The 248,819-nt window shown below is 44.0% G+C and overlaps 2 protein-coding genes across 6 annotated transcripts; one reads left to right on the forward strand and one right to left on the reverse strand.

The window, feature by feature from the left end:
• The first annotated feature begins 28,908 nt into the window (after nt 1–28,908).
• SPEG (striated muscle enriched protein kinase) lies at nt 28,909–240,427 on the forward strand. Of its 5 annotated transcripts, XM_077273135.1 has the most exons (44): nt 108,449–108,735; nt 133,247–133,285; nt 137,057–137,099; nt 141,641–141,670; nt 144,008–144,097; nt 146,231–146,543; nt 150,621–152,062; nt 153,263–153,406; nt 155,189–155,371; nt 170,430–170,614; nt 170,788–170,876; nt 172,110–172,285; nt 186,758–187,018; nt 188,616–188,774; nt 188,867–189,056; nt 190,310–190,539; nt 191,142–191,261; nt 192,092–192,196; nt 193,133–193,339; nt 193,447–193,570; nt 195,430–195,602; nt 196,309–196,421; nt 196,512–196,677; nt 197,076–197,169; nt 197,705–197,905; nt 198,726–198,786; nt 208,435–208,512; nt 208,859–209,031; nt 210,188–210,214; nt 210,789–210,941; nt 212,184–212,226; nt 213,462–213,530; nt 213,617–216,731; nt 217,627–217,767; nt 225,431–225,547; nt 226,465–226,632; nt 228,493–228,615; nt 228,698–228,859; nt 231,400–232,492; nt 232,747–232,986; nt 234,368–234,591; nt 234,769–234,844; nt 235,822–235,971; nt 238,522–240,427. In XM_077273135.1, exons 1-44 carry the CDS (start codon nt 108,703–108,705, stop codon nt 238,733–238,735), a joined length of 11,337 nt encoding a protein of 3,778 aa, XP_077129250.1. In that variant the 5' UTR covers nt 108,449–108,702; the 3' UTR covers nt 238,736–240,427. The 5 variants fall into 5 exon arrangements, with proteins under 5 accessions (XP_077129247.1, XP_077129248.1, XP_077129252.1 ...); XM_077273132.1 differs by lacking the exons at nt 108,449–108,735; nt 133,247–133,285; nt 137,057–137,099; nt 141,641–141,670 and adding exons at nt 28,909–29,037; nt 31,072–31,123; nt 31,625–32,166; XM_077273133.1 differs by lacking the exons at nt 108,449–108,735; nt 133,247–133,285; nt 137,057–137,099; nt 141,641–141,670 and adding exons at nt 28,909–29,037; nt 31,072–31,123; nt 31,625–32,166 and having other exon boundaries at nt 146,231–146,366.
• Nucleotides 218,237–223,171, reverse strand: LOC143784645 (tubulin alpha-1A chain-like). The gene is made up of 4 exons (XM_077273138.1): nt 223,034–223,171; nt 221,575–221,797; nt 221,341–221,489; nt 218,237–219,292 (listed from the first exon to the last, which is right to left on the reverse strand). The coding sequence occupies exons 1-4, from the start codon at nt 223,034–223,036 to the stop codon at nt 218,309–218,311; spliced, it is 1,359 nt and encodes a 452-aa protein (XP_077129253.1). The 5' UTR covers nt 223,037–223,171; the 3' UTR covers nt 218,237–218,308.
• Nucleotides 240,428–248,819: the final 8,392 nt, after the last annotated feature.

Raw genomic sequence — 248,819 nt, forward strand, 5'->3', positions numbered from 1 at the left:
CTTGGGCACCGCCGCTATGCTGAGCAGGCACGGTCCCGTTACGTTCTGTCCAGTTGCCAAGCCTCTGTCAGGATCCCACCCCTGACAGGGGCCCTACCGAATCTTCCCCCACAACACCCTCTGCCACAAGGTGTTGCCTGGTTCCAACCCAGTCAGCTTTCTCTCTAACTTCCTGCCTGACCCCCAGTTTTACCAGTATGTGAGGAGTGGCCTAATGAATAGAACCCTTAGCTCCCCCTGGAGGCCCGGCGGTTAAATGTATTGGTGTCTGTGATACCTGGTCAGATGAACTCCTTCAGTGCCATCAGACGTACCATAGCTCCCCATAGTGGCGGAGCCACAGTACTGCAACAACCAGGACTCTGGGGCGCTGCACTCCCCCCCCGGTTAAATCCAGTACTCCGGGACTGGGAAGAAAACAACAATACAGGTTAGCAAAAAGACATACAATTTGTTGAGTGCAAATAACAATAAGCATACTTGAACAGAGCTTCCCTTTATGGGAGGTGAGGACACTTGAACGTTACAAAACATGGTTACATATCATAGCAACATGCTATAAATGACTTTTCTTACCCAACCGGGTATTCTACTAAGTGCAAAATTTCAAACATTAGTTCAACATTGCCTTTAAGGATGCACACTCTAAATCCACTAAAGACCTTCTTATACACATTATAAGGCTTAAGCAACTGTGCTACATTCTCCTTCTTGATGTCTGCAGGACCGCCTGTCCTAACGGCACCAGACCTTCTGCCTCTCCTTTCTGTACAGGACCGCCCCTTTCAGCCCGGGCCTACTGCCTTTTCAACTACTATACACAGTATTGAACATAACATACTTTCAGTTTGAGAGCACTGAGCCATCTCTATATGGCTCTAAAGAGGACTCAGGGTCCAGGGTCCTTCTATCCTCATTTTCTACCAACATTATCAAACATTTTCTTCAAGCATTAACTTCCATCATTACTTCCTTACTAGCAATTATGCAGGACACTATTTCTTCCCCTACGGGTCTACTGCATCTTTCTTCTAGCTTTCACTTTCTTTCGGGGAACACTGTCAGCATTTCTTTACAATTTAACTAGTTCGATACATATAACTTTTACATGTAAACATTATCATCACTTTCTCTCATCAAGACATTATTGCTATCCATCAGTCTTAAAGCAATACGGTTCATCAGCGTAATACGTGGACATCCCCTTTAAGAGGGGACCAAGTCTTTATTAGGTAGCATATCTTCTCAGGCTACCAGTCCGTACTCAACAAGGGCTCCGGTGCGGTATCTTCGCAAAGAGTCTCTCTTTAAGTAAAACCAGTAGGAAGCACCTTTAAGAAGGTGCAAAACTATTTACAAAAAAGTTTGTATCATGCACTGTTCATGATTGCGGCAGTTCTTGATAACAGGAAACAAAAAGTAGAAAAACAAACCAAACAATAGGGATCCCGGGTCAACAAAGGGATCCCTTTTAGAGTTAACCCTAGCCGGGTTTAGCAAAGATCAGGAAACAAACAGTTAACTATTTACATTAATGCAGTATTCTTTCTTACTGGAACCACGCAGGCGGCAGCACCGGTGGAGGCAACCCCTCAGGACATTGCGCACCACCTGGTACTGCATAAGGGGGAGTGTTGTCCCATCTGGGGGTCTGCGTACCCACCGTCTTCCGTCCTGGTGCAGCAGGAACACCAACCACCTGAGGAAGCGCCTCCTTGGCCACAACAGCGGTGGTGGTGGCAATACTGCAGGTCGTGGTCTTTACAATTGTACAAGTGGGAGTGACCACGGTGGTCTGGGTGGTGGTCGTGGGTCGACCACAAGGCGGTACTTTGGCTACAGGGGACGGCTTTTCCGGCACCTTGGCCGGGGGTCCTGTCGGCTTCTTCCTGCGGACGTTCAAAGCGAACCACCCCTTCTCCCCAAAGTGCCTGGTGTAGGTAACGCTGTCCCCCGGGTAGAGGTCCCGATCGGGGTGGCCCTCTCTGAGATGAGACTCCACATCCCGGCGGTTGACAAAGACTTCAGCGTATAACCCCGACTCTTTAATGAAGCCCCAGCCTCCGCGGAGCTTAAAGTCAACTACAATGCCCTGCCTGCGCGGGGCCTGGTGAGTGGTGGGGTCGTTGCGGGCCCGGTCCTTGACCGCCAGATCTTTTTGATGGTGGGCCTCCAGCCCAGCCTGGTACTCCCTTTCTCGCTCCCTCCACTGCCGTTCTAGCTGGACCCGGTATTCTTCCCAGCTTAGGGCCTGCACCATCTCTCCCTCTTGGGTCTTCACCCCAGGGAACCCCATAAGATTGGATCCGGGGTTCACCCAGCGGCATACGGTGCGCTCCACGCGGACCTCACACAGCAAGGGAGTGGGTGCGATCGGGGCTCTCATGCGGTGTTCCATGCCCGTGGCCTCCTCCCATGGTAGTAGGTGTTGGAGTTTATGGGTCCCAGGGAGAGGGGGTGCTGCAACGGGGCCCACTAACAAATCCTCCTCCGGCGGGACAGGGTCGGCGGACTCACCAGCCGGCGTAGGCTTCTCCTCCGACGGGTTCCGCTGGTGGTGTCAGCGAGGACCTTGGCAGCAGTATAGGATCTGATGTGGGAAGGCTGCTGTCCGGCGCCGCCTGGCGCAGAGCCTGGGCCTTCATCTGCAATTGAAGAAGCTGGTCGAGTAAGCTCTCCATCTCGACCTGCAGGAGTTCGGTGTTGTCCACGGAGAACTGGCCGCTGCGCTCATCCGGGTAGTCGGGGGAGACGTCCGCTTCAACCCCACTTTCGGTCTCGGAGCTGCTTGCCATCGCGTCCTCCGCGGGTCACTTCCTGGTCTTTTTCCCGCTCTCTCCTTCGTGGGCGGTTCCGTTTTCTCTGTCTCCGCCCTCCATTGAGGATTAGGAGGCGGATCTCTGCTGCTGACGGACACGTCCTCACAGTGCAGAAATATTTAGACTGGGCGGCCATTGTCCTTCGCGCTCTCCAGCTTCTCTACGCCCACTCCACGCCTCTCTTCTTCTCCTGCGCTTCTTCTCAGCGCTGCAATGGCGGCGGTTTTGGCGGTAAATGGCACAGCACAGTCTTTGCAATAAAGAACAGTCCAAGCACAATAAATCACAGTTCCAAGGCACACATGACCTGATCCTTCAGGCTTAAGTAGATCCTGTTCGTGACGCCACGTTTGCAGCGCCCCCACTGCCGCAGGGCCGAGGGATACCCGGTACCGGGCCTCTGGGTCTCTGCTCTGGGGTTGTCACGGTGGCTAGGCCCGATCCGTGACCCTGCCGAGGGGCGCACAGTTTGTGGTAGGTGTGGATAGTGGTGGTGATGCAGTGCAGAGTGCCGGTCGCGGTAAATAACGAGGACACCAGGTTGCAGTCTCTTTACCTCTTTACTGAAGATCTCTGGGTCCTCAGTCCGGATCCCGGATAACCAGGCTGCGCAAGTCCGGCCGGTCCAATGGCACCTCCAGAGTTCTCTTTGCAGGTGGGAATCAGTGTCTACCTTCTAGCGCTGGGTGTTGTAGTTCTTCCCTGCTGAGCTCCCGGGATAGTCCTCACAACTGTTTCTGTCTGTCTCTGATGTTCGTTCTCTCCGTCCCCCAGATGATATGGTAGGACGCAGCCGTATGACGGGGTAGGCCTGGATTTCTTCCGGGACCCTAGAGTCGCCCCTCTCCCACAAGTTGCCCCCCAAGACTGCATAGGTGATTTAGGTGAGACAGCCCGCTTGAGACTGACTGTCCTGCCGTAGGTTCGAAGTATTGCCTGAAGCTGTATATAGAAATACTTCCTCGGCGTTCCGGCCACCGGTTGTTTGCGCCTCAGTAGGATGTTGCCTCGGTCTTACAGCACGACTCCTACTGGTATTCTCCTTGTTGCTTTGATCTCGTTTCTCACTCAGCACAATCTATCTCGCTTCTAATCCTTCCTTGGGCACCGCCGCTATGCTGAGCAGGCACGGTCCCGTTACGTTCTGTCCAGTTGCCAAGCCTCTGTCAGGATCCCACCCCTGACAGGGGCCCTACCGAATCTTCCCCCACAACACCCTCTGCCACAAGGTGTTGCCTGGTTCCAACCCAGTCAGCTTTCTCTCTAACTTCCTGCCTGACCCCCAGTTTTACCAGTATGTGAGGAGTGGCCTAATGAATAGAACCCTTAGCTCCCCCTGGAGGCCCGGCGGTGAAATGTATTGGTGTCTGTGATACCTGGTCAGAAGAACTCCTTCAGTGCCATCAGACGTACCATGGCTCCCCATAGTGGCGGAGCCACAGTACTGCAACGACCAGGACTCTGGGGCGCTGTATATATATATATATATATATATATATATATATATATATATATATATATATATATATATATATATATATATATATATATATATTTTACAAAGTATCTTTCCTTTTTGGCCTGTACTATTAATTTATGCAAAGCAAGTTGACCGTACAGTTTTTTCAAAATGATATGAATGGCGAAATACTAGTTAAGCACACAAGAGGGCGATCTTCATCTACTGTTGCAAGCTGTAGTCACAGATCTGACATGTGATTTAGAAATCTAGAAGTCGACTTCATGAAGTAAGTTAATATCTATCAGCAGCTCATAACCTTCCAGATTTATCACCATGGAAAAAAGGATGACATGACAGGCCGAGTACTGTGTCAGAGACTACTGAGTGAAAACCAGTTAATCACCATCTACGGACTTATATAAAATAGCTGAACAGAGAGATCCAGAATAATGTCAAAAAATCAATTGCTTTATTAATAAAATGTTTGAGAAACATATACAAAAAACAGGAGCGCAATAACAAAGGGGGGACGCTTGGTTGCAGCACATAATAATCATTATAGAAAGCACATATTAATACCCCACAGGTTTCTTATAACGTGTATAAAAGTGTATGTTATGTGATTTAATAAAGGCTACCTAAGTGTACACATAGAGATATAGAGCATGCATTACCAGAGGTAGAGATGAAATGATTGCTTGCCTTATGCCGACCGCAGCGTCCCTCCTCAACGCACGTTTCACAATGAGCTTCTTCCGGGGGTACAGTCTATGTCCCCGTAGGTCGCTGCCAGGGGCCCATCATCCCCAGGATACAGTCTATGTCCCCGTAGGTCGCTGCCAGGGGCCCATCATCCCCAGGATACAGTCTATGTCCCCGTAGGTCTCTACCAGGGGCCCCGTCCTCCCCAGGATACCGTCTATGTCCCTGTAGGTCTCTGCCAGGGGCCCCGTCCTCCCCAGGATACAGTCTATGTCCCTGTAGGTCGCTGCCAGGGCCCCCATCCTCCCCAGGATACATAGGAGCAGTATTATAGCAATTATATTCTTGTACATAGAGGCAGTATTATAGTAGTTATATTCTTGTACATAGGAGCAGTATTATAGCAGTTATATTCTTGTACATAGGGACAGTATTATAGTAGTTATATTCTTGTACATATGAGCAGTATTATAGTAGTTATATTCTTGTACATATGAGCAGTATTATAGTAGTTATATTCTTGTACATAGGAGCAGTATTATAGTAGTTATATTCTTGTACATAGGAGCAGTATTACAGTAGTTATATTCTTGCACACAAGGGCAGTATTATAATAGTTATATTCTTGTACATAGGAGCAGTATTATAATAGTTATATTCTTGTACATAGGGGCAGTATTATAGTAGTTATATTCTTGTATATAGGAGCAGTATTATAGTAGTTATATTCTTGTACATAGGAGCAGTATTATAGTAGTTATATTCTTGTACATAGGGGCAGTATTATAGTAGTTATATTCTTGCACACAAGGGCAGTATTATAATAGTTATAAGATTGTGCAAAAGAGGCAGTTTTATAGAAGTATTTGCACATAGGGGCAGTATAACCAGAAGTGTTTCATAATGCTGTCGTTTTGCATTATAAGAACATTTTTCCAGTTTGTTGAAGTCTTGATGTGAATTGATAACTTGGATTGTGTTTATTTTGTGACTGGAATTGTGTTATTACTTGAGCCCCGACGTACAAGACACCAGATGGGTTTTTATCTTTGCAGATTTCTTAGTATTACAGAAAAGGATGTTGGGTTTCTATAATCTGGGAATATCAGCTGAAAAAGCAAGTTCTGACCTCATTTCTTACCATCAGCCATGAAATGGCAGCTGAACCATTCAAATATTACTCAGGAGTCACAGAGATGGGAAAGAGAAACTTAAACTGTCAATGTGGTGACATACAGGGGCAGATTGCACAAGACTTTTAGCATGAATCATTTCGGACAAATCTGTCATTTAAATGCACCAAAAGGACTAGATGTTTGCATTGCACAGGACATTTTGATAATGTGATTGGTTCACAGTACACTACATAATGGTCTCATGGTGTAAGTTGTGTGCATTTGTTATTTTGCAGCGGAATCTCAATTCAAAAATACCCTCGACACCAAGATGCAGACAGGTTGCACAAATTATGTAACTGCACAGCGCCTGAGATTTTATGTTGCTCATCCAACGTTGCTGGAGCTTTCCTGCCTAATTCATTAGCATTATTGTATCTCTGCATCGTCAGATACATTTTCTATTCAGTGCTGCCATGTGGGACCTGTAAAGACCTCAGACCTGACCACAGAATAAATTCAGAGGGGGCAATTAAGGCATCTCCCTTGGTATTGGAGATTAAGGCTATGTGCACACGTTCAGGAATGTCTGCAGAATTTTCCTGAACAAAACCGGACTTTTTCTGCAGGAAATCCGCTCGCTTTTATTTTATCGTGTTTTTTGCCCTTTTTTTTCCGGAGCTTCCCAAAGCAATAATATAGCGGCAAAAAGCACAAAAAAATCCGCAAAATTAATGAACATGCTGCGATTTTTACGGCGATGCGTTTGTTTCTCTGAAAAAAATGCAGCATGTGCACAAAAACTGGGGAATGCATTGAAATGGTGGGATGCTTAATGTAAGCGGTTTTTTAGCTTTTTTTTCTGCGGAAAACAGATGAAAAAACGCAAAAAATCCTGTGCACATAGCCTAAAGAAGAAACCAGAGAGATAACTGTGGACCTATCTACAGTCTATTCCGACATCAACATATACAGCCTCTTCTTCCAGTGCCTTGACTGAGGAATCTGTAATTATGCGATGGGCTGCAGTCACCACAGGAAAAGTCAAGGATGAGGAATAACGGTCTGTTGGTAAAACCGCCAACAAAAACATAAAGAAAATTAATCTTAAACCACACTTTAAAGGAAATGTGGCATCAGTCCAAGTTCCGCTTCTGCCTGTTCCAAACCATCCTCGTCCACCAACGGGGCTGAGAAAATGTTTTCTGGGCTACCAGACTTTCAGGCTATGTCAAGACCTTAGTTGAGTGCAGCCATTGATCTATTTGCTATATGTCAAGACCTGTGTCAGGCAACTTTAATAAGACTCCACGGCTGCAGGAACTATGATCAGAGGTTTGATCAGAGCAAGCATCCTCCTGCTCCTTCTCTCCTTAGAATAGGTACAGTCGAGCGTATTTTTAGTCATCCGCGAAAATCGGATCAATTATGCTATTCAAACTCAGATTAGATTAAATAAATAACTCAAGGCAAGGGATATGCAAAACTACACGTGTGCGAAGATGGTCAATGTTTATATGTGCACATATACCCAAAACAATGGACGTAATACCAGACAACTCGGAAATTCATATATAAACATAAAGAACAAAAACCGAACTGATGTCCATATAATAATTGATTTTATTAAAGAAAAAAATATTAATAACAAGAAATAACACTACATAGATTGGTAGGGGGCGAGAAAGAAACCAAAAAAGGTATGGCACAAAAGGGATACAGCAGCATGTAATACACAGTCTAAAATATAGCAGTACTATGTGAATAAATAAATAAATAAATAAATACATATGTATCACATAGTAAAAGACTGGAAAATATTAATGTAAGTTTGTTTACACCCCAGCATACAATACCCCAAAACTAGTAATAAATACGTATATATGTGAGCAAAGTGCAACACTAGTGCAAAAATAAAGTGCACAGGTGCGAAAAATTGATGAGGTAAGCTGCTCGGGTAACAACTGTTGTGATTTTGCTTTTTGCTCCCTCTAGTGGTCATTAGTGATTTGACTCTGGAGCTTCTGTCTTTTCCTATATCCTCACCTGGGCCGTTAGTTCAGGGGCGTTGCTATATAAGCTCCCTGGACCTTCAGTTCAATGCCTGGCATCGTTGAAATCAGAGCTAATCTGTTGTGCTCTTGTCCTATGATCCTGGTTCCTGTATTTCAAGCTAAGTCTGCTTCCTTGCTTTTTGCTTTTGTTTTGTTTGGTATTTTTGTCCAGCTTGTTCCAATCTGTATCCTGACCTTTGCTGGAAGCTCTAGGGGGCTGGTGTTCTCCCCCCGGACCGTTAGACGGTTCGGGGGTTCTTGAATCTCCAGCGTGGATTTTTATAGGGTTTTTGTTGACCAGATAAGTTATCTTGCTATATTCTGCTATTAGTAAGCTGGCCTCTCTTTGCTGAACCTGGTTCATTTCTGTGTTTGTCATTTCCTCTTACCTCACCGTTATTATTTGTGGGGGGCTTGTATCTTGCTTTGGGGTCCCTTTCTCTGGAGGCAAGAGAGGTCTTTGTTTTCTTCTCCTAGGGGTAGTTAGATTCTCTGGCTGGCGCGAGTCATCTAGCGATCACCGTAGGCATGATCCCCGGCTACTTCTAGGGTTGGCGTTAGGAGTAGCTATTTGGTCAACCCAGTTACCACAGCCCTATGAGCTGGATTTTTGAATCTCGCAGACTTACACGTTCCTCTGAGACCCTGTCCACTGGGGTCATAACAAACAACTAACTGCAGGAGACTGCCATCTAGTGTCCAGGCACTGATCCAAGACTAGCTCCAATTGCTCCCCATGAATGATTTATATGTTTACAGGTGTAACAATCATAATATAAGGAAGCAAAGAGTGAAGCAAAGAAAAAGCGCCCAGGGCAAGTCTGTACCTGCAATGCTGCTGTCTCCAGGATGTGCCAGTCCCCGACGCGCGTTTCGGCGCTAGCCTTCGTCAGGGGGTGGCAACATCCAGCAGGGAAGGAGACTATAAAGGAAGGACATCCAATGAGCGGAGGACACGCATGAAGAGCGACGCACAGCGCTGCTGGATAGGATCCAGGCACGCACGCCGCCGCCGGACCATGTGATCCCCAGGGCTGCGTGCAGATGACGCAGCGCCGGGGGACATGAGACCGGAAAGCGGGGATGCCAGGAATCCAGCAGCGATGCGCGTAACATACGGTCCGCCGTCATTGGCTGGCATGGAACATGTGATCTAAGGTCCTGGAAGGGTAAAGTGGGACAAAAAGGAACATATAACCACAGGTCCTGGAAGGGTAAAATAAAAAGAAAGAGTGGATGAAACAATGCAACAATGGAGTCCTGGTGATGATATATACAGAAAAACAGAAAAACAAGGAGGAGTTAAAATGGACTAGTGGATATACAGATTTGGCTGGAAAAATATATATATATATATGTGTACAAATTTAATATATGTATATATATGTGACAGGGAACAGAAAACAATAAAAAATATAATAAAAAATAATAGTGGATAATAAATAATGAAAGAAAAATATATATATATGTAAAAAATAAATAAATAAAAGAAAAATATATGTGCATAAATACAAATGTGAAAATATATATGTATATAAATATATAAGAAAATGTAAGAAAAATAAAATAGCATAACATGCTGCGTGCAAATAGTAGGTGACATGAAATGTATAAAAACGTGAAAGATTAATGCTGTAAAATGAAAAAACCCTAATGGGGGACTGATGATAATAGTGCAAGCATATGTGTACAAATATAAAGTAAAAATTACAAACGTATATATGAACATTGGAAGAAAAGAGCAAAATAAATAAAAAATAAATAAAAAATAAATAAATAAAAAATATATATATATATATATATATAATATATGAAAAATATAAAGAATAAATAAAATAAAAGAATGAAAATAGAATAGTGAATAAGAAGATAATAATCCATGCAATATGGTAAAATAATTTCCAAATGTCCATTATTTTTTATATAACTCTCTCTCCAAATCTCTACATCACAGGAATCTTCAGCCGGACATCCATCAATCTGCCGCAGCACCCGGAATCAAAAAGGTGAATGAGTAGACAGACAACAACGTGCCCCCAATAGCGAAACCCACATCCATGGAACACCAGGTAAGTAACAACTAAAAAGGGAAACTGAAAAAACAAATGAATAAATAAAATGCAATAAAAACATGACAAAAACAATAACAATAGGACAAAAAAGATACAACTTACACATAGCTATATATATCTATAAGAACAATCCAGTATATATACATGTGTAAAATTGTACACACTCGTGCACACCACAAAAAAAGTCCCCACAACTCAATTAAGAACAATATTTTAATGAAAAAATAAGAAATAATAGCTAAAACCATTACTAAAAACATATACCAGAATTCATTATACAAAACTTCACTACTGGATAACAAGGCGGAACAGGATATTTATAAAATGCTAATAAAACTATATATCTATAAAAATGGAACAAAGCTGATGTTTTCGTTTAAACCACGGGGTTGTATTGTATTAAGTGACCAGATCCATCTAGATTCCATTTGTGCCAATTTTTGGCTGATGTTGCCTCCGCGGATTGATGGATTAATTTTATCAATACCTCTGATCTTAAGATATGATGGGTCACAATTATGGAACAGTCTAAAATGCTTCGGAATCGTTTTAAGGGTACTCACATCAATTTCATCATTCTGTGCGGCAACTATGCCATTGACATGTTCACGCACACGTACCTTAAACTGGCGAGTAGTGAGGCCAACATAAATTTTAGGGCAAGGGCATGTGGCGTAATAGATAACCGCCTTGGTCTCACAATTAATAAAATGTTTAATAGTAAATTGTTTTGACCCGTTGGAATCACAAAATGTATTAGTTCGTTCAATATTAGGACATGCCTTGCAATGGCCACACTGGAAGGATCCTTTCTTCTGTTGTGTCTGAGACAAAAAAGTTTTAGGACAATTTTCATAATGACTTTTTACCAGCATATCACGAATATTCCTCGATCTACGAAACGTAATACTAGGTTGTTCATTCAGGTATTTGGAAAGTGTCTCATCTGCAAGCAAAATAGGCCACGCCTTCTCAAGGACCTGTCTCATTTTCTGATTTTGGGAATGATAGTCAGTGATGAACCACACATTCATCGTATTGGATGGTGTAGAAACTGAATACAGTAGATCATTTCTTGAGGAGTGTCTAGCTCTGTTATATGCCCGTTTCAAACAACGATGGCTGTATCCCCGATTTAGAAATCTGGATTTCAATTCCTGTGCGCGTAATTCAAAATCTTTATCGGTGGAACACAGACGCCTAAGTCTTAAAAATTGACCCACTGGAATAGATTTGATTAAAGCTTTGGGATGCGCGGATGAGGCATGCAGCACTGAATTGGTTGCGGTCTTTTTCCGGAATATATCCGTTTGTAAAATGTTGTCACTGTCACGTTTGACAGTGACATCCAAAAATTCAATTTGAGACTTGTGATGGTGGTATGTCAGTCGAATATTCAAATTATTATCATTGAGATGGGAAATGAATGAATCCAACAATTCAACACTGCCTTGCCAAATGAAAAAAATGTCATCAATGTACCGTGTCCAAAATAGGACACAGTACATGTATTGATGACTGTCTGACATAAATAGGTCCCTCTCCCACAGCCCCAGGAAAAGATTAGCATACGCAGGCGCATATGATGCGCCCATTGCGGTGCCCTGGAGCTGTAGGTAGAGGGACTCTTTAAAAATAAAAAAATTATGTGTCAGACTGAATTCTAAAACTTCAATGATGAAGTCAATCATGGACGTCGGGTAATCAGATGTAGAAAGAAACCATCTTGTTGCACACATACCATCCGTGTGTTTTATGCTGGTATATAACGATTCGACGTCACAAGTGACAAGGATTGTATCATCCTCAATGTGTAAGCCATCAACTTTCTTCAGAAAGTCACCTGTGTCCCAAATACCTGAATGAACAACCTAGTATTACGTTTCGTAGATCGAGGAATATTCGTGATATGCTGGTAAAAAGTCATTATGAAAATTGTCCTAAAACTTTTTTGTCTCAGACACAACAGAAGAAAGGATCCTTCCAGTGTGGCCATTGCAAGGCATGTCCTAATATTGAACGAACTAATACATTTTGTGATTCCAACGGGTCAAAACAATTTACTATTAAACATTTTATTAATTGTGAGACCAAGGCGGTTATCTATTACGCCACATGCCCTTGCCCTAAAATTTATGTTGGCCTCACTACTCGCCAGTTTAAGGTACGTGTGCGTGAACATGTCAATGGCATAGTTGCCGCACAGAATGATGAAATTGATGTGAGTACCCTTAAAACGATTCCGAAGCATTTTAGACTGTTCCATAATTGTGACCCATCATATCTTAAGATCAGAGGTATTGATAAAATTAATCCATCAATCCGCGGAGGCAACATCAGCCAAAAATTGGCACAAATGGAATCTAGATGGATCTGGTCACTTAATACAATACAACCCCGTGGTTTAAACGAAAACATCAGCTTTGTTCCATTTTTATAGATATATAGTTTTATTAGCATTTTATAAATATCCTGTTCCGCCTTGTTATCCAGTAGTGAAGTTTTGTATAATGAATTCTGGTATATGTTTTTAGTAATGGTTTTAGCTATTATTTCTTATTTTTTCATTAAAATATTGTTCTTAATTGAGTTGTGGGGACTTTTTTTGTGGTGTGCACGAGTGTGTACAATTTTACACATGTATATATACTGGATTGTTCTTATAGATATATATAGCTATGTGTAAGTTGTATCTTTTTTGTCCTATTGTTATTGTTTTTGTCATGTTTTTATTGCATTTTATTTATTCATTTGTTTTTTCAGTTTCCCTTTTTAGTTGTTACTTACCTGGTGTTCCATGGATGTGGGTTTCGCTATTGGGGGCACGTTGTTGTCTGTCTACTCATTCACCTTTTTGATTCCGGGTGCTGCGGCAGATTGATGGATGTCCGGCTGAAGATTCCTGTGATGTAGAGATTTGGAGAGAGAGTTATATAAAAAATAATGGACATTTGGAAATTATTTTACCATATTGCATGGATTATTATCTTCTTATTCACTATTCTATTTTCATTCTTTTATTTTATTTATTCTTTATATTTTTCATATATTATATATATATATATATATATTTTTTATTATTTTTTATTTATTTATTTTTTATTTATTTTTTATTTATTTTGCTCTTTTCTTCCAATGTTCATATATACGTTTGTAATTTTTGCTTTATATTTGTACACATATGCTTGCACTATTATCATCAGTCCCCCATTAGGGTTTTTTCATTTTACAGCATTAATCTTTCACGTTTTTATACATTTCATGTCACCTACTATTTGCACGCAGCATGTTATGCTATTTTATTTTTCTTACATTTTCTTATATATTTATATACATATATATTTTCACATTTGTATTTATGCACATATATTTTTCTTTTATTTATTTTTTTACATATATATATATTTTTCTTTCATTATTTATTATCCACTATTATTATTTTTTATTATATTTTTTATTGTTTTCTGTTCCCTGTCACATATATATACATATATTAAATTTGTACACATATATATATATTTTTCCAGCCAAATCTGTATATCCACTAGTCCATTTTAACTCCTCCTTGTTTTTCTGTTTTTCTGTATATATCATCACCAGGACTCCATTGTTGCATTGTTTCATCCACTCTTTCTTTTTATTTTACCCTTCCAGGACCTGTGGTTATATGTTCCTTTTTGTCCCACTTTACCCTTCCAGGACCTTAGATCACATGTTCCATGCCAGCCAATGACGGCGGACCGTATGGTACGCGCATCGCTGCTGGATTCCTGGCATCCCCGCTTTCCGGTCTCATGTCCCCCGGCGCTGCGTCACCTGCACGCAGCCCTGGGGATCACATGGTCCAGCGGCGGCGTGCGTGCCTGGATCCTATCCAGCAGCGCTGTGCGTCGCTCTTCATGCGTGTCCTCCGCTCATTGGATGTCCTTCCTTTATAGTCTCCTTCCCTGCTGGATGTTGCCACCCCCTGACGAAGGCTAGCGCCGAAACGCGCGTCGGGGACTGGCACATCCTGGAGACAGCAGCATTGCAGGTACAGACTTGCCCTGGGCGCTTTTTCTTTGCTTCACTCTTTGCTTCCTTATATTATGATTGTTACACCTGTAAACATATAAATCATTCATGGGGAGCAATTGGAGCTAGTCTTGGATCAGTGCCTGGACACTAGATGGCAGTCTCCTGCAGTTAGTTGTTACCCGAGCAGCTTACCTCATCAATTTTTCGCACCTGTGCACTTTATTTTTGCACTAGTGTTGCACTTTGCTCACATATATACGTATTTATTTATTACTAGTTTTGGGGTATTGTATGCTGGGGTGTAAACAAACTTACATTAATATTTTCCAGTCTTTTACTATGTGATACATATGTATATATTTATTTATTTATTTATTCACATAGTACTGCTATATTTTAGACTGTGTATTGCATGCTGCTGTATCCCTTTTGTGCCATACCTTTTTTGGTTTCTTTCTCGCCCCCTACCAATCTATGTAGTGTTATTTCTTGTTATTAATATTTTTTTCTTTAATAAAATCAATTATTATATGGACATCAGTTCGGTTTTTGTTCTTTATGTTTATAAACTCAGATTAGACTCTGATCACACATTGATCAGAGTGTCATCAAATGTGATTTGATTCTCTCTGATGAGGAGAAGATGGAGAAAAAAAATATAAACTCCATTTTGTCAGTCCGTGGAAATGGGACTACAGTCAGATGTCCTTCGAGTGTGGTTAGATGTTTTCCACCGATTCATGTGACGGTCAAAACCTCCTGTACCAGATGCAGCAAAGGAACCCCCACAGCATTATGGATACTCCACCATGCTTAACTGTTGGTAGGGTGTTATTCTCCTTATAAGCATCATTGCTCCATCTGTAAATAAACTGTTGTTTTGCATTGCCCAAAAGATCTATTTTTGTTTCATCTGTCCACAGAACATTTTCCCAGAAGGATTGTAGTTTGTCAAAGTACTCACTGGCAAAAATCAATTGTTCCTTTTTATCCATTTTCTTCAGTAATAGTTTCTTCCTTGGCCTTTGCCCATAAAGCTCTGCTTGATTTAGTGTGCAGCATAAGGACTTGTTGAAACCATGACACCAGACTCTTCTAGGTTGGCCTTCAGGTCTTTGCATGTTTGACGTCCTTGGTCTTTTGGATATTTGACATCTCTGGTCAATTTTTCTCTTTCCCCCACGTCCAGGGAGGTTCTTGATGGTACCATGCTTAGCAAATTTCTTAATAACATTGCGCACTGTTGAAACTGAGATACCAAGGTCTTTGGAGATGGCTTTATACCCTTTCGAAATCTTGTGTTTGCTAATAGCAGTTCTGATGTCGTCAGACAGCTCCTTTGTCTTCACCATTGTGACAAAGGAGCAGGGCCGACCATGTGGCTTTTTATAACGCTAAAGTCCTCATTACTTGGCTAATTCATGTCACATGGGCACCGACAATTAACCACAGGCGACTCACAATGTGTTTTCATACAAATGTATTGTAAATGGGCCAATACCAGGGTCACAGCCGCATTAGGTTTTTCTATTTTTCCCTCACATTGTTTTTTGTTCTAAATTATTGTTTATCATTTCCTCTTTTTTACTTAACACAAATGCTCTTTACAAAAAAACTGTTTCACTTGATTCATTTTTTTTGCAGTATACAGAACAAGTGATCAAACAATTCCAGGTTCAGGTTCTGCATGGAGACTGCAAAACAAAGTATACTGTAAAAAAAATTAAATTAAAAATAAAAAAGAATTAAAAAATAATAATAATTCAAATATTTCCCCTCATTCCCATTTGTAAATATATAGATAATAATATTATTATTATTGGTTATTGACCTTTTTTGGTACGTGCTCACCGTCGGACTGGGGCACCGGGACACCGGAGAATCCTCCGGTGGGCCCCGCTCCCAGCCCCTGCCTCCTTCATTTGTGCCTGCCCTGCATGTGCAGCGCCCCAGAGTCCTGGTCGTTGCAGTACTGTAGCTCCGCCACTAAGGGGAGCTATGGTACGTCTGATGGCACTGAAGGAGTTCATCTGATCAGGTATCACAGACACCAATACATTTCACTGCCGGGCCTCCAGGGGGAGCTAAGGGTTCTATTTACTAGGCCACTCTCCACACACTGGTAAAACTGGGGGTCAGGCAGGAAGTTAGGAAGAAAGCTGACTGGATGGGAACCAGGCAACACCTTGTGGCAGAGGGTGTTGCGGGAGAAGATTCAGTAGGGTCCCTGTCAGGGGTGGGATCCTGACAGGGGCTTGGCAACTTGAGCGAACGTAACGGGACCGTGCCTGCTCGGCATAGCGGCGGTGCCCAAGAAGGGACTGGAAGCGAGAGATTGTGCTGAGTGAGAAACGAGATCAAAGCAAGAAGGAGAATACCAGTAGGGGTCGTGCTGTAAGACCGAGGCAACATCCTACTGAGGCGCAAACAACCGGTGGCCGGAACGCCGAAGGAAGTATTACTACATACAGCTTCAGGCAATACTTCGAACCTACGGCAGGACAGTCAGTCTCAGGCGGGCTGTCTCACCTAAATCACCTATGCAGTCTTGGGGGGCAACTTGTGGAGAGGGGCGACTCTAGGGTCCCGGAAGAGCTCCGAGCCTACCTGTCAAACGGGTGCCGTCCTAACCGCAACATCAGGGAGGGATGGAGGATTAGCAGAACATCATCTAATTGAGTTGTGAGGGAACTTAAGAAACAGACACAACAGTTGTGGGGACTTTCCGTAAGCACAGCAGGGAAGGACCACAACCCCAGAGCAGAGACTCTAGAGGCCCGGTACCGGGTACCCCTCGGCCCTGCGGCGGGGTGGGGCGCTACAATTTGGCGTCACGAACAGGATCTACTTAAGCCTGAAGAATCAGGTCATGTGTGCCTTGGAACTGTGATTTATTGTGCTTGGACTGTACTGTATTGAGAGACTGTGTTGTGCCATTTACCGCCAAAACCGCCGCCATTATAGTGCTATGTGGCGCGCAGGGAGGATGGGGCGTGTCATCGTGGGCGTAGCCTGGAAGAGTGGCGCGAAGATGGAACCCGCCCCTCACCGATATTACTATGTCCGGAAGATATGTCCATCAACGAGGAAGGTCCGCCTCCTAGTATGGGATGGTGGAGGAGGGAGAGACCACCCCCCGGACGGGGAGGAGCCGGAACCATTGGATGCCACGAGGCAGAATCCGATTGGCAGCATGGAGCGCGGAAGTCACCCGGGAGAGGGGGAGAAGACCCGTACCAGGCCCTGCCAATGGGAGCCGAGGGAGCTCATACCAGGCCGCGCAGACCAGGAAGTCCTCGGGGCGGAGGTAGAGGAGCTGTGTCGGCAGTTCCGGAGCTTGTGTCAGCGAGCGACCATCACCGGCGAGGGGCCGCACTCGCACCAGGCATCGATCCCGCAGCCGACGGCAGAGGAGACCGGCATCGGGGATGCTCCAGAGGCAGGTAACGACACTGACCCTGCCGCGGCAACCGAAGAGCCCTTGCTGGTGGATGTAGATTCACCCCCACCACGACCACCCGGGCGGGTGTGTAGCCGCATTGAATGCGAGAGGCCCTGGGAGACTCTGCAGACGGCCGATAGCCCCCTGCGACCCACCAAGCAGCCCGTACAGCTCCAGGGAGAATGGGTGACCTTCAAGTGGACCCGCGCGACCACCACCAACCTGATTGGGTTTCCAGGGGACGCGCAGGAAGAAGGGGAGAGTATCGAGGTCATCCGCCAGAGGGAATACCGACAGCAGCTGCGCCAGCAGGAAGAGGAGTGGGCACGCAAGAAGGAGCTTCGGCCTCAAGCAGAGCGGAAGAAGGACCTCCAAGCTAAGGCCCAGATCAGACAGGTTGCTGAAGAGAACTGGGGCCCACAGCGTTATGGCGTGATCAGCACCTTCCGGCTGCAGGGAGGTTGGGGCTTCATTAAGGAGCCCGGTCTGGCCTTGGAAGTATTTGTAAACCGGCGGGATGTGGAGGCGCACCTCATCGAGGGACACCCAGGCCGGGACCTCTACCCGGGAGACCGAGTTCGGTATACCCGCCACTGGGGAGACAAAGGGTGGTATGCCTTGCACGTACGTAAATACAAGCCGGAAGTGACAGCACCACCCTCCGATGATTCACCAAGACCGACGGTCATTGCTCCAATTTCCCTGTGTGCCAAATGTCTGCGGACCATCACTCCGAGGAGAACCGTGAGTACCCAGACCCCTATCCAGGGTGCAGATGCCCTTTATGTGGTGGCGGGAGGAGGGCAGTACTCACGGAAGCCACCCCCAGATTTGGAAGCATAAACCTCGATACCACGAGTATGTACATAGTTAACTGTTTGTTTCCCTGCTTTTTGCTATTTTAAACCCGACCTGGGTTATTCTTAAAGGGATCCCTTTGTTGACCCGGGATCCCTATTGTTTGGTTTGTTTTTCTACTTTTTGTTTCCTGTTATCAAGAACTGCCGCAATCTTGAACAGTGCATGATACAAACTTATTGTAAATAGTTGCACCTTCTTAAAGGCGCTCCCTACTGGTTTTACTTAAAGAGAGACTCTTTGCGAAGATACCGCACCGGAGCCTTTGTTGAGTACGGACTGGTAGCCTGAGAAGATATGCTACCTCATAAAGACTTGGTCCCCTCTTAAAGGGGATGTCCACGTATTACGCTGATGAACCGTGTGCTCTAAGACTGACAGATAACAGTAATGTCTTGATGAAGAAAGAGATGCTAACGTTTACATGTAAAAGTTATATGTACCAAACTGGTTAATTGTGAAGAAATGCTGATAATGTTCATAGGAAGAAAGTGTGAAAGCTAGAAGAAAGGTGCAGTAGGCCCGTAGGGGTAGACATAGTGTCCTGCATGATTGCTAGTAAGAAAGTAATGATGGAAGTTAATGTTTTAAGAAAATGTTTGATAATGTTGATAGAAAATGAGGATAGAAGGTGAACCCTGAGTCCTCCTAGGAGCCATATGAAGATGGCTCAGTGTTCCTAAACTGAAAGTATGTTATGTTCTATACTATGTATAGTAGTTGAAAAGACAGAAGGCTCGGGCTGAAAGGAGCGGTCCTGTAAGAAAGGAGAGGCAGTAGGTCTGGTGCCGTTAGGACAGGCGGTCCTGCCGATTTAAAGAAGGAGAATGTAGCACAGTTGCTTAAGCCTTATAATGTGTATAAGAAGGTCTTTAGTGGATTTAGAGTGTGCATCCTTAAAGGCAGAGTTAAATTATTGTTCAGGAATTTGTATTAAGTAGAATACCCGGTTGGGTAAGAAAAGTTATTTATAGCATGTTGCTATGTTATTTAACCATGTTTTGTAACGTTCAAGTGTCCTCACCTCCCATAAAGGGAAGCTCTGTTCAAGTATACTTATTGTTATTGCACTCACAAATATTGTATGTCTTTTTGCTAACCTGTATTGTTGTTTTCTTCCCAGTCCCGGAGTACTGCATTTAACCGGGGGGGAGTGCAGCGCCCCAGAGTCCTGGTCGTTGCAGTACTGTGGCTCCGCCACTAAGGGGAGCTATGGTACGTCTGATGGCACTGAAGGAGTTCATCTGATCAGGTATCACAGACACCAATACATTTCACCGCCGGGCCTCCAGGGGGAGCTAAGGGTTCTATTTACTAGGCCACTTTCCACACACTGGTAAAACTGGGGGTCAGGCAGGAAGTTAGGAAGAAAGCTGACTGGATGGGAACCAGGCAACACCTTGTGGCAGAGGGTGTTGCGGGAGAAGATTCAGTAGGGTCCCTGTCAGGGGTGGGATCCTGACAGAGGCTTGGCAACTGGACAGAACGTAACGGGACCGTGCCTGCACAGTATAGCGGCGGTGCCCAAGAAGGGACTGGAAGCGAGATAGATTGTGCTGAGTGAGAAACGAGATCAAAGCAAGAAGGAGAATACCAGTAGGGGTCGTGCTGTAAGACCGAGGCAACATCCTACTGAGGCGCAAACAACCGGTGGCCGGAACGCCGAAGGAAGTATTACTACATACAGCTTCAGGCAATACTTCGAACCTACGGCAGGACAGTCAGTCTCAGGCGGGCTGTCTCACCTAAATCACCTATGCAGTCTTGGGGGGCAACTTGTGGAGAGGGGCGACTCTAGGGTCCCGGAAGAGCTCCGAGCCTACCCGTCAAACGGGTGCCGTCCTAACCGCAACATCAGGGAGGGACGGAGGATTAGCAGAACATCATCTAATCGAGTTGTGAGGGAACATCAGAAACAGACACAACAGTTGTGGGGACTTTCCGTAAGCACAGCAGGGGAGGACCACAACACATAGCGCTAGAAGGAAGGCACAGATTTCCACCTGCAAAGAGAACTCTGGAGGTGCCATTGGACCGGCCGGACTTGCGCAGCCTGGTTATCCGGACTCCGGACTGAGGGCCCAGAGATCTTCAGTAAAGAGGTAAAGAGACTGCAACCTGGTGTCCTCGTTATTTACTGCACCGCACCACTACAGCCTCACCACCACTATCTACATCATCAACCACCACCATTCATCTACTGTACGTCGCCTTCCCACCAGCAGGGTCACGGACCGGGCCTAGCCACCGTGACAACCCCAGAGCAGAGACTCAAGAGGCCCGGTACCGAGTACCCCTCGGCCCTGCGGCGGGGTGGGGCGCTACACATGCTCATATCTGTGGGGAGCAGGGCGCACTTTATGGTATAGCCGGCAGCGGCTGGCAGACTGCACAGGTGATGGGAAGTGCAGGCGCAGCTCCTTCACATCACCTGCTGCCGCTTCTATTACTCTGCCAGGAGTTGTGTGTGTGTGCGCAGAGTGCCGACCCTCACTTCAGCCAGCACAGTCAGAGGAACAGCTGACTGTGAGGCTGATTCTGAGAGGAGACACACACTGGCACACAACAGTTGTCCCGCAGTCACCTGTCTCCTGTGCTGCTTATCTCTGCTCCTCTTCCACAAAGCCCTGGGCAGCAGTGTAAACGCTGATTGGCTGCAATTCAGCCAATCAGCGTTAGTTTTCTTTGTGTGAGCTCACAGCACTACCCAAGCAGCACACGGCACGGCCATATAGTGTGCAGAGGAGCAGAGGGAGTCTGATGGCTGCAGTCAGTGTGACTGTAAGTAGAGAACTATATGATGCCTGCACCCTGAGTAGATCTCTGGCCATAGAGGCAGTTAGGGGAGGGGGCCCCATGCATCCTAACACAGGGAAGGGGGTCCACAGTGATATTCTAATTTTCTTGTGGGTCCCCTCCCCCATTGTGTCAACCATCTCTATTTTACTGTGGCTCCCCTTTCCCTCTCTCAGTAAGGCTACTTTCACACTAGCGTTTTTTGCAATCCGTCACAATGCGTCGTTTTGCAGAAAAAACGCATCCTGCAAAAGTGCTTGCAGGATGCGTTTTTTCTCCATAGACTAACATTAACGACGCATTGCGACGGATTGACACACGTCGCAACCGTCGTGTGACGGTTGCGCCGTGTTGTGGCGGACCGTCGGCACAAAACGCTACATGTAACGGTTTTTGCCGCCGACGGTCCGCTTTTTCCGACTGCGCATGCGCGGCCGGAACTCCGCCCCCACCTCCCCGCACCTCACAATGGGGCAGCGGATGCGCTGGAAAAATGCATCCGCTGCCCCCGTTGTGCGGCGTATACAACGCTAGCGTCGACGCTAGTGTGAAAGTAGCCTAAGCCCACAGGAAAATGGAAGTGACACAGTGGGGGAGGGGGCCCACAAGAAAATAGAGGTGACACAGTGGGGGAGGGGGCCCACAAGAAAATAGAGGTGACATAGTGGGGGAGGGGCCCACAGGAAAATAGAGGTGACACAGTGGGGGAGGGGGCCCACAAGAAAATAGAGGTGACATAGTGGGGGAGGGGGCCCACAAGAAAATAGAGGTGACACAGTGGGGGAGGGGGCCCACAGGATATTGGGTGACACAGTGGGGGAGGGGGCCCAGAAGAAAATAGGTGACACAGTGGGGGAGGGGGCCCAGAAGAAAATAGAGGTGACACAGTGGGGGAGGGGGCCCACAGGAAAATAGAGGTGACATAGTGGGGGAGGGGGCCCACAAGAAAATAGAGGTTACACAGTGGGGGAAGGGGCCCACAGGAAAATAGAGGTGACACAGTGGGGGAGGGGGCCCAGAAGAAAATAGAGGTGACACAGTTGGGGAGGGGGCCCACAGGAAAATAGAGGTGACACAGTGGGGGAGGGGGCCCAAAAGAAAATAGAGGTGACAGTGGGGGAGGGGGCCCACAGGAAAATAGAGGTGACACAGTGGGGGAGGGGGCCCAAAAGAAAATAGAGGTGACACAGTGGGGGAGGGGGCCCACAGGAAAATAGAGGTGACATAGTGGGGGAGGGGGCCCACAAGAAAATAGAGGTGACACAGTGGGGGAGGGGGCCCACAGGATATTGGGTGACACAGTGGGGGAGGGGGTCCTCAGGTAATTAACACCTTTACCACATCTGCCTTACATGTATGGCTCGTGTTAAATGCCAGTGTCAATCTCTGACAGCAGCATGTAATACATGCCAACATGCGTGCGCATCATTCTCTCACCCATTGGCGCCCATGATGTGATCGTGGGTCGCCAATGGGTTGTTATGACAGCCAGGGGTCTTCTTCCTGTGGCCAGGCTTTAAAGGAGACCATGATTTCTGCTACATACAGTGATGCTGTGGCATCACTGTATATAATAGCACATGCGATCGGATGATCGCATCTTCATGTTCTCTAAGGGGGCTAACTGTACCAGTGAAAGGTAAAAAAAAAATTAAAAAATATCCTAAAAGTTCAAATCACCCCTTTTTATCCAATTGAAAATAAATATATTTAAAAAATAAAAAACAACACATATTTGGTATTTATATAGAACAAATGTAGGTTATAAGTATCAATAACAATTTAAATGGCGACTCAAATAACAATCATATAATTCAGGAGAACTGTGAGTCCAAAAATGGCCAAAGAGTAAACATTCATATATTGATTTTTATTGAAAATTCATCATTAAAATTACAAACAAATATTACCATATATTAAAAACGTGTGAAAAAATCCATAAGTACACCCACCAGACCCAGGATCATGGACTAGGACACTACTGGATATAATAAATGTAAGTACGTATTATAAAGTATATAACCAGTATGCTGCCATTAAGTACATTAAGCTATTAAAGATGAATAGCGATTAAATTAAGTAATTACATTACTTTATAAGTGCCAATGATCTCGCAATACACCTATCTACAAAAGGGGGTGCCAAAAAGACACACACACAAAGGTAGAAGTTGTTTACCCATGAATATGGCAGGTCCCGTCCAGATCCCGGTCAGCTACCCCAACGCGCGTTTCGCGTATAGTAAATCCCGCTTCCTCAGGGGGCATATTTGGTATTGCTGGGTTCAGAAAAGTCTGATCAAAATATAAAAACAACTCAATCAGTAAACACCGTAAACAGAAACAACTCAAGAACGCCAAATGTCCTTGTTTCTGTTTGCCATAATTCCACAAAAAAAGCTATAACAAATGATGAAAACATCACATCTATCACAAAATCGTACTAATGAAAACAATGTCTCACCCCAACAGAAAGCTTCCCTGTGTGTACAAAATACGCAGCAGTCGCCGTCTTCTGCCGCTGTGTCGTTGCTTGTGTCTTCTTCATTGCAGTGGAATATGGCCACCGGTAAGTATTTTACTACACATAGTGGACCTACATTACTGCCCTCCAGTGTAGTGTAGTATATAGAGATGTCTGTATATATGTATGTGAAGGATTTGTCAACTCTCTTGTGTGGTGTAGTATATAGAGGATCTGTCAACTCTCTTGTGTGGTGTAGTATATAGAGGATCTGTCAACTCTCTTGTGTGGTGTAGTATATAGAGGATCTGTCAACTCTCTTGTGTGGTGTAGTATATAGAGGATCTGTCAGCTCTCCTGTGTGGTGTAGTATATAGAGGATCTGTCAGCTCTCCTGTGTGGTGTAGTATATAGAGGATCTTTCAGCTCTCCTGTGTGGTGTAGTATATAGAGGATCTGTCAGCTCTCCTGTGTGGTGTATTATATAGAGGATCTGTCAGCTCTCCTGTGTGGTGTGGTATATAGAGGATCTGTCGGCTCTCCTGTGTGGTGTGGTATATAGAGGATCTGTCGGCTCTCCTGTGTGGTGTGGTATATAGAGGATCTGTCGGCTCTCCTGTGTGGTGTGGTATATAGAGAATCTGTCAGCCCTCCTGTGTGGTGTAGTATATAGAGGATCTGTCAGCTCTTCTGTGTGGTGTAGTATATAGAGGATCTGTCAGCTCTCCTGTGTGGTGTAGTATATAGAGGATCTGTCAGCTCTCCCGTGTGGTGTAGTATATAGAGGATCTGTCAGCTCTCCCGTGTGGTGTAATATATAGAGGATGTGTCCTGTGTGGTATAGTATATAGAGGATCTGTCAGCTCTCCCGTGTGATGTAGTATATAGAGGATCTGTCAGCTCTCCCATGTGGTGTAGTATATAGAGGATCTGTCAGCTCTCCCATGTGGTGTAGTATATAGAGGATCTGTCAGCTCTCCCGTGTGGTGTAATATATAGAGGACCTGTCAGCTCTCCTGTGTGGTGTAGTATATAGAGGATCTGTCAGCTCTCCCGTGTGGTGTAGTATATAGAGGATCCGTGAGCTCTCCTGTGTGGTGTAGTATATAGAGGATCCGTGAGCTCTCCTATGTGGTGTAGTATATAGAGGATCTGTCAGCTCTCCCATGTGGTGTAGTATATAGAGGATCTGTCAGCTCTCCCGTGTGATGTAGTATATAGAGGATCTGTCAGCTCTCCTGTGTGGTGTAGTATATAGAGGATCTGTCAGCTCTCCTGTGTGGTGTAGTATATAGAGGATCTGTCAGCTCTCCTGTGTGGTGTAGTATATAGAGGATCTGTCAGCTCTCCTGTGTGGTGTAGTATATAGAGGACCTGTCAGCTCTCCTGTGTGGTATAGTATATAGAGGATCTGTCAGCTCTCCCGTGTGGTGTAATATATAGAGGATGTGTCCTGTGTGGTGTAGTATATAGAGGATCTGTCAGCTCTCCCGTGTGGTGTAGTATATAGAGGATCTGTCAGCTCTCCCGTGTGATGTAGTATATAGAGGATCTGTCAGCTCTCCCATGTGGTGTAGTATATAGAGGATCTGTCAGCTCTCCCGTGTGGTGTAGTATATAGAGGATCTGTCAGCTCTCCCGTGTGGTGTAATATATAGAGGATGTGTCCTGTGTGGTGTAGTATATAGAGGATCTGTCAGCTCTCCCGTGTGATGTAGTATATAGAGGATCTGTCAGCTCTCCCATGTGGTGTAGTATATAGAGGATCTGTCAGCTCTCCCATGTGGTGTAGTATATAGAGGATCTGTCAGCTCTCCCGTGTGGTGTAGTATATAGAGGATCTGTCAGCTCTCCCGTGTGGTGTAGTATATAGAGGATCTGTCAGCTCTCCCGTGTGGTGTAATATATAGAGGATCTGTCAGCTCTCCCGTGTGGTGTAGTATATAGAGGATCTGTCAGCTCTCCCGTGTGATGTAGTATATAGAGGATCTGTCAGCTCTCCCATGTGGTGTAGTATATAGAGGATCTGTCAGCTGTCCCGTGTGGTGTAGTATATAGAGGATCTGTCAGCTCTCCCGTGTGGTGTAATATATAGAGGATGTGTCCTGTGTGGTGTAGTATATAGAGGATCTGTCAGCTCTCCCGTGTGATGTAGTATATAGAGGATCTGTCAGCTCTCCCATGTGGTGTAGTATATAGAGGATCTGTCAGCTCTCCCGTGTGGTGTAGTATATAGAGGATCTGTCAGCTCTCCCGTCTGGTGTAATATATAGAGGACCTGTCAGCTCTCCTGTATGGTGTAGTATATAGAGGATCTGTCAGCTCTCCCATGTGGTGTAGTATATAGAGGATCTGTCAGCTCTCCTGTGTGGTGTAGTATATAGAGGATCTATCAGCTCTCCTGTGTGGTGTAGTATATAGAGGATCTGTCAGCTCTCCCGTGTGGTGTAGTATATAGAGGATCTGTCAGCTCTCCCGTGTGGTGTAGTATATAGAGGATCTGTCAGCTCTCCTGTGTGGTGTGGTATATAGGATCTATCAGCTGTCCTGTGTGGTGTAATATATAGAGGATCTGTCAGCTCTCCTGTGTGGTGTAGTATATAGAGGATCTGTCAGCTCTCCCGTGTGGTGTAGTATATAGAGGATCTGTCAGCTCTCCTGTGTGGTGTAGTATATAGAGGATCTGTCAGCTCTCCTGTGTGGTGTAGTATATAGAGGATCTGTCAGCTCTCCTGTGTGGTGTAGTATATAGAGGATCTGTCAGCTCTCCCGTGTGGTGTAGTATATAGAGGACCTGTCAGCTCTCCTGTGTGGTGTAGTATATAGAGGATCTGTCAGCTCTCCCGTGTGGTGTAGTATATAGAGGATCTGTCAGCTCTCCTTTGTGGTGTAGTATATAGAGGATCTGTCAGCTCTCCTGTGTGGTGTAGTATATAGAGGATCTGTCAGCTCTCCCGTGTGGTGTAGTATATAGAGGATCTGTCAGCTCTCCCGTGTGATGTAGTATATACTATAGAGGATCTGTCAGCTCTCCCGTGTGGTGTAGTATATAGAGGACCTGTCAGCTCTCCTGTGTGGTGTAGTATATAGAGGATCTGTCAGCCCTCCTGTGTGGTGTAGTATTTAGAGGATCTGTCAGCTCTCCCGTGTGGTGTAGTATATAGAGGATCTGTCAGCTCTCCCGTGTGGTGTAGTATATAGAGGATCTGTCAGCTCTCCCGTGTGGTGTAGTATATAGAGGATCCGTCAGCTCTCCCGTGTGATGTATATAGAGGATCTGTCTGCTCTCCTGTGTGGTGTAATATATAGAGGATCTGTCAGCTCTCCTGTGTGGTGTAGTATATGGAGGATCTGTCAGCTCTCCTGTGTGGTGTAGTATATGGAGGATCTGTCAGCTCTCCTGTGTGGTGTAGTATATAGAGGATCTGTCAGCTCTCCTGTGTGGTGTAGTATATAGAGGATCCGTCAGCTCTCCTGTGTGGTGTATTATATAGAGGATCCGTCAGCTCTCCTGTGTGGTGTAGTATATAGAGGATCCGTCAGCTCTCCTGTGTGGTGTATTATATAGAGGATCCGTCAGCTCTCCCGTGTGGTGTAGTATATAGAGGATCTGTCAGCTCTCCCGTGTGGTGTAGTATATAGAGGATCTGTCAGCTCTCCTGTGTGGTGTAGTATATAGAGGATCCGTCAGCTCTCCTGTGTGGTGTAGTATATAGAGGATCTGTCAGCTCTCCCATGTGGTGTAGTATATAGAGGATCTGTCAGCTCTCCCGTGTGGTGTAGTATATAGAGGATCTGTCAGCTCTCCCGTGTGGTGTAGTATATAGAGGATCTGTCAGCTCTCCCGTGTGGTGTAGTATATAGAGGATCTGTCAGCTCTCCCGTGTGGTGTAGTATATAGAGGATCTGTCAGCTCTCCCGTGTGGTGTAGTATATAGAGGATCTGTCAGCTCTCCCGTGTGGTGTAGTATATAGAGGATCTGTCAGCTCCCCTGTGTGGTGCAGTATATAGAGGATCTGTCAGCTCTCCCGTGTGGTGTAGTATATAGAGGATCTGTCAGCTCTCCTGTGTGGTGTAGTATATAGAGGACCTGTCAGCTCTCCTGTGTGGTGTAGTATATAGAGGATCTGTCAGCTCTCCTGTGTGGTGTAGTACATAGAGAATCTGTCAGCTCTCCCGTGTGGTGTAGTATATAGAGGATCTGTCAGCTCTCCTGTGTGGTGTAGTATATAGAGGACCTGTCAGCTCTCCTGTGTGGTGTAGTATATAGAGGATCTGTCAGCTCTCCTGTGTGGTGTAGTACATAGAGAATCTGTCAGCTCTCCCGTGTGGTGTGGTATATAGGATCTATCCTGTGTGGTATTTTTAAACGGCATGGTGGGCCCCAAGAAAGATTTTTCTCTGGTGGGCCCAAGGTACTCCAGTCCGACGCTGTACGTGCACCACCTCAAAAAATGTAATAGAAAGCGGACAACATTTTGTCTGTACCGCAAAATGGTATAAATAAAAACAACAGACAAAAGCCCTCACACAGTTCCATCGACGGAAAAGTAAAAGAGTTACTGGTCTCAGAAAATGTGAATATATTCATTTGAAATGGTGTCTGATATATGTTGAATTTGTTTAAAAATATCGAACTTGTAGTTTTAAAAACAGAAATACACAAGCTGTGAACGATACTGTGAGAATTGTGGCCATCTGTATTGGGAGGTTTACAGCACGCTCATCTGCTCCGCATGTCATCGGTTCTATATGCTGTAAAATCTCATTCATACACAGGGATTTATGAAAAGTGCTAGGGAAAGATGGAGTCGTTGCCCATAGCAACCAATCAGATCTAAGCTCTCATCCTACGGAGGTCCTTTGGAAAATGAAAGCAGTCATCTGATTGGTTGCCATGGGTGATGGCCCTACATGAATTAGTACAACCCCCATCATCCTGTGTGTGTTCAGTCTTGTATGCAAATTTACTTAGATTATGGTTTATTGATATGGCGATATATAATCTGGGGTTTTCCACACTGAGGAAAAAGACGTGTATAAAGCCTCATGGTCGCATGTAGTGGTCCCCAATAGGCCGAGACTTAACTGTTATGCTTTGATAGTGGGGGGTTACCTCAGATCGGGAGCATTTTCAGACTGTTTGTTACAATACACGACTGACAAGGAAAATGTACTGTGTTCCAGGCAAATAAGGACAAGGTTTACAAAACCCCACAAGAAAATGGCCACTCTGGTCATTATTGGGGTTCATTAAGTTTGACACCCACAATTTATTATTTTATGCGGAGGGTGAAATCTATGGAAAGTTCACAGCATTTCTGAATCAAGTTCTTTCCCATTCACTGCAGATTTTTCACTGTAGAAATTTCACAGAGATGTCCTGTAATAATCTTAGCCTTAAAGGGAACCTGTCACCCCGTTTTTTCGGTATGAGATAAAAATACTGTTAAATAGGGCCTGAGCTGTGCATTACAATAGTGTAGTTTGTGGACCCCGATTCCCCACCTATGCTGCCGAAATACGTTACCAAAGTAGTCGTTTTCGCCTGTCAATCAGGCTGGTCTGGTCAAAAGGGCGTGTTGTCTTCCCCCAGATTTTGCGTAGTTTTCCGTTGGTGGCGTAGTGGTGTGCGCATGCCCAAGGTCCCGAATCCTCTGCCAGGAGATTTAAAAGAGCGCGGTGTTCGTTATTTCATTGGTGATCGGTGGGCGCGGCCATCTTCCTTTGGCCATGCGTGCGCAGAAGCGGCGCTCTGCTGGCCGCGGCTTCAGGAAAATGGCCGCGGGATGCCGCGCGTGCGCAGATGGATATCGCGGCGGCCATTTTCCTGAAGCCGCGGCCAGCAGAGCGCCGCGGCCAGCAGAGTGCCGCTTCTGCGCACGCGCGGCCAAAGGAAGATGGCCGCGCCCACCGATCACCAATGAAATAACGAACAGCGCGCTCTTTTAAATCCCCTGGCAGAGGATTCGGGACCTTGGGCATGCGCACACCACTACGCCACCAACGGAAAACTACGCAAAATCTGGGGGAAGACAACACGCCCTTTTGACCAGACCAGCCTGATTGACAGGCGAAAACGACTACTTTGGTAACGTATTTCGGCAGCATAGGTGGGGAATCGGGGTCCACAAACTACACTATTGTAATGCACAGCTCTGCCCCTATTTAACAGTATTTTTATCTCATACCGAAAAAACGGGGTGACAGGTTCCCTTTAAAAGCGACCAAATTACTGGATCTGCCGCATTTCCATGAGGGTATGTGCCCACGCTGCAGATTCCGCTGCAGAATTTTCCGCAGTGGATTTGATAAATCCGCAGTGCAAAACCGCTGCGGTTTTTACTGCGGATTTATTGCGGTTTCTAGTGCGGTTTCCTCTGCGGGTATTCACCTGCAGATTTCTATTGGAGCAGGTGGAAACCCGCAGCGGAATCCGCACAAACAATTGACATGCTGCGGAATATAAACCACTGCGTTTCGCGTGTTTTTTTCCGCAGCATGTGCACTGCGGATTTCGTTTCCCATAGGTTTACATTGTACTGTAAACTCATGGGAAACCACTGCGGTCCCGCAGCTGCGGAAACGCTGCGGTTCCGCAGCGAAATCCGCAGTGTGTGCACATACCCTGAATCTGAACCTAGATCGCAATGATGCCAGGGTTTATTAGAAAGTTCCCAGTCCCACAATATAAAAGTACATTTTTGTGGCCCTCGAAATGCTGCAGAAATCCGACATTACATCATGAACTAGCGGCTATGGGCCCAAATCATAATTTGCATTTTTAAAACAGCTTAAAAGCAAAAATAAAGAGCCCAATTCAACATTTGCGAATTTTTTTTAACTCACTTTTTTTTGTCTTGTGATATTCGTTGATGTTTTTTAGCTACAAATGCTTCAAAGTGGCACATGTGGTTCACGAATTTTATGCAAAATCAAAAATGTTATTTGTGCTCGATTCACTATTCCATTGCACCTTTTTTTAATGTTTTGCAACAGTTTTTTTAAGCTGTACCATATTGATCTTTCCATTTGCTCCTTTTTTGTAATCTATTTTATATGTATTTGCCTGTTATTTTTTTAATGTTCGCCATTGTGGGCAGAGTTTATGACTTCTGGATTTTTTTATCGCCTGATTCATCATTTTCGACTTGTCGAAAAGTTGCTAATTTTGTCTCAAATGTCCTCCAGTTGTCCCCTGAAGTGATTTTATGTTTATTTTTTACATCATCATTGCCGATATTCCAACGTGAATTTTTCGTTTTTGCAGCCACCTGCTCCTGTCCCATGTAGGCCACCCCGGATCCTGACATCTGAATATGGTAAGTTCCTGCCTAGTTTCTATTCTTTGCACTAGGAGATGAGAGAGAGGTGGTGGAGGGGGTCAGCGGACAGAGGAGGGTGGTGGAAGAAGAAGAGTAGGGGGGTGAGAAGTTTCAGCCAAGTTATGTCACATATCAGTAGGGGAGGCAGCTGTCAGTGCCACTTTTGGAATAGTGAAGGAGGGGATTGTGGAGAAGGGGGGGCATTTCTGAGTTTGGCAGGTCTGCAGGGTCTCTTTTGCAGATCGCTGCCTGAAGAGAAGAGAGAGAAGAAGAGGGGGCTCAGACCTAGGGGCATGTACAAGGTCTTCTACCACCACAGGCCCCAGCCTAGGAGAGGAAGTGCACCGATACAGGGGGATCATCAGGACTCCCCAACCCATGAGTTGTACTGACCATCAGCAAGAGAATTATTGCATGATAAAGGCATATTGCATCATCAATCACCCTATTACCCTGGGGCTGGTGCCCCCTCCTCATATTCTCTCTCCCTCTTTGCAGAAGTTGGTGCCAACGCTTGACCACACCTTGGAACCTTCTGGAATTTCTTACAATCTTAATTCCCATTTTCCGTCACCTGGAATAGGACCCTGCCCCTATATTTACCATGCATCGTGCCCAGGTGAAGATGAACCCAAGCAAAACTGAGGAAGGGACTCAAGTCACCCATGCCCCTACAGCTCGATCCTTCACCAAGACGTTGGCTGCACCACCAAGCCCTATTGTCACCCCAAAGGGATCAAAACTGATGTCTGACCAACAGCAAGACAAGCCTTGCCCTCCACAATTTATCCGCAAGCTCAAAAACGCTGCCATAGGGACGGGCTGTGACATCAGCCTGAAGGTGGCGGTAGCAGGGAACCCCGTGCCAAGTTTAAGCTGGTACAAAAATAAGGAGCCCCTGGATCCTGGAGCAGAGGAATACGGGACATTGTGTATTAGGGACAGCAGGATGGAGGACGCTGGAGTGTACACCTGCGTCGCCGAAAATCCCATGGGAGAGGCCATCACCAGCGCGGTTCTTGCCATCATTGATTTAGAAGGTAATGATCACTATCAATTATATAATAGGCCACCACAGTAAAATAAAAATATTCCTAGTAAATAAAAGCCTATTGTTGTCATATGGTTCCGGAGAAGTTGGGTGACAACCTGTATGAGAAATCACACAACGGTTGTCATTGAAGGAAGGAAACATGCTGGATGTCCCCCAGTTTTCCCATATTTGTCTGTGGGTTGAGGGTGCTCATTAAGGTTTCTGTTTAGTTTTTTGGAAATTAATGTTGATTCTCTTCTTATGGAAAATATTGGTAGTCCATGTGGAAAAGTTTGGGAAGGGACGAGCGCACGTCCTGGTGGGGACACTTGATTCACGTCTTGTATACAGCACCGTCCACCAGAACTGAAGGTCAATATTACCGGAATTGCAGCCGGTCGGTGACTACGGCACGCTTCTCACAGATTCCTTCTCTTTTAATGAATGCATCGTGTCAGCGTTAGTGAACATCCCCCTCCATGTCTCTCTGTGCGGTTTGATATTTAAAGGGGTAAAGGGCAAGTTTTCCAGGACAGAAGCTGGATCCTAAATATAGCTCAGATGGCATCAATCACTCCCCGTCCCCGAGTTTATGTGCTTCAGTAATCACGATAAGGCATGATCCCGTGTTTTATATATTATTAAAACATTTATGAAATGCAATTGATAGAACTGAAGTCTTTGAACCGAAATGTTGCCACATGGGCCAATAAAGGACCTTTTAGCTGGTTTTAGGACAATTTCCTAGGGTCTCTGCATAGATACCTGATATTACAGATCATGATGCAGCAGATTTTGGTTTTACAAAATGGCAGCCTCCACTGCTGGTAAAAGATGAGGGCACTTTTAGTCATAAGTCATTGTGCTCAGTTGATTTTTCACCTTGTTCCACTGAGTTTACAAAATGCTCCATGAGGTCAAAGCTGAGGAGGTTCTGAGGAGACCAGAGCTAGAGATCCACCACTAAGTACTTAAGAGATACCATGAACACTTATGTAAACAGGTCTGTAATATTTCGCATTTATCAAGCACTGCCGTGCATGGTATCAGTGCTGTGAGACTTGTGTCTTAAAGCGTACCTGTTGCTTCAGGTTGCTTTTCAGAATAAGCTGTCCTGTGTGTACATGAAGAATATACACTGTTTCTGGCCATTATTTGACTGTTATTCTGCATTTTCACCAGTTTTCTCCTTTACAGACTCCAAATCTAATTTTCAGTTGTCTCTGAGCTAGTGGATGCAGTGATATCTGCCATACACAGCACACAGACATGCGGAATTCCTGCAATCCTGTCTCTATAGAGCACACATTCAGAAGCAGCAGCAGCATGGAGGACATTATATAGTTGTGCTGAACAATGTGGATGTGAATCCAGCTCTGGGGTGAGATAAAACACTTACTAGAAAGAAGCTGCAAGGTCTGTATATCACTCCCCCGTCTCCGCCCATTCTGATGGATCTTAATAGACATCTCAAATCTGATCCCTCCTTTCTTGAGTAGGATGAGCGTTAGCAGGTTTTTTGTTGTTTTTTTTAGAGTGGATGATGACTTCAGGAAGAGAAGAAGTGGCTCATAAGTGGAGACCGCAGCAAATTTATTTAATAAGATATATTACAACTTTTTCTGTATTCACTTTTACTATTGATTTATGCAAATTTTGTTGGTTGAAATGACAGTGACCATTTAAGTGAGTCTTGGACATCTCAGAGGAATTTGGGTGCTCCTTATGGCACAGGAGTTTCTTTAACCTCAGTTCTTTTATGTAACTGTGACACATCAGAAGCTGATGTAAAAAGGTATTTCCTCAATATAAGATAGTAAAAGGGTTGTAGACACTGGCAGACACAGACAAAAAAGGGCCCCTGTGCAAGAACAATATATGGGACCTTTGCAGCCCAAGAGCTCCTAAAAATGCAAAATTGCACCTGCTTTGGAGGTAGAAATTAGCCCCCTTAGCTCTGGGGCCCCTGTGTGGCCACACAGGTTACACCAATGATATGTCCGCCCCTGGTGGTAGATATTTATTAGATGTAGTTAAGCCTGTGTTTTGATAAATATTCAGGCTCTGCTCCATTCAGATGTTTCTGCCTTGCTGCTCACACTCCTATTTCAAAGCATGCAGTCTCACAGACACAAACAGAGAAAAACTGCAGCTGTGTCCCCCTCCTCCCTCTCCTTTAATTTATTACCCTAGTTGTAACTTTTTGGTCCAGATATTGAAGCACATAACTGAATACTCATGAAGACACAAGCTGGGCCGATTTTAGACAAAGTGGGGCCCGAGGCAAAAGTTTAAAGTGGGGCCCCAAATGCTCACATTTTGCACCATCACACAAACATTTTGGTTGCATTTACATGCGCTGATTTCAGGCCGCAAAACGAGCGTGATTGATAATATTGAAGTTGTTCATCACTTGTCCCCAAGCCTTTTTACACCAACTGAGGAACAATGATGGGGACAGAACAATCACTAGTAGATCAATCTGTCCCTATACAGTATCATGTTATCAGCAGCATGTCTGCAGCTTACACGGCGATGTGCTGCTGAGAACAATGATTTTTATTCCGGCATAAACAATCCAATCACTCAATGAATAGGCAGCATTTTGTTTCTTTAGTATAATACACTCCATAGTCCTCCATATAGTATAATGTGCCTCATAGTCCTCCATATAGTATAATACACTCCACATAGTCCTCCATATACTATAATGCACTCACCATAGTCCTCCATATAGTATAATGCACTCACAATAGTCCTCCAAATAAAAAAATTTAATACATTCACCTTAGTCCTCCATATAGTATAATACACTCACCATAGTCCTCTATATAGTATAATACACTACCCATACTCCTCCATATAGTATAATATACTACCCATAGTCCTCCATATAGTATAATACACTCCCCACTGTCCTCCATATAGTATAATACACTCCCCTATCCTCCTTATAGTATAATATACTACCCATAGTCCTCCATATAGTATAATACACTCCACATAGTCCTCCATATACTATAATGCACTCACCATAGTCCTCCATATAGTATAATGCACTCACAATAGTCCTCCATATAGTTTAATACATTCACCATAGTCCTCCATATAGTATAATACACTCGCCATAGTCCTCTATATAGTATAATACACTACCCATACTCCTCCATATAGTATAATATACTACCCATAGTCCTCCATATAGTATAATACACTCCCCACTGTCCTCAGTATAGTATAATACACTCCCCTATCCTCCTTATAGTATAATATACTACCCATAGTCCTCCATATAGTATAATACGTGATTAATAATTAAGAAGATACCGTGCTACAGTCCTGAATGTCAGTGGTGTACTCTGTATGCCAATAGTAGATGGGCATACAAAGTGGTAACATATAAGAATATAATGCCACGCTCCCTTGTTATGTAATGATAGTTCCATGTGTAGGAAGTCACAAATACATAGATGAATGAGGAGTAATCATAAACTACTTACTAAGATAGCGGTGAGCGTGATGCACATGTTGAGAGTCCGGTAATGGTACAGGCTCCGTGCGGAGGGTAAGAGGCCTGGGGAGAATTCTCTGGTGGCAGCAGGTTCTCTCCGGGTGCCAGAGTTAGAGGGCCGGAGATGCGCTCCGGCCAGAAACGCCGCCGTGTAGTAGCGAGGTTGGTGGGGGCCGTGGTCTGGGTTACATCACCAGAACTCAGCGGCGGGTGCGCAAGAGGGCCAAAAAACAACGCGATTCAAAGGACTCTGTCCTTCTTCATCAGGGTGAATATAAGGGAGTATAATACACTCCTCATAGTCCTCTATATAGTATAATACACTCCTCAGTCCTCCATATAGTATAATGCACCCCATCTGACGCTCTCAAGTTTTATTATTGCTTTCAACTGTATCGGCATATATGATGCTGATACAGTTGGATGTGGCACGCCACTGGCTGGGGGCCTATTGGGGAGTGAGGGCCCTAGGTAGATGCCTTGTCTGCCTGCCCCCAACGCCAGCCCTGGACACAAGATATAGCCACTGTAATCCATGCATTACAAGGACACATTGATGCCAACGGGAATTCTATAAAACTTTGTATTGTAGAAATCTAGTGATTTCTCATCAAAAGAATATCAGGACCCCAGCAGCACAAGTGGAGGACTTGCTAAATGGCTTTCATAGCCAATTGTCAGCTTCATTACTATGTAGATGAAATCAAGTAATCCTGGCAGGGCTCCCAGATAGTAATGTCATTCTTGGAGATATCTTGTGGCGTACAATGAGCCTGGGACCTGTGAATTTACTCTACTGTCATGAAATGCATCACGAGCCCCACTGCAGCAATTACAATGTGTGTTTACGCTTGCAATGTCACATTGGTGTCACCAGGTAGATTCCCTAAACTATACGGCGTTCGCTTTATTTAATTAAAATGAAATGTGACTCCGGTGTTTGGACCATGCATCTTTATGTGGTTTGTAAGCTACTTTATTTTCTGAGGGACAGATTGGAAATAATGGATCCAGTGGAAATGGACCCATGGCTATGACACCCAGCACCCTGGTTATTGCAGAATAATGGGCATTCTTGTCAACTGTTGCTGTTTTTCATCTGGAAATTTGTGGCTGTAGCCATGTATGCTTTTAAAGGCCATTTTCCTTCCATGCAACATCCCCTCTCCCTTTGTGACCCATTCCTTGCCTCCCTGAATGTAGAATTGGATACTGGAAAACAAGATACTTTTTAGAAATTTAAAATTCTTGGAGGCATTGTGTGGTTTTGGCAGGGCCTGGGAGATTCGCCTATTCTTCGGGAAGACTGGGAGGTCTCCTTTTAAGCTTTCCAGACATCCCAGGAGAGTTGGCAGGTTAGACCGCATGGCACTATTGTATGGGCTGTGTAGGCTACGCTGCAGGGGCATAGCTTGAAGGTCTGATTTCCCAATTCTAAATCTCCAACAGGTCCCCAGCTATCATGTGTCTTGGACAGTATTGGTCTTCTTATATCAGCTCTTCTTGGCTCTGGGCCCCACCAGACTCCAGTGCCAAGGTTCTACTATAGCAACTGCAGCCATTATAAGTACGCCACTTATATGCTAGAACAGTTTTGGCACTGTGGTTGCTATATGGCATTATTCCGTAGGCATTAATATGATATGGACTCTATGGTATTGCTATGATTTAGGGTACTATTATTTATGCAGTATCCTTTTGCTGAGGTTTCACCACTGAACCGTCTCTGGTTGTGCATTTGATCACTGTATAGCAGTATGTTTACTGTTCCATATACAGTAGCTATATTAAATGGGTACAGTATGGTGAAAACTTGTGAGCCTGTTGGGTGCTTGGACCTTAACATGACTCCTGGACGCTCTACTCCAGGTCTACACTTTCAGAAGATATAAACCTCCGTGGTTGGCCTCAGTGCAATTTCTTAACAGGGGCCCCCCAATATGTTTGTAATCATATCATTGGTAACATATAATATTATATTTTTCTAGAAAGGGGGTACATACTATTCATCATGTCTAGTTTTAGATCATCTCAAACATTTTGCAGGTACAAGATGGAAATTGTCATTTATTAACCAGACGCAGCAACGAGGCCAGGACAGAATGTAACGTTCCAAAAACGTTACTGCCCTTGTCTAATAGTCCGAGTAATCACCAGTCATGTATGAGACTGGCCTGGTGTAGATAGAGGGGACAGAGGCCAGGCAGATGGCCAAGGCATGACTTCTCTGGCAGGTTTCGTGTCTGTCGCACCGGACAATCTTAATTTAGATCTTGTGTTTATTCTCCTGGGAGGTCGACTAAGATGTCTACTCTTGACCCAAACATGCTGGATTCAGCCTCCATACAGAAGTAAACCTGCTCATTCACAGCCTCCTACCACCTTGTGGATTCCTGGCCGCCACCTGTCCCTAATTTCATAATTTGTCCTTGACAATAGCTGATATTTCCCATTTGTCTCTGCGCCATGAAAACATAAATTGTATAACAGATTTCACTTTTATGGGACTTTTATTGGACTCGCCATTCTGTAAACTTCCATTATTCCTTTCCAACTCTGAATAATAGCTCTACTGTCTGGTATCAATTGATCATTACATTTTGGGTAATTATATTTTTTAACCTCTTGCCACTGCGTGCAATTTTGGATTTGACACTTTTTTTCCCCTTTCTTCCATGAGTTATATCTTTTTTATTTTTCCATTCAGGTAGCCGTTCGAAGGCTTGTTTTTGTGGGACAAGTTTTAGCTTTATATACTGTATTAACCACCTATTTTACCATACAATGTAGTGGAAAATAGGAATTAAATCCAGACAGGGTGAAATGGGAAATAAATGCATTTCCATAATTGTTTTTGTATCTTTTTTTTCATGGCATTCAGTGCGCAGTAAAAATGACCTTGTAACATGGTTCTGCAGATCAATATGGTTACAGCAATACCAAACTTGTATCACTTTAACGGTTTAAAGAAATGTAGTAATTTGTAAAAAAAAAAAATCGTTTGTCACCATTTACCGAGACTCGTAACTTTTTGATTTTTCCATTGATAGAAATGCATGAGGGCTTGTTGTTAGCATGGCAAGCTGATGTTTTTATTGATATCATTTTGGTGTACCTACTAAATTTTGATCGCTCTTCATTGCATTTTTTGGGGGGAGCTGTAGAGACCCCCAAAAAACAGTTTTTCAATTAATGTTTTTTCTGCTTTATGGCATTTAATGTTTCGGTTAAATAATTGTATATTTTGATAGATCATACCTTTACGGATATGGTCGATATCAAAAATTATTTTTTTGTGAAATTGTACTAATGTTTTTATTTTTAATGGGGAAGAAAAATTAGTGATTCAAATGTTCATGTTTTATATTTTTTTAATACTTTAAAAAATGTATTTGACTTTTTTTGTGTCCTTCTAGGGCACTTGATCCTACAATTGTCTTATTGATCACTTGTTCTTTTGTTTTGCAATATATAAGTAAAATCACTTTGACATTTTGTGTTGGGTTTGGCCCATCCCACAGGAAAGTTTTCCTCTAATGCCTCTGTTGGAGATTGATAGCAGCATTTAGAGGTTAACATAAAGTAATTGGAGCTCAGCTCTGATTGTGTCTGTTACAGGCTGGTTGTGTTCTGCCAAGTATCATGCAGGGTCAGTACAGTGCATTCTTCTCGTCAGGTGTGCAGGGTTGTAATGTCATCAGCACTGCTCGCTCCTAATGCAGAACTGAGTGGTGCTGGATAAACCCTTTAGGGGATTCACATATTTGGAGCATCTTACTGCGGTGTGCTTTCTTTAAAGACTTATGAAAGAAAAGTAGTTTTAGTAGTTCGTCCATTCTGGATGGGCAATCCTCTGTAATGTAAACTCCAGCAGCACAAATCTCTCCTTTCCAGATTGAGTTGCTACAATGTTTCAGTGCAGGTACTATCAGTCTACAGACCTTGCCAAAAGTTTTCAAACTGACACAAATTTTGCAACTTTCACTCTTTAGTTGGATATTTCTATGTTTACTGATGTACAATTATAAACATTCCCTAAGTTTTTACATTTTTATTGACAAATACATGAAGTTTCTGTAAAGCCTCAATATTTCCAGTGTTGCCCCTTATTTCTGTAGACTTCTGCCCTTTGCTCCGGCAGGTGGATATCGGCTTCTGGGTCAGATCCTGACCGATGGTTGAATGTTCTTTTTTCATCAGTGCTCGGAATTTATCACAATTTCTGTCATTTATTTGTTGCTTTTTAGTTAGTGACCACAGGTTCCAAATGGGATTGAGATCTGGGGAATTTTCTGGCCATGGATCCAAAATTTAAATGTTTTATTTCCCAAGCTACTTAGTCATGAGTTTTGTCTTGCGACTCCATTATGATGAAAAAAAACAAAACATTGCTTATCACCACATTGCTCCTGCATTGTTGGGAGATGTAGCTCGTGGTGGAAGTTTAGATCCAATTTTTTATTCATGGCTGTGCTCTTAGGGAAAATTGTGAGTGAGCCCCCTCCTCCATGGATGAACCCCACACACATGCAATGGTCTCAGGATGCTTTACTGCTGGCATACATAGGAATCATGACAGCGCTCATCCTCTCTTTTCTGGACAATTATCCTTCTAGTTGTCCCAAACAGTCTGAAGGGGCTTTATCAGAGACCATGTCACAAGACAAAGTCATGACTAAGTGGCCCTGTGAACAAAACATTTATAAATCCAGAAGCATCAAAGTTTGTGAAAAACAAAATTTGTGTCAGTCGCAAAACTTTTGGCCATGACTGTGTACACTGATCACCTCAAACAATTGTCTGGAATGGACACAATTGTAACAAACTCTTCTCTGCAATGTATTAGAGCTGTATAGATTTCAGCCTCTGGATGCAAAGATTGACATCAAGGAAAAATATTGAAAATACTGAACCACAAATATTACTAGAAGCTCGCAGAACTTTCAATTTCTTTTTAAATGCCTTGGTGTTTTTCTATAAATCACAGTCAGAATACGTTCGGCAAGTCAGACGTCACGCTCATTAGGATGAATGGAATCCTATACAAAACCAGCACTGTTGTGAAATTGGATTTTGGGCTCCCCCGGTGGCCACTGGTGGAATTGAACTGGTGTGCATCATCCTCTCTGTTCACCTGTTTCCATCAGGATGTGGGAGTCGCTATTTAGCCTTGCTCCTCTGTCACTTCCATGCCGGTCAACATTGTAATCAGAAGCCTTTCTGTGCATGTTCCTGCTGCTAGACAACTCCCAGCTAAGTTGGACTTAGTCCTTGTTTGTTTTTGCATTTTGTTCCAGTTCACAGCTGTAGTTTCGTTTCTGTGTCTGGAAAGCTCTTGTGATCTGAAATTGCCACTCTGATGTTATGAGTTAATACTAGAGTCTTAAAGTAATTTCAGGATGGTATTTTGATAGGGTTTTCAGCTGACCATGAAAGTGCCCTTTCTGTCTTCCTGCTTTCTAGTAAGCGGACCTCAATTTTGCTAAACCTATTTTCATACTACGTTTGTCATTTCATCTAAAATCACCGCCAATATTTGTGGGGGCCTCTGTCTGCCTTTCGGGGAAATTTCTCTAGAGGTGAGCCAGGACTATATTTTCCTCTGCCAGGATTAGTTAGTCCTCCGGCCGGCGCTGGGCGTCTAGGGATAAAACGCAGGCTACGCTACCCGGCTACTGTTAGTTGTGCGGCAGGTTTAGTTCATGGTCAGTTTAGTTTCCATCCTTCCAAGAGCTAGTTCGTATGTTTGCTGGGCTATGTTCTCTTGCCATTGAGAACCATAACACAGCACACAAGGCGCTAAAACATATAAACTCCCAACTGATAAATGACTTATAAATGTTTATCATATCGGTACAGAATGGCGATGGACACGTCCTGTCACTACAATAGGGGATGGTGATCACTCCGCTCTGTGCACTGTTCAGTACAGTGAGTGCAATGTTGACACCGATGATCATTTTTATTGAAATTTTCCTGCCCTCTGATTCACCCCATCTTCCTCCTTCCATAATATTACGAGGATATGGCAGGTTTATTTTACAAGTATGTCTTTCTGTCAACTAGAGGAAGGACAAATAAAATGTCCATAGCACATTAATATCATAAATTTTCATGACGAGTGATAGATATTAGATACATGGAAAGCATCTGTTCATATCCTGTATGCTCCAATAGCAATGGAAGGTCATAGCCGTCCAGTTTATTTATTTTACTTAAGACTATATATCAATAGCATATACAGTATATATATATTATATAGCGTATACATTATATACATGATTTTAGCTCCACTATCCATTGCAATGATTTCTCCAGTATAACCTTAATCTTTGAACTGGGCCTAAAAAATCGTATTCCAAGCATCGCCGTCCTGAGTGCATCGGAGGTCGAGACAGATACACATTTTCCTCATCACCGAGGTCGCGCCTCAGCCGAGAATTGATTTATTTTCCAAGAACAAAGGAGGCGAGTAAAATGGGATCGATATTATTGTATAAACAGAATAAATCTTCGCAAAGTGAGAATTTCTCAGCTGCTGGAGAGTCCTATAAACTGTAATCGTTACACTGGAATAAAAGTGAAATTTTACAAATTAGTCAAAATAGGGCCAGCTGCAGTAAAAAGCATAGATGTATGGACTTATGGATCACAGTACATGAGTAGATTATGAATGAGCAGCGGCACTCACTCACCATCATGGTCTCTTTAGCATGATGATAGTCAGGGTTCCAAAGTTTGAATTCAAATGATCAAACATAGACGGCATAAGCTAGGGAATTCTTTACTGCTTTATTTCTTGAAAACCCCAGGACTAAGATATTGATTACCTATTCTTAGGGTACTGTCACACTAAACGATTTACCAACGATCACGACCAGCGATACGACCTGGCCGTGATCGTTGGTAAGTGGTTGTGTGGTCGCTGGGGAGCTGTCACACAGACCGCTCTCTCCAGCGACCAACGATGCCGAAGTCCCCGGGTAACCAGGGTAAACATCGGGTTACTAAGAGCAGGGCCGCGCTTAGTAACCCGATGTTTACCGTGGTTACCAGTGTAAACGTTAAAAAAAAAAAAAAAAAGTACATACTCACATTCCGGTGTCTGTCCCCCGGCGTTCTGCTTCTCTCCACTGTCTGCCAGCCGGAAAGCACAGCGGTGACGTCACCGCTGTGCTCGCTTTCCGGCTGGCCGGCGCTCACAGTGCAGAGAAGCAGAACGCCGGGGGACAGACACCGGAATGTAAGTATGTACTGTTTGTTTTTTTTTACGTTTACGCTGGTAACCAGGGTAAACATCGGGTTACTAAGCGCGGCCCTGTGCTTAGTAACCCGATGTTTACCCTGGTTACAAGCGAACACATCGCTGGATCGCTGTCACACACGGGAGATCCAGCGACGAAAGAAAGTTCCAAACGATCTGCTACGACATACGATTCTCAGCAGGATCCCTGATCGCTGCTGCGTGTCAGACACAGCGATATTGTATGGATATCGCTGGAACGTCACGGATCGTACCGTCGTAGCGATCAAAGTGCCAATGTGTGACAGTACCCTTAGTGTCGATCATAGCAGATCAGTGGGGCCCACCACCCCGCACCCCCCACACACTGATAAGTTGCTATCATATTGTGTGAATTATGCAACACAGTGATGTCTTAGAACAGGGAAAGTAAGGTGACTTTTCAGAATAAGCTGCATTATGCGTGTACATAAGGAATAACACTACTCCAGGCCATTATATGACTTGTATCCTGCATTTATCACCAGTTTTTCTCTATCCAGGCTCTAATTTTCAGTTGTCTCTGAGCTGGTGGGTGGAGACTATCGGTATGATGTCAATCATACACAGCAGACAGACATGAGAGATTCCTGCTATCCCTTCTCTATGTAGCACATATTCAGAAGCAGCAGCAACATGAATCGAGTGAACAATTACTAGAAATCACCATCTTTGTGTGTCTGCGCCTCTATCTTTCACTCTGTTCCTTCTTCTTCCTCCTCCTCCCTGCTAAATACACTTCCTCTGTTCCTTCTTCTTCCTCCTCCTCTTTTCTCCATACACTTTAGCAGGCAGCTGCAATCTGACATCTCAGTGACTAATGCAATCCATCTTATGTTGTTAAGATGTATCTTAGCAGTTCCCAGAGTGAACGATAAGTTTTGGAGGCAAGGGGGTAAGAAGTGGCTCATAAGTGGAGATAGATGAAGATTTTCCTGATGTGATATTACAGGCTTTCTTATAGTCATCTGCACTATTAATGTAAGCAAATATTGTAGAAAAAAAACAGCAACCATTTAAGGTTTTTGTAAAAGGGCTCACACTGTCATCTAGGCAGATTTATTGATCCAGGTGATTCCTCTTACTTTCCTATCCCCCCGACAGCCTCCATCAGGATCCTCCTAACTATCTTGCCTGTTGGTTGCTCCACCACTTAAGATAATGTAAACTTAATGCTGGCGAATTGTGGTTGACGCTTGGAAAGTCTAAGATTTAGAAAGTGTAAAAATTGCAAAATGTAGCTCAGGTTAAGAGAATAAAGTACGGTAATACCCTATGATAGTGGCAGATTAAACCCTGGGAAATGACTGTGGGATGATGTGGCCGGGACCTCGCGTTTCATACTGTACCGTGTGTCAGTTCTTAGATTGTGCGCAGGCTGACGGCTTGTTTCTGCTTGTTTAGGGGGTTCTTCAGGCTTAGGCTCCAAGCCCAGATATCCATACTTGTCTTAGGAAACATGCTTCAGCCCTCTTTGGCAGTCATGAAGGAAGCCTTTGGATCCTCGGTACTCTAGCTTGTTCCACTTCTACTTTATTAACTATTTCAATCTCAGCTTCTTCTATGCTAGGTTGATGCTCTTCTTTCATGTATTTATTTAGGGCACGCAGATTTTCTACTCATGGATTGAGTAACAACCAGTCAAATATGGATGGTATTCATATATAGGCACTATAGGTCAGTACACCGACTGGATACAGCTCGTGATCCTGTCCCATATGGACTCCATGTGCATAAACAGGCAGCAGTATACTTTAAAGGGTCAGTGCCCCAGCGCAGGCCGCCTGCACCTATCATTTATCATGTATAATTAATGCCTTATAATGTACTGTAATATTGCATGATAACTGAGAGAACATTCTGTGTTGTTGGCTTAATGTCATGTAATGCGCAAAGATAGCACATGTATACTCTAAATGCACATAGTGTAATGTAAAAGTATAATCTCCAGTTGACCTGGAACAGACAATCTTCAAATTACATTCTGTCTATGTAGGAAACACATGTAACCCAAATTAGATCAATGTACAGCTGTCTCCTTAATCAGTAAGGAGGGTAACAACCTCACCAATGAGCTACCTGATATAGTTTACTAGGTATATCAAGATATGTATAAGAGTATGGCAGGAAGAATGTAAAGGAAATGCGAATGAGCAACCCATTAATACAAAAGTACTAATACTTCTATGTAGAAGAATAGAAGTTTCTAGCTACTATAATACTGCCCCTATATACAAGAATATAACTACTATAATACTGTCGCTATATACAAGTATATAATGAGTACAATACTGTCGCTATGTACAAGCATATAAGTACTATAATAATGCCCCTATGTGCAAGAATATAACTACTATAATACTGCCCCCTATGTAAAAGAATATAACTACTATAATACTGTCTAAGTACAAGACTATAACTACTATAATACTGCCCCTATATACAAGAATATAACTACTATAATACTGCTCCTATGTAAAAGAATATAACTACTATAATACTGCCCCTATTTACAAGAATATAACTACTATAATACTGTTCCTATGTACAAGAATATAACTACTATAATACTGCCCCTATGTACAAGAATATAACTACTATAATACTGCTCCTATTTACAAGAATATAACTACTATAATACTGTTCCTATATACAAGACTATAACTACTATAATACTGCCCCCTATGTAAAAGAATATAACTACTATAATACTGCCCCCTATGTAAAAGAATATAACTACTATAATACTGCTCCTATGTACAAGAATATAACTACTATAGTACTGCTCCTATGTAAAAGAATATAACTACTATAATACTGCCCCTATTTACAAGAATATAACTACTATAATACTGCCCCTATGTACAAGAATATAACTACTATAATACTGTTCCTATATACAAGACTATAACTACTATAATAGTGCCCCCTATGTAAAGGAATATAACTACTATAATACTGCCCCTATGTACAAGAATATAACTACTATAATACTGCCCCTATTTACAAGAATATAACTACTATAATACTGCCCTTATGTACAAGAATATAATTACAATAATACTGCCCCTATTTACAAGAATATAACTACTATAACACTGCCCTTATGTACAAGAATATAACTACTATAATACTGCCTCTATGTACAAGAATATAACTACTATAACACTGCCCTTATGTACAAGAATATAACTACTATAATACTGCCTCTATGTACAAGAATATAACTACTATAATACTGTTCCCTATGTACGAGAATATAACTCCTATAATACTGCCCCTATTTACAAGAATATAACTACTATAATACTGCCCTTATGTACAAGAATATAACTACTATAATACTGCTCCTATGTACAAGAATATAACTACTATAATACTGCCCCTATGTACAAGAATATAACTACTATAATACTGCCCCTATGTACAAGAATATAACTACTATAATTCTGCTCTAATGGACATGAATATAACTACTATAATACTGCTCCTATGTACAAGAATATAACTACTATAATACTGCTCCTATGTACAAGAATATAACTACTATAATACTGCTCCTGTGTACAAGAATATAACTACTATAATACTGCCCCTATGTACAAGAATATAACTACTATAATACTGCCCCTTATGTACAAGAATATAACTACTATAATACTGCTCCTATGTGCAAGAATATAAATACTATAATAGTGCCTATATGTGTAACAATATAAATCCTATAATACTGCCCCATGTACAAGAATATAACTACTATAATACTGTTCCCTATGTACAAGAATATAACTACTATAGGGGCTCATTTCCACATGCGAGAAACACGTCCGTGTCTTGCATGTAGAAACCAAGCTCTGGCGCCGGCACTCCAGAGCGGAGCCTGCGGCCGCATAGGAACACATGGAGCTGCACACTCCGCTCCAAAGTGCCAGAGCTTGGTTTCCACATGCGAGACACGGACGTGTTTCTCGCATGTGGAAATGAGCCCTAATACTGCTCCTATGTACAAGAATATAACTACTATAATACTGCTGCTATGTACAAGAATATAACTACTATAATACTGCTCCCTATGTACAAGAATATGACTACTATAATACTGCTCCTATGTACAAGAGTATATCTACTATAATACTGCCCCATGTACACGACTATAACTACTATAATACTTCCCCTATGTACAAGAATATAACTACTATAATACTGCCTATATGTGCAAGAATATAACTACTATAATACTGCCTATATGTGCAAGAATATAACTACTATAATACTGCCCTTATGTACAAGAATATAATTACTATAATACTGCTCCTATGTACAAGAATATAACTACTATTATACTGCTCCTATGTACAAGACTATAACTACTATAATACTGCCCCTATGTAAAAGAATATAACTACTATAATACTGCACCCTATGTACAAGACTATAACTACTATAATACCGCCCCTATGTACAAGAATATAACTACTATAATACTGCTCCTATGTACAAGAATATAACTACTATAATACCGCCCCTATGTACAAGAATATAACTACTATAATACTGCCCCCATGTACAAGAATATAACTACTATAATACTGCCCCTATGTACAAGAATATAACTACTATAATACTGCCCCTATGTACAAGAATATAACTACTATAATACTGCTCCTATGTACAAGAATATAACTACTATAATACTGCTCCTATGTGCAAGAATATAACTACTATAATACTGCCCCTATGTACAAGAATATAACCACTGTAATACTGCCCCTATGTACAAGAATATAACAACTATAATACTGCTCCTATGTACAGGAATATAACTACTATAATACTGCCTACTACTGTATATAAGATAATAAACCCAACTACGTAGGATCAATGCACTCTCTTTATTTTCCAATGATAATCACCTGCTGTTTAATTAATTACACACCCGCTATGCTCTTTTATGACTGCAGTGCACATCTCAGAGAAATCCTCAGCGCAAATGTAAAATGTAACAGATGGAAAAATCAGAAGACCCGTCAAGTAATTCTTATTTACTTATACAATTATTTACAATGTATCACTATGTATCAGCTCATGTAGCAGACACAGGATCAATACACTTAGGCTGCGTGTCCACGGTCAGGATGGCCGGCGGTATCGCCGGAGCCGCTCGGCGCTAAGCCCCGCCCCCTTCTGGGACGCGATGATGCCGGATGTGTTAACTGCACACATCCGGGATTATCGCCCCCCTCCCATAGCGCCCTGTGTTATGCCTTGTGGGGACGCTGCGTCCCCGCAAGGTGAACGGACATGCTGCGATCTGAAAAGACGCACAGCATGTCCGGAGTCACAGGCCCGCTGCGTGCGGGTTTCCACGCATAGTGGACACGGGATTTCAAAAAATCCCCTCCACTATGCTGGAACATCTGGACGCTGCGTGTTTGACGCTGCAGCTCTGCGCAGCGTCAAACAAGCAGCGTTTACTGACCGTGGACACACACCCTAAGGGCTCAAATCATTATTTGCGTTTTTGTTCAGTCATTTTACTTTCTTTTATCTTATGGTTTTCAATGACCAATGTGTTTCTTGAATTTTGTACAAAATAAAAAAAACATATTCTTTATATTTTGCTTTAACTTTTTTTTTTAGATAAAAACATTTGCATATTCTGCTAAAATATAACAAAATTTGTGATAAAAATGTTAGGTATCTATAAAATTACTCCAGGCAGAGACTAGTCATTTATGCAAAATATTGAAACATTTTAAATAGTTGTAGTTGATGAGCCAGCCAAAAACTTCTGGAAACCCCAAATCTCACCCACAATTTTCCCATGACTACAGTAGATGACATAGTAGAGGGGGAAATAAAATTACACCCACCGGAAGTCACCGGTAAATATAATGTTAACATTTTACTAACTTATCTGGGCATGTGGTGTGTGTGACATGGTCAGACACATCCTGTTTAATTTTTGAAAGAGGGACTCTGAAAGTCACAAAGCCTATGTGGACAATGCAAGAACTGCCAAAAATTAGAAGGAAGAGGGACTCCGATACACCCTGTATTAGACACATAAAGGAGGACCTCATACACATACTGTTACAATTGATAGGTAGTGGGACTCCTAGACTCATACAGCCTATCATGCCTATGCACTAAGTGCAAGGGTTGAAAAACGTTTACCCCTGGGATATATACAATTATAGAGGTAGGCCTCAAACATTCTGTAAAAATTAAGAGTGAAGGTCGCATGATGACCCTGTAAAAATTATGAGCTCAAATATTTGGGCATCACTACACAGGATCTCCTCATGTCTCTCTTGAAACATGCAGGGTGAGAGGTCATAATCAATAAATGGAAATATAAAAAGCTCCTGGGAGTGTGGGATCACGGGGCCCCTGGGACTCGCCATGGTGTGAGAAAGGAGGATCAGGGTGAGGATTATGTGGTCCAGACTCTTGTCTAGTGAGACTGGATCGTGTGGAAGACAGGGTGGTGCTGGGAAAGGTACTGGAGCATTATCGGCCATTAAATCGACCACCTGTTCGCACTGTTCTGGCTTTAAGGCCGGGGTCACACTTGCGAGTTCAATGCGGGAAACTTGCACGAGTCTCAGGCATCAAGTCCCGGCACAGCCGCCGGCATTCGGGACCGGAGCGTGCGGCTGCATAGAAATATATGCAGCTGCACGCGGGCCTTGATGCAAGTTTCTCGCATTAGACTTGCAAGTGTGACCCCGGCCTAAGAGTGGTGTCCCGCGTCCCCCTGCAAAGTGGGACAGGAAGCTAGGTCTCATGGATGTGCGTGTTTGTTGTGCTACTGCAGCCGGCAAAGCTTCACCTGTGCCACGGCCTCAGCCTTTCCATGCACCATCAGCAGCACGTCCACTTCCCTGTCCCTTACCGCACACCTTATGCATTTTAAATTAGGCATATAATATATGCCTGCAAACTTTCCGGTATTAATAGGGAAAAGAAAATATGTAGCCCTGAAGAGTACTTTTGTTTTCAGGTTGCAGCAGCAGTATACCTATAGAAGGACGGTAAGGCAATAAATCCTGCCTACATACAACCCCTGGCAAAAATTATGGAATCACCGGCCTTGGAGGATGTTCATTCAGTAGTTTAATTTTCTAGGAAAAAAGCAGATCACAGACATGGCACATAACTAGGGTCATTTCAAATGGTAACTTTCTGGCTTTAGTTTCTAATCCAAAACTATCCGTCCTCCACACCTATCCCTACACTGAGTGCAGATAACAGTGGTTTTACTGGAGAAAAGACGATATGTAGCCCTGAAAAGGACTTTTGTTTTAATGGTACAGCAGCGGCATACAACTACTGCAATAGCAATTAAACACTGCCTATATGCCTGCTCTAATCCAAGCACTAGTAATCAAGTTTGAGAGTATTGCAAAGAATTGCGATAAACGGTATTTTGGTGACAGTTTCAGGGTCATTCGCTTCTAGAATTATACCGTGATCCTTCATTTTCCTGAGTGGTCCATGTCCAATACACAGTACTCCTTAAAGAAAACTTGCTCCAGTTTCAAAAAACGTCCTCCACAATATCAGTGATTCTGGCTCATTTCATTTTAAACTAGCGCCACTTTTCAGGACAGTAATGTTCACAATTTAGATATGATCCCCGTTTTCTCCTCTTTACAGAACACATCCACAATGAGCGGCTCCTACGTTATAGGGTGATGTATGCTTTAATTTTTCATGGTATTGAGCCCTTGCTGGTTACGTGGGCGAAATGTAAGGAACACACATACTGCAACATTGTGATCTATGTCCTGTGGATCCCCGGCTGTTGTAAAATAACTCTGCCCTGACAAGACATGCTGGGAGTTTTAGTTTTGCATAATAAACTATTAGTAACTTTTCAGAGACTATTTTCTGGCAGTTTCTGGGAAGTTTAAGGCCGGCGTCACACTAGCATATAGCATTCGATGCGATATGCTAATGACATTCGGCTCAAGCTCTGCTGTGAGTGTGATCCGAGTGTCATGCGTCTGTGCTCCAATCCTCCGGCATGAGAGAATCGGAGCACAGCTGGGGAGTAAATGGAGAAATCAATTTCTCCATCTCCTCCATTGCCGACCTCCGCAGGAATCGCACTGCACTCGGGTGACATCCGAGTGCAGTGCGATGTTTCACACGCACCCATAGACTTGTATGGGAGCGTGCAATACAATTCTCGCAGCATGCTGTTGTTTTCACATGCCAATTTGGCAGAGTGCTATCCGATTTTGTAACGGATTGCACTCGCCCGATTTATTTGCTCTTGTGAGTGAGCCCTTAGAGGTTTTATCATCAAACTGTTCTATTTCCCAGACTGCAAGCTGAGGAAGCTCTACCTCTGCCGCATAGGTAGGGTGCATGTGACACTGAAGCTCTGCGGATCCAGCAATCACCCTTCAGAGCAGCGCTTAAAAACTCTTTAGCAAAGGGCTTGTAAGTGCTGAACTCCTTACCTAGGAGATGATGGATGGCCCCTGATAGATGGCAGAGGTGGCCGATAACCTAGGCAATGAGCAGTAAAACAAAGAACAAAAAAATCCTTCCGTTCTTGAGAAGAGAGAGGATTTTTAATAAACAGTAAGTTGCATGTTTTAGCAAGAACTTTGCAATTTAACCCATTTTACTTGTTGAGTATAGCCCTTAATTTTAAGGGTGGTCATTAGTGATGAGCGAGTATACTCGTTACTCAGGTTTCCCCGAGCATGCTCAGGTGGTCTCCGAGTATTTGGATGTACTCGGAGATTTCGTTTTCTTCTCCACAGCTGCATGATTTGCGACTGCTATACATGCCATTATCATTATCCCGAAGTTGAACAGATGTGCCGGTGCTCTGTTCTCTTTCTTTTTTGTGTGTATTTACATACTATAACACTCTGTTGGCCCCTGTTGGGTATATGGATATGTTTGTTGTATAAACTAGGAGGCATGTGTCTATAGATATATGCTATAACGCTCTGTTGGCCCCTGTTGGGTATATGGATATGTTTGTTGTATAAACTAGGAGGCATGTGTCTATAGATATGTGCTATAACGCTCTGTTGGCCCCTGTTGGGTATATGGATATGTTTGATGTATAAACTAGGAGGCATGTGTCTATATATACATATTATAATGCTCTTTTGGCCCCTGTTGGGTATATGGATATGTTTGATGTATACACTGGGAGGCATGTGTCTATATATACATACTATCAGGGCCGTATTTGCCACTAGGCACTTGAGGGCACGTGCCTAGGGCGGGACAATGCTGGGGGCAGCACCTGAGCATGAGCAAGTTTTTTTTTTTTTTTTTTTAAAGTCCTGGGTCACCACCCAACCGACCGCCCCCCAGCCCCCCCCAGCCCCCCCCCGCCCGCCCGCCCGCTTGCCTGCCTCCAACCCTCTCTCCTTGAAGACGTCATGCTCACCCTGCTCCAGCGATGCCTGGTCTCAGCGCCTGCAGCTCATCCTGAGTGAGCGGTCACGTGGTACCGCTCATTAAGGTCATGAATATGGGCATATTCATGACCTTAATGAGCGGTACCACATGACCGCTCATGCAGGAAGAAGGTGCTGCGCCGGGTGTCGGGACAGAGATAGAGGGATGTTCGGTGCGGCAGCACGGTGTGGGAAAGAAAGGAGAGTATGAGGGACGGGGGACGGGGGGATGAAGGAGGATGGGGAGCCGAGCCATGCAAGATGGGAGCGGGAGCAGCAGCGGGAGTGGGGGGGGGGTTTGAGAGATGAGCCATGCATACAGGAGGTGGGAATTTGAGCCATGCATACAAGAGGGGGGGAAATGAGCCATGCATGCAGGGGGGGGATATGAGCCATGCATACAGGAGGGGGGATATGAGCCATGCATACAGGAGGGGGGATATGAGCCATGCATACAGGAGGGGGGGAGATGAGCCATGCATACAAGATGGAAGGGGGGCATTATACAGTATTGAGCATCATGTGGGGTCATTAAACACTATGGAGCATCATGTGTGGCCATTATACAGTATGGAGCATCATGTGTGGCCATTATACAGTATGGAGCATCATGTGTGGCCATTATACAGTATAGAGCATCATGTGTGGCCATTATACAGTATGGAGCATCATGTGTGGCCATTATACAGTATTGTGCATCATGTGGGGTCATTATACAGTGTGTAGAACTGTGTTCGGCCATTATACAGTATGGAGCATCCATGTGTGGCCTATATACATTATGGAGCATCATGTGTGGCCATTATACAGTATTGAGCATCATGTGGGGTCATTATACAGTATGGAGAACTGTGTGCTGCCATTATACAGTATGGAGCATCATGTGTGGCCATTATACAGTATGGAGCATCATGTGTGGCCATTATACAGTTTGGAGCATCATGTAGGGCCATTATACAGTATGGAGCATCATGTGGGATCATTATACAGTATGGAGCATCATGTGGGGCCATTATACAGTATGTGGAGCACTGCGCAGCCATTATACAGTATAGAGCATCATGTGTGGCCATTATACAGTATGGAGCACTGTGTGGCCATATTTTTTTTTGTTTATAATTATTGTTCATGAAACAGTGTGATCAGCAGTGCTAAATGGGTGTGGTTGGGACGTGGATATGGGTGTGACTAGTGTGGTCAGGGGCGTGGCCTAAAATTTGCCGCGGCGCACTACGCGCACCGCAAACTTTATAGCTCTTTCCCTTCTTCAAAAGTTGGGAGGTATGGTACCGCATTTGCCAGATCACGGCAAGTGCCGCAAATCCCATAGGGAATGAATGAGGCCAAACGCAGTGTTGCTGTAAGTGATCCGTTACACGGCAAATGCAGGAAAACTGCCGGATCTGCTGTAAAAGGCGACTTTCACATCAGCGATTCTTGCCAAAGTCACTGCCGATAGTGTCATACTCACCAAAGGGGGAGGCAGCACTAAAAGTGCCTAGGGCAGCAGAAACTCTAAATACGGCCCTGCATACTATAACGCTCTGTTGGCCCCTTTTGGGTATATGGATATGTTTGACGTATACACTGGGAGGCATGTGTCTATATATACATACTATAACAATCTGTTGGCCCCTGTTGGGTATATGGATATGTTTTACGTATAAACTAGGAGGCATTAAGGTGTCCCGCAGCATAGACCTCCAGTGTCCAGCTCTGATCTATAATGGAATCCACTGTTAAACTTTTCTGCAGCGCCCCCACAGGAAAACTGAAGCATTACACAAATCTCATTGCAATCAATGACAAGGCCAGAAAGTGGGGGGTCTTCCAGAGCAAGAGACGCTCTTTGTAGCTACTTTAATTGACGAGGGTGCTGAATGGGGGCTCGTGCATTAGATAGCGCTTTGGTGTATAACTCAGCTCCAGTTTTCCGGCCCCCCTGGTTTCTCACACTGTGATATTTCCCCCTGTGGAATGTGTCATCCCTACACATTTTACAGGGCAACAAGATATTGTATTACCAATGACCACCGTCCCTGCTCTAAATATAGCGGGTGCCCACAGCCCTGGGGAAGGGTGTCCAGCCGTCTTATCACAGGTCTCCCATCCCCCCATCCTCTGCCCCTGTACTGTAATCCCACCAATATCTCCGCAGACCTGGTAATTATGAGACAGCGAGGTTATCAGAACGAATTACTGACAGCATCCAAGACGAGCCTGCACTCCGTGACCTTGTACAGTGAGGCTGAAGGGGACGAAGAGGGGGTCACTAAGATGGTGCAAGGAAGAAAATCTACCGTTCATAGCAACCAATCAGATCAGCGCGTCTGTCCTCGCCATCAGCGAGCAAAACCGGGGATTTTTTTTTAATGGCTGACCAGACAACTAGGAGCAGCCAGATCTTTAGAAGCGTTCCGCAGCTTTCTAATATATTTTGTGTTTCAATTGTTCATTTTGAAAATCTCAGCTTGATGTCAGTGACTAGACACATATTGTTTACAATCCAGCAGCCGAAAACCTGTACATACTTAAGACATCTTTTTTTTTACGTGGATTTTTCAGGCAGAAGCCAAATACATTTTTTCAATTACTGCTTTTACACTCTTTTTTCCCCGTTTTCTGCACCTTTTTTTTTTGTCTTTTGTGGCTTGAATTTTTTTTCTCCGTTTTCAAGTCCTATGCACCATTGTGTGACATGACTTAGTCACATTTCTGTGTAAACTTTTAAAAAAGGTTGCAAATTTTGACATTTTATACAAGAGAAAGGGTGGCGTAAAAAGCATAACTTTCCTTTTCTCAATTGCAAGTAGAAATGCAAATCTGATAACAGTTGCAACACATCGACCGCTCATTGGGTGCCTTTTGATAAATTGATGACGATGCAAAAAAGTGCACTGCAAAAAATGTACTATAAAACTAAATCCGATGTCTAATTCCCCCATTGGCATTAAAGCCTGCGAGCAGGAAGGAAATCTTGTTAAAGGGAACCTGTCAGCAGAATTGTGCTGAGTAACCTACAGACAGTGTCAGGTTGGCGCCTTTATACTGATTAAAATGATACCTGGTGATGAAATCCGTCTTGTGGTTCTTGTGTAATCTGTATTTTCAGTTTTTGAGTTAACGATATGCTCGAGCTCTGGGGCGGCCTGTGGGGGGTCTTCATGTGGTGCTCTGATTAGGTATTCATAATGCAGGCTGCTGATAGGTCACTGATGCCTCACTGACCTGCCCCCTAGTTTACATAATGAATATATATATAAATAAACAAACAACAACCACAAGACAGATTTCATCAACAGGTACCATTGTAATCAGTATAATGGCGCTGACCTGACACTCTGTAGGTTATTGTGCACAATCCTGCTGACAGGTTCCTTTGAAGTTTTTAGGACCTTTATGCTGTTTTTTTTTCTATTTTTTTTTTTTATGCTTTTGCAGTGTGTTAAAGGACAGGATACCCCCTAATAATACTGAAACTTATAGTATCAAAAGAGGAAACCTCCTTACACCTCTAATGAAGTCTGATATCAACTATTAACACCAAAATTGACTACTAATAATTAATATCCACTTAATACCACAACGTTATCTTTACCTTATACTATACACTAGCTGTTATCTATTCCTTATACTATATACTAACTGAGACAACACCGTGTATCAATAAAGGGTATTTATTACACACACACAAGTCTGCAGTCTATAACGTACATATATATTTATACCCAAACTGGCGACTATAAAATATATATATATATATACACACACAATATACGGATATTACAACTCTATTACAGTAATATCACTACAGTATACAGTGATATCCCAACAATATCACACAGTAATAACCCACAATAACCAGTAATATCACAACAATCAATTAACTGCCCGATTACCCAAATCACACATGCAATATCAGCCCTCCCACCTTTGGCTAGCTAACCCTAATGAATAGTACTGGGCATATTAAGAAAAGGGGATACAGAGTATACTTAAGCCATGTGGGTCCATCATCATTCCAGCATGCAGGCACAGCAAAAGAGGAAGAGCACATGTGTCTTGTACCTTTTATGTCCAGCTAGAAGAAGTGTGTCCAGCCCCAGGTGTGTGGGGATGAGGTCACAAGTCTATTGTCCACTGGCCTAAGTCCTAAATGAAACCTGATATACCAGCTTGAGGAGGGGGCTACTGAGCACATGTGGGGGAATTATATATCACTAAACACATCTCTACGTAAAGATATACATTTTGGAGCACTTCCCTTCTACACAGTGCAAGGAAAAACATCTGGAAACCATCACCAAGTTGCTGTTGTTGAATCTTTTGCTATTGTTCTGAGCACCGAATGGTATTTATCTTTTTATAACTGTGTCAAGTTAATTAGTATCATGTAACTATATCATAATTATCAGGCCAAGTTCCCACAGAATATAAATGCTGCATTTTTTCCATTGCTTTTTTTTGTGCTGAAAAGTTGCCGTGTTTAACAGTTGAAGCAAAGGTACCGTGACCTCATAGCGCACTTACCGAATCACTGTGCATTTAAACACAGCGCAGAACTGCTCTTTTTTGGTGTGTGTTTTTTTCCTTATAGACTTCTGTAGTGAACCTGAAAAAAAATCTATATAAAAAAAAATTGAAGGTTATAGGAGGAAAATTCTTAGGCCACATTCACACTATCAGTATTTGGTCAGTATTTTACATCAGTATTTGTAGCCAAAACCAGGAGTGGGTGATAAATACAGAAGTGGCGCAGATGTTTCTATTATAATTTTCCTCTGATTGTTCCACTCCTGGTTTTGGCTACAAATGCTGATGTAAAATACTGACCAAATACTGATGGTGTGACCGTAGCCTGATAGGGATTCCTGGACTTGAACCCCTCCCTTTCAAGCTATGTGCACATGGAGTTTTTTTTATTATTATTATTTTTATTATTATTTTTTAGAGTGGATCCAAAACCTTCCTCAAAAACTCTTAGAATACTTCCATTTAATTGGAAAATGGCAAATTCACCTTTCTGGTCATATGAAGAGTTTTTTGAGGATTTTTTTTTTCTTATAGAGGTGTTGAAAAACACATGGTGGAAAATAATAAGGCTGTGTGCACACGATGCGGATTTGCTGCGGATCCGCAGCGGATTTTTCCGTGCAGAAACGCTGCAGATCCGCACTGTGATTTACAGTACAATGTAAATCAATGGGTAAAAAAAAAAGTTGTGCAGATGGTGCGGAAAATCAGTGTGGAATTGCTGCAAATTTAAAAGAAGTGCATGTCACTTCTTTTGTGCGGATCTGCAGCGTTTCTGCACCACTCCATGATAGAAATCCGCAGTGGCAAAAACTGCAGAAAATCCGCACAAAATCCGCATCAATTCCGCACAAAATCCGCATAAAAACCGCAGCAAATCCGCAGCTACGGATACTGCCAGGAGATGCGGATTTTGTGCAGAAAATTCTGCACCACATTTCCTACGTGTGCACATAGTCTAAAGCACATATTAGTTCTTTGAAGAAAATCCTGAAGGAAAATGCTCCAATCTGCACTGTCCTATCAATTTTTTTCAATTTGTTTTCTCCAAAATGCTAAAAAACTCGTCAGGACGAGTTTTGTTGGGTTTTGGAATAATATTTGATAGGACAGTGCAGTTTGGAACGTTTTCCTTCAGGATTTTCTTCAAAGAACTGATGTGTGCTTTCTTTTTTTTCCATCAGGTGTTCTTCTTCTTCAGAAGAAAAACTGCTCCAGAACCTCCACATAAAAAGGAGAGTTATCTGAAGTGGTTTCTGACGGAAAAAGTAGTGGTTTTTGATGGTCACAAAAAACTGTGCAGCAACAGGGAGACCAATAATCCTTAGCAGAATCCACCATGGACTTGGGGTATGTGCACACGTAGATGGAACCTGTGTGGATTTTTCCGCATCTGTTTTGAGAAATCCGCAGGTAAAAAGCACTGTGTTTTACCTGCGGATTTACCGCGGTTTTTGTGCGGATTCCACCTGCAGTTTTACACCTGCGAATTCCTATTATGGAGCAGGTGTAAACCGCTGCGGAATCCGCACAAAGAATTGACATGCTGCAGAATAAACTACGCTACGTTTCCGCACGTTTTTTTCCGCAGCATGTGCACTGCGGATTTTGTTTTCCATAGGTTTACATGGTACTGTAAACTCAGGGAAAACAGCTGCGAATCCGCAGCGTCAAAACCGCTGCAGATCTGCAGCAAAATCCGCAACGTGTGCACATAGCCTTTATCAACGTCTTCTTTTTATTAGTAATTGCACCATCTATAATAAGACGTGCACCAATCATGGAGCCCCTTTGACAATGCTTTCCAAGTATTAGGCCGGCGTCACACTTGGCATAAGACAATACGCCACGTATTATACGGCCGTACTACGGCCGTAATACGGAGAAATGTTCCCAAAATAGTGATCCGTAGTCAGGGTGTGTCAGCGTATTTTGCGCATGGCATCCTCCGTATGTAATCCGTATGGCATCCGTACTGCGAGATTTTCGCGCAGGCTTGCAAAACCGACATCTAATGGATTTATGTGCTCAAATATTCGGGAAAACATATATACAGTATATATAGATATATATGTCATTGAGACACATATATATATATTCTGTATTTATATTTCATTCAGCGCGATATCTGTGAAAAGCCGGTAATTCAATTGCCGGCTTTTCATTTCTCCTGCACAAACCCGACAGGATATGAGACATGATTACATACAGTAAACCATCTCATATCCCCCTTTTTTTTGCATATTCCACACTACTAATGTTAGTAGTGTGTATGTGCAAAATTTCAGCGCTGTAGCTGCTAAAATAAAGGGTTAAATGGCGGAAAAAATTGGCGTGGGCTCCCGCGCAATTTTCTCCGCCAGAATTGTAAAGCCAGTGACTGAGGGCAGATATTAATAGCCAGGAGAGGGTCCATGGTTATTGGCCCCCCCGTGGCTAAAAACATCTGCCCCCAGCCACCCCAGAAAAGGCACATCTGGAAGATGCGCCTGTTCTGGCACTTGGCCACTCTCTTCCCACTCCCTGTAGCGGTGGGATATGGGGTAATGAAGGGTTAATGTCACCTTGCTATTGTAAGGTGACATTAAGCCAGATTAATAATGGAGAGGCGTCAATTATGACACCTATCCATTATTAATCCAATTGTTTGAAAGGGTTAAAAAACACACACACACATGATTTAAAAGTATTTTAATGAAATAAACACAGCGGTTGTTGTAATAATTTATTGCTCTCTCATTCCATCAGGAACACCCTCGCTTGGCAAAATAATAAACGCACAAGATATATACCTTCTGATGTCCTATCACGTCCAACGAGGTAATCCATCTGAAGGGGTTAACTAATATTACAGGCACGAGCTGCGATAAACCACTCGCTCGTGCCTGTAATCCCCGGGTGCTGAAAGGAAAGCAGAGTGATCTATACTTACATTGAGTCGTGGTGATGCGCCCCTGCTGGATGTTCTCATGAACTGCAGCCTGGGAACTTTTTCCCACGCTCCAGGTCATATGAGGACATCCACCAGGGGGCGCATCACCGCGACTGAAGGAAATGTAGGTCAATGACCTACATTTCATTCATTCGCCGGGGATTACAGTCACGAGCACAGCTGCATTAGCAGGGCTCCTGCCTGTAAAATATTTTAACCCCTTCAGATGGATTACCTCGTGGGAAGTGATCGGACATCAGAAGGTATGTATCTTGTGCGTTTATTATTTTGCCAAGCGAGGGCCTGCAAATGGATTGAGAGAGCAATAAATTATTAAAACAATCGCTGTGTTTATTTCATTAAAATACTTTTAAATCATGTGTGTGTGTGTTTTAAACCTTTCAAACAATTGGATTAATAATGGATAGGTGTCATAATTGACGCCTCTCATTATTAATCTGGCTTAATGTCACCTTACAATAGCAAGGTGACATTAACCCTTCATTACCCCATATCCCACCGCTACAGGGAGTGGGAAGAGAGTGGCCAAGTGCCGGAATAGGCGCATCTTCCAGATGTGCCTTTTCTGGGGTGGCTGGGGGCAGATGTTTGTAGCCAGGGGGGGGGGCAATAACCATGGACCCTCTCTAGGCTATTAATATCTGCCCTCAGTCACTGGCTTTACCATTCTGGCGGAGAAAATTGCGCGGAAGCCCACGCCAATTTTTTTCCGCCATTTAACCCTTTATTTTAGCAGCTACAGCGCTGAAATTTTGCACATACACACTGCTAACATTAGTAGTGTGGAATATGCAAAAAAAAAGGGGATATGAGATGGTTTACTGTATGTAAAGCATGTCTCATATCCTGTCGGGTTTGTGCAGGAGAAATGAAAAGCCGGCAATTGAATTACCGACTTTTCACTAACACTGCTGCGTATTTCTCGCAAGTCACACTGCTGGTCCGTGTGGAATCCGTATTTTTCTCGCCCCCATAGACTTTCATTGGCGAGTTTTTTGCGCAATACGCTGACAAACGCAGCATGCTGCGATTTTGTACGGCCGTAGAAAGCCGTATATTACGGATCCGTAATATACGGCTGATAGGAGCAGCCCCATTGAGAATAATTGTGCCGTATGTTATGCGAGTTTTACGGACGTAGTTTCTGCGCTCTTACGTCCGTAAAACACGCATGTGTGACGCCGGCCTTACCCTTGTCCTCTGCAATCTCTTTATGATACTGCCTTCTATGAAATGAAAAATGAATAAACGAAACAATAGAAAATTCATTAGATATAATATAACTAGTTATATTGGATACATTAGATATAATATGACTAGATATATTGGATACATTGGATAGAATATGACTAGATATATTGGATACATTGGATAGAATATGACTAGATATATTGGATGCATTGGATATAATATAACTAGTTGTATTGGATACATTGGATAGAATATAACTACTTCTATTGGATACATTGGCTATAATATAACTATCCAGGACTTGATGAGGGCAGAGCTTCACTTTATGAGACTCAATCAAGGCCACTACAGGGACTTTATTGCCCCCCAGTGGCAGATAGTGGAGCTGTAAAAAAAAAATAAAGGACAAAAAGTTGGAGTCCAATTTAGTGATCTCCTCTCCTGGAAGAAAAAAAAGTTCCCAGGTAAGAGCTAAATTGCATTTTATTTTCCATGGATCATTACTAATAACACTCCCTACTCCAATGGTCTCCTCAAAGAGAAGCAAAGTGCCACCTCAAAGAAGGATTAATCAATATTTTCAATTAAATAGATGAGACTTAGATCTCTGGACGCAGCATTGTGCAGGACCCTGGTCCAGCGGCCACCTCATTAGCCTACAAGACAGCATCCTTAGGCGCCTCTTCTGATTAGGAGGCCTTGTGCCATGTCATGCATATGATATTACACCAGGTCTAACACACAGGAGCAGGCAGCATCGGGGATGAGGAGGAGGTTACAGTACTGGCAGACACAGACAGAAAAACTGTACAAGAACAAAATATGGGTCCTTGTCAGTCCAATAGCTCCTCATAATGCACAATTCCACCTGCTTTGGAGATGGAATGGGCCCCCTTACCTCATGGGTGGGCAGGTTGCACCAATCATATGTCTGCTCCTGATTTACAGGTCTCTAGTCTGCAAGCGACAGATTACCAAGGTAGCCGCAGTCCTGTAAACCTTTTTGTTCACCTTTGTAGAGATCATGAACCCAGTAGACTTCCCCAGGGGTCCATACACTGGGCCGTGTGGACTCTCCCTCCATGAACCACTGTATTCTCCCAAGCAATGCTCCTAGCACATAATACCTATGTGACTTATAGACAGTATCATGCCATTCAATGGAGCATGCAATGATGGTTTTCTTATGGATGGTCCAGTAGGGGCCCAAAGCAGGATCTATACAGCTAGGATCCATGGTCCAGCCATGTGCCTGGATCCTTTGACCGCAGATTAGTTACTGTCTCGCTTGCTGCACTAAATACTGGTGACATAAACATATCATGAAAATGGTTAAAGTCTGCAATCTTCTCATACATTTGGCCCTTAGATTGCAATATCAGCAGCAGACGACGGCAGAAGATGGGTTAATAGCGCATTGCTGCTAAGTAGGGTTGAGCGACCTTTAGTTTTTTAGGGTCGAGTCGGGTTTTGTGAAACCCGACTGTCTTAAAAGTCGAGTCGAGTGAAATCGGCCGACCACCGTTCAAATTCGGGGATCGGACAAAACACGAAACCCAATGAAAAAATTTCTCTCTCTCTCTCTCTCTCTCTCTCTCTCTCTCTCTCTCTCTCTCTCTCTCTCTCTCTCTGTACGCCCCCTAACACCTATGTCATCACTCTACCGCTCCTTCATTGGCTGCAAAAATGGCGCTAAACGCGTCATACGAAACGCGACTTTCGCGCCAAGTTCGCGTACCGCGTGGCCGACCCCACACAGGGATCGGGTCGGGTTTCATGAGACGCCGACTTTGCCAAAAGTCGGCGACTTATGAAAATGAACGATCCGTTTCGCTCAACCCTACTGCTAAGCATTTATTGCTGGCCTAAAATTCTGCAAGTCTTGTAATGACAGCAAAAATGTGGGAGCAAAATAGTGCAGAATCTATGGCTCCTGGTACAATGGCCACTTGTAAAGCCACCAGACATAATCACTGTCAGAGGCAATGTAAACTCAGACTTGTGAGCCAGAGAATTTTAATGGCATCGTTATACCTCAACTACTATAATTAATGATGATTTCTTCTTGTAAGGGCCAGCGAGTCATCGTACGGCTCCTGAATCACAGCGGCACAGGACAAATGGCCAGCGGAGTGGTCCTTTAAGGAGTCAGTTACAGAGCTCCACATTGGATTCAGGCACTGATGATAACAACTGTTTACTATATATTACATTTATACACTTTTTTCTGATTTTGCCACCATTCTATGCCCATTCTAAGCAGTGTTCATCCAGGGCATTCTGCTTCATGACCATTGCCAATATGACTCCATGATCCGGTGGTCTCCTTAAAGAGAGCTGGTCGTTTTCCCCCTAAACAGAATGCATTACAATTTTCATCAAGTCGATTAGACGTTGATTCTCCAAGCACAGCATTGCCCCAAGCAAGGTCCATATGGGAACTGGGTGGCACCTTCCTGGGCGCTGTGTTGTGAATTCTGCTCTTGGGCTCCCTCCGGTGGTTTTAAGTGGTACTGCTGCTGATCTCAGCAGTCATCAGGTGCTTTCACTTGCTACCAATTTTGACTGGGCTATTTATTCTGGCTGATCCTTTAGTCAGTGCCAGTTGTCCATTGTTTTCTGGAGGATTCACATCTCTGCTTGGTTTCTCCTGCTGGATTGTCCAAATCATCAAAGATAAGTCCTGGCTTTGTTTTTTGCAGTCCACATGCGGTGGACTTTATAGCTCAGTGAATTTCTATGTTCTTTCTTGTCCAGCTTTTTCTGTGTAAGGATTTATTCAGCCAAGCTGGAAGCTCTGGAGTTGCAGAGTTACCCTCCAAGCCTTTAGTTAGGTGTGGAGATTTTTGTACTCTCTGTGGTGGATTTTTGTAGTATTTTAATACTGACCGTACAGTACTCTGTCCTGTCTTTTCTTTCTAGCTAAGCGTGGCCTCCTTTGCTAAATTCTGTTTTCAGTCTGTGTATGTAATTTCCCTCTCCTCTCACAGTCAATATTTGTGGGGGGCTGTCTTTCCTTTGGGGATTTTCTCTGAGGCAAGATAGTTTTCCTGTTTCTTTCTTTAGGGGTAATTAGTCCTCCGGCTGTGACGAGGTGTCTAGGGAGTGACAGGAACATCCCACGGCTACTTCTAGTTTTAAGTTCAGGTCTGCGGTCAGTATAGAGGCCACCTTCTCCAGAGCTCGTCAATGCTGCTCCTGGGCCACCAGATCATAACAGCGCTGTGATGGCTGCCATTGGCATATTCTAGTAGGTAACCAAGGAATTGAAATATTTCACTTGCAACGTCCTCTGTAATTCATTGAATTGCATTGTTTCTCTCACAGTTTGGCATGATATTACTTTATAAAGAGGTAGCACAGCCGGTTTTACAGAGGTTTTCCATGACTTTTCTACAACTTTCTAAACCTTGCTCCTTTAATAAAAAGAGTTCACTTACCAAAGTCGATGCATTAATAATTTTACTCATCGCCCCCATTCATAAAATCTTCTGCTGCCATATAAACAGCATGATCACATCCACTATGACGTCCTGTCCAGTGATCATGTGACCTCATCATGAGACTAACGCACCCTAAACTGCAGTCCTATGTAAAACCTCAACTAACACATTACGACATATAGATGCCTCTATAAATAGTGATCAATGACAAACTCAGCTCTGCTACATCTGTACAATAAACTGCGGGCTCCAGATGGCAGTCTGCTACAGGAATGGCGGCTGTAGCGGAGCTGAATGTGACCCGATCACTAGAATCTCAACCACGCTCCCAGATCTGGTGTCCAGTTACCGCTTTTTATATTCACCAAGTCATGTGGGAAGATCTCAGGAAACTATGAGCTACAACTGAGCGATGATATGTACCAGGGGGATGCTGGACTGGTGTTCAGGCCAGTATACAGGCAGAACTGGGCTTCAAGATGGGGCACACACATATGAAAATGGGTCTGGTACGTGCCGTCATGCACCATCATACCTTGTGATCCCTGTGTCCTGCACGGCCCCCCAGCCCTGCACTGCCTCTGAGCAGATGTAGATGTTCGTTATCACTTGTGCAAAGTTCTGACATAAATTATATTGAATCTGTTTGGTGGAGGCTTCCATGTGATTTGATGCTTCGCCTACTTTTTAGGGTATGTGCACACGATGCAGAAAACGCTGCGCATCCGCAGCGGATCCGCAGCGCTTCCGCAGCTGCGGGTTCGCAGCAGTTTCCCATGAGTTTACATTACAATGTAAACCTATGGGAAACAAAAAATGCTGTGCACATGCTGCGGAAAAAGCAGCGCGGAAACGCAGCGGTTTACATTCCGCAGCATGTCACTTCTTTCTGCGGATTCCGCAGCGGTTTTACAGCTGCTCCTATGGAAAACCGCAGTTATAAAACCGCAGTGAAATCCGCAGAAAAACCGCGGTAAATCTGCGATAAATCTGCAGCAAAAACGCAGCGTTTTTGCCCTGCAGATTTATCAAATCTGCAGTGGACCATTATACGTGTGCACATAGCCTTAAATGACTCGAGATGGCATTCTAAAAAAAATGTAATAAGCCGTCTCTCCAGAAACTTGGTGAAAATTGCATAATATAAATGTCTAAATGCAAGCAAAAAGGGTCTGTCGTATACTCCGTCTTTGCTATAAATTGCAGGAAAAAGTAAATGTGAGTGAACATCTAAAAATACCTATATTTTTAAAGGGGTATTCTGGCTCCACAAAGCAACATTATTAATTGCATGATGGAAAGGTATAAAATCTATCAACATACTGTATATTTTGTATCAATTTATTATGACTCCCAAGATCTCTGCTTGCTTTAGTAGGACGTTTATTGTTATCGCTAATGGCTCGTGCACATGACTGTATAAATCTGGTGAGTGTTATCTGCGGTTGTGACTGGCAGCACTCGTACCAATGTGTTACTATGGGGCTGTGCACACGTTTGTGGTCCAAGGGAAAAAAATCACGGCATGGACAATTTGCCTTCAAGAACCAAATGGCACTCGCCCATTCAAGTCTATGGGTTTGTGAAAAAAATAATGATGTCTGATGTCTTCCGAGAGCAGTCTGATTTTTACAGACTGACATAATGGAGAAGGCGAAGAAACTTTTTTTTTCTCTTCATCTCCGAGAAAATTGGATCACACTCTGATCAAGTTCTGTTCACACTCTCATCAGAGTCTAATTATCACAATCATAATAATATAAAACTTGGCACTCAACTTAGTTTTTGCAATTCCACTGTATTTATTCCTATCTTTACAGCAGTCGGACTGAGGAAGGTCCATATAGGACCGAAACGTCTCATGTTAAAGTGACAGGACTGCATTAAAATATTACTGGATTGCAAAAACTAAGTTGAGTGCCAAGTTTTATATTATTACACTTTGGGCCTGGGAACCTACTTGTGCACCTTCACAGTAGTGCTACGATAAAGTCTGTATCATAATTATCATAATCAGACCTATTACCTCGGATAGAGAGACCCGAACCTAAGGGCAGGTGCTGATAAGTGTATTTTCAGAAAATCGAAACACATTTTGATCAATGTTATTCTATGGGCCTGTGCACATGTCCGATTTTTTTCCTTGGACAGAGCCACTATGAGGAACAAATTGCTGCATATCAGAGTTTGATCCAATATTCGGATCGCACTCTGCCATGCAAGTCAATGAGTCTGTGGGAAACATTGGATGCCCTCGGATGAAATCTGAGTGCAGTCCAATTCTATGCACTGACACAATGAAACACAATGAAGAAGATGGAGAAATGTTGTTCTCCATCTTCTCCTCATCCGAGAGAACTGGATCACTCTATGATCACATTGTGATCAGACTTTGAGCGGATTGTGATATACATAATGGACCCTATTCTCTCAGATGAGAGAATCCACTGCTGTCTGCACAAGTCCTACTCGGACAGCCGTGGCTCTCCCTATAACGTGATCACGGGTTGCCGATGAGATACAATGGTTGGCATCCTGATGAGATCCTTCATAGTGTTTGCTTCAGTATTGCACTGAATCTATCAGATAAGCAATTAAACAACCACAGCATCAAGTCCACGATGGAGACTCAAACATAAAGTGAAAAGTAAAGAAAGAAATATAATTTATAAAATGTATCTAATTTATAAAATAAACATAAATATTTCAATCACTCCTTTTTTCCCCCAGTTAAAAATAATAACAAAAAAAACCCATTGTATCACCATGGAGCGCCCCCACACCGCCGCAGGGCCGAGGGGTACCCGGAGCCGGGCCTCTAGGTCTCAGTCCTGGGGTTGTCACGGTGGCTAGACCCGGTCCGTGGCCCTGTCTGTCAGTGGGGGACGTCCGGTGCAATAAGCGATGTTGTAGCGGTGCAGTTGTGGGGTGCAGGTCGCGGTAAATAACGAGGACACCAGGTTGCAGTCTCTTTACCTCTTTACTGAAGCTCTCTGGGTCCTCAGTCCGGAATACGGCTCACCAGGCTGCGCAAGTCCGGCCGGTCCAATGGCACTTCCAGAGCTCTCCTTGCAGGTGGAAATCGGTGCCTTCCTTCTAGCGCTATGTGTTGCAGTCCTTCCCTGCTGTGCTTACGGAAAGTACCCCACAACTGTTGTGTCTGTTTCTCGTGTTCCCTCACAACAACTTAATTCGCAATGTTCTTCCTCGTCCCTCCAGATACTATGGTAGGAACGCACCCGTATGACGGGGAGGCTCGGAGATCTTCCGGGACTCTATCTGCGCCCCTCTCCTGTTGGTACCCCCCTTTGCCTTCCTGGGTGATGCGTGAGACAGTCCGCCTAAAGCTAACTGCCCTGCCGTAGGTCTGAGGTATGGCTTGAAACTCTTTACCTCCTCGGCGTTCCGGCCACCGGTAGTGCGCCTCAGTAAGGTGCTGCCTCTTTCAGCACAACCCTCACTGGTATCTCCTTTCGCTTGACTTCGTTTCTCACTCAGCACAATCTATCTCGCTTCTAGTCCTTTCTTGAGTCCCGCCGCTTCCAGGAGCCTGCGCGGACCCGTTACGTTCTTTCAATGCCAAGCCTCTGCCAGGATCCCACCCCTGGCAGAGACCCTACAGTCTCTCCCTTCACAACACCCCCTGCCACAGGGTGTTGCTCCGTTCAATCCCGTCAGCGTTCTCTCCTAACTTCCTGCCTGACCCCCAGTTTACCCACTATGGTGGGGAGTGGCCTAATGAATAGCACCCTTAGCTCCCCCCGGAGGCCCAGCTGTGAAATGTATTGGTGACTGTGATACCTGCTCAGAGAACTCCTTCAGTGCCATCGAACGCACCATGGCCCCCCTTAGTGGCTGAGCCATGATACTGCAACGACCAGGACTCTGGGGCGCTGCACTCCCCCCTGGTTAAACACAGTACTCCGGGACTGGGAAGAAAAACAACAATACAGGTTAGCAAAAAGACATACAATTTTGTTGAGTGCAATAACAGTAAGTATACTTAAGTAGGCTTCCCTTTATGGGAGGTGAGGACACTTTTAACGTTACAAACATAATCAACATTATAAATTACAGAGCATAAATAACTTCTGTTACCCAACCGGGTATTCTACTTAATGCAATTTTTGGAACAATAACTTAACATTGCCTTTAAGAAACTCACACTCTTAGTCTATCAAAGGCCTTCCTATAATCACATTATAAGGCATTTCAACTTTACATTCTCCTTCTTGTGAACCTGCAGGACCGCCTGTCCCTACGGCACCAGGCCTACTGCCTCTCCTTTCTTTTACAGGACCGCCCTGTTCAGCCAGGGCCTACTGCCTTTCGCTACTATACACAGTATAGACATAACATTCCTTTCGGTTGAAGAACTCTGAGCCAGCTCTACTCGGCCCCTTTAAGGACTCACTCTCTAACCCCTACGGGTTCACTCTCTGTCCTTAGCAATAAAGTAACTTTTCAATGGGGACGCAGGGTTTACCTTCTATCCTCACCCTCATTATTACTTCTCTTACTTTCAACTATGCAGACCTCTACTCCTACCCCTACGGGCTCTCTGCATCTTTCCTTTCTACAAAACATTATTCAGATTTCACATTTCAACAACTTCAACACATATAACTCGGCATGTAAAACAGTTACATTTTCTTTTTCAAGGCATCATTATCACATTACTGTTCGGTAACAGTATCTCTTTCAAATTTACTTCGTCACATCCCCTTTAAGAGGGGACCAAGTCTTTCTGAGGTAGCTCGTCTTCTCAGCCTACCAGTCTTATGCAAAGTTCCAGCCCGGGATCTTCACAAAGTGTCTTTAACTAGGACTAGTAGGAAAGGTTTCTTCGCAAAGTGTCTTTAACTAAAACCAGTAGAGAAGGAATCTTCGCAAAGTGTCTTTTGGCTCAAACCAATAGGGCAAATATCTTCGCAAAGTGTCTTTGGCTAAAACCAGTAGGGAGCACCTTTAAGAAGGTGCAAACTATTTACAAGGGAAGTTCGAATCATGCACAGTCCATGATTTCTGCAGTTCTTTTAAACTTGTGCAAAACTTTGAGAACAACAATAGTGGCCCCGGGTCAACAAGGGGTCACCTTTAACCCTAGACGGGTTTAGTAGCAAACAGGAACAGTTAAAGGAATGAACAGTTAACTATTTACATTTTCCATGGTATCGAGGTTTATTCTTTTTCTGGTGGCTTGGGCTCCTGCCCCCCAGCCACCGTGGTGCCAGCGTCTGCGGTTCGAACGTGAAGATGAACTCGACTGGCCAACTCGGTGGCCGCAACCAGGCGCACCGTTGCGATGGTGACAAGATCGGGTGCTCCTGGGACCAGGTCCGAGGCGGTAAGGGTCGCGGCTCCAGACATACACCGCCGAACATTCCGTGCATACCACCCGAGCGGGTTCTGGTGGCGGCTGTAGGTCACCGAATCCCCCTTTTGCAATGGTTCTCCACTTTGGCCACAGCAGGAAGCCCTCACGTTACAATGCGCAACAAAAACGTCAGTATCCAATCCTGGCTCGTGTATGAGGCCCCACCCTCTTCTTGCATGGTAGGCCAACACAGTGCCCCGCCTTGTCACATCTCTGTCATCCCATGCCGGAGGGGGTTGTTGTACTTTCGATGGGCCCATCGACTCGGCCTCTTTCCGGCCTTTCCACTGTAGAATCAAGCACTGTCTATATTGTTCCCATGTAAGCACCGCAAGAGTGGACCCGTTCTCCCGGGATCCATCTGCTCTAAACCAGGGGGTGTCCCACCGAAGAACTACTCCATCTAAGCTCACATCCACAGGCTCCCCCACTCCAGTCGACAGCGGTGGCACCATCCTTCCCAGGTCATCGGGGGATAGCACCATTAGCCCTGCCGAAATAAGTCGCTCCCTACCGCGATAGAGGTGGGTCATGGAAGCGGGCTCGCAGAGGGGAGCAGGGACGCCGGCCATACCTGCGCCCAATATGGTTCCATCGGTGTCGCTCCGGTCCGTTAACGAGGACGCTAGAGTCTGCTGCAGCCCGGACCGGGGCTCCTCCAATGGGATGCTCGGATTCGGCTCCGCTGGCTGTGGTTCCTCCTCCTCTAACTCCGAGGTCGGGATTGGTGGACGTAACTCCGCTGTCGGATCCGCATGCTTCCGGTCCATCTCCGGTGAAGAAAGGCAGGCCTGAACTGCTTCTTCCTCGCTCAGGCACTCGCCGTTTATCATCGCCGCCTGATAGTCGCTGGCAGTGCATGCACCTAACTCCGCCATTTCTCTGAGGTCGGGCTTCTCCATCACCCGCTTCCCGCCGTTGCATCTCAGGGGGTTGTCTTCTGTTTTGGGGCAGGTCATCTCTTTGCAGCCAGAAGTGCAGGGGGCGGTAGCCATTTCTCGCGCCACACTGAGAGTCTCCGCCCATAACACACCCTCCTTCTCCAGGGGTGTAGCAATGGCGGCGCCTTTTGGCGGGAACTTCTGGCGGCCAATGGCGCAGTACAATCTTGCAATAAAGTACAGTAAATCACAGTCTCTAGGCACACATGACCTGATTCTTCAGGCTTAAGTAGATCCTGTTCGTGACGCCAAGTTGGAGCGCCCCCACACCGCCGCAGGGCCGAGGGGTACCCGGAGCCGGGCCTCTAGGTCTCAGTCCTGGGGTTGTCACGGTGGCTAGACCCGGTCCGTGGCCCTGTCTGTCAGTGGGGGACGTCCGGTGCAATAAGCGATGTTGTAGCGGTGCAGTTGTGGGGTGCAGGTCGCGGTAAATAACGAGGACACCAGGTTGCAGTCTCTTTACCTCTTTACTGAAGCTCTCTGGGTCCTCAGTCCGGAATACGGCTCACCAGGCTGCGCAAGTCCGGCCGGTCCAATGGCACTTCCAGAGCTCTCCTTGCAGGTGGAAATCGGTGCCTTCCTTCTAGCGCTATGTGTTGCAGTCCTTCCCTGCTGTGCTTACGGAAAGTACCCCACAACTGTTGTGTCTGTTTCTCGTGTTCCCTCACAACAACTTAATTCGCAATGATCTTCCTCGTCCCTCCAGATACTATGGTAGGAACGCACCCGTATGACGGGGAGGCTCGGAGATCTTCCGGGACTCTATCTGCGCCCCTCTCCTGTTGGTACCCCCCTTTGCCTTCCTGGGTGATGCGTGAGACAGTCCGCCTAAAGCTAACTGCCCTGCCGTAGGTCTGAGGTATGGCTTGAAACTCTTTACCTCCTCGGCGTTCCGGCCACCGGTAGTGCGCCTCAGTAAGGTGCTGCCTCTTTCAGCACAACCCTCACTGGTATCTCCTTTCGCTTGACTTCGTTTCTCACTCAGCACAATCTATCTCGCTTCTAGTCCTTTCTTGAGTCCCGCCGCTTCCAGGAGCCTGCGCGGACCCGTTACGTTCTTTCAATGCCAAGCCTCTGCCAGGATCCCACCCCTGGCAGAGACCCTACAGTCTCTCCCTTCACAACACCCCCTGCCACAGGGTGTTGCTCGGTTCAATCCCGTCAGCGTTCTCTCCTAACTTCCTGCCTGACCCCCAGTTTACCCACTATGGTGGGGAGTGGCCTAATGAATAGCACCCTTAGCTCCCCCCGGAGGCCCAGCTGTGAAATGTATTGGTGACTGTGATACCTGCTCAGAGAACTCCTTCAGTGCCATCGAACGCACCATGGCCCCCCTTAGTGGCTGAGCCACAGTACTGCAACGACCAGGACTCTGGGGCGCTGCACTCACATCCATAAAAGTCTGATATATCGAAATCTAAAATTAATTCATCCATATAGTAAATACTGTAAAGGAGAAAAAAAAATCAAAACTACAGAATTACTGATTTGATTGCTGCAGCTCACCAAAAACATGAAAATATGCAATAAATAGCGATCTAAGCATTGTATGTAGCCCAAAATGATATCAATAAAAACAGCAGCTCGTCATGCAAAAAACATGCCCTCACACAGCTCGATGGAAAAGTAAAAAAAATTAGGGGTGTCGGAAAATGGTGACACAAATAAAATGTTTTTTTTTTTCTTTTTATAAAGTTCAGATTTTTTTTCACCATTCAGGCTATGTGCACACGTTGCAGATTTGACTGTGGAATTTTCTGTGCAGATTCTGCATCTCTTGGCAGAAAACGCAGGTCAGAATCTGCTCCTTTTTTTGGTCTGTGCACACGTTGCACATTTTTGTGCGGATTTCTTCCTTTTTTTACCCCTGCAGATTTCTATTATGGAGTGGGTGCAGAAACGCAGCAGATCTGCACAAAGAACTGACATGCTCCTTTTTTGAATCTGCTGCATTTTCTGTGCAGATTTTTCTGCACCATCAGCACAGCATTTTTTTTTTCCATTGATTTACATTGTACTGTAAATCACTTGCAGATCTGCAGCGTTTCTGCGCGGAAAAAAAAAGCTGCAGATCTGCAGGAGATCTGCAATGTGTGCACATAGCCTTAAATATGAAAAAAAATGTGTACGGTTGGTGTCGCCGTAATAGTACTGACCCGGAAAATCTTTTTTCATGGTGATCTTTCTGTATGGAGAATGCTGGAAAAAACTCAAAGCCCATTTAACTAGACTTGGATTTTTTTTTTCCTTTTTTTTTTTTAGTACACTTATGGTAAAATGAATGATGTAATTAAAAATGACAACTCATTCCACAAAAAGCAAAATGTCAACGGAAAAATCAAAAAAGTTATGGCTCATTTATAAAAGCACAAAACTGAAAATGGCTCTTGCGGGAAGAGGTTGAAAGCAGAGACCGTTTTTTCTTGCCCATAACAAGCAATCACAAATTTGAGGCATTTATGTTTCAATTTTTATTTTTTTCCAAGGTCTTTGCTTGCTGTCAGTGAATGATTCATACTCCTGTTCACATCAAGAACCTTGAAACCTGCCTGTAACATGTCCGACTGACACAAAACACAAGAGGGAGCGGATACAGAGGGTGCGGGATACTTTGTAACAAACTTTGTGTCTGTCATTTTAAAATGATCAGTGCAGATTTTCAGCCTTTGGATTTCAAGAAGGTTTCCGTTTACTGACAGCAAGCAGAGATTTTGAAACTGTGAGGAACTAGTGTAGAAAGTGTATTGGAAAGTTGCTGAGCTTTTCATTAAACGATGATTGAGCTTTATTGACATGAGTGGATATAGACTTGTCAACTCGTATCATCGTTTCCACGCCACATGCCTGTCATAACCTACAAACTCCGCGGCCATACAGGGAGATGACATACATGACGGAGCCATTCCAGATCTTCCCACACGCTCCCCCCGGTAGCCGGTTGTAGGTGGTGAATGCTCGGCTCACTCATCAGCTGACTATGCACACAAAGCATGCTGGAAAATTTCCCAAAAGTCATGGGCTCACTAGAGATATCCATCGGTGTAAGGGCTCATACCCATATGTGTGAAAAGAAAACGTTCCAATTTCGGCCCAGAAAAGTAAAACTGGTGCCATGCAATTTTCATGCGAGTACAATACGATTTACATCCAAATGCAATATGATTTTAACATGAGCTCTGACATAGAGAAATTCTCCATGTCATTTACACATCATTTTCAAATGAAATATTCTTCAAAACACACATATATATATATTAGAAAGATGCATAGATAGATAGATACATAGATAGATAGATAGATAATTTCCTGTTTCAGCAAATCCACAATGAACAGACCCAGACAGTATTATTTTGTATTGAAGCATCTAATGAGCGTGTGCGAAGGTTATTATGAAGGGAGGGGGAAGAGCTCAGTTGTAATATCACCTTTTGTGATTGGTGGATGCTGTGTATCTACTGTATTTTAGAGGTGTTATCAGTGATTGCAAAGGAGGAGGTGAGCTGTGACATCACCTATTGTGAATGGTGGATCCTGTGTTATCTACTGTATATAGAGGTGTTATCAGTCATTGTACAGGAGGAGGAGGTGAGCTGTGACATCACCTATTGTGAATGGTGGATCCTGTGTTATCTACTGTATATAGAGGTGTTATCAGTCATTGTACAGGAGGAGGAGGTGAGCTGTGACATCACCTATTGTGAATGGTGGATCCTGTGTTATCTACTGTATATAGAAGTGTTATCAGTCATTGTACAGGAGGAGGAGGTGAGCTGTGACATCACCTATTGTGAATGGTGGATCCTGTGTTATCTACTGTATATAGAGGTGTTATCAGTCATTGTACAGGAGGAGGAGGAGGTGAGCTGTGACATCACCTATTGTGAATGGTGGATCCTGTGTTATCTACTGTATATAGAGGTGTTATCAGTCATTGTACAGGAGGAGGAGGTGAGCTGTGACATCACCTATTGTGAATGGTGGATCCTGTGTTATCTACTGTATATAGAGGTGTTATCAGTCATTGTACAGGAGGAGGAGGTGAGCTGTGACATCACCTATTGTGAATGGTGGATCCTGTGTTATCTACTGTATATAGAAGTGTTATCAGTCATTGTACAGGAGGAGGAGGTGAGCTGTGACATCACCTATTGTGAATGGTGGATCCTGTGTTATCTACTGTATATAGAGGTGTTATCAGTCATTGTACAGGAGGAGGAGGAGGTGAGCTGTGACATCACCTATTGTGAATGGTGGATACTGTGTTATCTACTGTATATATGCAGCGCCCCAGAGTCCTGGTCGTTGCAGTACTGATGCTCCGCCGCTAAGGGGGGCTATGGTACGTCTGATGGCACTGAAGGAGTTCATCTGACCAGGTATCACAGACACCAATACATTTCACAGTCTGGCCTCCAGGGGGAGCTAAGGGCACTATGCATTAGGCCACTCCTCACAGTCTGGTAAAACTGGGGGTTAGACAGGAAGTTAGACAGAAGCTGACTGGGTTGGAACCAGGCAACACCTTGTGGCAGAGGGTGTTGTAGGGGAAGATTCGGAGGGGTCCCTGTCAGGAGTGGGATCCTGACAGAGGCCTAGCAACCAGAGAGAACGTTACGGGACCGCGCCTGCACGATATAGCGGCGGTACCCCAAGAAAGGACAAGAAGCGAGGTTTATTGTGCTGAGTGAGAAACGAGATCAACGCAACAAGGAGAATACCAGTAGGAGTTGTGCTGTAAGACGAGGCAACATCCTACTGAGGCGCGTAACCGGTGGCCGGAACGCCGAGGAAGTATAGAGCTCCAGGCCAAACTTCAAACCTACGGCAGGACAGTCAGTTATAGGCGGGCTGTCTCACCCAATTGACCTAGGCATACACGGGGGGGTAACAACAGGAGTGGGGCGACGCTAGAGTCCCGGAAGAGCTCCGAGCCTCCCCGCCATACGGGTGCGTCCTAACCATAAGATCTGGGGGACGTGGAAGAACATCAGAATCGAGTTGTGAGGGAACACGAGAAACAGACACAGCAGTTGTGGGGACTATCCCGTAAGCACAGCAGGGGAGGACCACAACACACAAGCGCTAGAAGGTAGGCACAGATTTCCACCTGCAAAGGGAGGTCTGGAGGTGCCATCGGACCGGCCAGGCTTGCGCAGCCCGGTTATCCGTATTCCGGATTGAGGATCCTGGAGCCTTCAGTAAAGAGGTAAAGAGACTGCAACCTGGTGTCCTCGTTATTTACCGCAACCTGCACCGCACCACCACAACATCATCACCATCACGCACACCTATTATTGGGCGCCCCTCAGCAGGGTCACGGACCGGGTCTAGCCACCGTGACAACCCCAGAGCAGAGACTCAGAGGCCCGGTACCGGGTACCCTTCGGCCCTGCGGCAGTGGGGGCGCTGCAAACTTGGCGTCACGAACAGGATGTACTTAAGCCTGAAGAATCAGGTCATGTGTGCCTTGGAACTGTGATTTATTATACTTGGAACTGTGATTTACTGTGCTTGGACTGAGTTTTATTGCAAAGACTGTGTATTGCCACTTTCCGCCAAAAGTTCCCGCTAAAACCCACTGCCATTGCAGCACCACAGGGAGCGCAGAGAAAGAAGGAGGGCGTGCCATGGGAGGAGACTACCAAAGCAGCGCCAGAAGTAGCGACCGCCCCCTCCGACTTCTGCTGCGAGATGACGACCTGCCCAGCAGCAGAGGAGAACCGCCCCCTGATTTGCAACGGCGGGAACGAGGTGAAGAGGGAGCTCGACCTCGGAGAAATGGCGGAGCCAGGTGCATGCGTTTCCGCCGAATGCCGGACAGCGATGACGATCAGCAAGTGCCTGAGCAGCGGCGAAGTGATCCCGGCTTGCCCTCACCCACCAGAGGCGGACTCGCGTCCACCGCCGGTGAAGGATCTGAACTCCTTGGAGCCGCTGGCGGAGGAGCCGAGCCTACCTATCTCAGCCACGGAGCCATGGAGGGCGGAGCCACATCAAGAGGCCATTTCGGAGGAGTCGCGGTCCGGGCTGCAGCCGATTCCAGTGTCCTTGTCAGCGGAACGGATCGACATCGGTGGAATCACATCAGGCGCAGGTATGGAAGACGCCCCTGCTCCCCTGACCGATCCTGCTCCCCTGCCCGCTCCCGCGACCGCTCCTCATCCCAACAGTAACCGCCTCTTCTCGGTTGAGCGGGTGATCCTCACCCCCGACGCGATGGGGAAGCTGGTACCTCCACTACCGACCAAGATGGGAGAACCCATAGACGTGGGCCCAGACGGGGTGATCCTCCGGTGGGACACCTCCTGGATCGAGCCGGATGGAGCTCGGGGGGACGGCCTCACCCTTGCTGTGCTCACTTGGGAACAGTATAAACAATGTTTAATCCTGCATTGGAGACGCTGAAACGAGACGGAACAACCTGACACGCCAAAAATGCAACGCAGAAAGTCTGCGCACGGCAGGAAAGACGTGGTAAAGCGGGGAACTGTGCTGGCCTTCCACCCGAAGAGGGGTTGGGGCTCCATACAGGAACCGGGACTACCGACTGACGTCTTCGTTACTAGTTACAACGTGAAAACTCCCTGCTGCAACCAATATGGTGACCCATTGCAAAGGGGGGATAAGGTGATCTACACCTGCCACCGGAGTGCACAAGGATGGTGCGCTCGGAACGTCCAACGCTGTGAGCCTGAAGGGGCGTCACCTGTTGCCCCGACCATGACTGATCCGGGCTTGACAGATCTTGTTACTATCACCACTGTCCGCCTTGTAGCGGCTACCGAACTTGCCAACAGGGTTAGCCTTCAAATCCAGACACCGGGTGATCTGATACTGACATTGCAGCGGCCAGGGACCAAGGATCGAAGCAGCCAGAAACTGAGTAAGCAAGAATGCTTTATAACATGTAAATAGTTAACTGTTTGTCTTTCGCTGCTATAACCCGATCAGGGTTAACTCTTAAAGGGATCCCTTTGTTTACCCGGGATCCCTTCTTCTGCTTTTTGTTTTTGTTTCCTGTTTATTCATCATTGAAAGAACTGCTGAATCATGGACAATGCATGATTACAAACTTTTTGTACATAGTTTGCACCTTCTTAAAGGTGCTCTCTACTGGTTTTACACAAGGAAAGGACTCTTTGCGAAGACACTGGTCTTGGAACCAGCACCGGAGTCCTTACTGCGAACAGACTTGCAGCTTGAGAAGTTGCACTACCTCATAGAGACTTGGTCCCCTCTTAAAGGGAATGTTCACATATTGCACTTATGAACAGTGTTGCCTTAAAATGGTTAAATGGCAATAATGTCTTGAAAGAAGAAGTTAAATGTAGCTAACTAGTTGATTGTGAGAAATGTTTAATGATGTTGTTGATAGAAGAATGAGGACAGAAAGTGAACCCGTACGGGGTTAGTCAGTGAGTCCTCCTAGGAGCCATATAGAGATGGCTCAGTAATCCTGAACTGAAAGATGGATGATAAGTTCTATACCGTGTATAGTAGCAGAAAGGCAGTAGGCCCGGGCAGAAAGGGGCGGTCCTGTAACAGAAAGGAGAGGCAGTAGGCCTGGAGCAGATAGGACAGGCGGTCCTGCAGATGTAAAGAAGGAGAATTGTTATGACCCCAATGGCAGAGGGTCTCAGGAATAATGCTAAGTCAGTAAATACAGAAAACCAGCTCATAGGGCAGTGGTAACTGGGCTGACCATATAACTAATCCTAGCACCACAAATACCAGCAGCCGGGGAACGTTCCTACGTTGATCCTAGACGTCTCGCGCCAGCCGGAGAGCTAACTACCCCTAGAAGGGAAAAGAAAGACCTTTCTTGCCTCCAGAGGAAATACCCCAAAAAGTTGGATAGAAGCCCCCCACAAATAATAACGGTGAGGTAAGAGGAAAAGACAAACATAAGAATGAGCTAGGAATTTAGCAAAGAGAGGCCCACTAGCTAATAGCAGAATATAGAAAGATAACTTATATGGTCAGCAAAAAATCCTATCAAAAATATCCACACTGGAAATTCAAGAACCCCCGAACCATCTAACGGCCCGGGGGGAGAACACCAGCCCCCTAGAGCTTCCAGCAAGGTCAGGAATCACATTTAGTACAAGCTGGACAAAAATGATAGCAAACAAATAACCCAAAAAACAAAGAAGCAAGACTTAGCTTAATTTAACACGAACCAGGACCAGCAAACAGGAGCAAACAGAATGTGTCTGATAACACCGATGCCAGGCACTGGACTAAGGTTCCAGGAGGTTTATATAGCAACACCCCTGAAGTAACGACCCAGCTGGGTGCAGACAGAGGGAAGGAAATCCCAGAGTCATATCACTAGTAACCACTAGAGGGATCCAAAAAAGTCTAATTCACAACAGAGAATGCAGAAAAGTTGATTAGCCTTATAATGTTTTATAAGAAGGTCTTTAGTGGATTCAGCGTGTACGTCCTTAAAGGCAAAGTTAAATTATTGTTCAAAAATTTTGCACTTAGTAGAATACCCGGTTGGGTAAGAAAAGTTATTTATAGTATGTTATTTAAAGTATTTAACCATGTTTGTAACGTTCAAGTGCCCTCACCTCCCATAAAGGGAAGCTCTGTTAAAAAGTTTACTTGTACTTGCATTTTCAAAATTGTATGTCTTTTTGCTGACATGTATTGTTGTTTTCTTCCCAGTCCAGGAGTACTGGATTTAACCGGGGGGGAGTGCAGCGCCCCAGAGTCCTGGTCGTTGCAGTACTGATGCTCCGCCGCTAAGGGGGGCTATGGTACGTCTGATGGCACTGAAGGAGTTCATCTGACCAGGTATCACAGACACCAATACATTTCACAGTCTGGCCTCCAGGGGGAGCTAAGGGCACTATGCATTAGGCCACTCCTCACAGTCTGGTAAAACTGGGGGTTGGATAGGAAGTTAGATCAGAAAGCTGACTGGGTTGGAACCAGGCAACACCTTGTGGCAGAGGGTGTTGTAGGGGAAGATTCGGAGGGGTCCCTGTCAGGGGTGGGATCCTGACAGAGGCCTAGCAACCAGAGAGAACGTTACGGGACCGCGCCTGCACGATATAGCGGCGGTACCCCAAGAAAGGACAAGAAGCGAGGTTTATTGTGCTGAGTGAGAAACGAGATCAACGCAACAAGGAGAATACCAGTAGGAGTCGTGCTGTAAGACGAGGCAACATCCTACTGAGGCGCGTAACCGGTGGCCGGAACGCCGAGGAAGTATAGAGCTCCAGGCCAAACTTCAAACCTACGGCAGGACAGTCAGTTATAGGCGGGCTGTCTCACCCAATTGACCTAGGAAGTCACAGGGGGGGGTAACAACAGGAGTGGGGCGACGCTAGAGTCCCGGAAGAGCTCCGAGCCTCCCCGTCATACGGGTGCGTCCTAACCATAAGATCTGGGGGACGTGGAAGAACATCAGAATCGAGTTGTGAGGGAACACGAGAAACAGACACAACAGTTGTGGGGACTATCCCGTAAGCACAGCAGGGGAGGACCACAACACACAAGCGCTAGAAGGTAGGCACAGATTTCCACCTGCAAAGGGAGCTCTGGATGCGCCATCGGACCGGCCAGGCTTGCGCAGCCTGGTTAACCGTATTCCGGATTGAGGATCCTGGAGCCTTCAGTAAAGAGGTAAAGAGACTGCAACCTGGTGTCCTCGTTATTTACCGCAACCTGCACCGCACCACCACAACATCATCACCATCACGCACACCTATTATTGGGCGCCCCTCAGCAGGGTCATGGACCGGGTCTAGCCACCGTGACAACCCCAGAGCAGAGACTCAGAGGCCCGGTACCGGGTACCCTTCGGCCCTGCGGCAGTGGGGGCGCTGCATATAGAGGTGTTATCAGTCATTGTACAGGAGGAGGAGGAGGTGAGCTGTGACATCACCTATTGTGGATGGTGGATCATGTGTTACCTACTGTATATAGAGGTGTTATCAGTCATTGTACAGGAGGAGGAGGAGGTGAGCTGTGACATCACCTATTGTGAATGGTGGATCCTGTGTTACCTACTGTATATAGAGGTGTTATCAGTCATTGTACAGGAGGAGGAGGTGAGCTGTGACATCACCTATTGTGAATTATGGATCCTGTGTTATCTACTGTATATAGAGGTGATATCAGTCATAGTAATCCAGCCTTTCTTGAAAGGGAAACTGCTGTAAACTGTTTCTGAAAGAATGGGAAGTATGAATATAAGGTAGCCCCAATGGCCAGTGAGAAAATTGCAGTATTAGGCCATGTGCACACGTTCAGTATTTTTCGCGTTTTTTTCGCTATAAAAACGCGAAAAAAACGCTAACATATGCCTCCCATTATTTTCAGTGTATTCCGCATTTTTTGTGCAAATGTAGCCTTTTTTTCCGCGAAAAAATCGCATCGCGGAAAAAAAAGCAACATGTTCATTAAAATGCGGAATTGCAGGGGATTCCGCACACCTAGGAGTGCATTGATCTACTTACTTCCCGCACGGGGCTGTGCACACCATGCGGGAAGTAAGCTACTTCAGAAAAAATGATGACATATGGTCCAATCAGGTAGATGAATGAGTACAAACTTTATTAAATTACTAATAACACACAAGTGAATGGAAGGACAATTAGTTACACTACTCTGGTAGTACTGGATAAAATAGCAGGGGGCGCGTGCCCAGAAAAAGCTGTTCACTGAAGTAATGATGACATATTCATATATTGGCTATAAGAAAAAATCAGCAAAAGTACAAAACCAAACAATAAACTTCAAAATATACATAACAAAAAATATATATAACCTATAAATAGGAAGCCATGCGGACATCTACAGTGCGGACTGCCCATAAATAGCACTCATATTCCAATAGACCGAGTAAGGGATGTCATAGCAGGACACAATTAAGGCACTTATCCACTGCCAAGTACTAAAGGCATATCCATAGAGTCTACATATAAATGAAAATGAAAATATTACGGCCACACAGTACCCACCGCACACTGAACAGGAACTCCTGGGGACGCGCCTCCGCCCCAACGCGCGTTTCGGCGATCACACCTTCGTCAGGGGGAAGTAAGCAGATTATGTGCGGTTGGTACCCAGGGTGGAGGAGAGGAGACTCTCCTCCACGGACTGGGCACCATATAATTGGTCAAAAAAAAAGAATTAAAATAAAAAAGTCATATACTCACCTTTGATGTCTTCCCGCCTCTCCGCTGCATGCTGCCGCTTCGGTTTCTATAGCTGGTGTGCGGTGAAGGACCTGCGATGACGTCACGGTCTTGTGATTGGTCGAGACCGGTCATGTGACCGCTCACGTGACCGCGACGTCATGGAAGGTCCTGAACCACACCGGCATCTATAGGAACGGACGCCTGCAGGTGCGTATAACCATTTTTTTTATTTATTTTTTTTTATTATTTTTAAACATTCTATCTTTTACTATAGATGCTGCATAGGCTGCATCTATAGTAAAAAGTTGGTCACACTTGTCAAACGCTATGTTTGACAAGTGTGACCAACCTGTCAAACAGTTTTCCAAGCGATGCTACAGATCGCTTGGAAAACTTTAGCATTCTGCAAGCTAATTACGCTTGCAGAATGCTAAAAAAACGCGAAAAAAAACGGAAAAAAAACGCAAAAAAAAAATGCGGATTTCTTGCAGAAAATTTCCGGTTTCCTAAAGGAAATTTCTGCAAGAAATCCGGATGTGTGCACATACCCTAACTCATTTTGTTTTTAAGTTAATGAAAGTGCCCCTGTCAGCAGAATTGTGCTCAGAAACTACAGTGTCAGGTCGGCACCGTTATACTGATCACAATGCTACCTGGTGATGAAATCTGTCTTGTGGTTGTTGTGTAATCTTTATTTTCAGTTTTGAGTTAATGATATGCCTGCGGTTACTCCAGAGCTACACTCACTATTCTGCTGGTGCAGTCACTGTGTACATACATTACATTACTGATCCTGAGTTATGGAGCGCCCCCACGTCAGGGCAATGGGGTACTCGGTACCGGTTCCCTCTCGGTTCTGGGGATGTCACGGTGGCCTGACTCGGTCCGTGGCCGTTTGAGGGGGCGTCCAATTAAAGGTGAAGTTTGTCTGGTGTTCGTGACGCCACCTGTGCTGTTTGGTCAGGGTGACCGACGCTGCTTAGGGGTCCGCTGGGGTGATGGAATGGCAGCTAGATGGTATACCTTCCCACAGGTGAAGTACGTCCCCAGGGCTTCCCAGATGTGTAGGTGGTGATGGTGGACGATGTAAGGCACAATAAATAACGAGGACACAAAAGTTGCAGTCTCTTTACCTTTTACTGAAGAGTTCAGCGTCCACAGTCCAGAGTACCGTTAACAGGGCAGGCAGAATCCGGCCGGTCCCAAAGGCAAATCCAGAGTTCTCTTAACCAGGTGGAAATCAGTAGCCTTCCTACTAGCGCCTGGGTGTTGTGGTCCCTCCCTGCTGAGCACCACGGGATAGTCCTCACAACCATTGTAGATCTTCTAGATGTTATTTCTTCCTCTCTGTCCCCCAGATGGTATGGATAGGACAAACCCATTTGACTGATGGCCTGAGGCTTGTTTATAGGGACCCTAGAGACGCCCCGACCCCCACAATTTGCCACCGTGTCTTCTTAGGTATTAAGGTCGGGCAGCCAACTTGGAATTGACTGTCCTGCCGGTCTCTGAAGTAATGCGTAGAGTCAGTTACTCCCTCATGTTCCGGCCACCGGCTACGCGCCTCAAAAGGAGGCAGCCTATCTCGGGGCAGAACTCCTCCCGGTGATTTTTCCTTGTGCTGTGACTTCGTTTCTCACTCTCTACAACACACTTCTCTTCGTGTCCTTTCTTAGGATGCTGCCGCACGTGGGGCAGGCGCAGCTCCGTAGCTTTCTGTCTCGTGCTAGGCCTCTGCCAGGATCCCACCCCTGATAGGGACCCTCTGTCTGCAGCTCAGATGTTCCTCCTCTCCCCCTGTCTGCCTGACAGGTGTTGTCTGGGCAAAGCCCAGCCAGCTTCTCTCTAACTTTCTATCCAAACCACCAGTTTTACCCTTCTGTGAGGAGTGCCCTACTAGATAGGAGCAAGGCTCCCCCTGGTGGTCTGGAGTGTGAAGTGTAGTGTGATGCCGTGATACCTGGAAAGATGAACTCCTTTAGTGCCATCAGACGTAATATCACTCCTCCTGGTGGAAGAATAACATTACTGCAGCAACCAGGACTCTGGTGCGCTGCAGTTACATCCTGGATTATACTCCAGAGCTGCACCTACTATTCTGCTGGCGCAGTCACTGTGTACATACATTACATTACTGATCCTAAGTTACATCCTGTATTATACTCCAGAGCTGCACTCACTATTCTGCTGGTGCAGTCACTGTGTACATACATTACATTACTGATCCTGAGTTACCTCCTGTATTATACTCCAGAGCTACACTTACTATTCTGCTGGTGCAGTCACTGTGTACATACATTACATTACTGATCCTGAGTTACCTCCTGTATTATACTCCAGAGCTGCACTCACTATTCTGCTGGTGCAGTCACTGGGTGCATACATTACATTACTGATCCTGAGTTACATCCTGCATTATACTCCAGAGCTGCACTCACTATTCTGCTGGTGCAGTCACTGTGTACATACATTACATTACTGATCCTGAGTTACATCCTGTATTATACCCCAGAGCTGCACTCACTATTCTGCTGGTGCAGTCACTGTGTACATACATTACATATCCTGTATGGTGTGTGTCCACTCCCATCTTTGGCAGAATCCTGGTTACATTCATGGGTCCATTGTTGTAAACTACCACATTAGCCAGTGGCTACAAAGCTGCAATGTATGTACTTGGCTTAAAACAAAACTTGTATATGTTCCTGTCTTACATTTGGGAATAGGGGGTCTGCAGGAAGATTTGGGGATTCCCAGACCCTCCTCAGATGCCATCTTTTTATACTAAATTGGACTTTTTTCAAGGGCACAGATGACGGGAGCGGTTTGGGTTGCCATGGAAACTAACAGATGTGCTCTCCCTTCGTCTGTGAGAGGGGATAATGCATTGATGCACATGATGAGAGAGAACGCGGTTACTGAGTCACGCCGAGCCTCCAGGCCCCGCCGGACGTGAGGATGTCTGCGAGAGCCTCCATTACATACTGAACCTCACCGGCCGACTACCGAAAACACTGACATTGTTTTTTAACCCTCTGCCGCCAGTAATGTCCACCGAAACCCCGAATCCCCATTACCAGCCCAGACAGGAGAAGTAAACGATATCATCTGAAATCATCTCTATGGTCGGAGGTCTACCTCGCTGCCTCTCCTGTCACTTTTTAAGGATATTCCCATCTTATAATGTGATGGCAAATAGCGAGTATTTTCTGTCACTTTATGATTGGGTGGGATCCGACCTCTGAGACCCCCACTGATCATTAGCTCATAGGGTACACAGCATTGGTGTACCTATTCATCTGCCATTATACTTCACACAGGGCTGTATCCAAGCTGTGTGGCACATTGGAGTCATAGGGTATGTGTCCACGTTCAGGATTGCATCAGGATTTGGTCAGGATTTTTCATCAGTATTTGTAGCCAAAACCAGGAGTGGGTGATAAATGCAGAAGTGGTGCATATGTTTCTATTATTCTTTTCCTCTAATTGTTCCACTCCTGGTTTTGGCTACAAATACTGATGAAAAATCCTGACCAAATCCTGATGCAATCCTGAACGTGGACACATACCCTAATAGATTTCTCAGATTGGAAACAAATGTGGCGAAACCTCAACTGCAAGAAATATTAGCTCTATTTCAGGTCTGGTACAGTGGATTCATATAGGTAAATTGTATCAGTTTGGAATCTGTAAATGCTCAGACCGAATAGAATTGTAGCAAACGCTCAGCTGTGAGAAACATCAGGTCTCAATTTATTCCATATTCCAGATCAATACAGACCTGATACTTCTCATAGTTGTATATTTGTTACAATAGCTGTCACAATTATCAGGTCTGTTACAATAAATCAATAAAGGTGAAATGTATCCAAATTATTCAGTCTGATGACAATTGTAGGGAACTCTCAGCTATGAGAAATTTCAGGTCTGTAAATACACTCCTCAACATTAGGCTGCCGTCACACTATCAGTATTTGGTCAGTATTTTACATCAGTATTTGTAAGCCAAAACCAGGAGTGGAACAATTCGAAGAAAAGTATAATAGAAACATATGCACCACTTCTGTATTTATCACCCACTCCTGGTTTTGGCTTACAAATACTGGGGTAAAATACTGACCAAATACTGCTAGCTTGATGGCAGCCTAAGGCTATGTGCACACATAGCGGTTTTTACCGCGGAACCGCAGCGTTTCTGCAGCTGCGGGTCCGCAGCAGTTTCAATTGCGTTTACAGTTACATGTAAACCCTATGGAAACCGCAATCCGCTGTGCACATGCTGCGGGAAAAACCGGGCAGAAACGCAGCGGTTTACATTCCGCAGCATGTCACTTCTTTTGTGCAGAATCGTTGCGATTCTGCACACATAGGAATGCATTGATCCGCTTACTTCCCGCATGGGGCTGTGCCCACGATGCGGGAAGTAAGCGGATAATGTGCAGATGGTACCCGGGGTGGAGGAGAGGAGACTCTCCTCCAGGCCCTGGGAACCATATTAGTGTAAAAAAAAAATAATTAAAATAAAAAATAATGATATACTCACCTCTCAGCGCTGCATGCGGCCGTCCGGTTGCAGGGTTGCTGTGCGAGCAGGGCCTGAGATGATGTTGCGGTCACATGACCGTGACGTCACGAAGGTCCTTCTCGCACAGCATCTTTGGAACCGGACCGCCGCGTGCAGCGCCGAGGAGATCGGGACGTCAGAGGGTGAGTATAACCAATTTTTATTATTTTTAACATTACTATTGATGCTGCATATTGCTGCATATGCAGCATCAATAGTATAGGAGTAAACCCGCAGTGGAAACCGCAAAACAAACCGCGATAAATCTGCAGGGATAACCGCAGCGGTTTTGCCCTGCAGATTTATCAAATCCGCTGCGGGAGAACCCGCAAAGGACCCCGCAAAGTCTGCACATAGCCTAAGGGTTTGTGCACATGACCGTATTTTCGGTCCAAGTGTGATCCAACAAAAAAATCAAATCACACTTGGACCAATGTTATTCTATGGCGCCGTGCACATGTCCAACTTTGATCCGATATTTGGATCGCACTTGGCTGTTCAGTGACATCGGATGACATCTGAGTGCAGTCTGATTTTCATGGACTGACCAAATGAAGAAGATGGAGACATATTTTTCCACAACCCAGAGAATCGGATCACACTCAGATCAGAGTTTGATCAGAGTTTGATTAGCATAATCGGCCAAATTCACTCAGAACCCTAGCCTTAAAATTACAAATTATATTGATCTGAAAATTGTGAAAACCATGGCTGCAGCGCCTCTGGACTTGTCTCCCATAGAGCCCATCTGGGACGTCATTGGTCGGTGATTACATAGGAGCTGCCAGCAGCAGATCTCGATGGTTTGCCCAAGTGCATTCAATACAACAGGACCTTTCTCAGAGGATCAGGAAATACCTCACTAGTAGCAGCTAAGGCTATGTGCACACGATACAGATTTGCTGCGGATCCGCAGCGGATTTTTCTGTGCAGATCCGCACTGTGATTTACAGTACCATGTAAATCAATGTCTGAAAAAAAAAAGTTGTGCAGATGGTGCAGAAAAATCAGTGCGGAATTGCTGCGGATTTAAAAGAAGTGCATGTCACTTCTTTTGTGCGGATTTGCAGCGTTTCTGCACCCCTCCATGATAGAAATCCGCAGTGGCAAAAACTGCAGAAAATCCACAGAAAATCCGCATCAAATCCGCACAAAATCAAATCCGCACAAAATCTGCATAAAAACCGCAGCAAATCCACGGCTGCGGATTCTGCCAGGAGATGCAGATTTTGTGTAGAAAATTCTGCACCACTTTTCCTACTTGTGCACATGCCCTAAGGCTGGAAGTAGCGGATTTCTTTGTGTGATGCTCATACTAGATAAATAGAAGTTTTGAAAATGTTTTACATTTTTCATCATTTGCTGATACTTAAAGGGAAATTGGCAGCAAGATTTTGCTCAGTAAACTACAGATACTGTCAGGTTGGTGCTGTAATGCTGATAAAAGAGATACCTGGGTTGATGAAATCCGTCTTGTGGTTGTTCTTTAATTTGTATTTGTAGTTTTCAGTTAATGAGATTCTCGTGCTCCAGGGTGGCCTGTGGGTGGGGCTGTGGGCTGCTTGTGGGCATGGCTGTGGGCTGCCTGTGGGTGGGGCTGTGGGCTGCCTATGGGTGGGGCTGTGGGCTGCCTGTGGTAGGGGCTGTGGGCTGCCTGTGGGTGGGGCTGTGGGCTGCCTGTGGGTGGGGCTGTGGGCTGCTTGTGGGCATGGCTGTGGGCTGCCTGTGGGTGGGGCTGTGGGCTGCCTATGGGCGGGGCTGTGGGCTGCCTGTGGTAGGGGCTGTGGGCTGCCTGTGGGTGGGGCTGTGGGCTGACTGTGGGCGGGGTTGTGGGCTGACTGTGTGCTGCCTGTGGGTGGGGCTGTGGGCTGCCTGTGGGTGAGGCTGTGGGCTGCCTGTGGGTGGGGCTGTGGGCTGCCTGTGGGCGAGGTTGTGGGCTGCCTGTGGGTGGGGCTGTGGGCTGCTTGTGGGTGGGGCTCTTCTTTGAGATTCACCTGTATTGGCTTTTGACAGGTATATCGAATATACTATTGTGGGATTAGAAAACAAATGTCACTTCATCAAAATGGCGGTGGCGAGCATGTATCTGTTTATGCCTATAATATTGCCGGTCAAAAAAAATAACTTTATCAAAATGGCACTGGTGCATGTGTTCCAACTGCGCATGTGCAGCCACCATTTCACTAGAGAAAAAAATTTGGCTGCAGCAAGATAACGGCACTTGCGCCATAGGATCTATCAGAACGTGATGTGATAAATGCCACTGCGCGTGTGCCTGCTGGCACCATGTTGATGAAGTTATTTTTTTTTAACCTGACAATATTGTAGGTATAAACAGATACTTACTCACTGCCGCCATTTTGATGAAGTGACTTTTGTTTTCCAACCACACAATAATATATTCAGTATGTAAAATAGGGGGCAGGTCAGTGAAGGATCAGAGACCTGTCATAAGCCTATACAGATGAATACCTACGCAGAGCACCACATAAAGCCCCGCGCAAGTCCGGACTGGCCATCGGGCACTTCTGGCAAATGCCAGAGGAGCCGGTGCCAGGAGTGGGCCTCTGCCGCTATCAGCAGCGCCAGAGCCGACTCCCCCCCGATCACCCGCCTCGCCCTGCCCCGCATTCAACTATACCAGCATCTATGACGCCATTACAGTTGAATGCAATGATGGAGGAGAGAGTGTCCGCGGATGCGTGATGACGTCATATTATCGCGCACCTGCTCTGTGGCCGGGCAGACTGCAGCTGCTGAGACCGGAGCCGGGAGCAGTGCGGGGCACAAGGAGAGGTGAGGAGAGTGTTGTTTTTTTTTTATATATATATATATATATATATATAGTGATACCTGGATTGTGAGGCAATTGGGGGGGCTGTATTACATTCTATGGGGGCTGGCTGTATTACATTCTATGGGGGCTGGCTGCATTACATTCTATTGGGGGCTGGCTGTATTACATTCTATGGGGGCTGGGCTGTATTATATTCTATGAGGGCTGGGCTGTATTACATTCTATGGGGGGCTGTATTACATTCTATGGGGGGTTGTATTATATTCTGTGGGGAGGTGGGCTGTATTTCATTCTATGGGGTGCTGTATTATATTCTATGGGGGGCTGTATTACATTCTATGGGGGGCTATATTACATTCTATGGGGGCAACATTATATTCTATGGGGGCTGTATTATATTCTATGAGGGGTGATTGCATCATACTCTATGAGGGGGCTACATTATATTCTATGGGGAGCTGCATTATACGATATGAGGAGGGCTGCATTGTATTCTATGGAGGGGCTACATTATATTCTATGGGGGGCTGCATTATGCTCTATGAGGGGGCTATCATAAATATATGCAGGGGCTGCATTATACTATATGAGGGGGCTGCATTATATTCTCTGGGGGGTATCATTATACTCGGGGCTACAACATATTCTGTGGAGTGGCTGCATTATACTCTGGAGTGGCATCATTATACTATATGTGAGCTGCATTATACTGTATCGAGGACTATGGGGAATACAATATACTATATGAAGAACTATGGGGTGCATTATACTATGGGAAGTGAATTGTACTACATGGATGACAATGGCGGGGCATTATACTATATGGAGTACTATGAGGAATGTATTATACTATTTGGAGGCCTGTGGCAGTACATTATACTATATGGAGGACTGAGGAGTGTATTATACTATATGGAGAACTGAGGAGTGTATTATACTATATGGAGGACTGAGGTGCACATTATAATATATGGAGGACTGAGGTGCACATTTTAATATATGGAGGACTATGGGGTGTATTATACTAAACAAGCAAAATGCTGCCTATTCATTGAGTGATTGGATTGTTTATGTGGGAACAGAAATCCTTGTTCTCAGCAGCACATCGCCGGTGTAAACTGTAGATGTGCTGCTGATAACATGATACTGTATGGGGACAGATTGATCTAATTGTGATTGTTCTGTTCCCTTCATTCTTTCTCAGTTGGTGTAAAGAGGCCGGGAAACAAGAGTCCAACGACTTCAGTATTGTCGATCACACTTGTTTAGTGGCCTGAGATCAGCGCATGTAAATACAGCAGAAATGCTTCGCAGGGAGACCAGGCAAGGATGATTACAGTTGTAGTTAGCACCCGGCGCCTGGGAATAGCGCTAACTCTACTGCTTTTCCCAGCCGCCAGAGCATTTAATTCTGGAATGTGTAATGATTTTTAGGGTTGATGTCAGCTGTGTAATGTCAGCTGCTATCAATCCATGGTGTAAGTAATGGGAGAGGTGTCTATCAGACACCCGCACTACTAGCCCAGACCTGGCGAGACCCAGCGACTCTGAAGAGCGGTGATGGTAGTAACAATACCGCTCTTCACAGTTGCCGAGCTCAGCACAAGACCCGGAATATCTGAAGAGCGGTGACGTTACTGAAGTCACCGCTCTTCAGAGTCACCGGGTCTCGTGCTGCGCAGCGGAACCAAAAGTGGCTGTAGGCAAAGTTTATGGAGCATCAGAATGAGGTTACCTACAAGATCCAGTTATGTAGGTAAAGTAGCGGCTTTTCTTGGTACTGCAACTAAAAGCCATAAATAGGACCGAGCTGTAATGCTGGATACAGCTGTGATTATATGTTATGTAGTCGTGTTACACTCCCCTCACGTCTTGTAACCTACAAGTGTACAAAGATATTATACAGTCACCATGTGACAAGTGGGCCTGTGTAACCTCAAATGCCAGGGCGGAATTTTAGTCCCAGTCCGGCCCTGGCCCCGCCCACATTCCCACCCACAGCCCCACCCACAGGGCCGCCCCAGAGCACGAGCATATCATTAACTCAAAACTGAAAATAAAGATTAAACAACAACCACAAGACGGATTCCATCACCAGGTATCATTGTAATCAGTATAACGGCGCCGACCTGACACTGTCTGTAGTTACTGAGCACAATCCTGCTGACAGGTTCCCTTTAACTTGTCTATCCATCCTGTGATTGCCACCATTCCATGACTTTTCCTTCTTGATGTTGCAATTTCAATGTTGAGGAGTGTAATTTTAAATTCTAAATTTAAACAACAATGTTCCGGTTTATTAACAGCAAGGAGAAAGTTAGAAAACTCCGAGAAATTGCAACAAACTAGTGGGAAGATGTTACTTGAGTCATTCTATTCACGTTTTGGAGTAAACTACACCACAAATGATTGAAAATTATTGTGTGTGACAGAACTATAAAAATAATCATTTAGTTAACCAAAAATATGGGACTGTAGACATATCAAAAGGGCATGGCTCCTTACCTGCGAATTTATTAATTGCATGGACAAAAAATGGTGCTTTTCTTTTTTTTTACATATGACACATTTTAATCCAACCGGCTATGTGAAATTTACACCAATATCTATAAAAAATTTGGAAAACTTTTAATTGTACAATAAAAATATATTTATTTAGAAAAAAATGCAACAAACACAAATTTTAATGGAAAACGTTGAAGATCCCTCAAACGTATCCAGCCTTTCCAAGCAATGGCATGAAAAATACACAAGTGGGCTGTGCCAGCATTTCGTGCTGTGGGTAGGTAGGACAGATGCAGAAAGTGACTCACGGATTAGTAAAAGAGGAGAGATTAGAGGAGCGAGTGGGCAACCAAGCAGATGATCTGTGGTGAGAAGGAACTGAGAAGGCAACGACAAGTAGTCAGGAAAGAGGCAGAAAATGAAGAGTGACACCGAGAGAAGGACAGAGACAGCTGCCGCCAGACCTCGGCGCTTTCTCAGAGTCAGCAGGCTTAGGACCTCCTTGTACTTAAAGATGCAGCACTATGAGACATGGGCACCTGAATGACCTGCAAGGGCAATTAATAAAGTGATATGGACCAATGCCCATGGGAGGGCTAAAGCAAGAAACTGAGTTTACAGACCAATAACCCATGATGACAAAACAACCACAGAAACCCACATTGTATCCACTGGCAGATGCAAGTTTTGCCAAGAGTGGCATCTCAATTACCACATCCACTGTTGGGTCTCATTCACCTGACAGATGCCAACAGACTTTTCCCAGTGCCCGGGCTAGAATATACTGGTACCTCATGGTATACTCTTTTTTTTTTAACACTGGATCCAATTCTTAACATATGCCATCTTGTGCCTAAACAGGTCGGAAACTCCTCTTGATGTATAACTTCGATGAACGCTGCAAATGCAATATGAATGCTCCCTAATACATCTGAGGTCATCTTGCCAGTCAAAAGTGCCATGAGGGTTCAGTCGCGCCAACTCCCACCGCGATGGGCTCCAATCAGATATGCTAAAATATAGAGCCAGCTTCCCCTGACACAGTTCTTGAAGTTCCAGTTAATTTAATTGGTGTGTACTGAGGTAGAAATTGGCACCACATGTTCCCTTTTGGCACTTCTAATTGTGAATTATGGTGACTTCGGTAAAGCTGGTAAGAGTCCATTTGCTTAGTGTTATGACCCCAATGGCGAGGGTCTCAGAGGAACGTGGAAGTCTGCAGAATACAAAAATCCAGCTCATAGGGCAGTGGTAGCTGGGTTGACCATATATCTACTCCTAACGCCAACACTAGAAGTAGCCGGGGATCATTCCTACGTTGATTCTAGATGACACGCTCCAGCCGGAGAATCTAGCTACCCCTAGTAGAGGAAAACAAAAGACCTTTCTTGCCTCCAGAGAAGGGGACCCCAAAGCTGGATAGAAGCCCCCCACAAATAATAACGGTGAGGTAAGAGGAAATGACAAACACAGAAATGAACCAGGTTTAGCACAGAGAGGCCCGCTTACTGATAGCAGAATAAAGAAAGGTAACTTATATGGTCAACAAAAACCCTATCAAAATCCACACTGGAAATTCAAGAACCCCCGAACCGTCTAACGGTCCGGGGGGAGAACACCAGCCCCCTAGAGCTTCCAGCAAAGGTCAGGATATATATTTGGAACAAGCTGGACAAAAATACAAAACCAAAACAAAATAGCAAAAAGCGGACTTAGCTGATATAACTGGAACCAGGATCAGTAGACAAGAGCACAGCAGACTAGCTCTGATAACTACGTTGCCAGGCATAGAACTGAAGGTCCAGGGAGCTTAAATAGCAACACCCTTAACTAACGACCCAGGTGCGGATAAAAGGAATGACAGAAAAACCAGAGTCAAAAAACTAGTAACCACTAGAGGGAGCAAAAAGTAAATTCACAACAGCTTAGATACACTTATTCCTTTAAAGAAGCACTCCTCTTCCTCCTCCCATTAACGTTTTTATCCTCTTAATTTATTTCAATCATCATATTATATAGCGCTGTTTACTTACAATTGCTAATTTCGCCTTTCTACCCAGCTATTTATTCTCTTTTCTCTGCTCTATGTAGAAACAGGAAATCTCTTGTCCCTTCAAAAATTATTCCTCTCTTCAACTCCTGACCCAGCTGCTCTACCTCTCCCCCCAGCCATTGACTTTTGCAGTGACTGATGAGTCATACAGGGAAAATTGACCTCCTGTTTCTACATAGAGCTTAGAAGGATTCAGCTAGTCTGTTTTTAATCATGTGTTGTCATAGACCTGATAGAAAAGAGAAGAATTAACTGGGTAGAAAGGCAAAATGAGCAATTGCAAGTGCACAATGCAATATAATGTGATGATTGCAATGTATTAAGAGGATACAAATTTTCATGAGAGCACTTCTATAAAGTCCAAGTAACATCCAGTTTGGTAATATCACTATCCATGTACCCTGATTGACATTTACATGTGAAGTTTTCTACACGGTTACATCACCCATTTACTGGCTGTGACAATCTATGCCACAGTCTGATATTCAATTCATGCACCATGGATAATCACCACTATAAGATCCTTCCAACCAATGCTGCAGAGCATGATCTTCTTAGAGGATATGCTGGATCGGATACTCTTCCTGGGTGTGAACACTGTAAGATTAGAACCAAAACATTTAACATTTCCAACCTTGGGTACAATTTCGATCAGCCAGGAGCGGCACTGACATCCCCAGAATTGTACTTCTAGTGATTGTAAATAGACACATCACCCAGCATTAAATTCAAAACTACAGCACTAATCCTGCCTAATTTCCTGAAAACTGCATTGTAAGGAGCGTCTGGTTTTCTTGCCAGTAAATGTACATTACAGCATAGCCGACATCTGACAAATGAATATGGACGATTCTAAATCCATGAAAGTACAAGACATTCTGAGCATTATGGACTGTTATACCCCTAAGAAATCTGGAAATTCTCCAACTTGTACCGATGCATAAAATAATCAAAAAGGGGAAAGTATTATAACAGTTATATTCATGTCCATAGGGGGCAGTATTTTAATAAAATAAATGATGTGAAAAAGCCTTCAGGATCCACAAATATTCAGATCACCCTTGTATTTAGGGATTCCTGTTGCCCAGAAACCCTTGCGGCACATCAAGATTCCAACAGCAAAAAATGTGTATCAAAATCCAGCAAATGCTTATGTAAAAAATCTTCTTTATTCAAAGTCCATTAAAAACGCAGATGCGTTTCTGACAAGTGTCCTTATTCATGGCATACATTGCATGCAATGAATGAATGAATGAATTATTTTTTAGCTGGACCATTTGCTGGATTTTTATCATTTTTTTTTTTTGCCAGTTTTATCTATATATATATATATAATTGTCTAAGGGTCACTTTCGTCTGTCTGTCTGTCTGTAACGGAAATCCCGCGTCGCTGACTGGTGAGACCAATCAGTGACGGGCACAGTCCGGCTGAGAATTAGTCCATCCCTACTTCCGTCCAGTCAGTGCCCGGCGCCCGCTCCATACTCCCCTCCAGTCAGCGCTGACACAGGGTTATTGGCAGCGTTAACGGACCGCGTTATGCCGCGGGTAACGCACTCCGTTAAAGCTGCTATTAACCCTGTGTGACCAACTTTTTACTATTGCTGCTGCCTATGCAGCATCAATAGTAAAAAGATGTAATGTTAAAAATAATAAAAAACAAAAAACCTGCTATTCTCACCTTCCGTTGTCCGCCGATGCGCGCGCAGCTGCCACCAGCTTCCGTTCCTAGAGATGCATTGTGAAATTACCCAGAAGACTTAGCGGTCTCGCGAGACCACTAAGTCATCTGGGTAATTTCGCAATGCATCGATGGGAACGGAAGCTGGCGGCAGCAGCGCGCGCATCGAGATAGCTTCGCTGGACACCAGCGGGTGAGTATATAACTATTTTTTATTTTAATAATTTTTTTAACAGGGATATGGTGCCCACACTGCTATATACTACTTGAGCTGTGCTATATACTGCGTGGGCTGTGCTATATATTACGTGGGCTGTGTTATATACTGCGTGGCTGCTATATACTACGTGGGCAATGTTATATACTGCGTGGGCTGTGTTATATACTGCGTGGGCTGTGTTATATACTGCGTGGGCTGTGTTATATACTGCGTGGCCACTGTTATATACTGCGTGGGCTGTGCTATATACTGCGTGGCCACTGTTATATACTGCGTGGCCTATATTATATACTGCGTGGGCTGTGTTATATACTGCATGAGCTGTGTTATATACTGCATGGGCTGTGTTATATACTGCGTGAGCTGTGTTATATACTGCATGGGCTGTGTTATATATTACGTGGGCTGTGTTATACACTGCGTGTCTGCTATATACCACATGGCTCCTGTATACTACGTGGCCTGTGCTATATACTATGTGGCTGCTATATACATACATACATACATACATACATATTCTAGAATACCCAATGCGTTAGAATCGGACCGCCATCTAGTAGTAGTAGTAGTAGTAGTAGTAGTAGGCAGTATTATAGTAGTTATATTCTTGCACATAGGGGGCAGTATTATAGTAGTTATATTCTTGTACATAGGGGGCAGTATTATAGTAGTTATATTCTTGTACATAGGGGACAGTATTATAGTAGTTATATTCTTGTACATAGGAGCAGTATTATAGCAGTTATATTCTTGTACATAGGGGCAGTATTATAGTAGTTATATTCTTGTACATAGGAGCAGTATTATAGTAGTTATATTCTTGCACATAGGAGCAGTATTATATTAGTTATATTCTTGTATATAGGGGCAGTATTATAGTAGTTATATTCTTGTATATAGGGGCAGCATTATAGTAGTTATATTCTTGTACATAGGAGCAGTATTATAGTAGTTATATTCTTGTGCATAGGAGCAGTATTATAGTAGTTATATTCTTGTACATAGGAGCAGTATTATAGTAGTTATATTCTTGTACATAGGAGCAGTATTATAGTAGTTATATTCTTGCACATAGGAGCAGTATTATAGTAGTTATATTCTTGTACATAGGAGCAGTATTATATTAGTTATATTCTTGTATATAGGCGCAGTATTATAGTAGTTATATTCTTGTATATAGGGGCAGCATTATAGTAGTTATATTCTTGTACATAGGAGCAGTATTATAGTAGTTATATTCTTGTACATAGGAGCAGTATTATAGTAGTTATATTCTTGTACATAGGAGCAGTATTATAGTAGTTATATTCTTGCACATAGGAGCAGTATTATAGTAGTTATATTCTTGTGCATAGGAGCAGTATTATAGTAGTTATATTCTTGTACATAGGGGCAGTATTATAGTAGTTATATTCTTGTACATAGGGGCAGTATTATAGTAGTTATATTCTTGTACATAGGAGCAGTATTATAGTAGTTATATTCTTGTACATAAGGGGAAGTATTATCTACTATATAATTGTCTAAGGGTCACTTCTGTCTTTCTGTCCTTCTGTCTGTCTGTCTGTCACGGAAATCCCAAGTCGCTGATTGGTCACGGCAAAACAGCCACGACCAATCAGCGACGGGCACAGTCTGGCGGCAAAATGGCCGCTCCTTACTCCCCGCAATCAGTGCCCACTCCATACTCCCCTCCAGTCAGCACTCACACAGGGTTAATGGCAGCGTTAACGGACTGCGTTATGCCGCGGTGTAACGCACTCCGTTAACGGTGCTATTAACCCTGTGTGACCAACTTTTTACTATTGATGCTGCCTATGCAGCATCAATAGTAAAAAGATCTAATGTTAAAAATAATAAAAAAATAAAAAATAGCTATATACTCACCCTCCGTCGGCCCCTCGGATCCAGAACAGGCCTTTGCAGCTCCTCGCGACGCTCCGGTGACCGCTCCATGCATTGCGATCTCGCGAGATGATGACGTAGCGGTCTTGCTAGACGTCATCATCTCGCGAGACCGTAATGCACTCTTGGGACTGGAGCGCGCGAGGAGCATCGGTAAACGCTTCGCCTGGATCCGGGGGCCAACGGAAGGTGAGTATATAACTATTTTTTATTTTAATTCTTTTTTTAACAGGGATATGATGCCCACATTGCTATATACTATGTGGGCTGTGCAATATACTACGTGGGCTGTGCAATATACTATGTGGCTGTGCAATATACTATGTGGCTGTGCTATTTACTACGTGGGCTGTATTATATACTACGTGGGCTGTGTTATACACTACGTGGGCTGTGCTATATACTACGTGGGCTGTGCTATATACTACGTGGGCTGTGCTATATACTACGTGGGCTGTGTTATACACTACGTGGGCTGTGTTATACTACGTGGGCTGTGTTATACTACGTGGGCTGTGTTATACTACGTGGGCTGTGTTATACACTATGTGGGCTGTGTTATACACTATGTGGGCTGTGTTATATACTGCGTGCGTGGGCTGTTATATACTATGTGAGCTGTTATAAACTACGTGGTTGTGTTATATGCTATGTGGGCTGTTATACACTCCGTTGGCTGTGCTATATACTCCGTGGGCTGTGCTATATACTACGTGGCTGTGCTATTTACTATGTGGCTGTGCTATTTACTACATGGGCTGTTATATACTACGTGGCTGTGCTATATACTACGTGGCTGTGCTATTTACTATGTGGCTGTGCTATTTACTACATGGGCTGTTATATACTACGTGGCTGTGCTATATACTACGTGGCTGTGCAATATACTACGTGGCTGTGCTATGTACATAAGGGGAAATATTATAGTAGTTTGTTGTGAATTTGGATTCTGGGCTCCCCCGGTGGCTACTGGTGGAATTGAACTGGTGTCTTCATCTTCTCTGTTCACCTGTTCCCATCAAGATGTGGGAGTCGCTATATAACCTTGCTGCTCTGTTAGTTGCTTGCCGGTCAACAATGTTATCAGAAGCCTCTCTGTGCTTGTTCCTGCTCCTAGACAACTACTAGATAAGTTGGACTCTTGTCCATGTTTGTTTTTGCATTTTGTTCCAGTTCACAGCTGTAGTTTCGTTACTGTGTCTGGAAAGCTCTTGTGAACGGGAATTGCCACTCTGGTGTTATGAGTTAATGCCAGAGTTTTAAAGTAATTTCTGGATGGTATTTTTGATAGGGTTTTCAGCTGACCATGAAAGTGTCCTTTCTGTCTTCTGCTATGTAGTAAGTGGACCTCAAATTTGCTAAACCTATTTTCATACTACGTTTGTTATTTCATCTCAACTCACCGCCAATACATGTGGGGGGCCTCTGTCTCCTTTCGGGGTATTTCTCTAGAGGTGAGCTAGGACTAATATTTTCTTCTGCTAGCTTTATTTAGTCCTCCGGCTGGGCTGGGCATCTAGAATCAACGTAGGCATGCTACCCGGCCACTGCTAGTTGTGCGTTAGGTTTAGTTCATGGTCAGCTCAGTTCCCATCTTTCAAGAGCTAGTTCCTATATATGCTTATGCTATGTTCTCTTGCCATTGAGATCATGACAGTTTGACCGGCCAACAAAGTGTTAATTGTTTGGGCTGAAGCAGGAGAAAAAGAAGTGTTTAAGGGAAATTTTTTTTTTTTTTTTTTTTTCCCCTCAGAGTTTTGCTGCCTAGCCCTTAATTGCTGTCTAGCTGCTTCTTACCTCCTCTTAACCCTTGAATGGCTCTGTGTCCATCTGTTTGTAATGGATCTTCAGAGTGTAATTGCAGGTTTGAATAATCTCGCCACGAAGGTACAAAATTTGCAAGATTTTGTTTGTCATGCACCTGTATCTGAGCCGAGAATTCCTTTGCCGGAATTTTTCTCGGGGAATAGATCCGGGTTTCAGAATTTTCGAAATAATTGCAAATTATTTTTGTCTTTGAAATCTCGCTCTGCCGGAGACCCTGCACAGCAGGTCAGGATTGTGATTTCCTTGCTCCGGGGCGACCCTCAAGACTGGGCTTTTTCATTGACACCAGGGGATCCTGCGTTGCTCAATGTGGATGCGTTTTTTCTGGCCTTGGGGTTGCTTTATGACGAACCTCATTTGGAGCTTCAGGCAGAAAAAACTTTGATGTCCCTATCTCAGGGGCAAGATGAAGCGGAAATTTACTGCCAAAGATTCCGTAAATGGTCTGTGCTTACTCAGTGGAATGAGTGCGCCCTGGCGGCGACTTTCAGAGAGGGTCTCTCTGATGCCATTAAGGATGTTATGGTGGGGTTCCCTGTGCCTGCGGGTCTGAATGAGTCCATGACAATGGCTATTCAGATCGATAGGCGTTTGCGGGAGCGCAAACCAGTGCACCATCTGGCGGTGTCCACTGAGAAGTCGCCAGAGAGTATGCAGTGTGATAGAATTCTGTCCCGAAGCGAGCGGCAGAATTTTAGACGGAAAAATGGGTTGTGTTTCTATTGTGGTGATTCTACTCATGTTATATCAGCATGCTCTAAGCGCACTAAAAAGCTTGGTAAATCTGTTTCCATTTGCACCTTACCGTCTAAATTTATTCTATCTGTGACCCTGATTTGCTCTTTGTCATCTATTACCACGGACGCCTATGTCGACTCTGGCGCCGCTTTGAGTCTTATGGATTGGTCCTTTGCCAAACGCTGTGGGTATGATTTAGAGCCTTTGGAGACTCCTATTCCTCTGAAGGGGATTGACTCCACCCCATTGGCTAATAATAAACCACAATACTGGACACAAGTAACTATGCGTATTAATCCGGATCACCAGGAGATTATTCGCTTTCTGGTGCTGTATAATCTACATGATGATTTGGTGCTAGGATTGCCTTGGCTGCAATCTCACAACCCAGTCCTCGACTGGAGAGCTATGTCTGTGTTGAGCTGGGGATGTAAGGGGGCTCATGGGGATGTACCTGTGGTTTCCATTTCATCATCCATTCCCTCTGAAATTCCTGAGTTCCTGTCTGACTATCGTGACGTCTTTGAAGAATCCAAGCTTGGTTCGTTACCTCCGCACCGAGAGTGCGATTGTGCCATAGATTTAATCCCGGGTAGTAAATACCCAAAGGGTCGTTTATTTAATCTGTCTGTGCCTGAACATGCTGCTATGCGAGAATATATAAAGGAGTCCTTGGAAAAGGGACATATTCGTCCATCGTCATCTCCCTTAGGAGCCGGTTTTTTCTTTGTGTCAAAAAAAGACGGCTCTTTGAGACCATGTATTGATTATCGGCTTTTGAATAAAATCACTGTTAAATATCAATACCCATTGCCGTTGCTGACTGATTTGTTTGCTCGCATAAAGGGGGCCAAGTGGTTCTCTAAGATTGACCTTCGTGGGGCGTATAATTTGGTGCGAATCAGGCAGGGGGATGAGTGGAAAACCGCATTTAATACGCCCGAGGGCCACTTTGAGTATTTAGTGATGCCTTTTGGTCTTTCTAATGCTCCGTCAGTTTTCCAGTCCTTTATGCATGATATTTTTCGCGATTATTTGGATAAATTTATGATTGTGTATCTGGATGATATTCTGATTTTTTCGGATGACTGGGACTCTCATGTCCAGCAAGTCAGGAGGGTTTTTCAGGTTTTGCGGTCTAATTCTTTGTGTGTGAAGGGTTCTAAGTGTGTTTTTGGGGTACAGAGGATTTCCTTTTTGGGATATATTTTTTCCCCCTCTTCCATTGAAATGGATCCTGTCAAGGTTCAAGCTATTTGTGATTGGACGCAGCCCTCTTCTCTTAAGAGTCTTCAGAAATTTTTGGGCTTTGCTAACTTTTATCGTCGATTTATTGCTGGTTTTTCGGATATTGCTAAGCCATTGACCGATTTGACTAAGAAGGGTGCTGATGTTGCTGATTGGTCCCCTGATGCTGTGGAGGCCTTTCGGGAGCTTAAGCGCCGTTTTTCCTCTGCCCCTGTGTTGCGTCAGCCTGATGTTGCTCTACCTTTTCAGGTTGAGGTCGACGCTTCTGAGATCGGAGCTGGGGCAGTGTTGTCGCAGAAAAGTTCTGACTGCTCCGTGATGAGGCCTTGTGCCTTCTTTTCCCGTAAATTTTCGCCCGCTGAGCGGAATTATGATGTTGGGAATCGGGAGCTTTTGGCCATGAAGTGGGCTTTTGAGGAGTGGCGACATTGGCTTGAGGGGGCCAGACATCAGGTGGTGGTATTGACTGACCACAAAAATTTGATTTATCTTGAGACCGCCAGGCGCCTGAATCCTAGACAGGCGCGCTGGTCATTATTTTTCTCTCGGTTTAATTTTGTGGTGTCATACCTACCGGGTTCTAAGAATGTTAAGGCGGATGCCCTTTCTAGGAGTTTTGAGCCTGACTCGCCTGGTAACTCTGAGCCCACAGGTATCCTTAAGGATGGAGTGGTATTGTCAGCCGTTTCTCCAGACCTGCGGCGGGCCTTGCAGGAGTTTCAGGCGGAGAGACCTGATCGTTGCCCACCTGATAAACTGTTTGTTCCTGATGATTGGACCAGTAGAGTCATCTCTGAGGTTCATTCTTCTGCGTTGGCAGGTCATCCTGGCATTTTTGGTACCAGGGATTTGGTGGCAAGGTCCTTCTGGTGGCCTTCCCTGTCACGAGATGTGCGAGGCTTTGTGCAGTCTTGTGACGTTTGTGCTCGGGCCAAGCCTTGTTGTTCTCGGGCTAGTGGATTATTGTTGCCCTTGCCTATTCCTAAGAGGCCTTGGACGCACATCTCGATGGATTTTATTTCAGATCTGCCTGTTTCTCAGAAGATGTCTGTCATCTGGGTGGTGTGTGACCGTTTTTCTAAGATGGTCCATTTGGTTCCTCTGCCCAAGTTACCTTCTTCTTCCGAGTTGGTTCCTCTGTTTTTTCAAAATGTTGTTCGTTTGCATGGTATTCCTGAGAATATCGTTTCTGACAGAGGGACCCAATTCGTGTCTAGATTTTGGCGGACATTCTGTGCTAGGATGGGCATAGATTTATCTTTTTCGTCCGCTTTCCATCCTCAGACGAATGGCCAGACCGAGCGGATTAATCAGACCCTGGAGACATATCTGAGGTGTTTTGTGTCTGCTGACCAGGATGATTGGGTTGCTTTTTTGCCATTGGCGGAGTTCGCTCTCAATAATCGGGCCAGCTCTGCCACTTTGGTGTCCCCGTTTTTCTGTAATTCGGGGTTTCATCCTCGATTTTCCTCTGGTCAGGTGGAATCTTCGGATTGTCCTGGAGTGGATGCTGTGGTGGAGAGATTGCATCAGATCTGGGGGCAGGTGGTGGACAATTTGAGGTTGTCCCAGGAGAAGACTCAGCTTTTTGCCAACCGCCACCGTCGTGTTGGTCCTCGGCTTTCTGTTGGGGATTTGGTGTGGTTGTCTTCTCGTTTTGTCCCTATGAGGGTCTCTTCTCCTAAGTTTAAGCCTCGGTTTATCGGCCCGTATAAGATATTGGAGATTCTTAACCCTGTTTCCTTCCGTTTGGACCTCCCTGCATCCTTTTCTATTCATAACGTTTTTCATCGGTCATTATTGCGCAGGTATGAGGTACCGGTTGTGCCTTCCGTTGAGCCTCCTGCTCCGGTGTTGGTTGAGGGTGAGTTGGAGTACGTTGTGGAGAAAATCTTGGACTCTCGTGTTTCCAGACGGAGACTCCAGTATCTGGTCAAGTGGAAGGGATACGGCCAGGAGGATAATTCTTGGGTGAATGCATCTGATGTTCATGCCTCCGATCTGGTTCGTGCCTTTCATAGGGCCCATCCTGATCGCCCTGGTGGTTCTGGTGAGGGTTCGGTGCCCCCTCCTTGAGGGGGGGGTACTGTTGTGAATTTGGATTCTGGGCTCCCCCGGTGGCTACTGGTGGAATTGAACTGGTGTCTTCATCTTCTCTGTTCACCTGTTCCCATCAAGATGTGGGAGTCGCTATATAACCTTGCTGCTCTGTTAGTTGCTTGCCGGTCAACAATGTTATCAGAAGCCTCTCTGTGCTTGTTCCTGCTCCTAGACAACTACTAGATAAGTTGGACTCTTGTCCATGTTTGTTTTTGCATTTTGTTCCAGTTCACAGCTGTAGTTTCGTTACTGTGTCTGGAAAGCTCTTGTGAACGGGAATTGCCACTCTGGTGTTATGAGTTAATGCCAGAGTTTTAAAGTAATTTCTGGATGGTATTTTTGATAGGGTTTTCAGCTGACCATGAAAGTGTCCTTTCTGTCTTCTGCTATGTAGTAAGTGGACCTCAAATTTGCTAAACCTATTTTCATACTACGTTTGTTATTTCATCTCAACTCACCGCCAATACATGTGGGGGGCCTCTGTCTCCTTTCGGGGTATTTCTCTAGAGGTGAGCTAGGACTAATATTTTCTTCTGCTAGCTTTATTTAGTCCTCCGGCTGGGCTGGGCATCTAGAATCAACGTAGGCATGCTACCCGGCCACTGCTAGTTGTGCGTTAGGTTTAGTTCATGGTCAGCTCAGTTCCCATCTTTCAAGAGCTAGTTCCTATATATGCTTATGCTATGTTCTCTTGCCATTGAGATCATGACAGTAGTTATATTCTTGTACATAAGAGCAGTATTATAGTAGTTATATTCTTGTACATAGGGGCAGTATTATAGTAGTTATATTCTTGTACATAGGGGCAGTATTATAGTAGTTATATTCTTGTACATAGGAGCAGTATTATAGCAGTTATATTCTTGTACATAGGGGCAGTATTATAGTAGTTATATTCTTGTACATAGGGGGCAGTGTTATAGTAGCTATATTCTTGTACATAGGGGACAGTATTATAGTAGTTATATTCTTGTACATAGGAGCAGTATTATAGCAGTTATATTCTTGTACATAGGGGCAGTATTATAGTAGTTATATTCTTGTACATAGGGGCAGTATTATAGTAGTTATATTCTTGTACATAGGAGCAGTATTATAGTAGTTATATTCTTGTACATAGGGGCAGTATTATAGTAGTTATATTCTTGTACATAGGGGACAGTATTATAGTAGTTATATTCTTGTACATAAGGGGCAGTATTATAGTAGTTATATTCTTGTACATAGGGGCAGTATTATAGCAGTTATATTCTTGTACATAGGGAGCAGTATTATAGTAGTTATAGTCTTGTACATAGGAGCAGTATTATAGTAGTTATAGTCTTGTACATAGGGAGCAGTATTATAGTAGTTATATTCTTGTACATAGGGGGCAGTATTATAGTAGTTATGTTCTTGTACATAAAGGGCAGTGTATAGAATTCAGCACTGAATTTGGTTTTTGAAATCTAGAAAATGTGGTTGTAGCCATCCGGCAGAAGCCTTTTGAATACATTACACTCCTTATCAACCTCTGTCACCATGGAAACAACCATTGCAGCCCATGCATTCTCTTCCTGGATACAGATGTGGCTAAATAGTGGTAATGTTTACAATGGGAGTCATGAAACTTAGGAGAAAACAGGTGATTCCTGTTCATTTTTTATCTGACTATGTGATTTGAAAACGTTTTATTGTATTTTACATGGTCACTATTAGTAATAACAGTTTTTCCATCTAAGATATTGATCCTATCGCTCAGCTATGCGATCACTGGTATATTGAGGGAGGTCAAACGTGTGACTCCCACTAATCGCTAAAACAACGTGGTAGCTGCAGTCTAGACTCTGGACGCTACTCTGTGAGCTAAACAGCCTGGACTGCAGAGTGATACATTGTAGCAATCTAGCAGATGTATTTATCTCACAGGGCATTGTGTATACTAGATACAATTCTCATCAAAAAGCTTAATTAGTAATGTAAGGATTGCCACTTCTCAATTGAAAGATGTGTGCTCTAATTTACTTATTTACAGCAAACACAGATTTTAAAATAAAAATAAAAAGTTTATTCAAAAGCTGTAGAACTTGTCACTATAAGATAATCCTACTGCATGCTAATAATACACTGACATATGTGGATTTCCCATTCTGGAGTCTAGTGAAAGCTTATGGAAGTTATTGCAGCCAAATCTTCACCCAGATTTCCTAGAAATAGAAGTGCACAAATTAGGATAAATTATTAGTAATTATCTTAGTCTTGAGGAAGTGCACTTTAAGCATTGTTATGGGTCAGATATTAGGTGCTGATAGGATAGAGGTGCAGGATGGGGTGAGATTGACATTTGTGATGACAAGTCTTCAAGGCTGAAGGAAACCACAGCAATGAATGTCAGAAGGAGATGGGTCCGAGCTGATACTGGGGCTAATTAATGTCCGGACAGCAATAGCCTCGCACAGTGCTTTCACTTAACACCTGAAAGATGCAAACTCTCTTAGCAGCAGACGGGAAATCAATTCCAATATTGATAGCTGTTTGTGATAGATAAGAATTGAAGAAAGACCACTGTCAGCAGGGTGTAAGGTTTTGACACAAGCTTCACCTAGAAAACTATATATTTTAGGTAAATAAATATGGTGGATTATTGGGAAACCCCCCAATAAACTTCCAAAAATGGGCATTTCCGGAGGATTTTATGTGTTTCACACTGTCATGATCCTCCAATACATAGACCCAACATCCACTGCACTGGCTCATTGCCACCTGTGAAACCTTCCAAAACAAGCTGTGACCCCTGCTCCTAGACAACCAGCCCAAAAAGTTGAGAAGTATGACATAATCATGAGTTATAGTCTAATCAATGTTTAACATGAAGCTTCTGGGCCCAAATTATAATCTATAACAGGGTCCATCTACCACGTGCCATTTATAATCCTGGTGTCCTCTTATGGGGTAGAGGTGCTTTAGTGCCTCCTCAGACATCAAGATCTTCTGCACCCCATATAGCTAAATCACCAGAGATTAATTTTAAAGAGAACCAGTCATCACGATTTAACCTGTTAATGTAAAGGTATGTCCATATTGGCCCTGTTATATTGATTTAATGGATACCTGTACTGAAAAAAATCCATAGCCTGGTTCTTATTTAATTCACCTTCAGACCACCGGAGGTTAATCTGAGCATGCGCCGCCTCTGGCACCATTTTGCTGGAGAACGCTGGGACTTGAATGTGTTCAAGCAACGCCAACGGCAAAATTTAAAAAAAGGAGGCTCATACAAATGCGCAGGGACCACAGCAGAGCCGAAGACCCTACCCACAGTCTCGACCCACAGTTAAACAAGAACCAAGCTATGGATTTTTTCACTACAGGTATCCATTAAATCAGTATTACAGGGTCATTATGGCCATATCCTTACATTAACAGGTTAAATCGTGATGACAGGTTTTATTTAACGGCCCTCGTCTCGATCTCCGATTTGATGGATGAACGATCTGTAGGAAGATCGATCTTGTGCAGCCTAGATTGTCCGCCAGGGTCTTCTCCACTGCTTTCTTTTTTAGTGTATCAAGCCATCAGGTTGCTTTTCTTCCTCTTCGCCTTGTTCCTTCTATTCTTCCGACCATGATGTCCTTCTCCAGTGATTGATCTCTTTGTATGATGTGCCCACAGTAGGAAAGTCGTACTAGTGACATGTCTGACTTGACTCGTTCCAAATCTGGCTTGATATGCTGTAATGTGACATTATTAACAGTGTAGACTATGAAGATGCAGGACTTTAATTTAGTGATAGCCAGGAGAAAAAAACAATTAACTGAGATAAATATTAGGAATATACGTGGCCCCATAGAAACATATTCTGGTGTTGGTGGCAGGACGAGCCAAGAAGAGTGAGTGATGCTTGCTGTAAATCACTCAGCGTTATCTCATCATCATCCGAGAAATTACTTGGATCAATAAGTAAAATGTCCTGTTATCGCTTATGTCGCTCGTGTCTGGAGCACTGCGGTGTCAAATCACCATCCAAGCAAAAATGCTACATCACTGCAAACCCAGATCTTCCTGACAGTGGCCATATCAAGACCTGGGGCCCCCGGCACATGAGAAGAGCCGGCAGAGGCCCCTTAACTGGGCCCTATATGTTTAAATAAACAATGCATACATAGGAATTTCCTTAGATATGTGATACTTCTTGTCGGAGACGGTCCATAGAGTGCAGCACGGCATGTAATTCATGTTGGCCACCACTGTCCATTTAGTCTATAGCAGAGTACAGAGCACTGTTTGCAGCAGCCTGTATTCTGTTATTGCAAGCATTAAGTTATTAGAAGATTGCTGTTTGCGCAGCTGACTAATCTAGATTTATGTTGGATTTTAATAATTTTCAGAAGGAGTTATATATTATATGAGTAGCAAAACTGAGTTTGTTAAATACAGCCTTTGTTGTCACAAAATGTGTGCATTTACATAGGACTGCAGGTGAACAGACTATAGTGCAGCTCTAAGTAATTAAATGACACATTGAGTTGTGATACATCTGTAATACTATATTTATGGTACAGACAGGATACAAACTATCACCTGGTGTTATACTGATACATCCTCATACATCCGGATAGAGATCTTGGAACATGACATGCACATTAGCTCATTGCCATAATGACCACATATTGGTTGTAGGGTGCAGACGCCATAGCGGAGGCTAAAGTTCGGTGTTGGTCTTCTCAGTGGTCCAGCACCAGGCAGCATTTGCTCATAAACCTGTTCTAAGCCAGGCACTTCTTTCAGTCTCCCCTCCCTCGCTCGCTCCCATCTCAGCACCCTCCCCTTCTCTCTCCATCCCCCATCCCTCCCCTTGGCTCTCCATGCATTGTATTCCTGACTTGGCTCCTGGTTTGGGAGCGGCAGGAATACAATTAGTGGCTACTAGGATTTGACATCCATTCATCCGGCTGCCTGGATCCTCATCTCCATCCCTCCGTCTCTACCTGAGGATTGTAAGGACCCCTCTCTTACAAGGCTGCATAAGGAACCAAGGAAGTATAGCAGATCATTCTCCAGGGGTGGGGGGTCCCTTCTTCTTATCACCCCCATTCTTAGACATGAAGAAGAGTTGGATCAAAAGACGCTCTCAGGTAAGAGAGGAGGAGAGAGGGGAGGGAGGATGGATAAATAGAGGAGGGGATTGGCATTTATGGGGAATGGATAGGATATAGAGGTGACTAGCGTCAGGCCAAGTGATGCTACATTGGGCAGCAGTGGGTAACAGTGGGTATTGACCAAACTGCCAATGCCTTAAATGTAAGGTCCTATGTAGTGCCAATATGACCAATCCAACCACCATTATTGAAGCTACGGAGCCCAATAACCAAACCTCTCCATCACTTTTTGCACTTCTACTCTTAATGACCAGGTCCATCAAGACTGATGGAATCGCCATCAACCCAGTAGAAACTGGTTATATAATACTCTTAACAAAGCCATAAGTTTTCACCAACCCAATGAGAACGCTTCCCTTATCTCATAACTAGAGTCAAAAGTCTTATTCTCAAATATGGTCCAGCTAAGAACAATAGTCAGGGTAAGATCAATGGGGCATCGGGCAACAATGGAGGGGTTTATTGTAACAGTATTTGCTGATTGCATTGGCTTGTGATAGAAAGATCCATCAGCAACACATTGGTCAAGGCATTTTAGTAGAATTTCTATGGATACTCTAAGAGATTGAGTTGTCAAACCTTGGGTACCTAAAGCTTTTCATTGTATGATTACCAATTTGGTCCCCAGGATGAGATTGCAGGGTCCTCTACTGACAAGGTGGGAGCCATTGCCCATGTGGCCGTGTCGATGTATACCGCTGCTGGGACAAGAGCTCTACATTGCCACTTTCTCAGCAATGGTCCCAAAGATATTCTCAGGGCGACTTTAGTTGGTAAGTTTTATGGGAAGAGTTTAACACTCCAGCTGCTTAGTTCAATGAGAAAGCATTAAAAGTGTAATTTCATTTTAATACAATACATGGATAGGGACGAGGGGTAATATCCAGAAGTTTATCAGCAGTAGGGGAAAAGATTAATGTCATTACTTGCCAAATCATCGGTCTTTTTTTTATGGGAGGATGCATGTGATGTGATGAATACAGTGTATATGGACAGAGTATAGATTGCTCAGACTTTGCTATATAGGTTGATCAGACTGTATCATCTGTAGACACCTGATATTCTGTGTAAATGGATCCAGGGAAGTAGATATCCCTTCAATGGCTGCCCTAATGGCATCTTACAATTCATGTTTATTCTTAGTCCCGTAGTCTAGACATGACCACAGTCCTGTGGGTCCAGGAACAGTAGATTTTCTCCATTTTTGACCATGCCCAGCTGTAGGATCATCATCACTAACCATATCTAACTAGTAGTAGCTCAGATCTCACTCGCAAAAACTAGCAAAAGCATCACATAAATGTAGAAAAGCATGTCCCTAAAATGTCTGAATCAATAGAAAAAAGGGCTTAAATCCATGACTGATAGAACGTACCGCGGTGAAAATAATAATAACACCGCCACATTGTGTGAACAGAATTATATCTACTACAATGTAACATCTTCTTTGAACGCCGACGCATCATAAAAGTGGCTGTCCCATAAACAACATGTATATCCTATTATCAGCATAGATAATAAATGTATCATTGGTAGGGGTTCAACCATTCGACTCCCAGCCACAAAGTCCCGTGTACGGAGCAGTAGGGAGCATGTGCGACACTGCTAGATTGACTGCCTATAGGAGCGGCAGCTGCACATGCTCACTACCACCTCTACCGCTCCTTTCACACAGGGAACTTCACATTCTCAGAATCATTAGAGATCTCGGCAGCGGAACCCCAAGCAATGATTCATGTATAATCTACCCTGTGGATAGGTGATAAATGCTGTTTATGGGGACTACTGGACCACTGCTACTTAAACGCTTAAGGACCCCGGATAAGGGAAAAAAAACCCAAATACTCTCTTTTTGGATGGGCGCTGTTCCAGTGAGCTCAGCGCTGTTTCTTCCACCTTTCAGCTGGCAGACAGAACTATGAAGGCTGCAGCCCATCAGCGGTCGCTGGTAGGCTGCAGCACTCACTTGACATAGCAATGTAATATGGCACCAGTCCAAACGATAAAGTTTACTTTATCGTTTAAGAAGGGGTTGTCCAGTAATGAACAACCCCTTTAAGGTTAATAATAAGGTAATAGATGTCCCTCTTATCTAGACTATGGTTACTTTAAAAGGGTTTTACAGTGTGGCTGATTTCTTCCAGAAGCTCTCCGGTCTACGAGCTGTCAGTGTACTAGAGCCAGGCTCCATGAAACTGATTCCGACTTTACTCCAATACCCAACACAACCTGTGGACAGGTGTGGCGCTCTACTAGGAGGAAGTTGCCAGGTTTTTCTAATTCTAGTCCAACCCTTTTAAGAGATTCTGTCATATACACTTTGGCCTCACTAGAATAGCATGTTTGGTGGGAAGTCCAAAGATGGAGGACATCCCGTGAACCATGACTGTGGCCTTCCTAAGAGCATCTCCATCAGCCGTGGCCAAAGCTAAATGATATCTCAGCTCTTCTATAACGAGATGTTGCTAATCTCTGCGGTGAGACACATGTCAGTCTAGTTGATGTCAGCTGCCCAGGAGTTTATATGCCTATCTGGAGAGGAACGAGGACTGACTCAGCCGAGAAAGCAATTATCTGGAAGCTTATAGACAGGACGTAGAGACTGGCGTGAACGCTGTCTCGGTTATAGACAGGTTTCTAAGATTTTATAAAACGGCCGATCATGAACCGGTTGAGTGATGGCTCCGCTGACGGTGGAGATCTGGTGGATGAACAAATTCGATTGGGTTTATCACTGCAGAAATGGGGAGCGCGCTTTATATATTCGGAGGAGCTGACTCAGCCGGGAACGGTTACCAAGGAGTTTGCAAAAATAATACTTGGAGAGGATGAGCTGTGCGTCAGCCAAGAATAGGTATCTGATATAATGAGAAATGTTACCTAGAAAGGGATGAGTGTTGTGTCTGAGACGAAAAAGGCCAACTAGTCAGTACGTCGCACCGACGAGGGCCAAGAACCCCAGTACAGATGAATGGAAATGGAGGCTTTTCCCTTTTGGAGAAAAGTCTGATTTGACTTTACATCTTGTGTGTCATGTGACAAGGATCTGTAAGGGGTCAATATTGACTTCTAGGATTGCTCTCTGCCGCTGCGCCAGTCTCTGAGTTTTGGCAGCATGGTTGAACTCACAATTACAGCTCACATCACTAACTGCTGCAGCCAATCACTGAGCTCAAAGGCTTGTGCTATCTGCATCAGCAGAGCCGCCAAGCTTAGTGATTGTTTGCAGTGGTGATTTGTGCTACAGTCATGATGTCACTGTTGCAGCCAATACTGAGACCGGAGCTGTGTCAGGGAGCCTGCTTTGGACTGGGGGAGGATGAGTATTATCTGCAGGCTTGGACTGGCCCACAGGAGAATCCTCCGGTGGGCCCCTGTGCAGGAGTGGGCCACCACCCTCTAATATGAGCAGTACGTGGCACTATATACTTGAATCACTACAACCATCTAATCATTTAGGGACCTCTTTTTTGAAAGTGGAAACTTCCTTTAACAAAAGAAGCATAAAAGTAGCAACTGGAAGGGCAACAATATATTGAACCAGGCATCATGATGGAGGAACGGACATAAAATCTGTTGAGAAATTTAGTGCGCAGGTGAAAGGCTTGTCTGCTCACACCAGTCCTGTACAGCAGCAAACAAAATCCCTAAGAATTTTTATTACGGACCATAAGGGGCCCAATGAGCAGCCATATTGTGCCACCACGCAGCGCCACAGTCTTTGTTCCTAGAAGAAAAGCTAATATGGCATTATACCTTCATAGTAGATCATGCAACAGAGCATTCCTCCATTATGGGGGAGAATCTCCGATCTCTATGTAGCTGCAAAGAAATTAAGGTTAGGGCTACAACCCCGACCCAGGTCATGCGTCCAGAAATCGCTGCAAGGCTGCTTTCACACATCAGTTTTTTGCCGTCAGTCACAATCAGGCGAATTTTGAAAAAAACGGATCCGGCAAAAGTTGCCGCCGGATCCGTCTTTTTCTCATAGACTTGTATTAGCGACGGATTGTGACGGATGGCCTCACGTTTCATCCATTTTTTGCCAGATCCATAGAAAATTGTTTTTCCGCCGGTCAGAGAAAACGGACATAGTAATAATAATAATAATAATAATAATAATTTTATTTATATAGCGCCAACATATTCCGCAGCGCTTTAGTAAAGTTTTTTGTGTCCGTCCAAAAAACGGACAGCCACGGATCCGTCGCCATCCAATGTTTGCTAGAATGAAAGCCTATGGTGCCGGGATCCGTCAAATGACGGAATCCGGCAATGGATTCCGTTTTTTTTAACTGAGCATACTCCGATTTTTTCAGGATCCAAGTAGCTAGTCGGATCCGGTGAAAAAACAGATCCGTCGCATCAGTTTTTCACAATCTGCGACGGATCAGTTTTTTTCAACATTCGATGGATTGTGACTGATGGCAAAAAACTGATGTGTGAAAGCAGGCTTAGCCACAGCTACGTGGCATGGAAATGCAGGGGAATGGGGGCGCATTGCAAACTGCAACCACAACAAACAAGTTGCAAAAAGTTGGAAGTAATTGTATTTTTTTTGTAACTTGATGGTTACAGTCTCAGTATCTTTTAGGCCAAAATGCGACTTCCCCCTGCGTTACGCTGCCGTATAGATCTGTACATATGGGCTCATATGGGCGTATATTCACATGTCCATTGTAAGGTGCACATCACAGAACCAGACTGCATGCAGTATCTGATGGGGATGGCTGCATTTCTTTTTAAGCAGAATTTTGCAACTGAAAACACCATGTTCAGCATCAGTATGTACAAGAAGCCTTGGCAGCACTGCAAGAGCTGTGCCGCTGTACGATGCAGTATAGTACCGCTCACTAGGGTTCACATGTCTGGTGGTTCTGGAATCTATCTGACCCAGTGTCGGTAGCTGATTCAGCACGTTACCATCACACGCCATAATCATGGGTCATGTTCATCCTAGCAGAAAGCAGCCCACTGTTCCCAATTCGAGCAGGATGCAGGTCCCCCATAGGCCATAATTGAATTCAAGGAAAGCTTAACTGGTCACAGGTGATTGATAGATATATATATATATATATATATATATATATATATATATATATATATATATATATATATATATATTTTAGTAGCATATACGTGATAATAAAAATCACCCAGGTAGCTTATAGATGGATGTGAAATGAGAGAGTCAGCAGATCATTGCACAAGTCAAGGCAGAACTCTGCAGACCATCAGCTGTTACCATGCAAAGCAATTTTGTGCAAACCACTGAGCAAGCAGGTTAACAGTTAATGGAATGGTGCTTGCCGTACATTACTGGAGGAGGGTGGGGGAGGGGAAGATTGTGAGAAACTCCCCTGTAGTTTGGGATACATGTTATACATATATTAATGAGACAAGTGTAAGAGCAGCCAATGTATGTGCCATGCATTACAGGGGACTGCACCTACATGTGGACTGCACAATCGCAGAGGTTGTTACTGCCTGATCGTATTGATCCATTCTCCACTTTTGCACTCTCACTATACACGTTAGTTTTAGATGTAGCAGTATACAATGTATTCATTTTTTTGTTTTATTTTTCATTTGTCTTATTTAAGTTCTTTTGTTATTATTTGCTATTATTCTATTATTTTTGTATTATTGTTATTATAGCTTATATGTATGTATGTATGTATGTATGTATGTATGTGTGTGTGTGTGTGTGTGTGTGTGTGTGTGTGTGTGTGTGTGTGTGTGTGTATATATATATATATATATATATATATATATATATATATATATATATATATATATATCCTACTATATAATTGTCTAAGGGGTACTTCCGTCTGTCTGTCTGTCAGTCTGTCACAGATATTAATTGGTCGCGGCCTCTGTCTGTCATGGAATCCAAGTTGCTGATTGGTCTCGCCAGCTGCCTGTCATGGCGACCAATCAGCGACGGCCACAGTCCGATTAGTCCCTCCCTACTCCCCTGCAGTCAGTGCCCGGCGCCCGCTCCATACTCCCCGCAGTCACCGCTCACACAGGGTTAATGCCAGCGGTAACGGACCGCGTTATGCCGCGGGTAACTCACTACGTTACCGCCGCTATTAACCCTGTGTGACCAAGTTTTTGCTATTCATGCTGTCTATGCAGCGTCAATACTAAAAACATCTAATGTTAAAAATAATTAAAAAAATAAAAAATCATTATATACTCACCTTCCGCCGCCTTTCGGGTAACCGATCCATGCAAGTGGCAGGTTCCGGTGGCAAGGATGGTGTGCGACAAGGACCTGCCATGACGTCACGGTCATGTGACCGCGACGTCATCACAGGTCCTGCGCGCCTGCGCGTGAAGGACCTGCCATGATGTCACGGTCACGTGACTGGACCGTGACGTCATCACAGGTCCTGCGCTCATACCAACCTTGGGACCAGAAGCTGGACTACAAGGCGCCCTCGGAAGGTGAGTATATGTTTTTTTTTTTTTAAACCAGTGACATACATGGCTGGGCAATATACTACGTCGCTGTGCAGTATACTACGTCACTGGGCAGTATACTACGTCGTTGGGCAATATACTACGTCACTGGGCAATATACTACGTGGGCTGTGCAATATACTACGTGGCTGGGCAATATACTACGTGGACATGCATATTCTAGAATACCCGATGCGTTAGAATCGGGCCACCATCTAGTGTATATATATATATATATATATATATATATATATATATATATATATATATATATATATATATATATATGCACGCACGCACGCACGCACGCACACACACCATCTGCATTTTTAGGCTCCAGGGCTTAGTTCCTGTGCTGCACTTGTACTGAAAATCTGCACCAAATTGCAGTAGGATTAGTGGATGGAAATGATTCACACAGAGTTGAAAAAAAAATCTAATTTTAGGGTATGTCGTGGATTTCCAAATCTGCTGTTTGTCCTATATGTTATGGATTTATTGTGGATCTGTGTCGGGGGTTTCACTTTTTGCAATGCAAATACAGAAATCTGTGACAAATCGTCTGCAAAATCCGCATGAAACACATCTGAATGAACGCGACTTCATATACAATTTATATACCCACTAGCTTCACGGTTCTGTTTTTTTTTTATCCTCTGTATAACGGATTCATTATAATCGGATTGGAATGAAAAGCTCAATAAAATCTATCAAAAGGAAGAAGTTTTCCGCTAGGATATGTTGCTCTGAGATAATTAACGCTGCAGATTGCACTCGGTAGTGAATGGAATCCGGCTGAAGAGTTTATGGTAGATTGGAAACTTTGGGCAATGAAAACATTAACAGTTCTGGAATCGAATATGGTTTCCAGTGCAAAAACCTTTGCAGAGCCACAACCTTGGCGCCATTCGTAGTCTATGGGACCAGTGTCGGACTAGTCGACAGGGGAGCAGGAGAATCCCCCGGAGGGCCCCTCATATAGGATTAAGCTACATACCCCCCAACATGAGCAGTTGTTGCCCCACTACATTAGATTTAGTATGTACACACAAAAGCAGCATCTCATCATTGATCCAACAAACTCCCTAATTTATTAATGTACAGAAGCAGAGGTCCGTTTTTGAAGGAGGATATAGTAATATTTGCATGTAGCTGAACACTGGGCCCCTAGGGTCATTGTTACTGGTAGACCCTTACCACCTCAGGTCAACACTGTATTGGACTGCTGGAAATAGTGTTGCGCTGTATTCGACTTTCTCCAACAGTCCGACAAATGAATGGTCCCAGTGTCGGTCTGAGATGACAAAGGCCCACAAGTAAAACTGATTCTTGGAGCCCATGTTCAGTTACATGCAAAAATAACTTGACCCCAGTGCACATATTGACTTTTGCTTCTATGTAATATTAACCTGGCTGGCTTGTTTAATGTATGATTAGATTATACCTTTTTCTGCAAATTGTGAGTCAAGTGTAATAGCAATACTCATTAGCACTCCATCACAGGGGCCAGGGCCGGACTGGGACTAAAATTCCGCCCTGGCATTTGAAGTTACACAGGCCCACTTGTCACATGGTGACTCTATAATATCTTTGTACACTTGTAGGCAGGGCCGGTTTTAGGCAAAGTGGGGCCCTAGGCAAAGTTTAAAATGGGGCCCAAAATGCTAACATATTGCACATCACACAAAAGCATTTCTGTTGTATTTACGTGCGCTGAGTTCAGGCCGCTAAATGAGTTTGATTGACAATACTGAAGTTGTTCAACGCTTGTTTCCCGGCCTCTTTCCACCGTCTGAGAAAGAATGATGGGACAGAACGATCACTAACAGATCACTAACCGATCCCCGTACAGTATCATGTTATCAGCAGCATATCTACAGTTTACAGCGGTGATGTGCTGCTGAGAACAATGATTTTTGTTCCGGCAAAAACAATCTGAATATGCAGCATTTTACTTGTTTAGTAAAATACACCCCATAGTCCTCCATATATTATAATGTGCTCCACAGTCCTCCATATAGTATAATACACTCCCTATAGTCCTCCATATATTAAAATACACTGCTCAGTCCTCCACATAGTATAATACACTCCTCATAGTCCTCCATATAGCATAATACACTCCTCATAGTGCTCCATATAGTATAATGCACCGCCATAGTCATCCATGTAGTACAATTCACTTCCCATAGTATAATGCACCCCATAGTTCTTCATATAGTATAACGTATTCCCCATAGTCCTCGATACAGTATAATGCAGCCCACATATAGTATAATGTAGCCACCACCCTACAGAATATAATGCGGCAACCACAGAGTATAATGCAGCCACCCTACAGAGTATAATGCAGCCACCCCACAGAGTATAATGTAACCCCATAGAATATAATACAGCCCACCTCCCCATAATATATAATGTAGCCCCCCATAGAATATAATGCAGCCCCCATAGTATATAACACAACCTCCCCCATAGTATATAACACAACCTCCCCCATAGAATATAATATACCCCCACAATAGTATATACCACAGTCACATAGTACATAACATGGCCTCCCCATAGAAGATAATATACTCCCCATAGTATATAGCAAAGCCCGCATAGTATATAGCACAGCCCGCATAGTAGATAACACAGCCCACACAGCAGTATACAGCACAGCCCACACAGTAGTATATACAGCACAGCCCACACAGTAGTATATACAGCACAGCTCACACAGTAGTATATACAGCACAGCCCGCACAGTAGTATATCCAGCACAGTGGTATATACAGCACAGCCCGCACAGTGGTATATCCAGCACAGCCCGCACAGTGGTATATCCAGCACAGCCCGCACAGTGGTGTATCCAGCACAGCCCGCACAATGGTATATCCAGCACAGCCCGCACAGTGGTGTATCCAGCACAGCCCACACAGTGGTATATCCAGCACAGCCCGCACAGTGGTATATCCAGCACAGCCCGCACAGTGGTATATCCAGCACAGCCCGCACAGTGGTATATCCAGCACAGCCCGCACAGTGGTATATCCAGCACAGCCCGCACAGTGGTATATCCAGCACAGCCCGCACAGTGGTATATCCAGCACAGCCCGCACAGTGGTATATACAGCACAGCCTGCACAGTGGTATATCCAGCACAGCCCGCACAGTGGTATATCCAGCACAGCCCGCACAGTGGTATATCCAGCACAGCCCGCACAGTGGTATATCCAGCACAGCCCGCACAGTGGTATATCCAGCACAGCCCGCACAGTGGTATATCCAGCACAGCCCGCACAGTGGTATATCCAGCACAGCCCGCACAGTGGTATATACAGCACAGCCCGCACAGTGGTATATCCAGCACAGCCCGCACAGTGGTATATCCAGCACAGCCCGCACAGTGGTATATCCAGCACAGCCCGCACAGTGGTATATCCAGCACAGCCCGCACAGTGGTATATACAGCACAGCCCGCACAGTGGTATATACAGCACAGTGGTATATCCAGCACAGCCCGCATCTCTCCTCCCCCCCCCCCCGAGAATGTCCCCACAGTCCAGTAAAAAAAACAAAAAACACTCTCCTCACCTTTCCTCTTGCCCGCGTTGCTTCCTGCTCCTGTCTCAGCGGCTGCAGTCTGCCCGGGACACAGCAGGTGTGCGATGATATGACGTCATCGCGCACCCGCAGTGTCAGAGGCAGAGCGGGGAATGACGGGAGAGGGAGCGTCTGTAGACGCTCTCTCCTCCATCATTGCATTCAACTGTACCGGCGTCGACGCCGGTATAGTTGAATGCGGCGGCAGGGGGGTGAGGCGGCGACGGCGGGGGGAGGTGGATCGAGCGGCCCACGACTGGCACTGGCCCTTCTGGCATTTGCCAGAAGTGCCCGATGGCCAGTCCGGCCCTGACAGGGGCCTACCTGAGGATTCTCCTGTTCTCTTGTGGGCCAGTCCGAGCCTGGTTTCCAGGTCCTGACCCTGTTATTAGGAACGCAGTAGGTTCCAAGCTGGATTTCAGTCTTCCATAAGTTATTCCCTATTCAGTAGATGTTTTGGGAACAATCCTTTAACCCATTACTTGCCAAATTAGCAATTTTCTTTTTTTTTCTTTTTTTTTAATGACAGATTTTTAATGATTTGGGTCCTAATGAATCAGAAACATAATTTGCAAAAATTTTTCAAGTACGGATTTTTCAGAAAAGGGCGTCCCAATATTCAATTAAAAATGACAATGACATTATTATTATTATTATTATTATTATTTATATAGCACCATTAATTCCATGGTGCTGTACATGTAAAAAGGGGTTATATACAGGGTTATAGATATCGTTAACAGTAAAGAAATTTACAGTGACAGACTGGTACAGAGGGGAGAGGACCCTGTCCTTGCGGACTTACATTCTTCAGGATAGTGGGGAAGAGACAGGAGGTTGGTGTGCTGCAGCACTGGTGGTGGTGAGGCGGCAGCTAGGGTGGTCGGTGACATGGCAGCAGCTCGGGTAGTCAGTGACATGGTGGCAGCTTGGGTGGTCGGTGACATGGCAGCAGCTTGGGTAATCAGTGACATGGTGGCAGCTCGGGTGGTCGGTGACATGGCGGCAGCTCGGGTGGTCGGTGAAGTGGCGGCAGCTCGGGCGGTTGATGAGGCGGCAGAATGGTTATTGCAGGCTGTAGGCTTTCCTGAAGAGATGGGTTTTCAGATTCCGTCTGAAGGATCCGAGGGTGGTGGATAATCGGATGTGTTGGCGTGGAATTCCAGAGGATGGGGGATATTCGGGAGAAATCTTGGAAGCGGTTGTGTGAGGAACGAATAAGTGTGGTGGAGAGAAGGAGGTCTTGGGAGGATCGGAGATTACGTGAGGGAAGATAGTGGGAGTTTAGTTCAGAGATATAGGGAGGGGACAGGATGTGGATGGCTTTGTAGATCAGTGTTAGTAGTTTGAACTGGATTCGTTGGGGGATTGGGAGCCAGTGGAGGGATTTGCAAAGGGGAGAAGCGGGAGTAGCGAGGAGAGAGGTGGATTAGCCGGGCAGCAGAGTTGAGGACAGACTGGAGTGGTGCAAGAGAGTTAGCGGGGAGTCCACAGAGGAGGGTGTTGCAGTAATCGAGGCGGGAGATGATGAGGGCATGCACAAGAGTTTTAGTAGATTGCGGGCTGAGGAAGGGACGGATTCTGGCAATATTTTTGAGTTGGAGGTGACAGGAGGTGGCAAGGGTTTGGACGTGCGGTTTGAAGGACAGGGCAGAGTCGAGAGTTACCCCGAGGCAGCGGATTTCAGGTGTGGGAGAGAGCGTGATGCCGTTTACCATAATAGATAGATCAGGTAGGGAGGATACGCGAGATGGGGGAAAGATGATGAGTTTGGTTTTGTCTACATTGAGTTTTAGGAAGCGAGAGTTGAAGAAAGAGGTTATGGCTGACAGACACTCCGGGATTCTGGACAGAAGAGAGGCAACATCTGAGCCAGAGAGGTAGATCTGAGTGTCGTCCGCGTATAGGTGGTACTGGAAGCCATGGGACTTTATGAGTTGTCCTAGGCCAAGGGTATAAATGGAAAAAAAAGTAGAGGCCCTTGGACAGAGCCTTGAGGGACTCCAACAGAGAGGGGGTGGGGTGAGGAGGTAGTGTGTAAGTGGGAAACGCTAAATGTGCAGTTGGATAGGTATGAGGCAATACAGGACAGGGCAAGGTCTTTGATGCCAAGGGAAGAAAGAATCTGTATCAGTAGGAGGTGGTCGACTGTCGAAAGCAGAGGACAGATCGAGAAGGAGGAGGATGGAGAACTGTCTGTTAGCTTTGGCTGTGAGTAAGTCATTAGTAATTTTGGTCAGAGCAGTTTCGGTGGAGTGGTGGGGGCAGAAGCCAGATTGGAGGTTGTCAAGGAGAGAGTTAGATGAGAGGTGGGAGGAAAGTTGACCATGGACATGCTGCTCAAGGAGTGTGGAAGCAAACGGGAGCAGTGATATGGGGCGATAGCTGGGCATAGTGGTTGGGTCAAGGTTAGCTTTTTTAAGGATAGGTGTGATGGTGGCATGTTTAAAGGCAGAGGGGAAAGTACCAGAAGATAGCGATAGGTTGAAGAGATGGGTTAGGGCTGGAATGAGCGTGTTAGTGAGGTTGGGGAGCAGGTTGGAAGGGATGGGGTCAAGTGCACAGGTGGTGAGGTGTGATTTGGAAAGGAGGCGAGTAAGTTCTCCTTCAGTGATGTTGGAGAGGGAAGTTATTGGGGAAGGGCAGAGGTCTGGTATATGGAGTGGTTGGGATGGTGGAACAGTAAAGGTTTGCCTTGTTTGGTCGATCTTGTTTTTGAAGTAGGTGGCAAAGTCCTCAGAAGAGATTAGGGGAGTTGGAGGTGGCAGTGGTGGGCGGAGGAGAGAGTTAAATGTGCTGAACAGTTGTTTTGGGTTGTAGGATAATGAGGATACAAGGTTAGTGAAATAGGTCTGTTTAGCAGAAGTGAGAGCTAGTTTGAAGGCAAGTGTAGCTTGTTTGAAAGTGGTGAAGTCTTCTGGCAGGCGTGTTTTTTTCCAAAGCCGCTCAGCGACCCTGGATGCTTGTCGGAGTTTCTTGGTGAGGTTGTTATGCCAGGGTTGCCTATTGATTTGTCGCACTTTGCCATGCATGAGAGGGGCGACTGAGTCTATGGCTGATGTGAGGGTGGAGTTATAGAAAGCGGTGGCGCTATCTGTGTTGTGGAGTGAAGATATGGAGGACAGGGGTAGGAGAGAGTCTGAGAGTCTGTGAATGTCTAGGTGTGCAAGGTTTCTGCGACATGATTTCCTATTTTGAAAACATTCATTTTACAAACATAACACAAAACATTGGACCTAATTATAAAAATTATAAAATCTTAGTTGCTAGAAGCTAAAGATTAGGCATCCCCAAAAAATGACATTGGTAGATAATGGGTTAAATTAAGCTCCAATGTAAAATCTATAGGGGAGCTACGACCACTTGAGCCCCCTTAAGCTCCAGGGCCCGATGCAACTACTATGTTCGCGCCCCATAAATCTATGCCTCTGATAATTTGATAATCTTGTCATGATAACCGTGGGGAGCCTAATCACGGCTGCACTGCACCCTCCAACAACTTTAAAACGAAGAGTTAAATTAACTGAACCTCCGGGAAACTTCTGCAAATAAGAAGCAAACTCGTCAGTGCTGCTCTAGTTATCTTTTAATTAACTAATTAACCTACTTCAGTGCGCCGGTGGAAAACTGCTGCCAGGTGCTATATGTGCAAGGCTGACATTCGTACCCAGCGGGATGGTGAATGTAAGGGAAGATGAACTGCGCTGTATTCCCCGCCATGTGAGGAAGTGATTGACACATTATATGACCTACAATGGCCTAGTCCTGTCCCTGTAACAAGGCGGTATATGAGGGGACTGCATGGATCAGATGCTTGACAAGATGCAGTCTACTCAAACCGTTGTCACCTCCAGCATGCCCAAATCACCTGCAGCTTTCAGAACATGATAGGAGTTGTAGTTTAAGCACAGATAGAGGAACATAGGTTATAGAGGTCTAATAAAGACACCCAAGGGGACAGCATGATAAAAACAAGACTAAATGTAAAAAATGCCCGTACATTTACCTTGTAAATCCCCTTATTTTAGTTTGGGCGTTTGCAGGTTCCTTTGCCTCTATGACAATGTGCAAGCCAAGGAGAGCCTCCCATTTGGAGGACTCAGCAGAAAACATCAATTACATGATTGAATATCTTTTTATACAGGGGTTCTGTAATACCCGATTTCTCCAGCAGGTGCTGCTGCAGTAGAATCGTGCAGTTATCTTGGGGGGTGTCACAGTTGCTTCATCCACGTTGATCGCCAGCATGATGTCCAAATGTAAAATATTGGGCCTAACCCCGCCAATTTCCCTCCCAGGTCCTGGCAGCAGTGACAGCAGGGCCAGAAGTCACTTGGAAGGAACAGTTTTATTTAATACAGCACATTATGGATAATTATATCTTTCCATTCTACGCGGCACATTTACGATACCAAATGTATACAACTAATTGTTTTAATTCCAATGGAGACGAACATACTTGGACGGTTCATTAATGACTAATTGAACGGCTATTGAAAATCTATGCTGTTTATTCTGGACAGAAATCTAATTCTGCAGTCACATTCTCGGTTCTGCTGGATAGACGCATTCTACAGTTTATGCAGATGCAGCTCTGCCTGACGTCCCAATATCTGGAGGTGAAGGAGAGGAGAATGGATGTCACAGACAGTACGTCACATCCCAGCGTCATAGGCAAGATCCCATGAGATATGTTCAAATTCAAAGCCCATAGACAGCGTGACTCAGCAGCAGCTACAGCAGCCCCCGGGGTACTCTGCCCACCGCCTCGTCTCCACTTCACATCTTCCTCCGTATCTTAAAATTAGAAATGCAAAGATCTAAAGATACAGCTATGTGCGTACCAGACTCTCCCGTCCAAATAAAAAGCAGCAAAAATTACTCCTCTGTCTGTCCTTAGCAGTCCTGAATATGTAGAATAAATATCAATCGCTCACTCCTTTTGAATGCAAACAATATTTCTTTTATTAAAGTTCAAGACATAAGAGAAACCTTTCAGTGTCAACGAGTTTCGGCCAAATATCTATTTTTCATCTTAGCAGTTCTGAGGCTGTATTTAAAAACTGTCCAATTAAAAGCACAAAAGGGCACAATTATTCGAACCACTAACAATGGCAACTATAAAACTGTCCTTAAGGCAATGAACAAATCTGTACAACTATAATACTGTCTTTATATACAATAACTACAATAATACTGCTCCTATGCACAGGAATATAACTACTATAATATTGTCCCTATGTACAAGAATTTAACTACTATAATACTGCTCCTATGTACAAAAATATAACTACTATAATACCACCCCTATGTACAAAAACATAACTACTATGATACCGCCCCTATGTACAAGAATATAACTACTATAATACTGCCCCTATGTACAAGAATATAACTACTATAATACTGCTCCTATATACAAGAATATAACTACTATAACACTATCCCCTATGTACAAGAATATAACTACTATAATACTGCTCCTATGTACAAGAATATAACTACTATAATACTGCCCCTATGTACAGGAATATAACTACTATAATACTGCCCCTATGTACAAGACTATAACTACTATAATACTGCCCCTATGTACAAGACTATAACTACTATAATACTGCTACCTATGTACAAGAATATAACTACTATAATACTGCCCCTATGTACAAGCATATAACTACTATAATACTGCCCCTATGTACAAGACTATAACTACTATAATACTGCCCCTATGTACAAGACTATAACAACTATAATACTGCCCTTATGTACAAGAATATAACTACTATAATACTGCTCCTATGTACAAGAATATAACTGCTATAATACTGCTCCTATGTACAAGAATATAACAAGTATAATACTGCCCCTATGTACAAGACTATAACTACTATAATACTGCTCCTATGTACAAGAACATAACTACTATAATACTGCCCCTATGTACAAGAATATAACTACTATAATACTGCTCCTATGTACAAGAATATAACTACTATAACACTGCTCCTATGTCAAAGAATATTACTATAATACTGCCCCTATATACAAGACTATAACTACTATAATACTGCTCCTATGTACAAGAATATAACTACTATAATACTGCCCCCTATATACAAGAATATAACTACTATAATACTGCGCCTATGTACAAGAATATAACTACTATAATACTGCCCCTATGTACAAGATTATAACTACTATAATATTGCTCCTATGTACAAGAATATAACTACTATAGATGGTGGCCCGATTCTAACGTATCGGGTATTCTAGAATATGCATGTCCACGTAGTATATTGCCCAGCCCACGTAGTATATTGCCCAGCCCACATAGTATATTCCCCAGCCACGTAGTATATTGCCCAGTGACGTAGTATATTGCCCAGTGACGTAGTATATTGCCCAGCCACGTATGTCACAGGTTAAAAAATAAAAAATCTACATATACTCACTTTCCAGGGCCCCTTGTAGTCCTGTCGCCTTCTTCGCGCGCAGGACCTGTGATGAAGTCGCGGTCCCATGACCGTGACGTCATGGCAGGTCCTTCTCGCGGACCATCCTTGCCACCGGAACCGGCCGCTTGCATGGAGCGGTCACCGGAGCGTCGCGAGGAACGGGAAAGGTGAGTAATGATTTTTTATTTTTTTATTTTTAACATTAGATGTTTTTACTATTGATGCTGCATAGGCAGCATCAATAGTAAAAACTTGGTCACACAGGGTTAATAGCGGCGGTAACGGAGTGAGTTACCCGCGGCATAACGCGGTCCGTTACCGCCGGCATTAACCCTGTGTGAGTGGTGACTGGAGGGGAGTATGGAGCCGGCGCCGGGCAGTGACTGCAGAGGAGTAGGGAGGGACTAATCGGACTGTGGCCGTCGCTGATTGGTCGTGGCAGCCATGACAGGCAGCTGGCGAGACCAATCAGCGACTTGGATTCCATGACAGTCTGAGGCCACAACAAATGAATATCCGTGACAGAAAGAAAGACAGAAGGACAGAAAGACGGAAGTGACCCTTAGACAATTATGTAGTAGATAATACTGCTCCTATGTACAAGAATATAACTACTATAATACTGCCCCTATGTACAAGACTATAACTACTATAATACTGCCCCTATGTACAAGACTATAACTACTATAATACTGCCCCTATATACAAGACTATGACTACTATAATACTGCCCCTATGTACAAGAATATAACTTCTATAATACTGCCCCTATATACAAGAATATAACTACTATAATACTGCCCCCTAAGTACAAGAATATAACTACTATAATACTGCCCCTATGTACAAGAATATAACTACTGTAATACTGCTCCTATGTACAAGACAATAACTACTATAATACTGCCCCTATGTACAAGAATATAACTACTATAATACTGACCACTGTGTACAAGAATATAACTACTATAATACTGCTCCTATGTACAAGAATATAACTACTGTAATACTGCCCCTATGTACAAGACAATAACTACTATAATACTGCCCCTATGTACAAGAATATAACTACTATAATACTGCTCGCTATGTGCAAGAATATAACTACTATAATACTGCCCCTATGTACAAGAATATAACTACTATAATACTGCCCCTATGTACAAGACTATGACTACTATAAGGCTATGTTCACACTTTGCGGTTTTTGCTGCGGATCCGCAGCGGATTTGACACTGCGGATCCGCAGCAGTTTTCCATGCAGGGTACAGTACAATGTTACCCTATGGAAAACAAAAACCGCTGTGCCCACTTTGCGTTTTTCCGCTGGAAAATCCGCGTGGATTTTCTGCGGAAAAAAGAAGTAGCATGTCAAATCTTTCTGCGGATTCCGCAGCGGTTTTCCACCTGCACCAGTAGGAAAGTGCAGTTGGAAAACCGCAGTGGAATCCGCAGTAGAAACCGCACAAAAAACCGCAGTGAAAACCACCGCCGTTTTGCACTGCGGTTTTTGCAAATCCGCTGTGGAAAAATCCGCAGCTAATTCCGCAAAGTGTGAACAAGCCCTAATACTGCTCCTACTGTATATACAAGAATATAACTACTATAATACTGCCCCTATGTACAAGAATATAACTACTATAATACTGCCCCTATGTACAAGAATATAACTACTATAATACTGCCCCTATGTACAAGAATATAACTACTATAATACTGCTCCTATGTGCAAGAATATAACTACTATAATACTGCCCCTATGTACAATATAACTGCTATAATACTGCTCCCTATGTACAAGAATATAACTACTATAATACTGCTCGCTATGTGCAAGAATATAACTACTATAATACTGCTCCTATGTACAAGAATATAACTACTATAATACTGCTCCTATGTACAAGAATATAACTACTATAATACTGCCCCTATGTACAAGAATATAACTACTATAATACTGCTCCTATGTACAAGAATATAACTACTATAATACTGCCCCTATTTACAAGAATATAACTACTATAATACTGCTCCGTATATACAAGAATATAACTACTATAATACTGCTCCGTATATACAAGAATATAACTACTATAATACTGCTCCTATGTACAAGAATATAACTACTATAATACTGCCCCTATATACAAGAATATAACTACTATAATACTGCCCCTATGTACAAGACTATAACTACTATAATACTGCTCCTATATACAAGAATATAACTACTATAATACTGCCCCTATGTACAAGACTATAACTACTATAATACTGCCCCTATATACAAGAATATAACTACTATAATACTGCCCCTATGTACAAGAATATAGCTACTATAATACTGCTCCTATGTACAAGAATATAACTACTATAATACTGCCCCTATGTACAAGAATATAACTACTATAATACTGCCCCTATGTACAAGACTATAACTACTATAATACTGCTCCTATATACAAGAATATAACTACTATAATACTGCCCCTATGTACAAGACTATAACTACTATAATACTGCTCCTATATACAAGAATATAACTACTATAATACTGCCCCTATGTACAAGAATATAACTACTATAATACTGCTCCTATGTACAAGAATATAACTACTATAATACTACTCCCTATGTACAAGAATATAACAACTATAATACTGCCCCTATGTACAAGAATATAACTACTATAATACTGCTCCTATGTACAAGAATATAACTACTATAATACTGCCCCTATGTACAAGAATATAACTACTATAATACTGCTCCCTATATACAAGAATATAACTACTATAATACTGCCCCTATGTACAAGAATATAACTACTATAATACTGCTCCTATGTACAAGAATATAACTACTATAATACTGCTCCCTATGTACAAGAATATAACTACTATAATACTGCCCCTATGTACAAGAATATAACTACTATAATACTGCTCCCTATATACAAGAATATAACTACTATAATACTGCCCCTATGTACAAGAATATAACTACTATAATACTGCTCCTATGTACAAGAATATAACTACTATAATACTGCTCCCTATGTACAAGAATATAACTACTATAATACTGCCCCTATGTACAAGAATATAACTACTATAATACTGCTCCTATGTACAAGAATATAACTACTATAATACTGCTCCCTGTGTACAAGAATATAACTACTATAATACTGCCCCTATGTACAAGAATATAACTACTATAATACTGCCCCTATGTACAAGAATATAACTACTATAATACTGCCCCTATGTACAAGAATATAACTACTATAATACTGCTCCTATGTACAAGAATATAACTACTATAATACTGCCCTCTATGTTCAAGAATATAACTACTATAATACTGCTCCTATGTACAAGAATATAACTACTATAATACTGCCCTCTATGTACAAGAATATAACTACTATAATACTGCTCCTATGTACAAGAATATAACTACTATAATACTGCTAGCTACAGTATGTGCAAGAATACCCACAGGCAAGAATGCTGCAGTTTTTCTTCTGAGTTTTTCTGCAGGTGTCTGCACCAGAATACACAATAAGAATGTACATTGATTTTCAGCACAAAAAAACACAGCAAAAATGAATGCAGCATTTATGCTTCCAGGGCAATTGTCCCTCCACCGTCCCTGTGGAGCAGAGGTATGTGAAGCATTGCTGTCTGTGTGGAGTTTCTCTTGGTTGTGAATGATGAGTCTTCTTTGGGGCTGATAATTACATGGACCCATCAGCTGTTGGACATTGGACTTTTTGCTGTTTGTTCTAATGCGGTCAGGTCGGATGTGATAACTCTGCCCCCCGCTGACGCTGTGCAGCCACAATCTGCTCTGTTCCTGTGCTCAGCGCTCTGTGCTTCTCTTCCCGCCTCAATATGTGTGAATCCACAGACTGTGAGGGACATGCATGGAAACCTGTACATTACTGTAAAATGTCATGCTCACTCCGACAAATATTTTAGGGAATTACGTAAAAAGGCAAGAACCCTAATATTATGGTTATGGGAACCATTTTTATTAATACAAATATGGGAATTGTTATCTAAGCAGTTATGTAATGTATCTAGGTGGTTGATGACCAGTATAATAAGAATTACCTAGTGACATAGTCATCAGATGCCCATAGATGACATCCACAAATGCAGCAATGCTTGTTAGGGAGTTGAGTTCCCCTTTAATGGTGCCCAGTCCGGCTGCTTCAGTGGGCAGAGGTGCCACGGTGGGGACTGTTACCCAGGAGTTGTGCCCATTTTTGTTCTCGCTATGCCGCATCTCCACGCCATGTTTTATTTATACAATTCCAACTCGGGTAATTTGTATAATATATTTTGCTGTGAAAATGCAGAGAATTTCCCATTTATTGGTAGTTGTGTTGTGGAGTCCTGTGAACAGCTGCACTGCGGGCGGCTCATCAAATATTCAGTGCTCTAATATGTCAGAAGTCTTTAGTAGACCTGCCAGGTTAATAACTACAGCGGGGGGATGTGATCTACAAATGTGCGACACTGAGGGACATGTGTCAGTCCTGGGTTATGCTCACTCATTTATCCGTACATCTGCTTTGTCAAAGTCGGAGTTTAAATGGAAAAATACCTTAACCCTAAAAATAGTGGGGTATGGAATGGCGTCCATACAGCACACATATATATCAATATCGAAGAGCGTTCACCAGATATGTTTTCTTGTGCAGCCTGCTTTATTTAATCTTCATTAGGACACAGCTATGGTCAGTAACTCCAGCTGATCCGCAATGTTCACTGTGGTCACAGGTGGTCTAAAATCCGCCTCCTGTAAAAGAGGGCTGGTAATGGTGTCTGTCCTCACATGGCCTGTACACTACAGAGCTGCTTGTTTGCATTAGCATTAGTGATGAGTGAATATACTCGTTACTCGAGATATCTCGAGCACGCTCGGGTGACCTCCGAGTATTTTTTAGTGCTCGGAGATTCAGTTTTCATCGCCTCAGCTGAATTATTTACATCTGTTAGCCAGCAGAAGTACATGTGGGGGCTGCCTGGTTGCTAGGGAATCCCCACATGTACTTATGCTGACTAACAGATGTAAATCATTCAGCTGCTGCAAGAAAAACTAAATCTCCGAGCTCTAAAAAATACTCGGAGGTCCCCTGAGCATGCTCGAGAAATCTCGAGTAACGAGTATATTCACTCATCACTAATTAGCATCTGTTTGTTATTTCACTGTTATCTGGAAGAACACACATGAGAGGAATATACCACCTATAATACTGCTCCTATGTACAAGAATATAACTACTATAATACTGCCCCTATGTACAAGAATATAACTGCTATAATACTGCTCCTATGTACAAGACTATAACTACTATAATACTGCCCCTATGTACAAAAATATAACTACTATAATACTGCCCATATGTACAAAAATATAACTGCTATAATGCTGCCTCTATGTACAAGAATATAACTGCTATAATACTGCCCCTATGTACAAGAATATAACTACTATAATGCTGCCCCTATATACAAGAATATAACTACTATAATACTGCCCCTATGTACAAGAATATAACTACTATAATACTGCTCCTATGTACAAGAATATTACTACTATAATGCTGCCCCTATGTACAAGATTATAACTACTATAATGCTGCCCCTATGTACAAGAATATAACAACTATAATACTGCACCTATGTACAAGAATATAACTACTATAATACTGCCCTCTATGTACAAGAATATAACTACTATAATACTGCCCCTATGTACAAGAATATAACTACTATAATACTGCTCCTATGTACAAGAATATAATTACTATAATACTGCCCCCTATGTACAAGATTATAACTACTATAATACTGCTCCTATGTACAAGAATATAACTACTATAATACTGCTCCTATGTACAAGAATATAACTACTATAATACTGCTCCTATGTACAAGAATATAATTACTATAATACTGCCCCCTATGTACAAGATTATAACTACTATAATACTGCTCCTATGTACAAGAATATAACTACTATAATACTGCCCCTATGTATAAGAATATAACTACTATAATACTGCTCCTATATACGAGAATATAACTACTATAATGCTGCCCCCTATGTACAAGAATATAACTACTATAATACTGCTCCTATGTACAAGAATATAACTACTATAATACTGCCCCCTATGTACAAGAATATAACTACTATAATACTGCCCCTATGTACAAGAATATAACTACTATAATACTGCTCCTATGTACAAGAATATAACTACTATAATACTGCCCCTATGTACAAGAATATAACTACTATAATACTGTCCCTATATACAAGAATATAACTACTATAATGCTGCCCCTATGTACAAGAATATAACTACTATAATACTGCCCCCTATGTACAAGAATATAACTAATATAATACTGCCCCCTATGTACAAGAATATAACTACTATAATACTGCCCTCACTGTAAAGGTACCGTCACACTAAACGATATCGCTAGCGATCCGTGACGTTGCAGCGTCCTGGCTAGCGATATCGTTTAGTTTGACACGCAGCAGCGATCAGGATCCTGCTGTGATGTCGCTGGTCGTTGATTAAAGTTCAGAACTTTATTTGGTCGTCAGATCGCCGTGTATCGTTGTGTTTGACAGCAAAAGCAACGATACCAGCGATGTTTTACAATGGTAACCAGGGTAAATATCGGGTTGCTAAGCGCAGGGCCGCGCTTAGTAACTCGATGTTTACCCTGGTTACCAGTGTAAAATGTAAAAAAACAAACAGTACATACTCACCTTCGTGTCCCCCGCCGTCCGCTTCCTGCACTGACTGAGTGCCGGCCGTAAAGTGAAAGCACAGCACAGCGGTGACGTCACCGCTCTGCTGTTAGGGCCGGCGCTCAGTCAGTGCAGGAAGCGGACGCCGGGGGACGCGAATGTAAGTATGTACTGTTTTTTTTTTTACATTTTACACTGGTAACCAGGGTAAACATCGGGTTACTAAGCGCGGCCCTGCGCTTAGCAACCCGATGTTTACCCTGGTTACCCAGGGACCTCAGCATCGTTGGTCGCTGGAGAGCGGTCTGTGTGACAGCTCTCCAGCGACCAAACTGCGACGCTGCAGCGATTGGCATCGTTGTCTGTATCGCTGCAGCGTCGCTTAGTGTGACGGTACCTTTAGAATAAACTAGAATATTGCTTTTTATGCTGGCTGTATGATAGCGGATTGTGAATACTCTCCATATAAGTTATTACTTTGCACATCTGCTTATCTTAGTGACTCTCTAGTGATGGCAGTGAGACAGCAGAATGATTGTAAATTACATTGTAATGTTTAGTGGAAGGTTGATCATAGGCGGCCAGCTAATCATTTGATTTGTTTGCTCACTGGAGGAGATGGGCTGGCTGCCAGCTTGGATCAGACAGACCTGGGTCACAGAGCTTTTACATCACAGTCCATTCTTCTCCTCGCTGATTTATGAGAAGATCACTGTGACCTGCATTCACCTGTCAGTCAGTCTGTTCCCAGTATCATTCTGATAATGGCATCCATTAATGGCTCCAAAGAATTAACTCCCTCCTGTGTAGAGTCAGGTGGAGTATTAGCAAACAAATGAAAAGTAACAATTTATTATCAGCATTTGATGTAGCAGCCATTGTATTTAAGGTGACTCTTTAAGTACTCTTCCCAAATGACAATGAAACAATTCTGAAAAGGAAAGGCCAATTACCAAGGAAAAATAGGCATTAATGTAGCTTTTGATAATGTAAAAATAAAGTCTTCCTGAAAGGCAAATCTATTTAGATACTGTTGCAGCATCCTATCTGCACGGTATATTGCAGATCTTCATGCAGTACTCCATAAATTGTCAGACAGCGTTCCTATAAGTAGCTGATTAGGATGACTGTAAAATATATGTCTAATAACAGGTGATATTTGATATGTCTTTACAGAGTTCGGAACTCCCCTGCTTCCCAGGACACAAGCCTAAGGTGAAATGATAAAGTTCTAGCTGCCAGCAGCCACCACTAGGGGGAGCCCACTGCATACACAATTATACAGCAACAACTAGATGGAGCTCACTACATACAGATTTATACAGCCACCAATAGGGGGAGCTCACTACATACAGATTTATACAGCCACCACTAAAGAGCTCATTCTATAAGGATTTATACAGACATTTCTCAGGATATAAAGATTTAAACAGTCATCACTAAGGGGAAATCACTGTGTATAAATTTATACATACACTCCTAGAGAGAACTTACTGCATACAGATTTATATAGCCACCATTAGGGCTGTCCCACACGTCCAGATAATTCCGGTACCGGAATAAATCGGTACCGGAGTTATCCGTGTCCGTGTGCCTGGGAACTCACGGAGGCCATACCGGCGGCACACGTGTGCCGCCCGTATGGCGAGTGGGTACCACACGGAGCGTGTGGTACCCACTCTGCATGGTGCTGAAGCTGCGATTCATATCATCCCTGCAGCAACGTTTGCTGCAGGGAAAATATGAAGAATAGTGTTTAAAATAAAGATCCATGTGTCCGCCGCCCCCCCACCCCCTGTGCGCCCCCCCCGCTGGTCAGAAAATACTCACCCGGATCCCCCGTCGGCAGTCGCTCCTTCCTGGTCTGGCCGCGGCTTCTCTACTGTATGCGGTCACGTGGGGCCGCTCATTTACACTCATGAATAGGCGGCTCCGCCCCTATTGGAGGTGGAGCCACATATTCATGAGTGTAATCGGCCGCATACAGTAGAGAAGCCGCGGCCAGACCAGGAAGGAGCGACAGCCGACGGGGGATCCGGGTGAGTATTTTCTGACCAGCGGGGGGGCGCACAGGGGGTGGGAGGGCGGCGGACACATGGATCTTTATTTTTAACACTATTCTTCATATTTTCTCTATAGCAAACACTGCTACAGGGAAGATATGAATACCGGCTTCAGCACCATGTGGGGGGGACAGCGCTTACTGTAGCGCTGTCTCCGGCACGCACACGGACCCCAGGCGGAGAATGTCCGTGTGAGGTCCGTGTTTTACGCGGACCCATTGACTCTATTGGGTCCGTGTAAAACGTGCGCTCCCACGAACACTGACATGTCTCCGTGTTTGGCACACGGAGACACGGTCCGCACACGGTCCGCACAAAATCAATGACATCTGAACAGATGCATTGATTTTTATGGGTCTACGTGTGTCAGTGTCTCCGGTACGGGAGGAAACTGTCACCTCACGTACCGGAGCCACTGACGTGTGAAACCGGCCTTAGGGATAACTCACTGCATACAGGTTTATACAGAAACCACTTGGGAGAGCTCACTGTATACAGATTTACATAGTTCCCATTAGAGGGATCTCATTGAATACAGATTTATACAGCCAACACTAGCAAGAGCTTACAGCATTAAAATGTATGCAACCATCACTAAAGGGAGCTTACTGCATAAAAAGTTGTACAGTCACCACTAGAGGGAGCTCACTACATACAGATTTATACAGTCACCACTAGAGGGAGCTCACTACATACAGATATATACAGCCACCACTAGGAAGCGCTCACTGTATGTAGATATTTATAGTCATCTCTAGGGTGAGCTCACTACATATAGATTTATACAGCCACCACCAGGAGGAGCTCACTACATACAGATTTATACAGCCACCTGCCACCACTAAGGGGAGCTCACTACATACAGATTTTTACAGCCACCACTAGAAGGAGCTCACTACATACAGTTTTACACAGCCACCACTAGGAGGAGATTGCTACATACAGATTTATATAGCCACCACTAGGAGGAGATCACTACAGACAGACTTATACAGCCACCACTAGGAGACACTCACTACATACAGATTCATACAGCCACCACTATGAGACGCTCACTACATACAGATTTATACAGCCACCACTACAGGGAGCTCACTACATACAGATTTATGCAGCCACTACTAGGAGGAGCTCACTACATACAGATTTATGCAGCCACCACTATGGGGAGCTCACTACATACAGATCAGATTTATGCAGTCACCACTATGGGGAGCTCGCTACTTCCAGATTTGTGCAGCCACCACTAGGGGGAGCTCACTACGTATAGATTTATGTAGCCACCACTATGGGGAGCTCACTACATACAGATTTATGCAGTCACCACTAGGAGGAGATTGCTACATACAGATTTATATAGCCACCACTAGGAGGAGATCACTACAGACAGACTTATACAGCCACCACTAGGAGACACTCACTACATACAGATTCATACAGCCACCACTATGAGACGCTCACTACATACAGATTTATACAGCCACCACTAGGGGGAGCTCACTACATACAGATTTATACAGCCCCCACTAGGAGGAGCTCACTACTTCCAGATTTATACAGCCACCACTAGGGGGAGCTCACTACATACAGATTTATACAGTCACCACTACAGGGAGCTCACTACATACAGATTTATGCAGCCACTACTAGGAGGAGCTCACTACATACAGATTTATGCAGCCACCACTATGGGGAGCTCACTACATACAGATCAGATTTATGCAGTCACCACTATGGGCAGCTCGCTACTTCCAGATTTATGCAGCCCCACTAGGGGGAGCTCACTACATACAGATTTATGCAGCCACCACTATGGGGAGCTTGCTACTTCCTGATTTGTGCAGCCACCACTAGGGGAAGCTCACTACATACAGATTTATACAGCCACCACTAGGAGGAGATCACTACATACAGATTTATGCAGCCACCACTATGGGCAGCTCGCTACTTCCAGATTTATGCAGCCCCACTAGGGGGAGCTCACTACATACAGATTTATGCAGCCACCACTATGGGGAGATCACTACATACAGATTTATGCAGCCACCACTATGGGGAGATCACTACATACAGATTTATGCAGACACCACTATGGGCAGCTCGCTACTTCCAGATTTATGCAGCCCCACTAGGGGGAGCTCACTACATACAGATTTATGCAGCCCCACTAGGGGGAGCTCACTACATACAGATTTATGCAGCCACCACTAGGAGGAGCTCACAACATTTATATTTGTACAGCCACCATTAGAGGAAATTAACAGCATAAAGGTTTCTTCTGGTCCCATTGACTCTATAATATAGAAAAGGCTGCAGGGATCCAGAGTTTTATCATAACTCAATGGTTTGTAAAGGGAAGCAGCTGACCCCAAAGATATGCAAGAAATCTGTAATAACATTCTTCTGCCAACCCTGTGCTATGTATAAGGATGGTGGGTGATTCTTGTGTAGATGAGCGGCTATTGGGCCCCCTAAGACATCAGGGTCCTGGTTACGACTAGATCGGTCGAATATGGTGCCATTGCCTTAGGTATTTCTTTGCAGCGATCATGTCCTCCTGGATATCAACCCAGCAACATTCAGATCCGCTAATAAGATCCCATCGCTGACGCCAGTTACAGGAGCACTTGCAGATTTTTGCTCCCCCCACTGCGATATGGAAAGCTGGGGGGTCGTTGCTTCTTGTTTTTCCGCATTATCGTACAGCGATGGAAAGACCTTTACTGATAGTGACAGGGTCAGCGGCCGTTACCATGACAACAGACCGCAAATTCCTACTGGAGTCGTTATCATCTGATGCAATGTAAATCTGTGACAACCTGTAGGTTATGAGCGAAAATCCGGCTGGGGTCATTGTGAGGTTGTCGGTGCCTTCAATCTACTGTCATAGACGTTAATTCAGATGCTTCTCTTTCTCCTGTAGAAATCAGGACACTCCCGGAGGGTCTTCGGACGATTTACTCATGGTGCGTTGCTTAAACATCATCCCATCGTGATGTGCACCCCAACATCTGTTGTAACACGTCAGATAATGGCGTCCATGGAACATTCACAAACATATATATATATTCTGCATAGGTGGCAGTGGTGGTTTATGAGGGTGGGGGGGCTCCTGGTGGGACGTTTGTTGGGGGTGGCTTGTTATAGTGAGGGGATTGTCAAAACCTCCTGCCCCTTAAAGAACCTTACAATCAAGAGTATAGCGAGATGACGCCAATAACAGTTATTATTCACCATTTTTAAGCCTGGATAATCCCTTTGATTAAGATTAGAACTCAAAATTATTCTAGAAATCAGACCCTCAGACCAGATCCCAAAATGTAGACCCCAATATTAAGACTCCAGACCATAATCCATAATTCAGATGCCAGATTAGACCTCATTAGGCCCCTAGTTGTAAAATCCCAGAAGCTATAATTCAGGCCCCAGGCCAAACTTAAAAATCTGGACCCTGGACTAAAGCCCATAATTCAGATCCCAGATTGATTCTCTTAATTCAAACCCCAAAATTTCAGACAACAGGTCATACTCTATAATTAGGTCCCCAGCACAGGCCCCCATAATTCACGAATGAGAACATACTGCTAAATTCAGAGCCCAATGTTAAAGGGAATCTGACACCAGGTTTTTGCTACCTAATCTGAGAGCGGTATAATGTACAGACAGAGACCCTGATTGCAGCGATGTGTCACTTACCTTGCTGCTTGCTGTAGTTTAGATAAAATCACTGTTTTATCATCAGGAAATGATCACTAGAGGACTAATAACCTTGCAGCCAAGTAGTCTAACCCCGCCCCCACCACTGATTGGCAGCATCCTGTGTTCACTGTTCATAGGCAGGAAGCTGCCAATCAGTGGTGTGGGCGGGGTTATTCAGAGCTCAGCAGTCAGAGAACTGCTAGATCTGCATCAGAAAAAACATCGCTGGAATCAGGGATTCAGGCCCTACATCATACTGCTCTCAGATGGGCTAGCAAAAACCTGCTGACAGATTCTGTTTTAAAAAAACAGACTAGACCCATAATTTAGGTGCCAACATTAAAGGTATGTGTCCACGTTCAGTTTTGCTTCAGGCTTTGGTCAGGATTTTATGCAAGTAAAATCCTGACCAAAAATGCACCTGAGGTCACTGGCAGGTCACCTGCGGTGCTCCTGCGTGTTTTGCTCATTGTAGCAACATGCTGCGTTCTTAAAAAACGCACCGCATGTGCGTTTTCGCGGGAAAAACGCATGCGTTTTTTCCTGCACAGTGGAGACGGGATTTCATTAAATCCCCTCCACTATGCTGTAACATCTGGACGCTGCGTTTTTGACGCTGCGGCTCAGCGCTGCGTCAAAAACGCAGCGTTTCCTGAACGTGGACACATACCCTAAGAGTTCAGACCTTATCATTCATACCAATAATTAGACCCATATTTGTGACCCTAAGGCTGTGTGCACACGTAGCATATTTTTCGCGTTTTTTTCGCGTTTTTTCGCTATAAAAACGCTATAAAACCGCAAAAAAAACGCTACCATTAAGCATCCTATGTAACAGAATGCATTCCGCATTTTTTGTGCACATGCTGCATTTTTTTCCTGAGCGGAATCGCATTCCAGAAAAAAAGCAGCATGTTCATTAAAATTGCGGAATCGCGGCGATTCTGCACACATAGGAGTGCATTGATCTGCTTACTTCCCGCACGGGGCTGTGCACACCATGCGGGAAGTAAGCAGATTATGTGCGGTTGGTACCCAGGGTGGAGGAGAGGAGACTCTCCTCCACGGACTGGGCACCATATAATTGGTAAAAAAGAATTAAAATAAAAAATAGCGATATACTCACCCTCGATGTCCCCCGCAGTCTTCCGGCCTCTCCGCTGCACGCTGCCGCTTCGGTTCCTATAGCTGCTGGGCGGTGAAGGACCTGCGATGACGTCACGGTCTTGTGATTGGTCGCGAGACCGCATGTGACCGGTCACGTGACCAATCACAAACCGTGACGTCATCACAGGCCCTTCACCGCACAACAGCTATAGGAACGGACGCCGCTGAGGTCTGCAGGTGAGTATAACCATGTTTTTTATTTTTTTTATTATTTTTAAACATTCGATCTTTTACTATAGATGCGGCATAGGCTGCATCTATAGTAAAAAGTTGGTCACACTTGTCAAACAGTATGTTTGACAAGTGTAACCAACCTGTCAGTCAGTTTTCCAAGCGATGCTACAGATCGCTTGGAAAACTCTAGCATTCTGCAAGCTAATTATGCTTGCAAAACGCTAGTTTTCTGCGGGTATATGCATGCTAATTCTGCATGCGATATACCCGCGGCAGGAGGCGCAGAATTGCCGCGGAAATTTCCGCGGCAATTCTGCAACGTGTGAACTTAGCCTTAGGGTATGTGTCCACGTTCAGGATTGCATCAGGATTTGGTCAGGATTTTCCATCAGTATTTGTAGCCAAAACCAGGAGTGGAACAATTAGAGGAAAAGTATAATAGAAACATCTGCACCACTTTTGCATTTATCACCCACTCCTGGTTTTGGCTACAAATACTGATGAAAAATCCTGACCAAATCCTGATGCAATCCTGAACGTGGACACATACCCTAAAATTCAGACCTTAGACCCAGACACCATCATTTATACCCCTGACCAGATGCCATAGTTCAGGCCCATTAATTCAGTGTTGGGAAATCTTCTTGTGTGGTATTGTTATCCCAGCTGCAGGCAGTCAGGACATTCTGGGAGTTGTAGTTCTATGACAGCAGCAGCAGCCACATGACAAGAACATTGTATTATCGTTCACTAGGTCACATTTATACAGCGCATTGCACTGGATGTATAAAGCTGGATTGCAAAAATATTATTCTGAATTTAAAAAAAAAATGTAAAAAATGTCTCCATTTGGTCAGGTTTCCTTCGTATTGGAGTTTTTTTCATTGTAGTGGACAAATAAAGTATTTGACCATTTTGAGTATAAAAAACGCTCATGGTCTTTTCTCCATTATCATGAATGGGAGATGTTTTGAAATGTTTCAATAGATCTAAAACGTACACTTCTTCCTATCTGTGCCAGTTACAAACTAGTGGAGAAAAGAATAAATAAACAAAAACAGATACGTTTTTACAAAGAAAAAAAAGCAGATTTGTAGAGATGGATGTATAATTTGATGATCAGACAGATGTAGTTGGAGACATGGCACACGCTTGCAGATATTTTTGACATATATGTGTAAGACGTCCAAATGTGACCCTAGCCTGAGCGCTCATTGTGTCACCCTATACCTGCCAACCATGGAGATCTATGTGCATACACCATTCCTATACATCTACGTGAGCACAAAACCACCCTTGCATTGTTTTTATATATTTGTGAATGTTAAGGTGAATATTTTCATTTAGAACATTATTTTTTCTCGTTATTTATTAGACCACATATATTGTATTTATTCAGATTTTGTTACTTTTGGGCATTGTTCTGAATTTTACCAAAACATTAAATAAAATCTAAACATTTTAACTTAAAATAAGTTCCTGAATCATCATGATAACCTATGTCTGACCGGGTCTGATGAGTCTCTTATCTCATCTACATACTTAGAAATAACCTGTTTGGGGCACAGAAATATCCAATCATGAACCAGGATCCTCTGCACTCAGTGTAATTAGGGGCTGTGGGAAACATATTTGAAGAGGAGTGGAGAAGAACTAGTACTGTCTGGAGGATTCATCAGGGCCATGCATTACCCAGACAGCTCATTTACATTTAATTGAAAAATATGTAATACCTCATTTCTCCAGTGGAGGCACTGTAGGGAAATTGAACACTCACTGCCTGCTTTCGCCACTGATCACTGATCCTTCACATTGGCTTATTTATACATGTACTCTATAAAGAGTTCCAGCAGGCCCCACTAACAGGTCCATTCTTATACTAATGGTAGAGGAGCCAATGAAACACATAAACCCCAGGCCAAGGCTGGTAGCTAGACTAAGGCGTGATGACATCATCATACCTGCACAATGATGTCACCACTCTTAATATAGCTGTGTGTACAATATTTACCATCACAATCCCATAGAGAGATGTCATGCCATGTGTCATATATTCTCTCCATGGTCTATATGAATTTGGGAAATGCCACCATAGTCCAAGAATGAAGGCAAGACAAGAGGGGTCTGAAGTTAAATTATTACCCATATATCAGGACTAGATACAGACGGATTCCAATAAAGATACAATTCCTGGAAGATACCAATCCCGTCCAAAATGACACATAAATGACAAATTTTTTGAGAAAAATATCCCCTAGAGTTGTACTATTGGCTGGTGACCTCTAGAGGTCATCACTAGAAACTGCAACTCATTGATAGATTAGTGTTGCAGCGGCCTCTAGTGTTGACAGGTAGAAGTGCGGCTTGCATGAATGTAATTGCATGGACTTGCATGCTTGAACTACTTGGGCTGTTACTAACAGTTTGTGATATATCTTTTTCTCTCGCTGCCCCTACGGAAGCGAAGTATTCCGCTCCTGCAGGAAACACAGCTATGGTAAGACAAGTATCTCCCAATTCTGCATATTTAAACCAACCATAATCGTGTATGTCTGTTTTTGTTACAAATGATGAAGTCCTTTAACAATGAGACGTACAGCAGTGTATCATTACAATAGATGGGATCCTTACAGGACTTGACGTGTATATATGATTAATGATTTTAGCAAAGGCTTATAGAGATGAGCACATTTTTTAGAAATTCGAATTTGACAGATTTTCTAATAGGAAATTCAATTTATGGCAAAAAAAAATACTTCAATTGACCTAAAAAATGTATATGACGCTATTCTCTTTTTCTCACACCCTAATCTTCTTCACTGCTCTGCTGTCATACACTATCTGTACAGTTTCTTCAGTATTTTATGGCTTTTTCTCCTTCTGGATAAGCCATGAGCTGTGACATCCTGTCCAGATTCACAACACTATGGCTGCTACATTCCCTGCCTTGGCTTTTATACGGGCTATGACCTTCTTTGCTGATTGGCTGTGGTATACCATGTGATGGCTATAATTTACTATGGGTAGGCCTGCCCTGCCGTGCTCCAGGTCATGTAATCTCCGTCTGGTTGATGCCTGCAATTTTGTAAAATGGTGCCAGACAGTTTAGGAGATTCGCATGAAGCAAATTGCAGATTGTTTGAATTCGCAGTTTCAAAAAAATTTCTAAAAATCTGACATGAATTATATTTGCAGCCAAACTATTTGCTCATTTTGAATGGCTTATGTTGAGGGCTGCATTGTTTATGAGATGTTAGAGATAATATGGAGATGAATTTTATTAGTGGGAATAAACAATGAAAGCGTTCATTCTATGACAGCAAGCACAGATCTGGAATGATGACTGTCCTTTCAATAAACCTAACATAAATCAGCGAATATAAGAAACTTTATAATATATATTATAAGAGAAATCTCCTTTTCCCTTCATTTATGATCTAATTCTCTTCCAACCAACCTGCATCTTGAACTGAAAAATTGCTAAAACAAAATGAACTGCCAACTCATTGAGGAATGAGATCATAGCTGCCCATTGAAAATTATGTAGATGGGAAGGGAAGAAGTTAAGAGAAGGAGCAGAGTGAAAGACAAAAACACAAATGGACTTTGGTACTACTTTCTAGTGAGTGTACATCTCATCCCAACAATGGATTCACAGCTACACTGCTCAGTATTGCTGTATAATCTCCTGCATGTTGCTGCTTTCTAGTAATTATTTTATCTCGCTTCAGAGCTGGATTCCCAGCTTCACTGCTCAGTACCCCTTGTGACAGGGTCACTGACACTGTATGTGAGGGGAGATATGTGTCACGGAGATTGCTTTCTGCCGTGAACTAGCAACCCATAAGTTTCTTTTCAGCATGCTACGTGCTGAAGGAGTTAAGCAGCCATGTTATGGGCGGGTTTTTAGGTGAGTAGGTAAGAGATGGGCAGGACGCCTACTCACCATATCTGCACCTCCAGGGTGTGGCTGGAGAAATAAATGTCCAGTTTTTTTTCTTTGTCTGTGTTGTGTGGAGGTAGGAGCCTCCTGACTGCTAGCTCCTGAGATAGCTGCCATATGTGTTGTCCCAGAGGACCTGGGCAGGACTGTATATGAACCTTTTATTTTCATTTGAGCCGGACAGGCTGTTTTCTGTTACCAGTTTGGGTTTTTTGGTTTATGATGCAATAAACCACCCAGAGACTTTAACCACACGTGTGCCTGTGTCTACCTCGAGGAGCACCTAAGTGAGCCGACCTTCCACACTTTATACAATGCTCTACATGTTGCTGCTGAGTTCAAGTGATTATTTGCTCCAACCTAGAGCTGGACTCACATCTACACTGTTCAGTACTGCTATATAATATCCTCCATTCCGCTGATGCTTCTGAACTTGTGCTACGTAGAGACAGGAGAGCAGCAATCCCTCATGTCTGTGTGTGCTGTGTATGGGAGACATCGTAGCAGCTAGTCTCCACACAGGAGCTCAGAGGTTGCTGAAAATGAGAGAGCTTGCAAAGGGGAAAACTGGTGAAAATGGCAGCTATAAGGCATAGAATGTCCAGGAATAGTGCGATTCCTCATATTGAAGAACAGATAATATCATAAGGTATATTGGAAAATCATGTAACTTTTCATTAAAAGATTAAGAAACTTATGACCACCTTTATTAGATGCCTATGTCACAGAGGGATGGTACTGTAAGATTTGGGTTTCGAGGTGGATGCATTAAACCAGCAAATAAATATTAACTCCTGGTTACATGACATACATGGAGCAGTGCAACAAGGTGGATCCACTTATACAGAGTCCTTAATCCACAATTTATTAGTGTTTTTCTTCTTCATACAGACTCTGAGCCGGGCGAAGAGGACACTGGAGGGCCCCAGCTACAGCGCACAATACGAGCCCCGAATAACACACCTCTGGGAACACCTTCAGGTAAGACCTACCATGCCAGACCCCAAATAACTGCATTCAGAGGTGGATTCATGAGGGAAAGTACTTATGAATCAGATATTAACAGTAACCTCTTACAAAACTGAGTCGGCATTTTTTTCATTTTTTGGCGGGTGTTAAATTCTTCACTGATTAATTACTTAATATATCTTTATAGCTCCATGTATCTAATGTAGAACTACAAATCCACTGCATAGCGTTATGTGCCACTGGGGGGAGCCACCACTGGGGGGAGCTCTGTGCATACACTGTTATTACTATGATCAATGAGTGTACAGAATGCAGTAAGCTCCCCCTAGTGGTGGCCAGGGACATGCAGAATGTTATCGCAGCACCCTAGGTCTGTACAGGCAGAGCTCCAACTAATGAAAGTAAATATTTAAATATAAAATAATGTCCGAGGGTGAATTTTTAGGATCCTATTAAGGATGACGGTCAACAATTGTTACACTTTCCACCCTTAAAATTGTGACAAAGGAGGTTCCCATTAGCTTTTACACTGTGATCATCAGTATGAGATATAGTGTACAAAGGGTTAAACGGCAGAGGATGAGAGTTATCATTCATTTCTTCTTCTAGAGGAATAATAAATATGTGTCAGGTTGTGGATGTATATTCTCTTTGTCCTGGGAAAAACCTTTTTGTATGCTAATTGTCACTGCCTTCTAATTAATGCACTCTGTTATTGGGGAGGGGGTCTGACAATTCCCCGCGCCACATATCTGGTGCAGTTGTCACATTTTTTGTCTATTCTCTATAAAGAAGGAACATCTGGGAGTTAGTTGCAAATGCTGACGGGTTGAATGACTTGTGGCATATACAGTAGGTGCCCCTACATCAGCCACGGCCGCTGGGTACAAGCTCCGCTGCTATTGACGGCTGAGTTACAGTATCCCACATTTCATGCTTGGTAGAAATATCTTTGATCTGGACGAAATAAACAGATATCCTGGCAGCTGTGGAGCGGAACCCTGATCTGTGTACCGCATAGCAGGCGATACATTTGTAATCATCCCCTATCCCCAGCGGGAGCGTAGTAAATATTATTAAGGAGCTTCTGCCCTTTACCCGACCACACTGTGCACCAACAGCATCCAGCAAGTATCCCCTGTGGGCACCGCGATCAGGACACCAACCGTCTGCGAAACACATATCTTACACAATGAGAATCTATAATACAGTGTGAGGGTAGAAGGTGGGATGTCCTGCATCAAATTTATGTTAAATAATGTAACATGTAATGTAATGTGTGTCCACAGTGACTGCACCAGCAGAATAGTGAGTGCAGCTCTGGAGTATAATACAGGATGTAACTCAGGATCAGTAATGTAATGTATGTACACAGTGACTGCACCAGCAGAATAGTGAGTGCAGCTCTGGAGTATAATACAGGATGTAACTCAGGATCAGTAATGTAATGTATGTACACAGTGACTGCACCAGCAGAATAGTGAGTGCAGCTCTGGAGTATAGTACAGGAGGTAACTCAGGATCAGTAATGTAATATATGTACACAGTGACTGCACCAGCAGAATAGTGAGTGCAGCTCTGGAGTATAATACAGGACGTAACTCAGGATCAGTAATGTAATGTATGTACACAGTGACTGCACCAGCAGAATAGTGAGTGCAGCTCTGGAGTATAATACAGGATGTAACTCAGGATCAGTAATGTAATGCATGTACACAGTGACTGCACCAGCAGAATAGTGAGTGCAGCTCTGGGGTATAATACAGGATGTAACTCAGGATCAGTAATGTAATGTATGTACACAGTGACTGCACCAGCAGAATAGTGAGTGCAGCTCTGGGGTATAATACAGGAGGTAACTCAGGATCAGTAATGTAATGTATGTACACAGTGACTGCACCAGCAGAATAGTGAGTGCAGCTCTGGAGTATAATACAGGATGTAACTCAGGATCAGTAATGTAATGTATGTACACAGTGACTGCACCAGCAGAATAGTGAGTGCAGCTCTGGAGTATAAATCAGGATGGGACTCAGGATCAGTAATGTAATGTATGTACACAGTGACTGCACCAGCAGAATAGTGAGTGCAGCTCTGGAGTATAATACAGGATGTAACTAATTTTTTAAAATTTTTCCTCTCTAGGGGACTCGGACACTTTGCTGGCTAGTTCCCTCCACACCACTCCCAGCACGCTGACTGGACTCTCACAGACGGACGAGTTCTCAGACTGGTCCGGCAGTCAACAGACGGTAGTAGAGAGGGACTCCAAGAACACAAGGCAAGGATTCAGTCAGGGGGGAGGCGCTCGACACCTGGGAGTGGAGCCCCTCATCCCAGCAACCAGCAACAACCACCCCGGCAGTATCTGGGGGTCAGAGGTCAGCCTGTCAGGGTTCAGCGACCTGTATAGCAGCGCCTTCAGCCTCTACCGGGGCAGATCATGTGCCATTCGGGTGTAAGTAGCTCAAATTGCCCATCACCACCCGCTACATAACCATCCTCCGCTGAACCCCTATTTTTGAATTTTTCATTTTGAATTCTTTACCTTTTTTCCTTTATATATTTATAATACATTTTTCATTTTGTTACGTTCATCCGAAGGGCTGATGCGCCAGCGAGCTTAGTACGTTTCATCCCGCACCGCAGTCATCAATCTTCTTACCGCATCTATTCCATATGTATCATCCATCCTTCCGAGCGGCCATCCTTAGGGACGCTCCTTTATAAGGTTACTACCCATCAATTTCTCATTTTCTGTCTTACTGGACGCCATTCATTTACTTTGTGTATATTACATTTGTAAGAGTAAATTGCATCGCGGCCCCTAAAGATTGCAGCCCTGGAGGCAGCAATGCTCACTGATGAGAGCCCCATGCTGTGTGATAGAAAATGGATCTATCGTCTGATGTCTTCTCAATTAAATGCAGTTTTTCTATTTTACAGACTGTAAATAAAATGAAACACTGTATAAATAAAAAGTTTTACAACTTTCTACCCTTCCTGCCCGTTTTATAAAGCATTTCATGCCATTTCTTTTTGTATGAAGCTGGTTGCAAAGTCCAACATTTTTTTTTATAACTTGTAGTTGCACAAAAATGCAATGACTTTTCTGTTTTTCTATGGCAATCCCACCATTTTTTTGAAAATTGAGTGAAACTTATCAAAACTCTGTTTGGGGTACATTTCTTACTCTGGTGCATGCCAGAAGAAATATAAGCCAAATTCATTAAGATGTTCATGCCCTTTAAATTAATTTCACAGATATTATGCCAGTGAACTCTTCATCAAGACTCGTGTGCAAGATGCCAGTCTTGACGAATCGGGGACAAAGTATGATAGCAAGTTGAAAAAAAAACGTTAAAGTCTTGATCCCTTTATAGTATTGTAGTGAAATAAGAAGACCATTGGATGATGACTAAGCTCGCTGTGCCCTCCCCTGAGGTTCTGTAACGTCTCCATCATCTTATTATTTTGGTTGTTCTCCCAGGCTGACCTTTTCTCCCTCCCTCCTGCAGGTTTTGGTTCTTTTTCTCTTTTCTACCTTTGCATTTGTCACCCTTCTTCATAATCACAATGTTTTATTCTCATATATATTGTATATTTTACCAGTCAAGGCTTAATATAGCATGTGCCAGAGATGCCCCTAAGTGGCTCTTGGAGAGAGATGAGCTGATGGGAAACTGTGAAAGGCTCCATGAGTTGTGTAAAGTGGATGGAAAGAATTTCCTCAAATAGTTCTTGAGAGAGGAAAATTAGAATTCCAGATATTACATATATCTTGCAATAAACTAAAATATTGTATATCACTACACTGATTAGACCAGGAGCAAATTGTCCCGTGTATGGCCACTTTTAGTTTAACTATTTAGTATCTCCAATAAAAAACAATAACTTTATCAGTGGAAACTGAAAACTCCCAGCAGACACTAAAGAGTTAGGGAATGATGGGAGTTTTTAGTTCTGCAGTCTGCAGAATAGTGAATTCAGCTCTGGAATATAATACAGGACATTGCTCAGGATCAGTACAGGATCAGTAATGTAATGTATGTGCACAGTGACTGCACCAGCAGAATAGTGAGTGCAGCTCTGGAGTATAATACAGGATGTAACTGAGGATCAGTAATGTAATGTATGTACACAGTGACTGCACCAGCAGAATAGTGAGTGCAGCTCTGGAGTATAATACAGGATGTAACTGAGGATCAGTAATGTAATGTATGTACACAGTGACTGCACCAGCAGAATAGTGAGTGCAGCTCTGGAGTATAATACAGGATGTAACTCAGGATCAGTAATGTAATGTATGTACACAGTGACTGCACCAGCAGAATAGTGAGTGCAGCTCTGGGAAGTGGAACACAATTCTGAAGTTGAACAAAATTTATTGGTTATTTTAAATTTTTGTGGAAATTCAAAAACTGAAAAGTGGGGCGTGCAATATTATTCGGCCCCTGTAACTTAATACTTTGTTGCGCCACCTTTTGCTGCGATTACAAGTCGCTTGGGGTTTGTCTCTATCAGTTTTGTACATCGAGAGACTGAAATTCTCGCCCATTCTTCCTTGGCAAACAGCTCGAGCTCAGTGAGGTTTGATGGAGATCGTTTGTGAACAGCAGTTTTCAGCTCTTTCCACAGATTCTCCATTGGATTGAGGTCTGGACTCTGGCTTGACCATTCTGACACCTGGATACGATTATTTGTGAACCATTCCATTGTAGATTTTGCTTTATGTTTGGGATCATTGTCTTGTTGGAAGACAAATCTCTGTCCCAGTCTCAGGTCTTTTGCAGACTCCAACAGGTTTTCTTCAAGAATGGTCCTGTATTTGGCTCCATCCATCTTCCCATCAATTTTAACCATCTTCCCTGTCACTGCTGAAGAAAAGCAGGCCCAACCATTATGCTGCCACCACCATGTTTGACAGTGGGGATGGTGTGTTCAGGGTGATGAGCTGTGTTGCCTTTACGCCAAACATATCGTTTGGCATTGTTGCCAAAAAGTTTGATTTTGGTTTCATCTGACCAGAGCACCTTCTTCCACATGTTTGTGTCTCCCAGGTGGCTTGTTGCAAACTTTAACCGACACTTTTTATGGATATCTTTGAGAAATGGCTTTCTTCTTGCCACTCTTCCATAAAGGCCAGATTTGTGCAGTGTACGACTGATTGTTGTCCTATGGACAGACTGTCTCACCTCAGCTGTAGATCTCGGCAGTTCATCCAGAGTGATCATGGGCCTCTTGGCTTCATCTCTGATCAGTCTTCTCCTTGTTTGAGATGAAAGTTTAGAGGGACGGCCGGGTCTTGGTAGATTTGCAGTGGTATGATACTCCTTCCATTTCAATATGATCGCTTGCACAGTCCTCCTTGGGATGTTTAAAGTTTTGGAAATCATTATGTATCCAAATCCGGCTTTAAACTTCTCCACAACAGTATCACGGACCTGCCTGTTGTGTTCCGTGGTCTTCATGATGCTCTCTGTGCTTCACATAGAACCCTGAGACTATCACAGAGCAGGTGCATTTATACGGAGACTTGATTACACACAGGTGGATTATATTTATCATCATTAGGCGTTTAGGACAACATTGGATCATTCAGAGATCCACAATGAACTTCTGCACTGAAAGTAAAGGGGCCGAATAATATTGCACGCCCCACTTTTCAATTTTTGATTTTCCACAAAAAATTTAAAAAAAAACAATAAATTTCGTTCAACTTCATAATTGTGTTCCACTTGTTGTTGATTCTTCACCAAAAATTTACATTTGGTATCTATGTTTGAACATGATATGTGGGAAAAGGTTGAAAAGTTCCAGGGAGTCGATTACTTTCGCAAGGTTTAGTTCTGCAGTCTGCAGAATAGTGAATTCAGCTCTGGAATATAATACAGGACATTGCTCAGGATCAGTACAGGATCAGTAATGTAATGTATGTACACAGTGACTACACCAGCAGAATAGTGAGTGCAGCTCTGGAGTATAATACAGGATGTAACTCAGGATCAGTACAGTAATGTATGTACACAGTGACTGCACCAGCAGAATAGTGAGTGCAGCTCTGGGGTATAATACATGAGGTAACTCAGGATCAGTAATGTAATGTATGTATGTACACAGTGACTGCACCAGCAGAATAGTGAGTGCAGCTCTTGGGTATAATACAGGATGTAACTCAGGATCAGTAATGTAATGTATGTACACAGTGACTGCACCAGCAGAATAGTGAGTGCAGCTCTGGGGTATAATACAGGATGTAACTCAGGATCAGTAATGTAATGTATGTACACAGTGACTGCACCAGCAGAATAGTGAATGCAGCTCTGTAAAATAATAAAGAATGTAACTGTGATCTGAGTCTATGGAATAAACACATAATGATTCGCAGTTTCTCTAGGCTGCCACTAACATTTTAAGGATTTAGTGAAAAAGTGTCACACAATTCCATGGAACCTATTATCAGTGCCCTGTGCCCAGAAATTAAGGGCATTCAACACCAAAGTCATCTTAGCTCACATTTCACTGTTTCTTACAGCTTTTTACCAGAAGGAGGACTACGGAGAGGTAGCATTAATGGAGCCATCCCAGATTCTCCTTTGCCTCTTCAGAATCCAAGACATCCAGTTCTACCTCCTCAATCTCCCCGGCTGGTGCAATGGCCTGTTGCCAGTCCTATGCCTGGCGGTCATGGCCCATCAACACCTCTTACTCCTAGAAAGAAAACCCTTATGCCTTCTCAATATCAGGACACAGTAGTTGAAGAGTTTGAAGAGAAGGTTAAGAGGCCAAAGTCCTCAGCTGGCTCTCAGGTCAGTGGCCAGGAGTCTCGCCCTGTGACACCATTGAGTGAATCATCAGGGCGAGTGTCCATTTTGCGCGCTTCTCCAAAGCTGGTCCGCTCAGGATCTAAAATTTTTGAAAAATTGCGTTGTCTTGAAGAGAGAAGGAAAAGCCTGGATCAGACGGACAGCCCTTTTCCTGTGCAGTCCTGGCTACCACTCCGTAAGACCAGGTCATTTGACCAGCCTGGGGCAGATGGACTGGTTAGTGGCTTGGAGTCCTCAACTGAAGAGCTAAGGGATGACCTAAGAGATGGAGTGAAATCAGAGGTGGGAGGATATACCTTGAGGTATCCTTCACTGAGGTATAAGACAGCTTCACTGGATGATAGAGGCGCCTTCTCAGGCCGTGTAAGTGATATTGAGGCACGATTTTCTCAAGAACTTTCCCGCATTAAAAGAACTGTTTCCCAGCAGCAGCTTATCCGTTCATCTCAAGATCTATCTCGAAGATCACCTTCTCCTCAATTAACCCCAAGTAGCCATCCTGCTCCTTTGGACCTTTCTCCAACACAAGTGCCCAAAGACTCTAAGGCACCCGAAATTCAGGAACAAAAGCCAGCAAATGCGGCCACTGCCCGAAAACCCGTAGTCAGGGGCTCTGCCACCATCAACCAAATACCCCAAGATAAAGCACCTCATGGTGGAGTCAAAGGACAATCTGCTCCCGTACCAGAGAAATCATCAAATGGTTCTATCATCCACCATCAAGTAGTCAAGCAATCAGATACACGACTTGCATCCCACCCACTTTCCAAAACCAATGCCAGTGCTTCGAAACCTGCAATCTTTAAAGCACCAGCCCCTAAACAGGAAGTCACAGGGTCTCACATGAAGAGGGTTCCCGATTATGGAAGTGAGCCACCACCAACCAGCACACAAGCCCCACCAGCACTGGAAATAGCACAGAGAGGGATAGGGAGGGAAAAGGGGACTACGGGTGGAGAAACAAGAGGAGAGACCAGATACCTCCCATGGGCTACACCAGCGGGTCCCACCCACAGAAGTCAATGGCTACCAGGGAAGGGTGGGGGGCAAGTCAAAAAGCACAGCGAAACTCATACCAGTGGAAAATCCAACAAAACCATCAAAAGCAAAGGGAAGAGCCGGCGGCACAGAGTGATGTCACCAGAACTAGGTATGCTATAATAGGAATGGACGTACTGTATGTGATTGTGCCAAAGGCAGGGGACAGCCAATGTAGCTGCCACTACAGAATTTGTCACCCAGCTTTGCCATGCTAATGAAAGTCAAGGCTACAAAGTTTTGAAATAATTTAACCCCAACTTTTTATTTATTTCTTAACCCCCTCCCCTCTACTTTTTTAATTTTGAAGCATATCATATGTATCCTCTTTGTTGCTGTGTTATGTGCCCACCCCTGCCTGTCTAGTTATTGGCAGCATAATAGCATTTAGCGATGAATTCAAAACAATACAAAATGCACCTTATATGTTTACCTTCTGCTAAGGTCATGTGTGTTTCCCTGCCTATCTAGTTCCCGCAGCACAATAGACTATGCAATAGAGATTAATATAAAACATAATGCAATGCCCATTATATGCTTCCTCTCTGCTACTGTCATGTGTATTCTCCTGCCTCTCTAGTTTCACGCAGCACAATAAACTTTAGAGAATAAAGAAAACAGAACATGATGCTTCCATTCTGCTACTGTCATGTGTGCTACCTTTCCTATCTAGTTTGCCACAGCACAATAAACATTAGAGATTAAAAGACATGACATGATGCCCCTTTATATGTTTCCCCTCTTCTACGCTTCTGTCATGAGTGTTATCCTACCTATCAAGTTAACAGCAGTACAAGAGACATTAAAGTTTAATACCGAATGTGATGCCATTCATATATATATATATATATATATATATACACTTTCTCGCAGTACAATAGACTCTAGAGATTTAAACAAAGCATGAGGACCCTTGTATACTTCCCTCTGAGTACTGTCATGTGTGTTACTTTTATTTTCTTGTTCTCTATAACACAATAAACATTAGAGCCGAAAACAAAACAGAATATGATGCCACTTTTATGCCTCCCCACTTCCATTCTAATGCCATTTGTGTTATCCTATCTATCTAGTGAACTGCTGCACGATTGATTTTAGAGCTCAAAATAAACTAGAACCTTACATGCTTCCCTTGTGCTAATGTCATGTGTGTTCCCCATCCTATCTAGTTTCTGGCGGCACATTAGTCATCAGAAATTAAAGTAAAATGCAATATATTTGGGATATACATGGGATATACACTTTATTAAATACTTTTTCACTGAAGTCTTTTGCCTTTGTCCTGCTGTGCTCATTTTGTGTAATCTACTAGAATCTTCAGATGATTCTTATGTATCAGCGGATGAGGATCCGAGGGAGGCACCAGTGTTTGAAATTCCCCTGCAAAGTGCCCTTGTGAATGCCGGCTCAGAAGTTTTGTTAAAATGTATCATCACGGCAAAACCAAGTCCAGAAGGTTAGTACTGAGCAGTGTATACATGCACTTTGTATATCATGTATAGTCGTATCAGCATCACTTGATCTTGATGGCGTCAAAATGGTTGCGTCTAGTTTGGATAATCTCTTTGATGGAAGGTTCCTCTGACATTCAGCTGATCACCAGACTGGAAGCTTTAATTGTCAGCACTAATCTAAGGAGGATGTGGACTCAAGTGATCAAGTCTAGTGTAGCGCCACCTCAGGAGAAATTCAGCATTACAGAGTACCAACTGTGTAACATACAGATCTGTAGGATCCTCCACAGTGGGAGACACTCTTGTAGTTGTTCTTCACTGTACCTAAGGCCTCCTTCACACGCCCAGGTGATTCCTGTACAGGAAAATCCAGTACTGGTGAGATCAGTGGTCTGTGTGCCATCTGTATGTACGTATGTGACATCCGTGTGCCATCCATGGTCTGTGTTTCACATCCGTGTGCTGTCCGTGTGCCATCCTTATGTTCTTGTGATGCATTTCGGCGCCTGGGAAAAGCAGTACAGTTCAAGCTGATCCCAGGTGCTGGCTGCTGATTGCAGCTTTCATCATTGTCTCCTGATCGCTGAGATCAGCGCCACCAAGAGACAGGGATGGAAGATGTACTAAACAGCAACTGTATAATTACTGTGTAAAAATAAAGAATTCATTTAAAAAAATGGCTTGGGCTCCACCACAATTTTCATAACCAGCAGAGGGAAAGCCGACAGCTGGGAGCAGATGTAATCTGTGAAAAGACACAATGCCCCATAAGGTTGCCAGGCTGTTAATAACAGCTTGTAGCTGTTTGCCTAGCCTTTCCTGTTGAATTTACGGGGGACCCCAGAAAAAAATGACTTAGGGTCCCCCTATAAATTCAAACCAGCAAAGGCTAAACAGATAGCTGTAGGTTGATATTAATAGCCTGGGAAGGAGCCAGAGATATTGCCCCCCCCCCCCAGGCTACCATCATCTGCCCCCAGCCGTGGGCTTTCCCTCTGCTGGTTATAAAAATTGCACAGGAACCCATGCAGTTTTTTTAATTTAATTCTTTATTTTACACAAGAGTTGCACAGCTGCTGCTGAATACAACTCCCATCATTGTCACCTGGTCGCGCTGATCTCACTGTAACCAGGCGACAATGATGAGAGCTGCCTTCAGCATCCGGCCGGCATCTGGAAACAGCGCAAACTGTACCACTTCTTTCCAGGCGCCGGGACTTGTCACGCTGTTGACACACGGATGAACAGAAAAACCAGACGTGTGAAGAAGGTCTAATAGATTAGAACTTTCAATTATGACCTCAGTGCTATATCCGTAATAGTGCACCCACCTTCTCTGTCCCACTTATGATACTTTTGTCATTAGGCCCCCAAGTAAGATTGCGCTAGGTGGTATGTGGTTAAAATATAATAATAATAATTGCTATAGTAGCTTTTGTTTGCCTCAAATGCGATTTGGGACTTCAAACCTTAGTCCTCTGTGATACCCCCATGTAGGTACTATTCTGTCTTTGCACTTTATGTCCGGAAGGATATTATTTTAATTATATTTATTTATATGTAATTTTAAGCAATCATATTAATATTATATTTTAACCACATACCACCTAGCGCTATCTTATTTAGAATTGTAGTGGTGTCTACCCACTTGCTATTACAGTTTAGGCCCCCAAGGCAGCAGGACTCAAGTAAAACCTCTACATCTGTACCCCCTAAAGTTGCATCCCTGATAAGTGAGCCTGATAATTAATACAATAACAATGTATTATTCGCTTTCCTGGCAGTCATATGGAGAAAGGATCGTGTCCCTCTAAAGAATAATCCCACCCATCAGATACGAGCTGAAGGCGAGCGGCACACCCTAATGATACGCTGGGCACTACCATCTGACTCTGGCATTTATACAGTAACAGCAAAGAATGAAGTGGGTGAAGCTAGTAGCTGTGGAGCTCTCACCGTCAAACCAGGTAACTGAGAGCACAATATCCTTGAAATTTACAGCGGATGTCCTGAAAAATGAGGTCCCAGACATAACCCAACATGCTGACTATGGCAGCAGGAGAATGGGGGTGTCTCAGCTAGGAGTGGGCAGTATCTCAGCTAGGAGTGGGCAGTGTCTCAGCTAGGAGAGGGCAGGGTTTCAGCCAGTGTCGTATTTGTCACTAGGCACTTGAGGGCACGTGCCTAGGGTGGGACGATGCGGGGGGCGGCACCTGAACAAGGTTTTTTTTTTAAATTTATTTAAGTCCTGGGTCACCTCCCGACCGACTGCCCCCCAGCCTTCCCAGCCGCCCACCCGCCCGCCCTCCTGCCTCCCTCCCTGCCTCCCTCCCTGCCTCCCACCCTCCTTGAAGACGTCATACTCACCCTGCTCCAGCGATACCTGGTCTCAGCGTCTGCAGCTCGTCCTGAGTGAGCGGTCACGTGGTACCGCTCATTAAGGTCATGAATATGGGCATATTCATGACCTTAATGAGCGGTGCCATATGACCGCTCACTCAGGAAGAAGGTGCTGCGCCGGGAGTCGGGACAGAGCCAGAGGGATGTTCGGCGCGGCCGCGCGGTGTAGGAAAGGTGAGTATGAGTGATGGGGGGACAGGGGGATGAAGGAGGACGGGGAGCCGAGCCATTCAAGATGGGAGCAGAAGCGGGAGCGGGGGGGTTGAGAGATGAGCCATGCATGGGGGAGGGGGGTGAATATGAGACATGCATACAGGGGGGAATATGAGCCATGCATACAGGAGGAGGGGGGAAATATGAGCCATGCATACAGGAGGAGGGGGGGAATATGAGCCATGCATAGAGGAGGGGGGGGGAATATGAGCCATGCATACAGGAGGAGGGGGGGAATATGAGCCATGCATACAGGAGGGGGGGAATATGAGCCATGCATACAGGAGGAGGGGGGGAATATGAGCCATGCATACAGGAGGGGGGAATATGAGCCATGTATACAGGAGGAGGGGGGAATATGAGCCATGCATACAGGAGGGGGGAATATGAGCCATACATACAGGAGGAGGGGGGAATATGAGCCATGCATACAGGAGGGGGGAATATGAGCCATGCATACAGGAGGGGGGGAATATGAGCCATGCATACAGGAGGGGGGGGGGAATATGAGCCATGCATACAGGAGGGGGGAATATGAGCCATACATACAGGAGGAGGGGGGAATATGAGCCATGCATACAGGAGGAGGGGGGAATATGAGCCATGCATACGGGGGGGGGGGAATATGAGCCATGCATACAGGAGGGGGGGGAATATGAGCCATGCATACAGCAGGAGGAGGGGAATATGAGCCATGCATACAGGGGGGGAATATGAGCCATGCATACAGGAGGGGGGGGGGAATATGAGCCATGCATACAGGAGGGGGGGAATATGAGCCATGCATACAGGAGGAGGGGGGGAATATGAGCCATGCATACGGGGGGGGGGGAATATGAGCCATGCATACAGGAGGGGGGGAATATGAGCCATGCACACAGCAGGAGGAGGGGGGAATATGAGCCATGCATACAGGGGGGGGGGAATATGAGCCATGCATACAGGAGGGGGGAAATATGAGCCATGCATACAGGAGGAGGGGGGAATAGGAGCCATGCATACAAGAGGAGGGGGGGAATATGAGCCTTGCATACAGGAGGGGGGGAGGAATATGAGCCATGCATATGGGATGGGAGGGAGATGAGCCATGCATGCAGGAGGGGGGATATGAGCCATGCATTCAGGATGGTGGGAGATGAGCCATGCATACAAGATGGGAGGGGGTATTGTACAGTGTTGAGCATCATGTGGAGTCATTATACAGTATGGAGCATCATGTGGGGTCATTATACAGTATGGAGCATCATGTGTGGCCATTATACAGTATGGAGCATGATGTGTGGTCATTCTACAGTATGGAGCATCATGTGTGGCCATTATACAGTATGGAGCATCATGTGTGGCCAATGGCCATTATACAGTATGGAGCATCATGTGTGGCCATTATACAATATGGAGCATCATGTGTGGCCATTATACAGTATGGAGCATCATGTGTAGCCATTATACAGTATTGAGCATCATGTGGGATCATTATACAGTATGGAGAACTGTGTGTGGCTATTATACAGTATGGAGCATCATGTGGGGCCGTTATACAGTATTGAGCATCATGTGTGGCCATTATACAGTATGGAGCACTGTGTGTCCATATTTTTTTGTTTAGAATTATTGTATATGAAACAGTGTGTTCAGCAGTGCTAAATGGGGGTGGTTGGGACGTGGATATGGGTGTGACTAGTTGTGAAATGGGTGTGGTCAGAGGCGTGGCCTAAAATTTGCCGCAGCGCACTACGCGCGCTGCAAAACTTTATGCCTCTTTCCCTTCTTCAAAAGTTGGGAGGTATGGTACCACATTTGCCAGAGTACGGCAAGTGCCGCAAATCCCATAGGGAATGAATGAGGCCGAATGCAGTGTTGCCGTAAGTGATCTGTTACGCAGCAGATGCTGAAAAACTGCCCGATCTGCTGCAATAGGCTACTTTCACATCAGCGATTCTTGCCAAAGTCACTGCCGATAGTGTCATACTCACCAAAGGGGGAGGCAGCACTAAAAGTGCCTAGGGCAGCAGAGACTCTAAATACGGCCCTGGTCTCAGCTAGGAGAGGGCAGTGTCTCAGCTAGGAGGGATGCAGTGTCTCAGCTAGGAGTGGGCAGTGTCTCAGCTAGGAGGGGGCAGTGTCTCAGCTAGGAGGGGCAGTGTCTCAGCTAGGAGGGATGCAGTGTCTCAGCTAGGAGTGGGCAGTGTCTCAGCTAGGAGGGGGCAGTGTCTCAGCTAGGAGGGGCAGTGTCTCAGCTAGGAGGGGGCAGTGTCTCAACTGGAAAGGGAAAGTGTCACAGCTAGAAGTGGGCAGTGTTTCAGCTAGGAGTGGGCAGTGCCTCAGCTGGGAGGGTAGTGTCTCAGCTAGGAGACAGCAGGATCTCGGCTAGCCTTGGGCAGTGTCTCAGCTAGGAGGGGGCAGTGTCTCAGCTGGGAAGGGAAAGTGTCACAGCTAGAAGTGGGCAGTGTCTCAGCTAGGAGGGGTGAAGTGTCTCAGCTAGGAGAGGTGCAGTGTCTCAGCTAGGAGGGGTGCAGTGTCTCAGCTAGGAGGGGTGCAGTGTCTCAGCTAGGAGGGGTGCAGTGTCTCAGCTAGGAGGGGTGCAGTGTCTCAGCTAAGCATGGCCAGTGTCTCAGCTAGAAGTGGGCAGTGTTTCAGCTAGGAGGGGTGAAGTATCTCAGCTAGGAGGGGTGCAGTGTCTCAGCTAAGCATGGGCAGTGTCTCAGCTAGGAGAGGGCAGTGTCTCAGCTAGGAGAGGGCAGTGTCTCAGCTAGGAGGGGGCAGTGTCTCAGCTAAGTGTGGACAATGTCTCAGCTAGGAGGGGTGAAGTATCTCAGCTAGGAGGGGTGCAGTGTCTCAGCTGGGAAGGGAAAGTGTCACAGCTAGAAGTGGGCAGTGTCTCAGCTAGGAGGGGTGAAGTGTCTCAGCTAGGAGAGGTGCAGTGTCTCAGCTAGGAGGGGTGCAGTGTCTCAGCTAGGAGGGGTGCAGTGTCTCAGCTAGGAGGGGTGCAGTGTCTCAGCTAAGCATGGCCAGTGTCTCAGCTAGAAGTGGGCAGTGTTTCAGCTAGGAGGGGTGAAGTATCTCAGCTAGGAGGGGTGCAGTGTCTCAGCTAAGCATGGGCAGTGTCTCAGCTAGGAGAGGGCAGTGTCTCAGCTAGGAGAGGGCAGTGTCTCAGCTAGGAGGGGGCAGTGTCTCAGCTAAGTGTGGACAATGTCTCAGCTAGGAGGGGTGAAGTATCTCAGCTAGGAGGGGTGCAGTGTCTCAGCTAAGCATGGGCAGTGTCTCAGATAGGAGTGGGCAGTGTATCAGCTAGGAGGAGTGCAGTGTCTCAGCTAGAAGGGGGCAGTGTCTCAGCTAGGAGGGATGCAGTGTCTCAGATAGGAGTGGGCAGTATATCAGCTAGGAGGGGTGCAGTGTCTTAGCTAGGAGTGGTCAGTGTCTCAGCTAGGAGTGGGCAGTGTCTCAGCTAGGAATGGGCAGTGTCTCAACTAGTTGGGGTGCAGTGTCTCAGCTAGGAGTGGGCAGTGTCTCAGCTAGGAGTGGGCAGTGTCTTAGCTAGGAGTGAGCAGTGTCTCAGCTAGGAGTGGGCCGTGTCTCAGCTAGGGGAAAAAAAAAAAACGCAGCAAAAAACTGAAACAAAAATGCAATGTGTCAGCATAGCCTAAGTTTCTCAATGAAATAAGAGTGTGTCTCTGCAGTCATTGCCTCACGTGGGAGGGGGCCGCAGTGTCCTAGTCATGTGGGGGCCATGTCTTATCAGAGTGGGTTCTCTGCCTCTATTGAGGGGGGCAGTGTCTTATGATTTAGTCCACTTCTATGGGTTTTATTGAACATCTGTATTGGAGTCCCCAAGGTCAGCCCATTGTCTCTGTTACAATAGCATCCACCAGAGGTGGATCATCACGATGTACCTTGAACCTTATGGTGCCATTATATATCTTACTAAAGTTCTCTTGTTTCTGGAGCTCTCCTGCTGATGCAAATTACAGTGCCCATTATCTCAAAAATTCAATAAAAATATTGCTTTATAATAATATTTATTTAAATTAGGACATTACAAAAAAACTGCCGTTGTAAGAACAGACTTAAGGTTATTGTAATGCAGGGGTAGGGCCGGAGAAATGTAATTGTTTGCCAACAAATGCATAGAGCAGGGGCACACAGAGACAGCAGAGGGCCCCTTTGCAAGAAGTGTATGGGCTCAGTGCTCCCAAATAGCTCATCATAGAGCGTCCCCTTATGTCTCTGTTCATCAGTAACTGTGAGCTATGATATTACTTAACTCAGATCCTTCCATGCAATCTAATAGACTGTCAAAAGCTAACAGCTACTTTTAGGTTGGCAGCGAGCCTGCATACCTACTGGCCCCACGACAATTGCATGGGCTGCATATATAGCATGTCTGCCCCTGGTGTACAAATGTAGTCAGCATTGATTAACCAAGGTTTTAACCCCTTTCCAACAAGAAGTATGGAGTGCGCTCACCAATACAGAAATATTAGTGTTTTATACCTTCTAAAAAAATATTTAGAATTGAGAGTCCTCAGTGGTTGATACCTTTTAATGGCTAACTGACAAGATGGTAACAAATTGCAAGCTTTCGAGACTACTCAGGTCCCTTCATCAGGCATAGACTAATAGAAATTCTGAAGAATCACATATTTACGCACAACACATCACAGAAAAATGCCATAGATAAGACAGGTGACGTGAAGCAGAATTACCATTATATGAGTGATAAACAGTTATGACCATAAATATTAGAACAGTTCATAGATAAGGAGTGTGAATGTTTTATTGTCCTCTGATTTGGGGTCTGGTTCTAAGTTATGATGCCCCCACACGGTCTGAGGAGCAAATTCTTTAATTGATGTAAAAGGACATAAATCCATGCGACACATTCATTCCTGCACTGAAATACGTGCTATCAAGTGATTATAGGCTCGAAACCCCAACTGGGACTAAAAAATGCAAACAAAAATAGTTTGAAATATGTAGAAAAAAGCTATAATACATTTTTCGCCTTCACGAAAAAATCTTTAAAACAGCTATAAACCTTGACATCACCATATTTGTAAAAGTCTGAACTATTAAAATATATTAATGATAATGCACAATGAACATTGTAAAAAAAATGCCATAACTGAGGCCACTTTACGTGCTGCCAAAATTCTAAAAACAACAAAGTAAAGTTCACTCTGAAAAAAACCTCTAACACAGCTCCATAGATATAAAAAGCTCTGAGTATAAAGCTGTAGTGACAAAAAAACTGTTTTGTTTTGTTAACTTTAAGGGCCCCTTTCCACTTGCGAGGAAAACGGACGAGTGCAATCCGATAAAAACCAAATGTTAGTTAATAGGTGTCTTTTCATTTGCGATTTTTTTCTCAGCCGAAATCGGACTGAGAAAAATCTGGATCGGCTGAGAAAAAAATCGCAGCATGCTGCGTATTGCTGCGATTCTCGGACGAGACTCGCCAATGCAAGTCAATGGGTGCGAGAAAAAAATCGCACAGCACTCGCACCATGCGAGTTCTATCCGATTTTTACACACCGGTGTCCTTTGAAAAGCCGGTAATTCAGCGCTGTGTACAGTAAAATCACACTGACAGGTTAGAATAGAGTAGATATATACACATAGAATAGGTATACACTCACTGGCCACTTTATTAGGTACACCTGTCCAACTTCTTGTTAACACTTAATTTCTAATCAGCCAATCACATGGCGGCAACTCAGTGCATTTAGGCATGTAGACATGGTCAAGACAATCTCCTGCAGTTCAAACCGAGCATCAGTATGGGGAAGAAAGGTGATTTGAGTGCCTTTGAACGTGGCATGGTTGTTGGTGCCAGAAGGGCTGGTCTGAGTATTTCAGAAACTGCTGATCTACTGGGATTTTCACGCACAACCATCTCTAGGGTTTACAGAGAATGGTCCGAAAAAGAAAAAAAATCCAGTGAGCGTCAGTTCTGTGGGCGGAAATGCCTTGTTGATGCCAGAGGTCAGAGGAGAATGGGCAGACTGGTTCGAGCTGATAGAAAGGCAACAGTGACTCAAATCGCCACCCGTTACAACCAAGGTAGGCCTAAGAGCATCTCTGAACGCACAGTGCGTCGAACTTTGAGGCAGATGGGCTACAGCAGCAGAAGACCACACCGGGTACCACTCCTTTCAGCTAAGAACAGGAAACTGAGGCTACAATTTGTACAAGCTCATCGAAATTGGACAGTAGAAGATTGGAAAAACGTTGCTTGGTCTGATGAGTCTTGATTTCTGCTGCGACATTCGGATGGTAGGGTCAGAATTTGGCGTAAACAACATGAAAGCATGGATCCATCCTGCCTTGTATGGAGCATCTTTGGGATGTGCAGCCGACAAATCTGCGGCAACTGTGTGATGCCATCATGTCAATATGGACCAAAATCTCTGAAGAATGCTTCCAGCACCTTGTTGAATCTATGCCACGAAGAATTGAGGCAGTTCTGAAGGCAAAAGGGGGTCCAACCCGTTACTAGCATGGTGTACCTAATAAAGTGGCCGGTGAGTGTATATACATATATATATGTCAGTGAGACACCTATCTATATATATAATTGTCTAAGGGGTTTTCCGTCTGTCTGTCTGTCTGTCTTTCTGTCTGTCTGTCTGTCTGTCCTGGAAATCCCGCGTCTCTGATTGGTCGAGGCCGCCAGGCCTCGACCAATCAGTGACGGGCACAGCATGGCGACGATGATGTCATAATGGAAAACCCACATCTCTGATTGGTCGAGGCCGCCAGGCCTCGACCAATCAGCGACAGGCACAGTATCGACGTAGATGTCATAATGGTTGCCATGGTGACGATGATGTCATAAAGGTTGCCTCGACCAATCAGCGACGGGCACAGTCTGCCGCGAATTCTGGAATCATCATTGTCCATATACTACGGGGACATGCATATTCTAGAATACCCGATGCATTAGAATCGGGCCACAATCTAGTATATGTATATTTATATTTAATGCAGCGCTAGATAGCATAAAAGCCGCTAATTCAATTGCCGGCTTTTGCTCTCTCCTTCACAAACCCGACATGATATGAGACATGGTTTACATGCAGTAAACCATCTCATATCCCCTTTTTATTTGCATATTCCACACTACTAATGTTAGTAGTGTGTATGTGCAAAATTTGGCCGCTGTAGCTGCTAAAATAAAGGGTTAAATCGCGGAAAAAATTGGCGTGGGCTCCCGCGCAATTTTCTCCGCCAGAGTAGTAAAGCCAGTGACTGAGGGCAGATATTAATAGCCAGGAGAGGGTCCATGGTTATTGGCCCCCCCGGCTACAAACATCTGCCCCCAGCCACCCCAGAAAAGGCACATCTGGAAGATGCGCCTATTCTGGCACTTGGCCACTCTCTTCCCACTCCCGTGTAGTGGTGGGATATGGGGTAATGAAGGGTTAATGCCACCTTGCTATTGTAAGGTGACATTAAGCCAGATTAATAATGGAGAGGCGTCAATTATGACACCTATCCATTATTAATCCAATTGTATGAAAGGGTTAAAAAAACACACACACATTATTAAAAAGTATTTTAATGAAATAAACACACGGGTTGTTTTAATATTTTATTGCTCTCTCAATCCATGTGAAGACCCTCGCTTGGAAAAATAATAAACCAACAATATACATACCTTCAGATGACCTGTCACGTCCCACGAGGTAAATCCATCTGAAGGGGTTAAAATATTTTACAAGCAGGAGCCCTGCTAATGCAGCTGTGCTCGTAAGCCCCGGGGAATGAAGGAAATGTAGGTCAATGACCTATAGTTACCTTCAGTCGCGGTGATGCGCCCCCTGGTGAATGTCCTCATATGACCTGGAGCATGGGAAAAAGATCCCAGGCTGCAGTTCATGAGGACATCCAGTAGAGGGTAACTATAGGTCATTGACCTACATTTCCTTCATTCCCCGGGGCTTACAAGCACGAGCACAGCTGCATTAGCAGGGCTCCTGCCTGTAAATTGAGTTAACCCCTTCAGATGGATTACCTCGTGGGACGTGACAGGTCATCTGAAGGTATGTATATTGTTGGTTTATTATTTTTCCAAGCAAGGGTCTTCACATGGATTGAGAGAGCAATAAAATATTAAAACAACCTGTGTATTTCATTAAAATACTTTTTAATAATGTGTGTGTGTTTTTTTAACCCTTTCATACAATTGGATTAATAATGGATAGGTGACATAATTGACGCCTCTCCATTATTAATCTGGCTTAATGTCACCTTACAATAGCAAGGTGGCATTAACCCTTCATTACCCCATATCCCACCGCTACACGGGAGTGGGAAGAGAGTGGCCAAGTGCCAGAATTGGCGCATCTTCCAGATGTGCCTTTTCTGGGGTGGCTGGGGGCAGATGTTTTTAGCCAGGGGGGGCCAATAACCATGGACCCTCTCTAGGCTATTAATATCTGCCCTCAGTCACTGGCTTTACCATTCTGGCGGAGAAAATTGCGCGGGAGCCCACACCAATTTTTTCCGCGATTTAACCCTTTATTGTAGCAGCTACAGCGGCCAAATTTTGCACATACACACTACTAACATTAGTAGTGTGGAATATGCAAAAAAAAAGGGATATGACATGGTTTACTGTATGTAAACCATGTCTCATATCATGTCGGGTTTGTGGAGGAGAAATGAAAAGCCGGCAATTGAATTACTGGCTTTTATGCTATCTAGCGCTGCATTAAATATAAATATACATATATAGGTGTCTCACTGACATATATATATGTATATACACCTATTCTATGTGTATATATATACTCTATTCTAACCTGTCAGTGTGATTTTACTGTACACAGCACTGATTTGCCGGCTTTTCAAAGGACACCGGTGCGTACAAATCGGACAGTAATACGGATGTCATACGGATGATGCGATTAAAAATCGCATTGCACTCGCATTGCACTCGCATGACAATCGCATACGTTACATCCGTTTTTTCGGTCCAGATTACGGACCGTTTTTTCTCTCGCAAGTGGAAAGGGACCCTAAGGCAGTAATACATAGAGCAGAACTTTATTAGGTAATTTGGTGTCTCTGCGACATGAGACAGATGTAATATTACTGTCAATTATGGGTTGTTCTGCTCCTATCATGAAACAGAACAATGAAACTAAAGAACACAGAGTCTTAGGCCTCTTTCACATTTCCGTCGGTACGGCGCCGTCGCAAACCGTCGGCCCGACGGACGTTGTGCACAATTGTGCACAATGTGGGCAGCGGATGCAGTTTCCCGATGCATTTGCTGCCCATTATGAAGTCTGGGGAGGAGGGGGCGGAAATAGCGGATCCAACGGACGAAAAAACGTTCCCTTGAACGTTTTTTCGTCACGACGGACCTCAAAAACACGACGCATCCGTTGCACGACGGATGCGACGTGTGGCTATCCGTCGTCAATTAAAGTCAATGGCAAAAAAAACGGATCCTGCGGGCACATTTGCAGGATCCGTTATTTTACCAAAACGACGGATTGCGACGGATGGCAAAAAACGGAAGTGTGAAAGAGGCCTTAACTGCACTGATACAATGTAGCAAATTATCAGGGTGGGAGAGATTTGTGCCGCTGATGTGTTTAGCTTGCAGAGGATTGTTTGGACTTGATACAATGCAGCAAACCCTAATCTGTGAGAAGTATTAGGTCTGCACATGTTTTTAGCCTCTGAATGTTAATAAGAATATTCCCAGATATACCTTATATCTCATTGCACAGAACCGTTGCACAGAATGTGATATATGGCCAAACACAGGACAACGTTTTGCATCCCTTGAATTTCAGAGTTCTGCAGTTCTTGCTGTACTATTAGGGTATGTGCTCATGACATCATCTAGACGCTCGCGTATCCACTGAGTTTTTCAAGCAGAAGGTGCTTCAAGTAAACTTCTGTTTAAAATAGTTTTCTTCTCTTTTTAAAGCAATCGATCTTCAGTGAATACAGATTTTATCTGTGAATTGAGATTTTTGAGAATGAGTGATCTGTCCCCATTGAGAAAGAAGGAGATTTCTCTGATAAGAAATATTACAAAGTTTCTTATTTTTCATATGTACTATTGACTTATGAAATAAAAATGTAATATAGTTTGGGCTGTTGTCCTACATCAACATGGCATTGCTGATTCCAATTATGCCGCATGCACCATTTGGGCACATGTTATGCGTTGGCTGTGGACACTTTTGGCCAATGTTAACATGGAGTTAAATATTCTGCGAATGAATCTACTAGTGATGGGGGGAATTGTGAGGACGTCATTGACCCATGAATCATACACAGGAATAGCCCATAATTTGGACATGTGCAGTGGGGTTCATTAGACAGCGATAGTGTCTTTTTCTAGGATGGTATGGACAGGAGGACGGGGATAAAGGGTGAGGTGTTTATAGACTACTTTGACTACACATACTTCTGTAATTAAGGAAATTTGTAACGTTTTATGGGATTATGAAAATGTTGCACATCTACATTAGAACACTGTATTCTATGAGTTATTTCATTAGATTGCAGTGATACGTTTTTTATGAATATTTCTCTATATTTTTATTGATGTCTCGTGCCATCACTCTATATGTGGCTACACTTTGCACATTATCTGGTGCCTGAGAAAGATTCACTGCTGTTTTTTTCCTAGAGCCAAAATGTTGCTTTGAGATGGGTCAATAAAGTGCACCCACCCACGCCTACTGTTTTATTTTATTTAGTGCTCATTTAGATGAGCATCTTATACGGACATTTACTATCCAAGTAAAGATTGGGTGGCAGACAGACTGTTCAGATGATAGCTTTATCACACGAACGGAGTATCATTGTGCAGCGATTAGTATCTTCCATATCTTGGATGAGTTTTGCTTATTCAAGTCAATGGGTGTTCAAAATGAATATATACCATTCGCATTGCATCCGATTTCTACAGATACATTGCTGTTATTAACCTTGGAAACTGCATTTGATGATGTACATTTTAAATGATGTAAAATAGGTATATACGAACGGCACATCCATGAGAATACGGATGAAAATCGGCTGAGTTTTCTGAATGAACATTGAACAATTTATCATATGGTCGTCTGACCCTGGCCTTAGGCAAAGTTCACAAGAGCATATAAAAAAAATCATCATCCATATGGCATCTGTTGTTACAGTTTTTTACATTGATAATTACAATGTATCTGTATATATCGGATGCCATGCTTGTGATCTGTATGGGATCTATTTTATTGTTTGAGAAACGCACACGCTACGACTTTTTCTCATACAGACATTCGGTCTGTGAAATAAAACAGTCATCTGAACAGCCCCATTGAAAACCATTCAAGGAAAAGAAGAAGTGTATCTAGCGAGCGTAGAAGGAACAGTGATAGACGTTTTTGCAAAGAACTTCTCAATATTTAATGAATCCAATAATGATACATGTAGATACAAAAACGCATAGTTTTTGGGGGGTGAGGGGTTAAATTTTTGTCTATACATGCAACATTATTGGATTCATTAAATATTGAGAAGTTCTTTGCAAAAACCTCTATCACTGTTCCTTCTACGCTCCCTGGATGCACGTCTTCTTTTTTTGCTTGGATATAGCTGTGCTTAGTCTGGACTGAACTACTTCTGTGCTGGAGCGTCTGAAACGGCCGTCTATGCCCCTTTCACACATCAGTCTTTTGCCGTCAGTCTCAATCCAGCAAGTTTTTAAAAAAACAAAAAAACACAGATCCGGCGAATGTTGCCGCTGGATCCGTTTTTTTCTCAAAGACTTGTATTAGCGACGGATTGCGACAGATGGCCTCACATTTCATCCGTAGTTCGCCAGATCCGTCGAAAATTGTTTATCCGGCGGCCGGAGAAAACAGACATCGTAACGTTTTTTGTGTCCGTCAAAACACGGACAGCGACGGATCTGTCGCCGTCCGTAGTTTGCTAGAATGGAAGGCTATGGCGCCGGATCCGTCAAATGATGGATTCCGTTTTTTTTAACTGAGCTTACTCCGATTTTTATAGGATCCAATAAGGCCTCTTTCACACTTCAGTCTTTTGGCATCAGTTTGAAACCGCCATTTTCGCCAAATAGCGGATCCGCCATTTTCCCATAGACATGCATTAGCGACGGAATGTGGCGGATGGTCATCCGTTCCATCCGCCATGCGACGGATCTGTCGAGATTTGGCGGACGTCATCTAGACATTGACGGACATTATAACGTTTTTTGTCTGCGCCGAAATGGCGGTTCACGACGGATCCGTCACGTCCGCCACTCCATAGAATGGCCGCCTATGGGCCACGGATCCGTCGCGACCGTTATTTTGGCGGATCCGTCGCCCCAATCCGCTTTTTCAATTGCGCATGCTCCAAAAAGTAGATACTTTTCCCAGACAACCCCCAAGTAACGGATCCGTCAAAAAAACGGATCCGTTAGAACCGTTTTATCAACAATTGTGACGGATCCGTCGATCCGTCACTATGTTGGAGGTGACTGACACCAAACAACTGAAGTGTGAAAGAAGCCAGCTGGATCAGCTAGACGGATCCGGCGAAAAAACGGATCCGTCGCATCAGTTTTTCACAATCTGTGACGGATCCGTTTTTTTTTTTTAACATTCGACAGATTTTGATTGATGGCAAAAAAACTGATGTGTGAAAGCAGCCTATAGTAGTGAGCTGAAATTATTAATATTTTTTCCTTTATTGTTCAATTGAAAACCATTGGTCTGAGTGCTGACGAGTGGTCTGAGTGCTGACGAGTGAGGTCAGGTTTCTTTCACAGACGGCACTCGGACCAGGTGGTGTGAATATAGCCTTATGAGCGGAGCCGGAGTCAATGTTCACAGGCCTGCACCCTCGATTTCATGCTCTGCTGTATGACTCATGACTTTGCACTTTCGGGGGGATTATGGCCCCTTCTTTCCCATGCACAGATACATTTCATGTCTATCCTATAAGCTGGCGCATTACCCGCGGCTTTCTCTCTGTCTGGTATAATAAATGATATTCTCATTAGCTCGGCATCTGCCGCTCGCAGGAATGTCTCTTGCCAGTGTCATTGCACCAGTTGACCGTCATTGTCGCACAGCTCTGATGGCAGCAAGAACTGGGAAACCCGAGCCGCCCGTGTGTCTGCGACCAGTATTTATTGTGATCAGCTGTGTACACTGTTAAAGGGCGCGGGCAGCGTTGGCTTCTGTTGGGCAGGAGCGTCAGGAATGGTGGTCGCTCCGGCTGCACTGCGCTACTTCCATCGCCGCCGCTATCCCTCCCCGTCCTGTTCACTGTCTTTCTTGCTAGTGGGAGGGAGCGAGGAGGGTGAGAGTCTAAATTCAGCAACAGATTGTACTCGAGGTGACCTCGTCATGTTCAGTCTCTCCTCTCTTCTTCTTTCCCTCTCTCCTCTGTGTGCTGCTTTTTCCTTTTTATGTGCATCTTTCTTCTTTCTCAGCTCTTCCCTCCCTTTTCCCTTTCTCTTCCTTTCTTCTGTCTCCTTCCCCCTTTTTCTTTTCTTCATTCCTCTTTGCTCTTCTCTCGTGCTGCCCCCATACTCTTGGATGCCCTTTCTCAGCTCTGGCTGCACCTTTCCTATTTTTGCCTCTTTTTGCTCTTGATGGCCGAGATGTTTTTGGGGGTCTGTCGCGGTAATCCGGTGAGTGTCTCTGTGTCTGTCCTATTCCGTGCATGTCTCAGACTCCGTGCATAGAGCAGAGGCTGCACTCAGTTCTTTTTTTGGCAGTTCGGATGGATGCCAGTGCTGTGCTGGGAGGGGGTGGTGGCAGGGAGGGGGCTTGGCTTGATGCCATTTTAGACATTTATGAGGGTTTTATTACTCTATTTTTCAAACTTAACCTAACAATACATCTGTGGAACACAAAGAATTCTAGCTAAGAGATAATGAGACTTTTTAGAGACCTCAGAGGGTATTGAGCACATTATAAGCATTGGGTGTCTGGTGTTGTTGACTAAGGCTAGAGCGTCTACAGTGTCGTAGCTGGAACCGTCTTATGTTCTGATTCTGCTCCTTGGCTGAAGTTATATTTAAAGTTATAGATTCACAAATACATTTGCACGTTTTGTGTGTATAAACTCGTATCGATCACAGGCATGTGGATTATGTGCCACGGAGCCTCCCCTGAATCCTACAGAGGTCTATGGAAAGTAAGGCCCTGTAGACGGACCCTGTTACTTTCCAAGACTATCTCAAGAGGAAGGGGACTGGCTCAAGGATCAAAGCACCCAAGTCCATTGGGTTCTCCTCTCCGGATCTAGGCATTTCCACTGTGGTCCCGCATTCATTTCTGGCCCTTCTCGTATAATCCAAAGACCCTCATACCTTCCTACAAAAGAGCTTGGTATGTGCAATGCTCCTCGAGAAAGACCTGAAACTTGTGTCACCTTTCCTTCCAGCGCCGGCCACAGAGTCTCCTGCTCATCGGGGGACCCCTCGAGATGTTCTGAGCCCCATTACATCCGACGATGAGTATCTAAGCCCTCAGGAAGATTTAAGTGAGCCTGCAACACCGCAGCACACCATGTCCGGCAAGGTCGCCATCCAACACAGCGTGACCTTTAAAGCCCCCCCATCATTCAAGGTCAGATGTTAATAGGGAGAATATGAGTTCTGGGTGGATAGTGGGGTGTTAAGCCCAGGACTAGATTGAGAAGGGTGTAATGGAGCCCCCACAGCTCTAGAGCCCTACAATCCAATGATGGCCAATGGGGGTAGGATCAATAAGCAGCATTTCTTTCTGTCACTTTTCCTTAGGTGGCTCTGTCAGACCAAGCGGTGTTTGAGGGTCAGGAGATTATCCTCCGAGTCCAAGTGGATGGAGAACCAAAGCCAATGATAAACTGGTGAGCGCCCGACGATGCGGTAAAATAAATCTGGATAATATAGTGGATAATATACTGCACACAGAGCAGATTTCTGTCTGGTGCTGATCTTTTGTCACATTGTATCCAGTTAATTTCAGAATTGTCTTAAAGGGAATCTGTCATCAGGTTTTTGCTCCCCCATCTAAGAGGAGCATAACGTAGGGGCAGAGACCCTGATTCCAGCGATGTGTCATTTACTTGGCTGCTTGCCGCAGTTTTGATTAAAAACTGTTTTCTCTGCTGCAGATCTACCAGTTCTCTGAATGCTGAGCTCTGTATAACTCCGCCCCCACCACTGATTGGCTGCATTCTGTGTACACTGTGCATAGTCAGAAAGCTTCCAATCGGTGGGGGCGTGGTTGGACTACCTGGCAGCAGGCCAAGTAGCCCTTTAGTGATAATCTCCTGCTGATAAAACAGTGATTTTATCAAAACTACAGCGAAAAGCTTAGTTAGTGACACATCGCTGGAATCAGGGTCTTTGTCTCTACGTCATGCTTCTCTCAGATTAGGTGGCAAAACCCCTGATGTCAGATTCCCTTTAAGCTTGGTGGATCATAATCTGCCGTACTGCATTGTGCATTCCCAGAAGGCAATGCAGTAGGATGCATTATATATATATATATATATATATATATATATATATATATATATATATATATATATATATATATATATAGATTACGTATATACGCTGAATTACGATCAGCTGAGAAAATGTAATGCCAGTGTGCCCAAAGTAGCCACAGGATGTGATGTGAACAGAGTCTAAGTCATATGGAGGTTGTCTGTCATCACAGCTTGGGTTGATTTCTATAGCGAGCAGCAGAATTATGATTGCAGCTCTGTTCTGTAATAGAGACTTACAAATAATGCAAGTAAAGTGATGGATTTATAAAGTTACTCAGCTTCTTATATAGGAAATATCTAGATGTATGTTGGTGCAATCTGTGCACAAGGGCCCCAGAGATTAGGTGCGGTGGGGCCCACATCAATCTCCAAAGCAGGTGCGAAGGGCCCATATATTGTTCTTCTGTCTGTCCGCCCCTTTTAAATGCCATTGTCATCAGTAAAATCACACATTCATGGTTGTTCTCAGTGTCAGTCTGCTTGCGCACGGCATCATCCTTGGGTATTGTATCAGTTCATTAGGAATTGGTTGGGTTATTTGCACCAATAATTTATTATTTTGACCCTTTCGATCCTGGATAGGTTGAAGAACAAGCAGCAGGTGAAACCCGGTGGGAAATATCACATGACGGAGGAGGAGGACGGCGCTTTTTCACTTAATATCGCGGGGTCAGAAAAACGAGATTCTGGCTTCTATACCTGTAAAGCAATAAATGAATATGGAACAAAGCAATGCGAGGCCAAGGTAGAAGTAAGAGGTAAGACGGCCACAGCCCTGATGATAATCTGATGATCTTGTGATGTTCCTATGTGTTATGTTAGATGCACAATATATCCGCTGCGTAAAATATCGCTCCAGAGCTGCACACACCACGCGACTGTCCCATGTCACACTATAGAGACCACAAAGGGCTGGGGCAGGGATACATCGGCATATGAAGGGCGGTTCTGTGCATTAAGGAGGAACGTAAGATACTGTATATCTGGAATGGAGACTCACAGCATGGCAGTTCTGCAATGTACAGGCCTGGAATTTGTGTCCTGGGGTTGTAGAGTTTAGCCGGCAGCATAGCAAATACATTATTATTTCTGATGTATTACTTTGATTTTTTTTATTTTTTTATTGTATTATTATTTTTATGTTTTTGTTACCATCAATTTATTTTTTTCCCCAGAGCGAGGGAAGATGTACTGTAGATGGGCATTATTGTCAGGATTAGATGTATCGCGAGTAGCAATAGGGGGCCAATTAAATACTGCTCTGCCCATAATGTGTAAAAAATGTACAATCCATTTAAACTTGCCGGCGCATCATTTTATAGGACAATATTTAGAGAATTTGCTATATTTGCATCTGAATTTAATAGAAGGATTTGTTCAAGTTGATCATGAAAATCTGCAGTCACTCTATGTGACTGCCGACTTGTGAACCCTCGCAGTGCGTGCTGTGAGGATTCTCCGGTTGCCGGCGGTGAGACCATGACATGCGCAGTCCGCGCACGTCTAGTCGGAATGTGGCGGGAGTATACATATCGCATACTTGCAGTCAGATGATTGCTCAGTCTCGCCGCCAGCACTGAAGACTATTCACAGCGTGCGCTGCAGGCGATGTGAGCATTCACAAGTCTGCAGACTTTCCTGATTAAACCTGGACAACACCTTCAGATCTCCAGGAACATTCTCATAACTTCTCGTGTTTTTACCACAAGTCTAATTGCAGTGCAGCTAATAAAAGTTACATTAAAAAAACCTGAGAAAATCTTTCTGAGCTTGCAATACGCTTCTTAGCTGAAAATATTAAAGCAATTTTTCCGTTACAAGAAACGAACAGTGCATGGTCTGCAGCCCAGTGCGGGGAAATGTCCGAACTTCTTGGGGTGCAAAATATCTAAAACCTCTCAGACTGCCGCCATATAGTGCATCTCATTAGGCGACTAATGTAAGTTTTACTATAACAATTTGATCACGGCCTCCGGACAATTACAAAGGAATTTGGGTCTTTTTTTTCCCTTTACACAAGTAGAATTGCTTCTTTTTCTTTTATGCAAAATAATCATGATGATCAGGTTTTGTTTTTTTTTGCAAGAATTAATTAAAGCTTTTAGTTTGTGGCTACAGATCTGATTCACCAGTACATGGGTCTGGGGAAATTGTCTATTTTTCCCATATTTTTCTCCCGTGAATCTGTACTGACCTTCCTGATCTGATTCATACTTATTCCCGAGGATAAGTATGGCGTCTGGGCTTCTGGGGCAAAGTGGCCTCCCGTCACCTTCTCTGCATAGGAATAGGCTGCATGTTGTCTCAAGCTAAGCATTTCCCTGGTTTCTGCATGGCGCCACCACTAAAGGCTGAAGGCTGCATGCGAATCTACCAGTTGGTAGAGGCAGACGGGCAATGAGCTATGCTTGGTGGGTCTACCGCTACTGCAGCAACCTCAGAACGAGGGGCATGTAGCGTCTGCGTGCAATGACATAGTTACTGGCTCTATGATTACCCGGCATGGTACTTGTATGGGGCGTCTACAGCCGCTTGCTGAATTACTTGCAATTTCAAGCATCCGTAGCTGTGGCTGCATATACATGGTCATTTCTCTTTTTGACCACCGCTTCTTCTGCTGGTTATGGTAGTTCAGGTTGATTAATCACCTGTTTTTCGGGAAGGGTGACCACTATTAAGGTTTATAGGTTATGTACCCAAGAATGGGCAAGAAGGATACTACTTCTGCTGTACAGTAGACTGCCTCACCGTGCTGCACAGATTTGTTTTTGGTGTTTCCTGTTCGGGTAATATGACAAATAGGAAAACTGCACAATATATTGTTAATTCAAGATGGTTTTGTTAGGGGGTGAGGCATAGTTGGGGGCAGAGTATGAGAGGGGAAAGCAGGTGGGAGGCAAACCTGGATTTAGCTGGAATCATGTGACTACTCCCTAGCGGAATATATTGGACCTAGAGTGGTGCAGCAAGTGGAGATGAGGGGCTATTCCTACCATAGCAAGTGACCGCTACACTTTTTGATCTCTGGGGATCAGAACTCTGAGACCACCACCGATGGTAAGAAATAAGGGGTTTCTTTAGCACTGCAATTCTTTACAGTGATACCCTGCACAGTGGTGGTCCCGGCCACATAGGGAACTACAGCCAGCCCTATTCACTTGAATGGTGCAATTTCCCTGCGCAATGGGTGGGTGGGAGTGCTGCTGTGCAGGCGGTGCAGCGCCACACCAGCTCTGTGGTCCTGTAATTCTCAGGATGAATTGGGATCCCACAGGCCGGACCCCCAGAGATCATAAAGAATTCAACCATCACAGATAAGGATACCCCTTAAAATAAAGACCCCGGGCAATATTAATACACTTTATTAAACCTGGTGCAGTTCACGTGTGGTTGATATGGAGATTAAAAAAAAATGACAAAAAGATTTAAGTGTTTTTTGTTTGTTTTTTTTAAGTCCCTTTAACTAACTGGTTAGACTCGTCCTCAAGAGAGCGCAGATCCTAAAATAAAAAGGTGCTGACCATAATTATAGGTGCGAAACCCAATAATTCACAACATTGTACAAATACTGGGTATTTTGCACATTTTTTTAATGATTGCAGTAAGCTTCCTTAGTATTATGATCACAATGTAAGATCCTGAACGACATCTCGATCACAATGTATCGGTCGTGTGAACTAATCCGTGCGTATGATATCTTGTTGCCTATTTCTACACAGATCTATTATTTCTTTTAGTCCGCACATACATCCAGTCTAATGTTCACTCACCTGCTGAGAAATGTGCTTGTCTCGCTCTGTGCTTCGCTCCATGTTATTGTTATGCCTAACACTGTAATTGTGCATTGCATTTAATCTGTTTTTTTTTTTTTTCTTTAATTTCTGTTGTTCTAATACTTGCCTGTTCAATTTAAAGCACAAAAGATGTGTCAACTTTTTACACTCTGGGTAAGGCACAAAAAAAGTTATACGTACAAAAAAAAAGTTAGGGGTGGGGGCGCTATTGTATTGGTGTCTATAGTAAGTAAAACATTTTTTTAGCAGTGGTCAAAAGTGGTACTGCAGGCTAGGATTCCCTAAACTTATTTGTTCGTAATGGTATGTTGAGAGTTGTAGTTACGTAGCTGCTAGAGAGATTGGAGACTACTGCTTTAGAGTTACTAAGTATTCATTTGCTGTTTATATCCATAGAATGCAAATTATAGGACAGCAATAAACTTGCATATATATATATATATATATGCCTCTGTCCGGATTTAGTGATATCTAAAGAAAACCGGAGATGGGCACATTCTAAAGTTCATACAATTCAATGCTTATGTAGCTGCATTTTCTTCTTCATGCCCCAAACTTGAGGTGAGCTTCTGCTTTAAACAGTTGCTAATTTGAAAAAGCAGCAATGCAGTATAAAGCATGGAGGACAGGACGGCTCCCCGAGCACGTAAGGTGCAGTTCAGGCTATTTGAGGCCCACAAACTACAATGCAGCTTAGCTGGAGTCACTGATTATAGCTGCACCCTAAAGTCGCCCTTTAAAAGTTGACACATCTAGTGCCCTGTTCTTGCTTTGCTGACCCCCTGGCATTGCCCGCTGTACCCCTTGTGCTGTGAATGGCTGGCTTGCCCGCACGCTGACTGCAGTTTCTGTCTGTATACAGGGCGAGTCAGATAATCTCCTGTCACTAACAAACTAACACAGGAGCCAAGCTGCAACCCCCCGGAAAAACGGATTGTGCCGAGAGGAGAGGGGTCCTGGCCCAGCTGCACCAGGGGGAGGCATAGGAGCAGGACTGACCTCTTCTTACAGATATGTCGGAGCAGGAAAAAAGACTTGTCGGAGGAAGGTCTCCTTGTGTCACTGACACTCACCCTTGGAGGCCACTGAATAACAGACTGCACTAAATGGCAATCCCAAATCTCCGGCCTCTAACGATGTATCTCTGTTTGTAAAAGCTCATTGCGAAAATAATGACGCCCTGTCCGAAAGTTTCCTTTCCAGTTGTGATGCTGAGTTTCCAAACTACAACTCCCATCATCCATTATTATGCAGAGCTAAGGGATTGTGGCAGACATCATTGAAAACCAGCTTTTTAATCCCCTTGCTGATGTCGCATAAGGACTTTGGGGGCAGGTATAAAACAAACTGTCCATATGCCCCAAAATGACCAGTTTGCTTTTATTTTGTAACCCTCACCTATCCTCCCTTGTAAAACAATGTAATTTTTAAGGTTGACATTCTATCCTAATTTCCTAAAATATTAATTTCTTTGAATTGAAAATTTGCTTTTCTGAAACAGATCTCCAAATCCCCTGCTTGTACATAGTGATAAATAATATAATTCTAAGTATTTGCACTCACCACTAGGGGGAGCTTAAGAACTTCTTATGTATATGCAGCATGGAGTGAGCTCCCTCTAGTGGTGGCTGCAAGTAGATAGAACTTTAGCATTCAGCCATATGTATGCATGGGATTTGGAGCTCTGCATCAGAAAACTAAAGCTCTGACCACTATAATAATATTTTATTAAATCAATCCTAACAAAAAGTTGGCCCTATTTTGAAAGTCTGCTACAGGCAACATCCCCTCCTTATTTATGGTAGTGTTTATGAATTTTTGGTCATAGCACCAAAGAGGAGGAGGATTAGGAGGCTGACTGTTGTGGCAGATCATACTGGGTCTTTTAATTGGATGTGTTCCCCATAGGCGGAGGGAGGTTTCCTACCCTTACAAAAATGGCAGCTTTTACAGCTGATCACTGTTAATATAATCTTTTTAAAGACCGGTATTTCAGTGCTGGAATACATGGGCTCTAGATTGGTGTAAGGTGAATAAATGGCATAGGATTGGTAGCGTTTGCTGTGCCATCTGTTACCTCCTAAGCACATGACTAATTAGTTAAATATTCTATCAAGTTTGCCACTTGTGCAACGTTCTCTGCCTTTCAACATAACCCGCTACATTTTGTATCTGTCTAAAAATAGGAAGGCTCCTCAGGGGTGGGGCTTATTTCTACAGGCCTCCTGTTTGGCTCTGGGGTCTTATTTAGTGGATGTGTTTAGATTTACTAGTTCAACTTTGATATTAGAGATGCCCAAATCAAAAGAAAGACAGTTCTGATGACCAAAGTAAAAAAAAAATCAACATATTGTATTCATTAGTATTGTAGACTATTAACAATTTAACTTTCAAGTCGTTGCACACCCATGAGGAATGTCAGCTTTTTCTACAGGACATTCAGGATTCAGGTGAACAATACATAGAGCTTTCTTGCTGTTTGCTCTCTCTTTTTTTTTTTTGCCCCCTGTTCAGTTCAGGTAAATGTCATCTTCTCTACCTAATGCTATAATCGGCCATTTTGCGTTTATCAACGACAGCTGTCAATCACCTTGAGGTAGTGAAATGCCATAGAGACTCAATCAACATAGCGCCATCTAGAGCCCAAACTGTCGCATACTTCTTGCAGGGCAATTCCATACAGATGTTTTTCAGTAAATCCTCTATATAACCCAGAAACCTATAATGACTAACATCAACTAAAAGAGGTGCATAGCTTTAAGAATTAAAACTTCGGGTGGTAGCCATAAAATTATTGTGTATCTTATGTCCTGTTATCACATTTTTAACCAACCAGCTACTTGAAACTCAGGAGTTTTGCACAGAAAGCATGTATGAATTGCACTAATCGTAGTGAGGAGGTAGGAAGAATCGATAAAGGAAGACTCTATGTCTACTGTTCCCAGTGGTCAAGGGCGCTGAGATAGAAGGAGCTGTTTGTTGAACACAAAAGGCATCTGTACGTTGCTCTAGTCATAGTGAGCACCATTAAAACGTAGCTTTAACATCGTTCAGGTGAGACATACAAGGACCTGTCCGTTGGGGCCCAGACTTTTCAGGCGGTGGCTTATCCAGTTCCATCTAATCTGACATTGACAAATGTACTATTATCAAAGCTCTCTAGAAGCAGAGATATTTCTATGTGCTGCATGAAACAAGGCTCCAGGTAGCATCACTACAGCTGTAATGCCATACTGTGCCCCTAGCCATCAGTCTGAGTACAGGGTGCCACACAACCAAGCCTATAAGGCAGGGGCATCGGATCACCGTCTGCGGGACACAATGTAACGTCATGTAACACTCGGGGAAACCACTGCATCACCCACCGCCCCTAACCCACCCAGTCCAAATACTACATTTTGTTAACATTCTTTTTTTTATTATTATTATTTATTTTTAGCCCCAATAAAATGTTGGTTTTTGGAACTTGTGTTTGCTGTCATTACTAACACCCAGAATACAGCGCAGAATCTCCAAACAAGGCTGCTCCAATCGGCAGTTTTGTGATGTCTCTTTGTGTCCATTGTTACACAATCATTATGATGTCCAGTTGTGGATTCTGATCACTTCTGTGTTCTATGATTAACATGACATTGTTAAAGGGGGGCTACAACAGCAAGGAAGCAGGATGTCCTCTAAAGGGCACCTCATATCTCTAAATATATAAAACGTGCCTGAAACCCACTTATTCTGGGCAAAAAATACTCATTAGAAAGTTATAAATGGGCCTCTTTTATAGATAAATACACTTTAATAATTTTATAATAAAGTTATGCAACTTTTTCCCTCCCTGCTTGCTGTCAGTGAATGGGACCATTGCTGTTTACATCCAGTCTAATATGGTCCCAATTCCTCTTCTCTGTAACTTGTCATCCACTGTTCCAGAATGAAGAGTTTATTCTGCTAGCACTAGAGGTGCAGGTACTGCCTTTCTTCCACTTACCAGCATGCATTGCCAAAGACCTGTACACCCTAAACTGAAAGCAAAAAAGCAGGAGAAGAGAGACTATGACCTTCCCCTTCTTCCTGTAGAGAGACAAGGACCCGTCCCTTCTTCCTGTAGAGAGACAAGGACCCGTCCCTACTTCCTGTAGAGAGACAAGGACCCGCCCCTACTTCCTGTAGAGAGACAAGGACCCGCCCCTACTTCCTGTAGAGAGACAAGGACCTGCCTCCACTTCCTGTAGAGGCAAGGAATCGCCCCCACTTCCTGTAGAGACAACAGGACCTCACTTACTATAGAGTCAATGGGTCACACCCCTACTTCCTGTAGAGACACAAGGACCCGCCCCCACTTCCTGTAGGGAGACAAGGACCCGCCCCTACTTCCTGTAGGGAGACAAGGACCCACCCCACTGCCTGTAGAGAGACAAGGACCCGCCCCACTGCCTGTAGAGAGACAAGGACCCCCCACTTCCTGTAGAGAGACAAGGACCCGCCCCACTGCCTGTAGAAAGACAAGGACCCCCCACTTCCTGTAGAGAGACAAGGACCCGCCCCTACTTCCTGTAGAGAGACAAGGACCTGCCTCCACTTCCTGTAGAGGCAAGGAATCGCCCCCACTTCCTGTAGAGACAACAGGACCTCACTTACTATAGAGTCAATGGGTCACACCCCTACTTCCTGTAGAGACACAAGGACCCGCCCCCACTTCCTGTAGGGAGACAAGGACCCGCCCCTACTTCCTGTAGGGAGACAAGGACCCACCCCACTGCCTGTAGAGAGACAAGGACCCGCCCCACTGCCTGTAGAGAGACAAGGACCCCCCACTTCCTGTAGAGAGACAAGGACCCGCCCCACTGCCTGTAGAAAGACAAGGACCCCCCACTGCCTGTAGAGAGACAAGGACCCGCCCCACTGCCTGTAGAGAGACAAGGACCCACCCCCACTTCCTGTAGGGAGACAAGGACCCACCCCTACTTCCTGTAGGGAGACAAGGACCCACCCCTACTTCCTGTAGAGAGACAAGGACCTGCCCCACTGCCTGTAGAGAGACAAGGACCCGCCCCCACTTCCTGTAGGGAGACAAGGACCCGCCCCTACTTCCTGTAGGGAGACAAGGACCCACCCCACTGCCTGTAGAGAGACAAGGACCCGCCTCACTGCCTGTAGAGAGACAAGGACCCCCCCACTTCCTGTAGAGAGACAAGGACCCGCCCCACTGCCTGTAGAAAGACAAGGACCCCCCACTTCCTGTAGAGAGACAAGGACCCGCCCCTACTTCCTGTAGGGAGACAAGGACCCGCCCCACTGCCTGTAGAGAGACAAGGACCCGCCCCACTGCCTGTAGAGAGACAAGGACCCACCCCCACTTCCTGTAGAGAGACAAGGACCCGCCCCACTTCCTGTAGAGAAACAAGGACCCGCCCCACTGCCTGTAGAGAGACAAGGACCCGCCTCCACTTCCTGTAGAGACAAGGATCCGCCCCACTTCCTGTGCAGAGACAAGGACCCACCCCACTGCCTGTAGAGAGACAAGGACCCACCCCACTGCCTGTAGAAAGACAAGGACCCACCCCCACTTCCTGTAGAGAAACAATGACCCGCCCCACTTCCTGTAGAGAGACAAGGGTCCGCCCCACTTCCTGTGCAGAGACAAGGACCCGCCTCCATTTCCTGTAGAGAGACAAGGACCCGCCTCAACTTCCTATAATTTGTCTCCATGTTTCTGCTTCTAGAAATGTAACAGCAGGCAGGAGAAAGCAAGTTATACAGAAGACGGACACCTAGTGACTTGCACTTTGGGGAGATTTTTGGACTGAAAACTTTAGTTTACGTAAATAAAGTACTTTGACATTTTGTCAGTCTTTGTGAGTCTGTCAGATGAGTTGAAGTTTAATCAAAGAGCAGTGACCATTCAATACTTTTCACAGCTGAGGGATTGTTACCGTTTCATCCAGTTTCTAAATAGACTGGAGTTCAGACTGATACATTTTACCTGCACTGATACATTGTAACAGCTATCTGCACAAGAGAGATTTCTGCTGCTGATGTGTTCAGCTCATAGAGGATGGCCTAAGCCCTAGATTCTCCCCCTGTGATACATGTACCCTTCCTGCGCTCAGGTTTTGCCTTGAAAAGGTGGTGAAATAGATGGTCATAGTAGGAGAGAACGTGGATGTAAGTTGAGAAGAAGGTACAGGACTAAATGGGATGTAATTTTAAGAAACAGCTGTGAAAATGTTTTACATTTGTCTTTCACACCTCTGGATGTAAAACTAAAATATTACTATTCTCTGTCAGCAATTAGAGATCTCAAAATTGTAAAAAAAAATGAAGAACAAAGTTTATTATAAAATTGCAAAACTTTTCATTATGAGATGATTAAACTTTATTTACAAAAGCAAAACCTCCCCGTCCCCTCAGCCACTATAATGATATTAATGCAGTGGACTCCAAGCATGTGGAGGTCCAGCTGTGGCAAAACTACAACTCCCAGCAAGCCCGATGGCCTCAGTTTTGCAATAGCTGGAGAGTCAGGAGTTGATCATTAGCTCCAATGTCTGGATCCCTATGTCATTTATGTCTTGATACTTTTGTAACTGTTGTAATTTCCTAAGAAGGGAATGAGGGAGGAGGGTTGAGCACCGAATGTGGGGACAGAATGTTACATGCGGTGGAGACTGCGCCTCTGTGCAGGGCTCGGGTATCATTGCTGCTTCATTCACTGTTCCTCATATTAATGATGTGACAGTGACGCCGGCACCGGCTCATTTACACCCAGGGCCCGGAGTCAGTGTCTGCGTTTAGTCATCCCGGCTAATCTTACCCAAGGTGACATATGAGAAACTAAACCACAGGCCATGACTCTCTTCCTTGGAGCAGCCATGTTCCTTCCATATGTATCCATTTGTGTCATGCTGGTTATAAATTGTGTTCATTTACTGTCACTGTTCTTCAGCGCTGGTCCTCAGAAACCAAATATACATAAGAAGCGTAAAGTCACTGTTCATATATCATCCGGTATTCTGTGCTGAATATTTTCACAATACATTGTTTTAGTAGTTTTCATGATACAGAGCTCCAAATCCCCTGTAAAACTATAAATGATGTCATATAGGTCGTCTACAGCCACCACTAGAGGGAGCTCAGAGCAAATGTGAGCTGAAACGCTGCCTCTAGTGGTGACTGCGGGCAGCCAGAACAGTGTCATTTATAGATCTGCAGGAGATTTGGAACAATGTAGCAGAAAAAAATGGAGACTCCATATATTTATTAAATGTATTAAGACCTGAGGATCAGCATTCTTAAAATGTACATCATTCCTATTAGACTTTTATGGCATGTCAATAGGATTATAATCCTATGATCTTTCTTCATATTATGGCTCCGACCATCGATCTGCAGGGAAGTCTGCGATCTGATTTATTGCAATTTGAATTTTGTGCAATTTGTGGATCAACGGCTTTAAAGGAATTCCATCAGGGTCGGATTTTTTGCAAATCTTTTTTTCACCGTAGAAAAAGTGATAGTCGTCATTCCTGAATGACAGAAAGCGGGTGCGGAGCCCTACCTGGTTTATAACATTTCCTGTTGATATGTGATAAAAGTCTCATCTTAATGATCAATTTATGGTACAATTATCATGGAAATGCAAAAGCTAATAATGTTCAGACAATTATTTATGGAGCCATTGTGTCACATCTTCTAATAGGACGTCCGACGTTGCATCTTCTGTTTGGTTGTCTGAACTCCCATGTATAGGACTGATTATAAAGCAGTAATTAAATGGATTGTCGGCCCTCTCTTCTTCTGGGAGACACGGCGGTACGTGGGCTGGTTGCCAAAGCAACCGTCCGATGCCCATCTGGTGTTGTCTAATTAGTACGACATCCCCATAATCAGACGAGGCTCTCGGGGCGTCAGCCCTTTCATGGCAGCGTCTATTCTGCTGGTGTCATAGTGGGTTGACGAAAGAGGCGCCAAACAATCCGCACTTTTTACAAAATCTCACAGTATCCATCTTCTTACAATCTGCAGTCACTTTATTAATAATTTATTTTCCTCAATTTATCCCAATTATAACTTACATATATAGAAATATGTGCAGACCCCAAACCAAACCCCTTCCTTAGTAGATAATCCAAAGCCCTCCTTAAAGAGAACCTTTCACCAAATGTTACATTTTCACTTTTTAGTGGGCAATCCCTTTAACTTTTATTAGAAGGATTGCCCACTATTCGGACAATCCCTTGACAATCAATATTTCCCCCCCCTTATAAAGTAATAGCAGCTCGGCCAATCACTCCCTCCTCTTTTGGACAAATCAGAAATCCTGAAGAAGAGATCAACCGCAGCTCCGACTCCCCCCAATGTCAGTTACGGCCATAGGAGCGGAGGGTGAAGCGCAGCTCCGACTCCCCCCAATGTCAGTTACGGCCATAGGAGCGGAGGGTGAAGCGGCTGCTGATTGGCCGGTGGGAGATCGGTCCCTGAAGAGCCGGTGCCGACATCAAATGTGATTATAGCTGTTATCATTGTATAAGGGGGAATATTGTGATTGAGAAGGGGCTGTCTGAGTAGTGGACTGCAGTGACGGAAGATTTGTCTTTTATTTAATAAAGATCCCAGACCAGATCCCCCAAAATACAGAGTGTAGACCAAACCCTACAGATACCTAACCACCTAAATACAGACCCTAGACCAAATTCCATCATGCAAACTTTTCTCCTTGTGGACAGAGACAAGCCAGGCCTGTCACATTAGAATGAGGAGACTTACAAGCCATGCATGCTCCTCTGAGAAATTAAATATGCAAATTGTCTCTTCAGAGAGGAGGGAACTAGAACTCTTGCAAACCTCGTTAAAGAGTCAATATTAACGTTTAGGATTGCTGCTTCCACTAGGTGGCGCTAGAGTTCCAGTCCACTTCCTCTATAAAGAGACAATTTGCATATTTTACTTTTTTCACTGATAACACATGTAACCATTATAATCTATAGCGCTATTCACGTGTCCGTGTTTCCAGTATCACAGATAAAAAGGGCCGATGCAAGTCTATGGATCCCTGACAAACATGTACAGCACACGGATGGAATCTGTGTACAATCCGTGTGTTTCAAGTATAGGAGAAGAATGGTAATTTATTTCCTTATCCATCCAATGTGAGGATTCGCAAGTCTGCAGTCACACAGAGTAACTGCAGACTTGTACTTTTAGACCAAACCACCGGTGCCCAGCAGTGAAGACAAGTGCAGGCAGACGGGCACAATGGGGTCTTGCCTTCTCTTCCTGGAGAAATCGTACAATTCTGAGAAAGTTTGCAAATAAAATGTAACTCAGGATGTAAACAGAGACGAAACGTCACCATACTCTTATACATGAGATGTGAAATAATGGCCAAGAAATGATTGTACAATCCACAGTGCAGGAAGGAGGAGGTATCCAGCTTTCCTGATAATTGATGTTCAATCACCAGAAAATTCAACACTTTCTTCATTGTCTGTATTTCTTGCTTTGTGTAAAGAGCGTTTCCATCTTAAGACAATCTGAGTCGTCTTCTTCTATCAAGCTGTAAAAAGTTCTGTTCAGCTGCCAGCTATATCTGGAAAAGCTGGGTAACAAGCACTACGGCTGCTATTACCTACCGTACTGCACACCTGGGTGTATATATGTAATGTACGTGTGTGTGTGTTTATAGTGCATAAACATACATGACAGAGGTCCCTGTCTGTAGCCTGGAAAAGCTGTGTGATATTCCAGCTGGAATTATGGTCTTTGGGGCTGTCATTCAGCTTTATATGACCCCTGAATGGCGTGTCTGCCTTGTAATGTAACGGTAAATGAATGGTAGCCTTCGGAGCAGCCAGACTTGGGTTGGGTGACATCCCATGTGGCTGTAATTAGCTGGCTTTCTGCCATAATGGCCTTTCTGTAACCCAGGAAAGCTGGGTGACATTCCCTATAGAAGCAGACATTGAGGCTATGTGCACACGTCAGGATTTCTTCCAGATTTTTTGTGTTTTTTCGCTATAAAAACGCGATTAAAAACGCTTAAAATACGTATACATATGCATCCCATCATTTAGAACGCATTAAGCAATTTTTGTGCACATGTTGATTTTTTTTCCACAAAAAAGCGAAAAAAAACACGAAAAATCCGCATGCGGATTTCTTGCAGAAAATGTCCGGTTTTGTTCAGGAAATTTCTGCAAGAAATCCTGACGTGTGCACATCGCCTCAAGGAGCTTTATTGAAGTGATGAAAAAATAGTCAAAGCTGGGTAATAAGTGAAAAAAAAAAAGTATTGTATACGTCTTTAATCCTCCGCTACTACAGTAATCCCTGCTGGTCTTACTGTAGTGATTCCATGCCATTCATGTGACCATTGCTGCCATTTCGGAGACCAGTAAGTGACACATTGCTGGAATCAGGTTCTCTAGCCCTAAATTATTCTGCTGTCAGATGGGGAAATAAAAACTCGCTGCCATATTCCTTTTAACCCATTTCCTGCTTTTAGCCACTTTTTCTTGAATCCCAAAACCACCTTTAAAGGGATTTCTAAAAATCCTAAATGGATAAAATTGCCTAAAGCTTGTAAAAAGAAGCAATTTTTAAATTTACTTCTTATTAAAAATCTTTTTTTGCTCAAGAATGTAAGGATTTTTAGTTGTTTAGTTTACTGCTCATTGCGTAGGTTACTGACTACCTCTGCAAGTTTATCAACAGTGGATGTTCTCACAAGCAAGGAGTGCAGCTCTCACAAGCTCTCTACTATAGAACTTGTAATCACTGCTCCTAAACTGAATGGATCCATGGATACAATCTGTGCTCCGATGCTTCAGTAGTAAAGCTGCATCTGCTTGCAGCATGGGAGATTACCGTGACCGTGCCACTAGTCTGAAAGTGTGACCGTGCTACGAGTCTGAAAGCGTGATTGTGCCACAAGTCTGAAAGCGCGACCCTGCCACGAGTCTGAAAGTGCCACGAGTCTGAGCTGTCAATCATCAGGAGCCTCCCCGGACGCTGCAGTGCGCTCTTAAAGTTAGATCATGAGACAACCCATTTAAGGCGATATTGGTCGCCACTCAGCTTTTCCAATGGGATATGTAACAGCCACCATGTTGTTTGTCACCCAGCTTTCCTTGAACCAGATATAACCAAGAAACAGCTGAGGAGGAGAGGGCGACTCGCAGATTTCTGATGCTCTTCACTAATGCCTGTGCCTTGAGTATTTGAGCTCATGAGAACTTGTGACGTTCTTGCAGTTGTATCACTGAACTCCTGAACGCTCCTCTCTGCTCCTCATCCTCTCATTGTGCATCTCCGTCTCTGGCGGTCTCTTCCCGTGTAACACGTTATCTTCCCTCTCTTTGTGTTGTCTTCTCCTTGTTGGTCATTGTGTTTCGCCACTTTGTGGTGTCTCGCTGTCGCGTCCTTGTGTGTGTGCAATCAAAGCTTCATCCGGCAGCGGCCCGCTGGAGGTGGTGACCCCCTTGCAGGATGTGAGTGTGTGCGCTGGGGAGGCGGCTGTGTTTGAGTGTGTGGTGTCGGGACCCCAGGACCTGGACGTGGACTGGATGTTTCGTGGGAAACTGCTGCAGCCGGCTCTGCTGGATTGTAAAATGCGATTCAACGGCAAACAGTGTCTGCTGCTCCTCAACTCCGTCCATGAAGATGACAGCGGGGTCTACACCTGCAAGCTGAGCACCGCACGAGGTAACCGCCACCATATATCCCCACGTCCTACCATCTCTCAGCACAATCCATAGTTTACATATGTTATAACCTACATGGAAATTCAAGACACTTTGTAAATACATGACATTACTATTCTACTGCTAGCATGTGTTATACTCCAGAGCTGCGCTCACTATTCTGCTCCTGAGTTATATCCTGCATTATACCCCAGAGCTGCACTCACTATTCTGCTGGTGCAGTCACTGTGTACATACATTACATTATTGATCCTGAGTTACATCCTGTATTATACCCCAGAGCTGCACTCACTATTCTGCTGGTGCAGTCACTCTGTACATACATTACATTACATTACATTACTGATCCTGAGTTACACCATGTATTATACTCCAGAGCTGCACTCACTATTCTGCGGGTGCAGTCACTGTGTACATACATTACATTACTGATCCTGAGTTACATCCTGTATTATACCCCAGAGCTGCACTCACTATTCTGCTGGTGCAGTCACTCTGTACATACATTACATTACATTACTGATCCTGAGTTACACCCTGTATTATACTCCAGAGCTGCACTCACTATTCTGCTGGTACAGTCACTGTGTACATACATTACATTACTGATCCTGAGTTACATCCTGTATTATACTCCAGAGCTGCACTCACTATTCTGCTGGTACAGTCACTGTGTACATACATTACATTACTGATCCTGAGTTACATCCTGTATTATACCCCAGAGCTGCACTCACTATTCTGCGGGTGCAGTCACTGTGTACATACATTACTGATCCTGAGTTACATCCTGTATTATACTCCAGAGCTGCACTCACTATTCTGCTGGTGCAGTCACTATGTACATACATTACATTACTGATCCTGAGTTACATCCTGTATTATACTCCAGAGCTGCACTCACTATTCTGCTGGTGCAGTCACTGTGTACATACATTACATTACTGATCCTGAGTTACATCCTGTATTATACCCCAGAGCTGCACTCACTATTCTGCTGGTGCAGTCACTGTGTACATACATTACATTACTGATCCTGAGTTACATCCTGTATTATACCCCAGAGCTGCACTCACTATTCTTCTGGTGCAGTCACTGTGTACATACATTACATTACTGATCCTGAGTTACCTCCTGTATTATACCCCAGAGCTGCACTCACTATTCTGCTGGTACAGTCACTGTGTACATACATTACATTACTGATCCTGAGTTACATCCTGTATTATACCCCAGAGCTGCACTCACTATTCTGCTGGTGCAGTCACTGTGTACATACATTACTGATCCTGAGTTACATCCTGTATTATACCCCAGAGCTGCACTCACTATTCTGCTGGTGCAGTCACTGTGTACATACATTACATTACTGATCCTCAGTTACATCCTGTATTATGTTTCACAGGTGATCACATAAATGACGGGACCCCACAAAAAAACTCAAATTATGACATGGTTGCTAGTACTTGCTGCCTCCTCCAGGGGGAGCTCACAGCCTTTGCATTTATCCATCTGATATTGCACTCCTCTCCCTCTAGTGGTAGTTGCAGGTACTGCTTTGACAGTTTGTTAAATCTCTTCTCCTGCCCATCTGCCAGATGAGCTGACGTGCAGTGCAGTGCTGACAGTGCAGCCCTCGCTGGCTCCTCTCTTCACCAGGAAGATGTCAGATCGAGATGTAATTGAGGGTCGGACAGCCCGGCTGGATTGTAAGATCAGTGGCACACCGCCGCCTGTGGTCACATGGATGCATGATGGTGAGTGTTCTGCACTGACTCGCTTACATCTTATTAACTCATTTGGAAGATATTTTAGTTTATTACCAGTTTCTTTATTTCTTCCTTTTCAGGTCGTCCAGTGGAAGAGAGTGAGACATTGCATATCCTGCAAGAAAGGGGATATCACACCCTGCTGATCACCCAGGTGTCTAGTGAGGACGAGGGTCAATATACTGCCTCTGCCTGCAACCAACACGGGGAGGCTGAGTGCTCTGCAGAGCTGTATGTGGAGGAGCCCAGACTTGGCGCCTCAACCCATATGTAAGGAAATCCCGCTCGTAAATATACAGTATAATAGAACATAACAATTCTGGAAACCTAACGTGTTGAGAAAGCAGTATATGTGCATATAGCCTTGGGTATACAGTGCGCCTCGATGGTCACAGGCTAGAAAGAAAAGGTGCACAGGAGCTGTAGTCAAAGCATGGACAGGAAGGAAACACAACAATACAGTGTGATATAGGCGATCAGGAAAGTGAGACTCAAATAAAAAGTTTTAAAAAAGTTTGAAAAGTTTTTTTTTTAATTACAAAACGCACCCTCTTTCTTTTTTCCATTTAATGTGGTGCATCAAAAAACAGAGAGAGACTGTCTAGATTAGTGGCAAAGCTTCAAAAAACCAATAAATACATCAAAAATAGGACATAGAAGGAAATAGCCATAAAATAGCAAGATTTTATTGAAACAATTATAAAAACAGTTTAGTAAGAATAGAATATGTAAGAATATTGTAAAAAATGGGGATAAGACTATACAAAAAGAACCACCTATTAAGGTAATGAGTTATGATGATGTCAGATATGCATGGATTTTTCAATAGATAAATATGATCTTAATAGATATTATAATTAGCAAATGTGTACCACATCCAGGGCTTATTATACTAAGAAGAAAAAGGGATTAGGAGAGCCCAAAAAAGGCTTCTCAAAAAATTATTTAAACCCAAAAATGAAAGAAACAGTGTGCAAATGGCAATTGTACCAGATGTTTTCCAAAGTGTATGTATCCATAGGTGAATAATCCACAATAGTGGTAAAAAAAACTAAATAATAAGGGAGCTTTTCAAAATGTTTCAGTAGTACAAGCCTTGTTTTAATAGGAAGGTCTGCTAAGCAAATAAGACCAAGTGGCCCAGTAGACATATAATACCCTGAATGGTTCAGCAGACGAAGTATAAAGCAGCCCATGGAATTAAATTAAGCATTAAAGGAAAACATACTGAGTCATTACCATTAGGTGGTGGCGGCGCCCCGACGCGCGTTTCGCGTATAGCTTTGTCAAAGGGGAAGTGCATTTTCCTTTAATGCTTAATACTGTTTCTTTCTTTCATGTTTGGGTTTAAATATTTTTTTGAGAAAAAATGTGTCCCCCTCAAAAGAATGAATAAATGCTATTAAATACATTATATGTATCCCATAATAGTGGTGAAATACAACATTTAGAGGAAAATAAGAAATCATGTGATGCTCAGACTGCGACTGTAAACTAAAATTCAGCCATGATACATCATTCAGATCCAAGCTTGAAAAGATGCCATCCATTCCGGAGGAGCCGGAGGTGCAGGACATCGAGGTGGAAGGGGTCCTCATGCCTGATTTCCTACGTCCTCTACAAGACTTGGATGTGGTGGAGTCTCGTGAAGTTCAGCTGGAGTGTCAGGTCACCGGCTTACCGTACCCTACGATCACCTGGTACCACAATGGGCATAAGATCCAGAGCACGGACGACTGCAAGATGACCCAATGTAAGAAACCCCAAAAGGAGGGAAAATCCTAAGGCAGTGTGCACACATTGCGGATTTTGCTGCGGATCCGCAGTGGATTGGCCGCTGCGGATTCGCAGCTGTTTTCCATGCGGTTTACAGTACCATGTAAACCTATATCCGTAGTGCACATGTTGCAGAAAACATTGCGTGGAAACGCTGCGTGGTTTACACCTGCTCCACAATAGGAATCTGCAGGTGTAAAACCGCAGGTGGAATCAGCACAAAAACCGCAGTAATTCAGCGGTAAATCCGCGGTAAATCAGCAGGTAAAACGCAGTGAGTTTTACCTGCGGATTTTGCAAAACTAGTGCGGAAAAATCCGCATACGATTCCGCAATGTGGGCACATAGCCTAAGACACAAGTTACAAATTCTCAAACCTCAAAAAGACTTGGGAGCTGACACCTGTCTTATCTTTTTTGCTGTATAGTCAGACATTAAGCTTTTGTTCCTCTAGCACAGCAGGAACTCGCAGCACCATCTCATGTAGACCAGGCTCTGCTAATATCTGCAGTTCTGGCAGAAGGTGCAAGATTATGAAAAGTCTGAGAGACCGAACTCTTGTCTTGTGTTTCCTTGTAGATAGAGACATTCATCATCTGGTGTTTCCGTCGGTCACTCATTCTCATGCAGGGGTCTACAAGAGTGTGATTTCCAACAAGGTGGGCAAAGCTGCTTGCTATGCCCACCTCTACGTCACAGGTAAGAATTATGTGGCTTCATGATCAGTTCATGGCAGGTGATGTCCAGGCTTTCTTCTTACTCCTAAAGAGGAGGAGAAGTTAGCTACTTCCTCTCTCACCAGCAAGGATTAGAGGATGAAGCCAGAATAGGGATGATGAAGACCCTTTGTGCCCCGCACTGGAATAATACCCTTTATTGTCTCCCAAAAAGTGATAATTTCCCCTTTTTTCCCCACACAGTAATATTTCCACTTTATGCCCTAATTGTAATTATCCCTCTTTGTGCCCCTCACCAGATAATAGTGTGTCTTTCGTGCCCCCCCCAAAGTAATTATCCATTTTTGCATCCTCATAAAATAATAGTGCCCATATGTGCCACATAATAATAATATTAATAATAGTAATAATAAAACCACCCTTTTATGCCCAACAGTAATAATGAGCCCCTCCTTATACCATTACCCTTTTATGTCCCCCACATCTAAAAATAAAACCCCATTTTGGGGATGAAAGTAATGAGTCTTTGTGCCCCCATAAAATAATAGTGCCCCCTTTGTGCCTCCGTAAGGTAGTTTTAACCCCTTGGCGCCCCCGCCCTTGTATTCTCAGTGAAGGAGATGATCTCTCATCATGAGTGACTACTAGGGAGGCTAGTAACGGACTGGGTCACACCTAATATGGCCGCCCGTGGCAGCTGTCAGACAGCTACTTCCTTTCCCAGGACTGTGAAACAGACGAGTGTAAAGGTGGAATCGATATCTGTTGTCCGATTGGTGAAAACTGTGGATAAAGTTTTCTACTGATGGAAACTTCTATTCTGTAGTTTCTATTTGTTCCTTGTTGCTGCAGATGTGGTGCCCACCCCTCCTGATGGTCCCCCTATAATTACCTCTGTAACCGGAAAAGTGGTCAAGCTCAGATGGAATCCCCCGAAGAGGCTGGATCCTGCCATCGGTATAATTGTCTGCCTGCTCATCGTTGCTATTTCCCACCAGCAGTGTTCACGTATGAGAGATGGATGTTATAGGAGTATTGGGCTCGCTCCGCTCATGGCGGGGGGCCGGCTGTACTACACAGATGGCACCCACCATGGCCGGAACAGAAGTCGTGTGACTGAAAGGTCCAGCAATACACTTCATGATGCCAACTGACCAGTAGATCGCAATGCAACAAGAAAAATGTATAAATCATGCACACATTCACTGTATGGAGAAAAGTATGTGCCCCCTCCACATCCTCCTCCAGGAGCTTTTCTGACCTCCCATCCTACATCCATAGAGCTCACAATCTCCATTATAAGTGTTGGATGGGGTTGGGGTCCGGGCCTGTGCGGCCGCTCATGTTCCCCCCCCTTCATGTTTGTATGGAGCTTGTGCACTGAGCACAGTCATGGGGAACACGCAGGGGTCTCTCCAGAGTCTCCTCCAGAGTCCAGTGGTGGCGGCTTTACACCACTCCGTCCTGTTATACACCGGCACAATGGGTCTGAAGGAGAGACCGGAATTCAGTGATGTGAGGCCCCCATACACATTACAATATTTTCGGCTGAACCTGCCGATAACGACGGGTTCGGTTGACTGTCTAATGTGTATGGGGGCATCGGCTGACTGATGATGGGACCGACATGTTTACGTGTGTGTCTGAACTGCCGCTCACATTGTTCTCGGGGAGATAAATCACCGACCAACGTGTCAGTCGGCGGTCTTCTCATAGAGAACACAAGCGTTCGGGTGTGCGGACCCTCCTGTCTGGGAGATGACTGAAGCATCGCTCGTCCCGCAGCGTTCGCCGGGCCCCAGGACTCCACTCCATGTCTTGTCTGTAGACTCTGTTTGGCTTTCTGACTCCTTATTACTTTGTGTCACCCGCGGTCTGCTTCTGTCCTGGCAGATGTGGCGCAGCTCACGTACTCGTTGCAGCAGCAGGCCGTGGGCTCTCTCCAGTGGACGGTCATAGCCAGCAACCTGAAGGAGACCAGCTATAGCGTCCGGTCATTAAATAAGGGCTACCAGTACTTATTCCGTGTGGTCACATACACTGCAACGTCACACAGCAAACCCTCCGTGCCCAGCGACTGCGTCAGACTTCTAGACCGAGGTGAGAGGAAGAAGTCCGGGGTCTGTGATACATTCTGCGATGTTTGATGATATCCATAGCCTGGTGTCCCACTGATTAATGCTGTTACACGTGACTTGTTTTTACAGGTCCTTACCAACAGGAGGCGCCAGTGATCACCGATCGCCCTGAGCTGTTGTACATGGTAGAGAATCAGCTGTTGTGCGCCATTGTGACGCTGAACCACGTGGAGGCCAGAGTCACCTGGAGGAGGTAACCACTGCTGCAATGCAGAACTGCACGTGAGCTGCGCCCCGCCGCTGCAAAACCCAGGCACCAGGACCGGGCGTAAATGTTACCTCGGTACCCTCTGTAATTGTTGATCTTGGGGTTTCTTATCCAATCTTTAAGGATCAGAGGTCAAAAAAATCAGAAATGATCTTTTATCTGACTTAATGAAAGTCAGCCATGATCTTTGATCTTTGCTGATGAGGTGTAAAAGGCAGGAACAGATCTGTTACATTTTAAGATTTCTCCTGGAGTCACACATTGAAGTGAACGCGGGCTATCTTTCCGGGCTGCAATGTCAGATGTACACAGCTCAATAGCGCAGGACGACCGTCTTCTCAGCTCTGTAATGATGAGTCTTAAAGGGAATGAACTGATCTGTGTTGTTTTAAGGTTTCTTCCAGAGTCAGACATTGGCTTTTTTAGATGTCTTTTCTGGTTTGTTCTTGTTTTTTTTTGGGGGGGGGCAGTGACATAGTTTTCTTAACTTTTTACTCATGAGTCCTAAAAGGCAGGAACTGACCTGACATTATAAGACTCCGTTCAGAGTCACTCATTAGGGTTTAGCAATGTCACCTGTATTTTTTTTATCAGACTGGGTCAGTATTGGGGTGCAACAGTATCTGCTCGTAACTGATGAGGTCCAAAAAGGCAGGAACACAACTGTCATATATGAAGTCTGTTTCCATAAGTTGCACATTGACATGTAGGGTGGCTATTTTTTCCAGGCAGTACTTTCAGATATACATATATTTTCCTGCTGTGAGTTAGTAATGCAGGGCGTCATTGTCCTCAGCTTTCTACTGATGAGGCGTAAAGTGAATGAACAGATCAGTGGTTTTTTTTCAAACGTCTTCTAGAGTTGGAAATTGATTTGGTAGAAGGGTAATTTTCCAGGCCTTGTCAGGTGTAGTTTTTTTTATTTTTTTTTACCAGGAAAGTCATGATTGCAGTGCTTCAGTTTTCTTAGCTCTTTGCTCATGAGGCTTAAAAGGCAGGAACAGATCTGCGATCTTGAAAGACTTCTTCAGGAGACACATTGATTTAGAGAAGGGATACTTTTCCATCCCATCATTGTCAAATGTTATTTTCTTAAAAAAGTCTGCAATTCAGCACAGCAGTGTCTTCTACTAAGTACTGATGGATTCTAAAAGGCAGGAACAGGACTGTCATGTTTTAAGACTGCATCTAATGTCACCCATGACTTGGAGTAGGGTTTTTTTTTCTAGGGAACATTGTCAGATGTAATTTTTTACCAGATTGGTTTGTTATAGCAGTACATCAGGGTGCCCATCCATTTACTGATTAAATCTAAAGGGAAGTAGCAAATCTGTAATGTTTTAAGACTTCAACAGTTGGATATTGACTTGGAAGAGAGGAGGAGGAGGGCTGTTCTCCCAGGTAACAATGTGAGATGTAATTTTTTTATGTTCCAGCCAATATTGCCTTGCAACAGTGTCCTTGGCTCTTGCTGATGAGTCCTACAAGGCAGAAACAGACCTGTCATGTGTTAATAGAAGGAGGGCTATATTTTCCATGTATTCTTGACATAGGTCATTTTTCTTTTACCAGAGTGGAGCTGTATTGCAGGGCAATAGTGTCCTTACCTATTTACTGATGAGGCTTAAAAGACAGGAACAGATTAGTCGTGTTTTTAAGATTGTTTCCTGAGTAAAACATTGACTTGAAGGAGGGCTATTTTTCCGAGATAACATTGTCTGAAGTCAATTTTTCTTTAGACAAGAAGTTGGAATTTCACTTTCATTGTATCATCATTTGCTGTCATGTATTAGGTATGTTTTCCTACACAGTGCATTGTTATAAACACACGTCCTTCTCTCTAGAGCAGGCACAATTCTGCGCAGTGTTGCTGGAGTTTGTGAGATGAGTATGCCAGATGATGACCAACACTCACTCACCATCTTCAGTCCCAAGAAGTCAGATGTCGGACATTTGGTTTTTGAAGCCAGGAACCTCTTTGGAGCTGACAAATGCACCATCAGCATAGAGATGGCAGGTACCAATGGCCGACGGCTACAACATGTCAAGCTGACCGCAAACCACATACATCTTGCCATGATAAGACAAATAAAGCAACTTGGTTTTATAAATCTCATAAGACCTGACCCGGGGTTGGCTGCCTGGTGTCGGATAGTGACCTTTACTAAGGATGGGTCTTCCAGATCTTAGTTCTGGATAACCGCTGAAGACCAATTTATTATACAGTAGATATAGTAAAGCAGAATTTCTCCACTTATGGTAACCAACTCCTCCTGGAAAAAGGGGATTAGGTCCTCGCCTTCCTGAAGAATTGGCAATCCTTCTGGGCAGCACAAAAGCCTCCTGGGTGTTTTTATTTTGTGTGAGGCACCAGGATGATCTTTGCTGGTGTTTAAACAATCAAGGAGTGGAGAAAGGGCATGAGTTTGGAGTATAGAGGGGCTCAGTATGGAAAAAGTGGGACCCGTTCCTGAATGTTGTCAATTATGGAGACATTTTGAGCAGCAGAGGGGAAGTCAGATTGGCACCAGTGAGTGCAACCCCCCAGAATGTCATGTCTGCCCTGAGTTGCTCGGCGTGACCCCAACTTGAGACTTTATGGAACATTTTTTGGTGGGGACCAGACTGAAGCTCAATATTGTTGGGTGGTTTGCCTTCATCTAGGCTGCTGGTCCGCTTTCTGCATGTCGTGCAATGCAGTATATTCTGTGTCCTCTCCGCAGAGTCTCCTCGATTTGAGTCTATCATGGAAGATATAGAGATCAGGGCCGGAGAAACTGCTCGCTTTGTAGTCGTCGTGGAAGGAAAACCAGTGCCTGACATAATGTGGTACAAGGTGCGTCCACGTCTCCCTGCCGCGCACCCACATCTTCATACCCTTAGGTTTACACACGTTTCCTGTTAATGTTGTACTCTCCTTCTTCAGGACGGACAGCTCTTGGTGGAAAGCGGACACTTTAATTTTGTGTATGACGATGCGGAATGCTCCCTGGTTATCCTGAATGCTGCACCTGAGGACTCGGGGGTGTACACCTGCACGGCCCGTAATGTTTCAGGAGAGGTGTCATGTAAGGCCGAGCTGCAGGTCAAAGGTGAGAAGCCAGTCGTCTGGTCTAGATAATCCATGTTCTCATACTGTAAGAGGGTCACCTGGCCAGGACCTTCATCTGTCGGCCAACGAGCAGAGTGGCTAAAAAGAATGCATCCACCTATCTCTGGAGGATCCGTTACGTGGTCCACCCTCTGATTTTTGGGAAGATGTTCACCTGTTCGCATTTTTTACTAAAAATGACCATTCACTAGATTATTATCTGAAGACGCTTCTCCCAAAAAGGGATTGTCCACAGATAGTGGGGCCGCACGGCGAGTGCCGTCCATGTGCCGGGATATCCCCGAGACCTACCCAGGATTGAGATCTCATTAGTTGTCACATTGTAGAAACAGATACAACGACTTGTTAGGGATCTTGTATCTAACATGTTTTCCGCAGAGAAACCTGGATCCGTGTCAGCACTGGACGAATCTGACGCAGTGAAATCCCGACGACTGTCTGACTACTTCACCATTCACAAGGAGATCGGCCGGTGAGTGTCAGTCTGTATCCGTGTCCCTGTGTCGTATAGATAAGATCCCAGTGGTAAAACACAACATAGACTGTTAGGCCACATTCACACGGTCAGTATTCGGTCAGTATTTCACATCAGTATTTGTAGCCAAAACCAGGAGTGGGTGATAAATGCAGAAGTGGTGCAGATGTTTCTATTAGACTTTTCCTCTAATTGTTCCACTCCTGGTTTTGGCTACAAATACTGATACTGACCAAATACTGAACGTGGCTTTATAGGGAGTCAAACAAATAGATGGGGGTCCCAGCTCTGGGACTCTATCATATGGCCGATCTATGACCCTCATTTTCCACTAGGAGCATGACAATGGCACCCCAGCGAGGAGACTAGGACTCTCTTTAGTATAGTTTATAGGAGTTACGGAAACAGCAGCCCAATTATTAGGCCCCCGACTATAAAACATTGGATACAGTATATCTTAATGTCTACAGTCGGAATACCGCTATTTTGTACCTGTAGACCCCTCTCACTTGCCACTTTCTCGTGTCTGCAGAGGTGCGTTCTCCTACGTACGACATGTGGTAGAGAAACCCAGCGGGCTCGATTTTGCTGCAAAGTTCATTCCCTCGCGAGGGGCGTCGAGGGAGAGCGCTCGCAGAGAGATGAGCATCCTGTCCCGGCTGAGTCACGAGCGGATCGTTTACTTCCACGAGGTGTTTGAGAAGAGGAGCGCGCTGATCATCATCATGGAGCTGTATCCTGTCCAGTCATAGGAGCAGGGATGATGGCATCATAGGGAGGTAGTTGTCATAGGTCCAGTGAGCTGCCCCATGATTAGGTTCATGTGAGCTGCAACATGCTACTTTGCATCCATTTCTTTTGCATCGGTGCATTTAAGATATCAACTAAAGAACCTTTGCAAATAGTCTTGATTAAAAAAACAAATACATTTTTTTGCATACAGCTCTTCTGCAGATCTATGTGTCTCCGGGGCAACAGACTACAGATAAGTCCTGTGCAGTCTGATATTGCAGTCATGTGTCACTCTTTTTCCATTTTTGCTCTGTTGGTACATGGAGACCTTCGGCAGTTTGCTGTTTATGGATCCATTGTTCCTAAAGTAGGTCTTTATTTAGTCTATACAAAGGTCCAGATAAGGCGACCGGTGTTTTAGGTGTTGATTATATTAGGTGCACATTATATTACCTTAGCCATAATGTGAAGAAGCAAAAAACGATACTACGATCCATCAACAGCAACATGCCCACGCCAAAGGTTTTCACATAGCATCGTATTTTATAAATCATAAAATCAAAATTAATTGAGAAAACCTGAAAAGGGACAACAATATAAATCTGCTAGAATTGTGACTGGAGAAAATGATATTGAGGAGGAAATATCACGAGTGCTGCAAAGAATGAGATCAGAGGAGAAGTCGCCCCAGGCATCCATCAGTCGTCAGCTGTAAGTTTTAAAGCAAAAGAATAACATCTTTCTACAAGACTGGTCATAGTCAATGTATGAAATATTCAGCGCTCAACACCACAAGAGCTCCAGTCCTTAACTTCTCACAGCTGCTCCAAAGAGGATCTCCTAGACAGAGTCGTCCGAAAAAGTACAGTGTCTGAATCAGAGGTGAGAGGATGCAGAATATTCTCATAGAAAGTGACTACTAAAGTACTAGGCCAATTGTACAAAAATATATCTACTATAATACTGCTCCTATGTACAAGAATATAACTACTATAATACTGCCCCTATGTACAAGAGTATAACTACTATAATACTACTCCTGTGTACAAGAATATAACTACTATAATACTGCCCCCTATGTACAAGAATATAACTACTATAATACTGCTCCTATGTACAAGAATGTAACTACTATAATACTGCTCCCTATGTACAAGAATATAACTACTATAATACTGCTCCTGTGTACAAGAATATAACTACTATAATACTGCTCCCTATGTACAAGAATATAACTACTATAATACTGCTCCTGTGTACAAGAATATAACTACTATAATACTGCCCCCTATGTACAAGAATATAACTACTATAATACTGCTCCTATGTACAAGAATATGAGTACTATAATACTGCCCCTATATACAAGAATATAACTACTATAATACTGCCCCTATGTACAAGAATATAACTACTATAATACTGCTCCTATGTACAAGAATATGAGTACTATAATACTGCCCCTATATACAAGAATATAACTACTATAATACTGCCCCTATGTACAAGAATATAACTACTATAATACTGCCCCTATGTACAAGAGTATAACTACTATACTGATCCTATATACAAGAATATAACTACTATAATACTGCTCCTATGTACAAGAATATAACTACTATAATACTGCTCCTATGTACAAGAATATAACTACTATAATACTGCTCCCTATGTACTATAATACTACTATAATACTGCCCCTATGTACAAGAATATAACTACTATAATACTGCCCCTATGTACAAGATTATAACTACTATAATACTGCCCCCTATGTACAAGAATATAACTACTATAATACTGCCCCTATGTACAAGAGTATAACTATAATACTGCCCCCTATGTACAAGAATATAACTACTATAATACTGCCCCTATGTACAAGAATATAACTACTATAATACTGCCCCTATGTACAAGAGTATAACTACTATAATACTGCTCCTATGTACAAGAATATAACTACTATAATACTACTCCTGTGTACAAGAATATAACTACTATAATACTGCTCCCTATGTACAAGAATATAACTACTATAATACTACTCCTGTGTACAAGAATATAACTACTATAATACTGCCCCCTATGTACAAGAATATAACTACTATAATACTGCTCCTATGTACAAGAATGTAACTACTATAATACTGCTCCCTATGTACAAGAATATAACTGCTATAATACTGCTCCTGTGTACAAGAATATAACTACTATAATACTGCCCCCTATGTACAAGAATATAACTACTATAATACTGCTCCTATGTACAAGAATATGAGTACTATAATACTGCCCCTATATACAAGAATATAACTACTATAATACTGCCCCTATGTACAAGAATATAACTACTATAATACTGCTCCTACGTACAAGAATATAACTACTATAATACTGCTCCTATGTACAAGAATATAACTACTATAATACTGCTCCTATGTACAAGAATATAACTACTATAATACTGCCCCTATGTACAAGAATATAACTACTATAATACTACTCCTGTGTACAAGAATATAACTACTATAATACTGCCCCCTATGTACAAGAATATAACTACTATAATACTGCTCCTATGTACAAGAATGTAACTACTATAATACTGCTCCCTATGTACAAGAATATAACTACTATAATACTGCTCCTGTGTACAAGAATATAACTACTATAATACTGCCCCCTATGTACAAGAATATAACTACTATAATACTGCTCCTATGTACAAGAATATGAGTACTATAATACTGCCCCTATATACAAGAATATAACTACTATAATACTGCCCCTATGTACAAGAATATAACTACTATAATACTGCTCCTACGTACAAGAATATAACTACTATAATACTGCTCCTATGTACAAGAATATAACTACTATAATACTGCTCCTATGTACAAGAATATAACTACTATAATACTGCCCCTATGTACAAGAATATAACTACTATAATACTACTCCTGTGTACAAGAATATAACTACTATAATACTGCCCCCTATGTACAAGAATATAACTACTATAATACTGCTCCTATGTACAAGAATGTAACTACTATAATACTGCTCCCTATGTACAAGAATATAACTACTATAATACTGCTCCTGTGTACAAGAATATAACTACTATAATACTGCCCCCTATGTACAAGAATATAACTACTATAATACTGCTCCTATGTACAAGAATATGAGTACTATAATACTGCCCCTATATACAAGAATATAACTACTATAATACTGCCCCTATGTACAAGAATATAACTACTATAATACTGCTCCTACGTACAAGAATATAACTACTATAATACTGCTCCTATGTACAAGAATATAACTACTATAATACTGCTCCTATGTACAAGAATATAACTACTATAATACTGCCCCTATGTACAAGAATATAACTACTATAATACTACTCCTGTGTACAAGAATATAACTACTATAATACTGCCCCCTATGTACAAGAATATAACTACTATAATACTGCTCCTATGTACAAGAATGTAACTACTATAATACTGCTCCCTATGTACAAGAATATAACTACTATAATACTGCTCCTGTGTACAAGAATATAACTACTATAATACTGCTCCCTATGTACAAGAATATAACTACTATAATACTGCCCCTATGTACAAGAATATAACTACTATAATACTGCCCCTATGTACAAGATTATAACTACTATAATACTGCCCCTATGTACAAGATTATAACTACTATAATACTGCCCCCTATGTACAAGAATATAACTACTATAATACTGCCCCTATGTACAAGAGTATAACTATAATACTGCCCCCTATGTACAAGAATATAACTACTATAATACTGCCCCTATGTACAAGAATATAACTACTATAATACTGCCCCTATGTACAAGAGTATAACTACTATAATACTGCTCCTATGTACAAGAATATAACTACTATAATACTGCCCCTATGTACAAGAATATAACTACTATAATACTGCCCCTATGTACAAGATTATAACTACTATAATACTGCTCCTATGTACAAGAATATAACTACTATAATACTGCCCCTATGTACAAGAGTATAACTATAATACTGCCCCTATGTACAAGAATATAACTACTATATAATACTGCCCCTATGTACAAGAATATAACTACTATATAATACTGCCCCTATGTACAAGAATATAACTACTATATAATACTGCCCCTATGTACAAGAATATAACTACTATATAATACTGCCCCTATGTACAAGAATATAACTACTATAATACTGCCCCTATGTACAAGAATATAACTACTATAATACTGCTTCTATGTACAAGAATATAACTACTATAATACTGCTCCTATGTACAAGAATATAACTACCATAATACTGCTCCCTATGTACAAGAATATAACTACCATAATACTGCTCCTATGTACAAGAATATAACTACTATAATACTGCCCCTATGTACAAGCATATAACTACTATAATACTGCTCCTATGTGCAAGAATATAACTACTATAATACTGCCCCCGATGTATAAGAATATAACTACTATAATACTGCCCCCATGTACAAGAATATAACCACTATAATACTGCTGCTATGTACAAGAATATAACTACTATAATACTGCCCCTATGTATAAGAATATAACTACTATAATACTGCCCCCGATGTATAAGAATATAACTACTATAATACTGCTCCTATGTGTCACGGGGAGACTAGGTGAGCGAGAGCTAATAACCCAGGCCCCTGCAATTTCCCTCAGACTAGGGAAATCCTGGCTGACCCTCTACCTGGAGTTTACACTGATGGTGTGCATGTCCAGGCCTCGAACCTCACCCTGCTTCCTGTTTCAACCCTAAGCTGAAACCTGCGCCCACCACCCAGTGAAGAGGTAATTCACCAATACCCACAGTTAGCACAGACAAGGATAAAGGAAAATATACACCACGCCGCAGTCACTCAGGAATACACAATAAATGTGCAGGGTAAAATAAATACAAATATAGGGAGGAGTAAATAAGACAAAGGAAAATACACCACCAGCAACGAATCTCCAGCACCAGCTCTCCACTCCAGACCGACATAACAACGCACAAGACAGAAGCTATAATCGGCGACGCCCAATGATCAGGAGAGCTATTATATAGGCAGTGGGCATGGCCCAGCTTCCAATCCGAGGATCAGGTAAATTAACCCCGGAACAGCTAGATAAAATCTAGCCGACGCCAATGAGCAAATAGTGGTCAAAAGCGGAACTACCGCTGTCTGTCGAACGACCTGGTCTGAACAGCGTCCGACATGACAGTATGTACAAGAATATAACTACTATAATACTGCTCCTATGTACAAGAATATAACTACTATAATACTGCTCCTATGTACAAGAATATAACTACTATAATACTGCCCCTATGTACAACAATATAACTACTATAATACTGCCCCTATGTACAAGAATATAACTACTATAATACTGCTCCTATGTACAAGAATATAACTACTATAATACTGCTCCTATATACAAGAATATAACTACTATAATACTGCTCCTATGTACAAGAATATAACTACTATAATACTGCCCCCTATATACAAGAATATAGCTACTATAATACTGCTCCTATGTACAAGAATATAACTACTATAATACTGCTCCTATGTACAAGAATATAACTACTATAATACTGCTCCTATGTACAAGAATATAACTACTATAATACTCCTCCTATGTACAAGAATATAACTGCTATAATACTGCTCCTATGTACAAGAATATAACTACTATAATACTGCCCCTCTGTACAAGAATATAACTACTATAATACTGCCCCTCTGTACAAGAATATAACTACTATAATACTGTCTCTATGTACAAGAATATAACTACTATAATACTGCTCCTATGTACAAGAATATAACTACTATAATACTGCCCCCTATGTACAAGAATATAACTACTATAATACTGCTCCTATGTACAAGAATATAACTACTATAATACTGCTCCTATGTACAAGAATATAACTACTATAATACTGCCCCTATGTACAAGAATATAACTACTATAATACTGCTCCCTATGTACAAGAATATAACTACTATAATACTGCCGCTATGTACAAGAATATAACTACTATAATACTGCTCCTATATACAAGAATATAACTACTATAATACTGCTCCTATGTACAAGAATATAACTACTATAATACTGCTCCCATGTACAAGAATATAACTACTATAATACTGCCCCCTATGTACAAGAATATAACTACTATAATACTGCCTTTATGTACAAGAATATAACTACTATAATACTGCTCCTATGTACAAGAATATAACTACTATAATACTGCTCCTATGTACAAGAATATAACTACTATAATACTGCTCCTATGTACAAGAATATAACTACTATAATACTGCCCCTATGTACAAGAATATAACTACTATAATACTGCTCCTATGTACAAGAATATAACTACTATAATACTGCCCCTATTTACAAGAATATAACTACTATAATACTGCCCCTATGTACAAGAATATAACTACTATAATACTGCCCCTATGTACAAGAATATAACTACTATAATACTGCTCCTATGTACAAGAATATAACTACTATAATACTGCTCCTATGTACAAGAATATAACTACTATAATACTGCCCCCTATGTACAAGAATATAACTACTATAATACTGCCTCTATGTACAAGAATATAACTGCTATAATACTGCCCCTATGTACAAGACTATAACTACTATAATACTGCTCCTATGTACAGGAATATAACTACTATAATACTGCCCCTATGTACAAGAATATAACTACTATAATACTGCTCCTATGTACAAGAATATAACTACTATAATACTGCCCCCTATGTACAAGAATATAACTACTATAATACTGCTCCTATGTACAAGAATATAACTACTATAATACTGCCCCTATGTACAAGAATATAACTACTATAATACTGTCCCTATGTACAAGAATATAACTACTATAATACTGCTCCTATGTACAAGAATATAACTACTATAATACTGCCCCTATTTACAAGAATATAACTACTATAATACTTCCCCTATGTACAAGAATATAACTACTATAATTCTGCCCCTATTTACAAGAATATAACTACTATAATACTGCTCCTATGTACAAGAATATAACTACTATAATACTGCCCCTATTTACAAGAATATAACTACTATAATACTGCTCCTATGTACAAGAATATAACTACTATAATACTGCCCCTATTTACAAGAATATAACTACTATAATACTGCCCCTATGTACAAGAATATAACTACTATAATACTGCCCCTATGTACAAGATTATAACTACTATAATACTGCCCCCTATGTACAAGAATATAACTACTATAATACTGCCCCTATGTACAAGAGTATAACTATAATACTGCCCCCTATGTACAAGAATATAACTACTATAATACTGCCCCTATGTACAAGAATATAACTACTATAATACTGCCCCTATGTACAAGAGTATAACTACTATAATACTGCTCCTATGTACAAGAATATAACTACTATAATACTGCCCCTATGTACAAGAATATAACTACTATAATACTGCCCCTATGTACAAGATTATAACTACTATAATACTGCTCCTATGTACAAGAATATAACTACTATAATACTGCCCCTATGTACAAGAGTATAACTATAATACTGCCCCTATGTACAAGAATATAACTACTATATAATACTGCCCCTATGTACAAGAATATAACTACTATATAATACTGCCCCTATGTACAAGAATATAACTACTATATAATACTGCCCCTATGTACAAGAATATAACTACTATATAATACTGCCCCTATGTACAAGAATATAACTACTATAATACTGCCCCTATGTACAAGAATATAACTACTATAATACTGCTTCTATGTACAAGAATATAACTACTATAATACTGCTCCTATGTACAAGAATATAACTACCATAATACTGCTCCCTATGTACAAGAATATAACTACCATAATACTGCTCCTATGTACAAGAATATAACTACTATAATACTGCCCCTATGTACAAGCATATAACTACTATAATACTGCTCCTATGTGCAAGAATATAACTACTATAATACTGCCCCCGATGTATAAGAATATAACTACTATAATACTGCCCCTATGTACAAGAATATAACTACTATAATACTGCCCCTATGTACAAGCATATAACTACTATAATACTGCCCCTATGTACAAGAATATAACTACTATAATACTGCCCCCGATGTATAAGAATATAACTACTATAATACTGCTCCTATGTGTCACGGGGAGACTAGGTGAGCGAGAGCTAATAACCCAGGCCCCTGCAATTTCCCTCAGACTAGGGAAATCCTGGCTGACCCTCTACCTGGAGTTTACACTGATGGTGTGCATGTCCAGGCCTCGAACCTCACCCTGCCTCCTGTTTCAACCCTAAGCTGAAACCTGCGCCCACCACCCAGTGAAGAGGTAATTCACCAATACCCACAGTTAGCACAGACAAGGATAAAGGAAAATATACACCACGCCGCAGTCACTCAGGAATACACAATAAATGTGCAGGGTAAAATAAATACAAATATAGGGAGGAGTAAATAAGACAAAGGAAAATACAGCACCAGCAACGAATCTCCAGCACCAGCTCTCCACTCCAGACCGACATAACAACGCACAAGACAGAAGCTATAATCGGCGACGCCCAATGATCAGGAGAGCTATTATATAGGCAGTGGGCATGGCCCAGCTTCCAATCCGAGGATCAGGTAAATTAACCCCGGAACAGCTAGATAAAATCTAGCCGACGCCAATGAGCAAATAGTGGTCAAAAGCGGAACTACCGCTGTCTGTCGAACGACCTGGTCTGAACAGCGTCCGACATGACAGTATGTACAAGAATATAACTACTATAATACTGCTCCTATGTACAAGAATATAACTACTATAATACTGCTCCTATGTACAAGAATATAACTACTATAATACTGCCCCTATGTACAACAATATAACTACTATAATACTGCTCCTATGTACAAGAATATAACTACTATAATACTCCTCCTATGTACAAGAATATAACTGCTATAATACTGCTCCTATGTACAAGAATATAACTACTATAATACTGCCCCTCTGTACAAGAATATAACTACTATAATACTGCCCCTCTGTACAAGAATATAACTACTATAATACTGTCTCTATGTACAAGAATATAACTACTATAATACTGCTCCTATGTACAAGAATATAAATACTATAATACTGCTCCCTATGTACAAGAATATAACTACTATAATACTGCCGCTATGTACAAGAATATAACTACTATAATACTGCTCCTATATACAAGAATATAACTACTATAATACTGCTCCTATGTACAAGAATATAACTACTATAATACTGCTCCCATGTACAAGAATATAACTACTATAATACTGCCCCTATGTACAAGAATATAACTACTATAATACTGCCTCTATGTACAAGAATATAACTACTATAATACTGCTCCTATGTACAAGAATATAACTACTATAATACTGCTCCTATGTACAAGAATATAACTACTATAATACTGCTCCTATGTACAAGAATATAACTACTATAATACTGCCCCTATGTACAAGAATATAACTACTATAATACTGCCCCTATTTACAAGAATATAACTACTATAATACTGCTCCTATGTACAAGAATATAACTACTATAATACTGCCCCTATTTACAAGAATATAACTACTATAATACTGCCCCTATGTACAAGAATATAACTACTATAATACTGCTCCTATGTACAAGAATATAACTACTATAATACTGCCCCTATTTACAAGAATATAACTACTATAATACTGCCCCTATTTACAAGAATATAACTACTATAATACTGCCCCTATGTACAAGAATATAACTACTATAATACTGCTCCTATGTACAAGAATATAACTACTATAATACTGCCCCTATTTACAAGAATATAACTACTATAATACCGCCCCTATTTACAAGAATATAACTACTATAATACTGCTCCTATGTACAAGAATATAACTACTATAATACTGCCCCTATTTACAAGAATATAACTACTATAATACTGCCCCTATTTACAAGAATATAACTACTATAATACTGCCCCTATGTACAAGAATATAACTACTATAATACTGCCCCTATTTACAAGAATATAACTACTATAATACTGCTCCTATGTACAAGAATATAACTACTATAATACTGCCCCTATTTACAAGAATATAACTACTATAATACTGCCCCTATGTACAAGAATATAACTACTATAATACTGCTCCTATATACAAGAATATAACTACTATAATTCTGCTCTTGGGTTTGAAATAAATGTTAGCGTTAGAGTAAAATATCCTATTAAGTTCTTCACTTGGTCAACATTTCCTTGTCATAACCTTTAATTTAATACTCAGAGGCTTTACTGACTCCTTCTTTTCTAGATTCGATCCTTTGTTCGTCAGATCCTGGAAGGTTTAGATTATTTGCACCATAAAAACATTCTGCATCTGGACATTAAGGTAATTTTCCTACTTATCTTGCAATGTCCAAACCCGTAGACAATGAAGGATCATAGCGAATCTGCAGCTCATAAGTTGTCCTTCCCTTTGATGGTCTAGTGTAATGTCCTAAATCATCACTGGAGCAATGTTACTTTCCCCTGTGTTAGTGTCCCCTGTGTTCTATGTAACTGTATTACAGTAGGTATTTTTTTTTTTTGGGGGGGGGGATAATCACTATTCATACAAAAAAACAGTTCAACATATTGCATAATGTTGCTAAGATTGATAACATTGTAACAGATAATTGACATCAACAGAACCATTGTATATTAACATTATTGGATTCAATGTGTCCACTTTACAGCCGGAGAACATTTTAATGGCGGACATGATCAGTGACCAGATACGGATATGTGACTTTGGAAATGCTCAGGAGCTGAATATTGGAGAAGCGCAGTACTGCAAATATGGGACCCCTGAATTTGTGGCACCTGAAATTGTGAACCAGATGCCAATCTCTCCAGTTTCAGATATATGGTACTGCCCCATACATGCAGCAATATAACTGTCTGAATGATGCCTCCTATGTATAGTACAAGAATGATATTAGTATAATACTCCCCCTAGATACAAGAATATAACTACTATAATACTGCTCCTATGTACAAGAATATAACTACTATAATACTGCTCCTATGTACAAGAATATAACTACTATAATACTGCACCTATGTACAAGAATATAACTACTATAATACTGCTCCTATATACAAGACTATAAATACTATAATACTGCCCCCTATGTACAAGAATATAACTGCTATAATACTGCTCCTATGTACAAGAATATAACTACTATAATACTGCCCCTATGTACAAGAATATAGCTACTATAATACTGCCCCTATGTACAAGAATATAACTACTATAATACTGCCTCTATGTACAAGAATATAACTACTGTAATACTGCTCCTATGTACAAGAATATAACTACTATAATACTGCCCCTATGTACAAGAATATAACTACTATAATACTGCCCCTATGTACAAGAATATAACTACTATAATACTGCCTCTATGTACAAGAATATAACTACTGTAATACTGCTCCTATGTACAAGACTATAACTACTATAATACTGCCCCTATGTACATGAATATAACTACTATAATACTGCCCCTATATACAAGAATATAACTACTATAATACTGCCCCTATATACAAGAATATAACTACTATAATACTGCCCCTATATACAAGAATATAACTACTATAATACTGCCCCTATATACAAGAATATAACTACTATAATACTGCCCCCTATGTACAAGAATATTACTACTATAATACTGCTCCTATGTACAAGAATATAACTGCTATAATACTGCTTTTATGTACAAGAATATTACTACTATAATATTGCTCCTATATACAAGAATATAACTACTATAATACTGCCCCTATGTACAAGAATATAACTACTATAATACTGCTCGCTATGTACAAGAATATAACTACTATACTACTGCCTCTATATACAACAATATAACTACTATAATACTGCCCCTATATACAAGAATATAACTGCTATAATACTGCTCCTATGTACAAGAATATAACTACTATAATACTGCTCCTATGTACAATACTTCTGTCTCTTTATCTAATATTACTTTGTTATTTTCTAGGCCAGTTGGAGTTCTGACATATTTATGGTGAGATGATACTATTGGTGTATTTTTTCTTCTTTTTGTTTGTTTTTAGCTTTCATTCTTACATGTTGTCAGTGTATAAATGTAACATTTGGTCGTTGATTTGTTAGGGTATGTGCACACGTCAGGATTTCTTGCAGAAATTTTCCTGACAAAAAACGGACATTTCTGCCAGAAATCCGCATGCTTTTTTTTGGTGCGTTTTTTGTGTGTTTTTTCCCAAATGCATAGAATAGCGGGAAAAACGCAGAAAATCCTCAAAATTACTGAACATGCTGCTTTTTTTACCGCGATGCGTTTTTTTCGCAGAAAAAAAACGCATCATGTGCACAAAACATGCAGAATGCATTCTAAATGATAGGATGCATAATGTATGCGTTTTTAATGAGCTTTTATAGTGTTTTTATCGCGAAAAAATGTGAAAAAAAACCGCAAACAAACCTGAACGTGTGCACATACCCTTAGTCTGCAGTAATTATACTTTGTCATTATATGGCGGATTACCATCTGCTTTATATAGCAATATTGGTTGTACATGTTACAAATACTCATGACATCATGTTCCGCTTCCTTGCAGTCTGACCGGAGTGTCCCCTTTTGTTGGGGAGAATGATTACACCACGCTGATGAACATACGAGGCTACACGGTGGCGTTTGAAGAGAAGATGTTTGCTGATCTTACACGGGAGGCACGAGGATTCTTAATTAAGGTCCTCAGCAGTGAGAAACTGTGAGTACGACTGGTGTCATTTGCAAAGTCCCTTTGTTTCTGGAGTAAGATCAGGTAGATTTCTGCTCTGCAGACGAGGTGTAAAGTGATATCCGCCTGGTTACTGAAGGTGAGATTACACATCACAAACACAATGTAAACAGTCACCTAATAAGGGGCCATGATGACCCATCACTGACAGCTGCAGTGCCTCTTTAGAGAATCAGCCATAGTGTCCCTCATCATAATGTCCAGGCTGCTCACCCAACAGTGCCAATCACTGTGCCCCAATAATAATTCAGTTCAGTTTCTAAGAACACAAACACACACAGTGCCCCCATAATACTCCTGGCCACATTGCCCCCAAGAGTAGATATACATAGTGCCTCCATAATACTCCTGGTCAGAGTGCCCCCAAGAGCAGCCAGACATAGTTCTCCCATAATACTCCTGGTCAGAGTGCCCCCATAATACTCCTGGTTACAATGCCCCCAAGGGCAGCCAGACACAGTGCCCCCATAATATTCCTGGCCACAGTGCCCCCATAATACTCCTGGCCACAATGCCCCCAAGAGCAGATATACATAGTGCCCCCATAATACTCCTGGTCAGAGTGCCCCATAATATTCCTGGTCACAGTGCCCCCATAATACTCCTGGTTACAGTGCCCCCAAGAGCAGCCAGACACAGTGCCCCCATATTATTCCTGGCCACAGTGCCCCCATAATACTCCTGGTTACAGTGCCCCCAAGGGCAGCCAGACACAGTGCCCCCATAATATTCCTGGCCACAGTGCCCCCATAATACTCCTGGTTACAGTGCCCCCTAGAGCAGCTAGACACAGTGCCCCCATAATATTCCTGGCCACAGTGCCCCAGAACACAATCAGACATAGTGCCCCCCTAAGACAGCTGTACACAGTGCCCCCGTATCATTGCTGAAAACCTTACCCCAATAACACAATATCCTCATGTTACAACTCTATACAATTCCCCATCTAGACACAGCGCCCAATATAATATTGCTGGCCACAGTGCCCCCGTAATATTGCTGGCCACAGTGCCCCCGTAATATTGCTGGCCACAGTGCCCCCGTAATATTGCTGGCCACAGTGCCCCCGTAACGCAGCCAGATAACATTTCTCTGATTATTTGTGGGGACAGGTCCACTGCTCCACTAGCCCGCATGGCACAACTGCTCGCCATTAGCAGACTCCTCATATACAAGGCGCAATATCACTAATGTTCTCATTTGTTTGCGTAGGAGACTCAATGCCGAAGAAAGTCTGGAACATCCCTGGTTTAAGGTGAGCCGAGCTCCGAGTGCAGTACATCTAAGGGCTGTCCCACACGTCCAGATAATTCCGGTACCGGAATAAATCGGTACCGGAGTTATCCGTGTCCGTGTGCCTGGGAACTCACGGAGGCCATACTTGCGGCACACGTGTGCCGCCCGTATGGCGAGTGGGTACCACACGGAGCGTGTGGTACCCACTCTGCATGGTGCTGAAGCTGCGATTCATATCTTCCCTGCAGCAGCGTTTGCTGCAGAGAAAATATGAAGAATAGTGTTTAAAATAAAGATCCATGTGTCCGCCGCCCCCCCCACCCCCTGTGCGCCCCCCCCGCTGGTCAGAAAATACTTACCCGCCTCCCTCGCTGCTTCCTGGTCTGGCCGCGGCTTCTCCTGCATGCGGTCACGTGGGGCCGATCATTTACAGTCATGAATATGTGGCTCCACCTCCCATAGGGGCGGAGCCGACTATTCATGATTGTAAATGATCGGCCCCACGTGACCGCATACAGTAGGAGGCGCGGCCAGACCAGGAAGGAGCGAGGGAGCGGGTAAGTATTTTCTGACCAGCGGGGGGGCGCACAGGGGGTGGGGGGGGCGGCGGACACCTAAATCTTTATTTTTAACACTATTCTTCATATTTTCTCTACAGCAAACGCTGCTGCAGGGAAGATATGAATACCGGCTTCAGCACCATGTGGGGGGGGGACAGCGCTTACTGTAGCGCTGTCTCCTGCACGCACACGGACCCCAGACGGAGAATGTCCGTGTGAGGTCCGTGTTTTACGCGGACCCATTGACTCTATTGGGTCCGTGTAAAACGTGCGCTCCCACGAACACTGACATGTCTCCGTGTTTGGCACACGGAGACACGGTCCGCAAAAAATCAATGACATCTGCACAGATGCATTGATTTTTATGGGTCTACGTGTGTCAGTGTCTCCGGTACGTGAGGAAACTGTCACCTCACGTACCGGAGCCACTGATGTGTGAAACCGGCCTTAGGAGGACGATGGGGTGGTAGTAATCTAATCAGCAAGCGACTGGGCAGTATCTCCAACTATAAGTAATTAGTGGTACTGCAATTAAAGGGAAAATGTACTAAAAACTGAAAATGTTTGTGGCCTTTAAGATGAGTGCCATAATGGTGGGGGAACTTAAAGGGGGTCTGCAATATTAGACAGACTTGGTTGTGGTCTTAAACAATAAGGCACCTGAAGCTTCTTATTTATTGACTTTTTTTTTCAGACTTTATCCAAAGGTAAAAATATCAGTACAGACCATATCAAACTCTTCCAGTCTCGACGGAAGTGGCAGGTGAGTTTTGAAAAGTCTTAGCAGTGCAGCTTTCAGTGCTGTTGCGGCCTCACCGGGTAATATTGTGTTTGCTTTTTCTTAATCAGCGATCTTTAATCAGCTTCAAATCCAACATGGTGATGAGGTCTATCCCAGAGCTCCTACAAGACACAAGCAACCACTTGTCTATTGCCGTCCCCAGGCATCCTAAAGAGTCAACAAGCTTGTCATCTTCTTCAGACTCGGATGATCTTGAAGAGCTTCCATATGTCCCCATGCCACTTCAAGTACAGTTCTCTGGTTCTCGAATGTCCCTTAATGAAATCCCGACAGATGAGGAGCAGTCTTCTCAGTGCCCTGAAGATGCCAGCACTCTAGAACTTGTGGAGAGAGAAGAAGAGGCAGACAACAGTAAAATTGCAGAACCAGAAGTACAAAATAGAGAGATCACAGAGTCACTGAGCAAACGTCCTAAGGGATCACTGACAAGAAAGAAATCGAGTGAAGCTGAAGCCGGCTCGTCTTCAGACGATGAGGCCTCGGAATCCCACAAGAAGAAGGAGCCACTAAGAAAACCTCTTAAAAAAGGATCAAGTCTTGAATCTTCGGAAATCCCTGATGAACTGGTGGTAGCACGTAGAGGAGAATTGAGAAGAGGAAGCTCTGCAGACAGCGCTCTCTTACTCAATGTGTCTACTGATGATGGGGAAGAAAGGGATACCCTTGATCGAGGTATGACCAAAGCTGCTTCTATGGAGCTACCAACACGAAACCGCAGCCCACTGAGGCGACGAAAGTTAGGGTCAGCTGACGAGGAGTATGCCCAACGTCTGGATTTAATGCGGCAACGGTTATTGAGGGGCAGTTCTGCAGATAACAAGCTGAGTGGGCTTAGAGGACCTCTGATGGAAACTCTCTCCTTCGATAAAAAACGAGCTGAACAGATGTCCCCTCACTCCCCTCGTTCTGAGCACACGCAGTCTTCACCCATCCCTTCTATAAAATTGACACGCGCTGCTTCCAGTGAAGCAGCTCCTGGACGGGATTCATCAGAAGAAAGAGTCTTACGAAAAACCAGCTCTTTCTCCCATGGGGACACAGAACCCCTAGTTCTTCATCGTAGGTCTGGAGCACCCCTGGAAATTCCTCTCGCTCAGTTAGAAGCACAGCGCCTGAAGGAGTCTCCATCTCTGTCCGCTCTGACCGACCAGTCACGTTTTGATTCCCGTCCTCAAACTCCTCGTGAGATTCCTCCCAAGTCTCTGACTCCTGATCCAACCACAGACGATTCGGCTTTGGAAACTCAGAATGGGAAAGTTGATGAAGACAAGTCACAAACGTTGAAACACAAGCTTGATAAAAGTTCAAATGAGAACTTGGAAATTATACTTCCCAAAGCCACTCCTTTGGTAGAGGACACAATACCCAAAAAACAAACGCCAAGTATCCAGATGGAGCAGCCAACAATAAAGCCACCCGAAAATGAGACAGAAAGTATCAAAAGCGATGTTCCTGTACAGCCGATATCACCAAAACCTGAAGAATCCACAATAAAACCAGTGGAGGATTCCTCTCCTGCACAAGATACAGATGAAAAACCTTCATTGACCCAAACCAAAGGTCCCACACCAGTGATTTCTTCTGTTTCTTCCATCCAGAAGAATGATACTTTAACGACTGTCCAATCACCATTGCCAAGTCAGTCTAATGTAAAATCTCAATTGCCAAGATCATCCATTGTCTCAACACCTGCACCAAGTCCAACTATTGTCCCATCCCCTCTACCAAGTTCAGGCACTGGGCAAACATCTACATCAAGTCTTCCATCTGCTCCAACTATGCCAAGACCAGTAAGCGTCTCATCTACTTTGCCAAGATCAGGTATAATCCCATCTTTTTCACCCAGTAAAGCAGTTTCCTCATCAACTTTGCCAAGGTCTCAAGGTGCTACAAGTCTTATATCAAGTTCACGTGTTGCCCAGTCTACTTCATCAAGCCCAGCAGTATCTACATCAAGTTTGCCAAGACCTGGAGGAGTTCCTTCTCTTTCACCAACCTATATAACAAAATCTGCCTCTGTGCCATCATCTTTGTCTATGCCAAGACAAGAGTCCACGCAAATGGCAATGAAGACACCAGGTCCTCAACTTCCATCAGCAGATGTATCTGCTCTCAAACTCCAACCTGCAAATGCACCAACCCCTAAACCATCACCTTATGCAGAGATGATGCAAACTCTTCAGTTAGGTTCTTCAGAAGAAGAATCTCAAGTACAAACCAAAAAGATTGAAGGGCCACAGAAAATTTCACCTTCCAAGGAAAAACTAAGCTCGTCTGTAGCCACCAACCTGGATCCAAAAGTAACTAAAGATGAAACGGCACAACCCCCAGGGTTTTCAAAGCTTGAAGAGCCGCCAAAAGCTGCAAGCACAGAGGACGTCCAGTATATTAGCAACATCGATTCTGAAGAAGTGTTTGAAGCTAAGTTTAAGAGGAATCGTGAGTCTTCTCTGACTCGAGGACTGAAGATGTTAACCAGGACTTGGTCAGAGGAAAAGAATTTATCATCGACACATGCAACTCGGGAAGAGGAAATGTACCGGCCCAGTCCTGTAGGTGTACCACTGGAGTTCTTAGTCCCGGCAGCTTTAGGAGTAGATGATAGGTCAAGGTCTATGCAGGACCTGTCAAATGCAGAAAGGGACCCAAGCTTTATGAGAAGACTATCCCAACGTTTCAGGAAATCACCAACCACTGAGCGTAAGCAAACACCTTCCGAAGATATAGATGGAACCAGTTCACTGGGAAGACGCCTTTCTTGGAATTTAGGAAGAGGAAGTTCCAAAGAAAGAAAAGACAATGAAAGCCTAAAATCAGACAATGGATCAATAGAAACAATCTCAGTGGACAAGGAGCAGAAGTCCAGCGAATCTCCAGTGTTGGCAATGAGGAGGAAGATTGGAAACACCATGGAGCGTCTGTCCTCCAAACTTCGAAGCCAGTCAGAGGAAAGAAGAGAAGTAGAGTCTACTGACAGAAACGAGGACAGACCGGAGAGAAGAACCCCACTATTGTCCCTGCTCAGGAGATCTAACTCTGAGGGCGAGAACTTACGAAAGTTAGAAATACCCCAGAACCAGCTTGCCTCTCAGTCTGGTTCATCGCGGTCTAAAGAATCCGTCAACTCGGGACTAAGCATCAAGTCAGAAATGGTGGAGAAAGGTCAGTGTCATGGAGCATGTACTATGTGTTAGATACCACCATTATTCTTAATACCTAATCAAGTGTTCAAAGTGTCCACCAATAAAGTGCTTTGGAGCAGAGACTCCTGATTCATTAAAAGGCTCACGCCTCTTATAAATCAGGCGAGGTGCGTAGTGGTGTGCGCTGCTGGAGTAAGATTTGTGGTGTCGTGAACGCTGCTGCTCGTCATGAATTTGATCAGCGGGGTTCATCACGCTCCATTCCGTCCGTGTTCAGCCCACTTTATCAGAACTGGGGCGAGAACGGCGTAAAGACACCAAAAGTTGCATTCTTGCATTTATCCCCATTGTTTTGATGAATTATGGGCCTAAAATGATTTTCGTAGGCCAGCCCCTTTGATTTTGCTGAAAGTCTCCCAAGAATCGAGCGCCCGGACCCTGATACATGTGGGACATTAGCATACCAAGTTTAAGTTCCGGAAGAAAAATTCCATTGGTGTAATGGTGATTAATGGCCAACATTTCCTGGCATATTTTAATGTACAGCAGCTGTAGATTGGTGCCAGAATTTTGGCCTTTTTAATAATTTTCGCTTATTAAGTTGTTGTTCTTTTTTCACGACTTTTGAAATCTCTCAAGTGACGAGAAAAGTTTCACATTTTGCACAAATTTAAAACTTTTGAAAAGTTTTAAAACTTAAATCAAAACCTGGCATCAACGTTTTAATAAATAAGGCCATGATATGAGATCACTATGTGGCAGAAAGTGAAGTTACAGGTATGACCACCATTGTTGCATCTCTAGGTGCATTTATTTGTGACTCTTTGCAGAGCTTCCAGCTTCTTGGAGAAGGGATCCGTCACATTTTGCCTGTTGAATGGTCATTGCTGTAATTTCTGGATTCTGCTTTACAGATGACAGGAGATCCAGGTGGGATCGCTGGGGTCTCTCACGTAGTAAGAAGGACAAGATGACATCCCAGCCTTGTATTCCAGCCAGCCTGATGAGTGAGGATGGGAACATAGTAGGAAGGCAGTACATCCGCAATGAATCAGGTAGGAGATGTAGGCAGGCTTTTACATCATTGTTGTTAATGTGTTTTGTTTTATTTACTTGAAATTTGTTATTTGTTTATTCTAAATTATAAAACAATAGGAAAAAAGAAACATAAATAAAAATAATAATAAAGTGCCATTCAGTCTGCCACACGTTTCACCCACCGGCGGTGACATCTTTAGAGGTAATGTAGCATTACATGCCGAATCCATGAGCGTTCTCCCCCGTCAATATAAACACTTGATTAATACATTATTAATATATTATTATATGTATTCATATGTTAACATTTCATCCTGGAGGAGCCCTTCCTCCACGGTCGAATCTAGGCACAAGTGTGATCGTGTTAAAAAAAAAAAAATTCAACCCTGTGGCCTTCTATGGCAGAAGACTAACTAGTGGTCAATTGGTAGAAAAGGTCATCATCATATCTGAGTATGAAAGTAGAGGAACGGACAAAACAGCATAGTCATAAGAAAATAAATGTTTATTTGAGCTGATACCTACAGTAAGAGCCAATAACTCAGATTCAATCCCTCATTAATACTCCTCTCCCTCCTCTCCTTCCCCCTCTCCTTCCACGCTATCAGTGCCGACCTCTTCGTAATCCTTCTCCAGGGCGGCCATGTCCTCCCGAGCCTCAGAGAACTCTCCCTCCTCCATGCCCTCTCCCACATACCAGTGCACGAAGGCTCGCTTGGCGTACATGAGGTCAAACTTGTGGTCTAGACGAGCCCAGGCCTCGGCAATGGCGGTGGTGTTACTCAGCATGCACACAGCGCGCTGCACCTTGGCCAGGTCTCCACCGGGAACCACAGTTGGTGGTTGGTAATTGATACCAACTTTGAACCCTGTTGGGCACCAGTCCACAAACTGGATGGTGCGCTTGGTCTTGATGGTGGCAATGGCGGCATTGACATCCTTAGGTACCACATCACCGCGGTACAGCAGGCAGCAGGCCATGTATTTACCATGTCTGGGGTCACATTTCACCATCTGGTTGGCCGGCTCAAAGCAAGCGTTGGTGATCTCAGCCACTGTGAGCTGCTCATGGTAAGCTTTCTCTGCAGAGATGACGGGGGCATAGGTGGCCAGGGGGAAGTGGATACGGGGGTAGGGCACCAGGTTGGTCTGGAACTCTGTCAAGTCCACATTCAGAGCACCATCAAACCGGAGAGAGGCTGTGATGGAGGACACGATCTGACCGATCAGACGGTTCAGGTTGGTGTAGGTCGGGCGCTCAATGTCCAGGTTCCTGCGACAGATGTCATAGATGGCCTCATTGTCCACCATGAAGGCGCAGTCTGAGTGCTCCAGCGTGGTGTGCGTGGTGAGGATGGAGTTGTATGGCTCAACCACAGCGGTGGAGATCTGGGGGGCAGGGTAGATGGAGAACTCCAGCTTGGACTTCTTGCCATAGTCAACAGAGAGACGTTCCATCAAGAGGGAGGTGAAGCCTGATCCAGTGCCACCACCGAAACTGTGGAAGATGAGGAAGCCCTGGAGACCTGTGCACTGATCCGCCTGATGGAGATGAGACACAATAGAAGATTAGACTTTCATGTTACAGAAGACTGGATTAATAACTCCAAACCAATTGTGTCCTCTATGTTCTACCATCTTTATTGTTGGGTTGGGTTCAATATAATAATAATAATAATCTTTATTTATATAGCGCCAACATATTCCGCAGAGCTTTACAGTTTAACAGTTTCAAACACAACAGTCATAAGTAACAACGTTAACAATACAATAATAAAGCACAATGAGACGACCCTGCTTGTGAGAGCTTACAATCTACAATGAGGTGTGGGAGATACAAAGTACAGTTGTGTATTTATAATGATGTATTTACAATGATGGTCCAGCCATCTTCAGGGGGTGGGGATAGATGGAGATAGTGAATGGGCTACACACGTACCCTTACACATAAAATGACTTTGATTAGTTAACGTGGTAGGCCGCTCTGAACAAATGTGTTTTGAGCGAGCCCCTAAAACTATGCAAGTTGTGGATGGTCCTAATATCTTGGGGTAGAGCATTCCAGAGGATTGGCGCAGCACGGGAGAAGTCTTGGAGTCGGGAGTGGGAGGTGTGGATTAGAGCAGAGGTTAGTTGAAAGTCGTTTGCAGAGCGCAGCGGTCGGTTAGGCCGATAGACAGAAATGAGGGAGGAGATGTAAGGGGGTGCCGCACTGTGAAGAGCTTTGTGGGTGAGAACAAGTACTTTGAATTGTATCCTGTAATGAATGGGCAGCCAGTGTAATGACTGGCGAAGAGCGGATGCATCTGAGTAACGATTAGCTAGATAGACGACCCTGGCTGCTGCATTAAGGATAGACTGGAGAGGGGAAAGTCGAGTAAGGGGGAGGCCAATTAATAGAGAGTTGCAGTAGTCCAGACGGGAGTGGATTAGGGCGACAGTGAGAGTTTTTGTGATCTCCATGGTGAGAAAAGGGCGGATTCTAGAGATGTTCTTTAGGTGTAAGCGGCACGAGCGGGCAAGAGATTGTATATGGGATGTGAAGGAGAGATCGGAGTCAAACATAACACCCAGACAGCGCGCATGCTGCCGGGGTGTTATTATGGTGCCACCCATGAAGAGGGAAACGTCAGGTTTAGGGAGGTTAGTAGATGGTGGGAGCAGAAGAAGTTCAGTTTTGGAGAGGTTGAGTTTCAGATAGAGAGCGGACATGATGTTAGAGACCGCAGACAGACAGTCAGTGGTGTTCTGTAGTACAGCGGGGGTAAGGTCAGGGGCTGACGTGTGTAGTTGTGTGTCATCAGCATAAAGATGGTACTGAAAGCCAAATCTGCTGATGGTCTGTCCAATTGGGGCCGTGTAGAGGGAGAAGAGAAGGGGGCCAAGGACTGAGCCCTAGGGTACCCCGACAGTGAGAGGAAGAGGAGAGGAAGTGGAGCCAGAGAACAGAACACTGAAGGAGCGTTCAGAAAGATAGGAGGAGAACCAGGAGAGAGCAGTGTCCTTAATGCCTAGTGACTGGAGCCTAGAGAGTAGGAGAGGGTGGTCAACAGTGTCGAAAGCTGCAGAAAGGTCGAGGAGAATGAGCAGAGAGTGGTCACCGTTACATTTTGCTGTCAGAAGGTCATTGGTCACCTTGATGAGTGCAGTTTCTGTTGAGTGTAGGGGGCGGAACCCGGACTGTGAAGGGTCTAGGAGGGAGTGAATGGAGAGGTAACGGGTAAGGCGGGAGTAGACCAGGCTCTCCAAGAGTTTAGAGATGAAGGGGAGGTTGGAGACCGGTCTGTAGTTGTTTGTGCAGGATGGGTCGAGAGCGGGTTTTTTTTAATAATGGAGTAATGATAGAGTGTTTGAAGGAGGAGGGGAAAATGCCAGAGGAGAGGGAGAGATTAAAGATTGTAGTTAGGTGAGTTGTGATGACTGGAGAGAGAGACTGGAGGAGGTGTGAGGGAATGGGGTCAGTGGTGCATGTAGTCGGATGAGAAGAAAGAGAGGAGTCTGGAAACTTCTTCTTTTGTGATGGGATCGAATGTGGAGAGTGAGCCAGGGGAAATATAGCAGAATACATGAACACATCTCCATGAACTCACCAGCTTGCGGGTCCTGTCCAGCACCAGGTCAATGATCTCTTTGCCAATGGTGTAATGGCCTCGGGCGTAGTTATTGGCGGCATCTTCCTTGCCGGTGATGAGCTGCTCAGGGTGGAACAGCTGTCTGTAGGTTCCAGTTCTCACCTCGTCTGTAGGAGAGAAATAATGGAGGTTTCTATGTGAGATCCAGAACCATCCGCCCCTCTTATCTCCCCAGATCTTCACTATACTCACCGATCACAGTGGGCTCCAGGTCCACAAACACAGCGCGGGGGACGTGTTTACCAGCCCCCGTCTCACTGAAGAAGGTGTTGAAGGAATCGTCTCCTCCACCGATGGTCTTATCACTGGGCATCTGCCCGTCCGGCTGGATACCGTGTTCCAGGCAGTACAACTCCCAGCAGGCATTGCCCATCTGGACTCCGGCCTGGCCAACGTGGATAGAGATACATTCCCTCTGTATGGGGCAGATGGGGGGATATGATTAGGGTCAGACTATATGCATCAGAATCAGTCACATGGAAGATGTATGTAACAGATCACAGATCTCACACAGACCAGACTGATACATTGTAATAAGTAGTTTATATTGGAGAGAGGACACATAACAGAAGAGACTGGACAATCACACATAGGTCACATATATGGGGCAGGAGATCGGACATAATACATGAGACCGGGCAGCTACATGTGATATTATATAGTCACATATATGAGAGATGACATCGGACAGTCACATACATTTTGGGTGGATGAACTTGGACCAATTAGTTTGGACAATGACAGATGTAATAGTTTAGATACTCAGTAACATGTAGTACATGGGATTGTACAGATGAGATTGTACAGATGAGATTGTACAGATGAGATTGTACAGATGATATTGGATAGATGATATTGGATAGATGAGATTTTACAGATGAGATTGGATAGATGAGATTGTACAGATGATATTGTACAGATGAGATTGGATAGATGAGATTGGATATATGAGATTATACAGATGAGATTGTACAGATGAGATTGTACAGATGAGATTGTACAGATGAGATTGGATAGATGAGATTGGATAGATGAGATTGGATATATGAGATTGTACAGATGAGATTGTACAGATGAGATTGTACAGATGAGATTGGATAGATGAGATTGGATAGATGAGATTGTACAGATGAGGTTGGATAGATGAGATTATACAGATGAGATTGTACAGATGAGAATGGATAGATGAGATTACACAGATGAGATTGTACAGATGAGATTGTACAGATGAGATTGTACAGATGAGATTGTATAGATGAGATTGGATAGATGAGATTGGATATATGAGATTATACAGATGAGATTGTACAGATGAGATTGTACAGATGAGATTGGATAGATGAGATTGGATAGATGAGATTGTACAGATGAGGTTGGATAGATGAGATTATACAGATGAGATTGTACAGATGAGATTGTACAGATGAGATTGTACAGATGAGATTGGATAGATGAGATTGTACAGATGAGGTTGGATAGATGAGATTATACAGATGAGATTGTACAGATGAGAATGGATAGATGAGATTGTACAGATGAGATTGTACAGATGAGATTGTACAGATGAGATTGTACAGATGAGATTGTACAGATGAGATTGTATAGATGAGATTATACAGATGATATTGGATAGATGAGACCGGGCGCTCACCATGGTGTCAGCAGTAGATCTCCAGGCTCCGATAAGTTAGGACTTCGGATGTGGAGGGTTTCTGTCCTCTGTGTTCTCCTCCCTGTATATATATAGGAGTCAGCAGAGTCCTTAGTAACAGGAGCCTGGGCAGGTGACCCCCAATCTCCAGGACACCAGAGCCCTGCCCTGTGTATAACACAACACAGCCGTTACCAGGTATCAGCTCCAGGGCAGAGGGAAGAATGGAGGGAGGGAACGGCGCACAAACCAGGGAGTAACGGCACGCGGACCTGCGGCCGGAGACACGTCTGCTTCTGTTGTGCTTCTAGTCACACAGCTTACTGAGCGGTATATTCCCTTTATTACTCTGCGGTCACAATGATTTCTGCCTTACACAATATGTAAAGATATTTATTTTACGGAGCATAAAATGAAGGTTTTTCTTCTTTGTCTCTTTTACAATTTTATTAAACTTTCTTTAACTTCTACGAGACTTTCACTCTCACGGATACAATCAGACGTCGGTATTTTCTCTCATCCGGGGGAATCGCGCCGATTATGGAAACGACCCTCTGAACAACCTCGGATCCGAGTGTCGCCATGGTCTGCTCCGATTCTCTTGGATCAGAAGATGGAGAACAGAATTTCTCCACCTGCTCCATTGTCTGCGGAAATCGGACCGCACTCCGAGGTTTTCCACGCACCCATAGACTTTAATGAGGGGTGTCCGATTTTAAAGTGAATTCCCAGCTTGCTGCACATCAGCAATGTCCTATAGAATAACATTGGTCTGAGTGCCGTGTGATAGAAGATTGGATCACACCCGTCCGACGTATGCGCTGGTGTGAACGGGCCCTTACAGTAACAGTGTTATACTAAGTTGCCATTTTTCTTTATTACAATACATTATTTCCTGGCAGGTAAATAGAATCCTCCTTAATGTAACAATTGTTTAAAAAAACAGGACGTAGCTTCAGTCAATAAATTCCCCAAATGTATTAAGAACATGTACTGTATTATTCCAAGGTCAGCGCTGGGGTGGGATAAGGGACGGAAATCCATCATGTCTGCGCTCGTTCGTCGTGCCACATGCACCATTATGATAAAATCAGTTTGCGCCATTTTCATCACCATGTAAAATCATGCGTTTCAGCACACAATTAATACATTTGGCGCATTTAATGACTGCTCGTAGACTTCTCACCTTTTCTAGACACTTTTCTAAACTTTTGAGGCTAACACTGTCGCCATTTGCTAAAGCAGAATACATATCTAATGAGCCTCCATCTGACGTGTGTGGCAAGTTCTGCCAAGTATCGGGCCACGTGCACCATTTTCATACGTTTGGTGCCTTTCTAACACTTTTTTCCATCTTGTAACATGATCCAAAGAAACAAGACAAATCTCCAGCCCCGGCTCCTTCTGATTTCCCTCTCAGCCTCCCGCTGCCCTGTGTTCCTCCCTCCGGCTTCTGCCCAGGGGCCACATTATCCTTCAGCGTGAGGTCTCTTATATGGCGGCTCGGGGTGATGACTGCAGAGCTGATGTACATTTATCCATACAGTCATTAAATGCATCATTTTACACGGTGACCAAAGTGCCGCAAACCAAGACAAGTAGATCACAATGGTGCATGTGGCATGACAGTTTGGCACAGACATGTTCATTTCTTTCTCCTTGGTTACATTTGTATTTTGTAACAAATTTAATGACTCTTCTTTTTCTAGAAACTTTTCTTAACTACTGATCGAGACCTAAAAATTGCGCGCGCATAAATATATGGCACGTTGTGTTCTTCACTTTCTTGGAGCATTTTCCACCATAATTTTTTTTTACTAATCTTCCTGGTTTCATATGATCCATAAATGTCAAATAATGGGCAGTTATGTAAACGACACACTTGTACGCCCTTTCATATTTGGCATATACTCCAATGTTGTGTAAAAAAATCCACACGTACCTCCGATAACTTTTGCACACTCTTTTTCCGCACTTTTAGAACTTGCACTACTTTTGCAGAACTTTTTTCAGGTGCCGTAATGGTGGGACTGACTGCTGCGCTGCTCCCACCACATGTGAATGTACTGTCCGGGGATGAGAGCTTTCACTTGGAACGATCCCTCATAAACATTATAGACAGCATGCAGAGATCTTGAGACTATTGAGAGAATTAAGTCTGTTGGAAAGTTGCCAAACTTTTTTATTTTATATTGATTAACCTTCATTTACATGAAATCTAAGTAAACAGATAAGTCATTCATGAATCTGGAAAAGCTGGGTGACATCGGGGAAATAATGATGGCGGCCATATTAGCTGTCACTCACTTCTGTAGAAACAAGACGACTCAAGGACTTGTTGCCTTTTTTCCTTTTGCCATAGATACGTTTTTTAAAGCATTGTTTCCTTTACATTAGATTTCCCACCAGTCTTTCATATAAAGCTGAAGGATATTGTAATACTGGAGGGCGATTCTGTGTCATTATCTTGTCTTCCTGCCGGCAGCCCCGCACCCCGAATTCTATGGAAGAAAGGTAATTATGATGCAGCTTTGCTTTTCAAGTGTCCAAAGTGAGTAACTGCCTAGGTTTCCTGGTCCGACTCTCCATAATTAATCCATTTCAGCATTTAAATTTCCTTATACACATTTCTAGTGTTTGTACCTTTTATGTTTCTGGTACAAAGCTCCAAATTCCCTGCATAGATGTAGAGTAACATGATAAAAAAGCTGACTTCCTATAGCCACCACCAGGGGGAGCTCAGGAGCTTACTGAATACAGTTCATACATATAATTCAGTAATACACACTGGATGCATGGAGCTCCCTCTAGTGGTGGCTGCAGGTAAGCACATCTTGGTCATGTCGTTTCACTCCTATGCAGAGAATTTGGAGCTCTGTAACAGAAAAATGAAGCTGTGGTCTCTATAAGGATTTATCAGCACACATTTTTGCATCTATTTAGATAAAATAAAATGGTAGGCATTCACATGTCCTTAAAAGTTGAAAAATAAATCATCATTTGTGAGCCGCCACACTTTGTGGTAATGATATGTCTGACATCTGCTCTACAGGACATATCTCATTCTAGCATTGAGAGCCTTTCTGCATTATTAATATCTCATCCTCGGCCTCTATATACTGTGTGGTGCAATCATGTGGAGCGAAGCATGGAAGTAATAAAGCAGCCGTAGCTCAGATATAGCAGAGCCGAACTGGTGAATATAGTAGAGCTGAGTGCGTCTTACAGCAAAGGATTTCACAATGAACTGCAGGTCAGCATGCTGGACTGTTTGATCACTATGCTCAAGGAAAGTATTTGAAGGACACATTCAGCTCTGCTACATCTGTAGATGCCCAGAACCTTTCCATTGGGTGGGACTGTGAGCACCGTGGAAATCCCAGCTGTCCTCCCATATACCATGTTCATACAGATTGTCGTTCTCTTCTCAGATAAGGTGGTCATAGAATCCAGAGGACAGGTCAATATAAAATCTAATCCAGATGGACGCCAGGTTCTCACTGTCACCCGGGCCGGCCTGAGAGAAGCCGGGCTGTATGAGTGTGTGGCCGCCAATGCCCTGGGCAATGCCACCAGCTCCTGCTCCTTAGCAGTGGCACGTATGTATACTTCTTACTTTCCTTTATTTTCATTGCAAAAGTTTGAGAATTTTAATCCTAATTTGGGAATATTAAATGTGACTGTAGATGGCGACCACTAGGGGGAGCTCACTGCATATGGATTTATACAGCTAGTACAGAGCTAGAAGATGGCATTACTTAATGATCCACTGGTGCCCCCACTAGCCTGAAACCAAAAGGACCATAGGACATAATCATCTTTATTTCCTGCACTACATTACCCCCTGTGCAGGGAACAGATAATTATATTGAATAGATGTGTTCTGCTGTTTCCCTATACAGTGGCTAGCAGAGACACTGAAAGGGCCCCTAGTGTTCATAGCATAACCTTCTTTTCATAAAATGAGACAACCTCTTTTAATGCAAGCTGTATAAATCTGTATGAAGTGCGCTCCCCCTAGTGGTGATTATATAAATCTGTATGTAGTGAGCTCCCCCTAGTGGTGGCTGTATAAATTTGTAAATAGTGAGTTCCCCCTAGTGGTGACTGTATAAATGTGTATATAGTGAGCTCAACCTAGAGGTGGCTGTATAAATTTGTAAATAGTGAGCTCCCTCTAGTGGTGGTTGTATACATATGTATATATAGTTGGCTCCTCCTAGTGGTGGCAGTATAAACATGTACGTAGTGAGCTCTCCCTAGTGGTGTCTGTATAATCTGTATGTAGTATAGACTAACACGGCACTCTATAGTAAAAGTGTTGTTGGTGCTCAAGTCAGGTATCCAACCCGCAGCGTTCCTCCCTGCTGCACAGCGCACTCACACACTGGGGACACAGCGCAGTTCTTTTGCAATAGTTTTGCCTTTACCTCTTGCGCTGTCTTTGGCTTATGATGCCCAGCTGGTCTACAGCACATACCTGCTGCAGCAGGTCCCTATAATTTGGACGCTCGTGACCGCTTACAGAGCACCCCTTCACATCCAGTTCATGTTAAAGAATGTTCTGATGAAGGTCCTGTGATGGACCGAAAACGTTCATAACCATTTTTGTCTGGATGCACAAATAAAAGGAATCTCTTTTTTTGTTCAAGTACTGAGTGCCAAGTTTATTATTTTAAATCTGTATGTAGAGAGCTCCTCCTAGGGGTGACTGTATAAATCTGTATGTAGTGATCTCCTCCTAGTGGTGACTGTATAAATCTGTATGTAGTGAGCTCCTCCTAGTGGTGGCTGTATAAATCTGTATGTAGTGATCTCCCCCTAGTGGTGGCTGTATAAATCTGTATGTAGAGAGCTCCCTCTAGTGGTGGCTGTATATAAATCTGTATGTAGTGAGCTCCTCCTAGTGGTGGCTGTATAAATCTGTATGTAGTGAGCTCCCCCTAGTGGTGGCTGTATAAATCTGTATGTAGAGAGCTCCTCCTAGTGGTGACTGTATAAATCTGTATGTAGTGAGCTCCTCCTAGTGGTGGCTGTATAAATCTGTATGTAGAGAGCTCCTCCTAGTGGTGACTGTATAATCTGTATGTAGTGAGCTCCTCCTAGTGGTGACTGTATAAATCTGTATGTAGTGAGCTCCTCCTAGTGGTGACTGTATAAATATGTATGTAGTTGGCTCCCCCTAGTGGTGGCTGTAGGTAATTATTACGATCGTGTCAAGCCATGAATGGGAAGTGATTTAGTGGCAATCTCGTCATCATGTCTCCATCTTGTGCCTCTCTGGTGAGTACACCATAGTATAGATAAGCAGCCTCTCCAAGATGGGGGCCAAATTAAGGAAAATCTGTTCTAGATCAGGGTGGTCTTCCCATAGCTGTGGGCTATTAACAAGGTTTCATTTTAAGTGAAAATAAGTACAAGAGAAGTGAAGTTATGTGTCTGTGTGTTTGTCTTGGCAGGAATTCCTCAGGCTCCGGGCACCCCGGAGATCCCGCAGAAGTATAGGGACACGGTGCTGGTTCTATGGAAATCCTTTGAGCATAGCTGTCCCTGCACCTACATACTGGAGCGTCAGGTGAACGGTGAGTTGTGTCAGTGGACGGGGGCTGTCAGTGATCCTGGGGAGGACAATCACTACATTTATTTGGTTGTCTATTCCTCTAGGACAAGGAGAATGGAAGACGATCAGCTCCGGCATCAAGGACTGCTACTTTAATGTGACGGAGCTGCCGCCTGGCTCTGTCCGGTTCCGTGTGGCTTGTGTGAACAAATCAGGGCAAGGGCCCTACAGCGACATATCCAAGAGCGTTATCATAGAAGGAGATGGTAAGCCGCAGAGCTCATCGTAGCGTGCCACATGTAAATGTCATAAGACTGATACATTGTAGCAAACTCACAGATCTGTGCACCTGCTCCTGCTGTATCTAGTCAATGGACCATTGTCAGGACCGGATACAATTGTATCTACTTCTCAGCTTTGTACATGGAATAGAAACTACAGTGTCCTCATTCACTGGCAGCAATCACAGATGTTGAAAATAATGAGACATTTAAACATGAAGTCTATAAAACAGAGGTAGAGCGAAACATTTATACAGAGATTACGCTCTATTTATACAAGGCCAAGGAAAAGATAATCCTTGCTTGCTCCATGCCAAGGATAACAGCCAGGAGATCCCCCAGATATCCCACCAATATGTCAGGGAACAACACTGCGCTGCCTCCGATATGTCAGGGAACAACACTGCGCTGCCTCCGATATGTCAGGGAACAACACTGCGCTGCCTCCGATATGTCAGGGAACAACACTGCGCTGCCTCCGATATGTCAGGGAACAACACTCTGTGTCTATGATCCATCAGATAACCAACTTTAATTACCTGCTTGCAGCAGGGGGGTCTCCACTACATAAGGGTCATGTGGAGGGTCATGGATTGCTAGCCTTGCTTCAGTGTTTACTTATGAGATGTTTTTATACATTTTACGATTACATCTATGATGCACCATGATATAGATTTACAGCACCTTGCTGTACATTTACAGCAGTAACTATGAGCTGTGAAATTTCCTAATTTTGGGAGCTGTCTTGCTGTCCCAGCAGATCAGCAGCAAATTTCAACCTTATCTGCATCCTCAGGATGCTCCACCATTTCGCCTGTGCATCATACTGTGCCTGGGGGAAAAACAGTGGTGACATCATACTGTGCCTGGGGGAAGCACAGTGGTGACATCATACTGTGCCTGGGGGAAGCACAGTGGTGTCATTATACTGTGTCTGGGGGAGCACAGTGGTGTCATTATACTGTTCCTGGGGGAAGCACAGTGGTGTCATTATACTGTTCCTGGGGGAAGCACAGTGGTGTCATTATACTGTTCCTGGGGGAAGCACAGTGGTGACATCATACTGTGCCTGGGGGAGCACAGTGGTGACATCATACTGTGCCTGGGGGAGCACAGTCGTGACATCATATTGTGCCTGGGGGAGCACAGTGGTGACATCATACTGTGCCTGGGGGAGCACAGTGGTGGCATCATACTGTGCCTGGGGGAAGCACAGTGGTGACATCATACTGTGCCTAGGGGAAGCACCGTGGTGACATCATACTGTGCCTGGGGGAGCACAGTGGTGACATCATACTGTGCCTGGGGGAGCACAGTGGTGACATCATACTGTGCCTGGGGGAGCACAGTGGTGACATCATACTGTGCCTGGGGGAGCACAGTGGTCACATCATACTGTGCCTGGGGGAGCACAGTGGTGACATCATACTGTGTCGGGGGGAGCACAGTGGTGACCTCATACTGTTCCTGGGGGAGCACAGTGGTGACATCATACTGTACCTGGGGGAGCACAGTGGTGACATCATACTGTGCCTGGGGGAGCACAGTGGTGACATCATACTGTGCCTGGGGGAGCACAGTGGTGACATCGTACTGTGCCTGGGGGAGCACAGTGGTGACATCATACTGTGCCTGGGGGAGCACAGTGGTGACATCATACTGTGCCTGGGGGAGCACAGTGGTGACATCATACTGTGCCTGGGGGAGCACAGTGGTGACATCATACTGTGTCGGGGGGAGCACAGTGGTGACCTCATACTGTTCCTGGGGGAGCACAGTGGTGACATCATACTGTACCTGGGGGAGCACAGTGGTGACATCGTACTGTGCCTGGGGGAGCACAGTGGTGACATCATAATGTGCCTGGGGGAAGCACAGTGGTGACATCATACTGTACCTGGGGGAGCACAGTGGTGACATCGTACTGTGCCTGGGGGAGCACAGTGGTGACATCATACTGTGTCGGGGGGAGCACAGTGGTGACCTCATACTGTTCCTGGGGGAGCACAGTGGTGACATCATACTGTGCCTGGGGGAGCACAGTGGTGACATCATACTGTTCCTGGGGGAGCACAGTGGTGACATCATACTGTTCCTGGGGGAAGCACAGTGGTGTCATCATACTGTTCCTGGGGGAGCACAGTGGTGACATCATACTGTGCCTGGGGGAGCACAGTGGTGACATCATACTGTGCCTGGGGGAGCACAGTGGTGACACCATACTGTGCCTGGGGAGCACAGTGGTGACATCATACTGTGCCTGGGGGAGCACAGTGGTGACATCATACTGTGCCTGGGGGAGCACAGTGGTGACATCGTACTGTGCCTGGGGGAGCACATACTGAGGTCAATGTATAAGTCATTTAAGTGAGCCTCCTCTAGCGTTGGCAGCAAGCTCCAGATTTTTATGTTTCGCCTTGCTTACGTCTCATAATGCACCTTCTTTGTCTTGCTGTCCTTTGTTTGTTATAATCCTTTGTGAAATAACAATGGACTGAAAAACTTTCATGATATTTATATTCTAGACCAGAAACCATCCCCAGGCTTGGCGCATCTTGCCCAGAAATCTCGCCCGTCTGTGCCCACATTATCCACCTTTGGACCAGTTTCTCCCCGGGTCACCTCTGCACCTTCAGGTGTCACTACTTCCAAGCTGCCTCCATCAGTCGGGTCTCCCCTCGCTGTTACTTCACCTCCTACCAATGCTCCTGTGCCCACAGCTCCAATACAACCAGCGTCCAAAGGAGCCCCTCCTCCAACTCCTCCAAGACGACATAGAGGTCTCCCAACTCCCCCCACGTTACATCGGATCTTACCTCAATCCACTGCAAAAGTCGAGCTTCAAGGCATCTTCAGTAACAAACTCCAGTCTCCTGAACCTTCGCCCGCAATGCCGGTGACTTCTCATGTGTCTACAGTGACGGTATCGGTGACCCCCGGACAAGCCATATCTCAATTACGAGTTCCACCAGCTCCTCTGGTCCAGCAGGTGAAACCTCCTCCAGAACCAGCTGCTATGACTGTCCCAGTAAAACCAGTGCAAGAGATGAAGTCCCCAACTGAGTTACCAAAAACCCCCTCAGTGACCTATGTGGCTCCAGTTAAACCGTTCCCCATCCCCCAAGTTGCAAAGTCTCCAATGGCCGAAGAACCAAAATCTAGTCCAGTATCTGCAGACTCAAAAGGTCCACCACCAGTGGCTCCAAAACCAATGGTTGCGACTCCTTCTGTACCAATCATGCTGCACATTCCCCCCTTTAAATCTTCTACCCTTCCCTCTCCACTGAGCCCCACGTCCAGCTCCAAACCTTCATTCCCGTCTTCTCCCACCAGCCCGGTCTATAAGCCATCAACCCCGACGTCTCCAACATACATGGTCACCTCCTTCATATCAATGCCGCCACCACCATCATCTCCAACCAAAGAGACGCCCCTTCCCCAGGCGGCTGCTGCTCCGGTTGCCCAGACTGTCCCCACTCGTATCTTAGTGAACAGCGTCACCCCTGGTAAGGACGGTAGATTCACCCCAGGAGGAAGGGCTACCCCATCTGGAAGAGAAAGTGCCCTCCGGCAAGGAGTACCCCAGAAGCCTTACACATTTCTGGATGAGAAGGCAAGGTGAGTGACTTGGAGAAAACCCAATAGATCAAGATTATTGTTTCTCAAGAATCACGGAAGGAAATGTCACATCTCCAGGTGGAAACATCTCCCAGTATTTGAGGCATGTCAGGGGATGTTCCTAATACCTGACAGCAAGCAGAGATCTTGAAAATATGATGGAACTGAAAATATAAAATGTATAACAAAAAAGTTGCAGAATTTCAATATTTGCGAGTTGTAGATATTTTAATCTATGGATTTTTCCTTCGCAGGGGTCGTTTTGGGGTGATTCGGGAATGTAAGGAGAATGCCACAGGGAAGCACTTCATGGCGAAGATTATTCCCTATGAGCATGAGAATAAGCAAAGTGTCCTCCAAGAATATGAGGTTCTGAAGTGTCTCCACCATCAGAGGATCCTGAGCCTCCACGAGGCGTACATCACCCCCCGCTACCTGGTCCTGATCTCCGAGCAGTGCGCCGGCAGAGAGATCCTGTACTGCCTGGTGGAGAGGTGAGAGGACGGAGGCACGGTCTGCACGGTCTGCACGCCGGCCGACATCTGCCTACTGTCTGGGGCCTTAGTTTATATTACTGCATATACCGTGTGCAGCAGAAATGAGTACACCCCGTCTGAAAAGTAAGAGTTTAATTAACCGAACGCAAGATCAATTTCCAACATTTTGACAAGACTGAGGTTCAAGGAACATTTTTTTTTTTTAACCCCTAACATGATAGGTGAATAACAAAACTTTCATTACTAAAATATTCAGGTTTACTCAATTTAGGTGATGTAAAAATGAGTCCACCCACATCAAAAACTACTACATGTAGTATCGTGTATGACCGCCATGATGTGTAGGGACGGCACCAAGTCTTGTAGGAACGGAGTGAACAAGTTGGTGACGCATTGCAATATCGAGCTTTTTTCATTAGTATTTCATACATCAAGGCTCATATATATAAATAACAATCACGCAAAAAGATAAATAGTTAAATGAAAAGTAATGGATGAAAATATATAAAAAAAAGGTACTCTCTTATCAAAAGTCTATATATTCAGGATATTAGAAAAGTGTTACATCAAACTAGCACTTAAGGGGAATCTGTCAGCAAGTTCACTATGTAATATGAGAGCATCTTGATGTAGGGGCTGAGACCCTGATTCCAGCGATGTGTCACTTACTGGACTGTGTTTAGCTGTTCCAATACAATCGCTGTTTTATGAGCAGTTTATCACTACAGGACTAGGTGTCTTGTCCATCTCTGCCTCCATCACTTATTAGCAGTCAATATACAGTGCACAAACTACCAGTGGGGTGGGCGGGGTTATACACAGAGAGCTGCCAATCAGCTGTGTGGGCGGGGTTATACACAGAGAGCTGCCAATTGGAGGTGTGGGCGGGGTTATACAGAGCTCAGCATTCAAGCTCTGCTAGATCTGCAGCAGAGAAAACTGATTGTATCACAGCTACTGCACCCAGTAACTAAGGGATACATCACTGGAATCAGGGTCTCTGCCCCTACATCATGCTGCTGTCAGATTACATAGTAAAAACCTGCTTTCTTCTAAAGCAGACCCTTGACAACTATTTTATGGCCATTTCTTATTTACCTAACAAACAGTTCGTCTTCGAATCGCGTTCTATTGCACCAGCCATAAAGTTATTTTTGCACCTGAAGATTGGTGTAGTGGATTGATCCCCAACTCCCATCATCCCGGTACTATCATCCTCACTCGCCCAGAGCTGATGTATCTCAGCTCCACCTAGTCGCTCACTCCGGCATTGCAGGTTTTGAGCAGGTGGATGAGCGGGGTGTCCTCCTGGCCTTCACATAGGATACATTTATCGCTCTCATCTTTCATTGATTCCTTACCTCTTTGGTGTCTCCAGGTTCCGATACTCGGAGGACGACGTGGTCAATTACATTCTTCAGATACTACAAGGTCTGGATTATCTCCATGATCAGAAGATCCTTCACCTGGACATTAAACCGGAGAACATTATGGTGTCCTATATGAACACTGTGAAGATTATTGACTTCGGGAGCGCTCAGATCTTCACCCCCCTTGTCCTTCGTCAGCTTGGAAAGCGCGTGGGGACCCTGGAATACATGTGTACGTAAGACCCTCCTTCATTGGGAGCAGTTAAGGGGTTAATAATTCACCTGTCCATGTCCGAGACGGGAATACCAGAAGTAGGGGCTCCGGACGCAGCTGAACTCCCATAGAAGTGAATGGGGAATCTTCACCCGCCTCGTATTCTTATGTAACAGCCGTCTTCTGCCCTCACAGCTCCGGAGATGATAAGAGGAGACCCGGTTGGTGCTGCTGCCGATGTTTGGGGATTAGGAGTTCTGACCTATATCATGTGAGTACAAGCGAGAGGGGGGAGTCCTCACCCATGGCACCTCCAATTTTTCCTTTAATTAGTTTTGATCACCCCCAAATCTGAGCTATAAACATGTTGTTCCATCTCCTAAATGCTCATGAGATACAATGTGACACGTGTTTTCCATTCGATCCCACCAATGACGGGTATCCCATTAGAATCTGCCTGTAACAGGAACTTATGGGTGTACAAAGATGGCGGACATGGAGGACTTTGTGAGACATGACCTGCAACTGGGATCACATATTCGTATTGTACGGGTGATGACATTGCTTCCATCAAACTATAAAAACCATTGTAGAGCAGGAGATAAACAGCCTGGGAGCAGAGATCTCCGAAACCCCAGCTGCTACAGGTATGATGAAGCTGAAACCGATATTAGTGGAGGGTGAGCTCCATCATGGTGGTGTAAATGTGATCATCAGAGCAAGTCCTGCACCCGCATGAAACAAGCGGGGAATGCTGGGAGCACTCAGCTCTGAAGCCGGTAAATGCAGCTCTGGACCAGATGACAGATTGTAACTAATTACATTCATTAACGGCCTCCTGCTTGATCTCGAGCCTTCATGACCTGATGAAGGATCTGTAGGAAGAACGATCTTGTGCAGCCAAGATAGGTCCACAGGGGTCTTCTCTGCTGTTATTTTGATTGTACCAAGCCATGGAGTTGCTGGTCTTCCTTCTATTCTTCCGACCATGATGTCCTTCTCCAGTGATCGCTCTCTTCGTATGATGTGTCTACAGTAGCTTGGTGATCCTTCCTCTGAGTGACATGTCTGGCTTGATTTGGTCCATAATTGATTTTTGTTCTTCTTGCCGTCCATGGTATTGATAATATCCTTCTCCAGCACATTTCGAAGGTGTTGATTATATGTATAAATCTGACACAAGACTGATCACTGTCATTCTTGATCATGTCAAATTTTGGTGGAAATGTGTATTTTCTTCTGCCGCAGGCTGAGCGGGCGATCACCTTTCTTTGAACTGGACCCAGCAGAAACGGAAAACAAGATTCAATCAGGCCGGTTTGACATCTTTAAGCTGTACTCCAATGTGTCCCAGAGCGGCGCCCTCTTCATACGAAAGCTGCTGTCTATATATCCCTGGTGAGTACTGGAAATACACCCAATAGTAATGTGCCCCTCACGGACTATGACACAGTAGAGGTGACAAATCCTCTACAACAGTGTTTCTCAACTCCAAGACCCCACAACAGGTCGTGTTTTCAGGATTTCCTTAGTATTGCACAGGTGATAATTTCATCACCTGCTCAAGCATTAATTCCATCGCCTATGCAATACTAAGGAAATCCTGAAAACATGACCTGTTGTGGGGTCTTGAGGACTGGAGTTGAGAAACACTGCTCTACAGTATCTTAGAAAAGTCTAAACATCCTGCAAGTTACACCCACAATCTTAAGCGTATCTATTCCCTGCCCCTGCTGAAGCAAATCCACCCCACATCATGATGCTTCCACCACTATGTCTGACAGTGGGGATGGTGTTTTCAGGGTGATGTGCAGTGTTAGATCCTTTACATAGTACACCACTCAGAAGAGCTGACAGATGCTCTATATACTACACCACAGCGGACACCTCCTCTATATACTACACCACAGGGGACACCTCCTCTATATACTACACCACACAGGACCCATCCTCTATATACTACACCACACGGGACACATCCTCTATATACTACACCACACGGGACACATCCTCTATATACTACACCACACAGGACCCATCCTCTATATACTACACCACACGGGACACATCCTCTATATACTACACCACACGGGACACCTCCTCTATATACTACACCACACGGGACACATCCTCTATATACTACACCACACAGGACACATCCTCTATATACTACACCACACGGGACACCTCCTCTATATACTACACCACACGGGACACATCCTCTATATACTACACCACACAGGACCCATCCTCTATATACTACACCACACGGGACACATCCTCTATATACTACACCACACGGGACACATCCTCTATATACTACACCACACAGGACCCATCCTCTATATACTACACCACACGGGACACATCCTCTATATACTACACCACACGGGACACATCCTCTATATACTACACCACACGGGACCCATCCTCTATATACTACACCACACGGGACACATCCTCTATATACTACACCACACGGGACACCTCCTCTATATACTACACCACACGGGACACATCCTCTATATACTACACCACACGGGACCCATCCTCTATATACTACACCACACGGGACACATCCTCTATATACTACACCACACGGGACACATCCTCTATATACTACACCACACAGGACCCATCCTCTATATACTACACCACACGGGACACATCCTCTATATACTACACCACACGGGACACCTCCTCTATATACTACACCACACGGGACACATCCTCTATATACTACACCACACGGGACACAACCTCTATATACTACACCACACGGGACACATCCTCTATATACTACACCACACGGGACACATCCTCTATATACTACACCACACGGGACACATCCTCTATATACTGCACCGCACGGGACACATCCTCTATATACTACACCACACAGGACACATCCTCTATATACTACACCACACGGGACACATCCTCTATATACTACACCACACGGGACACATCCTCTATATACTACACCACACGGGACACATCCTCTATATACTACACCACACGGGACACATCCCCTATATACTACACCACACGGGACACATCCCCTATATACTACACCACATGGGACACATCCTCTATATACTACACCACACCGTACACATCCTCTATATACTACACCACACGGGACACAACCTCTATATACTGCACCACACGGGACACATCCTCTATATACTACACCACACGGGACACAACCTCTATATACTACACCACACGGGACACAACCTCTATATACTACACCACACGGGACACATCCTCTATATACTACACCACACGGGACACATCCTCTATATACTACACCACACGGGACACATCCCCTATATACTACACCACACGGGACACATCCCCTATATACTACACCACACAGGACACATCCTCTATATACTACACCACACGGGACACATCCTCTATATACTACACCACACGGGACACATCCTCTATATACTGCACCACACGGGACACATCCTCTATATACTGCACCACACGGGACACCTCCTCTATATACTACACCACACGGGACACATCCTCTATATACTGCACCACACGGGACACATCCTCTATATACTACACCACACAGGACACATCCTCTATATACTACACCACACGGGACACATCCTCTATATACTGCACCACACGGGACACCTCCTCTATATACTACACCACACGGGACACATCCTCTATATACTACACCACACGGGACACATCCTCTATATACTACACCACACGGGACACATCCTCTATATACTACACCACACCGGACACATCCTCTATATACTACACCACACGGGACACATCCTCTATATACTGCACCACACGGGACACCTCCTCTATATACTACACCACACGGGACACCTCCTCTATATATTACATCATACATTAGAGCTGATGGATCCTGCTTTTCAGCAATGACTTCACCCCTTCATCTTTTCACAGGAGCCGTCCCTCCTTACAAGAATGTTTCTCCAACGCTTGGCTCCAGGACGCTTATTTAATGAAGCTCCGACGACAAACTCTTACATTTACCACCAACCGCCTGAAGGAGTTCCTGGTGGAGCAGCAGAGAAGACGCTCGGACTCTGCTACCAAGCACAAAGTCCTGCTCCGCTCCTACCATGGTGCCCAGCCGGCAGCTCCAGTCACCCAGTGACCACGGAGGAAGGACTTTCCCAGTAAATAAGGTGGCCACGGAGCCAGAGGTGCAATCCACTGGATGATGTGGGGCGCCAGCAGTCCCCGGGAGGCAGGGGCGGTCAGAGACTTGTCACAAACAGTAAATATCCTGAGTGTTTATCGAGAGGACCCCACCCAACCTCGGGGGGTCCTGGAGCGCTGCTGGTCAACATACCTCAATAACAGAAGTGGAAGAGTTCTGCGAGACTGGGGGACAGAGCCGAGCACAGAAGTGGGGGTGCATGATGCATGTGACAGACACCCCACTTCCACAGCAGCGACACCTCCTCGGCCGGCACCAGCTCCGTCTTCCGCTCTGGACCTCAGATCAGTGAGACCTTTGGCACCAACGTTCTGCTGGAAACTCACCTGGATCGTCTTCGTTTACGCAGATCTTCCCAGGATCTCCTGGTTGAATCAAGTGGTCTTAACAATTCAGAGGGGCAGTAATTAATTCTATCGTTTCTTTTTTTTTTTTTTTTTATTCATTAATTTATTGAAATGAGGGTAACCGGATATTTCTATTAAAGGGGCGGTGTAGGTATTTATTAATACACATAGCCATAGCGATACTTGTTTACAAACTGTGTTTTTAAATACCCAGAGGAAGGCGCTAAGGAAACCCGATGATGAAGCCGAATGGAGGGCGACTCGGGAGGAATTACTGGTTTTATATGTGTGAATTGGTAAATTTGGGGGATTTCTACAAGTAGGAGAGAGAGAACTAAACACAATGGACAACACTGGACATTACCTTTAAGCAGAGTCCAATGTCTGGTCCAGCATCAGATCATTTTGGGATAATTACCCCCAATTAAGCTCGGAGGGTTTTTAAAGGAAATTTGTTCTTTTTTTTTTTATATACTCGAGCCCCTAATATGACCCTGGCAATTTCTTGTGTCCACATTTTGGAAATCTGGGGTTGGGGCTGTGGTGGGCGATTCCTGAGACCCAGGGGTCTGATCCTTAACATCTGCCCCACTGGGGTGGGAAAATGAGTGTCATGGATTTAGCCACAAGTTGCAGTAGGCACAGCTAAGGCTTTACAGATGGAGAGCCCATATATTCGCATTTTTGGCTGGAGTTCTCCTTTAAGTGATGCTGCTGTATTTCTTTTTTAACTCATTAATGCCTGAAGTTTCCGATATTTCTGTACCCAGCATGCATTGCTCTCCACGTGACAACAGGGAGCTTCATTTTCCACCTTTTTTGTTCAGTTCTCTCTATTGTAAATTCTCGAAATACCAAACCGCCACGAGGCAAAGAACGAAAGTCGGCTGCACCGACAGCGCGGAGTTACATGCACAGGAGTGAAACACGTATGTTGGGCGTTCTGGACGCTGCTCCATGATGGGAGTACCGACTGTTACCGTCACAGACAATCAGGTGGACAGTGAGATGTTCTGATCCAGGAGCGGGTGGACGGGCTCCTCCGGAGGGAGGTGACGGTCGGGTGGGTGCGTGGTCGTGCCCCTTCCTATCTCCTCCATCCACGCTGCTCCTGAGCTTCTTGTTTATTCACTCACATCTGGAGATGTTTCCTGATATTTAACAGAATTTGTGTTGCTTTCCTGAGATTGTAATTTTCCTCCCATTTTTTTTTCTGTGTGGAGAAGTTGAGAAGATAAAATAAAGTTAGGGTTGCACGGGACCCCGCGTGTGATCTGTGCTGGTGGAGCCGTCCGTATTCTGTCTCGTCCTGTTCTGCATGGGCGAACCTTGGGGGCTGGGGGGTTTGGATAGGCCATTGGTAGCTGATCACTGGGGGGGCGACTTTAGGCACCGCCGATTATTAGCGAGGGCAAACGTTGGCTCTAATGTTCCTCTTCTACCTGATCGCCATCTACTTAAAGAGAGTGTTCACTACTTTTACATTGATGGCATCTCCTTAGGATAGGGAATGAATGTCTGATCGCCGGGGGTCCGACACCCGGCACCTCCGCCAATCAGCGGCTATCGGTGTCAGACGGAACGACATGCCGAGCTGCTCCGTCTAGTGGCTGCCGCGGGCGACTGCACATCAGCCTTATATACAAATCAATAGGAGGTGGATGTGTGGTGCCCCGCGGCAGCCACTACAAATAGACGGCCAGCTCCGCGAGTAATAAGTACCCCCGGCCGATCAGACATCAACAACCTATCCTAAGGACGGGACATCAATGTAAAAGTAGTGGACAACCTCATTAATAGCATGATATATAAAGTACCAGTTCCAAAATTGTCAATGTACCCAGCAAAATGTTGACTCATATTGATTTTTTTTTTTTTTTTACCAAAGGAAGACCTGAGTCATTATACATTATTATTATTATTATTTATATAGCACCATTAATTCCATGGTGCTGTACATGAGAAGGGGATACATCAAAATACAAATATCACTTACAGTAAACAAACTAACAATGACAGACTGATACAGAGGGGAGAGGACCCTGCCCTTGTGGGCTTACATTCTACAGGATGGTGGGGAAGGAGACAATAGGTCGAGGGTTGCGGCAGCTCCAATGGTGCTGAGGTGGCCATGTGGTCATTACAGGCTGTAAGCTTCTTTGAAGAGATGGGTTTTCAGGTTTCTATTGAAGGATCCAAATGTGGTGGATAACCGGACGTGTTGGGGCACAGAATTCCAGAGAATGGGGGATATTCGGGAGAAGTCTTGGAGGCAATTGGGTGAGGAGCGACTAAGCACCGCCTCCAAGACTTCTCCCGAATATCCCCCATTCTCTGGAATTCTGTGCCCCAACACGTCCAGTTATCCACCACATTTGGATTCTTCAAAAGAAACGTGAAAACCCATCTCTTCATGAATTCTATATGGGTATATAAGGTTTTAGATCCACAAAGGTGAAAAAAAGAAAGCAGTGGCCGGAGGCTATGGTCAGGATTATATAATTATGTCGCGAAACACCAGTTTATTCTAGTGAAAGCATTATTTAGCAAATAACAACATGGGCCCCCTGAAGAAGCAACATCCACGCGAAACACTCATCAGAGTACGTGGCCGCAGTCTTGGCAGGATCCGTTACACAATGGGGAATTAACCAAATTACTTTCTAACACTAAGTTTATGCATAGCGTACACCAGAAATGTATATACCATATGTCATGTGATTGTGTATAACAGCATGCTGGCCTGGACAGCTCGTGCCATACTTGAACATAGAGTATTATACTGAATAATTAGAATTATCATCCTATCATGTTTTTCTTTGCAAAATAATAGTCTCACTAGAATAAACTGGTATTTCGCTACATAATTACCGTATATAATCCTGACCATAGCCTCCAGCTACTGCTTTCTTTTCACCTTTGTGGCTCAAAAACCTTATGTACCCGTATAGTATTATATAGAATTTATATGTATTGTGAATACAAAAATATTTTCTGCATGAATAAAATTGTATATTGTTATGTATAATGACTCAGGTCCTCCTATGGAAAAGAAAACCTCTTTAATATCATCCGTGCTGGATATCACGATGGTACACATCCACTTCAAGAAGGCAAGGCAGCAATACCCCACATACAGGGAGCAGCAACGTCTGGGAGACAACTGGGAAAAGGAGAGACTTTCTGTTTGTTGTCAGTCCGGACCAGCAGCAGTGCTAGACTAAAAGCTTCGCCCCTTCATTTTAGATTCAGTGGTGGTCCCAGAATCCTGACCATTACAGATCAAAACAGTTCACATGACTCTACGATATGTCACAAGTTTACTAAAAGTTGGGTAACACTAAATGCTAGAATTCTTCCTATAGCCACTAGGGGGAGCTATATATTATACATATATATGTATATATACACTCACTGGCCACTTTATTAGGTACACCTGTCCAACTTCTTGTTAACACTTAATTTCTAATCAGCCAATCACATGGCGGCAACTCAGTGCATTTAGGCATGTAGACATGGTCAAGACAATCTCCTGCAGTTCAAACCGAGCATCAGTATGGGGAAGAAAGGTGATTTGAGTGCCTTTGAACGTGGCATGGTTGTTGGTGCCAGAAGGGCTGGTCTGAGTATTTCAGAAACTGCTGATCTACTGGGATTTTCACGCACAACCATCTCTAGGGTTTACACAGAATGGCCCGAAAAAGAAAAAAAATCCAGTGAGCGGCAGTTCTGTGGGCGGAAATGCCTTGTTGATGCCAGAGGTCAGAGGAGAATGAGCAGACTGGTTCGAGCTGATAGAAAGGCAACAGTGACTCAAATCGCCACCCGTTACAACCAAGGTAGGCCTAAGAGCATCTCTGAACGCACAGTGCGTCGAACTTTGAGGCAGATGGGCTACAGCAGCAGAAGACCACACCGGGTACCACTCCTTTCAGCTAAGAACAGGAAACTGAGGCTACAATTTGTACAAGCTCATCGAAATTGGACAGTAGAAGATTGGAAAAACGTTGCTTGGTCTGATGAGTCTCGATTTCTGCTGCGACATTCGGATGGTAGGGTCAGAATTTGGCGTAAACAACATGAAAGCATGGATCCATCCTGCCTTGTATGGAGCATCTTTGGGATGTGCAGCCGACAAATCTGCGGCAACTGTGTGATGCCATCATGTCAATATGGACCAAAATCTCTGAGGAATGCTTCCAGCACCTTGTTGAATCTATGCCACGAAGAATTGAGGCAGTTCTGAAGGCAAAGGGGGGTCCAACCCGTTACTAGCATGGTGTACCTAATAAAGTGGCCGGTGAGTGTATATACATACATATATATATATATATATATATATATATATATATATATATATATACACACATATTTAGAATTGCTTTCCATGGGAGAAATATAAATTTATATGCAGGGAGCTCCCCCTAGTGGTGGCTGCAGACAGGATCTTATCGTGTATCTCTGTATACAGGGAGCTCCCCCTAGTGGTGACTGCAGACAGGATCTTATCATGTATCTCTGTATATAGGGAGCTCCCCCTAGTGGTGACTGCAGACAGAATCTTATCATGTATCTCTATATACAGGGAGCTCCCCCTAGTGGTGGCTGCAGACAGGATCTTATGTATCTCTGTATACAGGGAGCTCCCCCTAGTGGTGGCTGCAGACAGGATCTTATCATGTATCTCTGTATACAGGGAGCTCCCCCTAGTGGTGACTGCAGACAGGATCTTATCATGTATCTCTGTATACAGGGAGCTCCCCCTAGTGGTGACTGCAGACAGGATCTTATCATGTATCTCTGTATACAGGGAGCTCCCCCTAGTGGTGGCTGCAGTGTTGTGAATTTGCTTTTTGCTCCCTCTAGTGGTTACTAGTTTTTTGACTCTGGTTTTTCTGTCATTCCTTTTATCCGCACCTGGGTCGTTAGTTAGGGGTGTTGCTATATAAGCTCCCTGGACCTTCAGTTCTATGCCTGGCAACGTAGTTATCAGAGCTAGTCTGCTGTGCTCTTGTCTACTGATCCTGGTTCCAGTTATATCAGCTAAGTCTGCCTTTTGCTTTTTGCTATTTGTTTTGGTTTTGTATTTTTGTCCAGCTTGTTCCAAATCTATATCCTGACCTTTGCTGGAAGCTCTAGGGGGCTGGTGTTCTCCCCCCGGACCGTTAGACGGTTCGGGGGTTCTTGAATTTCCAGTGTGGATTTTGATAGGGTTTTTGTTGACCATATAAGTTACCTTTCTTTATTCTGCTATCAGTAAGCGGGCCTCTCTGTGCTAAACCTGGTTCATTTCTGTGTTTGTCATTTCCCCTTACCTCACCGTCATTATTTGTGGGGGGCTTCTATCCAGCTTTGGGGTCCCCTTCTCTGGAGGCAAGAAAGGTCTTTGTTTTCCTCTACTAGGGGTAGCTAGATTCTCCGGCTGGCGCGTGTCATCTAGAATCAACGTAGGAATGATCCCCGGCTACTTCTAGTGTTGGCGTTAGGAGTAGATATATGGTCAACCCAGTTACCACTGCCCTATGAGCTGGATTTTTGTATTCTGCAGACTTCCACGTTCCTATGAGACCCTCGCCATTGGGGTCATAACAGTTTGCCAGGCCAGTATTAAATGTTTAATGCATTGCAGAAGAGGGATTATAAGAAAGAAGATTCTGAGTTTTTTTTTTTTTTTTCTTCTTCCCCTTTACCTCAGAGTGGCTATGCTTGCTGCAGACATGAATGTCCAGACCTTGATTACAAGTGTGGACCAGCTGGCTACTCGTGTGCAGGGCATACAAGACTATGTTATCAGAAATCCTAGGTCAGAACCTAAAATACCGATTCCTGAACTGTTTTCCGGAGACAGGTTTAAGTTTAGGAATTTCGTGAATAATTGTAAATTGTTTTTGTCCCTGAGACCCTGTTCATCTGGAGATTCTGCTCAGCAAGTAAAAATTGTTATTTCGTTCTTACGGGGCGACCCTCAGGATTGGGCTTTTTCGCTGGCGCCAGGAGATCCGGCATTGGCTGATATTGATGCGTTTTTTCTGGCGCTCGGTTTACTTTATGAGGAACCCAATCTTGAGATTCAGGCAGAAAAGGCCTTGCTGGCTATGTCTCAGGGGCAGGACGAGGCTGAAGTGTATTGCCAAAAATTTCGGAAATGGTCCGTGCTGACACATTGGAACGAGTGTGCACTGGCCGCTAATTTTAGAAATGGCCTTTCTGAAGCCATTAAGAATGTTATGGTGGGTTTTCCCATTCCCACAGGTCTGAATGATACTATGGCACTGGCTATTCAAATTGACCGGCGGTTGCGGGAGCGCAAAACCGCAAATTCCCTCATGGTGTTGTCTGAACAGACACCTAATTCGGTGCAATGTGATAGAAAAACCGCAAATTCCCTCATGGTGTTGTCTGAACAGACACCTGATTTAATGCAATGTGATAGAATCCTGACTAGAAATGAGCGGAAAATTCATAGACGCCGGAATGGCTTGTGCTACTACTGTGGTGATTCTACACATGTTATCTCAGCATGCTCTAAACGTATAGCTAAGGTTGTTAGTCCTGTCACCGTTGGTAATTTGCAACCTAAATTTATTCTGTCTGTAACCTTGATTTGCTCACTGTCATCTTATCCTGTCATGGCGTTTGTAGATTCAGGTGCTGCCCTGAGTCTCATGGATCTCTCATTTGCTAAGCGCTGTGGTTTTACTCTTGAACCATTAGAAAATCCTATTCCTCTTAGGGGTATTGATGCTACACCATTGGCAGCAAATAAACCGCAGTATTGGACACAGGTTACCATGTGCATGACTCCTGAACACCGCGAGGTGATACGTTTCCTGGTTTTACATAAAATGCATGATTTGGTTGTTTTGGGGCTGCCATGGTTACAGACCCATAATCCAGTCCTGGACTGGAAGGCTATGTCAGTCTCAAGTTGGGGCTGTCGTGGTATTCATGGGGATTCCCTGCCTGTGTCTATTGCTTCTTCTACGCCTTCGGAAGTTCCGGAGTATTTGTCTGATTATCAGGACGTCTTCAGTGAGTCTGAGTCCAGTGCACTGCCTCCTCATAGGGACTGTGACTGTGCTATAGATTTGATCCCAGGCAGTAAATTTCCTAAGGGAAGACTGTTTAATCTGTCGGTACCTGAACATACCGCTATGCGTTCATATATCAAGGAGTCTCTGGAGAAAGGACATATTCGTCCGTCTTCTTCCCCTCTTGGTGCGGGATTCTTTTTTGTGGCAAAAAAGGACGGATCTTTGAGACCTTGTATTGATTATCGGCTTTTAAATAAGATCACTGTCAAGTTTCAGTATCCTTTACCGCTGTTGTCTGACTTGTTTGCCCGGATTAAGGGTGCCAAGTGGTTCACCAAGATAGACCTTCGTGGTGCGTACAACCTTGTGCGCATTAAGCAAGGTGATGAATGGAAAACCGCATTCAATACGCCCGAAGGTCATTTTGAGTACTTGGTGATGCCTTTTGGGCTCTCCAATGCGCCTTCAGTTTTTCAGTCCTTTATGCATGACATTTTCCGGAAGTATCTGGATAAATTTTTGATTGTTTATCTGGATGATATTTTGGTTTTTTCTGATGATTGGGATTCGCATGTGGAGCAGGTCAGGTTGGTCTTTAAAATTTTGCGTGAAAATTCTTTGTTTGTCAAGGGCTCAAAGTGTCTCTTTGGTGTACAGAAGGTTCCCTTTTTGGGGTTCATTTTTTCCCCTTCTGCTGTGGAGATGGACCCAGTCAAGGTCCGAGCTATTCTTGATTGGACTCAGCCCTCGTCAGTTAAGAGTCTTCAGAAGTTCTTGGGCTTCGCTAACTTCTACCGTCGTTTTATCGCTAATTTTTCTAGCATTGTGAAACCTTTGACGGATATGACCAAGAAGGGCTCCGATGTTGCTAATTGGGCTCCTGCTGCCGTGGAGGCTTTCCAGGAGTTGAAACGCCGGTTTACTTCGGCGCCTGTTTTGTGCCAGCCTGACGTCTCACTTCCCTTTCAGGTTGAGGTGGATGCTTCGGAGATTGGGGCAGGGGCCGTTTTGTCGCAGAGAGGCCCTGGTTGCTCTGTTATGAAACCTTGTGCCTTTTTCTCTAGGAAGTTTTCGCCTGCCGAGCGAAATTATGATGTGGGCAATCGGGAGTTGTTGGCCATGAAATGGGCATTTGAGGAGTGGCGTCATTGGCTCGAGGGTGCTAAGCATCGTGTGGTGGTCTTGACTGATCACAAAAATCTGATGTATCTCGAGTCTGCTAAACGCCTTAATCCGAGACAGGCCCGCTGGTCATTGTTTTTCTCCCGCTTTGATTTTGTTGTCTCGTATTTACCAGGTTCAAAGAATGTGAAGGCCGATGCTCTTTCTAGGAGCTTTGTGCCTGATGCTCCTGGAGTCGCTGATCCTGTTGGTATTCTTAAAGATGGAGTTATCTTGTCAGCTATTTCTCCGGATCTGCGACGTGTGTTGCAGAGATTTCAGGCTGATAGGCCTGAGTCTTGTCCACCTGACAGACTGTTTGTCCCGGATAAGTGGACCAGCAGAGTCATTTCCGAGGTTCATTCCTCGGTGTTGGCAGGTCACCCGGGAATTTTTGGCACCAGAGATCTGGTGGCCAGGTCCTTTTGGTGGCCTTCCTTGTCAAGGGATGTGCGGTCATTTGTGCAGTCCTGTGGGACTTGTGCTCGAGCTAAGCCTTGCTGTTCTCGTGCCAGCGGTTTGCTCTTGCCCTTGCCTGTCCCGAAGAGACCTTGGACACATATCTCCATGGATTTCATTTCTGATCTTCCGCTATCTCAGGGCATGTCCGTTATCTGGGTGATATGTGATCGCTTTTCCAAGATGGTCCATTTGGTTCCTTTGCCTAAGCTGCCTTCCTCTTCTGATCTGGTTCCTGTGTTTTTCCAGAACGTGGTTCGTTTGCACGGCATCCCTGAGAATATTGTGTCAGACAGAGGATCCCAGTTCGTTTCCAGGTTCTGGCGATCCTTTTGTAGTAGGATGGGCATTGATTTGTCGTTTTCGTCTGCTTTCCATCCTCAGACTAATGGACAGACGGAGCGAACTAATCAGACTTTGGAGGCTTATTTGAGGTGTTTTGTCTCTGCTGATCAGGACGATTGGGTGACATTCTTGCCGTTGGCTGAGTTTGCCCTTAATAATCGGGCTAGTTCCGCCACCTTGGTTTCGCCTTTTTTCTGCAACTCTGGTTTCGATCCTCGTTTTTCTTCGGGTCATGTGGAGCCTTCTGACTGTCCTGGGGTGGATTCTGTGGTGGATAGGTTGCAGCAGATCTGGAATCATGTGGTGGACAACTTGAAGTTGTCACAGGAGAAGGCTCAGCGCTTTGCCAACCGCCGCCGCGGTGTGGGTCCCCGACTACGCGTTGGGGATTTGGTATGGCTTTCTTCCCGCTTTGTTCCTATGAAGGTCTCCTCTCCCAAATTTAAACCTCGTTTTATTGGGCCTTACAAGATATTGGAAATCCTTAATCCTGTATCTTTTCGTCTGGATCTTCCTGTGTCGTTTGCTATTCACAATGTATTTCATAGGTCCTTGTTGCGGCGGTACATTGTGCCTGTGGTTCCTTCTGCTGAGCCTCCTGCTCCGGTGTTGGTTGAGGGCGAGTTGGAGTACGTGGTGGAGAAGATCTTGGATTCTCGCCTCTCCAGGCGG

Source organism: Ranitomeya variabilis, chromosome 7, assembly GCF_051348905.1.
Source record: "Ranitomeya variabilis isolate aRanVar5 chromosome 7, aRanVar5.hap1, whole genome shotgun sequence".
Lineage (NCBI taxonomy): Eukaryota > Metazoa > Chordata > Amphibia > Anura > Dendrobatidae > Ranitomeya > Ranitomeya variabilis.

Coding starts and splice junctions, on each gene's coding strand:
- SPEG (XM_077273132.1), top strand. CDS start 31,731: ATGCATCGTGCCCAGGTGAAGATGAACCCAAGCAAAACTGAGGAAGGG. Junction 152,063..153,262: donor AGTGATGTCACCAGAACTAG/GTATGCTATAAT, acceptor GTAATCTACTAG/AATCTTCAGATGATTCTTAT. Junction 232,987..234,367: donor CTGTACTGCCTGGTGGAGAG/GTGAGAGGACGG, acceptor TGGTGTCTCCAG/GTTCCGATACTCGGAGGACG.
- LOC143784645 (XM_077273138.1), bottom strand. Junction 221,490..221,574: donor CCTGGAGCCCACTGTGATCG/GTGAGTATAGTG, acceptor TCTCTCCTACAG/ACGAGGTGAGAACTGGAACC. Junction 219,293..221,340: donor TGGACAGGACCCGCAAGCTG/GTGAGTTCATGG, acceptor CATCTCCATCAG/GCGGATCAGTGCACAGGTCT.